We start from the raw sequence: 252,402 nt of genomic DNA, 5'->3' as shown, positions 1-252,402 counted from the left end.
TCAGGGAAATATCTGTACACTGACTGGTGTCTCTCAGTCCCTCTCTCAGGGAGATATCTGTACACTGACTGGGGTCTCTCAGTCCCCTCTCTCAGGGAAATATCTGTACACTGACTGGGGTCTCTCAGTCCCTCTCTCAGGGTGATATCTGCACACTGACTGGTGTCTCTCAGTCCCTCTCTCAGGGAGATGTCTGTACACTGACTGGGATCTCTCAGTCCCTCTCTCAGGGAGATATCTGTACACTGACTGGTGTCTCTCAGTCCCTCTCTCAGGGAGATATCTGTACACTGACTGGGGTCTCTCAGTTCCTCTCTCAGGGAGATATTTGTACACTGATTGGAGTCTCTCAGTCCCTCTCTCAGGGAAATATCTGTACACTGACTGGAGTCTCTCAGTCCCTCTCTCAGGGAGATATCTGTGCACTGACTGGAGTCTCTCAGTCCCTCTCTCAGGGAGATACCTCTACACTGACTGGGGTCTCTCAGTCCCTCTCTCAGGAGATATCTGTACACTGACTGGGGTCTCAGTCCCTCCTCAGGGAGATATCTGTACAACGACTGGGGCCTCTCAGTCCCTCTCTCACAGAATCACAGAATAACAGAATAATACAGTGCAGAAGAGGCCCTTCAGCCCATCGAGTCTGCACCGATGCATTAAAGACACCTTACCTGTCTACCTAATCCCATTTGCCAGCACCTGGCTCATAGCCTTGAATGTTATGACGTGCCAAGTGCTCATCCAGGTACTTTTTAAAGGATGTGAGGCAACCAACCTCTACCACCCTCCCAGGCAGGGCATTCCAGACCGTCACCACCCTCTGGGTAAAAAAGTTCTTCCTCAAATCCCCCTTAAACCTCCCGACCCTCACCTTAAACTTGTGACCCCTCGTAACTGACCCTTCAACTAAGGGGAACAGCTGCTCCCTATCCACCCTGTCCATGTCCCTCATAATCTTTTACACCTCGATCAGGTCACCCCTCAGTCTTCTCTGCTCCAGTGAACACAACCCAAACCTATCCAACCTCTCTTCATAGCTTAAATGTTCCATCCCAGGCAACATCCTGGTGAATCGTCTCTGCACCCTCTCCAATGCAATCACATCCTTCCTATAATGTGGCCACCAGAATTGCACACAGTACTCCAGCTGTGGCCTTACCAAAGTTCTGTACAACTCCAACATGACCTCCCTGCTTTTGTAATCTATGCCTCGATTGATAAAGGCAAGTGCCCCATATGCCTTTTTCCCCACCCTATTAACCTGCCCTTCTGCCATCAGAGATCTATGGACAAACACGCCAAGGTCCCTTTGTTCCTCGGAACTTCCCAGTGTCAGGCCATTCATTGAATACTTCCATCTCCCATTACTCCTTCCAAAGTATATCACCTCACACTTTTCAGCATTAAATTCCATCTGCCACTTTTCTGCCCATTTGACCATCCCGTCTATATCTTCCTGTAACCCAAGACACTCAACCTCACTGTTAACCACTCGGCCAATCTTTGTGTCATCCGCGAACTCACTGATCCTACCCCCAACATAGTCATCTATGTCGTTTATATAAATGACAAACAATAGGGGACCCAGCACAGATCCCTGTGGTACGCCACTGGACACTGGCTTCCAGTCACTAAAACAGTCTTCTGTCATCACTCTCTATCTCCTACAGCTAAGCCAATTTTGAATCCACCTTATCAAGTTACCCTGTATCCCATGTGCATTTGCTTTCTTGATAAGTCTCCCATGTGGGACCTTGTCAAAGGCTTTGCTGAAATTCATATAAACTACATCAACTGCACTACCCCTCATCTACACACCTGGTCACATGCTCAAAAAATTCAATCAAATTTGTTAGGCATGACCTCCCTCTGACAAAGCCATGCTGACTATTCCTAATCAAATTTTGCCTCTCCAAGTGGAGATAGATTCTCTCCTTCAGAATTTTCTCCAATAGTTTCCCTACCACTGACGTGAGACTCACTGGTCTGTAGTTGCCTGGCTTATCTCCACAACCTTTCTTAAATAGTGGCACCACATTAACTGTTCTCCAGTCCTTTGGCATCTCCCCCGTGGCCAGAGAGGATTTAAAAATTAGGGTCAGAGCCCCTGCAATCTCCACCGTCGCCTCCCACAGCTTCCTGGGACACAAATCGTCCGAACCTGGAGATTTGTCCACTTTTCAGCCTTCCAAAACCTCCAATACCGTGTCACTCACTATGACAATTTGCTCAAGAACCTCACAGTCTCTCTTTCTAAGTTCCATATCTACATCCTCATTCTCTTGGGAGAAGACAGATGTGAAGTATTCGTTCAACACTCTACCAATGTCCTCTGGTTCTCCCCACAATTTCCCACTTGGTCTCTAATGGGTCCTACTCTTTCCCTGGTTATCCTCTTCCCATTGATATACTTATGGAATATCTTGGGATTTTCCTTACTTTTACCAGCCAGAGCTTTCCCATATCCCCTCTTTGCTCTCCTAATTGCTTTCTTAAGCTCCATCCTACACTTTCTATACTCCACTAATGCTTCCATTGATTTGCTCTCCTTGTATTTGCTAAAAGCCTCTCTTTTCCTTCTCATCGTACCCTGAATGTTTCTCTCAAGAGATATCTGTACACTAACTGGGGTTCTCAGTCTCCTCTCTCAAGAAGCTATCTGTACGCTGACTGATGTCTCAGTCCCACTCTCAGGGAGATATCTGTACACTGACTGGGGTCTCTCAGTCCCTCTCTCAGGGAGATATCTGTACACTGACTGGTCTCTCAGTCCCTCTCTCAGGGTGATATCTGTACACTGACTGGCATCTCAATCCCTCTCTCAGGGCGATATCTGTACACTGACTGGTCTCTCAGTCCCTCTCTCAGGGTGTTATCTGTACACTGACTGGTCTCTCAGTCCCTCTGTCAGGGTGTTATCTGTGCACTGACTGGTCTCTCAGTCCCTCTCTCGGGGTGATATCTGTACACTGACTGGTCTCTCAGTCCCTCTCTCAGGGTGATATCTGTACACTGACTGGCATCTCAATCCCTCTCTCAGGGCGATATCTGTACACTGACTGGTCTCTCAGTCCCTCTCTCAGGGAGATATCTGTACACTGACTGGTCTCTCAGTCCCTCTCTCAGGGTGTTATCTGTCCACTGACTGGTGTCTCAGTCCCTCTCTCAGGGTGATATCTGTACACTGACTGGTGTCTCAGTCCCTCTCTCAGGGTGATATCTGTACACTGACTGGTGTATCAGTCCCTCTGTCAGGGTGTTATCTGTACACTGACTGGTCTCTCAGTCCCTCTGTCAGGGTGTTATCTGTACACTGACTGGTGTCTCAGTCCCTCTCTCAGGTTGATATCTGTACACTGACTGGTGTCTCAGTCCCTCTCTCAGTGTGAAATCTGTACACTGACTGGTGTCTCAGTCCCTCTCTCACGGTTATATCTGTACACTGACTGGTGTCTCAGTCCCTCTCTCAGGGTGATATCTGTACACTGACTGGTGTCTCAGTCCCTCTCTCAGGGTGATATCTGTACACTGACTGGGGTCTCTCAGTCCCTCTCTCAGGGTGATATCTGTACACTGACTGGGGTCTCTCAGTCCCTCTCTCAGGGTGTTATCTGTACACCGACTGGTCTCTCAGTCCCTCTCTCAGGGTGTTATCTGTACACTGACTGGTGTCTCAGTCCCTCTCTCAGGGTGATATCTGTACACTGACTGGTCTTTCAGTCCCCCTCTCAGGGTGTTATCTGTACACTAACTGGTCTCTCAGTCCCTCTCTCAGGGAGATATCTGTACACTAACTGGTGTCTCAGTCCCTCTCTCAGGGTGATATCTGTACACTGACTGGTGTCTCAGTCCCTCTCTCAGGGTGATATCTGTACACTGACTGGTCTCTCAGTCCCTCTCTCAGGGTGATATCTGTACACTGACTGGCATCTCAATCCCTCTCTCAGGGCGATATCTGTACACTGACTGGTCTCTCAGTCCCTCTCTCAGGGTGTTATCTGTACACTGACTGGTCTCTCAGTCCCTCTGTCAGGGTGTTATCTGTGCACTGACTGGTCTCTCAGTCCCTCTCTCGGGGTGATATCTGTACACTGACTGGTCTCTCAGTCCCTCTCTCAGGGTGATATCTGTACACTGACTGGCATCTCAATCCCTCTCTCAGGGCGATATCTGTACACTGACTGGTCTCTCAGTCCCTCTCTCAGGGAGATATCTGTACACTGACTGGTCTCTCAGTCCCTCTCTCAGGGTGTTATCTGTCCACTGACTGGTGTCTCAGTCCCTCTCTCAGGGTGATATCTGTACACTGACTGGTGTCTCAGTCCCTCTCTCAGGGTGATATCTGTACACTGACTGGTGTATCAGTCCCTCTGTCAGGGTGTTATCTGTACACTGACTGGTCTCTCAGTCCCTCTGTCAGGGTGTTATCTGTACACTGACTGGTGTCTCAGTCCCTCTCTCAGGTTGATATCTGTACACTGACTGGTGTCTCAGTCCCTCTCTCAGTGTGAAATCTGTACACTGACTGGTGTCTCAGTCCCTCTCTCACGGTTATATCTGTACACTGACTGGTGTCTCAGTCCCTCTCTCAGGGTGATATCTGTACACTGACTGGTGTCTCAGTCCCTCTCTCAGGGTGATATCTGTACACTGACTGGGGTCTCTCAGTCCCTCTCTCAGGGTGATATCTGTACACTGACTGGGGTCTCTCAGTCCCTCTCTCAGGGTGTTATCTGTACACCGACTGGTCTCTCAGTCCCTCTCTCAGGGTGTTATCTGTACACTGACTGGTGTCTCAGTCCCTCTCTCAGGGTGATATCTGTACACTGACTGGTCTTTCAGTCCCCCTCTCAGGGTGTTATCTGTACACTAACTGGTCTCTCAGTCCCTCTCTCAGGGAGATATCTGTACACTAACTGGTGTCTCAGTCCCTCTCTCAGGGTGATATCTGTACACTGACTGGTGTCTCAGTCCCTCTCTCAGGGTGATATCTGTACACTGACTGGTCTCTCAGTCCCTCTCTCGGGGTGATATCTGTACACTGATTGGTGTCTCAGTCCCTCTCTCAGGGTGATATCTGTGCACTGACTGGTGTCTCAGTCCCTCTCTCAGGGTGATATCTGTACACTGACTGGCATCTCAATCCCTCTCTCAGGGTGATATCTGTACACTGACTGGTCTCTCAGTCCCTCTCTCAGGGAGATATCTGTACACTGACTGGTCTCTCAGTCCCTCTCTCAGGGTGTTATCTGTCCACTGACTGGTGTCTCAGTCCCTCTCTCAGGGTGATATCTGTACACTGACTGGTGTCTCAGTCCCTCTCTCAGGGTGATATCTGTACACTGACTGGTGTATCAGTCCCTCTGTCAGGGTGTTATCTGTACACTGACTGGTCTCTCAGTCCCTCTGTCAGGGTGTTATCTGTACACTGACTTGTGTCTCAGTCCCTCTCTCAGGTTGATATCTGTACACTGACTGGTGTCTCAGTCCCTCTCTCAGTGTGAAATCTGTACACTGACTGGTGTCTCAGTCCCTCTCTCACGGTTATATCTGTACACTGACTGGTGTCTCAGTCCCTCTCTCAGGGTGATATCTGTACACTGACTGGTGTCTCAGTCCCTCTCTCAGGGTGATATCTGTACACTGACTGGGGTCTCTCAGTCCCTCTCTCAGGGTGATATCTGTACACTGACTGGGGTCTCTCAGTCCCTCTCTCAGGGTGTTATCTGTACACTGACTGGTCTCTCAGTCCCTCTCTCAGGGTGTTATCTGTACACTGACTGGTCTCTCAGTCCCTCTCTCAGGGTGTTATCTGTACACTGACTGGTGTCTCAGTCCCTCTCTCAGGGTGATATCTGTACACTGACTGGTCTTTCAGTCCCCCTCTCAGGGTGTTATCTGTACACTAACTGGTCTCTCAGTCCCTCTCTCAGGGAGATATCTGTACACTAACTGGTGTCTCAGTCCCTCTCTCAGGGAGATATCTGTACACTAACTGGTGTCTCAGTCCCTCTCTCAGGGTGATATCTGTACACTGACTGGTGTCTCAGTCCCTCTCTCAGGGTGATATCTGTACACAGACTGGTCTCTCAGTCCCTCTCTCGGGGTGATATCTGTACACTGACTGGTGTCTCAGTCCCTCTCTCGGGGTGATATCTGTACACTGACTGGTGTCTCAGTCCCTCTCTCAGGGTGATATCTGTACACAGACTGGTATCTCAGTCCCTCTCTCGGGGTGATATCTGTACACTGACTGGTGTCTCAGTCCCTCTCTCGGGGTGATATCTGTACACTGACTGGTGTCTCAGTCCCTCTCTCGGGGTGATATCTGTATTTATATACTTGACCCAGGAGGATGTTAAAGATTCCACACCACTCTTTGGGTTTTCCTGGTGCTCTGGCCAACTTTCCACTCTTGACTAACATCCCCAAATACTGTTTGACTGGCTGCACCCCTCCTTGTCATTTATGGGGTGTTGGTGCTGCAGAATAACCACCACACTTGCTGTCCTTTTGAAATAAATCAAGCTGCCAAATGCTTTAAGAAGTTTCAACAGGCATTGTCAGTCAACGTTTTTTTTTCTCTTGATATTTATTTACCGGCAGTTAAAGACATTCTTCACAACGTTACTAAAACAGCTTGGGAGAACACCATACTCAAAATATTTCTGAAGCTTTCCATGTAATGCCTAAAATCCAGCAAAGTAACCAGGCAGGTTTTATCATAGAGAAAAAAAAAAATCACGGTTAAAGAAGGAACCTGCGTTTATTTCACGGCATTATCTCCTCAGGACATCCCCAAGCATATTTTCAAATCATTCTTGGATGTGGGCATCGCTGGTCAGGCCAGCATTTATTGCCCATCCCCTTGTTGCCCTCGAGAAACTGGCGGAAGGCCTAATCTTCTTGAGCTATATCAGTTTTAATGCAACTACGTGGCTCGCTCAGTCAGGTCACAGGGCATTTCACAGAATCCTAGAAGGATCCAGCACAGATGGAGGCCATTCAGCCCATCGTGCCTGAGCCAGCTCTTTGATGGTCCTCTCACTTGTTGTTTCCCCATGGCCCAGTACGTTTTTCCTTTTCATACATTTGTCCAGTTCCTTTCTGAAAGCTATTAATCCGCCTCCACCACCCTTTCAGTCAGGGCATTCCAGACCATAACCCGGGGTGTAAAAAAATGTCACCTCTGGTTCTTTTGCCAGTCACCTGAAATCTTTGTCCTTTGGTTTCTTTCCCTCTACCACCGGAAACACTTTCTCCTTACTCACTCTTTCAAAAACCCTTCAAGGTAGTGAACACCTCCGTCAGATCTCCTCTCGACTTTCTCTGCCGTCAGGAGAACAGAGGCAGAAATGAGTTGGTGCGGGACAGGAGTTACATATGAGCCAGACCGGATAACGATGGCAGGATTCCTTCCCCGAGGAAATTAGTGAACCAGTTTGGAAAATCGGACCGCTCCCTTTTATCTTTTACTGATCTTGCAGCCAATGAGGTGCTTTCTGAAGAGCAGCTGGCACTGTTTTACAGGGAAAAACTTGGTCACATTTGCTGAGGGAGGAATGTTGACAAGGACGCCGGGAGATCTGCCCCTGCTCCACAAGCAGCTCCGTCCCATCTGTCCTCCTCGTTCTCCCTGCCTGCTTCGCTCTTGTGTGAACGTTAGAGGCTTGGAGGTTTGCTAAGTGTTATTCTTGGTGCTGTTGTCTCGCTGTTGGGCAAAATCCAAAATCAGTTCATATCAGCGACTTGGGATACATGAAAATTCAGGGGGGAGAGGGACTTCTCGCCGTGACTCAGTGAGTCGCACTCTCACCTCTGAGTCGGAGAAAACATGGGTTTGAGTCCCACTTCAGAGACTTAAACACAAAGTGCAGGCTGATGTTCTCAGAGAGTGAGGCACTGTCTTTCAGATGATACCGGAAATGGATGTATGGATGTCCTACCTGTCCTCTCAGGTGGATGTAAAAGATTACAGAGCACTATTTCGAAGAAGAGCAGGGGAGTTATCCTTCGTGTCCTGGCCAATATTTATCCCTCAACCAACAGATTATCTTACATTACAAACTACGCTTCATAAAAAGTACTTTATTGGCTATGAAGCAATTTGGGATGTTACGAAAGGTGTTATATGTAAATTCAAGTTTGTCTTTCTTCCTGTCTTGGATTTCCCAAACCTGGGAATGCTGGTCAGGAATTCACAGACCTCCAGCCTCTGATTTTAACGCATGGTGAATTGAGGGGAATCGACTTGTTATGCCTGTCTCAGGGGCTCCATGGTAAATACATAAGTGGCCCACAGAGATAAAAAGGCCTTTACAGTAGCAGATCAGAGGCTAGGAATCCTGCGGCGAGTAACTCACCTCCTGACTCCCCAAAGCCTGTCCACCATCTACAAGGCACAAGTCAGGAGTGTGATGGAATACTCTCCACTTGCCTGGATGGGTGCAGCTCCAACAACACTCAAGAAGCTCGACACCATCCAGGACAAAGCAGCCCGCTTGATTGGCACCCCATCTACAAACATTCACTCCCTCCACCACCGACACACAGTGTGTACCACCTACAAGATGCACTGCAGCAACGCACCAAGGCTCCTTCCAAACACCCGACCTCTACCAACTAGAAGGACAAGGGCAGCAAATGCACGGGAGCACCGTCACCTTCAAGTTCCCCTCCAAGTCACACACCATCCTGACTTGTACTAATTTCGGCCATTCCTTCATTGTCGCCGGGTCAAAATCCTTGAACTCCCTTCCTAACAGCACTGTGGCTGTACCTACACCATAAGGACCGCAGCGGTTCAAGAAGGCGGCTCACCACCACCTTCACAAGGGTAATTGGGGCTGGGCAATAAGTGCTGGCCGAGCCAGCGACGCCCACATCCCAAGAATCTGTAACAAATTAGAAGTAGGATACCTGACCCATGCTGAGATCTCAACTGGGCAGGAGTCAGAACACTTTATGCCAGCGACTTCCTTCTGAGGGGGTGAGAGGGAATTGACCAGGGTTCGCACTGCAGTTACCCACCATCCCACCCACACAGCTCTGCCCCCAGTCCCCACAACCGGGTGTTGTGTGACGGGCAGGACTGAGCTGAATCATGACGTAAGGCCCCAATGACACTTGACAACAACAACTTACATTTATATAGCGCCTTTAATGAAGTAAAACATCCCAAGGCGCTTCACAGGAGCGTTATCGGACAAAAAGAAATTGGCAATCGAGCCAAAGACGGAGGCCGTGGCACAGGTGCTCAAAAGCATGGTCAAAGAGGTCGGTTTACAGCAGCATCTTAAAGGAGGAAAGGGGTAGGGGCTGGAGTGCACCCAGTAACGACAGAATCACATCTTAGCAGAGGGGGCAAAGGAAGGAGGAGCGTCTGGGGTCAGGGGTCAACTCAGGTGGGGTGAGGTGAGGCAGGGTGGCCGGGCAGAGGACTCTGATGTTAATAGGTCTATGTTAATTTTATTTTTATTTTATTTAGAGATACAGCACTGAAACAAGCCCTTCAGCCCACCGAGTCTGTGCTGACCAACAACCACCCATTTGTACTAACCCTACATTAATCCCATTACCCTTTCACATCCCCACCTTCCCTCAATTCTCCTACCTATACTAGGGGCAATTTATAATGGCCAATTTACCTATCAACCTGCAAGTCTTTGGCATGTGGGAGGAAACCGGAGCACCCGGAGAAAACCCACGCAGACACAGGGAGAACTTGCAAACTCCACACAGGCAGTACCCAGAATTGAACCCGGGTCGCTGGAGCTGTGAGGCTGCGGTGCTAACCACTGCGCCACTGTGCCGCCCAATCAGGATAGCGGAGCCATTTCCCCGTGGTACGACTCCGAGCGGTCACTAGTTTAATGCCATCTAGATCCGGTTCAGGGGTTAGAGTTCATTGCTTTGGCTGTTCTCAGGTTTTTCAGCTTTTGTGCTGCAATATCTTTGACCATAACTCCGAGCTCAGTTTCTTACTTGCCAACCTCATCAGTCAGCTGTTTTATATTTAACTATATATTTGTGTCGACTGGTGTGTTTTCCTTCGTCCCGTGGTTTTTACATTTTTTTTTTCGTCCCGCTGCACCTCTAATTGGAGTTGGCCCGCCGTTGGGACATGCCCTTCAGCAGGGGCGAGAAGATGGACACTCGGCGCTCCTCCTGGACCCTCTCTGCTGCCTGATTCGGGGCCAGGCCCGGCGGCAGTGCCGCCCGCTGCTCGTCCATCCGCCGCTCTTGCATGCGCTGCAGCAGATCGAAGAAATCCTGGGAGCTGTAGGCCGGAGGGTGGCTGCGCTGGTCCTCAATCCGAGCACTGGCTGACTGGTGGAGGGAAAGAGGAGAGAGAGAGAGAGAGAGAGAGAGGGGGAACAACATGGGTTACTGAATTCCACCTGGTGTTCATTCCTAGACTAATTCCTTCCGCTACAGCCCAGTTCAACGCACTTGGCGACTTCTGGTATGAGCTGTGGCTCAGTAGGCCATGCTCACGCCTCTGAGTCAGAGCGACATGGGTTCAAATCCCATCCCTGAAGACCGTAGCCTTCTGGCTGAGGTCCGTTTCCAGGCCATTAGCTGCCCTTAACCCATTGATCGCTCTTCTCACGCAAACCTTGCTGGTGAGCTATTCAACCAAGTGCGGCATCACAGTCTAGCCCATTCCAGTTCTCACCCAACACCCAGGACTGTGCCACCCCACTGCACTGGCTATTGGATAGTGACCAGGAGCAAGCAAGCTCAGCTGATATTTCCCCTGTCTGATGCCGGAGGGGTGGGGGGGGGGGGGGGGGGTGGTGACGGGAATTTGGGGGAGACAGCACCAGATTCAAAAGGGAATTGGATATGAACTTGAAAAGGAAATAGTTGCAGGGCTGTGTGCTTAAACAGCAGGGGAGTGGGACCAATTGGATCGCTCTTTCAAAGAGCCGGCACGATGGGCCGAATGGCGTCCTCTTGTGCTATGTGATTTGATGAGGCGTTACGACACTCCTAGCCCTCCGACAGTGCTGCGAATAGCACCAGCGTTCACACCCGCTCCTGACCCCCACCAGGATTAGAGACTGGGTGTAGTCGTTCCCCATGGCAAAGCATTGCACGCTCCAACAGCAGTCTGTTTTAAAGAAACTCTTCCAAACCTCTGTCCTTATCGTGTTAGCAAGAAGTTTAAATTGATGACTGCTCGTTACTGACCGCCTGATCACAGTTTTTCCCTTCCGCTTTGCCAGACTGGCTAACAGATAATCTGGCCATTATCACATTGCTGTTTGTGGGATCTTGCTGTGTGAAAATCAGCTGCTACGTTTCCTACACTACCGCAGGTTTAAAAAAAAAAGTACTTTATGGCCCATAAAGTGTGTTGGAGCTATATAAATGCTAATTCTTTCTTTTACCAAAAATCTTCGTCATTTGAAAAACCTCCAGCAAATCTGTACGAAATTTCTCTCAGCACAGATTCGAACACACTTCTGATGGGCCGATGAACCCCTCTGTTAAATAGCAGGGTGAGGAATGTCACACTCACACATTGGCGATCCGACACTAATATTGGCGTTGGTGATTTCACACTTAGAGAATGTCCGGATACCATGGGAATTGCCCACTCACCCGCCATGCTTTTCCCCACAAATGCCTCAAACGCTTCAGTGGCATAAATTCCGCAGTTCGATTCAGCTCTGAGGTATGCCCCAGGTTCTGTCCATGAATTGGAATGGACGGGAAATTGAATGTGCTCCGCTAAAGGGGGCGATGGGCAACTCGCTTTCCTGCTTTTCCCTGCCCCATTGCAACCCAAAGCCTCAGAAACAGAGGAGAAAATCGGCCCTGTCAAACTCCAGGAGCCCCCTCCCTCTGCTGGGGATCTGTGTGAATTACATCGAGGCACATAGAAAAGATGCATTTAAAAGAAGTTACATAAGCACATGACGGAGAAAGGAATAGAAGGACACCCTGGGTCCACTCCTCCATCACCCCCCACACCTCGTCCTCTTCACACGGCACCTTCCCATGCAATCACAGGAGGTGTAATACCTGCCCTTTTACCTCCTCTGTCCTCATCATCCAAGGCCCCAAACACACCTTCCCAGGTGAAGCAGCAATTTACTTCTACTTTATTTATTTTATTTAGAGATGCAGCACTCAAACAGGCCCTTCGGCCCACCGAGTCTGTGCCGACCAACAACCACCCATTTATACTAATCCTACATTAATCCCATATTCCCTACCACATCCCCACCATTCTCCTACCACCTACCTACACTAGGGGCAATTTACAATGGCCAATTTATCTATCAACCTGCAAGTCTTTGGCTGTGGGAGGAAACCGGAGCACCCGGTGGAAACCCACGCGGTCACAGGGAGAACTTGAACTGCGCACAGGCAGGACCCAGAACTGAACCCGGGTCGGAGTTTGCAAGTTCTCCCTGTGACCGCGTGGGTTTCCGCCGGGTGCTCCGGTTTCCTTCTTTCAATGTAGTATACTGTATTCGCTGCTCACAATGTGGTCTCCTCTACACTGGGGAGACCAAACGCAGACTGGGTGAACGCTTTGCGTAACACCTCTGCTCAGTCTGCAAGAATGACCCCGAGCTTCTGGTTCTTGCCATTTCAATTCACCACCCTGCTCCCATGCCAACATCTCTGTCCTTGACCTGCTGCATTTTTCCAGTGAAGCTCAGCGAAAGCTCGAGGAACAGCACCTCATCTTACGATTAGGCACTCGACAGCCTTCTGGACTCAACATTGAGTTCAACAATTTCAGAGCGTGACTGCCTTTTTAAAAACTATTTTATTTCATTATTTTTAACCATGTGCCTGTCTTAAACTTGGTTTATCGTGTTTGTTCTTTTGGACAGAGCTGTTTGCTATTCTGCCTTTAACACTCTCTGGACTAACAGTTTTTCACCAGAACTATTAGCCCTCCCTTTGCCTTTGTTCTGTGACATCTTTGTCATTTAATTTCTCCTGCCCTCTGCCCTATCACAGACCTTCCCTTTTGTTCTTCCCCCCACCCCCCCCCCTCCCCCCTTTCACTTGCTCAAAGCCTAATACATTTCTAACCTTTGCCAGTTCTGATGAAAGGTCACTGACCTGAAACATTAACTCTGTTTCTCTCTCCATAGATGATGCCGGACCTGCCGAGAATTTCCAGGCACTTTCTATTTTATTTTTTAGGAATACACTGATTGGGGGAGATGGAAAAGGGTAGGAGGAGACTCGTGTGAAGTATAGACACTGGCATTGACTAGTTAGACATTCTGTGTCATTCTCTGTACGGGGCGGTTATCTATTATTTTTAATCATCCCTAATACTGAAGGTGTTTGAAGAAACTCTGACACAGTCATTGGTAATTGTGTGATCGGGGGCAGCTTTTAAGCCGCAGAGTGATTTTTTTTTTTTAATTAGTGTGCAAATTGAGCAAGACACATTCTGAGGTGATACCAAAAACCCTCTTTCACTTTGGCCCACCTTAAGTAATTTGATTCTGAAGTTTATCTATTGATACCAGTTTGCAACTAAAGCCTCTGCTACAATTCCCCACTCTTTCACTAAATACTTCCCGAATGTCCTTTAGGGAAGGAAATCTGCCGACTTTATCCGGTCTGGCTTATTGGTGACCCCAGGTTCACAGCAATGTGGTTGGCTGTTAACTGCCCTCTTAAACGGCCTAGCAAAGCCACTCCGTTGTACTCAAGAAGGTGGTTCACCCACCACCTTCTCAAGGGCAATAGGGATGGGAGTAAATGTTAGCCTTACCAGCGATGCCCACATCTATGAATGAATAAAATAAAAATGGACTCAGGCAGGCTCACATAAACCATCCAACACGTTTTATTGGCAAATGAAGTGAGGACCAACCCTTTAAGCACTGGGGTCTGCAGTACAGGCAAGAGGCTCTGCTGTTGACCATAGTGTCACCACTCGGAAACTATCACCTACAGGCAGCCAACCCACAGCCCCCACAGACAGACAATGTACAACTCTGCTGCCTAGAAGGACAAGGGCGGCAGACGCATGGGAACGCCAACAACTGCAGGTTGCCCTCCAAGCCGCACCACTACAATCGCTGTGCCTTCACTGTTACTGGGTTAAAATCCTGGAACTCCCTTCCTAACAGCACTGTGGGTGTACCTGCACCACATGGACTGCAGCGGTTCAGGAGAAAGGCCCACCACCACCTTTGCAAGGGCAGCGAGGAATGTGCAATAATGTTGGCTTTGCCAGCGATGCCCACACCCCGTGAATACATTTTAAAAAGACTTGTCATGTTGTGCTGACCAAGAGTGCGGATGAACAGTTGAGTCTCTGACATTGCTTCTTTCTCACTGGGCATTCACGTGTGGCAGAATGAGACTTGCCTGTAGCCTGCCCCGCTTTCTCATTCTGGTAGCACCGACCCCACCCTCACCCCCCCCACCCCCCCACCCCGCCACCCACCCCAACCCGACAACCCCCCAATGCCTTGCCAGGTTCTGGAAACACACGCAAGGCCTGCCAGGCACAGAACCAGGGGCTACCACTCTACAGCATGCATGGCCAGTGCCCCTTGAGTTTGTCCTTGCTGTGCTCTAGATTTATATTAATGTTATATTTACATTAATAGTGTTCAAAGTTAGGTCGTACTTGCAGCACAGAAACAGGCCATTTGGCCTAACACATCCGTGCCAGAGTTTATGCTCCACACGAGCCTCCATCTATTTCCATCAACCTATCCGTCTATTCCTTTCTTCCTTCTAACCTCTTATATGCGTCTGTATTATTTGCCCCAACCACTCCCTGTGGTATCGAGTTCCACATTGAAAACACACTCTAGGCAAAGATGTTTCTCCTGAATTCCCTATTGGATTTATGAGTGACTATCTTATATTTATGTCCCCTAGTTCTGGTCTCTCCTGCAAGGGGAAACATCTTCTCCACGTCTACCTTACACAACACTTCCATAATCTTGAAAACCTCTATTAGTTCACCCCTCAATCTTCTCTTTTCTAGAGAAAAGAGCCCCAGCCTGTTTAATCCAGGTATGAGTAACAGGGTATCTGCCCACTTAACCTACACCCACAAAACCACAGGGCCAAACCTGGTCCAATGGACCTGGACAATGGGAACACCCAGGCAATGTCCCTTTAATAGGCTGTCTATTCCCTCCCCCACTCCCTCCCACACTCCCCCCGCCCCGATAAAAAGTTTACCCTGTGGTTTCTCTGTACCTGATGTGTCAGTATGGTGTTGTACAGTTCATCATCTGGCTCCTTCTTCTCTGCTGGAACCTCATGTCTGTCTACTGGATTCTGCTCTTTCTCTGCTGGAATCTCCTCTCCCTCTCCTGGGTTCTGCTCTTTCTCTGCTGGAGCCTCCCCTTTCTCTGCTGGAATCTCCTCTCCTGGGTTCTGCTCTTTCTCTGCTGGAGCCTCCCCTTTCTCTGCTGGAATCTCCTCTCCTGGGTTCTGCTCTTTCTCTGCTGGAGCCTCCTCTTTCTCTGCTGGAATCTCCTCTCCCTCTGCTGGAACCTCTTCTTCCTCTGCAGGAGCCACATTTCTCTCTGTTGGGGATTGCCCTCTCTCTGTTGCAGGGCTTTCTGCACCTGCTGGAGCTCCCCCTCCCTGGGTTTGAGAAACCATTCTTCCCACTGGAGCCAGGTATTCGACAGTTTCCTCAGGGAAAGGTGATCTGAGTTCAACTGTGGGGGACTCTTCAAAGTCCGCTCGCTGGTCATTAAGGCGATGGCTCTGGGAATAGGCAATTAGGTCGAAGAATTCTTCTGTTTGCAGTGAAGACATGGAGGGGAAAAAAGCTGCGAATAAAATGAAAGATCAGCAGATATGGATGCAAATATTTCAATTTGACTTCATCTCTCCAGCCTTCATCACAGATACATCCAATTACACATCCATGCACACTCACATCTGTACATAAGCATATTTCATAGACAGATCCATGTACACATCCACATCCATATACACATGCACATCCGTATTCTTGTACACATCTATGCACATAAAGAGTCATAGGGTTATACAGCACAGAATCAGCCCCTTCGGCCCATCGTATCCGTGCCGGCCATCAAACATCTATCTATTCTGATCCCATTTTCCAGCACTTGGCCCGTAACCTTGTATGCTATGGCGTCTCACGTGCTCGTCTAAATACTTTTTAAATGTTGTGAGGGTTCCTGCTTCTACCACCACTTCAGGCAGTGCGTTCCAGATTCCAACCACCCTCTGGGTGAAAAAATATTTCCTCAAATCCCCTCTAAACCTCCTGCCCCTTACCTTAAATCTATGCCCCCTGGTTGTTGACACCTCCGCCAAGAGAAAAAGTTTCTTCCTATCTATCCTATCTATGCCCCTCATAATTTTGTATACCTCAATCAGGTCTCCCCCCTCACCCCCCCCCCCGCCCCCTTCAGCCTTCTCTGCTCTAAGGAAAACAGCCCTAGCCTATCCAGTCTCTCCTCTTAGCTGAAATGCTCCAGCCCAGGCAACATCCTGGCGAATCTCCTCTGCACCCTCTCCAGTGCAATCACATCCTTCCTATAGTCTGGCATTATATTATATTATATTACATGATATATTATAATATATTCCATTATATGCATTCATGTACACATATATGTCCATGCACACAACCACATGCAAATAAGATACCTATGTAATTTTCCATAGAAACCCTTATACACGTCAACAGACATCCATGTATATGGAAACAATTATATACACATCAATATATATATGTTCATGTTCAAACACTGATCAATTGAGTATTGAGTATGGCGGTCAAGTACAGCATGGGTTATAAGCAAATTAAAATGCCGATGACATTTTCCCATTGGGTAAATTATTATTCAACAGTGTAGATACAGGGTAAAGCTCCCTGCTGGGCAGGGTCCTGGGAGATGGTCTGCACTAAACTCAAGGGGATGGGGAAATTATGAAGGGAAAAAAAACCTTTGTGCATTCTGAGAGACCCATATAAGGCTGAAAACAATCATTTATGATTGATGTTTTGGCCCAGAATGACCAATAGAAATGTTGTTTAAATCCCTTACGTTTTTCTTTGTCCAGAGGTGATGAGGGCATTGATCTATACGCTCGACGATCCTTGATTTTCTTACGGAAAGAGCACCGTTGATCATTGAGACGTCTGCTCTGCATCTCCCACACTAGGTCAAAAAATACCTCATGGTCACTGAAGTCAGGGGTCAAGCTTTTCGTCTGGAGAGAGAGAGAGAATGACATTGAGTGACATCCCAGTCGACCTATCCCAGCCAAGCCCCTGATGGAAGGAGGCTCCAAAAACCTTCATCCAGCCAATCAATCAGCTTTTGCTGTACATTCTACTATGGTTCTTTGATCAGGAAGAAAGGAATAGAAGGATATGCTGATGAGGTGAGATGATGAAGGGGTGGGAGAAGGTGAGTGTGGATAATAAACACTGGCATGGACCTGCTGGGCCAAGTTGCCTATTTCTGTGCTGTAAATACTATTTAACTCTATGCATTGTCCTGGACATTAGAACAGCTCTCCAGCCACAATGAGCAAGCATGAGAAGTTTAGTTCCCCAATCTTGAGGTGCCCACTAAACAGGATTGTCAGTTGAGTGTCACTTTGATGTACTGGCAATTTTGTAGGGAGAACAGAACTAGGGGGCATAAGTATAAGATAGTCACCGATAAATGCAATTGGAAATTCAAGAGAAACCTCTTTATCCAGAAAGTGGTGATAATGTGGAACCCGCTAAATGCGTGGCTCAATGATTGGTATGGGAGAAATGGGTTTCAATTCATGGGGCACTGGCAGCAGTACTGGGGAAAGTAGGAGATGTACCGTTGGGGCAGTCTTCACCTGAACCATGCTGGGACTGGTGTTCCGGTGAGTCGTATAATTAGGGCAGTAGAGAGGGCTTTACAGTAAATAGTGGGAGGGAGGGATCAAGTGAGGGCTGATGTGGTAGATTAAAGAGAAAGGTCAAGGCAATAGAACAGGGTAGTGATATCGGTAATGATAACCAGAATGTGGCAGGGACAGAGCATACAAACTGCAGAGTGCACCAGCAAATAAGACCAGGCTTTGCAAAAATGGTAAAAAAACAGAACTAAAGGCTATGTATCTGAATGCGTGCAGCATTCGTAACAAAACAGATGAATTGATAGCACAAATAGAATTAAATATCTATGACCTGATACCTATTTCAGAGTTGTGGTTGCAAAGTGACCAAGGCTGGGAACAAAATATTGAAGTGTATTTGACATTTTGGAAGGGAAAGAAGCTTGGAAAAGGTGATGGGGTAGCTCTGTTAATTAAGGATAACATTAGTACAGTAGTGAGAGATGACCTTAGTTCAGAAGATCAAGATGTAGAAACAGTTTGGGTAGAGATAAGAAATAGCAAAGGTAAGAAGTCACTTGTGGGAGTAGTTTATAGGCCCCCTAATAGTAGCTACACCGTAGGAAAGAGTATACAGGAAGAAATAGTGAGGGCTTGTAAGAATGGTACTACAATAATCATGGGTGATTTGAATCTTCATATAGATTGGATGAAACAGATTGGCAAAGGTAGCCTGGAAGATGAGTTCATAGAGTATATTCAGGACAATTGCTTCGAACAGTACGTTCTAATACCAACCCGGGAGCAGGCTATTCTAGAGCTGGCAATGTTCAATGAGATAGGATTAATTAATGGCCTCATTAAAAAGGAGCCTCTAGGCAACAGTGATCATAATATAATGGAATTTCGCATTCAGTTTGAGGGTGAGAAATGTGGGTCTACGACTAATGTCTTAAACTTAAAGGCAATTATCAGGGTATAAGGACAGAGTTGGCTAAATAGGAAAATAGGGAAACTGGGAAAATAGATGAAAAGGTCGGACAGCAGAGAAGCAGTGGCAGACATGTAAGGAGATATTTCATAACTCTCCGCCAAGATAGTTTCCACTGAGAAAGAAAGACTCAATGAGAAGGATGTGCCATCTGTGGCTAACTAAGGAAGTTAAGGATAGTGTCAAATTGAAAGAAAAAGTGTACAATACTGTGAAGATTTGTGGTAGGTCGGAAGATTGGTCAGATTTTAGAAACCAGCAAAGAATGACTGAAAAAAAGGAGGGAGAAATAAAGCGTGAGAGAAAGCTAGCTAGAAATATAAAAACAGATAGTAAGAGTTTCTGCAAGTGTTTAAAAAGGAAAAAAGTAACTAAAGTGAGTGTTGGCCCCTTAGAGGGAGAGACTCGGGAATTAATAATGGGAATGAAGGAAATGGTGGAAGCGTTGAACAGGTATTTTGCATCTGTCTTCACGGTAGAAGACACAAAAAAAATCCCAGAATACTTGAAAATCAAGAGATAACAGGGAGAGAGGAACTTAAAACAATCACAATCATTGGGGAAAAGGTACTGGGAAAACTATTAGAACTAAAGGCTGACAAGTCCCCTGGACTTGATGGCTTGCATCTTAGGGTCTTAAAAGAAGTGGTTGCAGAGATAGTAGATGTAGTGTTGTAGTGTTTTGAAATTGCAGTTGCACTGTGCATTGTGTACGCTAGAGACTGCTGTAGAACACATTTGCTGGCAAAGTGAAACTAAAACAGACAAGAAAAGGAGAAAGAAGTCTTTGTGTTCAACTGCTGCAATCTGTATCTCTCTATCTTTGGCTCATATTTTCTATCAAACTTGGCGAGACCTCACTCAAGTCCCACGGACATCACAGTAGATGCATTGGTTGTGATCTGCCAAAATTCTCCAGATTCTGGAAAGGCTCCAGCGGATCGGAAAATCACAAATGCAACACCTCTATTCAGGAAAGGAGGGAGACAGAAAGCAGGAAACTATAGGCCAGTTAGCCTAACCTGTGTCATTGGGAAAATGCTAGAATCCATTATTAAGGAGGGAATGGCCAGACATTTAGAAAATCATAAGATAATCAGGCAGAGCCAACATGGTTTTGTGAAAGAGAAATCGTGTTTGACTAATTTATGAGAGTTTTTTGAGAAAGTAACAAGCAAGGTGGATAATTCTTGTAGATGTGGTGTACTATGGATTTCCAAAAGGCATTCGTTAAGGTGCCACATCAAAGATTACTACACAAGATACAAGCTCATGCTGTAGGGGGTAACATATTAGCATGGATAGAGGATTGGTTAGCGAACAGGAAGCAGAGAGTCGGATAAGTAGGTCGTTTTCAGGTTGGCAAGCTGTAACGAGTGGCGTGCCACAGGGATCAATGCTGGGGCTTCAACTGCTTAACATCAATGACATGGATGAAGGGGCCAAACGTCTGGTAGCTGAATTTGCTGGAGACATAAAGATAGATAGGAAAGTAAATTATCAAGAAGACATAAAGAGTCTACAAAGAGATTTAGATAGGTTAAGTGGGTGATAAAAATTTAGCATGTGGAGTATAATGTGGGGAAATGTGAACTTGTCCACTTTGGCAGGGAAAGCTGTATATTATTTAAATGGAGGGAGATTGCAGAACTCTGCGGTACAGAGGGATCTGGGTGTCCTGGTACATGAATCACAAAAGGTTAGTATACAGTGATTAGGAAGGCAAATGGAATGTTGGTGTTTATTGCAGCAAGGCAAACCAAGAATAAAAGTAGGAAAGTGTTGCTGCAGCTGTACAGGGCCTTAGTTATACCACATATGCAGTACTGTGGACAGTTTTGGTTTCCTCAGTTAAGAAAGGATATAATTGCATTAGAAGCAGTGAGAGAAAGTTCACTCAACTGATTTCTGAGATGAAAGGGTGATCTTATGAGGAAAGGTTGAGCAGGTTGGGCCTATATCTGTTAGAGTTTAGAAGAATGAAAGGTGATCTTATTGAAACGTATGCAACCCAGAAGGGACTTGACAGGGTGGATGCTGAGAGGATGTTTCCCCTTGTAAGGGAGTCTAGAACTAGGCAACACTGTTTAACAAGAAGAGGTCTCCCATTTAAGACTGAGATGAGGAGAATTATTTTTCTCTCAGAGGGTCATTAGCCTGTGGAATTCTCTTCCCCCGTGAGCAGTGGAGACTGGGTCATTGAATATATTCAAGGCTGAGTTAGACAGATTTTTGATCGACAAGGGAATAAAGGGTCATGCAGGGCCGCCAGGAAAGTGGAGCTGAGGGCACAATCAGATCAGCCACGGTCTTATTGGGAATAGTGCAGCAGGCTCGAGGGGCCGAATGGCCTACCCCTGCTCCTAATTCTTGTGTGGAGTAGTTGAGGTGAAATAGCATAGATTCATTGAAGGGAAAGCTAGATATGCACATGAGAGAGAAAGGAATAGAAGGATATGTTGATGGGGTGAGATAAAGTAGGGTGAGAGGAGGCTCATATGGAACATGAATACCGACATGCATCAGTTGGGCCGAATGGCCTGATTTTGTGCTGTAAACCTCTATGTGATTGATCCATCCATTTGGCATTGGGTTCAGAATACACCTGTTTCATCCAGAACCCTTTCAGGAAATAAAGGGAGTAGACAATCATTTAGCCAGTCAGGTCTGGATTGGAACTTTACCAGAGGTGACTGGTACACAAGATAACTTGCTGTACACTCTTGACCACCTTGAATGCACAGTTACAATGTAAATGCATGATTCCTGTTAATCGCAGGGGCAGCCTATATGAGCGAAGCAACAGGAAGGTCCCAGTCCAGTTTCAGAGGTCTTTGTGCTCACCGTATTGTTTACATCGCTGCCATTCACAACCAACAGGTCAAGGCAAAGCCGCCTGACAGCTTCAGTGTTGCAGTCATCCTGTGGCACGGTGACACCCTCCTCCGCACTCCTGTCTGTGGGACAACTGGGGTGACTGAGCTGGCCCACTGCAGAGTGAGCGTCGGAAGAAGCCGAGTGATCGGTCACCTCACCGTCCTCCAGGCCACGGTCATCTTCACTCTCTCCGGTCTGCGATAAGAAAGACTCGGCATTTAGATCACAATCCCACGGACATCCCAAAAACATTTCATGGCCAGCGAATCACCATCGGAGCTTTATTCATCGGCAACAATTAGCAAGTTAGGGGATGAACAGCCAACCTCTGTTAATTTTGATGCTCGCCCTCTCGCCTCTGGTCAGAAACTCATGGGTTCAAGCCCAACTCCAGGATTTGATACATGGTCAGTTTTGGTGACAGTTAAGGGATGGATATTCGGCAAGACGTCAGGTAAACTTCTTCAAATGACACCCTTGGATCAATTGCACGTGCCCAAGATTGGACCTCACTGAAGAGGATGGCAATTCAAGATCAAAGCTCTCACTCAGTACATCACTAGTTATGTGCTCGTCTCTGCACTGGGGTTTGAACCCATGACCTTTGGAATCAGGGTGATACCCACTAAGATAAGAGAGTCAGGATACCGGAAAGGGCCTAAAGGTCAGTCGGCTTCAATGGTCAGGGTGACACCCAATGATTGCCAGGCTCAGAAAGCTGTTTATTCCCTCCCCCCACCCCCCACGCCCGCCACCCCCCTACCCCGAAGGCACTCACTCTTGCTGAGGAAGATCCCACATCTGCTGGTACTTCATTCAGTGCTCAACCAAAGGCAGACTTTGTCCATAAGACCCAGTGTCTACACACAGACACTGCCCAGACCCAGTGTCGACACACGGACACTGTCCAGACCCAGTGTCCACACACAGACACTGCCCAGACCCAGTGTCTACACACAGACACTGCCCAGACCCAGTGTCTACACACAGACACTGCCCAGACCCAGTGTCCACAAACAGACACTGCCCAGACCCAGTGTCCACACACAGACTCTGCCCAGACCCAGTGTCTACACACAGACACTGCCCAGACCCAGTGTCTACACACAGACACTGCCCAGACCCAGTGTCCACACACAGACTCTGCCCAGACCCAGTGTCTACACACAGACTCTGCCCAGACCCAGTGTCTACACACAGACACTGCCCAGACCCAGTGTCCACACACAGACACTGCCCAGACCCAGTGTCTACACACAGACACTGCCCAGACCCAGTGTCTACACACAGACACTGCCCAGACCCAGTGTCCACACACAGACACTGCCCAGACCCAGTGTCTACACACAGACACTGCCCAGACCCAGTGTCTACACACAGACACTGCCCAGACCCAGTGTCTACACACAGACACTGCCCAGACCCAGTGTCCACACACAGACTCTGCCCAGACCCAGTGTCCACACACAGACACTGTCCAGTCCCAGTGTCTACACACAGACACTGCCCAGACCCAGTGTCCACACACACTCTGCCCAGACCCAGTGTCCACACACACACTCTGCCCAGACCCAGTGTCCACACACAGACACTGCCCAGACCCAGTGTTTACACACAGACACTGCCCAGACCCAGTGTCCACACACACACTCTGCCCAGACCCAGTGTCTACACACAGACACTGACCAGACCCAGTGTCTACACACAGACACTGCCCAGACCCAGTGTCGACACACAGACACTGCCCAGTCCCAGTATCTACACACAGACACTGCCCAGACCCAGTGTCTACACACAGACACTGCCCAGACCCAGTGTCTACACAGACACTGCCCAGACCCAGTGTCTACACACAGACTCTGCCCAGACCCAGTGTCTACACACAGTCACTGCCCAGACCCAGTGTCTACACAGACACTGCCCAAACCCAGTGTCTACACACAGACACTGCCCAGACCCAGTGTCTATACACAGACACTGCTCAGACCCAGTGTCTACACACAGACACTGCCCAGTCCCAGTGTCTACACACAGACACTGCCCAGACCCAGTGTCCACACAAAGACACTGCCCAGACCCAGTGTCTACACACAGACACTGCCCAGACCCAGTGTCTACACACAGACACTGCCCAGACCCAGTGTCTACACACAGACACTGCCCAGACCCAGTGTCCACACACAGACTCTGCCCAGACCCAGTGTCCACACACAGACACTGTCCAGTCCCAGTGTCTACACACAGACACTGCCCAGACCCAGTGTCCACACACACTCTGCCCAGACCCAGTGTCCACACACACACTCTGCCCAGACCCAGTGTCCACACACAGACACTGCCCAGACCCAGTATTTACACACAGACACTGCCCAGACCCAGTGTCCACACACACACTCTGCCCAGACCCAGTGTCTACACACAGACACTGACCAGACCCAGTGTCTACACACAGACACTGCCCAGACCCAGTGTCGACACACAGACACTGCCCAGTCCCAGTATCTACACACAGACACTGCCCAGACCCAGTGTCTACACACAGACACTGCCCAGACCCAGTGTCTACACAGACACTGCCCAGACCCAGTGTCTACACACAGACTCTGCCCAGACCCAGTGTCTACACACAGTCACTGCCCAGACCCAGTGTCTACACAGACACTGCCCAAACCCAGTGTCTACACACAGACACTGCCCAGACCCAGTGTCTATACACAGACACTGCTCAGACCCAGTGTCTACACACAGACACTGCCCAGTCCCAGTGTCTACACACAGACACTGCCCAGACCCAGTGTCCACACAAAGACACTGCCCAGACCCAGTGTCTACACACAGACACTGCCCAGACCCAGTGTCTACACACAGACACTGCCCAGACCCAGTGTCCACACACAGACACTGCCCAGACCCAGTGTCCACACACAGACACTGCCCAGAACCAGTGTCTACACACAGACACTGCCCAGACCCAGTGTCCACACACAGACACTGCCCAGACCCAGTGTCTACACACAGACACTGCCCAGACCCAGTGTCCACACACAGACACTGCCCAGACCCAGTGTCTACACACAGACACTGCCCAGACCCAGTGTCTACACACAGACACTGCCCAGACCCAGTGTCCACACACAGGCTCTGCCCAGACCCAGTGTCCACACACAGCGACTGCTCCGAGGATCTGCTAGACAGTTAGCAGAGGTAAGCAGCCTCGCTCATTTCTCCAATGTCCAAGGTTACTCAGGTGAACATGGTTCACTGTTTAAAATCTACCTCTTTGACCAAGGTTTTGCTCACCCATCCCAATATCTCCTCATATAGTTTGGTGTCATATTGAGCCTGATACTTGCTGAAATATATCAGAGTCCTGTATCTATATCATTTATTTTCTATATTGCTGTATACAGATATCTGTGTAGGGTTAGAACTTGGATTAGTCTATACCATTATGGATTTTGCTTTCTTTTTACTTATAAATGGCCTGAGGATTTGTACGGTAGCTGGAAATAATGACATGGTTGAAATGACTTCTTGCTGGGATGATTTTGGGTTTAACATGCCAGGGTACAATACGCTTTTTAGCTTCTGCTGAAAGTGCACGATGTGTGTTTCATGCCTGTTGAATTCTTTGTGTTGCCACATCGCGAAACGAGGGAGCCAAAGCAGTCTTGGGATTAGGAAACTCGGCAATGCAGCTGAGAGGATTAGTTACGTGCTGAAGGGGAAGCAGACTGACCATCTGGAGATTTTTCAGGAACTGCTTCATTTCTGGCACCTTGTTCACAATAACATTTTGTCAGGCCATAATGAATCAGCAAGGACAGTATGTGTGACTAGAGAGCTATAAATATCTTGAGCTTTCCTTCACAAACTTTAGAGAGAGTCAGAATCAAAAGGATCGATGAAGGTTACGTCTCTACCGAGGGCAACATGGGGTGATATTGCTTATTTCTCTGTATGGTACTGCTGAGAAATATCGCATGAATTAACGACTTGGTCACACACAATAAATGGACCATGTTGCAATCATATTTGGTGTCGGATTTGATTCTTATCGAACCTTGCAATGCTTTACAACAATAACTTGCATTTATATAGTGCCTTTAATATAATAAAACACCCCCAGACGTTTCACAGGAGCATTATCAAACAAAACTTGACACCAAGCCCACATAAGGAGATAATAGGGTGGATGATCAAAAGCTTTGCCAAAGAGGTAGCTTTGAAGGAGGGGCTTCAGGTAGGAGAGAGACAGAGAGACAGAGAGGTGGAGAGGCTTAGTGAGGGAATTCCAGAGCTTAGGCCCGAGACAGCTGAAGGCACAGCCACCAATGCTGGAGCAATAGGGGAGGCGCAGGAGGCCAGAATTGGAGAAGCACAGAGATCTCGGAGCTTGTGGGGCTGGAGAAGATTCCAGAGATAGGGAGGGGTGAGGCCGTGGAAGGATTTAGAGAAAGGATGAGAATTCGACAGCAAGGGACAGTGCAGGAAAACTCAAGAGTGAGCCAGCAGGTAAGTCTAGAGGTTGTGAACTGACAGGTGTTGTCGGACAGGGAGCCAATGTAGGTCAGCAAGCACAGGGCTGATAGGTAAACACGCCTTGGTGCGTGTTAGGACACGGGCAGAGAGATTTGGACGAGCTCAAGTTTCTGGAGGGCGGTGGATGGGAGAATGGCCAAGAGAGTGTCCAAATAGTTGAATCTGGAGATAACAAAGGCATGACTGAGGGTTCCAGCAGTAGATGAGTTGAGGCAGGGGCAAAGTTAGGTGATGTTACTTTATTATAGTCTCTTTGGCCTCCTTATCTCAAGAGACAATGGATAAGCGCCTGGAGGTGGTCAGTAGTATGTTATAGTAAAGGCACTATATAAAGGCATGTAGTTGTGGCCGTCAATCAACATCAACTAACTCAGTGTAAACTTTGGATTCAACTCCAGTCATCCATTGCTACGTACCACACTAGGCCTGTGAACCTGGATTTTCACCCTCAGCATCTAGCCATAGAGTGACTCCCACTGAGAGGGCCCACTGGAACTGCCTACCTCACATCATGGTGGCAGCACCTTCACCACACGGACTGCAGCAATTCAAGAAGAAGGCTCACCACCACCTTCTCAAGGGCGTAAAGAAATGGCCAATACATGCTAGCAACGCCCCCACATCCCGAGAACCAATTTAAGTAAAAACATCGCCCATCGTGGTTATCCAACCATTCATTTTAATGGATAGGAAAGCTAGACGGGAGGGGTGCACGCCCCAAATTCTGTTCATCGTTTGCATTTTAGTCAAATTCTCAGCTAAACAGCCTGCTCCCTCCCAACCTCACCCCGCACCGTTCCTCAGTGGCGATTGTGAACTCAGCCTCAGGGATTTGGGCCTGAAATCCTTTCACAAAATCAGCAATAAGGATCATGATAATCAGGGTGTGACAGGAAGGGATTGTGCATACAAACTCAAGAGTGAGCCAGCAGGTCAGTCCAGAGGTTGTGAACTGACAGAGTGCGGGGGGGAGGGTTCGGGAGAGGTGAGATTTAGAAATCCAATGAGAAAGGCCAAGGCATCGGAACAGTATAGCGTTGTGGGTAAAGACAAGCAGGATGGGACAGAGAGTTTAACAGATATTGTACATCAGCGAATAAGCTCATTGAAGGGAATAGAAGCAAGAAAAAATGAAATTAATATTCTATATCTGAATACACAAAGCATCTGCAATAAGATAGATGAACTAGTGGCACAAATAGAGGTAAATGATTTAGATATAATTGCCATCACAGAGACATGGCTACAAGGAGATCAAGGTTGGGAAATAAATATTCCAGGGTACACAATATTTCGGAAAGACAGACAGAATAACGAAGGAGGAGGAGTAGCACTGATGGTAAAGATGACATAAGGACATTAGTGAGAAAGGATGTGGCCTCAGAAGATCATGAAGTAGAATCAGTATGGGTGGAAATAAGGAATAGCAAGAATCAGAAAACACTGGTGGCAGTAGTTTATAGGCTCCCTAACAGTAGTTATACCATTGGACAGAGCATTAAACAAGAAATTATTGGAGCTTGTAACAAAGGCAATGTAATAATAGTGGGGGGACTCTAATCTTCATATAGACCGGGACAATGAAATTGGCAGGAGTGGTCTGGAAGATGAGTTTGTAGAATGTTTTTGAGACAGTTTCTTGGAGCAATAGATCTAGTATTGTGTAATGAAGCAAAGTTAATAAGCAATGTAATGGAAAAAGATCCACTGGGAAACAGTGATCATAATACCATTGAATTCCATGTTAAATTTGAAAGCGAACTGCTCCAATCACAAACAAGAATCTTAAACTTAAACAAAGCCAATTACATAGGCATGAGGGGAGAACTGACTAAGGTAAATTGGGTAAATAGACTAAAAGATATGGCAGTAAATGCTCAGTGGGAAACCTTTAAAGAAACAATTCAAAATTAAATGAAAAACAAAAACTCAGCCAGAAAGGCTCACTCAGGAAGTTAAGGATAGTATTAGATTAAAAGAAAAGGCCTACAATGTTGCAAAAAAAGAGTAGCAAGTCTGAGGATTGGGAGTGTTTTAGAAACCAGCAACAGGCCATCAAAAAGTTGATAAAAAAGGAAAACATAGAACATGAGAGTAAACTAGCCAGTAACACAAAAACAGATTGCAAGAGCTTTTATAGGCATATCAAAAGGAAGAGAGTAGCTAAAGTAAGTGTTGGGCCCTTGAAATCAGAGACAGGAGAAATTGTCATGGGGAATGAGGAAATGGCAGAGGCATTGAACAAATATTTTGTGTCTATCTTCACAGTAGAAGATACAAGTTCCATACCAGAAATAGGCAGTAACCTAGGGGCTAAACAGAGTGAGGAAATTAAAGAAATTCATATCAGCAGAGAAAAGGTATTGGAGAAACTTAAGGGACTACAATCTAACAAATCGGAGGGAACTGATGGCCTACATCCTAGGGTTCTAAAAGAGATAGCTGCAGAGATAGTGGATGTGCTAACTATGATTTTCCAAAATTCCTTAGATTCAGGAATTGTCCCATCAGATTGGAAGTTGGCAAATGTTACGTCGCTTTTCAAGAAAGGAGGGAGAGAGAAAACGGGGAACTAGAGGCCAGTTAGCCTAAGATCAGTCGTTGGGAAAATACTGAAATCTATTATTAAGGAAGTCTTAACAATCCACTTAGAAAAGCACAGTATGATTAGAACAAGTCAACATCGTTTTACTAAAGGGAAATCCTGTTTGACAAATTTATTAGAATTTTTTGAGGAGATAACTTGTAGGTTAGATAAAGGTGAACCAGTAGATGTAGTATACCTGGATTTCCAAAAGGCATTTGATAAGATGCCACACAAAAGGTTAATTGGCAAGATAAGGGCTCATGGAGTTGGTGGGTAATACATTAACGTGGATAGATGATTTTTTTAACAGACAGGAAGCAACGAGTGGGCATAAAAGGGGCATTTTCAAGTTGGCAGGCAGTAAATAGTGGAGTGCCGCAGCTATTTGCAATCTATATTAATGACTTAGATGAAGAGACAGAGAGAAATGTATCTAACTTTGCTGATGATACAGAGGTAAGTGGAAAGTTAAGAGAGGCTGCAAAGAGATATAGACAGGATAAGTTAGTGGGCAACAAAATGGCAGATGGAGTGTAATGTAGGGAAGTGTGAAGTTATTCACTTTGGTAGTAAGAATAGAAAAGCAGAATATTTTTTAAAAGGTGTGCAACGTGGAAGTGCCGATGTTCAAAGAGACTTGGGTGTGCTGGTACAGAGAACACAGAAAGTTAGCATGCAGATTCAGCAAGCAATCAGGAAGGCAAATGGCATGTTGGCCTTTATTGCAAGGGGATTGGAGTACAGGAATAAGGAAGTATTGCTACAGTTGTACAGGGCTTTGGTGAGATCACATCTGGAGTACAGTGTGCAGTTTTGGTCTTCACATTTAAGAAAGGATATACTTGCATTGGAGGCAGTGCAGCGAAGGTTCACTAGATTGGTCCCTGGGATGAGGGGGTTTGTCCTATGATGAGAGGCTGAGTAAATTGGGCCTGTGTTCTCTGGAGTTTAGAAGAATGAGAGGTGATCTCATTGAAACATGTAAGATTTTAAATGGGCTGGATAGGATAAACACTGAGAGATTATTTCTGCTGGTCAGGGAATCTAAAACATGGGGGCACCGTTTCAGGATAAGGGACTGATTTTTTAGGACTGAGATGAGGAGAAATGACTTCACTCAAAGATTTGTGAATCTTTGGAATTCTCTACCCCAGAGGGTTGTGGATGCTCCATCGTTTAATGAATTTAAGGCTGGGATAGACAGATTTTTGGTCTCTCGGGGAATCAAGGGGATAGGGCGAGCGGGCGGGAAAGTGGAGTTGAAGCCTAAGATCAGCCATGATCGTTTTGAATGGCGGAGCAGGCTCGATGGGCCACATGGTCTACTCCTGCTCCTATTTCTTGTGTTCTTGTGTACATCCACTGGGTGGACTGAGGCAGACTGAGGGGTGGTGGTGGTAGCGAGGTTCCACCTCCACCTCGCTAGGGTCGCAGACAGGTCCATGGGGCTGACGGACGTTCTGCCGAAGGTCTACCCCTTAAAAAAAACACATCCAGATGAATTCCTGCTTCAACATCCTGCCCACTATATCTACACCTCTAACTTCCCAACCAGTACTACAACTGTTGTAATCTCAGAGATGATTTTGGGTTCAACGAAACTAATGGTGCTTTGATGGTTCAATGGCTAAGTTCACCAGGTACCAGAGGGCAGTGGCCACAGGTGGACCGAAGAGTGGTTGGAGGGGCAATGTTGGTGAGGAGAGATGGGGTTAATGAAGTCAACTCACCAGGCCACTGTCTGGACTGGCATCATGTTCTGAGGATTTAGGCACGGGCGATGTGTCGCAGGGACTAACTTCATCTGTAAGCTCCTCGGCCCCCCACACTATTACCGAGATGTCCTCTGTGTGAATGGCTGGCTCAGTGAGGATCTCCATGTAGACTGAGGGGGAGGTCTGTCCTTCCTCTTCATGTCTATCATTGCCACTGGAGTCTGACTCGTGTGCTCCTGCAATCTGTTCTTCCTCAGGAGGGTCACCACCACCATCCAACGACGTTGCATCCCCATCACCCGTGTTGCTGTACTGAGCTGCGGCAGTTCCACTCCGAACCTCGGTGTCCGTCAACTCCCGTTCTTCCATTCCTCACTCAGCTCCCTCCTCCTCACACTGCAACACAATGACAGCTGTTTCAAAAAGGAAAGAACGTGCATTTATACAGCACCTTTCACCCTGGCCACAGGAGAGGTACCAGAGGATTGGAGGGCAGCGAAAGTGGTACCATTATTTAAGAAGGGTAGCAGGGATAAACCAGGTAATTACAGGCCGGTGAGTCTAACATCAGTGGCTGGGAAACTATTGGAAAAAATTCTGAGGGACAGGATTAATCTCCAGTTGGAGAGGCAGGGATTAATCAGGGATAGTCGGCATGACTTTGTCAGGGGGAGATCGTGTCGAACTAACTTGATTGAATTTTTCGAGACGGTGACGAGATGTGTAGATGAGGGTAAAGCAGTTGATGTTGTCTACATGGACATCAGTAAGGATTTTGATAAGGTCCCACATGGGAAATTGGTTAAGAAGGTATCCAGGGCAATTTGGATCCAAGATTGGCTTAGTGGCAGGAGGCAGAGGGTGATGGTCGAGGGTCATTTTTGCGAGTGGAAGCCTGTGACCAGTGGTGTACCACAGGGATCAGTGCTGGGACCCCTTGCTGTTTGTAGTATACATTAATGATTTAGACGTGAATATAGGAGGTATGATCAGTAAGATGACACGAAAATTGGTGGTGTTGTAAATAGTGAGGAGGAAAGCCTTAGATTGCAGGATGATATAGATGGGCTGGTAAGATGGGCGGAGCAGTGGCAAATGGAATTTAATCCTGAGAAGTGTGAGGTGATGCATTTTGGGAGGACTAACAAGGCAAGGGAATATACAATGGATGGTGGGACCCTAGGAAGTACAGAGGGTCAGAGGGACCTTGGTGTACTTGTCCATAGATCATTGAAGGCAGCAGCACAGATAGATAAGGTGGTTAGGAAGGCATATGGGATACTTGCCTTTATTAGCCGAGGCATAGAATATAAGAGCAGGGAAGTTATGATGGAGCTATATAAAACGTTAGTTAGGCCACAACTGGAGTACAGTGGTTCTCCAGTTCTGGAGTACTGGAGTTCTGGTTGCCACACTATAGGAAGGATGTGATTGCAATGGAGAGCGTGCAGAGGAGATTCACCAGGATGTTTTGTGGGCTGGAGTATTTCAGCTATGAAGAGAGACTGGATAGGCTAGGGTTGTTTTCCTTAGAGCAGAGAAGGCTGAGGGGAGATATGATTGAGGTATTCAAAATTATGAGGGGCGTTTTTCCCTTAGCGGAGGGGTCAAGAACCAGGAGGCATAGATTTAAGGTAAGGGGCAGGAGGTTTAGAGGGGATTTGAGGAAACATTTTTTTCACCCAGAGGGTGGCTGGAATCTGGAACACCCTGCCTGAAGGGATGGTAGAGGCAGGAACCCTCACAACATTTAAGAAGTATTTAGATGAGCACTTGAAACGACATAGCATACATGGCCACGGGCCAAGTGCTAGAAAATGGGATTAGAATAGTTAGAGTCTTGATGGCCGGCACAGACACCATGGGCTGAAGGGCCTGTTTCTGTGCTATGTAACTCTATGACTACCACAGCATGTCCCAAAGTCGTCGCTGTTGTAATGTAGGAAATGTAGCCGTCAATCTGCGCACAGCAAGCTCCCACAAAAAGCAATGTGATAATGACCAGTTAATCTGTTTTAGTGACATTGGTTGAGGAATAAATATTGGTCCAGGAACAACCAAGGAGGACTCCCCCGCTCTTCTTTGACATAGTGCTGTCGGATCTTTTATGTCCACCTGAGAGGGCAGACAGGACATTGGTTCAACACCTGATCTGCAAAATGTCACCTCTGACAGTGCGGCACTCCCTCAGTATTGTCCCTCTGACAGTGCAGCACTCCCTCAGATCTGTCCCTCTGACAGTGCAGCACTCCCTCAGATCTGTCCCGCTGACAGTCCAGCACTATCTCAGTACTGTCCCTCTGACAGTGCAGCACTCCCTCAGTACTGTCCCCCTGACAGTCCAGCACTCCCTCAGATCTGTCCCTCTGACAGTGCAGCACTCCCTCAGTACTGTCCCCCTGACAGTGCAGCACACTCTCAATACTGTCCCTCTGACAGTGCAGCACTCCCTCAGTATTGACCATCTGACAGTTCAGCACTCCCTCAATACAGCCCCTCTGACAGTGCAGCACTCCCTCAGTATTGACACTCTGACAGTGCAGCACTCCCTCAGTATTGACCCACTGACAGTGCTGCGCTCCCTCAGTACTGTACCTCTGACAGTGCAGCACTCCCTCAGTACTGTACCTCTGACGGTGCAGCACTCCCTCAGTCCTGCACTGGGAGTGTCAACCTGGATATAAAAATAGTAAGTACTGGAAATACTCAGCAGGTCTGTCAGCATCTGCGGAGAGAGAAGCAGATTTAACGTTTCAGGTCAGTGACCTTTCATTAGAACTGGGAAAAGTTAACATATTTTCATTTCAGATTTTCAGCATCCGCAGTATTTTGCTTTTGCGTCGGCCTCGATAATGTACTGAAGTCTCCGGAGTGCGACTTGAACCCACAGCTTTCTGACTCAATGACCCGAATGTTACCCATTGAGCCACGTCAGACACCTCAAACCACATCCCACCTTCGTCACACTTTGGCCCACCGAGGCTTTCAGACGTTGTTCACCAGGGGAAAAGCTTGGTAACTTTCTCTACCCAATGGGACAAGAGCACAAGACGGTGCAATTGGCAGGTCTTGCTCAAGTCCAGGGCATCATTGATGGTACGTGTGCAGTCATAGGAACAGGAGGAGGCCATTCAGCCCCTCGAGCCTGTTCTGCCATTCAGTGAGATCACGGCTGAACTGTTTCTGTCTTCCATCTGGAGCCTTGGCTCCAGATCCTTTTAAATACCCCTGGCTGGCAAAAAACTAATGATCACTGATTTCAAATTATTGGTTGAGTACTTTTTGTGGGAGACTGTTGTAAACTTCGACAAGAAGAAGCGTCTCCAAACTTCTCTCCCGAATGGCCTGGTGCTGGTTTTAACCTAGATTCCACCCCCCCGCCAGGGGTAATGGTTTCCCTCTGTCTATCTTATCAATTCCTTTCAACTTCTTAAAAAACAACCCCAAAGCCCAGAGGAACTGTAGAGGCTTTCATTACATGCACAGACTGGTGGTGTTATGCCACAAGGACAGAATAATGGGACGGTGTAACTGGCCGCTTTAACCACATTTGCAGCAGGTGACTTAAACCAGGGTCTGGGTGCTCAGGCCCGCGTGGGGCTGACCTGCTGGAATCCGCACTGCCTGCCAGGGGTAGGGCTGCCAAGGTTGGGGGAGGGGGTGGGGTAGTGGTAATGTCAGTGCACTAGTAATCCATTAGCCCAGGCTAATGCTCTGGGGGCATGGGCTTGAAACCCATCACAGCAGATGGTGAAATTTGAATTCTCTTTTTCTCCCCATCTCTAATATTTGCACAACTAAAAAACAGAAGTGTTCCAAGGTAATGAAAAAACGCAGTTTTTTTTTTGTTTGCACCCATATGGGTTTGCTTGTAGCAGTGTTGAGGAGGTTAACCTTTATTTCTATGAGGCTCCAGTCCGCTCCTGGTTGGGTGGCAACCCGACCACCTTGGGGTCATAACCGAAACGATAAGGCGTTGGCACTCCTATTTCCACAAGGTCACAGCTACTTATGAAGGCCCAGTCGCTGCTGGTGACACAGATCCTTATTATAAAGCAAAAACAGGAAGTGCTGGAAATACTCAGCAGGTCCTGGCAGCATCTGTGGAGAGAGAAGCAGAGTTAACGTTTCAGGTCAGTGACCCTTCATCAGAACTGGCAGATATTAGAAATGTAATAGGTTTTGAGTAAGTGAAAGGGGAGGGGAAGTGGGGGGAGGGGAAGTGGGGGGGGGGGCGGGGGAGAAGAAAAACAAAAGGGAAGGAGTGTGATAGGGTGGAGGGCAGGAGAGATTAAATAACAAAGGATTTCTTGCTGCAAAGCCAAAGGGATTGGTAATGGGTCAAGTAAAGAAACAAAACATGTCCGAATAGCAGCCATCCGAACACAAAGTATAGGGATTAAGAAAGAAAGGGATCAGTGGGGGAGGTGGGGGAGTGGGGGTGGTGGGATGGAGAAGATAAATGAACCAGCAATGACATCATCCATCGGGTGCATCATCACACAGACTGGTGCAGCTCAATTATGTGTGTACTAAAGAAGGATGGAGCAATCAGGGTATGTCTAGATCCGAGGCATCTAAACCTCTCCCTGAAGAGATGCCCCCCACAAGATTCTGACACTAGAGGAATTCAATCCCAAGTTCACAGGAGCCAAATTCTTCTCCAAGTTGTATGCTAAACATGGATATTGGTCGGTACACCTATCTAAGGAATCTCAGGAAGTCACCACCTTCAGGACACCATTTGGAAGATATTGCTTCCAGAGACTACCCTTCGTCTTATCTGTCAGTCAAGATCTGTTTCAGCACCATATGGACAGAATTATAGAAAACGTGCCTAGATGTATATGCATTGCTGAGGACACTGCAGTCCCGGGCAAAACTAAAGAAGAACATGTTTGAAATCTCCATTCACTGATGGCAGTAGCTCGTCGCGAAGGCCTTGTATTTAACAGCATGAAGCGCCAGGTGAATGTAGGTCACATCAATTTATTTTGGTTCATCTATTCAGGTTGCGGAATCCGTCCTGAACCAGGCAAAGTCAAAGATGTAAGGCATATGCCTGCCCCCCCAAGACAAGGAAGATCTAGAGAGACGTCTTGGATTTTTCAACTTCTTGTCACCAAACATTCCACATTTTTCTGGCAAAGCATCGTCGCTAAGAGACCTCTTAAAGAAAGACGTACCATTTGTATGGCAGGAGGACCATCAGCATATGTTTCAGTCTCTCAAACAATGTCAGCAGAAACCTGCACCCTGCAGAACAATGATCCAAGGAAGTTGACGCCTCACAGAAAGGGCTAGGATGGTGCACCCTGCAGGATGGCAAACCATTCGGGTCCAAATGTTTATCCTCAGCACAATCCAATTAATCAAACATAGAGCTTGAAACACTTGCTCTGGTGTTGGGGATCAGAAGGTTCCACACCTACCTGTTTGGTAAGAAGTTCACGGTGGAAACCGACCACAAATTACTGCAGATGATCTGGTGCAAACCATTGACAAGCGCACCACCTCCACTACAGTGGCTCTTAGTGAAAGTACAGGGGTCCGACTTCGAAGTCTGCTATAAACCTGGTACCAAAATGGTCACCTCGGATACGCTGAGCAGATTTCCAAATCCGAACAAGAATGAAGAAGTTCCACTGGATCTACAAATAGACAGCATGGACATCGAGGTGGAAGATGTGCTCAAAATCGATTTATTGCATTTTGGTCAGCACAAATGTGACCAACTGCAATCAGAAACTGCCAATGACCCACACGTGAAGGCACTGTAGAGAGTCATCATAGAAGGTTGCCTGACACAATGAAAGAGGTGCCAGAAACTCTCAGATGCTTTTGACCGTATAGAGATGAACTGGGTATCTCGAGAGGCGTCACCTTCAAGGGAAAACAAGTGATTATGCCCAAAGCTCTCCAACAGGACATCTTGCCACAACTTCACCAAGGCTATATGGGCATCGAGTGAATGAGACGACTGGCACGAGACACTGTTTATTGTCCAGGCATCAGTAATGACATCGAAAGGTTTGTGAAGATGTGTGAAACATGCCAGAGCCACCGGCCACAACAACACAAAGAAACCTCTACACCCGCATGAGATTCCGTCAGTCCCTTGGTCCAAAATCACCACTGATCTATTTTCCATTAATGGAGACGACTTTATCCTTGTCACTGATAATTTCTCCAAATTTCCAATTGTCAGACAGGTAAAAGACACTTAAGCGCGGTTGTCAAAGACACATTTAGTGCCATATTCAGTCTATTCGGTGTACCTGAAGAACTCGTTTCTGACAATGGGCCACAGTATACGGGGGCAAACCTTTCAGGGATATGTGCACCAAATGGGGAGTAAACCACGTGATGCCCTCACCACATTACCCGAGATCTCAGAATTACAGAATCACAGAATTGTTACAGTGCAGAAGGAGGCCATTTGGACCATTGTGTCTGCACCAGCTCTCCGAAAGTTTAATCCACTCAGTTCCATTCCCCCTCACCTTCTCCCCATAACCCTGCACATTTTTCCTTTTCATATAACTGTTCTGAATGCTTCAATTGAACCTGCCTCCACCACACTCTCAGGCAGTGCATTCCAGACCTGTGTGAAAAAGTTTTTCCAATAGTCTTGCTGAGCGAATGGTTCGCCCAGTCAAATCACTTATCCTGAAGAGTAGGACAACGAAACAAGATTTTCTTGTAAATGAAAGCAAAATACTCATGTTCAATAATTTCAGAGCATGACTGGCCCCTCTTTTTTATTTTTAGTTGTATTTTTTCTGTTTTCTTTTTTCTTTTCATTTTATTTTAGTTTGTTTCGTCATTCATTTTTTTACCATGTGCCTGCCCACTGTTTTTTTTTCATGTTTGTGCTTTTGGCCAAGACTGTTCATTATTCCATCATTTAACACCCTCTCTGCACTAACACTTTGTCTTTCAGCACACCATTAACATACTCTGTGCCTTTGCTCCATGACCTTCTTGTCAGTTATTCTCTCTGACCCTCTGTCCTATCAACAACTTCCCTTTGGTTATCTCTTGCCCCATCCCCGCTTTATTTGCTTAAAACCTATTACATTTCTAACCTTTGCCAGTTCTGATGAAAGGTCACTGACCTGAAACGTTAACTCTGCTTCTCTCTCCACAGATGCTGCCAGACCTGCTGAAGATTTTCATGCTGCCGTGCTCCACCTCAGAACTACACCTATGGACATGGGCTTACCGTCACCAGCAGAGATCATGTTTGGCAGATGAGCGTGGACGACTCTGCCAAGCCATCGTCTGTCCAAATTCTCCGAAATGCAGGAGACACTGCTTGAGAAACAAGAGAGAATGAAGATGGTGCATGACTGATATGCAGGGGGCGGAACTATCTCAGCTACACGTAGGACAAAAGGTCAGGGTCATACACCCCACAATGAGAATACCCGCAGAGGTATCCAAAGTATGCAGTGAGCCGAGGTCCTACGAGATTACAACACCTAGCAGAGCGGTGTTGAGAAAGAACTGAAGCCAACTAAGAGAAGTGTGCAATATCCCAATTGCACATGGCAGACTCGAAACAGCACACTCCGATGGCGAGGGTGTGATGGAACAACAGGACAACAACCAATACATTGGCAACATGCCTGCAAACCAAAAACAGCCAAGAGTGAAATCCACATCCCCAGAAGATTATACCATAACCAGATCTGGAAGAGTTGTCAAACCACCAAAATGATATATGGACTCTGAAACTTGTACATTTTATAAGCTATATCCCGTGTAACTAATTTTGATGTGATCTAATGTTATGTGTTTTCACATATAGCGTACAAGACTTATCTTTGGAAAGAAAGGGGATGTTGTATGATTGCCTTGAAGAGTGATGTCCCTTTAAGATCTCAGTATGCTAATAAGCTAAGTACCAGAAAGTAGTCATGTGACTACAAGCCAGGGTCACTCTGCAACTGTAACACCCAGGCGAAGGTTCTGTAAATAGTTTGCTCTGTCCTGTATACACCTCTCAGCTGTTAATAAACCTGTCTGAGATCTTCATAGTAACTGAACTCCAGGCATCTCATTTACGTTGCGTCAGACAACATAAATAACTCATTACACTTACAAGGGGGTGTGAGGAACTGTAGTCCAGGTAGCTGTGGCAGTCCATGGGCTCATAGTGAATATTGCTTTATTAGTTTTCATGGGATGTGGGCATCGCTGGTCAGCTAAGCATTTATTGCCCATCCTGAATTGCCCATGAGAAGGTGGTAGTGAGCTGCCTTCTTGAGCCTCTGCAGTCCATGTGGGGTAGGTACACCCACAGTGCTATTAGGAAGAGAGTTCCTGGATTTTGTCCCAGCGACAAAAGGGCGGCACAGTGGCGCAGTGGTTAGCACCGCAGCCTCACAGCTCCAGCGACCCGGGTTCAATTCCGGGTACTGTCTGTGTGGAGTTTGCAAGTTCTCCCTGTGTCTGCGTGGGTTTCCTCCGGGTGCTCCGGTTTCCGCCCACAAGCCAAAAGACTTGCAGGTTGGTAGGTAAATTGGCCGTTATAAATTGCCACTAGTATAGGTAGGTGGTAGGGAAATATAGGGATAGGTGGGGATGTGGTAGGAATGTGGGATTAGTGTAGGATTAGTATAAATGGGTGGTTGATGTTCGGCACAGACTCGGTGGGCCGAAGGGCCTGTTTCAGTGCTGTATCTCTAAACTAAAACTAAAAACTAAGCGACAGTGAAGGAACGATCATAGAGTTCCAAGTCAGAATAGTGTGTAGCTTGGAGGGGAACTTGCAGGTGGTGGTGTTCCCATGCATCTGCTGCCCTTGTCATTCTAGTTGGTAGAGGTCGCGGGTTTGAAAGGTTGACTGAGTACCCTTGGTACGTTGCTGCTGTGCATCGTGTAGATGGTACACACTGCTGCCACTGTGCGTCGGTGGTGGAGGGAGTGAATGTTTGTGGATGGGGTGCCAATCAAGCGGGCTGCTTTGTCCTGGATGGTGTCGAGCTTCTTGAGTGTTGTTGGAGCTGCACCCATCCAGGCAAGTGGAGAGTATTCCATCACACTCCTGACTTGTGCCTTGTAGATGGTGGACAGGCTTTGGGGAGTCAGGAGGTGAGTTACTCGCCTCAGGATTGCCAGCCTCTGATCTGTTCCTGTAGCCATGGTATTTATATGGCTACTCCAGTTCAGTTTCTGGTCAATGGTAACCCCAAAGATGTTGATAGTGGGGGAATTCTTGATGGTAATGCTGTTGAATGTCAAGGGGAGATGGTTATTGTCCAGGTCTTGCTGCATTTCTACACGGACTGCTTCAGTATCTGAGGACTCACGAATGGTGCTGATCATTGTGCAATCATCAGTGAACATCCCCACTTCTGACCTTATGATTGAAGGAAGGTCATTGATGAAGCAGCTGAAGATGGTTGGGCCAAGGACACACCCCTGAGGAACTCCTGCAGTGATGTCCTGGAGCTCAGATGATTGACCTCCAACAACCACAAACATCTTCCTTTGTGCGAGGTATGACTCCAGCCAGCGGAGGGTTTTCCCCTGATTCACATTGACTACTCTCAATCATCAGTAAAGTGATGGAAGGTGTCATTGACAGTGCCATCAAGCGGCACTTGCTCAGCAACAACCTGCTCAGTGACGCTCAGTTTGGGTTCCGCCAGGGCCACTCAGCTCCTGACCTCATTACAGCCTTGGTTCAAACATGGACAAAAGAGCTGAACTCAAGAGGTGAGGTGAGAGTGACTGCCCTTGACATCAAGGCAGCATTTGACTGAGTATGGAATCAAGGAGCCCTAGCAAAACTGAGGTCAATGGGAATCAGGGGGAAAACCCACCACTGGCTGGAGTCATACCTAGCGCAAAGGAAGATGGTTGTGGTTGTTGGAAGTCAATCATCTGAGCTCCAGGACATCACTGCAGGAGTTCCTCAGGGGTGTGTCCTTGGCCCAACCATCTTCAACTGCATCATCAATGACCTTCCTTTAATCATAAGATCAGAAGTGGGGATGTTCGCTGATGATTGCACAATGTTCAGCACCATTTGTGACTGCTCAGATACTGAAGCAGTCCGTGTAGAAATGCAGCAAGACCTGGACAATATCCAGGCTTGGGCTGACAAGAGGCAAGTAACATTTGCACCACACAAGTGCCAGGCAATGACCATCTCCAAAAAGAGAGAATCTCACCATCTCCCCTTGACATTCAACAGCATTACCATCGCTGAATACCCCATTATCAACATCCTAGGGACTACCATTGACCAGAAATTGAACTGGAGTAGCCATATCAATACCATGGTTACAAGAGCAGGTCAGAGGCGAGGAATCCTGAGGCGAGTAACTCACCTCCTGACTCCCCAAAGCCTGTCCACCATCTACAAGGCACAAGTCAGGAGTGTGATGGAATACTCTCCACTTGCCTCGATGAGTGCAGCTCCAACAACATTCAAGAAGCTCGACACCATCCAGGACAAAGCAGCCCGCTTGATTGGCACCCCATCCACAAACATTCACTCACTCCACCACCGATGCACAGTGGCAGCAGTGAGTACCATCTACACGATGCACTGCAGCAATGCACCAAGGCTCCTTAGACAGCACTTTCCAAACCCACGACCTCTACCAACTAGAAGGACAAGGGCAGCAAATGCATGGGAACACCTACAAGTTCCACTCCAAGTCACACACCAACCTGACTTGGAACTATAATGCTGTTCCTTCACTGTCGCTGGATCAAAATCCTGGAACTCAATTCCTAATAGCACTGTGGGTATACCTACCCCAAATGGACTACAGCGGTTCAAGAAGGCAGCTCACCACCACCTTCTCAAGGGCAACTGGGATGGGCAATAAATGCTGGCCTAGCCAGAGATGCCCACATCCCATGAATGAAATAAAAAAAAAACACATTCAGTACTCAGACGTCAGAGAGACAGGGTACAGAAACTCTCCTTCAGTACACAGAGATCACAGTAAAGGGGTACAGAAACAATCCTTTGGTATTCAGAGATCACAGTGCCTGGGAACAGAAACATTCCTAAAGAGCTCAGAGATCACAGTGACTGGGTACAGAAACATTCCTTCAGACCTCAGACATCACTGAATGGGAACAGAAACACTCCTTCAGTACTCACAGATTACAGTGACTGGGTACAGAAACACTCCTTCAGTACTCAGAGATTACAGTGACTGGGTACAGAAACACTCCTTCAGTACTCAGAGATCACAGTGACTGGGTACAGAAACACTCCTTCAGTACTCAGAGATTACAGAGACTGGGTACAGAAACAGTCCTTCAGTCCTCAGAGATTACAGTGACTGGGTACAGAAACACTCCTTCAGTACTCAGAGATTACAGTGACTGGGTACAGAAACACTCCTTCAGTACTCAGAGATCACAGTGACTGGGTACAGAAACACTCCTTCAGTACTCAGAGATTACAGAGACTGGGTACAGAAACAGTCCTTCAGTCCTCAGAGATCACAGTGACTGCGCACAGAAACATTCTTTAACTATGCAGAGGGCAAAGTGACTGGGTACAGAAACACTCCTTCAGTTTTCAGAGATCACAGTGACTGGGTACAGAAACTCGCCTTCAGTACCGAGAGATCACAGTGACTTGGTACAAAAACTCACCCTCAGTACTCAGAGGGCACAGTGACTGGGTACAGAAACATTACTTCAGTATTCAGAGGGCACAGTGACTGGGTACATAAACATTCCCTCAGTACTCAGACAGCACAGTGACTGGGTACAGAAATACTCCTTCAGTACTCAGAGGGCACAGTGACTGGGTACAGAAATACTCATTCAGAACTCAGAGGGCACAGTGAGTGGGTACAGAAACACTACTTCAGTACTCAGAGGGCACAGTGACTGGGTACAGAAACACTACTTCAATACTCAGAGATCACAGTGACTGGGTACAGAAATACTCCTTCAGTACTAAGAGGGCACAGTGACTGGGTACAGAAATACTCCTTCAGTACTCAGAGGCCACAGTGACTGGGTACAGAAATACTCCTTCAGTACTAAGAGGGCACAGTGACTGGGTACAGAAACACTCCTTCAGTACTCAGAGGGCACAGTGACTGGGTACAGAAACACTACTTCAGTATTCAGAGGGCACAGTGACTGGGTACATAAACATTCCCTCAGTACTCAGACAGCACAGTGACTGGGTACAGAAATACTCCTTCAGTACTCAGAGGGCACAGTGACTGGGTACAGAAATATTCATTCAGAACTCAGAGGGCACAGTGAGTGGGTACAGAAACACTACTTCAGTACTCAGAGGGCACAGTGACTGCGTACAGAAACACTGCTTCAATACTCAGAGATCACAGTGACTAGGTACAGAAATACTCCTTCAGTACTAAGAGGGCACAGTGACTGGGTACAGAAATACTCCTTCAGTACTCAGAGGTCACAGTGACTGGGTACAGAAATACTCCTTCAGTACTAAGAGGGCACAGTGACTGGGTACAGAAACACTCCTTCAGTACTCAGAGGGCACAGTGACTGGGTACAGAAATACTCCTTCAGTACTCAGCGGGCACAGTGACTGGGTACAGAAACACTACTTCAGCACTCAGAGATCACAGTGACTGGGTACAGAAATACTCCTTCAGTACTGAGAGATCACAGTGACTGGGTACAGAAATACTCCTTCAGTACTCAGAGGGCACAGTGACTGGGGACAGAAACACAACTTCAGTACTCAGAGATCACAGTGACTGGGTACAGAAATACTCCTTCAGTACTCAGAGATCACAGTGACTGGGTACAGAAATACTCCTTCAGTACTCAGCGGGCACAGTGACTGGGGACAGAAACACTACTTCAGAACTCAGAGATCACAGTGACTGGGTACAGAAATACTCCTTCAGTACTCAGAGGACACAGTAACTGGGTACAGAAACACTACTTCAGTACTCAGAGATCACAGTGACTGGGTACAGATATACTCCTTCAGTAATCAGAGAGCAAAGTGACTGGGTACAGAAACACGACTTCAGTACTCAGAGGGCACAGTGACTGGGTACAGAAACACTACTTCAGTATGGAGAGATCACAGTGACTGGGTACAGAAACACTCCTTCAGTACTAAGAGGGCACAGTGACTGGGTACAGAAACACTACTTCAGTATTCAGAGATCACAGTGACTGGGTATAGAAACACTACTTCAGTACTCAGAGATCACAGTGACTGGGATCAAAACAACGACTTCAGTACTCAGAGATCACTGTGACTTGGTACAGAAATACTCCTTCAGTATTCAGAGATCACAGTGACTGGGTAGAGAAACACTACTTCAGTACTCAGAGAGCACAGACACTGGGTTCAGAAACACTACTTCAGTACTCAGAGGGCACAGAGATTGGATACAGAACCAGTGCCTCAGTACTCAGAGGGCACGGTGACTGTGTGCAGAAACATTCCTTCAGCACACAGAGGGCACAGTGATGGGTACAGAAACACTATTTGGGTACATAGAGATCAAAGTGACTGGGTACAGAAACACTCCTTCAGTATTCAGAGATCACTGTGACTGGGCACAGAAACACTACTTGGGTACACAGAGATCAAACTGACTGGGTACATAAACACTCCTTCAATACTCAGAGATCACTGTGACTGGGTACAGATACTGTCCTTCAGTACAAGAGGGCACAGTGATTGGGTACAGAAACACTACTTGGGTACACAGAGATCAAACTGACTGGGTACAGAAATACTACTTCAGTATTCAGAGGGCACAGTGACTGGGTACAGAAACTTTCCCTCAGTATGGAGAGATCACAGTGACTGGGTACAGAAACACTCCCTCAGTACTCAGAGGGCACCGTGATTGTTTACAGAAACATTCCCTCAGTTCTCAGAGGGCACAGTGACTGGGGAGAGAAACGTTCCCTCAGTACTCAGAGATCACAGTGACTGGCGACAGAAACACTCCTTCAGTATTCAGAGATTTCAGTGTCGGGTGACAGAAAGACTCCTTCAGTACTCAGAGGGCACAGTGACTGGCTCGAGAAACACTCCTTCAGTACTCAGACGGCACAGTGACTGGGTACAGAAACACTCCTTCAGTTCTCAGAGATGACAGTGACTGGGTACAGAAACACTCCTTCAGTACTCAGACGGCACAGTGACTGGGTACAGAAACACTCTTTCAGTACTCAGAGATCACAGTGACTGGGTACAGAAACACTCCTTCAGTACTCAGACGGCACAGTGACTGGGTACAGAAACACTCTTTCAGTACTCAGAGATCACAGTGATTGGGTACAGAAACTCTCCCTCAGTACACAGAGATCACAGTGACTGAGTACTGAAACACTCCTTCAGCACTCAGAGGACACCGTGACTGGGTCCAGAAGCATTACTTCAGTATTCACAGATCACAGTGACTGGGTATAGAAACACTCCATCAGTACTCAGAGGGTACAGTGACTGGGTACAGAAACACTACTTCAGTATTCACAGATCACAGTGACTGGGTACAGAAACCCGCCTTCAGTACTCAGAGATCACAGTGAGTGGGTACAGAAACCCGCCTTCAGTACTCAGAGATCACAGTGAGTGGGTACAGAAACACTCCTTCAGTACTCAGAGATCACAGTGACTGGGTACAGAAACACTACTTCAGTACTCAGAGATCACAGTGAGTTGGTAAAGAAACACTCCTTCAGTATTCAGAGATCACAGTGACTGGGGACTGAAACACTCCTTCAGTACTCAGAGATCACATGACTGGGTACTGAAACATTCCTTCAGTACTCAGAGGGCACAGTGACTGGGTCCAGAAGCACTACTTCAGTATTCAGAGATCACAGTGACTGGGAACAGAAACAATCCTTCAGCATTCAGAGATCACAGTGACTGGGTAAAGAAACACGACTTCAACACTGAGAGATCACAGTGACTGGATACAGAAACAATCCTTCAGCATTCAGAGATCACAGTGACTGGATACAGAAACAATCCGTCAGTATTCAGAGATCACACTGACTGGATACAGAAACAATCCTTCAGTATTCAGAGATCACAGAGACTGGGTACAGAAACACTCCTTCAGTACCCAGAGATCACAGTGACTGGGAACAGACACACTCCTTCAGTATTCAGAGATCACAGGGACTGGGTACAGAAACCCGCCTTCAGTATTCAGAGATCACAGTGACTGGGTAAAGAAACACTACTTCAACACTGAGAGATCACAGTGACTGGGAACAGAAACAATCCTTCAGCATTCAGAGATCACAGTGACTGGATACAGAAACAATCCTTCAGTATTCAGAGATCACTCTGACTGGAAAGAAAAACAATCCTTCAGTACTCAGAGGGCACTGTGACACGGAACAGAAACATTACTTTAGTATTCAGAGGGCCCAGTGACTGGATACAGAAACACTCCTTCAGTACTCAGAGATCACAGTGAGTGGGTTCAGAAACTGTCCCTCAGTCTGGAGAGATCACAGTGACTGGGTGCAGAAACACTCCCTCAGTACTCAGAGGGCACAGTGACTGGGTACAGAAACACTCCTTCAGTACTCAGAGATCACAGTGAGTGGGTACAGAAACACTCCTTCAGTATTCAGAGAACACAGTGACTGGGTACAGAAACACTCCTTCAGTACTCAGAGATCACAGTGAGTGGGTACAGAAACACTCCTTCAGTACTCAGAGATGACAGTGTCTGGCGACAGAAAGACACCTTCAGTGCACAGAGGGCACAGTGACTGGCTAGAGAAACAATCCTTCAGTACTCAGAGGGCATAGTGACAGGGTACAGAATCACTGCCTCAGTACTTAGAGGGAACTGTGATTGGATACAAGAACACTCCTTCAGTTCTCAGAGATGACAGTGACTGCGTACAGAAACACTCCTTCAGTATTCAGAGATCACAGTGACTGGGTACAGAAACTCGCCTTCAGTACTCAGAGAGCACAGTGACTGGGTACAGAAATACTACTTCAGTACTCAGAGATCACAGTGAGTGGGTCCAGAAACACTCCTTCAGTACTCAGAGATCACAGTGAGTGGGTACAGAAACACTACTTCAGTACTCAGAGATGACAGTGACTGGGTACAGAAACACTCCTTCAGTACTCAGAGATCACAGTGACTGGGGACAGAAACTCGCCTTCAGTACTGAGAGATCACAGTGACTGCGCACAGAAACATTCATTCACTACGCAGAGGGCACAGTGACTGCGTACAGAAACACTCCTTCAGTATTCAGAGATCACAGTGACTGGGGACAGAAACTCGCCTTCAGTACTGAGAGATCACAGTGACTGCGCACAGAAACATTCATTCACTACGCAGAGGGCAAAGAGACTGGGTACAGAAACACTACTTCAGTATTCAGAGGGGACAGTGACTGGGTACAGTAACTCGCCTTCAGTACCGAGAGATCACAGTGACTTGGTACAAAAACTCACCCTCAGTACTCAGAGGGCACAGAGACTGGGTACAGAAAGACTCTTTCAGTACTCAGAGGGCACAGTGACTGGGTACAGAAACACTACTTCAGTATTCAGAGGGGACAGTGACTGGGTACAGAAACACTCCTTCAGTACCGAGAGACAACAGTGACTTGGTACAGAAACTCACCCTCAGTACTCGGAGGGCACAGTGAGTGGGTACAGAAACACTACTTCAGTACTCAGAGATCACAGTGAGTGGGTACAGAAACACTCCTTCAGTACTCAGAGATCACAGTGACTGGGTACAGAAACACTCCTTCAGTACTCAGAGAGCACATTGACTGGGTGCAGAAATACTACTTCAGTACTCGGAGGGCACAGTGAGTGGGTACAGAAACACTACTTCAGTACTCAGAGATCACAGTGAGTGGGTACAGAAATACTCCTTCAGTACTCAGAGATCACAGTGACTGGGTACAGAAACACTCCTTCAGTAATCAGAGATCACAGTGACTGGGTACAGAAACACTACTTCTGCATTCAGAGATCACAGAGACTGGGTACAGAAACACGCCTTCAGTACTCAGAGATCACAGTGACTGGGTACAGAAACACTCCTTCAGTACTCAGAGATCATAGTGACTGGGTACAGAAACACTCCTTCAGTACTCAGAGATCACAGTGACTGGGTACAGAAACACGCCTTCAGTACTCAGAGATCACAGTGACTGGGTACAGAAACACTACTTCTGCATTCAGAGATCACAGAGACTGGGTACAGAAACACTCCTGCAGTACTCAGAGATCATAGTGACTGGGTACAGAAACACTCCTTCAGTATTCAGAGATCACAGTGACTGGGTACAGAAACACTACTTCAGTACTCAGAGATCACAGTGAGTGGGTACAGAAACACTCCTTCAGTACTCAGAGATCACAGTGACTGGGTACAGAAACACTCCTTCAGTATTCAGAGATCACAGTGACTGGGTAAAGAAACACTACTTCAGTACTCAGAGATCCCAGTGACTGGGTACAGAAACACTCCTTCAGTATTCAGAGATCACAGTGACTGGGTACAGAAACACTCCTTCAGTACTCAGAGATTACAGAGACTGGGTACAGAAACAGTCCTTCAGTCCTCAGAGATCCCAGTGACTGGGTACAGAAACACTCCTTCAGTATTCAGAGATCACAGTGACTGGGTACAGAAACACTCCTTCAGTACTCAGAGATCACAGTGATTGGGTACAGAAACACTCCTTCAGTACTCAGAGATCACAGCGACTGGGTACAGAAACACTCCTTCAGTACTCAGAGATGACAGTGTCTGGCGACAGAAAAACTCCTTCAGTATTCAGAGATCACAGTGACTGGGTAAAGAAACACTCCTTCAGTACTCAGAGATCACAGTGAGTGGGTACAGAAACACTCCTTCAGTACTCAGAGATCACAGTGAGTGGGTACAGAAACACTCCTTCAGTACTCAGAGATCACAGTGACTGGGTAAAGAAACACTACTTCAGTACTCAGAGATCACAGTGAGTGGGTACAGAAACACTCCTTCAGTACTCAGAGATCACAGCGACTGGGTACAGAAACACTCCTTCAGTATTCAGAGTGACTGGGTACAGAAACACTCCTTCAGTACTCAGAGATGACAGTGTCTGGCGACAGAAAGACTCCTTCAGTGCACAGAGGGCACAGTGACTGGCGAGAGAAACAATCCTTCAGTACTCAGAGGGCATAGTGACAGGGTACAGAATCACTGCCTCAGTACTCAGAGGGCACTGTGATTGGATACAGAAAGACTCCCTCAGTACTGAGAGATCACAGTGACTGGGGACAGAAACACTCCTTCAGCATTCAGAGATCACAGTGACAGGGTACAGAAACTCTCCCTCAGTACTGAGAGATCACAGTGACTGGGGACAGAAACACTCCTTCAGCATTCAGAGATCACAGTGACTGGGTACACAAACACTCCTTCAGAATTCAGGGATCACAGTGACTGGGTACAGAAACACTCCTTCAGTACTGAGAGATCACAGTGACTGGGTACACAAACACGCCTTCAGAATTCAGAGATCACAGTGACTGGGTACAGAAACTCTCCTTCAGTACTCAGAGGGCACAGTGGCTGCGTACAGAAACACTGCGTCAAGATTCAGAGCACACAGTGACTCGGTACATAAACAATCCTTCACTATTCAGAGATCACAGTGACCCGGTGCAGTAATTCTCTTTCAACACTGAGAGAGCGCAGTGACAGGGTACAGAAAGCGACCTTCAGTACTCAGATGGCACTGTGACCGGTTGCAAAAACACTAATTCAGCACACAGAGGGCACAGACATTGGGGACAGAAACACTGCGACAGGACACAGAGGGCTTAGAGACTGGGTACAGAAAAACTGTATCAGGACTCAGAGGGCACAGAGACTGGGTACAAAAACACTCCTTCAGCATTCAGAGATCCCAGTGACTGGGTACAGAAACACTCCTTCATTATTCACAGATCACAGTGACTGGCTACAGAAACACTCCTTCAGTACTCAGAGAGCACAGTGACTGGGTACAGAAATACTCCTTCAGGATTCAGAGTGCACAGTGACTGGGTTCAGAAACACCCCTTCAGCACTCAGAGAGCACAGACACTGGGTACAGAAACACTACTTCAGTACTCAGAGGGCACAGTGAGTGGGTACAGAAACACTCCTTCAGTATTCAGAGATCACAGTGACTGGGTACAGAAACACTCCTTCAGTATTCAGAGATCACAGTGACTGGGTACAGAAACACTCCTTCAGTATTCAGAGATCACAGTGACTGGGTACAGAAACACTCCTTCAGTATTCAGAGATCACAGTGACTGGGTACAGAAACACTCCTTCAGTATTCAGAGATCACAGAGACTGGGTACAGAAACACTCCTTCAGTACTCAGAGATCACAGTGACTGGATACAGAAACACTCCTTCAGTATTCAGAGATCACAGTGACTGGGTAAAGAAACACTACTTCAGTACTCAGAGATCACAGTGAGTGGGTACAGAAACACTCCTTCAGTGCTCAGAGATCACAGTGACTGGGTACAGAAACACTCCTTCAGTACTCAGAGATCACAGTGACTGGGTACAGAAACATTACATCTGCATTCAGAGATCACAGAGACTGGGTAAAGAAACACTCATTCAGTATTCAGAGATCACAGTGACTGGGTAAAGAAACACTACTTCAGTACTCAGAGATCACAGTGAGTGGGTACAGAAACACTCCTTCAGTACTCAGAGATCACAGTGACTGGGTACAGAAACGCTCCTTCAGTACTCAGAGATCACAGTGACTGGGTACAGAAACACTCCTTCAGTATTCAGAGATCACAGTGACTGGGTACAGAAACGCTCCTTCAGTACTCAGAGATCACAGTGACTGGGTACAGAAACACTCCTTCAGTACTCAGAGATCACAGTGACTGGGTACAGAAACACTCCTTCAGTATTCAGAGATCACAGTGACTGGGTAAAGAAACACTCATTCAGTATTCAGAGATCACAGTGACTGGGTAAAGAAACACTACTTCAGTACTCAGAGATCACAGTGAGTGGGTACAGAAACACTCCTTCAGTACTCAGAGATCACAGTGACTGGGTACAGAAACGCTCCTTCAGTACTCAGAGATCACAGTGACTGGGTACAGAAACACTACTTCTGCATTCAGAGATCACAGAGACTGGGTACAGAAACACTCCTTCAGTACTCAGAGATCACAGTGACTGGGTACAGAAACACTACTTCAGTACTCAGAGATCACAGTGACTGGGTACAGAAACACTACTTCTGCATTCAGAGATCACAGAGACTGGGTACAGAAACACTCCTTCAGTACTCAGAGATCACAGTGACTGGGTACAGAAACACTACTTCAGTACTCAGAGATCACAGTGACTGGGTACAGAAACACTACTTCTGCATTCAGAGATCACAGAGACTGGGTACAGAAACACTCCTTCAGTACTCAGAGATCACAGTGACTGGGTAAAGAAACACTACTTCAGTACTCAGAGATCACAGTGAGTGGGTACAGAAACACTCCTTCAGTACTCAGAGATCACAGTGACTGGGTACAGAAACATTCCTTCAGTACTCAGAGATCACAGTGACTGGGTTCAGAAACACTCCTTCAGTACTCAGAGATCACAGTGACTGGGTACAGAAACACTACTTCTGCATTCAGAGATCACAGTGACTGGGTACAGAAACACTCCTTCAGTATTCAGAGATCACAGTGACTGGGTAAAGAAACACTACTTTAGTACTCAGAGATCACAGTGAGTGGGTACAGAAACACTACTTTAGTACTCAGAGATCACAGTGAGTGGGTACAGAAACACTCCTTCAGTACTCAGAGATCACAGTGACTGGGTACAGAAACACTCCTTCAGTACTCAGAGATCACAGTGAGTGGGTACAGAAACACTCCTTCAGTATTCAGAGATCACAGTGACTGGGTGCAGAAACACTCCTTTAGTACTCAGAGATCACAGTGAGTGGGTACAGAAACACTCCTTCAGTACTCAGAGATCACAGCGACTGGGTACAGAAACACTCCTTCAGTATTCAGAGAACACAGTGACTGGGTACAGAAACACTCCTTCAGTACTCAGAGATGACAGTGTCTGGCGACAGAAAGTCTCCTTCAGTGCACAGAGGGCACAGTGACTGGCAAGAGAAACAATCCTTCAGTACTCAGAGGGCAGAGTGACAGGGTATAGAATCACTGCCTCAGTACTCAGAGGGCACTGTGATTGGATACAGAAACACTCCTTCAGTACTCAGAGATCACAGTGACTGGGTACAGAAACACTCCTTCAGCATTCAGAGATCACAGTGACTGGGTACACAAACACTCCTTCAGAATTCAGGGATCACAGTGACTGGGTACAGAAACACTCCTTCAGAATTCAGAGATCACAGTGACAGGGTACAGAAACTCTCCCTCAGTACTGAGAGATCACAGTGACTGGGTACACAAACACTCCTTCAGCATTCAGAGATCACAGTGAGTGGGTACAGAAACACTCCTTCAGAATTCAGGGATCACAGTGACTGGGTACAGAAACACTCCTTCAGAATTCAGAGATCACAGTGACAGGGTACAGAAACTCTCCCTCAGTACTGAGAGATCACAGTGACTGGGTACAGAAACACTCCTTCAGAATTCAGGGATCACAGTGACTGGGTACAGAAACACCCCTTCAGCATTCAGAGATCACAGTGACTGGGTACACAAACACTCCTTCAGAATTCAGGGATCACAGTGACTGGGTACAGAAACACTACTTCAGTACTCAGAGATCACAGTGACTGGGTACAGAAACACTACTTCTGCATTCAGAGATCACAGAGACTGGGTACAGAAACACTCCTTCAGTACTCAGAGATCACAGTGACTGGGTACAGAAACACTACTTCAGTACTCAGAGATCACAGTGACTGGGTACAGAAACACTACTTCTGCAGTCAGAGATCACAGAGACTGGGTACAGAAACACTCCTTCAGTACTCAGAGATCACAGTGACTGGGTAAAGAAACACTACTTCAGTACTCAGAGATCACAGTGAGTGGGTACAGAAACACTCCTTCAGTACTCAGAGATCACAGTGACTGGGTACAGAAACATTCCTTCAGTACTCAGAGATCACAGTGACTGGGTTCAGAAACACTCCTTCAGTACTCAGAGATCACAGTGACTGGGTACAGAAACACTACTTCTGCATTCAGAGATCACAGTGACTGGGTACAGAAACACTCCTTCAGTATTCAGAGATCACAGTGACTGGGTAAAGAAACACTACTTTAGTACTCAGAGATCACAGTGAGTGGGTACAGAAACACTCCTTCAGTACTCAGAGATCACAGTGACTGGGTACAGAAACACTCCTTCAGTACTCAGAGATCACAGTGACTGGGTACAGAAACACTCCTTCAGTACTCAGAGATCACAGTGAGTGGGTACAGAAACACTCCTTCAGTATTCAGAGATCACAGTGACTGGGTGCAGAAACACTCCTTTAGTACTCAGAGATCACAGTGAGTGGGTACAGAAACACTCCTTCAGTACTCAGAGATCACAGCGACTGGGTACAGAAACACTCCTTCAGTATTCAGAGAACACAGTGACTGGGTACAGAAACACTCCTTCAGTACTCAGAGATGACAGTGTCTGGCGACAGAAAGTCTCCTTCAGTGCACAGAGGGCACAGTGACTGGCAAGAGAAACAATCCTTCAGTACTCAGAGGGCAGAGTGACAGGGTATAGAATCACTGCCTCAGTACTCAGAGGGCACTGTGATTGGATACAGAAACACTCCTTCAGTACTCAGAGATCACAGTGACTGGGTACAGAAACACTCCTTCAGCATTCAGAGATCACAGTGACTGGGTACACAAACACTCCTTCAGAATTCAGGGATCACAGTGACTGGGTACAGAAACACTCCTTCAGAATTCAGAGATCACAGTGACAGGGTACAGAAACTCTCCCTCAGTACTGAGAGATCACAGTGACTGGGTACACAAACACTCCTTCAGCATTCAGAGATCACAGTGAGTGGGTACAGAAACACTCCTTCAGAATTCAGGGATCACAGTGACTGGGTACAGAAACACTCCTTCAGAATTCAGAGATCACAGTGACAGGGTACAGAAACTCTCCCTCAGTACTGAGAGATCACAGTGACTGGGTACAGAAACACTCCTTCAGAATTCAGGGATCACAGTGACTGGGTACAGAAACACCCCTTCAGCATTCAGAGATCACAGTGACTGGGTACACAAACACTCCTTCAGAATTCAGGGATCACAGTGACTGGGTACAGAAACACTCCTTCAGTACTGAGAGATCACATTGAGTGGGTACACAAACACGCCTTCAGAATTCAGAGATCACAGTGACTGGGTACAGAAACTCTCCTTCAGTACTCAGAGGGCACAGTGGCTGCGTACAGAAACACTGCGTCAAGATTCAGAGCACACAGTGACTCGGTACATAAACAATCCTTCACTATTCAGAGATCACAGTGACCCGGTGCAGTAATTCTCTTTCAACACTGAGAGAGCGCAGTGACAGGGTACAGAAAGCGACCTTCAGTACTCAGATGGCACTGTGACCGGTTGCAAAAACACTAATTCAGCACACAGAGGGCACAGACATTGGGGACAGAAACACTGCGACAGGACACAGAGGGCTTAGAGACTGGGTACAGAAAAACTGTATCAGGACTCAGAGGGCACAGAGACTGGGTACAAAAACACTCCTTCAGCATTCAGAGATCCCAGTGACTGGGTACAGAAACACTCCTTCATTATTCACAGATCACAGTGACTGGCTGCAGAAATACTCCTTCAGTATTCAGAGGGCACAGTGACTGGGTACAGAAACAATCCTTCAGTATTCAGAGATCACAGTGACTGGCTACAGAAACACTCCTTCAGTACTCAGAGAGCACAGTGACTGGGGACAGAAATACTCCTTCAGGATTCAGAGTGCACAGTGACTGGGTTCAGAAACACCCCTTCAGCACTCAGAGAGCACAGACACTGGGTACAGAAACACTACTTCAGTACTCAGAGGGCACAGTGAGTGGGTACAGAAACACTCCTTCAGTATTCAGAGATCACAGTGACTGGGTACAGAAACACTCCTTCAGTATTCAGAGATCACAGTGACTGGGTACAGAAACACTACTTCAGTACTCAGAGATCACAGTGAGTGGGTACAGAAACAGTCCTTCAGTACTCAGAGATCACAGTGACTGGGTACAGAAACACTCCTTCAGTACTCAGAGATCACAGTGACTGGGTACAGAAACACTCCTTCAGTACTCAGAGATCACAGTGACTGGGTACAGAAACACTACTTCTGCATTCAGAGATCACAGAGACTGGGTACAGAAACACTCCTTCAGTACTCAGAGATCACAGTGACTGGATACAGAAACACTCCTTCAGTATTCAGAGATCACAGTGACTGGGTAAAGAAACACTCATTCAGTATTCAGAGATCACAGTGACTGGGTAAAGAAACACTACTTCAGTACTCAGAGATCACAGTGACTGGGTACAGAAACGCTCCTACAGTACTCAGAGATCACAGTGACTGGGTACAGAAACACTACTTCAGTACTCAGAGATCACAGTGACTGGGTACAGAAACACTACTTCTGCATTCAGAGATCACAGAGACTGGGTACAGAAACACTCCTTCAGTACTCAGAGATCACAGTGACTGGGTAAAGAAACACTACTTCAGTACTCAGAGATCACAGTGAATGGGTACAGAAACACTCCTTCAGTACTCAGAGATCACAGTGACTGGGTACAGAAACACTACTTCTGCATTCAGAGATCACAGAGACTGGGTACAGAAACACTCCTTCAGTACTCAGAGATCACAGTGACTGGGTAAAGAAACACTACTTCAGTACTCAGAGATCACAGTGAATGGGTACAGAAACACTCCTTCAGTACTCAGAGATCACAGAGACTGGGTACAGAAACACTCCTTCAGTATTCAGAGATCACAGTGACTGGGTAAAGAAACACTACTTCAGTACTCAGAGATCACAGTGAGTGGGTACAGAAACACTCCTACAGTACTCAGAGATCACAGTGACTGGGTACAGAAACACTCCTTCAGTATTCAGAGATCACAGTGACTGGGTAAAGAAACACTACTTCAGTACTCAGAGATCACAGTGAGTGGGTACAGAAACACTCCTTCAGTACTCAGAGATCACAGTGACTGGGTACAGAAACACTCCTTCTGCATTCAGAGATCACAGTGACTGGGTACAGAAACACTCCTTCAGTACTCAGAGATCACAGTGAGTGGGTACAGAAACACTCCTTCAGTATTCAGAGATGACAGTGTCTGGCGACAGAAAGAATCCTTCAGTGCACAGAGGGCACAGTGACTGGCGAGAGAAACAATCCTTCAGTACTCAGAGGGCACAGTGGCTGCGTACAGAAACACTGCGTCAAGATTCAGAGCACACAGTGACTCGGTACATAAACAATCCTTCACTATTCAGAGATCACAGTGACCGGGTGCAGTAATTCTCTTTCAACACTCAGAGAGCGCAGTGACAGGGTACAGAAAGCGACCTTCAGTACTCAGATGGCACTGTGACCGGTTGCAAAAACACTAATTCAGCACACAGAGGGCACAGACATTGGGGACAGAAAAACTGCGACAGGACACAGAGGGCTTAGAGACTGGGTACAGAAAAACTGTGTCAGGACTCAGAGGGCACAGAGACTGGGTACAAAAACACTCCTTCAGCATTCAGAGATCCCAGTGACTGGGTACAGAAACACTACTTCAGTACTCAGAGGGCACAGTGAGTGGGTACAGAAACACTCCTTCAGTACTCAGAGATCACAGTGACTGGGTACAGAAACACTACTTCTGCATTCAGAGATCACAGAGACTGGGTACAGAAACACTCCTTCAGTACTCAGAGATCACAGTGACTGGGTACAGAAACACTCCTTCAGTATTCAGAGATCACAGTGACTGGGTAAAGAAACACTACTTCAGTACTCAGAGATCACAGTGAGTGGGTACAGAAACACTCCTTCAGTACTCAGAGATCACAGTGACTGGGTACAGAAACATTCCTTCAGTACTCAGAGATCACAGTGACTGGGTTCAGAAACACTCCTTCAGTACTCAGAGATCACAGTGACTGGGTACAGAAACACAACTTCTGCATTCAGAGATCACAGAGACTGGGTACAGAAACACTCCTTCAGTACTCAGAGATCACAGTGACTGGGTACAGAAACACTCCTTCAGTATTCAGAGATCACAGTGACTGGGTAAAGAAACACTACTTCAGTACTCAGAGATCACAGTGAGTGGGTACAGAAACACTCCTTCAGTACTCAGAGATCACAGTGACTGGGTACAGAAACATTCCTTCAGTACTCAGAGATCACAGTGACTGGGTTCAGAAACACTCCTTCAGTACTCAGAGATCACAGTGACTGGGTACAGAAACACTACTTCTGCATTCAGAGATCACAGAGACTGGGTACAGAAACACTCCTTCAGTACTCAGAGATCACAGTGACTGGGTAAAGAAACACTCCTTCAGTATTCAGAGATCACAGTGACTGGGTAAAGAAACACTACTTTAGTACTCAGAGATCACAGTGAGTGGGTACAGAAACACTCCTTCAGTACTCAGAGATCACAGTGACTGGGTACAGAAACATTCCTTCAGTACTCAGAGATCACAGTGAGTGGGTACAGAAACACTCCTTCAGTATTCAGAGATCACAGTGACTGGGTGCAGAAACACTCCTTTAGTACTCAGAGATCACAGTGAGTGGGTACAGAAACACTCCTTCAGTACTCAGAGATCACAGCGACTGGGTACAGAAACACTCCTTCAGTATTCAGAGAACACAGTGACTGGGTACAGAAACACTCCTTCAGTACTCAGAGATGACAGTGTCTGGCGACAGAAAGTCTCCTTCAGTGCACAGAGGGCACAGTGACTGGCGAGAGAAACAATCCTTCAGTACTCAGAGGCCATAGTAACAGGGTATAGAATCACTGCCTCAGTACTCAGAGGGCACTGTGATTGGATACAGAAACACTCCTTCAGTACTCAGAGATCACAGTGACTGGGTACAGAAACACTCCTTCAGCATTCAGAGATCACAGTGACTGGGTACACAAACACTCCTTCAGAATTCAGGGATCACAGTGACTGGGTACAGAAACACTCCTTCAGAATTCAGGGATCACAGTGACTGGGTACAGAAACACTCCTTCAGAATTCAGAGATCACAGTGACAGGGTACAGAAACTCTCCCTCAGTACTGAGAGATCACAGTGACTGGGTACAGAAACACTCCTTCAGCATTCAGAGATCACAGTGACTGGGTACACAAACACTCCTTCAGAATTCAGGGATCACAGTGACTGGGTACAGAAACACTCCTTCAGTACTCAGAGATCACAGTGACTGGGTACAGAAACACTCCTTCAGTAATCAGAGATCACAGTGACTGGGTACAGAAACACTACTTCTGCATTCAGAGATCACAGAGACTGGGTACAGAAACACTCCTTCAGTACTCAGAGATCATAGTGACTGGGTACAGAAACACTCCTTCAGTACTCAGAGATCACAGTGACTGGGTACAGAAACACGCCTTCAGTACTCAGAGATCACAGTGACTGGGTACAGAAACACTACTTCTGCATTCAGAGATCACAGAGACTGGGTACAGAAACACTCCTGCAGTACTCAGAGATCATAGTGACTGGGTACAGAAACACTCCTTCAGTATTCAGAGATCACAGTGACTGGGTACAGAAACACTACTTCAGTACTCAGAGATCACAGTGAGTGGGTACAGAAACACTCCTTCAGTACTCAGAGATCACAGTGACTGGGTACAGAAACACTCCTTCAGTACTCAGAGATCACAGTGACTGGGTACAGAAACACTCCTTCAGTACTCAGAGATTACAGAGACTGGGTACAGAAACAGTCCTTCAGTCCTCAGAGATCACAGTGACTGGGTACAGAAACACTCCTTCAGTATTCAGAGATCACAGTGACTGGGTAAAGAAACACTACTTCAGTACTCAGAGATCCCAGTGACTGGGTACAGAAACACTCCTTCAGTATTCAGAGATCACAGTGACTGGGTACAGAAACACTCCTTCAGTACTCAGAGATTACAGAGACTGGGTACAGAAACAGTCCTTCAGTCCTCAGAGATCCCAGTGACTGGGTACAGAAACACTCCTTCAGTATTCAGAGATCACAGTGACTGGGTACAGAAACACTCCTTCAGTACTCAGAGATCACAGTGATTGGGTACAGAAACACTCCTTCAGTACTCAGAGATCACAGCGACTGGGTACAGAAACACTCCTTCAGTACTCAGAGATGACAGTGTCTGGCGACAGAAAAACTCCTTCAGTACTCAGAGATCACAGTGACTGGGTAAAGAAACACTACTTCAGTACTCAGAGATCACAGTGAGTGGGTACAGAAACACTCCTTCAGTACTCAGAGATCACAGTGAGTGGGTACAGAAACACTCCTTCAGTACTCAGAGATCACAGCGACTGGGTACAGAAACACTCCTTCAGTATTCAGAGTGACTGGGTACAGAAACACTCCTTCAGTACTCAGAGATGACAGTGTCTGGCGACAGAAAGACTCCTTCAGTGCTCAGAGGGCACAGTGACTGGCGAGAGAAACAATCCTTCAGTACTCAGAGGGCATAGTGACAGGGTACAGAATCACTGCCTCAGTACTCAGAGGGCACTGTGATTGGATACAGAAACACTCCCTCAGTACTGAGAGATCACAGTGACTGGGGACAGAAACACTCCTTCTGCATTCAGAGATCACAGTGACTGGGTACAGAAACACTCCTTCAGTACTCAGAGATCACAGTGAGTGGGTACAGAAACACTCCTTCAGTATTCAGAGATGACAGTGTCTGGCGACAGAAAGAATCCTTCAGTGCACAGAGGGCACAGTGACTGGCGAGAGAAACAATCCTTCAGTACTCAGAGGGCACAGTGGCTGCGTACAGAAACACTGCGTCAAGATTCAGAGCACACAGTGACTCGGTACATAAACAATCCTTCACTATTCAGAGATCACAGTGACCGGGTGCAGTAATTCTCTTTCAACACTCAGAGAGCGCAGTGACAGGGTACAGAAAGCGACCTTCAGTACTCAGATGGCACTGTGACCGGTTGCAAAAACACTAATTCAGCACACAGAGGGCACAGACATTGGGGACAGAAAAACTGCGACAGGACACAGAGGGCTTAGAGACTGGGTACAGAAAAACTGTGTCAGGACTCAGAGGGCACAGAGACTGGGTACAAAAACACTCCTTCAGCATTCAGAGATCCCAGTGACTGGGTACAGAAACACTACTTCAGTACTCAGAGGGCACAGTGAGTGGGTACAGAAACACTCCTTCAGTACTCAGAGATCACAGTGACTGGGTACAGAAACACTACTTCTGCATTCAGAGATCACAGAGACTGGGTACAGAAACACTCCTTCAGTACTCAGAGATCACAGTGACTGGGTACAGAAACACTCCTTCAGTATTCAGAGATCACAGTGACTGGGTAAAGAAACACTACTTCAGTACTCAGAGATCACAGTGAGTGGGTACAGAAACACTCCTTCAGTACTCAGAGATCACAGTGACTGGGTACAGAAACATTCCTTCAGTACTCAGAGATCACAGTGACTGGGTTCAGAAACACTCCTTCAGTACTCAGAGATCACAGTGACTGGGTACAGAAACACAACTTCTGCATTCAGAGATCACAGAGACTGGGTACAGAAACACTCCTTCAGTACTCAGAGATCACAGTGACTGGGTACAGAAACACTCCTTCAGTATTCAGAGATCACAGTGACTGGGTAAAGAAACACTACTTCAGTACTCAGAGATCACAGTGAGTGGGTACAGAAACACTCCTTCAGTACTCAGAGATCACAGTGACTGGGTACAGAAACATTCCTTCAGTACTCAGAGATCACAGTGACTGGGTTCAGAAACACTCCTTCAGTACTCAGAGATCACAGTGACTGGGTACAGAAACACTACTTCTGCATTCAGAGATCACAGAGACTGGGTACAGAAACACTCCTTCAGTACTCAGAGATCACAGTGACTGGGTACAGAAACACTCCTTCAGTATTCAGAGATCACAGTGACTGGGTAAAGAAACACTACTTTAGTACTCAGAGCTCACAGTGAGTGGGTACAGAAACACTCCTTCAGTACTCAGAGATCACAGTGACTGGGTACAGAAACACTCCTTCAGTACTCAGAGATCACAGTGAGTGGGTACAGAAACACTCCTTCAGTATTCAGAGATCACAGTGACTGGGTGCAGAAACACTCCTTTAGTACTCAGAGATCACAGTGAGTGGGTACAGAAACACTCCTTCAGTACTCAGAGATCACAGCGACTGGGTACAGAAACACTCCTTCAGTATTCAGAGAACACAGTGACTGGGTACAGAAACACTCCTTCAGGACTCAGAGATGACAGTGTCTGGCGACAGAAAGTCTCCTTCAGTGCACAGAGGGCACAGTGACTGGCGAGAGAAACAATCCTTCAGTACTCAGAGGGCATAGTGACAGGGTATAGAATCACTGCCTCAGTACTCAGAGGGCACTGTGATTGGATACAGAAACACTCCTTCAGTACTCAGAGATCACAGTGACTGGGTACAGAAACACTCCTTCAGCATTCAGAGATCACAGTGACTGGGTACACAAACACTCCTTCAGAATTCAGGGATCACAGTGACTGGGTACAGAAACACTCCTTCAGAATTCAGGGATCACAGTGACTGGGTACAGAAACACTCCTTCAGAATTCAGAGATCACAGTGACAGGGTACAGAAACTCTCCCTCAGTACTGAGAGATCACAGTGACTGGGTACAGAAACACTCCTTCAGCATTCAGAGATCACAGTGACTGGGTGCACAAACACTCCTTCAGAATTCAGGGATCACAGTGACTGGGTACAGAAACACTCCTTCAGTACTCAGAGATCACAGTGACTGGGTACAGAAACACTCCTTCAGTAATCAGAGATCACAGTGACTGGGTACAGAAACACTACTTCTGCATTCAGAGATCACAGAGACTGGGTACAGAAACACTCCTTCAGTACTCAGAGATCATAGTGACTGGGTACAGAAACACTCCTTCAGTACTCAGAGATCACAGTGACTGGGTACAGAAACACGCCTTCAGTACTCAGAGATCACAGTGACTGGGTACAGAAACACTACTTCTGCATTCAGAGATCACAGAGACTGGGTACAGAAACACTCCTGCAGTACTCAGAGATCATAGTGACTGGGTACAGAAACACTCCTTCAGTATTCAGAGATCACAGTGACTGGGTACAGAAACACTACTTCAGTACTCAGAGATCACAGTGAGTGGGTACAGAAACACTCCTTCAGTACTCAGAGATCACAGTGACTGGGTACAGAAACACTCCTTCAGTACTCAGAGATCACAGTGACTGGGTACAGAAACACTCCTTCAGTACTCAGAGATTACAGAGACTGGGTACAGAAACAGTCCTTCAGTCCTCAGAGATCACAGTGACTGGGTACAGAAACACTCCTTCAGTATTCAGAGATCATAGTGACTGGGTAAAGAAACACTACTTCAGTACTCAGAGATCCCAGTGACTGGGTACAGAAACACTCCTTCAGTATTCAGAGATCACAGTGACTGGGTACAGAAACACTCCTTCAGTACTCAGAGATTACAGAGACTGGGTACAGAAACAGTCCTTCAGTCCTCAGAGATCCCAGTGACTGGGTACAGAAACACTCCTTCAGTATTCAGAGATCACAGTGACTGGGTACAGAAACACTCCTTCAGTACTCAGAGATCACAGTGATTGGGTACAGAAACACTCCTTCAGTACTCAGAGATCACAGAGACTGGGTACAGAAACACTCCTTCAGTACTCAGAGATGACAGTGTCTGGCGACAGAAAAACTCCTTCAGTACTCAGAGATCACAGTGACTGGGTAAAGAAACACTACTTCAGTACTCAGAGATCACAGTGAGTGGGTACAGAAACACTCCTTCAGTACTCAGAGATCACAGTGAGTGGGTACAGAAACACTCCTTCAGTACTCAGAGATCACAGCGACTGGGTACAGAAACACTCCTTCAGTATTCAGAGTGACTGGGTACAGAAACACTCCTTCAGTACTCAGAGATGACAGTGTCTGGCGACAGAAAGACTCCTTCAGTGCACAGAGGGCACAGTGACCGGCGAGAGAAACAATCCTTCAGTACTCAGAGGGCATAGTGACAGGGTACAGAATCACTGCCTCAGTACTCAGAGGGCACTGTGATTGGATACAGAAACACTCCCTCAGTACTGAGAGATCACAGTGACTGGGGACAGAAACACTCCTTCAGCATTCAGAGATCACAGTGACAGGGTACAGAAACTCTCCCTCAGTACTGAGAGATCACAGTGACTGGGGACAGAAACACTCCTTCAGCATTCAGAGATCACAGTGACTGGGTACACAAACACTCCTTCAGAATTCAGGGATCACAGTGACTGGGTACAGAAACACTCCTTCAGTACTGAGAGATCACAGTGACTGGGTACACAAACACGCCTTCAGAATTCAGAGATCACAGTGACTGGGTACAGAAACTCTCCTTCAGTACTCAGAGGGCACAGTGGCTGCGTACAGAAACACTGCGTCAAGATTCAGAGCACACAGTGACTCGGTACATAAACAATCCTTCACTATTCAGAGATCACAGTGACCCGGTGCAGTAATTCTCTTTCAACACTGAGAGAGCGCAGTGACAGGGTACAGAAAGCGACCTTCAGTACTCAGATGGCACTGTGACCGGTTGCAAAAACACTAATTCAGCACACAGAGGGCACAGACATTGGGGACAGAAACACTGCGACAGGACACAGAGGGCTTAGAGACTGGGTACAGAAAAACTGTATCAGGACTCAGAGGGCACAGAGACTGGGTACAAAAACACTCCTTCAGCATTCAGAGATCCCAGTGACTGGGTACAGAAACACTCCTTCATTATTCACAGATCACAGTGACTGGCTGCAGAAATACTCCTTCAGTATTCAGAGGGCACAGTGACTGGGTACAGAAACAATCCTTCAGTATTCAGAGATCACAGTGACTGGCTACAGAAACACTCCTTCAGTACTCAGAGAGCACAGTGACTGGGTACAGAAATACTCCTTCAGGATTCAGAGTGCACAGTGACTGGGTTCAGAAACACCCCTTCAGCACTCAGAGAGCACAGACACTGGGTACAGAAACACTACTTCAGTACTCAGAGGGCACAGTGAGTGGGTACAGAAACACTCCTTCAGTACTCAGAGATCACAGTGACTGGGTACAGAAACACTCCTTCAGCATTCAGAGATCACAGTGACTGGGTACACAAACACTCCTTCAGAATTCAGGGATCACAGTGACTGGGTACAGAAACACTCCTTCAGAATTCAGGGATCACAGTGACTGGGTACAGAAACACTCCTTCAGAATTCAGAGATCACAGTGACAGGGTACAGAAACTCTCCCTCAGTACTGAGAGATCACAGTGACTGGGTACAGAAACACTCCTTCAGCATTCAGAGATCACAGTGACTGGGTACACAAACACTCCTTCAGAATTCAGGGATCACAGTGACTGGGTACAGAAACACTCCTTCAGTACTCAGAGATCACAGTGACTGGGTACAGAAACACTCCTTCAGTAATCAGAGATCACAGTGACTGGGTACAGAAACACTACTTCTGCAATCAGAGATCACAGAGACTGGGTACAGAAACACTCCTTCAGTACTCAGAGATCATAGTGACTGGGTACAGAAACACTCCTTCAGTACTCAGAGATCACAGTGACTGGGTACAGAAACACGCCTTCAGTACTCAGAGATCACAGTGACTGGGTACAGAAACACTACTTCTGCATTCAGAGATCACAGAGACTGGGTACAGAAACACTCCTGCAGTACTCAGAGATCATAGTGACTGGGTACAGAAACACTCCTTCAGTATTCAGAGATCACAGTGACTGGGTACAGAAACACTACTTCAGTACTCAGAGATCACAGTGAGTGGGTACAGAAACACTCCTTCAGTACTCAGAGATCACAGTGACTGGGTACAGAAACACTCCTTCAGTACTCAGAGATCACAGTGACTGGGTACAGAAACACTCCTTCAGTACTCAGAGATTACAGAGACTGGGTACAGAAACAGTCCTTCAGTCCTCAGAGATCACAGTGACTGGGTACAGAAACACTCCTTCAGTATTCAGAGATCACAGTGACTGGGTAAAGAAACACTACTTCAGTACTCAGAGATCCCAGTGACTGGGTACAGAAACACTCCTTCAGTATTCAGAGATCACAGTGACTGGGTACAGAAACACTCCTTCAGTACTCAGAGATTACAGAGACTGGGTACAGAAACAGTCCTTCAGTCCTCAGAGATCCCAGTGACTGGGTACAGAAACACTCCTTCAGTATTCAGAGATCACAGTGACTGGGTACAGAAACACTCCTTCAGTACTCAGAGATCACAGTGATTGGGTACAGAAACACTCCTTCAGTACTCAGAGATCACAGCGACTGGGTACAGAAACACTCCTTCAGTACTCAGAGATGACAGTGTCTGGCGACAGAAAAACTCCTTCAGTACTCAGAGATCACAGTGACTGGGTAAAGAAACACTACTTCAGTACTCAGAGATCACAGTGAGTGGGTACAGAAACACTCCTTCAGTACTCAGAGATCACAGTGAGTGGGTACAGAAACACTCCTTCAGTACTCAGAGATCACAGCGACTGGGTACAGAAACACTCCTTCAGTATTCAGAGTGACTGGGTACAGAAACACTCCTTCAGTACTCAGAGATGACAGTGTCTGGCGACAGAAAGACTCCTTCAGTGCACAGAGGGCACAGTGACTGGCGAGAGAAACAATCCTTCAGTACTCAGAGGGCATAGTGACAGGGTACAGAATCACTGCCTCAGTACTCAGAGGGCACTGTGATTGGATACAGAAACACTCCCTCAGTACTGAGAGATCACAGTGACTGGGGACAGAAACACTCCTTCTGCATTCAGAGATCACAGTGACTGGGTACAGAAACACTCCTTCAGTACTCAGAGATCACAGTGAGTGGGTACAGAAACACTCCTTCAGTATTCAGAGATGACAGTGTCTGGCGACAGAAAGAATCCTTCAGTGCACAGAGGGCACAGTGACTGGCGAGAGAAACAATCCTTCAGTACTCAGAGGGCACAGTGGCTGCGTACAGAAACACTGCGTCAAGATTCAGAGCACACAGTGACTCGGTACATAAACAATCCTTCACTATTCAGAGATCACAGTGACCGGGTGCAGTAATTCTCTTTCAATACTCAGAGAGCGCAGTGACAGGGTACAGAAAGCGACCTTCAGTACTCAGATGGCACTGTGACCGGTTGCAAAAACACTAATTCAGCACACAGAGGGCACAGACATTGGGGACAGAAAAACTGCGACAGGACACAGAGGGCTTAGAGACTGGGTACAGAAAAACTGTGTCAGGACTCAGAGGGCACAGAGACTGGGTACAAAAACACTCCTTCAGCATTCAGAGATCCCAGTGACTGGGTACAGAAACACTACTTCAGTACTCAGAGGGCACAGTGAGTGGGTACAGAAACACTCCTTCAGTACTCAGAGATCACAGTGACTGGGTACAGAAACACTACTTCTGCATTCAGAGATCACAGAGACTGGGTACAGAAACACTCCTTCAGTACTCAGAGATCACAGTGACTGGGTACAGAAACACTCCTTCAGTATTCAGAGATCACAGTGACTGGGTAAAGAAACACTACTTCAGTACTCAGAGATCACAGTGAGTGGGTACAGAAACACTCCTTCAGTACTCAGAGATCACAGTGACTGGGTACAGAAACATTCCTTCAGTACTCAGAGATCACAGTGACTGGGTTCAGAAACACTCCTTCAGTACTCAGAGATCACAGTGACTGGGTACAGAAACACAACTTCTGCATTCAGAGATCACAGAGACTGGGTACAGAAACACTCCTTCAGTACTCAGAGATCACAGTGACTGGGTACAGAAACACTCCTTCAGTATTCAGAGATCACAGTGACTGGGTAAAGAAACACTACTTCAGTACTCAGAGATCACAGTGAGTGGGTACAGAAACACTCCTTCAGTACTCAGAGATCACAGTGACTGGGTACAGAAACATTCCTTCAGTACTCAGAGATCACAGTGACTGGGTTCAGAAACACTCCTTCAGTACTCAGAGATCACAGTGACTGGGTACAGAAACACTACTTCTGCATTCAGAGATCACAGAGACTGGGTACAGAAACACTCCTTCAGTACTCAGAGATCACAGTGACTGGGTACAGAAACACTCCTTCAGTATTCAGAGATCACAGTGACTGGGTAAAGAAACACTACTTTAGTACTCAGAGATCACAGTGAGTGGGTACAGAAACACTCCTTCAGTACTCAGAGATCACAGTGACTGGGTACAGAAACACTCCTTCAGTACTCAGAGATCACAGTGAGTGGGTACAGAAACACTCCTTCAGTATTCAGAGATCACAGTGACTGGGTGCAGAAACACTCCTTTAGTACTCAGAGATCACAGTGAGTGGGTACAGAAACACTCCTTCAGTACTCAGAGATCACAGCGACTGGGTACAGAAACACTCCTTCAGTATTCAGAGAACACAGTGACTGGGTACAGAAACACTCCTTCAGTACTCAGAGATGACAGTGTCTGGCGACAGAAAGTCTCCTTCAGTGCACAGAGGGCACAGTGACTGGCGAGAGAAACAATCCTTCAGTACTCAGAGGGCATAGTGACAGGGTATAGAATCACTGCCTCAGTACTCAGAGGGCACTGTGATTGGATACAGAAACACTCCTTCAGTACTCAGAGATCACAGTGACTGGGTACAGAAACACTCCTTCAGCATTCAGAGATCACAGTGACTGGGTACACAAACACTCCTTCAGAATTCAGGGATCACAGTGACTGGGTACAGAAACACTCCTTCAGAATTCAGGGATCACAGTGACTGGGTACAGAAACACTCCTTCAGAATTCAGAGATCACAGTGACAGGGTACAGAAACTCTCCCTCAGTACTGAGAGATCACAGTGACTGGGTACAGAAACACTCCTTCAGCATTCAGAGATCACAGTGACTGGGTGCACAAACACTCCTTCAGAATTCAGGGATCACAGTGACTGGGTACAGAAACACTCCTTCAGTACTCAGAGATCACAGTGACTGGGTACAGAAACACTCCTTCAGTAATCAGAGATCACAGTGACTGGGTACAGAAACACTACTTCTGCATTCAGAGATCACAGAGACTGGGTACAGAAACACTCCTTCAGTACTCAGAGATCATAGTGACTGGGTACAGAAACACTCCTTCAGTACTCAGAGATCACAGTGACTGGGTACAGAAACACGCCTTCAGTACTCAGAGATCACAGTGACTGGGTACAGAAACACTACTTCTGCATTCAGAGATCACAGAGACTGGGTACAGAAACACTCCTGCAGTACTCAGAGATCATAGTGACTGGGTACAGAAACACTCCTTCAGTATTCAGAGATCACAGTGACTGGGTACAGAAACACTACTTCAGTACTCAGAGATCACAGTGAGTGGGTACAGAAACACTCCTTCAGTACTCAGAGATCACAGTGACTGGGTACAGAAACACTCCTTCAGTACTCAGAGATCACAGTGACTGGGTACAGAAACACTCCTTCAGTACTCAGAGATTACAGAGACTGGGTACAGAAACAGTCCTTCAGTCCTCAGAGATCACAGTGACTGGGTACAGAAACACTCCTTCAGTATTCAGAGATCACAGTGACTGGGTAAAGAAACACTACTTCAGTACTCAGAGATCCCAGTGACTGGGTACAGAAACACTCCTTCAGTATTCAGAGATCACAGTGACTGGGTACAGAAACACTCCTTCAGTACTCAGAGATTACAGAGACTGGGTACAGAAACAGTCCTTCAGTCCTCAGAGATCCCAGTGACTGGGTACAGAAACACTCCTTCAGTATTCAGAGATCACAGTGACTGGGTACAGAAACACTCCTTCAGTACTCAGAGATCACAGTGATTGGGTACAGAAACACTCCTTCAGTACTCAGAGATCACAGAGACTGGGTACAGAAACACTCCTTCAGTACTCAGAGATGACAGTGTCTGGCGACAGAAAAACTCCTTCAGTACTCAGAGATCACAGTGACTGGGTAAAGAAACACTACTTCAGTACTCAGAGATCACAGTGAGTGGGTACAGAAACACTCCTTCAGTACTCAGAGATCACAGTGAGTGGGTACAGAAACACTCCTTCAGTACTCAGAGATCACAGCGACTGGGTACAGAAACACTCCTTCAGTATTCAGAGTGACTGGGTACAGAAACACTCCTTCAGTACTCAGAGATGACAGTGTCTGGCGACAGAAAGACTCCTTCAGTGCACAGAGGGCACAGTGACTGGCGAGAGAAACAATCCTTCAGTACTCAGAGGGCATAGTGACAGGGTACAGAATCACTGCCTCAGTACTCAGAGGGCACTGTGATTGGATACAGAAACACTCCTTCAGCATTCAGAGATCACAGTGACAGGGTACAGAAACTCTCCCTCAGTACTGAGAGATCACAGTGACTGGGGACAGAAACACTCCTTCAGCATTCAGAGATCACAGTGACTGGGTACACAAACACTCCTTCAGAATTCAGGGATCACAGTGACTGGGTACAGAAACACTCCTTCAGTACTGAGAGATCACAGTGACTGGGTACACAAACACGCCTTCAGAATTCAGAGATCACAGTGACTGGGTACAGAAACTCTCCTTCAGTACTCAGAGGGCACAGTGGCTGCGTACAGAAACACTGCGTCAAGATTCAGAGCACACAGTGACTCGGTACATAAACAATCCTTCACTATTCAGAGATCACAGTGACCCGGTGCAGTAATTCTCTTTCAACACTGAGAGAGCGCAGTGACAGGGTACAGAAAGCGACCTTCAGTACTCAGATGGCACTGTGACCGGTTGCAAAAACACTAATTCAGCACACAGAGGGCACAGACATTGGGGACAGAAACACTGCGACAGGACACAGAGGGCTTAGAGACTGGGTACAGAAAAACTGTATCAGGACTCAGAGGGCACAGAGACTGGGTACAAAAACACTCCTTCAGCATTCAGAGATCCCAGTGACTGGGTACAGAAACACTCCTTCATTATTCACAGATCACAGTGACTGGCTGCAGAAATACTCCTTCAGTATTCAGAGGGCACAGTGACTGGGTACAGAAACAATCCTTCAGTATTCAGAGATCACAGTGACTGGCTACAGAAACACTCCTTCAGTACTCAGAGAGCACAGTGACTGGGTACAGAAATACTCCTTCAGGATTCAGAGTGCACAGTGACTGGGTTCAGAAACACCCCTTCAGCACTCAGAGAGCACAGACACTGGGTACAGAAACACTACTTCAGTACTCAGAGGGCACAGTGAGTGGGTACAGAAACACTCCTTCAGTATTCAGAGATCACAGTGACTGGGTACAGAAACACTCCTTCAGTATTCAGAGATCACAGTGACTGGGTACAGAAACACTCCTTCAGTATTCAGAGATCACAGTGACTGGGTACAGAAACACTCCTTCAGTATTCAGAGATCACAGTGACTGGGTACAGAAACACTCCTTCAGTATTCAGAGATCACAGAGACTGGGTACAGAAACACTCCTTCAGTACTCAGAGATCACAGTGACTGGATACAGAAACACTCCTTCAGTATTCAGAGATCACAGTGACTGGGTAAAGAAACACTACTTCAGTACTCAGAGATCACAGTGAGTGGGTACAGAAACACTCCTTCAGTGCTCAGAGATCACAGTGACTGGGTACAGAAACACTCCTTCAGTACTCAGAGATCACAGTGACTGGGTACAGAAACATTACATCTGCATTCAGAGATCACAGAGACTGGGTACAGAAACACTCCTTCAGTACTCAGAGATCACAGTGACTGGGTACAGAAACACTCCTTCAGTATTCAGAGATCACAGTGACTGGGTAAAGAAACACTCATTCAGTATTCAGAGATCACAGTGACTGGGTAAAGAAACACTACTTCAGTACTCAGAGATCACAGTGAGTGGGTACAGAAACACTCCTTCAGTACTCAGAGATCACAGTGACTGGGTACAGAAACGCTCCTTCAGTACTCAGAGATCACAGTGACTGGGTACAGAAACACTACTTCAGTACTGAGAGATCACAGTGACTGGGTACAGAAACTCTCCTTCAGTACTCAGAGGGCACAGTGGCTGCGTACAGAAACTCTCCTTCAGTACTCAGAGGGCACAGTGGCTGCGTTCAGAAACTCTCCTTCAGTACTCAGAGGGCACAGTGGCTGCGTACAGAAACACTGCGTCAAGATTCAGAGCACACAGTGACTCGGTACATAAACAATCCTTCACTATTCAGAGATCACAGTGACCCGGTGCAGTAATTCTCTTTCAACACTGAGAGAGCGCAGTGACAGGGTACAGAAAGCGACCTTCAGTACTCAGATGGCACTGTGACCGGTTGCAAAAACACTAATTCAGCACACAGAGGGCACAGACATTGGGGACAGAAACACTGCGACAGGACACAGAGGGCTTAGAGACTGGGTACAGAAAAACTGTATCAGGACTCAGAGGGCACAGAGACTGGGTACAAAAACACTCCTTCAGCATTCAGAGATCCCAGTGACTGGGTACAGAAACACTCCTTCATTATTCACAGATCACAGTGACTGGCTGCAGAAATACTCCTTCAGTATTCAGAGGGCACAGTGACTGGGTACAGAAACAATCCTTCAGTATTCAGAGATCACAGTGACTGGCTACAGAAACACTCCTTCAGTACTCAGAGAGCACAGTGACTGGGTACAGAAATACTCCTTCAGGATTCAGAGTGCACAGTGACTGGGTTCAGAAACACCCCTTCAGCACTCAGAGAGCACAGACACTGGGTACAGAAACACTACTTCAGTACTCAGAGGGCACAGTGAGTGGGTACAGAAACACTCCTTCAGTATTCAGAGATCACAGTGACTGGGTACAGAAACACTCCTTCAGTATTCAGAGATCACAGTGACTGGGTACAGAAACACTACTTCAGTACTCAGAGATCACAGTGAGTGGGTACAGAAACAGTCCTTCAGTACTCAGAGATCACAGTGACTGGGTACAGAAACACTCCTTCAGTACTCAGAGATCACAGTGACTGGGTACAGAAACACTCCTTCAGTACTCAGAGATCACAGTGACTGGGTACAGAAACACTACTTCTGCATTCAGAGATCACAGAGACTGGGTACAGAAACACTCCTTCAGTACTCAGAGATCACAGTGACTGGATACAGAAACACTCCTTCAGTATTCAGAGATCACAGTGACTGGGTAAAGAAACACTACTTCAGTACTCAGAGATCACAGTGAGTGGGTACAGAAACACTCCTTCAGTGCTCAGAGATCACAGTGACTGGGTACAGAAACACTCCTTCAGTACTCAGAGATCACAGTGACTGGGTACAGAAACATTACATCTGCATTCAGAGATCACAGAGACTGGGTACAGAAACACTCCTTCAGTACTCAGAGATCACAGTGACTGGGTACAGAAACACTCCTTCAGTACTCAGAGATCACAGTGAGTGGGTACAGAAACACTCCTTCAGTATTCAGAGATCACAGTGACTGGGTAAAGAAACACTCATTCAGTATTCAGAGATCACAGTGACTGGGTAAAGAAACACTACTTCAGTACTCAGAGATCACAGTGCGTGGGTACAGAAACACTCCTTCAGTACTCAGAGATCACAGTGACTGGGTACAGAAACACTACTTCAGTACTCAGAGATCACAGTGACTGGGTACAGAAACACTACTTCTGCTTTCAGAGATCACAGTGACTGGGTAAAGAAACACTACTTCAGTACTCAGAGATCACAGTGACTGGGTAAAGAAACACTCATTCAGTATTCAGAGATCACAGTGACTGGGTAAAGAAACACTACTTCAGTACTCAGAGATCACAGTGAGTGGGTACAGAAACGCTCCTTCAGTACTCAGAGATCACAGTGACTGGGTACAGAAACACTACTTCAGTACTCAGAGATCACAGTGACTGGGTACAGAAACACTACTTCTGCTTTCAGAGATCACAGAGACTGGTTACAGAAACACTCCTTCAGTACTCAGAGATCACAGTGACTGGGTAAAGAAACACTACTTCAGTACTCAGAGATCACAGTGAGTGGGTACAGAAACACTCCTTCAGTACTCAGAGATCACAGTGACTGGGTACAGAAACACTACTTCTGCATTCAGAGATCACAGAGACTGGGTACAGAAACACTCCTTCAGTATTCAGAGATCACAGTGACTGGGTAAAGAAACACTACTTCAGTACTCAGAGATCACAGTGAGTGGGTACAGAAACACTCCTACAGTACTCAGAGATCACAGTGACTGGGTACAGAAACACTCCTTCAGTACTCAGAGATCACAGTGACTGGGTACAGAAACACTCCTTCAGTATTCAGAGATCACAGTGACTGGGTAAAGAAACACTACTTCAGTACTCAGAGATCACAGTGAGTGGGTACAGAAACACTCCTTCAGTACTCAGAGATCACAGTGACTTGGTACAGAAACACTCCTTCTGCATTCAGAGATCACAGTGACTGGGTACAGAAACACTCCTTCAGTACTCAGAGATCACAGTGAGTGGGTACAGAAACACTCCTTCAGTATTCAGAGATGACAGTGTCTGGCGACAGAAAGAATCCTTCAGTGCACAGAGGGCACAGTGACTGGCGAGAGAAACAATCCTTCAGTACTCAGAGGGCACAGTGGCTGCGTACAGAAACACTGCGTCAAGATTCAGAGCACACAGTGACTCGGTACATAAACAATCCTTCACTATTCAGAGATCACAGTGACCGGGTGCAGTAATTCTCTTTCAACACTGAGAGAGCGCAGTGACAGGGTACAGAAAGCGACCTTCAGTACTCAGATGGCACTGTGACCGGTTGCAAAAACACTAATTCAGCACACAGAGGGCACAGACATTGGGGACAGAAAAACTGCGACAGGACACAGAGGGCTTAGAGACTGGGTACAGAAAAACTGTGTCAGGACTCAGAGGGCACAGAGACTGGGTACAAAAACACTCCTTCAGCATTCAGAGATCCCAGTGACTGGGTACAGAAACACTACTTCAGTACTCAGAGGGCACAGTGAGTGGGTACAGAAACACTCCTTCAGTACTCAGAGATCACAGTGACTGGGTACAGAAACACTACTTCTGCATTCAGAGATCACAGAGACTGGGTACAGAAACACTCCTTCAGTACTCAGAGATCACAGTGACTGGGTACAGAAACACTCCTTCAGTATTCAGAGATCACAGTGACTGGGTAAAGAAACACTACTTCAGTACTCAGAGATCACAGTGAGTGGGTACAGAAACACTCCTTCAGTACTCAGAGATCACAGTGACTGGGTACAGAAACACTCCTTCAGTACTCAGAGATCACAGTGACTGGGTACAGAAACACTCCTTCAGTACTCAGAGATCACAGTGAGTGGGTACAGAAACACTCCTTCAGTATTCAGAGATCACAGTGACTGGGTGCAGAAACACTCCTTTAGTACTCAGAGATCACAGTGAGTGGGTACAGAAACACTCCTTCAGTACTCAGAGATCACAGCGACTGGGTACAGAAACACTCCTTCAGTATTCAGAGAACACAGTGACTGGGTACAGAAACACTCCTTCAGTACTCAGAGATGACAGTGTCTGGCGACAGAAAGTCTCCTTCAGTGCACAGAGGGCACAGTGACTGGCGAGAGAAACAATCCTTCAGTACTCAGAGGGCATAGTGACAGGGTATAGAATCACTGCCTCAGTACTCAGAGGGCACTGTGATTGGATACAGAAACACTCCTTCAGTACTCAGAGATCACAGTGACTGGGTACAGAAACACTCCTTCAGCATTCAGAGATCACAGTGACTGGGTACACAAACACTCCTTCAGAATTCAGGGATCACAGTGACTGGGTACAGAAACACTCCTTCAGAATTCAGGGATCACAGTGACTGGGTACAGAAACACTCCTTCAGAATTCAGAGATCACAGTGACAGGGTACAGAAACTCTCCCTCAGTACTGAGAGATCATAGTGACTGGGTACAGAAACACTCCTTCAGCATTCAGAGATCACAGTGACTGGGTACACAAACACTCCTTCAGAATTCAGGGATCACAGTGACTGGGTACAGAAACACTCCTTCAGAATTCAGAGATCACAGTGACTGGGTACTGAAACTCTCCTTCAGTACTCAGAGGGCACAGTGGCTGCGTACAGAAACACTGCGTCAAGATTCAGAGCACACAGTTACTCGGTACATAAACAATCCTTCACTATTCAGAGATCACAGTGACCCGGTGCACTAATTCTCTTTCAACACTGAGAGATCACAGTGACAGGGTACAGAAAGCGACCTTCAGTACTCAGATGGCACTGTGACCGGTTGCAAAAACACTAATTCAGCACACAGAGGGCACAGACATTGGGGACAGAAACACTGCGACAGGACACAGAGGGCTTAGAGACTGGGTACAGAAAAACTGTGTCAGGATTCAGAGGGCACAGAGACTGGCTACAAAAACAATCCTTCAGCATTCAGAGATCCCAGTGACTGGGTACAGAAACACTCCTTCAGAATTCAGTGATCACAGTGACTGGGTACAGAAACACACCTTCAGAATTCAGAGATCACAGTGACAGGGTACAGAAACTCTCCCTCAGTACTGAGAGATCACAGTGACTGGGTACAGAAACACTCCTTCAGCATTCAGAGATCACAGTGACTGGGTACACAAACACTCCTTCAGAATTCAGGGATCACAGTGACTGGCTGCAGAAATACTCCTTCAGTATTCAGAGGGCACAGTGACTGGGTACAGAAACAATCCTTCAGTATTCAGAGATCACAGTGACTGGCTACAGAAACACTCCTTCAGTACTCAGAGAGCACAGTGACTGGGTACAGAAATACTCCTTCAGGATTCAGAGTGTACAGTGACTGGGTTCAGAAACACCCCTTCAGCATTCAGAGAGCACAGAGACTGGGTACAGAAACACTACTTCAGTACACAGAGGGCACAGTGAGTGGGTACAGAAACACTCCTTCAGTATTCAGAGATCACAGTGACTGGGTACAGAAACACTACTTCAGTACTCAGAGATCACAGTGAGTGGGTACAGAAACAGTCCTTCAGTACTCAGAGATCACAGTGACTGGGTACAGAAACACTCCTTCAGTACTCAGAGATCACAGTGACTGGGTACAGAAACACTACTTCTGCATTCAGAGATCACAGAGACTGGGTACAGAAACACTCCTTCAGTACTCAGAGATCACAGTGACTGGGTAAAGAAACACTCCTTCAGTATTCAGAGATCACAGTGACTGGGTAAAGAAACACTACTTCAGTACTCAGAGATCACAGTGAGTGGGTACTGAAACACTCCTTCAGTACTCAGAGATCACAGTGACTGGGTACAGAAACACTCCTTCAGTACTCAGAGATCACAGTGACTGGGTACGGTAACACTCCTTCAGTACTCAGAGATCACAGTGACTGGGTACAGAAACACTCCTTCAGTATTCAGAGATCACAGTGACTGGGTACAGAAACACTACTTCAGTACTCAGAGATCACAGTGAGTGGGTACAGAAACACTCCTTCAGTATTCAGAGATCACAGTGACTGGGTAAAGAAACACTACTTCAGTACTCAGAGATCACAGTGAGTGGGTACAGAAACACTTCTTCAGTACTCAGAGATCACAGTGACTGGGTACAGAAACACTACTTCTGCATTCAGAGATCACAGAGACTGGGTACAGAAACACTCCTTCAGTACTCAGAGATCACAGTGACTGGGTACAGAAACACTCCTTCAGTATTCAGAGATCACAGTGACTGGGTAAAGAAACACTACTTCAGTACTCAGAGATCACAGTGAGTGGGTACAGAAACACTCCTTCAGTACTCAGAGATCACAGTGACTGGGTACAGAAACACTCCTTCAGTATTCAGAGATCACAGTGACTGGGTAAAGAAACACTACTTCAGTATTCAGAGATCACAGTGAGTGGGTACAGAAAGACTCCTTCAGTACTCAGAGATCCCAGTGACTGGGTACAGAAACACTCCTTCAGTACTCAGAGATCACAGTGACTGGGTACAGAAACACTACTTCTGCATTCAGAGATCACTGTGACTGGGTACAGAAACACTCCCTCAGTACTCAGAGATCACAGTGAGTGGGTACATAAACACTCCTTCAGTACTCAGAGATGACAGTGACTGGGTACAGAAACAGTACTTCAGTACTCAGAGATCACAGTGACTGGGTACAGAAACACTACTTCTGCATGCAGAGATCACAGAGACTGGGTACAGAAACACTCCTTCAGTACTCAGAGATCACAGTGACTGGGTACAGAAACACTCCTTCAGTATTCAGAGATCACAGTGACTGGGTAAAGAAACACTACTTCAGTACTCAGAGATCACAGTGAGTGGGTACAGAAACACTCCTTCAGTACTCAGAGATCACAGTGACTGGGTACAGAAACACTCCTTCAGTACTCAGAGATCACAGTGACTGGGTACAGAAACACTACTTCTGCATTCAGAGATCACAGAGACTGGGTACAGAAACACTCCTTCAGGACTCAGAGATCACATTGACTGGGTACAGAAACACTCCTTCAGTATTCAGAGATCACAGTGACTGGGTAAAGAAACACTACTTCAGTACTCAGAGATCACAGTGAGTGGGTACAGAAACACTCCTTCAGTACTCAGAGATCACAGTGACTGAGAACAGAAACACTCCTTCAGTACTCAGAGATCACAGAGACTGGGTACAGAAACACTCCTTCAGTACTCAGAGATCACAGTGACTGGGTACAGAAACACTCCTTCAGTACTCAGAGATCACAGTGAGTGGGTACAGAAACACTCCTTCAGTACTCAGAGATCACAGTGAGTGGGTACAGAAACACTCCTTCAGTACTCAGAGATCACAGTGAGTGGGTACAGAAACACTCCTTCAGTACTCAGAGATCACAGTGACTGGGTACAGAAACACTCCTTCAGTACTCAGAGATCACAGTGACTGGGTAAAGAAACACTACTTCTGCATTCAGAGATCACAGAGACTGGGTACAGAAACACTCCTTCAGTTCTCAGAGATCACAGTGACTGGGTGCAGAAACACTCCTTCAGTACTCAGAGATCACAGTGACTGGGTACAGAAACACTACTTCTGCATTCAGAGATCACAGTGACTGGGTACAGAAACACTCCCTCAGTACTCAGAGGTCACAGTGAGTGGGTACATAAACACTCCTTCAGTACTCAGAGATGATAGTGACTGGGTACAGAAACAGTACTTCAGTACTCAGAGATCACAGTGACTGGGTACAGAAACACTACTTCTGCATTCAGAGATCACAGCGACTGGGTACAGAAACACTCCTTCAGTACTCAGAGATCACAGTGACTGGGTAAAGAAACACTACTTCAGTACTCAGAGATCACAGTGAGTGGGTACAGAAACACTCCTTCAGTACTCAGAGATCACAGTGACTGGGTACAGAAACACTCCTTCAGTACTCAGAGATCACAGTGACTGGGTAAAGAAACACTACTTCTGCATTCAGAGATCACAGTGACTGGGTACAGAAACACTCCTTCAGGACTCAGAGATCACATTGACTGGGTACAGAAACACTCCTTCAGTATTCAGAGATCACAGTGACTGGGTAAAGAAACACTACTTCAGTACTCAGAGATCACAGTGAGTGGGTACAGAAACGCTCCTTCAGTACTCAGAGATCACAGTGACTGGGAACAGAAACACTCCGTCAGTACTCAGAGATCACAGTGACTGGGTACAGAAACACTCCTTCAGTATTCAGAGATCACAGTGACTGGGTAAAGAAACACTACTTCAGTACTCAGAGATCACAGTGAGTGGGTACAGAAACACGCCTTCAGTACTCAGAGATCACAGTGACTGGGTACAGAAACACTCCATCAGTACTCAGAGATCACAGTGACTGGGAACAGAAACACTCCTTCAGTACTCAGAGATCACAGTGACTTGGTACAGAAACACTCCTTCAGTATTCAGAGATCACAGTGACTGGGTAAAGAAACACTACTTCAGTACTCAGAGATCACAGTGAGTGGGTACAGAAACACTCCGTCAGTACTCAGAGATCACAGTGACTGGGTACAGAAACACTCCTTCAGTACTCAGAGATCACAGTGACTGGGTACAGAAACACTGCTTCTGCATTCAGAGATCACAGTGACTGGGTACAGAAACACTCCTTCAGTGCTCAGAGATCACAGTGAGTGGGTACAGAAACACTCCTTCAGCACTCAGAGATTACAGTGACTGGGTATGGAAACAGTACTTCAGTACTCAGAGATCACAGTGACTGGGTACAGAAACCCGCCTTCAGTACTCCGAGATCACAGTGAGTGGGTAAAGAAACACTCCTTCAGTACTCAGAGATCACAGTGACTGGGTACAGAAACACTCCATCAGTACTCAGAGATCACAGTGACTGGGTACAGAAACCCGCCTTCAGTACTCAGAGATCACAGTGAGTTGGTAAAGAAACACTACTTCAGTATTCAGAGATCACAGTGACTGGGTACAGAATCTCTCCCTCAGTACGGAGAGATCACAGTGACTGGGTACAGAAACTCTCCCTCAGTACTCAAAGGGCACTGTGATTGGTTACAGAAACAGTCCTTCAGTATTCAGAGATCACAGGGACTGGGTACAGAAACTCTCCCTCAGTACTCAGAGATCACAGTGACTGGGTAAAGAAACACTACTTCTGCATTCAGAGATCACAGAGACTGGGTACAGAAACACTCCTTCAGTACTCAGAGATCACAGTGACTGGGTACAGAAACACTCCTTCAGTATTCAGAGATCACAGTGACTGGGTACAGAAACACTCCATCAGTACTCAGAGATCACAGTGACTGGGAACAGAAACACTCCTTCAGTACTCAGAGATCACAGTGACTTGGTACAGAAACACTCCTTCAGTATTCAGAGATCACAGTGACTGGGTAAAGAAACACTACTTCAGTACTCAGTGATCACAGTGAGTGGGTACAGAAACACTCCGTCAGTACTCAGAGATCACAGTGACTGGGTACAGAAACACTCCTTCAGTACTCAGAGATCACAGTGACTGGGTACAGAAACACTACTTCTGCATTCAGAGATCACCGTGACTGGGTACAGAAACACTCCATCAGTACTCAGAGATCACAGTGACTGGGAACAGAAACACTCCTTCAGTACTCAGAGATCACAGTGACTTGGTACAGAAACACTCCTTCAGTATTCAGAGATCACAGTGACTGGGTAAAGAAACACTACTTCAGTACTCAGTGATCACAGTGAGTGGGTACAGAAACACTCCGTCAGTACTCAGAGATCACAGTGACTGGGTACAGAAACACTCCTTCAGTACTCAGAGATCACAGTGACTGGGTACAGAAACACTACTTCTGCATTCAGAGATCACCGTGACTGGGTACAGAAACACTCCTTCAGTACTCAGAGATCACAGTGACTGGGTACAGAAACACTCCGACAGTACTCAGAGATCACAGTGACTGGGTACAGAAACACTCCTTCAGTATTCAGAGATCACAGTGACTGGGTAAAGAAACACTACTTCAGTGCTCAGAGATCACAGTGAGTGGGTACAGAAACGCTCCTTCAGTACTCAGAGATCACAGTGACTGGGAACAGAAACACTCCTTCAGTACTCAGAGATCACAGTGACTTGGTACAGAAACACTCCTTCAGTATTCAGAGATCACAGTGACTGGGTAAAGAAACACTACTTCAGTACTCACAGATCACAGTGAGTGGGTACAGAAACACTCCGTCAGTACTCAGAGATCACAGTGACTGGGTACAGAAACACTCCTTCAGTACTCAGAGATCACAGTGACTGGGTACAGAAACACTACTTCTGCATTCAGAGATTACAGTGACTGGGTACAGAAACGCTCCTTCAGTACTCAGAGATCACAGTGAGTGGGTACAGAAACACTCCTTCAGCACTCAGAGATCACAGTGAGTGGGTACAGAAACACTCCTTCAGCACTCAGAGATTACAGTGACTGGGTATAGAAACAGTACTTCAGTACTCAGAGATCACAGTGACTGGGTACAGAAACCCGCCTTCAGTACTCCGAGATCACAGTGACTTGGTACAGAAACACTCCTTCAGTATTCAGAGATCACAGTGACTGGGTAAAGAAACACTACTTCAGTACTCAGAGATCACAGTGACTGGGAACAGAAACACTCCTTCAGTACTCAGAGATCACAGTGACTTGGTACAGAAACACTCCTTCAGTATTCAGAGATCACAGTGACTGGGTAAAGAAACACTACTTCAGTACTCAGAGATCACAGTGAGTGGGTACAGAAACACTCCGTCAGTACTCAGAGATCACAGTGACTGGGTACAGAAACACTCCTTCAGTACTCAGAGATCACAGTGACTGGGTACAGAAACACTGCTTCTGCATTCAGAGATCACAGTGACTGGGTACAGAAACACTCCTTCAGTGCTCAGAGATCACAGTGAGTGGGTACAGAAACACTCCTTCAGCACTCAGAGATTACAGTGACTGGGTATGGAAACAGTACTTCAGTACTCAGAGATCACAGTGACTGGGTACAGAAACCCGCCTTCAGTACTCCGAGATCACAGTGAGTGGGTAAAGAAACACTCCTTCAGTACTCAGAGATCACAGTGACTGGGTACAGAAACACTCCATCAGTACTCAGAGATCACAGTGACTGGGTACAGAAACCCGCCTTCAGTACTCAGAGATCACAGTGAGTTGGTAAAGAAACACTACTTCAGTATTCAGAGATCACAGTGACTGGGTACAGAATCTCTCCCTCAGTACGGAGAGATCACAGTGACTGGGTACAGAAACTCTCCCTCAGTACTCAAAGGGCACTGTGATTGGTTACAGAAACAGTCCTTCAGTATTCAGAGATCACAGGGACTGGGTACAGAAACTCTCCCTCAGTACTCAGAGATCACAGTGACTGGGTAAAGAAACACTACTTCTGCATTCAGAGATCACAGAGACTGGGTACAGAAACACTCCTTCAGTACTCAGAGATCACAGTGACTGGGTACAGAAACACTCCTTCAGTATTCAGAGATCACAGTGACTGGGTACAGAAACACTCCATCAGTACTCAGAGATCACAGTGACTGGGAACAGAAACACTCCTTCAGTACTCAGAGATCACAGTGACTTGGTACAGAAACACTCCTTCAGTATTCAGAGATCACAGTGACTGGGTAAAGAAACACTACTTCAGTACTCAGTGATCACAGTGAGTGGGTACAGAAACACTCCGTCAGTACTCAGAGATCACAGTGACTGGGTACAGAAACACTCCTTCAGTACTCAGAGATCACAGTGACTGGGTACAGAAACACTACTTCTGCATTCAGAGATCACCGTGACTGGGTACAGAAACACTCCATCAGTACTCAGAGATCACAGTGACTGGGAACAGAAACACTCCTTCAGTACTCAGAGATCACAGTGACTTGGTACAGAAACACTCCTTCAGTATTCAGAGATCACAGTGACTGGGTAAAGAAACACTACTTCAGTACTCAGTGATCACAGTGAGTGGGTACAGAAACACTCCGTCAGTACTCAGAGATCACAGTGACTGGGTACAGAAACACTCCTTCAGTACTCAGAGATCACAGTGACTGGGTACAGAAACACTACTTCTGCATTCAGAGATCACCGTGACTGGGTACAGAAACACTCCTTCAGTACTCAGAGATCACAGTGACTGGGTACAGAAACACTCCGACAGTACTCAGAGATCACAGTGACTGGGTACAGAAACACTCCTTCAGTATTCAGAGATCACAGTGACTGGGTAAAGAAACACTACTTCAGTGCTCAGAGATCACAGTGAGTGGGTACAGAAACGCTCCTTCAGTACTCAGAGATCACAGTGACTGGGAACAGAAACACTCCTTCAGTACTCAGAGATCACAGTGACTTGGTACAGAAACACTCCTTCAGTATTCAGAGATCACAGTGACTGGGTAAAGAAACACTACTTCAGTACTCACAGATCACAGTGAGTGGGTACAGAAACACTCCGTCAGTACTCAGAGATCACAGTGACTGGGTACAGAAACACTCCTTCAGTACTCAGAGATCACAGTAACTGGGTACAGAAACACTACTTCTGCATTCAGAGATTACAGTGACTGGGTACAGAAACGCTCCTTCAGTACTCAGAGATCACAGTGAGTGGGTACAGAAACACTCCTTCAGCACTCAGAGATCACAGTGAGTGGGTACAGAAACACTCCTTCAGCACTCAGAGATTACAGTGACTGGGTATAGAAACAGTACTTCAGTACTCAGAGATCACAGTGACTGGGTACAGAAACCCGCCTTCAGTACTCCGAGATCACAGTGAGTGGGTAAAGAAACACTCCTTCAGTACTCAGAGATCACAGTGACTGGGTACAGAAACACTCCATCAGTACTCAGAGATCACAGGGACTGGGTACAGAAACTCTCCCTCAGTACTCAGAGATCACAGGGACTGGGTACAGAAACTCTCCCTCAGTACTCAGAGATCACAGTGACTGGGTACAGAAAGACTACTTCTGCATTCAGAGATCACAGAGACTGGGTACAGAAACACTCCTTCGGTACTCAGAGATCACAGTGACTGGGTACAGAAACACTCCTTCTGTATTCAGAGATCACAGTGACTGGGTAAAGAAACACTACTTCAGTACTCAGAGATCACAGTGACTGGGAACAGAAACACTCCTTCAGTACTCAGAGATCACAGTGACTTGGTACAGAAACACTCCTTCAGTATTCAGAGATCACAGTGACTGGGTAAAGAAACACTACTTCAGTAATCAGAGATCACAGTGAGTGGGTACAGAAACACTCCGTCAGTACTCAGAGATCACAGTGACTGGGTACAGAAACACTCCTTCAGTACTCAGAGATCACAGTGACTGGGTACAGAAACACTACTTCTGCATTCAGAGATCACCGTGACTGGGTACAGAAACACTCCTTCAGTACTCAGAGATCACAGTGACTGGGTACAGAAACACTCCGACAGTACTCAGAGATCACAGTGACTGGGTACAGAAACACTCCTTCAGTACTCAGAGATCACAGTGACTGGGTACAGAAACACTCCTTCTGCATTCAGAGATCACAGTGACTGGGTACAGAAACACTCCCTCAGTGCTCAGAGATCACAGTGAGTGGGTACATAAACACTCCTTCAGTACTCAGAGATGACAGTGACTGGGTACAGAAACAGTACTTCAGTACTCAGAGATGACAGTGACTGGGTACAGAAACACTCCTTCAGTACTCAGAGATCACCGTGACTGGGTACAGAAACACTCCTTCTGCATTCAGAGATCACAGAGACTGGGTACAGAAACACTCCTTCAGTACTCAGAGATCACCGTGACTGGGTACAGAAACACTCCTTCAGTATTCAGAGATCACAGTGACTGGGTAAAGAAACACTACTTCAGTACTCAGAGATCACAGTGAGTGGGTACAGAAACACTCCGTCAGTACTCAGAGATCACAGTGACTGGGTACAGAAACACTACTTCTGCATTCAGAGATCACAGTGACTGGGTACAGAAACACTCCATCAGTACTTAGAGATCACAGTGACTGGGTGCAGAAACACTCCTTCAGTATTCAGAGATCACAGTGACTGGGTAAAGAAACACTACTTCAGTACTCAGAGATCACAGTGAGTGGGTACAGAAACACTCCTACAGTACTCAGAGATCACAGTGACTGGGTACAGAAACACTCCTTCAGTACTCAGAGATCACAGAGACTGGGTAAAGAAACACTACTTCAGTATTCAGAGATCACAGTGACTGGGTAAAGAAACACTACTTCAGTACTCAGAGATCACAGTGAGTGGGTACAGAAACACTACTTCAGTACTCCGAGATCACAGTGACTGGGTACAGAAACACTCCTTCAGTACTAAGAGATCACAGTGACTGGGTACAGAAACACTCCTTCAGTACTCAGAGATCACAGTGAATGGGTACAGAAACTCTCCCTCAGTACTCAGAGATCACAGTGACTGGGTACAGAAACAGTACTTCAGTACTCAGAGATCACAGTGACTGGGTACAGAAACACTACTTCTGCATTCAGAGATCACAGAGACTGGGTACAGAAACACTCCTTCAGTACTCAGAGATCACAGTGACTGGGTACAGAAACACTCCTTCAGTACTCAGAGATCACAGTGAGTGGGTACAGAAACACTCCTTCAGTACTCAGAGATCACAGTGACTGGGTACAGAAACAGTACTTCAGTACTCAGAGATCACAGTGACTGGGTACAGAAACACTACTTCTGCATTCAGAGATCACAGAGACTGGGTACAGAAACACTCCTTCAGTACTCAGAGATCACAGTGACTGGGTACAGAAACACTCCTTCAGTACTCAGAGATCACAGAGACTGGGTACAGAAACACTCCTTCAGTACTCAGAGATCACAGTGACTGGGTACAGAAACACTCCTTCAGTACTCAGAGATCACAGTGAGTGGGTACAGAAACACTCCTTCAGTATTCAGAGATCACAGTGACTGGGAACAGAAACACTACTTCTGCATTCAGAGATCACAGAGACTGGGTACAGAAACACTCCTTCAGGACTCAGAGATCACAGTGACTGGGTACAGAAACACTACTTCTGCATTCAGAGATCAAAGTGACTGGGTACAGAAACACTCCTTCAGTATTCAGAGATCACAGTGACTGGGTAAAGAAACACTACTTCAGTACTCAGAGATCACAGTGAGTGGGTACAGAAACGCTCCTTCAGTACTCAGAGATCACAGTGACTGGGAACAGAAACACTCCTTCAGTACTCAGAGATCACAGTGACTTGGTACAGAAACATTCCTTCAGTATTCAGAGATAACAGTGACTGGGTAAAGAAACACTACTTCAGTCCTCAGAGATCACAGTGAGTGGGTACAGAAACACTCCGTCAGTACTCAGAGATCACAGTGACTGGGTACAGAAACACTCCTTCAGTACTCAGAGATCACAGTGACTGGGTACAGAAACACTACTTCTGCATTCAGAGATCACAGTGACTGGGTACAGAAACACTCCTTCAGTACTCAGAGATCACAGTGAGTGGGTACAGAAACACTCCTTCAGCACTCAGAGATTACAGTGACTGGGTATAGAAACAGTACCTCAGTACTCAGAGATCACAGTGACTGGGTACAGAAACCCGCCTTCAGTACTCCGAGATGACAGTGAGTGGGTAAAGAAACACTCCTTCAGTACTCAGAGATCACAGTGAGTGGGTACAGAAACCCGCCTTCAGTACTCCGAGATCACAGTGAGTGGGTAAAGAAACACTCCTTCAGTATTCAGAGATCACAGTGAGTGGGTACAGAAACACTCCTTCAGCACTCAGAGATCACAGTGACTGGGTACAGAAACACTCCATCAGTACTCAGAGATCACAGTGACTGGGTACAGAAACACTCCCTCAGTACTCAAAGGGCACTGTGATTGGTTACAGAAACACTCCTTCAGTACTCAGAGATCACAGTGAGTGGGTACAGAAATACTCCATCAGTACTCAGAGATCACAGTGACTGGGTACAGAAACCCGCCTTCAGTATTCAGAGATCACAGTGACTGGGTACAGAAACTCTCCCTCAGTACTCAAAGGGCACTGTGATTGGTTACAGAAACACTCCTTCAGTACTCAGAGATCACAGTGAGTGGGTACAGAAACTCTCCCTCAGTACTCAGAGATCACAGTGACTGGGTACAGAAACACTACTTCTGCATTCAGAGATCACAGAGACTGGGTACAGAAACACTCCTTCAGTACTCAGAGATCACAGTGACTGGGTACAGAAACACTCCTTCAGTATTCAGAGATCACAGTGACTGGGTAAAGAAACACTACTTCAGTACTCAGAGATCACAGTGACTGGGAACAGAAACACTCCTTCAGTACTCAGAGATCACAGTGACTTGGTACAGAAACACTCCTTCAGTATTCAGAGATCACAGTGACTGGGTAAAGAAACACTACTTCAGTACTCAGAGATCACAGTGAGTGGGTACAGAAACACTCCGTCAGTACTCAGAGATCACAGTGACTGGGTACAGAAACACTCCTTCAGTACTCAGAGATCACAGTGACTGGGTACAGAAACACTACTTCTGCATTCAGAGATCACCGTGACTGGGTACAGAAACACTCCTTCAGTACTCAGAGATCACAGTGACTGGGTACAGAAACACTCCGACAGTACTCAGAGATCACAGTGACTGGGTACAGTAACACTCCTTCAGTACTCAGAGATCACAGTGACTGGGTACAGAAACACTCCTTCAGTATTCAGAGATCACAGTGACTGGGTACAGAAACACTCCCTCAGTACTCAGAGATCACAGTGAGTGGGTACATAAACACTCCTTCAGTACTCAGAGATGACAGTGACTGGGTACAGAAACAGTACTTCAGTACTCAGAGATCACAGTGACTGGGTACAGAAACACTACTTCTGCATTCAGAGATCACAGAGACTGGGTACAGAAACACTCCTTCAGTACTCAGAGATCACAGTGACTGGGTACAGAAACACTCCTTCAGTATTCAGAGATAACAGTGACTGGGTAAAGAAACACTACTTCAGTACTCAGAGATCACAGTGAGTGGGTACAGAAACACGCCGTCAGTACTCAGAGATCACAGTGACTGGGTACAGAAACACTACTTCTGCATTCAGAGATCACAGTGACTGGGTACAGAAACACTCCATCAGTACTTAGAGATCACAGTGACTGGGTGCAGAAACACTCCTTCAGTACTCAGAGATCACAGTGACTGGGTCCAGAAACACTCCTACAGTACTCAGAGATCACAGTGACTGGGTACAGAAACACTCCTTCAGTACTCAGAGATCACAGTGACTGGGTACAGAAACACTCCTTCAGTATTCAGAGATCACAGTGACTGGGTAAAGAAACACTACTTCAGTCCTCAGAGATCACAGTGACTGGGTACAGAAACACTACTTCTGCATTCAGAGATCACAGTGACTGGGTACAGAAACACTCCATCAGTACTTAGAGATCACAGTGACTGGGTGCAGAAACACTCCTTCAGTATTCAGAGATCACAGTGACTGGGTAAAGAAACACTACTTCAGTACTCAGAGATCACAGTGAGTGGGTACAGAAACACTCCTACAGTACTCAGAGATCACAGTGACTGGGTACAGAAACACTCCTTCAGTACTCAGAGATCACAGAGACTGGGTAAAGAAACACTACTTCAGTATTCAGAGATCACAGTGACTGGGTAAAGAAACACTACTTCAGTACTCAGAGATCACAGTGAGTGGGTACAGAAACACTACTTCAGTACTCCGAGATCACAGTGACTGGGTACAGAAACACTCCTTCAGTACTAAGAGATCACAGTGACTGGGTACAGAAACACTCCTTCAGTACTCAGAGATCACAGTGAATGGGTACAGAAACTCTCCCTCAGTACTCAGAGATCACAGTGACTGGGTACAGAAACAGTACTTCAGTACTCAGAGATCACAGTGACTGGGTACAGAAACACTACTTCTGCATTCAGAGATCACAGAGACTGGGTACAGAAACACTCCTTCAGTACTCAGAGATCACAGTGACTGGGTACAGAAACACTCCTTCAGTACTCAGAGATCACAGTGAGTGGGTACAGAAACACTCCTTCAGTACTCAGAGATCACAGTGACTGGGTACAGAAACAGTACTTCAGTACTCAGAGATCACAGTGACTGGGTACAGAAACACTACTTCTGCATTCAGAGATCACAGAGACTGGGTACAGAAACACTCCTTCAGTACTCAGAGATCACAGTGACTGGGTACAGAAACACTCCTTCAGTACTCAGAGATCACAGAGACTGGGTACAGAAACACTCCTTCAGTACTCAGAGATCACAGTGACTGGGTACAGAAACACTCCTTCAGTACTCAGAGATCACAGTGAGTGGGTACAGAAACACTCCTTCAGTATTCAGAGATCACAGTGACTGGGAACAGAAACACTACTTCTGCATTCAGAGATCACAGAGACTGGGTACAGAAACACTCCTTCAGGACTCAGAGATCACAGTGACTGGGTACAGAAACACTACTTCTGCATTCAGAGATCAAAGTGACTGGGTACAGAAACACTCCTTCAGTATTCAGAGATCACAGTGACTGGGTAAAGAAACACTACTTCAGTACTCAGAGATCACAGTGAGTGGGTACAGAAACGCTCCTTCAGTACTCAGAGATCACAGTGACTGGGAACAGAAACACTCCTTCAGTACTCAGAGATCACAGTGACTTGGTACAGAAACATTCCTTCAGTATTCAGAGATAACAGTGACTGGGTAAAGAAACACTACTTCAGTCCTCAGAGATCACAGTGAGTGGGTACAGAAACACTCCGTCAGTACTCAGAGATCACAGTGACTGGGTACAGAAACACTCCTTCAGTACTCAGAGATCACAGTGACTGGGTACAGAAACACTACTTCTGCATTCAGAGATCACAGTGACTGGGTACAGAAACACTCCTTCAGTACTCAGAGATCACAGTGAGTGGGTACAGAAACACTCCTTCAGCACTCAGAGATTACAGTGACTGGGTATAGAAACAGTACCTCAGTACTCAGAGATCACAGTGACTGGGTACAGAAACCCGCCTTCAGTACTCCGAGATGACAGTGAGTGGGTAAAGAAACACTCCTTCAGTACTCAGAGATCACAGTGAGTGGGTACAGAAACCCGCCTTCAGTACTCCGAGATCACAGTGAGTGGGTAAAGAAACACTCCTTCAGTATTCAGAGATCACAGTGAGTGGGTACAGAAACACTCCTTCAGCACTCAGAGATCACAGTGACTGGGTACAGAAACACTCCATCAGTACTCAGAGATCACAGTGACTGGGTACAGAAACACTCCCTCAGTACTCAAAGGGCACTGTGATTGGTTACAGAAACACTCCTTCAGTACTCAGAGATCACAGTGAGTGGGTACAGAAATACTCCATCAGTACTCAGAGATCACAGTGACTGGGTACAGAAACCCGCCTTCAGTATTCAGAGATCACAGTGACTGGGTACAGAAACTCTCCCTCAGTACTCAAAGGGCACTGTGATTGGTTACAGAAACACTCCTTCAGTACTCAGAGATCACAGTGAGTGGGTACAGAAACTCTCCCTCAGTACTCAGAGATCACAGTGACTGGGTACAGAAACACTACTTCTGCATTCAGAGATCACAGAGACTGGGTACAGAAACACTCCTTCAGTACTCAGAGATCACAGTGACTGGGTACAGAAACACTCCTTCAGTATTCAGAGATCACAGTGACTGGGTAAAGAAACACTACTTCAGTACTCAGAGATCACAGTGACTGGGAACAGAAACACTCCTTCAGTACTCAGAGATCACAGTGACTTGGTACAGAAACACTCCTTCAGTATTCAGAGATCACAGTGACTGGGTAAAGAAACACTACTTCAGTACTCAGAGATCACAGTGAGTGGGTACAGAAACACTCCGTCAGTACTCAGAGATCACAGTGACTGGGTACAGAAACACTCCTTCAGTACTCAGAGATCACAGTGACTGGGTACAGAAACACTACTTCTGCATTCAGAGATCACCGTGACTGGGTACAGAAACACTCCTTCAGTACTCAGAGATCACAGTGACTGGGTACAGAAACACTCCGACAGTACTCAGAGATCACAGTGACTGGGTACAGTAACACTCCTTCAGTACTCAGAGATCACAGTGACTGGGTACAGAAACACTCCTTCAGTATTCAGAGATCACAGTGACTGGGTACAGAAACACTCCCTCAGTACTCAGAGATCACAGTGAGTGGGTACATAAACACTCCTTCAGTACTCAGAGATGACAGTGACTGGGTACAGAAACAGTACTTCAGTACTCAGAGATCACAGTGACTGGGTACAGAAACACTACTTCTGCATTCAGAGATCACAGAGACTGGGTACAGAAACACTCCTTCAGTACTCAGAGATCACAGTGACTGGGTACAGAAACACTCCTTCAGTATTCAGAGATAACAGTGACTGGGTAAAGAAACACTACTTCAGTACTCAGAGATCACAGTGAGTGGGTACAGAAACACGCCGTCAGTACTCAGAGATCACAGTGACTGGGTACAGAAACACTACTTCTGCATTCAGAGATCACAGTGACTGGGTACAGAAACACTCCATCAGTACTTAGAGATCACAGTGACTGGGTGCAGAAACACTCCTTCAGTACTCAGAGATCACAGTGACTGGGTCCAGAAACACTCCTACAGTACTCAGAGATCACAGTGACTGGGTACAGAAACACTCCTTCAGTACTCAGAGATCACAGTGACTGGGTACAGAAACACTCCTTCAGTATTCAGAGATCACAGTGACTGGGTAAAGAAACACTACTTCAGTCCTCAGAGATCACAGTGAGTGGGTACAGAAACACTCCTTCAGTACTCCGAGATCACAGTGACTGGGTACAGAAACACTCCTTCAGTACTAAGAGATCACAGTGAGTGGGTACAGAAACACTCCTTCAGTACTCAGAGATCACAGTGACTGGGTACAGAAACACTCCTTCAGTATTCAGAGATCACAGTGACTGGGTAAAGAAACACTCCTTCAGTACTCAGAGATCACAGTGAGTGGGTACAGAAACACTACTTCTGCATTCAGAGATCACAGAGACTGGGTACAGAAACACTCCTTCAGCACTCAGAGATCACAGTGACTGGGTATAGAAACAGTACTTCAGTACTCAGAGATCACAGTGACTGGGTACAGAAACCCGCCTTCAGTACTCAGAGATCACAGTGAGTGGATAAAGAAACACTCCATCAGTACTCAGAGATCACAGTGACTGGGTACAGAAACACTCCTTCAGTACTCAGACGGCACAGTGACTGGGTAAAGAAACACTACTTCAGTAGTCAGAGATCACAGTGAGTGGATACAGAAACACTCCTTCAGTACTCAGAGATCACAGTGACTGGGTACAGAAACACTCCTTCAGTACTCAGAGATCACAGTGAGTGGGTACAGAAACGCTACTTCTGCATTCAGAGATCACAGAGACTGGGTACAGAAACACTCCTTCAGTACTCAGAGATCACAGTGACTGGGTACAGAAACTTTTGGGCCTCCTTATCTCGAGAGACAATGGATACGCGCCTGGAGGTGGTCAGTGGTTTGTGAAGCAGCGCCTGGAGTGGCTATAAAGGCCAATTCTGGAGTGACAGGCTCTTCCACAGGTGCTGCAGAGAAATTTGTTTGTTGGGGCTGTTGCACAGTTGGCTCTCCCCTTGCGCCTCTGTCTTTTTTCCTGCCAACTACTAAGTCTCTTCGACTCGCCACAATTTAGCCCTGTCTTTATGGCTGCCCGCCAGCTCTGGCGAATGCTGGCAACTGACTCCCACGACTTGTGATCAATGTCACACGATTTCATGTCGCGTTTGCAGACGTCTTTATAACGGAGACATGGACGGCCGGTGGGTCTGATACCAGTGGCGAGCTCGCTGTACAATGTGTCTTTGGGGATCCTGCCATCTTCCATGCGGCTCACATGGCCAAGCCATCTCAAGCGCCGCTGACTCAGTAGTGTGTATAAGCTGGGGATGTTGGCCGCTTCAAGGACTTCTGTGTTGGAAATATAGTCCTGCCACCTGATGCCAAGTATTCTCCGAAGGCAGCGAAGATGGAATGAATTGAGACGTCGCTCTTGGCTGGCATACGTTGTCCAGGCCTCGCTGCCGTAGAGCAAGGTACTGAGGACACAGGCCTGATACACTCGGACTTTTGTGTTCCGTGTCAGTGCGCCATTTTCCCACACTCTCTTGGCCAGTCTGAACATAGCAGTGGAAGCCTTACCCATGCGCTTGTTGATTTCTGCATCTAGAGACAGGTTACTGGTGATAGTTGAGCCTAGGTAGGTGAACTCTTGAACCACTTCCAGAGCATGGTCGCCAATATTGATGGATGGAGCATTTCTGACATCCTGCCCCATGATGTTCGTTTTCTTGAGGCTGATGGTTAGGCCAAATTCATTGCAGGCAGACGCAAACCTGTCGATGAGACTCTGCAGGCATTCTTCAGTGTGAGATGTTAAAGCAGCATCGTCAGCAAAGAGGAGTTCTCTGATGAGGACTTTCCGTACTTTGGACTTCGCTCTTAGACGGGCAAGGTTGAACAACCTGCCCCCTGATCTTGTGTGGAGGAAAATTCCTTCTTCAGAGGATTTGAACGCATGTGAAAGCAGCAGTGAGAAGAAAATTCCAAAAAGTGTGGGTGCGAGAACACAGCCCTGTTTCACACCACTCAGGATAGGAAAGGGCTCTGATGAGGAGCCACCATGTTGAATTGTGCCTTTCATATTGTCATGGAATGAGGTGATGATACTTAGTAGCTTTGGTGGACATCCGATCTTTTCTAGTAGTCTGAAGAGACCACGTCTGCTGACGAGGTCAAAGGCTTTGGTGAGATCAATGAAAGCAATGTAGAGGGGCATCTGTTGTTCACGGCATTTCTCCTGTATCTGACGAAGGGAGAACAGCATGTCAATAGTCGATCTCTCTGCACGAAAGCCACACTGTGCCTCAGGGTAGACGCGCTCGGCCAGCTTCTGGAGCCTGTTCAGAGCGACTCGAGCAAAGACTTTCCCCACTATGCTGAGCAGGGAGATTCCACGGTAGTTGTTGCAGTCACCGCGGTCACCTTTGTTTTTATAGAGGGTGATGATGTTGGCATCGCGCATGTCCTGGGGTACTGCTCCCTCGTCCCAGCACAGGCATAGCAGTTCATGTAGTGCTGAGAGTATAGCAGGCTTGGCACTCTTGATTATTTCAGGGGTAATGCCGTCCTATTTTTCAAGATGGCTCCTGGGCTGGAAGCTCCCTAGGAAGCTCCCTTGCTGTTCAACTCTATCCATGGCCATCTGCTCCCATCCCTAACGTTTTCTCCCCCAATCTGCCCTCTTAAACTGTTTAAATTCCCCTGGCTCTTTAAATCAGTTCATTTTAGCCCTATCTAAAAGTTAACAGTTAGTTTAGTGTATGTTACCTGGGCCCACTGCCCTCCCCCAGCCACACCTGCTCTTTGTTTTCTCAATGAAATTGATCCGGATGAAACTGACGAGAACAGCTGCCGATACTTTAATCTCCGATCCTGCTGTCTTCACAGTCCAGAGTGTCTGCAGCCACGGCATGCGGTAAGTCCATTGAGGTGAAGAAGGAGCTGCGGGACCCGAGAGAAGTCCTGTGAAAAGGGTACAGAAACACTCCTTCAGTATTCAGAGATCACAGTGACTGGGTAAAGAAACACTCCTTCAGTACTCAGAGATCACAGTGACTGTGAACAGAAACACTCCTTCAGTACTCAGAGATCACAGTGACTGGGTACAGAAACACTCCTTCAGTATTCAGAGATAACAGTGACTGGGTAAAGAAACACTACTTCAGTACTCAGAGATCACAGTGAGTGGGTACAGAAACACGCCGTCAGTACTCAGAGATCACAGTGACTGGGTACAGAAACACTACTTCTGCATTCAGAGATCACAGTGACTGGGTACAGAAACACTCCATCAGTACTTAGAGATCACAGTGACTGGGTGCAGAAACACTCCTTCAGTACTCAGAGATCACAGTGACTGGGTCCAGAAACACTCCTACAGTACTCAGAGATCACAGTGACTGGGTACAGAAACACTCCTTCAGTACTCAGAGATCACAGTGACTGGGTACAGAAACACTCCTTCAGTATTCAGAGATCACAGTGACTGGGTAAAGAAACACTACTTCAGTCCTCAGAGATCACAGTGAGTGGGTACAGAAACACTCCTTCAGTACTCCGAGATCACAGTGACTGGGTACAGAAACATTCCTTCAGTACTAAGAGATCACAGTGAGTGGGTACAGAAACACTCCTTCAGTACTCAGAGATCACAGTGACTGGGTACAGAAATACTCCTTCAGTATTCAGAGATAACAGTGACTGGGTAAAGAAACACTACTTCAGTACTCAGAGATCACAGTGAGTGGGTACAGAAACACGCCGTCAGTACTCAGAGATCACAGTGACTGGGTACAGAAACACTACTTCTGCATTCAGAGATCACAGTGACTGGGTACAGAAACACTCCATCAGTACTTAGAGATCACAGTGACTGGGTGCAGAAACACTCCTTCAGTACTCAGAGATCACAGTGACTGGGTCCAGAAACACTCCTACAGTACTCAGAGATCACAGTGACTGGGTACAGAAACACTCCTTCAGTACTCAGAGATCACAGTGACTGGGTACAGAAACACTCCTTCAGTATTCAGAGATCACAGTGACTGGGTAAAGAAACACTACTTCAGTCCTCAGAGATCACAGTGAGTGGGTACAGAAACACTCCTTCAGTACTCCGAGATCACAGTGACTGGGTACAGAAACACTCCTTCAGTACTAAGAGATCACAGTGAGTGGGTACAGAAACACTCCTTCAGTACTCAGAGATCACAGTGACTGGGTACAGAAACACTCCTTCAGTATTCAGAGATCACAGTGACTGGGTAAAGAAACACTCCTTCAGTACTCAGAGATCACAGTGAGTGGGTACAGAAACACTACTTCTGCATTCAGAGATCACAGAGACTGGGTACAGAAACACTCCTTCAGCACTCAGAGATCACAGTGACTGGGTATAGAAACAGTACTTCAGTACTCAGAGATCACAGTGACTGGGTACAGAAACCCGCCTTCAGTACTCAGAGATCACAGTGAGTGGATAAAGAAACACTCCTTCAGTACTCAGAGATCACAGTGACTGGGTACAGAAACACTCCTTCAGTACTCAGACGGCACAGTGACTGGGTAAAGAAACACTACTTCAGTACTCAGAGATCACAGTGAGTGGATACAGAAACACTCCTTCAGTACTCAGAGATCACAGTGACTGGGTACAGAAACACTCCTTCAGTACTCAGAGATCACAGTGAGTGGGTACAGAAACGCTACTTCTGCATTCAGAGATCACAGAGACTGGGTACAGAAACACTCCTTCAGTACTCAGAGATCACAGTGACTGGGTACAGAAACACTCCTTCAGTATTCAGAGATCACAGTGACTGGGTAAAGAAACACTCCTTCAGTACTCAGAGATCACAGTGACTGTGAACAGAAACACTCCTTCAGTACTCAGAGATCACAGTGACTTGGTACAGAAACACTCCTTCAGTATTGAGAGATCACAGTGACTGGGTAAAGAAAAACTACTTCAGTACTCAGAGATCACACTGAGTGGGCACAGAAACACTCCGTCAGTACTCAGAGATCACAGTGACTGGGTACAGAAACACTCCTTCAGTACTCAGAGATCACAGTGACTGGGTACAGAAACACTACTTCTGCATTCAGAGATCAAAGTGACTGGGTACAGAAACACTCCTTCAGTACTCAGAGATCACAGTGAGTGGGTACAGAAACACTCCTTCAGCACTCAGAGATCACAGTGACTGGGTACAGAAACACTACTTCTGCATTCAGAGATCACAGAGACTGGGTACAGAAACACTCCTTCAGTACTCAGAGATCACAGTGACTGGGTACAGAAACACTCCTTCAGTATTCAGAGATAACAGTGACTGGGTAAAGAAACACTACTTCAGTACTCAGAGATCACAGTGAGTGGGTACAGAAACACGCCGTCAGTACTCAGAGATCACAGTGACTGGGTACAGAAACACTACTTCTGCATTCAGAGATCACAGTGACTGGGTACAGAAACACTCCATCAGTACTTAGAGATCACAGTGACTGGGTGCAGAAACACTCCTTCAGTACTCAGAGATCACAGTGACTGGGTCCAGAAACACTCCTACAGTACTCAGAGATCACAGTGACTGGGTACAGAAACACTCCTTCAGTACTCAGAGATCACAGTGACTGGGTACAGAAACACTCCTTCAGTATTCAGAGATCACAGTGACTGGGTAAAGAAACACTACTTCAGTCCTCAGAGATCACAGTGAGTGGGTACAGAAACACTCCTTCAGTACTCCGAGATCACAGTGACTGGGTACAGAAACACTCCTTCAGTACTAAGAGATCACAGTGAGTGGGTACAGAAACACTCCTTCAGTACTCAGAGATCACAGTGACTGGGTACAGAAACACTCCTTCAGTATTCAGAGATCACAGTGACTGGGTAAAGAAACACTCCTTCAGTACTCAGAGATCACAGTGAGTGGGTACAGAAACACTACTTCTGCATTCAGAGATCACAGAGACTGGGTACAGAAACACTCCTTCAGCACTCAGAGATCACAGTGACTGGGTATAGAAACAGTACTTCAGTACTCAGAGATCACAGTGACTGGGTACAGAAACCCGCCTTCAGTACTCAGAGATCACAGTGAGTGGATAAAGAAACACTCCTTCAGTACTCAGAGATCACAGTGACTGGGTACAGAAACACTCCTTCAGTACTCAGACGGCACAGTGACTGGGTAAAGAAACACTACTTCAGTACTCAGAGATCACAGTGAGTGGATACAGAAACACTCCTTAGGTACTCAGAGATCACAGTGACTGGGTACAGAAACACTCCTTCAGTACTCAGAGATCACAGTGAGTGGGTACAGAAACGCTACTTCTGCATTCAGAGATCACAGAGACTGGGTACAGAAACACTCCTTCAGTACTCAGAGATCACAGTGACTGGGTACAGAAACACTCCTTCAGTATTCAGAGATCACAGTGACTGGGTAAAGAAACACTACTTCAGTACTCAGAGATCACAGTGAGTGGGTACAGAAACACTCCATCAGTACTCAGAGATCACAGTGACTGGGAACAGAAACACTCCTTCAGTACTCAGAGATCACAGTGACTTGGTACAGAAACACTCCTTCAGTATTCAGAGATCACAGTGACTGGGTAAAGAAACACTACTTCAGTACTCAGAGATCACAGTGAGTGGGTACAGAAACATTCCGTCAGTACTCAGAGATCACAGTGACTGGGTACAGAAACACTCCTTCAGTACTCAGAGATCACAGTGACTGGGTACAGAAACACTACTTCTGCATTCAGAGATCACAGTGACTGGGTGCAGAAACACTCCTTCAGTACTCAGAGATCACAGTGACTGGGTACAGAAACACTCCGACAGTACTCAGAGATCACAGTGACTGGGTACAGAAACACTCCTTCAGTACTCAGAGATCACAGTGAGTGGGTACAGAAACACTCCGTCAGTACTCAGAGATCACAGTGACTGGGGACAGAAACACTACTTCTGCATTCAGAGATCACAGTGAGTGGGTACAGAAACACTCCTTCAGTACTCCGAGATCACAGTGACTGGGTACAGAAACACTCCTTCAGTACTAAGAGATCACAGTGACTGGGTACATAAACACTCCTTCAGTACTCAGAGATCACAGTGACTGGGTACAGAAACACTCCTTCAGTATTCAGAGATCACAGTGACTGGGTAAAGAAACACTCCTTCAGTACTCAGAGATCACAGTGAGTGGGTACAGAAACACTACTTCTGCATTCAGAGATCACAGAGACTGGGTACAGAAACACTCCTTCAGTACTCAGAGATCACAGTGACTGGGTACAGAAACACTCCTTCAGTACTCAGAGATCACAGTGAGTGTGTACAGAAACGCTACTTCTGCATTGAGAGATCACAGAGTCTGGGTACAGAAACACTCCTTCAGTACTCAGAGATCACAGTGACTGGGTACAGAAACACTCCTTCAGTATTCAGAGATCACAGTGACTGGGTAAAGAAACACTACTTCAGTACTCAGAGATCACAGTGAGTGGGTACAGAAACACTCCTTCAGTACTCAGAGATCACAGTGACTGTGAACAGAAACACTCCTTCAGTACTCAGAGATCACAGTGACTTGGTACAGAAACACTCCTTCAGTATTGAGAGATCACAGTGACTGGGTAAAGAAACACTACTTCAGTACTCAGAGATCACAGTGAGTGGGTACAGAAACACTACGTCAGTACTCAGAGATCACAGTGACTGGGTACAGAAATACTCCTTCAGTACTCAGAGATCACAGTGACTGGGTACAGAAACACTACTTCTGCATTCAGAGATCAAAGTGACTGGGTACAGAAACACTCCTTCAGTACTCAGAGATCACAGTGAGTGGGTACAGAAACACTCCTTCAGCACTCAGAGATCACAGTGACTGGGTATAGAAACAGTACTTCAGTACTCAGAGATCACAGTGAGTGGGTACAGAAACACTCCTTCAGTATTCAGAGATCACAGTGACTGGGTACAGAAACACTCCCTCAGTACTCAGAGATCACAGTGAGTGGGTACATAAACACTCCTTCAGTACTCAGAGATGACAGTGACTGGGTACAGAAACAGTACTTCAGTACTCAGAGATCACAGTGACTGGGTACAGAAACACTCCTTCAGTACTCAGAGATCACAGTGACTGGGTACAGAAACACTCCTTCAGTATTCAGAGATCACAGTGACTGGGTACAGAAACACTCCCTCAGTACTCAGAGATCACAGTGAGTGGGTACATAAACACTCCTTCAGTACTCAGAGATGACAGTGACTGGGTACAGAAACAGTACTTCAGTACTCAGAGATCACAGTGACTGGGTACAGAAACACTACTTCTGCATTCAGAGATCACAGAGACTGGGTACAGAAACACTCCTTCAGTACTCAGAGATCACAGTGACTGGGTACAGAAACACTCCTTCAGTATTCAGAGATAACAGTGACTGGGTAAAGAAACACTACTTCAGTACTCAGAGATCACAGTGAGTGGGTACAGAAACACGCCGTCAGTACTCAGAGATCACAGTGACTGGGTACAGAAACACTACTTCTGCATTCAGAGATCACAGTGACTGGGTACAGAAACACTCCATCAGTACTTAGAGATCACAGTGACTGGGTGCAGAAACACTCCTTCAGTACTCAGAGATCACAGTGACTGGGTCCAAAAACACTCCTACAGTACTCAGAGATCACAGTGACTGGGTACAGAAACACTCCTTCAGTACTCAGAGATCACAGTGACTGGGTACAGAAACACTCCTTCAGTATTCAGAGATCACAGTGACTGGGTAAAGAAACACTACTTCAGTCCTCAGAGATCACAGTGAGTGGGTACAGAAACACTCCTTCAGTACTCCGAGATCACAGTGACTGGGTACAGAAACACTCCTTCAGTACTAAGAGATCACAGTGAGTGGGTACAGAAACACTCCTTCAGTACTCAGAGATCACAGTGAGTGGGTACAGAAACACTACTTCTGCATTCAGAGATCACAGAGACTGGGTACAGAAACACTCCTTCAGCACTCAGAGATCACAGTGACTGGGTATAGAAACAGTACTTCAGTACTCAGAGATCACAGTGACTGGGTACAGAAACCCGCCTTCAGTACTCAGAGATCACAGTGAGTGGATAAAGAAACACTCCTTCAGTACTCAGAGATCACAGTGACTGGGTACAGAAACACTCCTTCAGTACTCAGACGGCACAGTGACTGGGTAAAGAAACACTACTTCAGTACTCAGAGATCACAGTGAGTGGATACAGAAACACTCCTTCAGTACTCAGAGATCACAGTGACTGGGTACAGAAACACTCCTTCAGTACTCAGAGATCACAGTGAGTGGGTACAGAAACGCTACTTCTGCATTCAGAGATCACAGAGACTGGGTACAGAAACACTCCTTCAGTACTCAGAGATCACAGTGACTGGGTACAGAAACACTCCTTCAGTATTCAGAGATCACAGTGACTGGGTAAAGAAACACTCCTTCAGTACTCAGAGATCACAGTGACTGTGAACAGAAACACTCCTTCAGTACTCAGAGATCACAGTGACTGGGTACAGAAACACTCCTTCAGTATTCAGAGATAACAGTGACTGGGTAAAGAAACACTACTTCAGTACTCAGAGATCACAGTGAGTGGGTACAGAAACACGCCGTCAGTACTCAGAGATCACAGTGACTGGGTACAGAAACACTACTTCTGCATTCAGAGATCACAGTGACTGGGTACAGAAACACTCCATCAGTACTTAGAGATCACAGTGACTGGGTGCAGAAACACTCCTTCAGTACTCAGAGATCACAGTGACTGGGTCCAGAAACACTCCTACAGTACTCAGAGATCACAGTGACTGGGTACAGAAACACTCCTTCAGTACTCAGAGATCACAGTGACTGGGTACAGAAACACTCCTTCAGTATTCAGAGATCACAGTGACTGGGGAAAGAAACACTACTTCAGTCCTCAGAGATCACAGTGAGTGGGTACAGAAACACTCCCTCAGTACTCAGAGATCACAGTGAGTGGGTACATAAACACTCCTTCAGTACTCAGAGATGACAGTGACTGGGTACAGAAACAGTACTTCAGTACTCAGAGATCACAGTGACTGGGTACAGAAACACTACTTCTGCATTCAGAGATCACAGAGACTGGGTACAGAAACACTCCTTCAGTACTCAGAGATCACAGTGACTGGGTACAGAAACACTCCTTCAGTATTCAGAGATAACAGTGACTGGGTAAAGAAACACTACTTCAGTACTCAGAGATCACAGTGAGTGGGTACAGAAACACGCCGTCAGTACTCAGAGATCACAGTGACTGGGTACAGAAACACTACTTCTGCATTCAGAGATCACAGTGACTGGGTACAGAAACACTCCATCAGTACTTAGAGATCACAGTGACTGGGTGCAGAAACACTCCTTCAGTACTCAGAGATCACAGTGACTGGGTCCAAAAACACTCCTACAGTACTCAGAGATCACAGTGACTGGGTACAGAAACACTCCTTCAGTACTCAGAGATCACAGTGACTGGGTACAGAAACACTCCTTCAGTATTCAGAGATCACAGTGACTGGGTAAAGAAACACTACTTCAGTCCTCAGAGATCACAGTGAGTGGGTACAGAAACACTCCTTCAGTACTCCGAGATCACAGTGACTGGGTACAGAAACACTCCTTCAGTACTAAGAGATCACAGTGAGTGGGTACAGAAACACTCCTTCAGTACTCAGAGATCACAGTGAGTGGGTACAGAAACACTACTTCTGCATTCAGAGATCACAGAGACTGGGTACAGAAACACTCCTTCAGCACTCAGAGATCACAGTGACTGGGTATAGAAACAGTACTTCAGTACTCAGAGATCACAGTGACTGGGTACAGAAACCCGCCTTCAGTACTCAGAGATCACAGTGAGTGGATAAAGAAACACTCCTTCAGTACTCAGAGATCACAGTGACTGGGTACAGAAACACTCCTTCAGTACTCAGACGGCACAGTGACTGGGTAAAGAAACACTACTTCAGTACTCAGAGATCACAGTGAGTGGATACAGAAACACTCCTTCAGTACTCAGAGATCACAGTGACTGGGTACAGAAACACTCCTTCAGTACTCAGAGATCACAGTGAGTGGGTACAGAAACGCTACTTCTGCATTCAGAGATCACAGAGACTGGGTACAGAAACACTCCTTCAGTACTCAGAGATCACAGTGACTGGGTACAGAAACACTCCTTCAGTATTCAGAGATCACAGTGACTGGGTAAAGAAACACTCCTTCAGTACTCAGAGATCACAGTGACTGTGAACAGAAACACTCCTTCAGTACTCAGAGATCACAGTGACTGGGTACAGAAACACTCCTTCAGTATTCAGAGATAACAGTGACTGGGTAAAGAAACACTACTTCAGTACTCAGAGATCACAGTGAGTGGGTACAGAAACACGCCGTCAGTACTCAGAGATCACAGTGACTGGGTACAGAAACACTACTTCTGCATTCAGAGATCACAGTGACTGGGTACAGAAACACTCCATCAGTACTTAGAGATCACAGTGACTGGGTGCAGAAACACTCCTTCAGTACTCAGAGATCACAGTGACTGGGTCCAGAAACACTCCTACAGTACTCAGAGATCACAGTGACTGGGTACAGAAACACTCCTTCAGTACTCAGAGATCACAGTGACTGGGTACAGAAACACTCCTTCAGTATTCAGAGATCACAGTGACTGGGGAAAGAAACACTACTTCAGTCCTCAGAGATCACAGTGAGTGGGTACAGAAACACTCCTTCAGTACTCCGAGATCACAGTGACTGGGTACAGAAACATTCCTTCAGTACTAAGAGATCACAGTGAGTGGGTACAGAAACACTCCTTCAGTACTCAGAGATCACAGTGACTGGGTACAGAAACACTCCTTCAGTATTCAGAGATAACAGTGACTGGGTAAAGAAACACTACTTCAGTACTCAGAGATCACAGTGAGTGGATACAGAAACACTCCTTCAGTACTCAGAGATCACAGTGACTGGGTACAGAAACACTCCTTCAGTACTCAGAGATCACAGTGAGTGGGTACAGAAACGCTACTTCTGCATTCAGAGATCACAGAGACTGGGTACAGAAACACTCCTTCAGTACTCAGAGATCACAGTGACTGGGTACAGAAACACTCCTTCAGTATTCAGAGATCACAGTGACTGGGTAAAGAAACACTCCTTCAGTACTCAGAGATCACAGTGACTGTGAACAGACACACTCCTTCAGTACTCAGAGATCACAGTGACTTGGTACAGAAACACTCCTTCAGTATTGAGAGATCACAGTGACTGGGTAAAGAAAAACTACTTCAGTACTCAGAGATCACACTGAGTGGGCACAGAAACACTCCGTCAGTACTCAGAGATCACAGTGACTGGGTACAGAAACACTCCTTCAGTACTCAGAGATCACAGTGACTGGGTACAGAAACACTACTTCTGCATTCAGAGATCAAAGTGACTGGGTACAGAAACACTCCTTCAGTACTCAGAGATCACAGTGAGTGGGTACAGAAACACTCCTTCAGCACTCAGAGATCACAGTGACTGGGTACAGAAACACTACTTCTGCATTCAGAGATCACAGAGACTGGGTACAGAAACACTCCTTCAGTACTCAGAGATCACAGTGACTGGGTACAGAAACACTCCTTCAGTATTCAGAGATAACAGTGACTGGGTAAAGAAACACTACTTCAGTACTCAGAGATCACAGTGAGTGGGTACAGAAACACGCCGTCAGTACTCAGAGATCACAGTGACTGGGTACAGAAACACTACTTCTGCATTCAGAGATCACAGTGACTGGGTACAGAAACACTCCATCAGTACTTAGAGATCACAGTGACTGGGTGCAGAAACACTCCTTCAGTACTCAGAGATCACAGTGACTGGGTCCAGAAACACTCCTACAGTACTCAGAGATCACAGTGACTGGGTACAGAAACACTCCTTCAGTACTCAGAGATCACAGTGACTGGGTACAGAAACACTCCTTCAGTATTCAGAGATCACAGTGACTGGGTAAAGAAACACTACTTCAGTCCTCAGAGATCACAGTGAGTGGGTACAGAAACACTCCTTCAGTACTCCGAGATCACAGTGACTGGGTACAGAAACACTCCTTCAGTACTAAGAGATCACAGTGAGTGGGTACAGAAACACTCCTTCAGTACTCAGAGATCACAGTGACTGGGTACAGAAACACTCCTTCAGTATTCAGAGATCACAGTGACTGGGTAAAGAAACACTCCTTCAGTACTCAGAGATCACAGTGAGTGGGTACAGAAACACTACTTCTGCATTCAGAGATCACAGAGACTGGGTACAGAAACACTCCTTCAGCACTCAGAGATCACAGTGACTGGGTATAGAAACAGTACTTCAGTACTCAGAGATCACAGTGACTGGGTACAGAAACCCGCCTTCAGTACTCAGAGATCACAGTGAGTGGATAAAGAAACACTCCTTCAGTACTCAGAGATCACAGTGACTGGGTACAGAAACACTCCTTCAGTACTCAGACGGCACAGTGACTGGGTAAAGAAACACTACTTCAGTACTCAGAGATCACAGTGAGTGGATACAGAAACACTCCTTCAGTACTCAGAGATCACAGTGACTGGGTACAGAAACACTCCTTCAGTACTCAGAGATCACAGTGAGTGGGTACAGAAACGCTACTTCTGCATTCAGAGATCACAGAGACTGGGTACAGAAACACTCCTTCAGTACTCAGAGATCACAGTGACTGGGTACAGAAACACTCCTTCAGTATTCAGAGATCACAGTGACTGGGTAAAGAAACACTACTTCAGTACTCAGAGATCACAGTGAGTGGGTACAGAAACACTCCATCAGTACTCAGAGATCACAGTGACTGGGAACAGAAACACTCCTTCAGTACTCAGAGATCACAGTGACTTGGTACAGAAACACTCCTTCAGTATTCAGAGATCACAGTGACTGGGTAAAGAAACACTACTTCAGTACTCAGAGATCACAGTGAGTGGGTACAGAAACATTCCGTCAGTACTCAGAGATCACAGTGACTGGGTACAGAAACACTCCTTCAGTACTCAGAGATCACAGTGACTGGGTACAGAAACACTACTTCTGCATTCAGAGATCACAGTGACTGGGTGCAGAAACACTCCTTCAGTACTCAGAGATCACAGTGACTGGGTACAGAAACACTCCGACAGTACTCAGAGATCACAGTGACTGGGTACAGAAACACTCCTTCAGTACTCAGAGATCACAGTGAGTGGGTACAGAAACACTCCGTCAGTACTCAGAGATCACAGTGACTGGGGACAGAAACACTACTTCTGCATTCAGAGATCACAGTGAGTGGGTACAGAAACACTCCTTCAGTACTCCGAGATCACAGTGACTGGGTACAGAAACACTCCTTCAGTACTAAGAGATCACAGTGACTGGGTACATAAACACTCCATCAGTACTCCGAGATCACAGTGACTGGGTACAGAAACACTCCTTCAGTATTCAGAGATCACAGTGACTGGGTAAAGAAACACTCCTTCAGTACTCAGAGATCACAGTGAGTGGGTACAGAAACACTACTTCTGCATTCAGAGATCACAGAGACTGGGTACAGAAACACTCCTTCAGTACTCAGAGATCACAGTGACTGGGTACAGAAACACTCCTTCGGTACTCAGAGATCACAGTGAGTGTGTACAGAAACGCTACTTCTGCATTGAGAGATCACAGAGTCTGGGTACAGAAACACTCCTTCAGTACTCAGAGATCACAGTGACTGGGTACAGAAACACTCCTTCAGTATTCAGAGATCACAGTGACTGGGTAAAGAAACACTACTTCAGTACTCAGAGATCACAGTGAGTGGGTACAGAAACACTCCTTCAGTACTCAGAGATCACAGTGACTGTGAACAGAAACACTCCTTCAGTACTCAGAGATCACAGTGACTTGGTACAGAAACACTCCTTCAGTATTGAGAGATCACAGTGACTGGGTAAAGAAACACTACTTCAGTACTCAGAGATCACAGTGAGTGGGTACAGAAACACTACGTCAGTACTCAGAGATCACAGTGACTGGGTACAGAAACACTCCTTCAGTACTCAGAGATCACAGTGACTGGGTACAGAAACACTACTTCTGCATTCAGAGATCAAAGTGACTGGGTACAGAAACACTCCTTCAGTACTCAGAGATCACAGTGAGTGGGTACAGAAACACTCCTTCAGCACTCAGAGATCACAGTGACTGGGTATAGAAACAGTACTTCAGTACTCAGAGATCACAGTGACTGGGTACAGAAACCCGCCTTCAGTACTCAGAGATCACAGTGAGTGGGTAAAGAAACACTCCTTCAGTACTCAGAGATCACAGTGACTGGGTACAGAAACACTCCTTCAGTACTCAGACGGCACAGTGACTGGGTACAGAAACACTCCTTCAGTACTCAGAGATCACAGTGAGTGGGTACAGAAACACTCCTTCAGTACTCAGAGCTCACAGTGACTGGGTACAGAAACTCTCCCTCAGTACGCAGAGATCACAGTGACTGGGTACAGAAACTCTCCCTCAGTACTCAGAGGGCACTGTGATTTGGTACAGAAACAGTCCTTCAGTACTGAGAGATCACAGTGACTGGGTACAGAAACTCTCCCTCAGTACGCAGAGATCACAGTGACTGGGTACAGAAACTCTCCCTCAGTATTCAGAGGGCACTGTGATTTGGTACAGAAACAGTCCTTCAGTACTGAGAGATCACAGTGACTGGGTACACAAACACGCCTTCAGTACTTAGAGATCACAGTGACGGGGTACAGAAACAGTACTTCAGTACTCAGAGATCACAGTGACTGGGTACAGAAACCCGCCTTCAGTACTCAGAGATCACAGTGAGTTGGTCAAGAAACACTACTTCAGTATGCAGAGATCACAGTGACTGGGGTCAGAAACCGCCTTCAGTACTCCGAGATCACAGTGAGTTGGTCAAGCAACACTACTTCAGTATTCAGAGATCACAGTGACTGGGTACAGAAACTCTCCCTCAGAACGCAGAGATCACCGTGACTGGGTACAGAAACTCTCCCTCAGTACTCTGAGGGCACAGTGACTGGGTACAGAAACACTCCTTCAGATTTCACTGATCACAGTGACTGGTTACTGAAACACTCCTTCAGTACTCAGAGATCACAGTGACCGGTTACAGAAACACTCCTTCAGTACTCAGAGATCACAGTGACTGGGTTCAGAAACAATCCTTCAGATTTCACAGATCACAGTGACTGGTTACAGAAACACTCATTCAGTACTCAGACGGCACAGTGACTGGGTACAGAAACACTCCATCAGTACTCAGAGATCACAGTGACTGGGAACAGAAACACTCCTTCAGTACTCAGAGATCACAGTGACTTGGTACAGAAACACTCCTTCAGTATTCAGAGATCACAGTGACTGGGTAAAGAAACACTACTTCAGTACTCAGAGATCACAGTGAGTGGGTACAGAAACACTCCTTCAGTACTCAGAGATCACAGTGACTTGGTACAGAAACACTCCTTCAGTATTCAGAGATCACAGTGACTGGGTAAAGAAACACTACTTCTGTACTCAGAGATCACAGTGAGTGGGTACAGAAACACTCCGTCAGTACTCAGAGATCACAGTGACTGGGTACAGAAACACTCCTTCAGTACTCAGAGATCACAGTGACTGGGTACAGAAACACTACTTCTGCATTCAGAGATCACCGTGACTGGGTACAGAAACACTCCTTCAGTACTCAGAGATCACAGTGACTGGGTACAGAAACACTCCGACAGTACTCAGAGATCACAGTGACTGGGTACAGAAACACTCCTTCAGTACTCAGAGATCACAGTGACTGGGTCCAGAAACACTCCTTCTGCATTCAGAGATCACAGTGACTGGGTACAGAAACACTCCCTCAGTACTCAGAGATCACAGTGATTGGGTACATAAACACTCCTTCAGTACTCAGAGATGACAGTGACTGGGTACAGAAACAGTTCTTCAGTACTCCGAGATCACAGTGAGTGGGTACAGAAACACTCCGTCAGTACTCAGAGATCACAGTGACTGGGGACAGAAACACTACTTCTGCATTCAGAGATCACAGTGACTGGGTACAGAAACACTCCATCAGTACTTAGAGATCACAGTGACTGGGTGCAGAAACACTCCTTCAGTACTCAGAGATCACAGTGACTGGGTCCAGAAACACTCCTACAGTACTCAGAGATCACAGTGACTGGGTACAGAAACACTCCTTCAGTATTCAGAGATCACAGTGACTGGGTAAAGAAACACTACTTCAGTACTCAGAGATCACAGTGAGTGGGTACAGAAACACTCCTTCAGTACTCCGAGATCACAGTGACTGGGTACAGAAACACTCCTTCAGTATTCAGAGATCACAGTGACTGGGTAAAGAAACACTACTTCAGTACTCAGAGATCACAGTGAGTGGGTACAGAAACACTCCTTCAGTACTCCGAGATCACAGTGACTGGGTACAGAAACACTCCTTCAGTACTAAGAGATCACAGTGACTGGGTACAGAAACACTCCTTCAGTACTCAGAGATCACAGTGACTGGGTACAGAAACACTCCTTCAGTATTCAGAGATCACAGTGACTGGGTAAAGAAACACTCCTTCAGTACTCAGAGATCACAGTGAGTGGGTACAGAAACACTACTTCAGTACTCAGAGATCACAGTGAGTGGGTACAGAAACACTCCTTCAGTACTCAGAGATCACAGTGACTGGGTACAGAAACACTCCTTCAGTTCTCAGAGATCACAGTGAGTGGGTACAGAAACACTCCTTCAGTACTCAGAGATCACAGTGAGTGGGTACAGAAACACTACTTCAGTACTCAGAGATCACAGTGAGTGGGTACAGAAACACTCCTTCAGTACTCAGAGATCACAGTGAGTGGGTACAGAAACACTCCTTCAGTACTCAGAGATCACAGTGAGTGGGTACAGAAACACTCCTTCAGTTCTCAGAGATCACAGTGACTGGGTAAAGAAACACTCCTTCAGTACTCAGAGATCACAGTGAGTGGGTACAGAAACACTACTTCAGTACTCAGAGATCACAGTGAGTGGGTACAGAAACACTCCTTCAGTACTCAGAGATCACAGTGAGTGGGTACAGAAACACTACTTCAGTACTCAGAGATCACAGTGACTGGGTACAGAAACACTACTTCAGTACTCAGAGATCACAGTGACTGGGTACAGAAACGCTACTTCTGCATTCAGAGATCACAGAGACTGGGTACAGAAACACTCCTTCAGTACTCAGAGATCACAGTGACTGGGTACAGAAACACTCCTTCAGTATTCAGAGATCACAGTGACTGGGTAAAGAAACACTACTTCAGTACTCACAGATCACAGTGACTGGTCACAGAAACAATCCTTCATTATTCAGAGATCACAGGGACAGGGCACAGAAACACTCCTTCAGTACTGAGAGATCACAGTGACCGGGTACAGAAACAATCCTTCAGTATTCAGAGATCACAGTGACTGGGTCCACAAACACTCCTTCAGAATTCAGTGATCACAGTGACTGGGTACAGAAACACTCCTTCAGATTTCACAGATCACAGTGACTGGTCACAGAAACAATCCTTCATTATTGAGAGATCACAGTGACTGGGTTCAGAAACACTCCTTCAGTATTCAGAGATCACATTGACTGGGTACAGAAACACTCCTTCAGTATTCAGAGATCACATTGACTGGGTACAGAAACACTCCTTCAGTACTCACAGATCACAGTGACTGGTCACAGAAACAATCCTTCATTATTCAGAGATCACAGTGACTGGGTACAGAAACACTCCTTCAGTATTCAGAGATCACAGTGACTGGGTACACAAACACGCCTTCAGTATTCAGAGATCACAGTGACTGGGTACAGAAACACTCCTTCAGTATTCAGAGATCACATTGACTGGGTACAGAAACACTCCTTCAGTACTCACAGATCACAGTGACTGGTCACAGAAACAATCCTTCATTATTCAGAGATCACAGTGACTGGGTACAGAAACACTCCTTCAGTATTCAGAGATCACAGTGACTGGGTACACAAACACGCCTTCAGTACTCAGAGATCACAGTGACTGGGTACAGAAACACTCCTTCAGTACTCACAGATCACAGTGACTGGTCACAGAAACAATCCTTCATTATTCAGAGATCACAGTGACTGGGTACAGAAACACTCCTTCAGTATTCAGAGATCACAGTGACTGGGTACACAAACACGCCTTCATTACTCAGAGATCACAGTGACTGGGTACAGAAACACTCCTTCAGTACTCACAGATCAAAGGTCTGGGGAGAGAAACACTCCTTCAGTACTCAGAGATCACAGGGACTGGGCACAGAAAAACTCCTTCAGTAATCAGAGGGTACAGTGACTGGGTATAGAAACACTCCTTCAGTACTGAGAGATCACAGTGACTGGGTACAGAAACAAGCCTTCAGTATTCAGAGATCACAGTGACTGGGTACACAAACACTCCTTCAGAATTCAGGGATCACAGTGACTGGGTACAGAAACACTCCTTCAGTACTGAGAGATCACAGTGACCTGTACACAAACACTCCCTCAGTACGCAGAGATCACTGTGACTGGGTACAGAAACCCTCCTTCAGTATTCAGAGAGCACAGTGACTGGGTACAGAAACACGCCTTCAGTACTCAGAGATCACAGTGACTGGGTACAGAAACACTCCTTCAGTACTCCGACGGCACAGTGACTGGGTACAGAAACCCTCCTTCAGTACTCAGAGATCACAGTGAGTGGGTACAGAAACAGTCCTTCAGTATTCAGAGATCACAGGGACTGGGTACAGAAACTCTCCCTCAGTACCCAGAGCGCACTGTGATTGGTTACAGAAACACTCCTTCAGTACTCAGAGATCACAGTGACTGGGTACAGAAACACTCCTTCAGTACTCAGAGATCACAATGACTGGGTACAGAAACACTCCTTCAGTACTCAGAGATCACAGTGACTGGGTACAGAAACTCTCCCTCAGTACGCAGAGATCACAGTGACTGGGTACAGAAACACTCCTTCAGTACTCAGAGATCACAGTGACTGGGTACAGAAACACTCCTTCAGTACTCAGGGATCACAGTGACTGGGGACAGAAACTCTCCCTCAGTACTCAGAGGGCACTGTGATTGGGTACAGTAACATTCCTTCAGTATTCAGAGATCACAGTGACTGGGTACAGAAACACTACTTCAGTACGCAGAGATCACAGTGACTGGGTACAGAAACTCTCCCTCAGTACTCAGAGGGCACTGTGATTTGGTACAGAAACAGTCCTTCAGTACTGAGAGATCACAGTGACTGGGTACACAAACACGCCTTCAGTACTCAGAGATCACAGTGACGGGGTACAGAAACAGTACTTCAGTACTCAGAGATCACAGTGACTGGGTACAGAAACCCGCCTTCAGTACTCAGAGATCACAGTGAGTTGGTCAAGAAACACTACTTCAGTATGCAGAGATCACAGTGACTGGGGTCAGAAACCGCCTTCAGTACTCCGAGATCACAGTGAGTGGGTCAAGAAACAGTCCATCAGTACTCAGAGATCACAGTGACTGGGGACAGAAACCGCCTTCAGTACTCAGAGATCACAGTGAGTTGGTCAAGCAACACTACTTCAGTATTCAGAGATCACAGTGACTGGGTACAGAAACTCTCCCTCAGAACGCAGAGATCACCGTGACTGGGTACAGAAACTCTCCCTCAGTACTCAGAGGGCACAGTGACTGGGTACAGAACCACTCCTTCAGATTTCACTGATCACAGTGACTGGTTACTGAAACACTCCTTCAGTACTCAGAGATCACAGTGACCGGTTACAGAAACACTCCTTCAGTACTCAGAGATCACAGTGACTGGGTTCAGAAACAATCCTTCAGATTTCACAGATCACAGTGACTGGTTACAGAAACACTCCTTCAGTACTCAGAGATCACAGTGACTGGGTACAGAAACACTCCTTCAGTACTCAGAGAGCACAGTGACTGGGAAAAGAAACACGCCTTCAGTACTCAGAGATCACTGTGACCGGGTACAGAAACACTCCTTCAGTACTCAGACGGCACAGTGACTGGGTACAGAAACACTCCTTCAGTACTCAGAGATCACAGTGACTGGGTACAGAAACACTCTTTCAGTACTCAGAGATCACAGTGACTGGTTACAGAAACACTCCTTCAGTACTCAGACGGCACAGTGACTGGGTACAGAAACACTCCTTCAGTACTCAGAGATCACAGTGACTGGGTACACAAACACTCCTTCATTATTCAGAGATCACAGTGACTGGGTACACAAACACTCCTTCAGAATTCAGAGATCACAGTGACTGGGTACAGAAACCCTCCTTCAGTACTCAGAGAGCACAGTGACTGGGAAAAGAAACACGCCTTCAGTACTCAGAGATCACTGTGACCGGGTACAGAAACACTCCTTCAGTACTCAGGCGGCACAGTGACTGGGTACAGAAACACTCCTTCAGTACTCAGAGATCACAGTGAGTGGGTACAGAAACACTCTTTCAGTACTCAGAGATCACAGTGACTGGGTACAGAAACACTCCTTCAGTACTCAGAGATCACAGTGACTGGGTACAGAAACACTCCTTCAGTACGCAGAGGGCACTGTGATTTGGTACAGAAACAGTCCTTCAGTACTGAGAGATCACAGTGACTGGGTACACAAACACGCCTTCAGTACGCAGAGGGCACTGTGATTTGGTACAGAAACACTCCTTCAGTACTCAGAGATCACAGTGACTGGGTACAGAAACACTCCTTCAGTACTCAGAGAGCACAGTGACTGGGAAAAGAAACACGCCTTCAGTACTCAGAGATCACTGTGACCGGGTACAGAAACACTCCTTCAGTACTCAGACGGCACAGTGACTGGGTACAGAAACACTCCTTCAGTACTCAGAGATCACAGTGACTGGGTACAGAAACACTCTTTCAGTACTCAGAGATCACAGTGACTGGTTACAGAAACACTCCTTCAGTACTCAGACGGCACAGTGACTGGGTACAGAAACACTCCTTCAGTACTCAGAGATCACAGTGACTGGGTACACAAACACTCCTTCATTATTCAGAGATCACAGTGACTGGGTACACAAACACTCCTTCAGAATTCAGAGATCACAGTGACTGGGTACAGAAACCCTCCTTCAGTACTCAGAGAGCACAGTGACTGGGAAAAGAAACACGCCTTCAGTACTCAGAGATCACTGTGACCGGGTACAGAAACACTCCTTCAGTACTCAGGCGGCACAGTGACTGGGTACAGAAACACTCCTTCAGTACTCAGAGATCACAGTGAGTGGGTACAGAAACACTCTTTCAGTACTCAGAGATCACAGTGACTGGGTACAGAAACACTCCTTCAGTACTCAGAGCTCACAGTGACTGGGTACAGAAACACTCCTTCAGTACGCAGAGGGCACTGTGATTTGGTACAGAAACAGTCCTTCAGTACTGAGAGATCACAGTGACTGGGTACACAAACACGCCTTCAGTACGCAGAGGGCACTGTGATTTGGTACAGAAACACTCCTTCAGTACTCAGAGATCACAGTGACTGGGTACAGAAACAGTCCTTCAGTACTGAGAGATCACAGTGACTGGGTACACAAACACGCCTTCAGTACTCAGAGATCACAGTGACTGGGTACAGAAACAGTCCTTCAGTACTGAGAGATCACAGTGACTGGGTACAGAAACAGTACTTCAGTACTCAGAGATCACAGTGACTGGGTACAGAAACCCGCCTTCAGTACTCCGAGATCACAGTGAGTGGGTCAAAAAACACTCCTTCAGTACTCAGAGATCACAGTGACTGGGTACAGAAACACTCCATCAGTACTCAGAGATCACAGTGACTGGAGACAGAAACCCCCCTTCAGTACTCAGAGATCACAGTGAGTTGGTAAAGAAACACTACGTCAGTATTCAGAGATCACAGTGACTGGGTACAGAAACTCTCCCTCAGAACGCAGAGATCACCGTGACTGGGTACAGAAACTCTCCCTCAGTACTCAGAGATCACAGTGACTGGGTACAGAAACTCTCCCTCAGTACGCAGAGATCACAGTGATTGGGTACAGAAACTCTTCCTCAGTACTCAGAGGGCACTGTGATTGGGTACAGAAACACTCCTTCAGTACTCAGAGATCACAGTGACTGGGTACAGAAACACTCCTTCAGTACTCAGAGATCACAGTGACTGGGTACAGAAACACTCCTTCAGTACTCAGAGATCACAGTGACTGGGTACAGAAACTCTCCCTCAGTACGCAGAGATCACAGTGACTGTGTACAGAAACACTACTTCAGTACTCAGAGATCACAGTGACTGGGTACAGAAACACTCCTTCAGTACTCAGAGATCACAGTGACTGGGTACAGAAACACTCCTTCAGTACTCAGAGATCACAGTGACTGGGTACAGAAACACTCCTTCAGTACTCAGAGATCACAGTGACTGGGTACAGAAACTCTCCCTCAGCACTCAGAGATCACAGTGACTGGGTACAGAAACATTCCTTCAGTACTCAGAGATCACAGTGACTGGGTGCAGAAACTCTCCCTCAGTACTCAGAGGGCACAGAGATTGGGTACAGAAACTCTCCTTCAGCACTTAGAGATCAAAGATCTGGGTACAGAAACACTCCTTCAGTACTCAGAGATCACAGTGACTGGGTACAGAAACAATCCTTCAGTATTCAGAGATCACAGTGACTGGGTCCACAAACACTCCTTCAGAATTCAGTGATCACAGTGACTGGGTACAGAAACACTCCTTCAGTATTCAGAGATCACAGTGACTGGGTACACAAACACGCCTTCATTACTCAGAGATCACAGTGACTGGGTACAGAAACACTCCTTCAGTACTCACAGATCAAAGGTCTGGGGAGAGAAACACTCCTTCAGTACTCAGAGATCACAGGGACTGGGCACAGAAAAACTCCTTCAGTAATCAGAGGGTACAGTGACTGGGTATAGAAACACTCCTTCAGTACTGAGAGATCACAGTGACTGGGTACAGAAACAAGCCTTCAGTATTCAGAGATCACAGTGACTGGGTACACAAACACTCCTTCAGAATTCAGGGATCACAGTGACTGGGTACAGAAACACTCCTTCAGTACTGAGAGATCACAGTGACCTGTACACAAACACTCCCTCAGTACGCAGAGATCACCGTGACTGGGTACAGAAACCCTCCTTCAGTATTCAGAGAGCACAGTGACTGGGTACAGAAACACGCCTTCAGTACTCAGAGATCACAGTGACTGGGTACAGAAACACTCCTTCAGTACTCAGACGGCACAGTGACTGGGTACAGAAACACTCCTTCAGTATTCAGAGAGCACTGTGACTGGGTACAGAAACACTCCTTCAGTACTCAGAGATCACAGTGAGTGGGTACAGAAACACTTCTTCAGTACTCAGAGATCACAGTGACTGGGTACAGAAACACTCCTTCAGTACTCAGAGATCACAGTGACTGCGTACAGAAACTCTCCCTCAGGACGCAGAGATCACAGTGACTGGGTACAGAAACTCTCCCTCAGTACTCAGAGGGCACTGTGATTGGGGACAGAAACAGTCCTTCAGTATTCAGAGATCACAGGGACTGGGTACAGAAACTCTCCCTCAGTACCCAGAGGGCACTGTGATTGGTTACAGAAACACTCCTTCAGTACTCAGAGATCACAGTGACTGGGTACAGAAACACTCCTTCAGTACTCAGAGATCACAGTGACTGGGTACAGAAACACTCCTTCAGTACTCAGAGGGCACTGTGATTGGGTACAGAAACATTCCTTCAGTACTCAGAGATCACAGTGACTGGGTACAGAAACACTCCTTCAGTACTCAGAGATCACAGTGACTGGGTACAGAAACACTCCTTCAGTACTCAGAGGGCACTGTGATTGGGTACAGAAACATTCCTTCAGTACTCAGAGATCACAGTGACTGGGTACAGAAACACTCCTTCAGTACTCAGAGATCACAGTGACTGGGTACAGAAACACTCCTTCAGTACTCAGAGGGCACTGTGATTGGGTACAGAAACATTCCTTCAGTAATCAGAGATCACAGTGACTGGGTACAGAAACACTACTTCAGTACTCAGAGATCACAGTGACTGGGTACAGAAACACTCCTTCAGTACTCAGAGATCACAGTGACTGGGTACAGAAACACTACTTCAGTACTCAGAGATCACAGTGAGTGGGTACAGAAACACTCCTTCAGTACTCAGAGATCACAGTGACTGGGTACAGAAACACTACTTCAGTACTCAGAGATCACAGGGACTGGGTACAGAAACTCTCCTTCAGCACTCAGAGATCAAAGATCTGGGTACAGAAACACTCCTTCAGTACTCAGAGATCACAGAGACTGGGCACAGAAACACTCCTTCAGTACTGAGAGATCACAGTGACTGGGTCCACAAACACTCCTTCAGAATTCTGTGATCACAGTGACTGGGTACAGAAACCCTCCTTCAGATTTCACAGATCACAGTGACTGGTCACAGAAACAGTCCTTCAGAATTCAGAGATCACAGTGAGTGGGTTCAGAAACAATCCTTCATTATTCAGAGATCACAGTGACTGGGTACAGAAACCCTCCTTCAGTATTCAGAGATCACAGTGACTGGGTACAGAAACCCTCCTTCAGTATTCAGAGATCACAGTGACTGGGTACAGAAACATTCCTTCAGTACTCAGAGATCACAGTGAGTGGGTACAGAAACACTCCTTCAGTACTCAGAGATCACAGTGACTGGGTACAGAAACTCTCCCTCAGGACGCAGAGATCACAGTGACTGGGTACAGAAACTCTCCCTCAGTACTCAGAGATCACAGTGACTGGGTACAGAAACACTCCTTCAGTACTCAGAGATCACAGTGACTGGGTACAGAAACACTCCTTCAGTACTCAGAGATCACAGTGACTGGGTACAGAAACACTCCTTCAGTACTCAGAGATCACAGTGACTGGGTACAGAAACACTCCTTCAGTACTCAGGGATCACAGTGACTGGGGACAGAAACTCTCCCTCAGTACTCAGAGGGCACTGTGATTGGGTACAGTAACATTCCTTCAGTATTCAGAGATCACATTGACTGGGTACAGAAACACTCCTTCAGTACTCAGAGATCACAGTGACTGGGTACAGAAACACTCCTTCAGTACTCAGAGATCACAGTGACTGGGTACAGAAACACTCCTTCAGTACTCAGGGATCACAGTGACTGGGGACAGAAACTCTCCCTCAGTACTCAGAGGGCACTGTGATTGGGTACAGTAACATTCCTTCAGTACTCAGAGATCACAGTGACTGGGTACAGAAACACTCCTTCAGTACTCAGAGATCACAGTGACTGGGTACAGAAACTCTCCCTCAGTACTGAGAGATCACAGTGACTGGGTACACAAACACGCCTTCAGTACTCAGAGATCACAGTGACTGGGTACAGAAACACTCCTTCAGTACTCAGAGATCACAGGGACTGGGCACAGAAACACTCTTTCAGTAATCAGAGGGTACAGTGACTGGGTATAGAAACACTCCTTCAGTACTGAGAGATCACAGTGACTGGGTACAGAAACAAGCCTTCAGTATTCAGAGATCACAGTGACTGGCTACACAAACACTCCTTCAGAGTTCAGGGATCACAGTGACTGGGTACAGACACACTCCTTCAGTACTGAGAGATCACAGTGACCTGTACACAAACACTCCCTCAGTACGCAGAGATCACCGTGACTGGGTACAGAAACCCTCCTTCAGTATTCAGAGAGCACAGTGACTGGGTACAGAAACACGCCTTCAGTATTCAGAGATCACAGTGACTGGGTACAGAAACACTCCTTCAGTACTCCGACGGCACAGTGACTGGGTACAGAAACCCTCCTTCAGTACTCAGAGATCACAGTGAGTGGGTACAGAAACACTCCTTCAGTACTCAGAGATCACAGTGACTGGGTACAGAAACACTCCTTCAGTACTCAGAGATCACAGTGACTGGGTACAGAAACCCTCCTTCAGTATTCAGAGAGCACAGTGACTGGGTACAGAAACACGCCTTCAGTATTCAGAGATCACAGTGACTGGGTACAGAAACACTCCTTCAGTACTCCGACGGCACAGTGACTAGGTACAGAAACCCTCCTTCAGTACTCAGAGATCACAGTGAGTGGGTACAGAAACACTCCTTCAGTACTCAGAGATCACAGTGACTGGGTACAGAAACACTCCTTCAGTACTCAGAGATCACAGTGACTGGGTACAGAAACACTCCTTCAGTACTCAGAGATCACAGTGACTGGGTACAGAAACTCTCCCTCAGGACGCAGAGATCACAGTGACTGGGTGCAGAAACTCTCCCTCAGTACTCATAGGGCACTGTGATTGGGGACAGAAACAGTCCTTCAGTACTCAGAGATCACAGTGACTGGGTACAGAAACACTCCTTCAGTACTCAGAGATCACAGTGACTGGGTACAGAAACACTCCTTCAGTACTCAGAGATCACAGTGACTGGGTACAGAAACTCTCCCTCAGTACGCAGAGATCACAGTGACTGGGTACTGAAACTGTCCCTCAGTACTCAGAGATCACAGTGACTGGGTGCAGAAAATCTCCCTCAGTACTCAGAGGGCACGGAGATTGGGTACAGAAACTCTCCTTCAGCACTCAGCGATCAAAGGTCTGGGTACAGAAACACTCCTTCAGTACTCAGAGATCACAGTGACTGGTCACAGAAACACTCCTTCAGAATTCAGAGATCACAGTGACTGGGTTCAGAAACAATCCTTCATTATTCAGAGATCACAGTAACTGGATACACAAACACTCCTTCAGAATTCAGAGATCACAGTGACTGGGTACAGAAACACGCCTTCAGTATTCAGAGATCACAGTGACTGGGTACAGAAACTCTCCCTCAGGACGCAGAGATCACAGTGACTGGGTGCAGAAACTCTCCCTCAGTACTCATAGGGCACTGTGATTGGGGACAGAAACAGTCCTTCAGTACTCAGAGATCACAGTGACTGGGTACAGAAACACTCCTTCAGTACTCAGAGATCACAGTGACTGGGTACAGAAACAGTCCTTCAGTACTCAGAGATCACAGTGACTGGGTACAGAAACTCTCCCTCAGTACGCAGAGATCACAGTGACTGGGTACTGAAACTGTCCCTCAGTACTCAGAGATCACAGTGACTGGGTGCAGAAAATCTCCCTCAGTACTCAGAGGGCACGGAGATTGGGTACAGAAACTCTCCTTCAGCACTCAGCGATCAAAGGTCTGGGTACAGAAACACTCCTTCAGTACTCAGAGATCACAGTGACTGGTCACAGAAACACTCCTTCAGAATTCAGAGATCACAGTGACTGGGTTCAGAAACAATCCTTCATTATTCAGAGATCACAGTAACTGGATACACAAACACTCCTTCAGAATTCAGAGATCACAGTGACTGGGTACAGAAACACGCCTTCAGTATTCAGAGATCACAGTGACTGGGTACAGAAACACTACTTCAGTACTCAGAGATCACAGTGACTGGGTACAGAAACACGCCTTCAGTACTCAGAGATCACAGTGACTGGGTACAGAAACTCTCCCTCAGGACGCAGAGATCACAGTGACTGGGTACAGAAACTCTCCCTCAGTACCCAGAGCGCACTGTGATTGGTTACAGAAACACTCCTTCAGTACTCAGAGATCACAGTGACTGGGTACAGAAACACTCCTTCAGTACTCAGAGATCACAGTGACTGGGTACAGAAACTCTCCCTCAGTACTCAGGGATCACAGTGACTGGGGACAGAAACTCTCCCTCAGTACTCAGAGGGCACTGTGATTGGGTACAGTAACATTCCTACAGTATTCAGAGATCACAGTGACTGGGTACAGAAACACTCCTTCAGTACTCAGAGATCACAGGGACTGGGCACAGAAACACTCCTTCAGTAATCAGAGGGTACAGTAACTGGGTATAGAAACACTCCTTCAGTACTGAGAGATCACAGTGACTGGGTACAGAAACAAGCCTTCAGAGTTCAGGGATCACAGTGACTGGGTACAGACACACTCCCTCAGTACGCAGAGATCACCGTGACTGGGTACAGAAACCCTCCTTCAGTATTCAGAGAGCACAGTGACTGGGTACAGAAACACGCCTTCAGTACTCAGAGATCACAGTGACTGGGTACAGAAACACTCCTTCAGTACTCAGACGGCACAGTGACTGGGTACAGAAACACTCCTTCAGTACTCAGAGATCACAGTGAGTGGGTACAGAAACACTCCTTCAGTACTCAGAGATCACAGTGACTGGGTACAGAAACAATCCTTCAGTACTCAGAGATCACAGTGACTGGGTACAGAAACACTCCTTCAGTACTCAGAGATCACAGTGACTGGGTACAGAAACTCTCCCTCAGGACGCAGAGATCACAGTGACTGGGTACAGAAACTCTCCCTCAGTACTCATAGGGCACTGTGATTGGGGACAGAAACAGTCCTTCAGTATTCAGAGATCACAGGGACTGGGTACAGAAACTCTCCCTCAGTATGGGCGGCACAGTGGCGCAGTGGTTAGCACCGCAGCCTCACAGCTCCAGGGACCCGGGTTCGATTCCGGGTACTGCCTGTGTGGAGTTTGCAAGTTCTCCCTGTGTCTGCGTGGGTTTTCTCCGGGTGCTCCGGTTTCCTCCCACAAGCCAAAAGACTTGCAGGTTGATAGGTAAATTGGCCATTATAAATTGTCACTAGAATAGGTAGGTGGTAGGGAAATATAGAGACAGGTGGGGATGTTTGGTAGGAATATGGGATTAGTGTAGGATTAGTATAAATGGGTGGTTGATGTTCGGCACAGACTCGGTGGGCCGAAGGGCCTGTTTCAGTGCTGTATCTCTAATCTAATCACAGTGACAGGGTGCAGAAAATCTCCCTCAGCACTCAGAGGGCACGGAGATTGGGTACAGAAACTCTCCTTCAGCACTCAGAGATCACAGTGACTGGGTACAGAAACACTCCTTCAGAATTCAGAGATCAAAGGTCTGGGTACAGAAACACTCCTTCAGTACTCAGAGATCACAGTGACTGGGTACAGAAACACTCCTTCAGAATTCAGAGATCACAGTGACTGGGTACAGAAACCCTCCTTCAGATTTCACAGATCACAGTGACTGGTCACAGAAACACTCCTTCAGAATTCAGAGATCACAGTGACTGGGTACAGAAACCCTCCTTCAGATTTCACAGATCACAGTGACTGGTCACAGAAACACTCCTTCAGATTTCACAGATCACAGTGACTGGTCACAGAAACACTCCTTCAGTACTCAGAGATCACAGTGACTGGGTACAGAAACTGTCCCTCAGTACTCAGAGATCACAGTGACTGGGTACAGAAACACTCCTTCAGTACTCAGGGATCACAGTGACTGGGGACAGAAACTCTCCCTCAGTACTCAGAGGGCACTGTGATTGGGTACAGTAACATTCCTTCAGTATTCAGAGATCACATTGACTGGGTACAGAAACACGCCTTCAGTACTCAGAGATCACAGTGACTGGGTACAGAAACAAGCCTTCAGTATTCAGAGATCACAGTGACTGGCTACACAAACACTCCTTCAGAATTCAGGGATCACAGTGACTGGGTACAGAAACACTCCTTCAGTACTGACAGATCACAGTGACGTGTACACAAACACTCCCTCAGTACGCAGAGATCACCGTGACGGGGTACAGAAACCCTCCTTCAGTATTCAGAGAGCACAGTGACTGGGTACAGAAACACGCCTTCAGTACTCAGAGATCACAGTGCCTGGGTACAGAAACACTCCTTCAGTACTCAGAGATCACAGTGACTGGGTACAGAAACTCTCCCTCAGTACTGAGAGATCACAGTGACTGGGTACACAAACACGCCTTCAGTACTCAGAGATCACAGTGACTGGGTACAGAAACAGTCCTTCAGTACCGACAGATCAATGGTCTGGGGAGAGAAACACTCCTTCAGTACTCAGAGATCACAGGGACTGGGCACAGAAACACTCCTTCAGTAATCAGAGGGTACAGTGACTGGGTATAGAAACACTCCTTCAGTACTGAGAGATCACAGTGACTGGGTACAGAAACAAGCCTTCAGTATTCAGAGATCACAGTGACTGGGTACACAAACACTCCTTCAGAGTTCAGGGATCACAGTGACTGGGTACAGACACACTCCTTCAGTACTGAGAGATCACAGTGACTGGGTACAGAAACAAGCCTTCAGTATTCAGAGATCACAGTGACTGGGTACACAAACACTCCCTCAGTACTCAGAGAGCACAGTGACTGGGTACATAAACACGCCTTCAGTACTCAGAGATCACAGTGACTGGGTACAGAAACACTCCTTCAGTACTCAGACGGCACAGTGACTGGGTACAGAAACACTCCTTCAGTACTCAGGGATCACAGTGAGTGGGTACAGAAACACTTCTTCAGTACTCAGAGATCACAGTGAGTGGGTACAGAAACACTCCTTCAGTACTCAGAGATCACAGTGAGTGGGTACAGAAACACTCCTTCAGTACTCAGAGATCACAGTGACTGGGTACAGAAACACTCCTTCAGTACTCAGAGATCACAGTGAGTGGGTACAGAAACACTCCTTCAGTACTCAGAGATCACAGTGACTGGGTACAGAAACACTCCTTCAGTACTCAGAGATCACAGTGACTGGGTACAGAAACACTCCTTCAGTACTCAGAGATCACAGTGACTGGGTACAGAAACACTCCTTCAGTACTCAGAGATCACAGTGACTGGGTACAGAAACACTCCTTCAGTACTCAGAGATCACAGTGACTGGGTACAGAAACACTCCTTCAGTACTCAGAGATCACAGTGACTGGGTACAGAAACTCTCCCTCAGGACGCAGAGATCACAGTGACTGGGTACAGAAACTCTCCCTCAGTACTCAGAGGGCACTGTGATTGGTTACAGAAACACTCCTTCAGTACTCAGAGATCACAGTGACTGGGGACAGAAACACTCCTTCAGTACTCAGGGATCACAGTGACTGGGTACAGAAACTCTCCCTCAGTACGCAGAGATCACAGTGACTGGGTACAGAAACACTCCTTCAGTAGTCAGGGATCACAGTGACTGGGGACAGAAACTCTCCCTCAGTACTCAGAGGGCACTGTGATTGGGTACAGTAACATTCCTTCAGTATTCAGAGATCACAGTGACTGGGTACAGAAACACTACTTCAGTACTCAGAGATCACAGTGACTGGGTACAGAAACTCTCCTTCAGCACTCAGAGATCAAAGGTCTGGGTACAGAAACACTCCTTCAGTACTCAGAGATCACAGTGACTGGGTACAGAAACACTCCTTCAGAATTCAGAGATCACAGTGACTGGGTACAGAAACCCTCCTTCAGATTTCACAGATCACTGTGACTGGTCACAGAAACACTCCTTCAGAATTCAGAGATCACAGTGACTGGGTTCAGAAACAATCCTTCATTATTCAGAGATCACAGTAACTGGGTACACAAACACTCCTTCAGAATTCAGAGATCACAGTGACTGGGTACAGAAACACGCCTTCAGTACTCAGAGATCACAGTGATTTGGTACAGAAACTCTCCCTCAGTACTCAGAGCGCACTGTGATTGGTTACAGAAACTCTCCCTCAGGACGCAGAGATCACAGTGACTGGGTACAGAAACTCTCCCTCAGTACTCAGAGCGCACTGTGATTGGTTACAGAAACACTCCTTCAGTACTCAGAGGTCACAGTGACTGGGTACAGAAACTCTCCCTCAGTACTCAGAGCGCACTGTGATTGGTTACAGAAACACTCCTTCAGTACTCAGAGATCACAGTGACTGGGGACAGAAACACTCCTTCAGTATTCAGAGATCACAGGGACTGGGTACAGAAACTCTCCCTCAGTACCCAGAGCGCACTGTGATTGGTTACAGAAACACTCCTTCAGTACTCAGAGATCACAGTGACTGGGTACAGAAACTCTCCCTCAGTACGCAGAGATCACAGTGACTGGGTACAGAAACACTCCTTCAGTACTCAGAGATCACAGTGACTGGGTACAGAAACACTCCTTCAGTACTCAGGGATCACAGTGACTGGGGACAGAAACTCTCCCTCAGTCCTCAGAGGGCACTGTGATTGGGTAGAGAAACACTCCTTCAGTACTCAGAGATCACAGTGATTTGGTACAGAAACTCTCCCTCAGTACTCAGAGCGCACTGTGATTGGTTACAGAAACTCTCCCTCAGTACGCAGAGATCACAGTGACTGGGTGCAGAAACTCTCCCTCAGTACTCAGAGGGCACAGAGATTGGGTACAGAAACATTCCTTCAGTATTCAGAGATCACAGTGACTGGGTACAGAAACACTCCTTCAGTACTCAGAGATCACAGTGACTGTGTACAGAAACTCTCCCTCAGTACTGAGAGATCACAGTGACTGGGTACACAAACACGCCTTCAGTACTCAGAAATCACAGTGACTGGGTACAGAAACACTCCTTCAGTACCTACAGATCAAAGGTCTGGGGAGAGAAACACTCCTTCAGTACTCAGAGATCACAGGGACTGGGCACAGAAACACTCCTTCAGTAATCAGAGGGTACAGTGACTGGGTATAGAAACACTCCTTCAGTACTGAGAGATCACAGTGACTGGGTACAGAAACAAGCCTTCAGTATTCAGAGATCACAGTGACTGGGTACACAAACACTCCTTCAGAGTTCAGGGATCACAGTGACTGGGTACAGACACTCTCCTTCAGTACTGAGAGATCACAGTGACCTGTACACAAACACTCCCTCAGTACGCAGAGATCACCGTGACTGGGTACAGAAACCCTCCTTCAGTATTCAGAGAGCACAGTGACTGGGTACATAAACACGCCTTCAGTGCTCAGAGATCACAGTGACTGGGTACAGAAACACTCCTTCAGTACTCAGACGGCACAGTGACTGGGTACAGAAACACTCCTTCAGTACTCAGAGATCACAGTGAGTGGGTACAGAAACACTCCTTCAGTACTCAGAGATCACAGTGACTGGGTACAGAAACTCTCCCTCAGGACGCAGAGATCACAGTGACTGGGTACAGAAACTCTCCCTCAGTACTCATAGGGCACTGTGATTGTGGACAGAAACAGTCCTTTAGTATTCAGAGATCACAGGGACTGGGTACAGAAACTCTCCCTCAGTACCCAGAGCGCACTGTGATTGGTTACAGAAACACTCCTTCAGTACTCAGAGATCACAGTGACTGGGTACAGAAACACTCCTTCAGTACTCAGAGATCACAGTGAGTGGGTACAGAAACACTCCTTCAGCACTCAGAGATCACAGTGACTGGGTATAGAAACACTCCTTCAGTACTCAGAGATCACAGTGAGTGGGTACAGAAACACTCCTTCAGTACTCAGAGATCACAGTGAGTGGGTACAGAAACACTCCTTCAGTACTCAGAGATCACAGTGAGTGGGTACAGAAACATTCCTTCAGTACTCAGAGATCACAGTGAGTGGGTACAGAAACACTCCTTCAGCACTCAGAGATCACAGTGACTGGGTATAGAAACACTCCTTCAGTACTCAGAGATCACAGTGAGTGGGTACAGAAACACTCCTTCAGTACTCAGAGATCACAGTGAGTGGGTACAGAAACACTCCTTCAGTACTCAGAGATCACAGTGACTGGGTACAGAAACTCTCCCTCAGTACTCAGAGATCACAGTGACTGGGTACAGAAACTCTCCCTCAGTACTCAGAGATCACAGTGACTGGGGACAGAAACACTCCTTCAGTACTCAGGGATCACAGTGACTGGGGACAGAAACTCTCCCTCAGTACTCAGAGGGCACTGTGATTGGGTACAGTAACATTCCTTCAGTATTCAGAGATCACAGAGACTGGGTACAGAAACACTACTTCAGTACTCAGAGATCACAGTGACTGGGTGCAGAAAATCTCCCTCAGTACTCAGAGGGCACGGAGATTGGGTACAGAAACTCTCCTTCAGCACTCAGCGATCAAAGGTCTGGGTACAGAAACACTCCTTCAGTACTCAGAGATCACAGTGACTGGGTACAGAAACACTCCTTCAGAATTCAGAGATCACAGTGACTGGTCACAGAAACACTCCTTCAGAATTCAGAGATCACAGTGACTGGGTACAGAAACACGCCTTCAGTACTCAGAGATCACAGTGACTGGGTACAGAAACACTCCTTCAGAATTCAGAGATCACAGTGACTGGTCACAGAAACACTCCTTCAGAATTCAGAGATCACAGTGACTGGGTACAGAAACACGCCTTCAGTACTCAGAGATCACAGAGACTGGGTACAGAAACTCTCCCTCAGTACTCAGAGATCACAGTGACTGGGTACAGAAACTGTCCCTCAGTACTCAGAGATCACAGTGACTGGGTACAGAAACACTCCTTCAGTACTCAGGGATCACAGTGACTGGGGACAGAAACTCTCCCTCAGTACTCAGAGGGCACTGTGATTGGGTACAGAAACACTCCTTCAGTACTCAGAGATCACAGTGAGTCGGTACAGAAACACTCCTTCAGTACTCAGAGATCACAGTGACTGGGTACAGAAACACTCCTTCAGTACTCAGAGATCACAGTGACTGGGTAAAGAAACACTCCTTCAGTACTCAGGGATCACAGTGACTGGGTACAGAAACACTCCTTCAGTACTCAGAGATCACAGTGAGTCGGTACAGAAACACTCCTTCAGTACTCAGAGATCACAGTGACTGGGTACAGAAACACTCCTTCAGTACTCAGAGATCACAGTGACTGGGTAAAGAAACACTCCTTCAGTACTCAGGGATCACAGTGACTGGGTACAGAAACTCTCCTTCAGCACTCAGAGATCAAAGGTCTGGGTACAGAAACACTCCTTCAGTACTCAGAGATCACAGTGACTGGGTACAGAAACACTCCTTCAGAATTCAGAGATCACAGTGACTGGTCACAGAAACACTCCTTCAGAATTCAGAGATCACAGTGACTGAGTACAGAAACACGCCTTCAGTACTCAGAGATCACAGTGACTGGGTACAGAAACTCTCCCTCAGTACTCAGAGATCACAGTGACTGGGTACAGAAACTGTCCCTCAGTACTCAGAGATCACAGTGACTGGGGACAGAAACTCTCCCTCAGTACTCAGAGGGCACTGTGATTGGGTACAGAAACAGTCCTTCAGTAATGAGAGATCACAGTGACTGGGTACGGAAACTCTCCCTCAGTCCTCAGAGGGCACTGTGATTGGGTACAGAAACACTCCTTCAGTACTCAGAGATCACAGTGAGTCGGTACAGAAACACTCCTTCAGTACTCAGAGATCACAGTGACTGGGTACAGAAACACTCCTTCAGTACTCAGAGATCACAGTGACTGGGTACAGAAACACTCCTTCAGTACTCAGAGATCACAGTGACTGGGTAAAGAAACACTCCTTCAGTACTCAGGGATCACAGTGACTGGGTACAGAAACACTCCATCAGTACTCAGAGATCACAGTGAGTCGGTACAGAAACACTCCTTCAGTACTCAGAGATCACAGTGACTGGGTACAGAAACACTCCTTCAGTACTCAGAGATCACAGTGACTGGGTAAAGAAACACTCCTTCAGTACTCAGGGATCACAGTGACTGGGTACAGAAACTCTCCCTCAGTACTCAGAGGGCACTGTGATTTGGTACAGAAACAGTCCTTCAGTACTGAGAGATCACAGTGACTGGGTACACAAACACGCCTTCAGTACTCAGAGATCACAGTGACTGGGTGCAGAAACTCTCCCTCAGTACTCAGAGGGCACAGAGATTGGGTACAGAAACTCTCCTTCAGCACTCAGAGATCAAAGGTCAGGGTACAGAAACACTCCTTCAGTACTCAGAGATCACAGGGACTGGGCACAGAAACACTCCTTCAGTACTGAGAGATCACAGTGACTGGGTACAGAAACAATCCTTCAGTATTCAGAGATCACAGTGACTGGGTCCAGAAACCCTCCTTCAGTATTCAGAGAGCACATTGACTGGGTACAGAATCACGCCTTCAGTACTCAGAGATCACAGTGACTGGGTACAGAAACTCTCCCTCAGTACTCAGAGGGCACTGTGATTTGGTACAGAAACAGTCCTTCAGTACTGAGAGATCACAGTGATGGGGTACACAAACACGCCTTCAGTACTCAGAGATCACAGTGACTGGGTACAGAAACACGCCTTCAGTACTCACAGATCAAAGGTCTGGGTACAGAAACACTCGTTCAGTACTCAGAGATCACAGGGACTGGGCACAGAAACACTCCTTCAGTAATCAGAGGGTACAGTGACTGGGTACAGAAACACTCCTTCAGTACTGAGAGATCACAGTGACTGGGTACAGAAACAAGCCTTCAGTATTCAGAGATCACAGTGACTGAGTACAGAAACACTCCTTCAGTACTCAGAGATCACAGTGAGTGGGTACAGAAACACGCCTTCAGTACTCAGAGATCACAGTGACAGGGTACAGAAACACTCCTTCAGTACTCAGAGATCACAGTGACTGGGTACAGAAACTCTCCCTCAGCACTCAGAGGGCACTGTGATTTGGTACAGAAACAGTCCTTCAGTACTGAGAGATCACAGTGAATGGGTACACAAACACGCCTTCAGTACTCAGAGATCACAGTGACTGGGTACAGAAACACTCCTACAGTACTCACAGATCAAAGGTCTGGGTACAGAAACACTCCTTCAGTACTCAGAGATCACAGTGACTGGGCACAGAAACACTCCTTCAGTAATCAGAGGGTACAGTGACTGGGTACAGAAACACTCCTTCAGTACTGAGAGATCACAGTGACTGGGTACAGAAACAAGCCTTCAGTATTCAGAGATCACAGTGACTGGCTACACAAACACTCCTTCAGAATTCAGGGATCACAGTGACTGGGTACAGAAACACTCCTTCAGTACTGACAGATCACAGTGACCTGTACACAAACACTCCCTCAGTACGCAGAGATCACCGTGACGGGGTACAGAAACCCTCCTTCAGTATTCAGAGAGCACAGTGACTGGGTACAGAAACACGCCTTCAGTACTCAGAGATCACAGTGCCTGGGTACAGAAACACTCCTTCAGTACTCAGAGGGCACAGTGACTGGGTACAGAAACACTCCTTCAGTATTCAGAGATCACAGGGACTGGGTACAGAAACTCTCCCTCAGTACTCAGAGGGCACTGTGATTGGGTACAGAAACACTCCTTCAGTACTCAGAGATCACAGTGCCTGGGTACAGAAACACTCCTTCAGTACTCAGAGGGCACAGTGACTGGGTACAGAAACACTCCTTCAGTATTCAGAGATCACAGGGACTGGGTACAGAAACACTCCCTCAGTACTCAGAGATCACAGTGACTGGGCACAGAAACACTCCTTCAGTACTCAGAGGGCACTGTGATTGGGTACAGAAACACTCCTTCAGTACTCAGAGGGCACTGTGATTGGGTACAGAAACACTCCTTCAGTACTCAGAGATCACAGTGACTGGGTACAGAAACACTCCTTCAGTACTCAGAGATCACAGTGACTGGGTACAGAAACTCTCCCTCAGTACTCAGAGGGCACTGTGATTGGGTACAGAAACAGTCCTTCAGTATTCAGAGATCACAGGGACTGGGTACAGAAACTCTCCCTCAGTACTCAGAGGGCACTGTGATTGGGTACAGAAACACTCCTTCAGTACTCAGAGATCACAGTGACTGGGTACAGAAACACTCCTTCAGTACTCAGAGATCACAGTGACTGGGTACAGAAACTCTCCCTCAGTACTCAGAGATCACAGTGACTGGGTACAGAAACATTCCTTCAGTATTCAGCGATCACAGTGACTGGTTACAGAAACACTACTTCAGTACTCAGAGATCACAGTGACTGGGTGCAGAAACTCTCCCTCAGTACTCAGAGGGCTCAGAGATTGGGTACAGAAACTCTCCTTCAGTACTCAGAGATCACAGGGACTGGGCACAGAAACACTCCTTCAGTACTGAGAGATCACAGTGACTGGGAACAGAAACAATCCTTCAGTATTCAGAGATCTCAGTGACTGGGTCCACAAACAATCCTTCAGAATTCAGAGATCACAGTGACTGGGTACAGAAACCCTCCTTCAGATTACACAGATCACAGTGACTGGTCACAGAAACACTCCTTCAGAATTCAGAGATCACAGTGACTGGGTTCAGGAACAATCCTTCATTATTCAGAGATCACAGTGACTGGGTACACAAACACTCCTTCAGAATTCAGAGATCACAGTGACTGGGTACAGAAACCCTCCTTCAGTATTCAGAGAGCACATTGACTGGGTACAGAAACACGCCTTCAGTACTCAGAGGTCACAGTGACTGGGTACAGAAACACTCCTTCAGTACTCAGAGATCACAGTGACTGGGTACAGAAACTCTCCCTCAGTACGCAGAGATCACAGTGACTGGGTACAGAAACACTCCTTCAGAATTCAGGGATCACAGTGACTGGGTACAGAAACACTCCTTCAGTACTGAGAGATGAAAGTGACCTGTACACAAACATTCCCTCAGTACGCAGAGATCACCGTGACTGGGTACAGAAACCCTCCTTCAGTATTCAGAGATCACAGTGACTGGGTACAGAAACACGCCTTCAGTACTCAGAGATCACAGTGACTGCGTACAGAAACACTCCTTCAGTACTCAGACGGCACAGTGACTGGGTACAGAAACACTCCTTCAGTACTCAGAGATCACAGTGAGTGGGTACAGAAACACTCCTTCAGTACTCAGAGATCACAGTGACTGGGTACAGAAACACTCCTTCAGTACTCAGAGATCACAGTGACTGGGTACAGAAACTCTCCCAAAGGACGCAGAGATCACAGTGACTGGGAACAGAAACTCTCCCTCAGTACTCAGAGGGCACTTTGATTTGGTACAGAAACAGTCCTTCAGTACTGAGAGATTACAGTGACTGGGTACACAAACACGCCTTCAGTACTCAGAGATCACAGTGACTGGGTGCAGAAACTCTCCCTCAGTACTCAGAGGGCACAGAGATTGGGTACAGAAACTCTCCTTCAGCACTCAGAGATCAAAGATCTGGGTACAGAAACACTCCTTCAGTACTCAGAGATCAAAGGTCTGGGTACAGAAACACTCCTTCAGTACTCAGAGATCACAGGGACTGGGCACAGAAACACTCCTTCAGTACTGAGAGATCACAGTGACTGGGTACAGAAACAATCCTTCAGTATTCAGAGATCACAGTGACTGGGTCCACAAACACTCCTTCAGAATTCAGAGATCACAGTGACTGGGTACAGAAACCCTCCTTCAGTATTCAGAGAGCACATTGACTGGGTACAGAAACACTCCTTCAGTACTCAGAGATCACAGTGACTGGGTACAGAAACACTCCTTCAGTACTCAGAGATCACAGTGACTGGGTACAGAAACACTCCTTCAGTATTCAGAGAGCACAGTGACTGGGTACAGAAACACGCCTTCAGTACTCAGAGATCACAGTGACTGGGTACAGAAACACTCCTTCAGTACTCAGAGATCACAGTGAGTGGGTACAGAAACACTCCTTCAGTACTCAGACGGCACAGTGACTGGGTACAGAAACACTCCTTCAGTACTCAGAGATCACAGTGAGTGGGTACAGAAACACTCCTTCAGTACTCAGACGGCACAGTGACTGGGTACAGAAACACTCCTTCAGTACTCAGAGATCACAGTGACTGGGTACAGAAACTCTCCCTCAGTACGCAGAGATCACAGTGACTGGGTACAGAAACACTCCTTCAGAATTCAGGGATCACAGTGACTGGGTACAGAAACACTCCTTCAGTACTGAGAGATGAAAGTGACCTGTACACAAACATTCCCTCAGTACGCAGAGATCACCGTGACTGGGTACAGAAACCCTCCTTCAGTATTCAGAGATCACAGTGACTGGGTACAGAAACACGCCTTCAGTACTCAGAGATCACAGTGACTGCGTACAGAAACACTCCTTCAGTACTCAGACGGCACAGTGACTGGGTACAGAAACACTCCTTCAGTACTCAGAGATCACAGTGAGTGGGTACAGAAACACTCCTTCAGTACTCAGAGATCACAGTGACTGGGTACAGAAACACTCCTTCAGTACTCAGAGATCACAGTGACTGGGTACAGAAACTCTCCCAAAGGACGCAGAGATCACAGTGACTGGGAACAGAAACTCTCCCTCAGTACTCAGAGGGCACTTTGATTTGGTACAGAAACAGTCCTTCAGTACTGAGAGATTACAGTGACTGGGTACACAAACACGCCTTCAGTACTCAGAGATCACAGTGACTGGGTGCAGAAACTCTCCCTCAGTACTCAGAGGGCACAGAGATTGGGTACAGAAACTCTCCTTCAGCACTCAGAGATCAAAGATCTGGGTACAGAAACACTCCTTCAGTACTCAGAGATCAAAGGTCTGGGTACAGAAACACTCCTTCAGTACTCAGAGATCACAGGGACTGGGCACAGAAACACTCCTTCAGTACTGAGAGATCACAGTGACTGGGTACAGAAACAATCCTTCAGTATTCAGAGATCACAGTGACTGGGTCCACAAACACTCCTTCAGAATTCAGAGATCACAGTGACTGGGTACAGAAACCCTCCTTCAGTATTCAGAGAGCACATTGACTGGGTACAGAAACACTCCTTCAGTACTCAGAGATCACAGTGACTGGGTACAGAAACACTCCTTCAGTACTCAGAGATCACAGTGACTGGGTACAGAAACACTCCTTCAGTATTCAGAGAGCACAGTGACTGGGTACAGAAACACGCCTTCAGTACTCAGAGATCACAGTGACTGGGTACAGAAACACTCCTTCAGTACTCAGAGATCACAGTGAGTGGGTACAGAAACACTCCTTCAGTACTCAGACGGCACAGTGACTGGGTACAGAAACACTCCTTCAGTACTCAGAGATCACAGTGACTGGGTACAGAAACACTCCTTCAGTACTCAGAGATCACAGTGACTGGGTACAGAAACTCTCCCAAAGGACGCAGAGATCACAGTGACTGGGAACAGAAACTCTCCCTCGGTACTCAGAGGGCACTTTGATTTGGTACAGAAACAGTCCTTCAGTACTGAGAGATCACAGTGACTGGGTACAGAAACACTCCTTCAGTACTCAGAGATCACAGTGACTGGGTACAGAAACACTCCTTCAGTACTCAGAGATCACAGTGACTGGGTACAGAAACTCTCCCTCAGTACTCAGAGGGCACTGTGATTTGGTACAGAAACAGTCCTTCAGTACTGAGAGATCACAGTGACTGGGTACACAAACACGCCTTCAGTACTCAGAGATCACAGTGACTGGGTACAGAAACACTCCTTCAGTACTCACAGATCAAAGGTCTATGTACAGAAACACTCCTTCAGTACTCAGAGATCACAGGGACTGGGCACAGAAACACTCCTTCAGTAATCAGAGGGTACAGTGACTGGGTACAGAAACACTCCTTCAGTACTGAGAGATCACAGTGACTGGGTCCAGAAACAAGCCTTCAGTATTCAGAGATCACAGTGACTGGGTACACAAACACTCCTTCAGAATTCAGGGATCACAGTGACTGGGTACAGAAACACTCCTTCAGTACTGAGAGATCACAGTGAGTGGGTACAGAAACACTCCTTCAGTACTCAGAGATCACAGTGACTGGGTACAGAAACACTCCTTCAGTACTCAGAGATCACAGTGACTGGGTACAGAAACTCTCCCTCAGTACGCAGAGATCACAGTGACTGGGTACAGAAACACTCCTTCAGTACTCAGAGATCACAGTGACTGGGTACAGAAACTCTCCCTCAGTACGCAGAGATCACAGTGACTGGGTACAGAAACACTACTTCAGTACTCAGAGATCACAGTGACTGGGTGCAGAAACTCTCCCTCAGTACTCAGAGGGCTCAGAGATTGGGTACAGAAACTCTCCTTCAGCACTCAGAGATCAAATGTCTGGGTACAGAAACACTCCTTCAGTACTCAGAGATCACAGGGACTGGGCACAGAAACACTCCTTCAGTACTGAGAGATCACAGTGACTGGGAACAGAAACAATCCTTCAGTATTCAGAGATCACAGTGACTGGGTCCACAAACAATCCTTCAGAATTCAGAGATCACAGTGACTGGGTACAGAAACCCTACTTCAGTATTCAGAGAGCACATTGACTGGGTACAGAAACACGCCTTCAGTACTCAGAGATCACAGTGACTGGGTACAGAAACACTCCTTCAGTACTCAGAGATCACAGAGACTGGGTACAGAAACTCTCCCTCAGTACTCAGAGATCACAGTGAGTGGGTACAGAAACACTCCTTCAGAATTCATGGATCACAGTGACTGGGTACAGAAACACTCCTTCAGTACTGAGAGATGAAAGTGACCTGTACACAAACATTCCCTCAGTACGCAGAGATCACCGTGACTGGGTACAGAAACCCTCCTTCAGTATTCAGAGAGCACAGTGACTGGGTACAGAAACACGCCTTCAGTACTCAGAGATCACAGTGACTGGGTACAGAAACACTCCTTCAGTACTCAGAGATCACAGTGAGTGGGTACAGAAACACTCCTTCAGTACTCAGAGATCACAGTGACTGGGTACAGAAACTCTCCCTCAGTACTCACAGATCAAAGGTCTATGTACAGAAACACTCCTTCAGTACTCAGAGATCACAGTGACTGGGTACAGAAACACTCCTTCAGTACTCACAGATCAAAGGTCTATGTACAGAAACACTCCTTCAGTTCTCAGAGATCACAGGGACTGGGCACAGAAACACTCCTTCAGTAATCAGAGGGTACAGTGACTGGGTACAGAAACACTCCTTCAGTACTGAGATATCACAGTGACTGGGTCCAGAAACAAGCCTTCAGTATTCAGAGATCACAGTGACTGGGTACACAAACACTCCTTCAGAATTCAGGGATCACAGTGACTGGGTACAGAAACACTCCTTCAGTACTGAGAGATCACAGTGACCTGTACACAAACTCTCCCTCAGTACGCAGAGATCACCGTGACGGGGTACAGAAACCCTCCTTCAGTATTCAGAGAGCACAGTGACTGGGTACAGAAACATGCCTTCAGTACTCAGAGATCACAGTGACTGGGTACAGAAACACTCCTTCAGTACTCAGAGATCACAGTGAGTGGGTACAGAAACACTCCTTCAGTACTCAGAGATCACAGTGACTGGGTACAGAAACACTCCTTCAGTACTCAGAGATCACAGTGACTGGGTACAGAAACTCTCCCTCAGTACGCAGAGATCACAGTGACTGGGTACAGAAACTCTCCCTCAGTACGCAGAGATCACAGTGACTGGGTACAGAAACTCTCCCTCAGTACTCAAGGGCACTGTGATTGGGTACAGAAACATTCCTTCAGTATTCAGCGATCACAGTGACTGGGTACAGAAACTCTCCCTCAGTACGCAGAGATCACAGTGACTGGGTACAGAAACGCTCCCTCAGTACTCAAGGGCACTGTGATTGGGTACAGAAACATTCCTTCAGTATTCAGCGATCACAGTGACTGGGTACAGAAACTCTCCCTCAGTACTCAGAGATCACAGTGACTGGGTACAGAAACTCTCCCTCAGTACTCAAGGGCACTGTGATTGGGTACAGAAACATTCCTTCAGTATTCAGCGATCACAGTGAGTGGGTACAGAAACACTACTTCAGTACTCAGAGATCACAGTGACTGGGTACAGAAACTCTCCTTCAGCACTCAGAGATCAAAGGTCTGGGTACAGAAACACTCCTTCAGTACTGAGAGATCACAGTGACTGGGAACAGAAACAATCCTTCAGTATTCAGAGATCACAGTGACTGGGTCCACAAACAATCCTTCAGAATTCAGAGATCACAGTGACTGGGTACAGAAACCCTCCTTCAGATTACACAGATCACAGTGACTGGTCACAGAAACACTCCTTCAGAATTCAGAGATCACAGTGACTGGGTTCAGGAGCAATCCTTCATTATTCAGAGATCACAGTGACTGGGTACACAAACACTCCTTCAGAATTCAGAGATCACAGTGACTGGGTACAGAAACCCTCCTTCAGTATTCAGAGAGCACATTGACTGGGTACAGAAACACGCCTTCAGTACTCAGAGATCACAGTGACTGGGTACAGAAACACTCCTTCAGTACTCAGAGATCACAGTGACTGGGTACAGAAACTCTCCCTCAGTACTCAGAGATCACAGCGAGTGGGTACAGAAACACTCCTTCAGAATTCAGGGATCACAGTGACTGGGTACAGAAACACTCCTTCAGTACTGAGAGATGAAAGTGACCTGTACACAAACATTCCCTCAGTACGCAGAGATCACCGTGACTGGGTACAGAAACCCTCCTTCAGTATTCAGAGATCACAGTGACTGGGTACAGAAACACGCCTTCAGTACTCAGAGATCACAGTGACTGGGTACAGAAACACTCCTTCAGTACTCAGACGGCACAGTGACTGGGTACAGAAACACTCCTTCAGTACTCAGAGATCACAGTGAGTGGGTACAGAAACACTCCTTCAGTACTCAGAGATCACAGTGACTGGGTACAGAAACTCTCCCAAAGGACGCAGAGATCACAGTGACTGGGTACAGAAACTCTCCCTCAGTACTCAGAGGGCACTTTGATTTGGTACAGAAACACTCCTTCAGTACTGAGAGATCACAGTGACTGGGTACACAAACACGCCTTCAGTACTCAGAGATCACAGTGACTGGGTGCAGAAACTCTCCTTCAGCACTCAGAGATCAAAGGTCTGGGTACAGAAACACTCCTTCAGTACTCAGAGATCACAGGGACTGGGCACAGAAACACTCCTTCAGTACTGAGAGATCACAGTGACTGGGTACAGAAACAATCCTTCAGTATTCAGAGATCACAGTGACTGGGTCCACAAACACTCCTTCAGAATTCAGAGATCACAGTGACTGGGTACAGACACCCTCCTTCAGTATTCAGAGAGCACATTGACTGGGTACAGAAACACGCCTTCAGTACTCAGAGATCACAGTGACTGGGTACAGAAACTCTCCCTCAGTACTCAGAGATCACAGTGACTGGGTACAGAAACCCTCCTTCAGTATTCAGAGAGCACATTGACTGGGTACAGAAACACGCCTTCAGTACTCAGAGATCACAGTGACTGGGTACAGAAACTCTCCCTCAGTACTCAGAGATCACAGGGACTGGGCACAGAAACACTCCTTCAGTATTCAGAGATCACAGTGACTGGGTACAGAAACAATCCTTCAGAATTCAGAGATCACAGTGACTGGGTACAGAAACCCTCCTTCAGTATTCAGAGAGCACATTGACTGGGTACAGAAACTCTCCCTCAGTACTCAGAGATCACAGTGAGTGGGTACAGAAACACTCCTTCAGTACTGAGAGATGAAAGTGACCTGTACACAAACATTCCCTCAGTACGCAGAGATCACCGTGACTGGGTACAGAAACCCTCCTTCAGTATTCAGAGAGCACAGTGACTGGGTACAGAAACCCTCCTTCAGTATTCAGAGAGCACAGTGACTGGGTACAGAAACACGCCTTCAGTACTCAGAGATCACAGTGACTGGGTACAGAAACACTCCTTCAGTACTCAGAGATCACAGTGACTGGGTACAGAAACACTCCTTCAGTACTCAGAGATCACAGTGACTGGGTACAGAAACTCTCCCTCAGTACTCAGAGGGCACTGTGATTTGGTACAGAAACAGTCCTTCAGTACTGAGAGATCACAGTGACTGGGTACACAAACACGCCTTCAGTACTCAGGGATCACAATGACTGGGTACAGAAACAGTCCTTCAGTATTCAGAGATCACAGGGACTGGGTACAGAAACACTCCTTCAGTACTCAGAGATCATAGTGACTGGGTACAGAAACACTCATTCAGTATTCAGAGATCACAGTGACTGGGTGCAGAAACACTACTTCAGTACTCAGAGATCACAGTGACTGGGTGCAGAAACTCTCCCTCAGTACTCAGAGGGCACAGAGATTGGGTACAGAAACTCTCCTTCAGCACTCAGAGATCAAAGGTCTGGGTACAGAAACACTCCTTCAGTACTGAGAGATCACAGTGACTGGGTACAGAAACAATCCTTCAGTATTCAGAGATCACAGTGACTGGGTCCACAAACACGCCTTCAGAATTCAGAGATCACAGTGACTGGGTACACAAACACTCCTTCAGAATTCTGAGATCACAGTGACTGGGTACAGAAACCCTCCTTCAGAATTCACAGATCACAGTGACTGGTCACAGAAACACTCCTTCAGAATTCAGAGATCACAGTGACTGGGTACAGAAACAATCCTTCAGGACTGAGAGATCACAGTGACTGGGTTCAGAAACAATCCTTCATTATTCAGAGATCACTTTGACTGGGTACACAAACACTCCTTGAGAATTCAGAGATCACAGTGACTGGGCACAGAAACCCTTCTTCAGTATTCAGAGAGCACAGTGACTGGGTACAGAAACACGCCTTCAGCACTCAGAGATCAAAGGTCTGGGTACAGAAACACTCCTTCAGTGCTCAGAGATCACAGGGACTGCGCACAGAAACACTCCTTCAGTACTGAGAGATCACAGTGACTGGGAACAGAAACAATCCTTCAGTATTCAGTGATCACAGTGACTGGGTCCACAAACACTCCTTCAGAATTCAGAGATCACAGTGACTGGGTTCAGAAACAATCCTTCATTATTCAGAGATCACATTGACTGGGTACACAAACACACCTTCAGTACTCAGAGATCACAGTGACGGGGTACAGAAACAGTACTTCAGTACTCAGAGATCACAGTGACTGGGTACAGAAACAATACTTCAGTACTGAGAGATCACATTGACTGGGTACACAAACACACCTTCAGTACTCAGAGATCACAGTGACGGGGTACAGAAACAGTACTTCAGTACTCAGAGATCACAGTGACTGGGTACAGAAACAATACTTCAGTACTGAGAGATCACAGTGACTGGGTTCAGAAACTATCCTTCATTATTCAGACATCACAGTGACTGGGTACACAAACACTCCTTCAGAATTCAGAGATCACAGTGACTGGGTACAGAAGCCCTCCTTCAGTATTCAGAGAGCACAGTGACTGGGTACAGAAACTCTCCCACAGTACGCAGAGATCACAGTGACTGGGTACAGAAACTCTCCCTCAGTACTCAGAGGGCACTGGGATTTGGTACAGAAACAGTCCTTCAGTACTGAGAGATCACAGGGACTGGGCACAGAAACACTCCTTCAGTAATCAGAGGGTACAGTGACTGGGTACACAAACACGCCTTCAGTACTCAGAGATCACAGTGACTGGGTACAGAAACACTCCTTCAGTACTCAGAGATCAAAGGTCTGGGTACAGAAACACTCCTTCAGTACTCAGAGATCACAGGGACTGGGCACAGAAACACTCCTTCAGTAATCAGAGGGTACAGTGGCTGGGTACAGAAACACTCCTTCAGTATTCAGAGATCACAGTGACTGGGTACACAAACACTCCTTCAGAATTCAGGGATAACAGTGACTGGGTACAAAAACACTCCTTCAGTACTGAGAGATCACAGTGACCTCGAGACAAACATTCCCTCAGTACGCAGAGATCACCGTGACTGGGTCCAGAAACCCTCCTTCAGTATTCAGAGAGCACAGTGACTGGGTACAGAAACACGCCTTCAGTACTCAGAGATCACAGTGACTGGGTACAGAAACACTCATTCAGTACTCAGACGGCACAGTGACTGGGTACAGAAACACTCCTTCAGTACTCAGAGATCACCGTGACTGGGTCCAGAAACCCTCCTTCAGTATTCAGAGAGCACAGTGACTGGGTACAGAAACACGCCTTCAGTACTCAGAGATCACAGTGACTGGGTACAGAAACACTCATTCAGTACTCAGAGATCACAGTGACTGGGTACAGAAACACTCATTCAGTACTCAGACGGCACAGTGACTGGGTACAGAAACACTCCTTCAGTACGCAGAGATCACAGTGACTGGGAACAGAAACTCTCCCTCAGTACTCAGAGGGCACAGTGACTGGGTACAGAAACAATCCTTCAGTACTGAGAGATCACAGTGAGTGGGTACAGAAACACTCCTTCAGTACTCAGAGATCACAGTGACTGGGTACAGAAACACTCCTTCAGAATTCAGAGATCACAGTGACTGGGTAAAGAAACCCTCCTTCAGTATTCAGAGATCACAGTGAATGGGTCCAGAAACATTCCTTCAGTACTCAGACGGCACAGTGACTGGGTACAGAAACACTCCTTCAGTATTCAGAGATCACAGTGACTGGGTACAGAGACACTACTTCAGTACTCAGAGATCACAGTGACTGGGTACAGAAACTCTCCTTCAGCACTCAGAGATCAAAGGTCTGGGTACAGAAACACTCCTTCAGTACTCAGAGATCACAGTGACTGGGTCCACAAACACGCTTTCAGAATTCAGAGATCACAGTGACAGGGTACACAAACACTCCTTCAGAATTCAGAGATCACAGTGACTGGGTACAGAAACAGTCCTTCAGTACTGAGAGATCACAGTGACTGGGTTCAGAAACAATCCTTCAGTATTCAGAGATCACAGTGACTGGGTCCACAAACACGCTTTCAGAATTCAGAGATCACAGTGACAGGGTACACAAACACTCCTTCAGAATTCAGAGATCACAGTGACTGGGTACAGAAACAGTCCTTCAGTACTGAGAGATCACAGTGACTGGGTTCAGAAACAATCCTTCATTATTCAGAGATCACAGTGACTGGGTACACAAACACTCTTTCAGAATTCAGAGATCACAGTGACTGGGTACAGAAACCCTCCTTCAGTATTCAGAGAGCACAGTGACTGGGTACAGAAACACGCCTTCAGTACTCAGAGATCACAGTGACTGGGTACAGAAACACTCCTTCAGGACGCAGAGATCACAGTGACTGGGTACAGAAACACTCCTTCAGGACGCAGAGATCACAGTGACTGGGTACAGAAACCCTCCTTCAGTATTCAGAGAGCACAGTGACTGGGTACAGAAACACGCCTTCAGTATTCAGAGATCACAGTGACTGGTGACAGAAACTCTCCCTCAGTACTCAGAGGGCACTGTGATTTGGTACAGATACAGTCCTTCAGTACTGAGAGATCACAGTGACTGGGTACACAAACACGCCTTCAGTACTCAGAGATCACAGTGACTGGGTACAGAAACACTCCTTCAGTACTCAGAGATCAAAGGTCTGGGTACAGAAACACTCCTTCAGTACTCAGAGATCACAGGGACTGGGGACAGAAACACCCCTTCATTAATCAGATGGTACAGTGACTGGGTACAGAAACACTCCTTCAGTATTCAGAGATTACAGTGACTGGGTACACAAACACTCCTTCAGAATTCAGGGATCGCAGTGACTGGGTACAGAAACACTCCTTCTGTACTGAGAGATCACAGTGACCTGTACACAAACACTCCCTCAGTACGCAGAGATCACTGTGACTGGGTACAGAAACCCTCCTTCAGTATTCAGAGATCACAGTGACTGGGTACAGAAACAATCCTTCATTATTCAGAGATCACAGTGACTGGGTACACAAACACTCCTTCAGAATTCAGGGATCACAGTGACTGGGTACAGAAACACTCCTTCAGTACTGAGAGATCACAGTGACTGGGTTCAGAAACAATCCTTCATTATTCAGAGATCACAGTGACTGGGTACACAAACACTCCTTCAGAATTCAGGGATCACAGTGACTGGGTACAGAAACACTCCTTCAGTACTGAGAGATCACAGTGACCTGTACACAAACACTCCCTCAGTACGCAGAGATCACTGTGACTGGGTACAGAAACCCGCCTTCAGTACTCCGAGATCACATTGAGTGGGTCAAGAAACACTCCTTCAGTACTCAGAGATCACAGTGACTGGGGACAGAAACCCGCCTTCAGTACTCAGAGATCACAGTGAGTTGGTAAAGAAACACTACTTCAGTATTCAGAGATCTCAGTGACTGGGTACAGAAACTCTCCCTCAGTACGCAGAGATCACTGTGACTGGGTACAGAAGCTCTCCCTCAGTACTCAGAGGGCACTGTGATTGGGTACAGAAACAGTCCTTCAGTATTCAGAGATCACAGGGACTGGGTACAGAAACACTCCTTCAGTACTCAGAGATCACAGTGACTGGGTACAGAAACACTACTTCAGTACTCAGAGATCACAGTGAGTGGGTACAGAAACACTCCTTCAGTACTCAGAGATCACAGTGACTGGGTACAGAAACACTCCTTCAGTACTCAGAGATCACAGTGACTGGGTACAGAAACTCTCCCTCAGTACGCAGAGATCACAGTGACTGGGTACAGAAACACTCCTTCAGTACTCATAGGGCACTGTGATTGGGTACAGAAACACTCCTTCAGTACTCAGAGATCACAGTGAGTGGGTACAGAAACACTCCTTCAGTACTCAGAGATCACAGTGACTGGGTACAGAAACACTCCTTCAGTACTCAGAGATCACAGTGACTGGGTACAGAAACTCTCCCTCAGTACGCAGAGATCACAGTGACTGGGTACAGAAACACTCCTTCAGTACTCATAGGGCACTGTGATTGGGTACAGAAACACTCCTTCAGTACTCAGAGATCACAGTGACTGGGTACAGAAACACTACTTCAGTACTCAGAGATCACAGTGACTGGGTACAGAAACACTCCCTCAGTACTCAGAGGGCACTGTGATTGGGTACAGAAACAGTCCTTCAGTATTCAGAGATCACAGTGATTGGGTACAGAAACACTCCTTCAGTACTCAGAGGGCACTGTGATTGGGTACAGAAACAGTCCTTCAGTATTCAGAGATCACAGTGATTGGGTACAGAAACACTCCTTCAGTACTCAGAGATCACAGTGACTGGGTACAGAAACACTACTTCAGTACTCAGAGATCACAGTGACTGGGTACAGAAACTCTCCCTCAGTACTCAGAGGGCACAGAGATTGGGTACAGAAACTCGCCTTCAGCACTCAGAGATCAAAGGTCTGGGTACAGAAACACTCCTTCAGTACTGAGAGATCACAGTGACTGGTTCCACAAACACTCCTTCAGAATTCAGAGATCACAGTGACTGGGTACAGAAACCCTCCTTCAGTACTGAGAGATCACAGTGACTGGGTACAGAAACACTCCTTCAGTACTGAGACGCCACATTGAGTGGGTACAGAAACACTCCTTCAGTACTCATATCACAGTGACTGGGTACAGAAACAATCCTTCAGTACTGAGAGATCACAGTGACTGGGTTCAGAAACAATCCTTCATTATTCAGAGATCACAGTGACTGGGTACAGAAACCCTCCTTCAGTATTCAGAGAGCACAGTGACTGGGTACAGACTGGGTTTTTGAATAACTTGAAGATAGACAAGTCTCCCGGGCCTGACGGGGTATATCCAAGGATGTTATGGGAAGCAAGGGATGAAATTGCAGAGCCGCTGGCAATGATCTTTTCATCTTCTCTGTTGACGGGGGTGGTACCAGGTGATTGGAGGGTGGCAAATGTTGTGCCCCTGTTCAAGAAAGGGAATAGGAACAACCCTGGGAATTACAGGCCAGTTAGTCTTACTTCGGTGGTAGGCAAGTTGATGGAAAAGGTGCTGAGGGATAGGATTTCTGAGCATCTGGAAAGACACTGCTTGATTCGGGACAGTCAGCACGGTTTTGTGAGCGGTAGGTCTTGCCTCACAAGCCTGATTGAATTCTTTGAGCAGGTGACCAAGCAAGTGGATGAGGGTAAACCAGTGGATGTGGTGTACATGGATTTTAGTAAGGCATTTGATAAGGTCCCCCATGGTAGACTTATGGAGAAAGTCAGGAGGCATGGGATAGTGGGGAATGTGGCCAGTTGGATTAAGAATTGGCTAACTGATAGAAGGCAGAGAGTGGTCTTAGATGGTAAATACTCAGCCTGGAGCCCAGTTACCAGTGGCGTGCCACAGGGATCAGTTCTGGGTCCTCTCCTGTTTGTGATTTTTATTAACGACTTGGATGAGGAAGTCGAAGGGTGGGTCAGTAAATTTGCAGATGATACAAAGGTTGGTGGAGTTGTGGATACCGAGGAGGGCTATTGTCGTCTGCAAAGGGACTTGGATAGGTTGCAGTGCTGGGCTGAAAAGTGGCAGATGGAGTTTAACCCTGAAAAGTGTGAGGTCGTCCATTTTGGAAGGACAAACACGAATGCAAAATACTGGGTTAACGGTAGGGTTCTTGGGCATGTGGAGGAGCAGAGAGACCTTGGGGTCTATGTGCATAGATCGTTGAAAGTTGCAACTCAAGTGGATAGGGCTGTGAAGAAGGCATATGGGGTGTTAGCGTTCATTAGCAGAGGGATTGAATTTAAGAGCCGTGAGGTGATGCTGCAGCTGTACAGGACCTTGGTAAGGCCTCATTTGGAGTACTGTGTGCAGTTCTGGTCGCCTCATTTTAGGAAGGATGTGGAAGCCTTGGAGAGGGTGCAGAGGAGATTTACCAGGATGTTGCCTGGAATGGAGAATAAGTCTTACGAGGAAAGGCTGAACATTCTAGGCCTCTTCTCATTAGAACGGAGAAGGATGAGGGGTGACATGATAGAGGTTTATAAGATGATCAGGGGAATAGATAGGGTAGACAGTCAGAAACTTTTTCCCCGGGTGGAGCAAAGCGTTACAAGGGGTCATAAATTTAAGGTGAAGGGTGGGAGATATAAGGGGGATGTCAGGGGAAGGTTCTTTACCCAGAGAGTGGTCGGGGCATGGAATGCCTTGCCTGGGGAAGTTGTTGAGTCAGAAACTTTAGGGACTTTCAAACGGCTTTTAGATAGGTATATGGATAAAGGAGAATGATGGGGTATAGATTAAATTGTCCTTGACAGAGGACAAAGGATCGGCACAACATCGTGGGCCGAAGGGCCTGTTCTGTGCTGTATTTTTCTATGTTCTATGTTCTATGTTCACAGTGACTGGGTACAGAAACTCTCCCTCATTACGCAGAGATCACCGTGATTGGGTACAGAAACTCTCCCTCAGTACTCAGAGGGCACTGTGATTGGGTACAGAAACACTCCTTCAGATTTCACAGATCACAGTGACTGGGCACAGAAACAATCCTTCAGTACTGAGAGATCACAGTGACTAGGTTCAGAAACAATCCTTCATTATTCAGAGATCACAGTGACTGGGTACACAAACACTCCTTCAGAATTCAGAGATCACAGTGACTGGGTACAGAAACACGCCTTCAGTACTCAGAGATCACAGTGACTGGGTACAGAAACACTCCTTCAGTACTCAGACGGCACAGTGACTGGGTACAGAAACACTCCTTCAGTACTCAGAGATCACAGTGAGTGTGTACAGAAACACTCCTTCAGTACTCAGAGATCACAGTGACTGGGTACAGAAACACTCCTTCAGTACTCAGAGATCACAGTGACTGGGTACAGAAACTTTCCTTCAGTATTCAGAGAGCACAGTGACTGGGTACAGAAACACGCCTTCAGTACTCAGAGATCACAGTGACTGGGTACAGAAACACTCCTTCAGTACTCAGACGGCACAGTGACTGGGTACAGAAACACTCCTTCAGTACTCAGAGATCACAGTGAGTGTGTACAGAAACACTCCTTCAGTACTCAGAGATCACAGTGACTGGGTACAGAAACACTCCTTCAGTACTCAGAGATCACAGTGACTGGGTACAGAAGCTCTCCCTCAGTACGCAGAGATCACAGTGACTGGGTACAGAAACTCTCCCTCAGTACTCAGAGGGCACTGTGATTTGGTACAGAAACAGTCCTTCAGTACTCAGAGGGCACAGTGACTGGGTACAGAAACAATACTTCAGTTCTCAGAGATCACAGTGACTGGGTACAGAAACACTCCATCAGTACTCAGAGATCACAGTGACTGGGGACAGAAACCCGCCTTCAGTACTCAGAGATCACAGTGAGTTGGTAAAGAAACACTACTTCAGTATTCAGAGATCACAGTGACTGGGTACAGAAACTCTCCCGCAGTACTCAGAGGGCACTGTGATTGGGTACAGAAACACTCTTTCAGTACTCAGAGATCACAGTGACTGGGTACAGAAACACTCCATCAGTACTCAGAGATCACAGTGACTGGGGACAGAAACCCGCCTTCAGTACTCAGAGATCACAGTGAGTTGGTAAAGAAACACTACTTCAGTATTCAGAGATCACAGTGACTGGGTACAGAAACTCTCCCGCAGTACTCAGAGGGCACTGTGATTGGGTACAGAAACACTCTTTCAGTACTCAGAGATCACAGTGACTGGGTACAGAAACACTCCTTCAGTACTCAGAGATCACAGTGACTGGGAACAGAAACACAACTTCAGTACTCAGAGATCACAGTGACTGGGTGCAGAAACTCTCCCTCAGTACTCAGAGGGCACAGAGATTGGGTACAGAAACTCGCCTTCAGCACTCAGAGATCAAAGGTCTGGGTACAGAAACACTCCTTCAGTACTGAGACGGCACAGTGAGTGGGTACAGAAACACTCCTTCAGTACTCAGAGATCACAGTGACTGGGGACAGAAACAATCCTTCAGTACTGAGAGATCACAGTGACTGGGTTCAGAAACAATCCTTCATTATTCAGAGATCACAGTGACTGGGTACACAAACACTCCTTCAGAATTCAGAGATCACAGTGACTGGGTACAGAAACCCTCCTTCAGTATTCAGAAATCACAGTGACTGGGTACAGAAACACTCCTTCAGTACTCATTGATCACAGTGACTGGGTACAGAAACACTCCTTCAGTACTCAGAGATCACAGTGACTGGGTACAGAAACACTCCTTCAGTACTCAGAGATCACAGTGACTGGGTACAGAAACACTCCTTCAGTACTCAGAGATCACAGTGACTGGGTACAGAAGCTCTCCCTCAGTACGCAGAGATCACAGTGACTGGGTACAGAAACTCTCCCTCAGCACTCAGAGGGCACTGTGATTTGGTACAGAAACAGTCCTTCAGTACTGAGAGCACACAGTGACTCGGTACATAAACAATCCTTCACTATTCAGAGATCACAGTGACCGGGTGCAGTAATTCTCTTTCAACACTCAGAGAGCGCAGTGACAGGGTACAGAAAGCGACCTTCAGTACTCAGATGGCACTGTGACCGGTTGCAAAAACACTAATTCAGCACACAGAGGGCACAGACATTGGGTACAGAAACACTGCGACAGGACACAGAGGGCTCAGAGACTGGGTACAGAAAAACTGTATCAGGACTCAGAGGGCACAGAGACTGGGTACAAAAACACTCCTTCAGAATTCAGAGATCACAGTGACTGGGTACAGAAACACTCCTTCAGTACTCAGAGATCACAGTGACTGGGTACAGAAACACTCCTTCAGTACTCAGAGATCACAGTGACTGGGTACAGAAGCTCTCCCTCAGTACGCAGAGATCACAGTGACTGGGTACAGAAACTCTCCCTCAGCACTCAGAGGGCACTGTGATTTGGTACAGAAACAGTCCTTCAGTACTGAGAGCACACAGTGACTCGGTACATAAACAATCCTTCACTATTCAGAGATCACAGTGACCGGGTGCAGTAATTCTCTTTCAACACTCAGAGAGCGCAGTGACAGGGTACAGAAAGCGACCTTCAGTACTCAGATGGCACTGTGACCGGTTGCAAAAACACTAATTCAGCACACAGAGGGCACAGACATTGGGTACAGAAACACTGCGACAGGACACAGAGGGCTCAGAGACTGGGTACAGAAAAACTGTATCAGGACTCAGAGGGCACAGAGACTGGGTACAAAAACACTCCTTCAGAATTCAGAGATCACAGTGACTGGGTACAGAAACTCTCCCTCAGTACTCAGAGATCACAGTGACTGCGTACAGAAACTCTCCCTCAGTACTCAGAGGGCACTGTGATTTGGTACAGAAACAGTCCTTCAGTACTGAGAGATCACAGTGACTGGATACAGAAACAATCCTTCAGAATTCAGAGATCACAGTGACTGGGTACACAAACACTCCTTCAGAATTCAGAGATCACAGTGACTGGGTACAGAAACTCTCCTTCAGTACTCAGAGGGCACAGTGGCTGCGTAGAGAAACACTGCGTCAAGATTCAGAGCACACAGTGACTCGGTACATAAACAATCCTTCACTATTCAGAGATCACAGTGACCGGGTGCAGTAATTCTCTAACACTCAGAGGGCGCATTGACAGGGTACAGAAAGCGACCTTCAGTACTCAGATGGCACTGTGACCGGTTGCAAAAACACTAATTCAGCACACAGAGGGCACAGACATTGGGTACAGAAACACTGCGACAGGACACAGAGGGCTCAGAGACTGGGTACAGAAAAACTGTGTCAGGACTCAGAGGGCACAGAGAATGGGTACAAAAACACTCCTTCAGCATTCAGAGATCCCAGTGACTGAGTACAGAAACACTCCTTCAGTATTCACAGATCACAGTGACTGGCTGCAGATATATTCCTTCAGTTCTCTGAGAGCACAGTGACAGGGTACAGAAACACTCCTTCAGTACTCAGAGATCACAGTGACTGGGTACAGAAACACTCCTTCAGTACTCAGAGATCACAGTGACTGGGTACAGAAACACTCCTTCAGTACTCAGAGATCACAGTGACTGGGTACAGAAACACTCCTTCAGTACTCAGAGATCACAGTGACTGGGTACAGAAACACTACTTCAGTACTCAGAGATCACAGTGACTGGGTACAGAAACACTCCTTCAGTACTCAGAGATCACAGTGACTGGGTACAGAAACACTCCTTCAGTACTCAGAGATCACAGTGACTGGGTACAGAAACACTCCTTCAGTACTCAGAGATCACAGTGACTGGGTACAGAAACACTCCTTCAGTTCTCAGAGATGACAGTGACTGGCTACTGAAACACTCCTTCAGTACTCAGAGATCACAGGGACTGGGTACAGAAACACTCCTTCAGTTCTCAGAGATGACAGTGACTGGGTACTGAAACACTCCTTCAGTACTCAGAGATCACAGTGACTGGGTACAGAAACACTCCTTCAGTACTCAGAGATCACAGTGACTGGCTGCAGACATACTCCTTCAGTATTCAGAGATCACAGTGACTGGGTACGGAAACACTCCTTCAGTACTCAGAGATCACAGTGACTGGGTACAGAAACACTCCTTCAGTACTCAGAGATCACAGTGACTGGCTGCAGACATACTCCTTCAGTACTCAGAGATCACAGTGACTGGGTACAGAAACACTCCTTCAGTTCTCAGAGATGACAGTGACTGGGTACTGAAACACTCCTTCAGTACTCAGAGATCACAGTGACTGGGTACAGAAACACTCCTTCAGTACTCAGAGATCACAGTGACTGGCTGCAGACATACTCCTTCAGTATTCAGAGATCACAGTGACTGGGTACGGAAACACTCCTTCAGTTCTCAGACAGCACAGTGACTGGGTACAGAAACACTCCTTCAGTACTCAGAGATCACAGTGACTGGGTACAGAAACACTCCTTCAGTTCTCAGAGAGCACAGTGACTGTGTACAGAAACACTCCTTCAGTACTCAGAGATCACAGTGACTGGGAACAGAAACACTCTTTCAGTACTCAGAGATCACAGTGACTGGGAACAGAAACACGCCATCAGTACTCAGAGAGCACAGTGACTGGGTACAGAAACACTCCTTCAGTACTCAGAGAGCACAGGGACTGGGTACAGAAGCACTCCTTCAGTACTCAGAGATCACAGTGACTGGCTGCAGAAATACTCCTTCAGTATTCAGAGGGCACAGTGACTGGGTACAGAAACAATCCTTCAGTATTCAGAGATCACAGTGACTGGCGACAGAAACACTCCTTCAGTACTCAGAGAGCACAGTGACTGGGGACAGAAATACTCCTTCAGTTCTCTGAGAGCAAAGTGACAGGGTACAGAAACACTCCTTCAGTTCTCAGAGATCACAGTGACTGGGTACAGAAACACTCCTTCAGTACTGAGAGATCACAGGGACTGGGTGCAGAAACACTACTTCAGTACTCAGAGATTACAGTGACTGGGTACAGAAACACTCCTTCAGTTTTCAGAGATCACAGTGACTGGGTACAGAAAGACTCCTTCAGTACTCAGAGATCACAGTGACTGGGTACAGAAACAGTACTTCAGTATTCAGAGATCACAGTGACTGGGTACAGAAACACTCCTTCAGTTTTCAGAGATCACAGTGACTGGGTACAGAAAGACTCCTTCAGCATTCATAGATCACAGGGACTGTGTACAGAAACACTCTTTCAGTACTCAGAGATCACAGTGACTGGGTACAGAAACACTCCTTCAGTACTGAGAGATCACAGGGACTGGGTGCAGAAACACTACTTCAGTACTCAGAGATTACAGTGACTGGGTACAGAAACACTCCTTCAGTTTTCAGAGATCACAGTGACTGGGTACAGAAAGACTCCTTCAGTACTCAGAGATCACAGTGACTGGGTACAGAAACAGTACTTCAGTATTCAGAGATCACAGTGACTGGGTACAGAAACACTCCTTCAGTTTTCAGAGATCACAGTGACTGGGTACAGAAAGACTCCTTCAGCATTCATAGATCACAGGGACTGTGTACAGAAACACTCCTTCAGTACTCAGATATCACACTGAGTGGGCACAGAAACACTACTTCAGTAATCAGAGGGTACAGTCACTGGGCACAGAAACACTCCTTCAGTACTGAGAGATCACAGTGACTGGGTACAAAAACAATCCTTCAGTATTCAGACATCACAGTTACTGGGTACACAAACACTCCTTCAGAATTCAAAGATCACAGTGACTGGGTACAGAAACTCTCCTTCAGTACTCAGATGGCACTGTGACTGGTTGCAAAAACACAAATTCAGCACACCGAGGGCACAGACATTGGGTACAGAAATACTGCTTCAGTACTCAGAGGGCACAGAGATGGCGACAGAAACACTGCGACAGGACTTAGAGGGCACAGTGACTGGTACAAAAACACAACTTCAGTACTCAGAGGGCACAGAGACTGGCGACAGAAACACTGTGTCAGGACTCAGAGAACACAGTGACTGGGTACAGAAACACTCCTTCAGTATTCATAGATCACAGTGACTGGGGACTGAAACATTCCTTCAGTACTCAGAGGGCACAGTGACTGGGGACAGGAACACACCTTCAGTACTCAGAGATCACAGTGACTGGGGACTGAAACATTCCTTCAGTACTCAGAGGGCACAGTGACTGGGTACAGAAACACTCATTCAGTACTCAGAGATCACAGTGACTGGGTACAGAAACACTCCTTCAGTACTCAGAGATCACAGTGACTGGGTACGGAAACACTCCTTCAGTTCTCAGACAGCACATTGACTGGGTACAGAAACACTCCTTCAGTACTCAGAGATCACAGTGACTGGGTACAGAAACACTCCTTCAGTACTCAGAGTTCACAGTGACTGGGTACGGAAACACTCCTTCAGTTCTCAGACAGCACATTGACTGGGTACAGAAACACTCCTTCAGTACTCAGAGATCACAGTGACTGGGTACAGAAGCCCTCCTTCAGTATTCAGAGATCACAGTGACGGGGTACAGAAACACTCCTTCAGTACTCAGAGAGCACAGTGACTGGGTACAGAAACTCTCCTTCAGTACTCAGAGGGCACAGTGGCTGCGTACAGAAACACTGCGTCAAGATTCAGAGCACACAGGTACTCGGTTCATAAACAATCCTTCACTATTCAGAGAGCACAGTGACTGGGTACAGAAACTCTCCTTCAGTATTCAGAGAGCACAGTGACTGGGTAAAGAAACACTCCTTCAGTACTCAGACGGCACAGTGACTGGGTGCAGAAACACTCCTTCAGTACTCAGAGATCACAGTGACTGGGTACAGAAGCCCTCCTTCAGTATTCAGAGAACACAGTGACTGGGTACAGAAACACGCCTTCAGTACTCAGAGATCACAGTGACTGGGTACGGAAACACTCCTTCAGTTCTCAGACAGCACATTGACTGGGTACAGAAACACTCCTTCAGTATTCAGAGAGCACTGTGACTGGGTAAAGAAACACTCCTTCAGTACTCAGACGGCACAGTGACTGGGTGCAGAAACACTCCTTCAGTACTCAGAGATCACAGTGACTGGGTACGGAAACACTCCTTCAGTTCTCAGACAGCACATTGACTGGGTACAGAAACACTCCTTCAGTACTCAGAGATCACAGTGACTGGGTACGGAAACACTCCTTCAGTTCTCAGACAGCACATTGACTGGGTACAGAAACACTCATTCAGTACTCAGAGATCACAGTGACTGGGTACAGAAACACTCCTTCAGTACTCAGAGATCACAGTGACTGGGTACGGAAACACTCCTTCAGTTCTCAGACGGCACAGTGACTGGGTGCAGAAACACTCCTTCAGTACTCAGAGATCACAGTGACTGGGTACAGAAGCCCTCCTTCAGTATTCAGAGAACACAGTGACTGGGTACAGAAACACGCCTTCAGTACTCAGAGATCACAGTGACGGGGTACAGAAACACTCCTTCAGTACTCAGAGAGCACAGTGACTGGGTACAGAAACTCTCCTTCAGTACTCAGAGGGCACAGTGGCTGCGTACAGAAACACTGCGTCAAGATTCAGAGCACACAGGTACTCGGTTCATAAACAATCCTTCACTATTCAGAGAGCACAGTGACTGGGTACAGAAACTCTCCTTCAGTATTCAGAGATCACAGTGACGGGGTACAGAAACACTCCTTCAGTACTCAGAGAGCACAGTGACTGGGTACAGAAACTCTCCTTCAGTACTCAGAGGGCACAGTGGCTGCGTACAGAAACACTGCGTCAAGATTCAGAGCACACAGGTACTCGGTTCATAAACAATCCTTCACTATTCAGAGAGCACAGTGACTGGGTACAGAAACTCTCCTTCAGTATTCAGAGATCACAGTGACGGGGTACAGAAACACTTCTTCAGTACTCAGAGATCACACCTACTGGGTACAGAAACTCTCCTTCAGTACTCAGAGATCACAGTGACTGGGTCCAGAAACACTCGTTCAGTACTCAGAGATCACAGTGACTGGGTAAAGAAACTGTCCCTCAGTACTCAGAGGGCACTGTGATTTGGAACAGAAACAGTCCTTCAGTATTCAGAGATCAAATGTCTGCGTACAGAAACACTCCTTCAGTAATCAGAGGGTACAGTGACTGGGTACAGAAACACTCCTTCAGTACTGAGAGATCACAGTGACTGGGTACAGAAACAAGCCTTCAGTATTCAGAGATCACAGTGACTGGGTACACAAACACTCCTTCAGTACTGAGAGATCACAGTGACTGGGTACACAAACCCTCCTTCAGAATTCAGAGATCACAGTGACTGGGTACAGAAACTCTCCTTCAGTACTCAGAGGGCACAGTGACTGGGTACAGAAACACTCCTTCAGTACTGAGAGATCACAGTGACTGGGTACACAAACCCTCCTTCAGAATTCAGAGATCACAGTGACTGGGTACAGAAACTCTCCTTCAGTACTCAGAGGGCACAGTGGCTGCGTACAGAAACACTGCGTCAAGATTCAGAGCACACAGGTACTCGGTACATAAACAAGCCTTCACTATTCAGACATCACAGTGACCGGGTGCAGTAATTCTCTTTCAACACTCAGAGGGCGCAGTGAAAGGGTACAGAAACCGACCTTCAGTACTCAGACGGCACTGTGACCGGTTGCAAAAACACTAATTCAGCACACAGAGGGCACAGACATTGGGTACAGAAACACTGCGACAGGACACAGAGGGCTCAGAGACTGGGTACAGAAAAACTGTGTCAGGACTCAGAGGGCACAGAGACTGGTTACAAAAACACTCCTTCAGCATTCAGAGATCCCAGTGACTGGGTACAGAAACACTCCTTCAGTATTCACAGATCACAGTGACTGGCTGCAGAAATAATCCTTCAGTATTCAGAGGGCACAGTGACTCGGTACAGAAACAATCCTTCAGTATTCAGAGATCACAGTGACTGGCTACAGAAACACTCCTTCAGTACTCAGAGAGCACAGTGACTGGGTACAGAAACACTCCTTCAGTACTCATAGAGCACAGTGACTGGGTACAGAAACACTCCTTGAGTTCTCAGAGAGCACAGTGACTGGGTACGGAAACACTCCTTCAGTACTCAGAGATCACAGGGACTGGGTGCAGAAACACGACTTCAGTTTTCAGAGATCACAGTGACTGGGTACAGAAACACTCCTTCAGTACTCGGAGATCACAGGGACTGGGTACAGAAACACTCCTTCAGTTTTCAGAGATCACAGTGACTGGGTACAGAAAGACTCCTTCAGTACTCAGAGATCACAGGGACTGTGTACAGAAACACTCCTTCAGTACTCAGATATCACAGTGACTGGGTACAGAAACACGCCTTCAGTACTCAGAGATCACAGTGACTGGGTACAGAAACAATCCTTCAGTATTCAGACATCACAGTTACTGGGTACACAAACACTCCTTCAGAATTCAAAGATCACAGTGACTGGGTACAGAAACTCTCCTTCAGTACTCAGATGGCACTGTGACTGGTTGCAAAAACACAAATTCAGCACACAGAGGGCACAGACATTGGGTCCAGAAACACTGCTTCAGTACTCAGAGGGCACAGAGACTGGCGACAGAAACACTGCGGCAGGACTTAGAGGGAACAGTGACTGGTACAAAAACACTACTTCAGGACACAGAGGCCCCAGAGACTGGGTAAAGAAACACTGTGTCAGGACTCAGAGGGCACAGTTTCTGGGTACAAAATCACTCCTTTAGTACTCAGAGATCACAGTGACTGGGTACAGAAACACTCCTTCAGTATTCACAGATCACAGTGACTGGGTACAGAAACTCTCCTTCAGTACTCAGAGGGCACAGTGACTGGGTACAGAAACACTCCTTCAGTACTCAGAGATCCCAGTGACTGGGTACAGAAACACGCCTTCAGTACTCAGAGATCACAGTGACTGGGTACAGAAACACTCCTTCAGTACTCAGACGAGACAGTGAGTGGGTACAGAAACACTCCTTCAGTACTCATTGATCACAGTGACTGGGTACAGAAACACTCCTTCAGTACTCAGAGATCCCAGTGACTGGGTACAGAAACACGCCTTCAGTACTCAGAGATCACAGTGACTGGGTACAGAAACACTCCTTCAGTACTCAGACGAGACAGTGAGTGGGTACAGAAACTCTCCCTCAGTACTCAGAGATCACAGTGACTGGGTACAGAAACTCTCCCTCAGTACTCAGAGGGCACTGTGATTTGGTACAGAAACAGTCCTTCAGTACTGAGAGCACACAATGACTCGGTACATAAACAATCCTTCACTATTCAGAGATCACAGTGACCGGGTGCAGTAATTCTCTTTCAACACTCAGAGAGCGCAGTGACAGGGTACAGAAAGCGACCTTCAGTACTCAGATGGCACTGTGACCGGTTGCAAAAACACTAATTCAGCACACAGAGGGCACAGACATTGGGTACAGAAACACTGCGACAGGACACAGAGGGCTCAGAGACTGGGTACAGAAAAACTGTGTCAGGACTCAGAGGGCACAGAGACTGGGTACAAAAACACTCCTTCAGAATTCAGAGATCACAGTGACTGGGTACAGAAACACTCCTTCAGTACTGAGCGATCACAGGGACTGGGCACAGAAACTCTCCCTCAGTACTCAGAGGGCACTGTGATTTGGTACAGAAACAGTCCTTCAGTAATCAGAGGGTACAGTGACTGGGTACAGAAACACTCCTTCAGTACTGAGAGATCACAGTGACTGGATACAGAAACAATCCTTCAGAATTCAGAGATCACAGTGACTGGGTACACAAACACTCCTTCAGAATTCAGAGATCACAGTGACTGGGTACAGAAACTCTCCTTCAGTACTCAGAGGGCACAGTGGCTGCGTAGAGAAACACTGCGTCAAGATTCAGAGCACACAGTGACTCGGTACATAAACAATCCTTCACTATTCAGAGATCACAGTGACCGGGTGCAGTAATTCTCTAACACTCAGAGGGCGCATTGACAGGGTACAGAAAGCGACCTTCAGTACTCAGATGGCACTGTGACCGGTTCCAAAAACACTAATTCAGCACACAGAGGGCACAGACATTGGGTACAGAAACACTGCGACAGGACACAGAGGGCTCAGAGACTGGGTACAGAAAAACTGTGTCAGGACTCAGAGGGCACAGAGAATGGGTACAAAAACACTCCTTCAGCATTCAGAGATCCCAGTGACTGAGTACAGAAACACTCCTTCAGTATTCACAGATCACAGTGACTGGCTGCAGATATATTCCTTCAGTTCTCTGAGAGCACAGTGACAGGGTACAGAAACACTCCTTCAGTACTCAGAGAGCACTGTGACTGGGTACAGAAACACTCCTTCAGTTCTCAGAGATCACAGTGACTGGGTACTGAAACACTCCTTCAGTACTCAGAGATCACAGTGACTGGGTACAGAAACACTCCTTCAGTACTCAGAGATCACAGTGACTGGCTGCAGACATACTCCTTCAGTATTCAGAGATCACAGTGACTGGGTACAGAAACACTCCTTCAGTACTCAGAGATCACAGTGACTGGGTACAGAAACACTCCTTCAGTTCTCAGAGAGCACAGTGACTGTGTACAGAAACACTCCTTCAGTACTCAGAGATCACAGTGACTGGGAACAGAAACACTCTTTCAGTACTCAGAGATCACAGTGACTGGGTACAGAAACACTCCTTCAGTACTCAGAGAGCACAGTGACTGGGTACAGAAGCACTCCTTCAGTACTCAGAGATCACAGTGACTGGGTACAGAAACACTCTTTCAGTACTCAGAGAGCACAGTGACTGGGTACAGAAGCACTCCTTCAGTACTCAGAGATCACAGTGACTGGGTACAGAAACACTCTTTCAGTACTCAGAGAGCACAGTGACTGGGTACAGAAGCACTCCTTCAGTACTCAGAGATCACAGTGACTGGGTACAGAAACAATCCTTCAGAATTCAGAGATCACAGTGACTGGGTACACAAACACTCCTTCAGAATTCAGAGATCACAGTGACTGGGTACGGAAACACTCCTTCAGTTCTCAGAGATCACAGTGACTGGGAACAGAAACACTCTTTCAGTACTCAGAGATCACAGTGACTGGGTACAGAAGCACTCCTTCAGTACTCAGAGATCACAGTGACTGGGTACAGAAACACTCTTTCAGTACTCAGAGAGCACAGTGACTGGGTACAGAAACACTCCTTCAGTACTCAGAGATCACAGTGACTGGGTACAGAAACACTCTTTCAGTACTCAGAGATCACAGTGACTGGGTACAGAAACACTCTTTCAGTACTCAGAGATCACAGTGACTGGGTACAGAAACACTTTTTCAGTACTCAGAGATCACAGTGACTGGGTACAGAAACACTCTTTCAGTACTCAGAGAGCACAGTGACTGGGTACAGAAGCACTCCTTCAGTACTCAGAGATCACAGTGACTGGCTGCAGAAATACTCCTTCAGTATTCAGAGGGCACAGTGACTGGGTACAGAAACAATCCTTCAGTATTCAGAGATCACAGTGACTGGCGACAGAAACACTCCTTCAGTACTCAGAGAGCACAGTGACTGGGGACAGAAATACTCCTTCAGTTCTCTGAGAGCAAAGTGACAGGGTACAGAAACACTCCTTCAGTTCTCAGAGATCACAGTGACTGGGTACAGAAACACTCCTTCAGTACTGAGAGATCACAGGGACTGGGTGCAGAAACACTACTTCAGTACTCAGAGATTACAGTGACTGGGTACAGAAACACTCCTTCAGTTTTCAGAGATCACAGTGACTGGGTACAGAAAGACTCCTTCAGTACTCAGAGATCACAGTGACTGGGTACAGAAACACTCCTTCAGTTTTCAGAGATCACAGTGACTGGGTACAGAAAGACTCCTTCAGCATTCATAGATCACAGGGACTGTGTACAGAAACACTCCTTCAGTACTCAGATATCACACTGAGTGGGCACAGAAACACTACTTCAGTAATCAGAGGGTACAGTGACTGGGCACAGAAACACTCCTTCAGTACTGAGAGATCACAGTGACTGGGTACAGAAACAATCCTTCAGTATTCAGACATCACAGTGACTGGGTACAGAAACTCTCCTTCAGTACTCAGATGGCACTGTGACTGGTTGCAAAAACAGAAATTCAGCACACCGAGGGCACAGACATTGGGTACAGAAATACTGCTTCAGTACTCAGAGGGCACAGAGATGGCGACAGAAACACTGCGACAGGACTTAGAGGGCACAGTGACCGGTACAAAAACACAACTTCAGTACTCAGAGGGCACAGAGACTGGCGACAGAAACACTGTGTCAGGACTCAGAGAACACAGTGACTGGGTACAGAAACACTCCTTCAGTATTCATAGATCACAGTGACTGGGGACTGAAACATTCCTTCAGTACTCAGAGGGCACAGTGACTGGGGACAGGAACACACCTTCAGTACTCAGAGATCACAGTGACTGGGTACGGAAACACTCCTTCAGTTCTCAGACAGCACATTGACTGGGTACAGAAACACTCCTTCAGTACACAGAGATCACAGTGACTGGGTACAGAAACACTCATTCAGTACTCAGAGATCACAGTGACTGGGTACAGAAACACTCCTTCAGTACTCAGAGATCACAGTGACTGGGTACAGAAGCCCTCCTTCAGTATTCAGAGAACACAGTGACTGGGTACAGAAACACGCCTTCAGTACTCAGAGATCACAGTGACGGGGTACAGAAACACTCCTTCAGTACTCAGAGAGCACAGTGACTGGGTACAGAAACACTCCTTCAGTTCTCAGACAGCACATTGACTGGGTACAGAAACACTCCTTCAGTACTCAGAGGTCACAGTGACTGGGTACAGAAGCCCTCCTTCAGTATTCAGAGAACACAGTGACTGGGTACAGAAGCCCTCCTTCAGTATTCAGAGAACACAGTGACTGGGTACAGAAACACGCCTTCAGTATTCAGAGATCACAGTGACGGGGTACAGAAACACTCCTTCAGTACTCAGAGAGCACAGTGACTAGGTACAGAAACTCTCCTTCAGTACTCAGAGGGCACAGTGGCTGCGTACAGAAACACTGCGTCAAGATTCAGAGCACACAGGTACTCGGTTCATAAACAATCCTTCACTATTCAGAGAGCACAGTGACTGGGTACAGAAACTCTCCTTCAGTATTCAGAGATCACAGTGACGGGGTACAGAAACACTTCTTCAGTACTCAGAGGGCACAGTGGCTGCGTACAGAAACACTGCGTCAAGATTCAGAGCACACAGGTACTCGGTTCATAAACAATCCTTCACTATTCAGAGAGCACAGTGACTGGGTACAGAAACTCTCCTTCAGTATTCAGAGATCACAGTGACTAGGTACAGAAACTCTCCTTCAGTACTCAGAGGGCACAGTGGCTGCGTACAGAAACACTGCGTCAAGATTCAGAGCACACAGGTACTCGGTTCATAAACAATCCTTCACTATTCAGAGAGCACAGTGACTGGGTACAGAAACACTCCTTCAGTACTCAGAGATCACAGTGACTGGGTAAAGAAACTGTCCCTCAGTACTCAGAGGGCACTGTGATTTGGAACAGAAACAGTCCTTCAGTATTCAGAGATCAAATGTCTGGGTACAGAAACACTCCTTCAGTACTGAGAGATCACAGTGACTGGGTACAGAAACAAGCCTTCAGTATTCAGAGATCACAGTGACTGGGTACACAAACACTCCTTCAGTACTGAGAGATCACAGTGACTGGGTACACAAACCCTCCTTCAGAATTCAGAGATCACAGTGACTGGGTACAGAAACTCTCCTTTAGTACTCAGAGGGCACAGTGACTGGGTACAGAAACACTCCTTCAGTACTGAGAGATCACAGTGACTGGGTACACAAACCCTCCTTCAGAATTCAGAGATCACAGTGACTGGGTACAGAAACACTCCTTCAGTACTCAGAGGGCACAGTGGCTGCGTACAGAAACACTGCGTCAAGATTCAGAGCACACAGGTACTCGGTACATAAACAAGCCTTCACTGTTCAGACATCACAGTGACCGGGTGCAGTAATTCTCTTTCAACACTCAGAGGGCGCAGTGAAAGGGTACAGAAACCAACCTTCAGTACTCAGACGGCACTGTGACCGGTTGCAAAAACACTAATTCAGCACACAGAGGGCACAGACATTGGGTACAGAAACACTGCGACAGGACACAGAGGGCTCAGAGACTGGGTACAGAAAAACTGTGTCAGGACTCAGAGGGCACAGAGACTGGTTACAAAAACACTCCTTCAGCATTCAGAGATCCCAGTGACTGGGTACAGAAACACTCCTTCAGTATTCACAGATCACAGTGACTGGCTGCAGAAATAATCCTTCAGTATTCAGAGGGCACAGTGACTGGGTACAGAAACAATCCTTCAGTATTCAGAGATCACAGTGACTGGCTACAGAAACACTCCTTCAGTACTCAGAGAGCACAGTGACTGGGTACAGAAACACTCCTTCAGTATTCACAGATCACAGTGACTGGCTGCAGAAATAATCCTTCAGTATTCAGAGGGCACAGTGACTGGGTACAGAAACAATCCTTCAGTATTCAGAGATCACAGTGACTGGCTACAGAAACACTCCTTCAGTACTCAGAGAGCACAGTGACTGGGTACAGAAACACTCCTTGAGTTCTCAGAGAGCACAGTGACTGGGTACGGAAACACTCCTTCAGTACTCAGAGATCACAGGGACTGGGTGCAGAAACATTACTTCAGTACTCAGAGATCACAGGGACTGGGTGCAGAAACACGACTTCAGTTTTCAGAGATCACAGTGACTGGGTACAGAAACACTCCTTCAGTACTCGGAGATCACAGTGACTGGGTACAGAAACACTCCTTCAGTTTTCAGAGATCACAGTGACTGGGTACAGAAAGACTCCTTCAGTACTCAGAGATCACAGGGACTGTGTACAGAAACACTCCATCAGTACTCAGATATCACACTGAGTGGGCACAGAAACACTACTTCAGTAATCAGAGGGTACAGTAACTGGGTACAGAAACACTCCTTCAGTACTGAGAGATCACAGTGACTGGGTACAGAAACAATCCTTCAGTATTCAGACATCACAGTTACTGGGTACACAAACACTCCTTCAGAATTCAAAGATCACAGTGACTGGGTACAGAAACTCTCCTTCAGTACTCAGATGGCACTGTGACTGGTTGCAAAAACACAAATTCAGCACACAGAGGGCACAGACATTGGGTCCAGAAACACTGCTTCAGTACTCAGAGGGCACAGAGACTGGCGACAGAAACACTGCGGCAGGACTTAGAGGGAACAGTGACTGGTACAAAAACACTACTTCAGGACACAGAGGCCCCAGAGACTGGGTAAAGAAACACTGTGTCAGGACTCAGAGGGCACAGTTTCTGGGTACAAAATCACTCCTTTAGTACTCAGAGATCACAGTGACTGGGTACAGAAACTCTCCTTCAGTATTCACAGATCACAGTGACTGGGTACAGAAACACGCCTTCAGTACTCAGAGGGCACAGTGACTGGGTACAGAAACACTCCTTCAGTACTCAGAGATCCCAGTGACTGGGTACGGAAACACTCCTTCAGTACTCAGAGGGCACAGTGACTGGGTACAGAAACACTCCTTCAGTACTCAGAGATCCCAGTGACTGGGTACGGAAACACTCCTTCAGTTCTCAGACAGCACATTGACTGGGTACAGAAACACGCCTTCAGTTCTCAGACAGCACAGTGACTGGGTACAGAAACACTCCTTCAGTTCTCAGACAGCACATTGACTGGGTACAGAAACACGCCTTCAGTACTCAGAGATCACAGTGACTGGGTACAGAAGCCCTCCTTCAGTATTCAGAGAGCACAGTGACTGGGTACAGAAACACGCCTTCAGTACTCAGAGATCACTGTGACTGGGTACAGAAACACTCCTTCAGTACTCAGAGATCACAGTGACTGGGTACAGAAACTCTCCTTCAGTATTCAGAGAGCACAGTGAGTGGGTACAGGAGCACTCCTTCAGTACTCAGACGGCACAGTGACTGGGTACAGAAACACTCCTTCAGTACTCAGAGATCACAGTGACTGGGTACAGAAACTCTCCCTCGGTACTCAGAGGGCACTGTGATTTGGTACAGAAACAGTCCTTCAGTATTCAGAGATCAAAGGTCTGGGTACAGAAACACTCCTTCAGTAATCAGATGGTACAGTGACTGGGTACAGAAACACTCCTTCAGTACTGAGAAATCACAGTGACTGGGTACAGAAACAATCCTTCAGAATTCAGGGATCACAGTGACTGGGTACACAAACAATCCTTCAGAATTCAGGGATCACAGTGACTGGGTACATAAACACTCCTTCAGTACTGAGAGATCACAGTGACTGGGTACATAAACACTCCTTCAGTACTGAGAGATCACAGTGACTGGGTACATAAACACTCCTTCAGTACTGAGAGATCACAGTGACTGGGTACACAAACAGTCCTTCAGTACTGAGAGATCACAGTGACTGGGTACACAAACAGTCCTTCAGAATTCAGAGATCACAGTGACTGGGTACAGAAACTCTCCTTCAGTACTGAGAGATCACAGTGACTGGGTACACAAACAGTCCTTCAGAATTCAGAGATCACAGTGACTGGGTACAGAAACTCTCCTTCAGTACTCAGAGGGCACAGTGGCTGCGTACAGAAACACTGCGTCAAGATTCAGAGCACACAGGTACTCGGTACATAAACAAGCCTTCACTATTCAGAGATCACAGTGACCGGGTGCAGTAATTCTCTTTCAACACTCAGAGGGCGCAGTGACAGGGTACAGAAAGCGACCTTCAGGACTCAGATGGCACTGTGACCGGTTGCAAAAACACTAATTCAGCACACAGAGGGCACAGACATTGGGTACAGAAACACTGCGACAGGACACAGAGGGCTCAGAGACTGGGTACAGAAAAACTGTGTCAGGACTCAGAGGGCACAGAGACTGAGTACAAAAACACTCCTTCAGCATTCAGAGATCCCAGTGACAGGGTACAGAAACACTCCTTCAGTATTCACAGATCACAGTGACTGGCTGCAGAAATACTCCTTCAGTACTCAGAGATCACAGTGACTGGCTGCAGAAATACTCCTTCAGTATTCAGAGGGCACAGTGACTGGGTACAGAAACAATCCTTCAGTATTCAGAGATCACAGTGACTGGCTACAGAAACACTCCTTCAGTACTCAGAGAGCACAGTGACTGGGTACAGAAATACTCCTTCAGTTCTCTGAGAGCACAGTGACAGGGTACAGAAACACTCCTTCAGTTCTCAGAGATCACAGTGACTGGGTACAGAAATACTCCTTCAGTTCTCTGAGAGCACAGTGACAGGGTACAGAAACACTCCTTCAGTTCTCAGAGATCACAGTGACTGGGTACAGAAACACTCCTTCAGTACTCAGAGATCACAGGGACTGGGTGCAGAAACACTACTTCAGTACTCAGAGATCACAGTGACTGGGTACAGAAACACTCCTTCAGTTTTCAGAGATCACAGTGACTGGGTACAGAAACACTCCTTCAGCATTCATAGATCACAGGGACTGTGTACAGAAACACTCCTTGAGTACTCAGATATCACTCTGAGTGGGCACAGAAACACTAGTTCGGTAATCAGAGGGTACAGTAACTGGGTACAGAAACACTCCTTCAGTACTGAGAGATCACAGTTACTGGGTACAGAAACAATCCTTCAGTATTCAGACATCACAGTTACTGGGTACACAAACACTCCTTCAGAATTCAAAGATCACAGTGACTGGGTACAGAAACTCTCCTTCAGTACTCAGATGGCACTGTGACTGGTTGCAAAAACACAAATTCAGCACACAGAGGGCACAGACATTGGGTACAGAAACACTGCTTCAGTACTCAGAGGGCACAGTGACTGGTACAAAAACACTCCTTCAGTTTTCAGAGATCACAGTGACTGGGTACAGAAAGACTCCTTCAGTACTCAGAGATCACAGAGACTGGGTACAGAAACACACCTTCAGTACTCAGAGGATACAGTGACTGGGAACAGAAACACTACTTCAGTACTCAGAGAGCACTTTGACTGGGAACAGAAACACTCCTTCAGTATTCAGAGGACACTTTGACTCTTGACAAAGCCACTCATTGAGTACTCAGAGGGCACAGATATTGGGTACAGAGACATTACTTCAGTACTCAGAGATCACAGTGAGTGGGTACAGAAACATCCCTTCAGCTTTCAGAGATCACACTGACTTGATACAGAAACACTCCTTCAGTACGCAGAGATCACAGTGACTGGGTACAGAAACACTCCTTCAGTACGCATAGATCACAGTGACTGCATACGGAAAGACTCCCTCAGTTCTCTGAATTATCTTGTTTGTGTTCAACAGGCACTCGTCTCCCAATTCAGTCATGTCACATCCAGCAGCCGGAAGTGGTGCGTTCAAGTAATGTATCACCTGTCCTCTGATGGTATGAGCTGTTTCACAATGTTTGCGAGGTATCTCCATCACTGCTGCTGCAATTTAATGGAAGGAAATGAGTCTTTCTTTTGTATGTGGAACGATCCCTGTTGCTGAAATTTTAGTTGTTAAAGTACATCAGTTCATTAAGATACTCTGCATGTTGTTTGTATATGGCTATGGTGCTTTGTCTTCTGTCGTGCGTCTTTCAATCGAGGATGTTTTGGATGTTTTTGCCATGCAACGAGACTTTTTATCGTGAGTGAATCCACTCAAAATCAATTACCGGTGAATCTGGACCAACATATAGATCTGTCCAGGCCCCGCCAAAGACACGAGATTCACACTGAAAGCAGCAAAATTCAAATTCCTCTGTCTCACCAAACACTCCCAGAGCTGGTACAGCACAGGTTAGATACAGAGTAAAACTCCCTTTATACTCTCCCCATCAAATACTCCCAGGACAGGTGCAGCACAGGGTTCGATTCTCCCTGTTTGAGTATTTGAAGGGGCTGCTCCTCAGGTTTTTGGTTACACTTCAGCCCCCCACTCCTGATCGTTGGTCACCCGGGGCGGACGGTGTAGGGCTGGGAACAGGATCTCCTTGTCGGTCTGCTCCTGGCCCTGGTCAAGGTGGCAATTCACAGGTCCAGGCTGTGTTCCGTCGGGGGGTCCGTCCTCTCTGCTTGCCTGCCCCTCTTCCGAGGTTACGTTCGCACTCGGGTGTCCCTGGTGAAGGAGCATACGGCGTCCACTGGCACGCTTGAGTGGACACCGCAGGGACTGGAGTGCATCATCGACGCCAAGAATGGCATTCTGATTTGAGTTTTTGTTTTATTTTTATTTTTTTTAATCATGTTATTTTAAAATGTCTATAAAGGGGGCCTGGAAAGTAAAGGCCGCCTCGACATAAAATACATAAAAGGGGCTGGGGTATAAAGGCTACCTTAAAAAAAAAAGAAACGGGGTTAGAGACACAGTAAAGCTCCTTCTACACTGTCCCATCAAACACTCCCAAGACAGATACAGCACGGGATTGGCTGGGCATAAAAACAGTTAGATACAGAGTAAAGCTCCCTCTACACTGTCTCCATCAAATACTCCCAGGGAGGGTATAGCACGGGGTTAGATATAGAGCAATGCTCCCTCCATGTAAGAAAAAGAAAAAAATAAACATAGTTAGATACAGAGTAAAGCTCCCTCTACAATTTCCCCGTCAAACACTCCTAGGGAGGGTTCAGGACATGATCGATACAGAGTAATGCTCCCTCTGCAAAAAAAAGAAAAAAACTTCCGGGGTTTGATGCAAAGTAAAGCTCCCTCTACACTGTCCCCATCAAACACTCCCAGGACAGGGACAGCACAGATTGGCTGGGCAATTTGGGAAGCACTTCCTGCCTGCAATCACCTGTGTTGCTGCAACTGCAACTGCAGTGGAGTAACTGGTGAGGAGACATGCATTTATTGTGGAACTTTTGCAAGACTAGGAAGACCTGCAAGTCATATTGGAGAGGTGGGTGTTGGAGCACCAGAGAACTGTTTATTGTTTGGACTGTTGGGGGAGGGAGGAGGCACCGGAAGATCCAGGGTTGGGGCTGCCAAATTCTATAGGGAGCCCTTGTATTTGCTCTTGTGTTTATCTGCCATCCTGCACAAAAGGGGCTCCCTCCCCACCCCCAACTGTGTGGCTCGGGACAGCTGGAGCTGCCCGGCTGAAGACCATCTTTATACGACAGCAGGAAAGGGAGAGAACCGGGTGAAGAACCCTCCCCTAACTGGAAGACTGGACTGTAGACTCTGCAGCAAGGTGCTCCAACCACCAACTGAACTGTAACATCCTTGCAGCTGTTCTTTCCCTTCCATCACTCGGCCACCTATCCTCTTCTCTCCTTGTCTTTTTCAGCCCTATCCTCCTCTACTCCCATCCTATTCCCCCCCACCCCACCCCCCATCATATTGCCTGAGTTAGAGAGGAAACTGTTGTGTGCTTTCTTTCTTGGGGGTGGGCGCAGCTCTGCAACCCCATGGCAAGCCCCTCTTCGCCGGTGGTGGGGCCTTCCCGTACATATGCTGCTGCGGCTGCTGCAGCTGCACCTGTTGCCCCATCACCGTTTGCATTAATAACATTGAAGCATGGGGTCAAGAGCTACGTCCACCCAAACATGACTATCGAGGCATGCGTGAAAGCAATGGCCGAGGTTGTCGGCCCTTCGGCCATTGTTGCTGCCTCAAAAATGTACGGGAAGGCGGTGTTTTTCCTGAAGACCGAGCGGGCGGTGTCCCTGGCTCTGAGCGAGGGGCTCACCATGGTCGGGACCTTTCTGCCAGTGGACTCCCTGGAGGCCACTGCGCAAAGGATCATTCTATCGAATGTCCCGCCCTTCATTCCTGGTGAGCTCTTCCTTCCCCACCTACACCATCTGGGGGAGGTAAAGACGGGGCTCACCCCAGTCCCGCTCGGTCTTTGGGAGAACAGCCTCCGGCATGTGTACTCCTTCCACTGCCAGCTATTCATGCAGCTGGTGTGGGAGGGGGTCACAGATGGCCATTTCAATGTAGAGTTCCAGGGGACGGACTACCGCATCTTCTAGACCTTGGACGGAGCACGGTGCAATGTCTGCAAGGGGGTAGGGGATGTTCGTAAGAACTGCCCCAACCTCCCGGCTGCCAACTCCACCTCAGCAGCCCAGGCTGGCGCTACTGCACCTCCTCCCACTCCCCCTACACCTCCACCAGACACCGTTCAGTCGGTTCCGGAGGCTGTGATTTTCACGGCCTCCGGCGGGGTGGGGTGTGCCTGTCCAGGTGGAAGGAAGGCGCGGAGGAAAATAAACATCACGAGACGCGTCCCCTGGACACATTGACACAACCCGAGCCTGAACTCAGCCCGAGGTCCGATCTTGGGGATCCCAATTGCCCCAGGGCTGGGCTCAGGCCCAGGGTGACTAAAAAAAAAGAGAGTGCGGAGGCGGAGACCTCTGATGGCATGGAGGTCTCTGAGCCTCCGTGCCCAACTGGGAAAAAGAGGAGAAGGCACCCCTCCACAGAAGTAACACAGGGCCATGAGGTGCAGGGCCCATCTGTTGGAGGGTAGCCGTCTCCTGGTTCCCCCTGCCACCACCATCATCAAGGCTGCAAAGTCTGGGCAGGAGCTCGCTGCCCATCAGGATGGAGGGGAGGGGAAGGCCCCTGTACATGAGGCCCCTCCTGAAGGAGTGAGTGGGGCCCTGCTTGTGGTGGGGGAGCCTGGGGACGCCGCCCATTCTGCCACTGCCACTGGGTCGGGTGCCCTGAGTGGAGGGGAGGGCGAGGCCCCAAAGGGTCGGCCCTCCCAGCCGGAGTCCACCACCAACCAGGAGACACCTGACCAGGTTATAACCGAAAATACTGCCCCATCTGCTGGGCCTGTGGGAGCTGGCGGAGCGGGAGATGGCCTCCTCTCTCCACCTCCGGTCTCGGCTCTGGCTGGATTTCCGGAGTTGGGAACTTCCGTCTCCCCTGGACCACTCATTGGCCTGGGGACGGAGGTGGAGGGGGGTCCTGAACCGCTGGCGCCCACAGGCTCTAGTTTCACAGTAGAACCCAGAGAGGACTCCTCCGCCATCGATCCTGGGGGTGGGATCGTGACGGAGGCAGGACCAGCTGGCGCGGCTGGGACGTCCGCCCAACAGTGTGTGGTGAGCGCGTCGGTCGCTGATGAGGACGACCCGGAGGAGGACGGGGACTCGGTGTGGGGCAAGGAGGACGACCTTGATTCCCTCGCCAGTGAGGTGGTGTAGTCCCTCGTGCCTCCCACCGAGTCTCCTCTCATCACCACGGCGGAACTCTGGGATTTCCTCGAGGCTTGCAGGGCTTGCCGCGATAAAGTTCAGCTGGCCCTCGGCCGTTTGACGAGTCTGGCGCTAATCATCCAGTCCGTCCGTGCTGCCCTCAAGAAAGCGGGCAAGCGCATGGGCGTGAAACTAGTTGAGAGGTGAGGTGTTGGTGATGGGTTTTAAGTACCTTTGACATGAAGATAACCATAGCCAGCCTCAACATCAACGGCAGCAGGGGGTCTCACCGCAGATTTCACAATCTCTCAGTCCTCAGGGAAGGGAGATACGCGGTGAGCTTTCTGCAGGAAACCCACACCGTTCCGGGAGACGAAGCCACCTGGCTCCTGGAGTGGCAGGGTGGGGACTACATGAGTCACCTCAACCCTATTTCTAGTGGGGTGGCTATCTTGTTGGCCCCGACTTTTCAGCCGGAGATCTTGGGGGACAAGGAGCTAGTGCCAGGCCGCTTGCTCCACCTCGCCGTTCGCCTGGATAGCGTGCCGCTCCACTTTGTGAACGTGTACGCGCCCAGGCCCGGCGTGTTGCAAGTGCGCTTCTTTGAAGAAGTGTCCGCTCTCTTGAGCTCCATCGATAGCGGCGAGTGCATCATCCTCGGGGGGGATTTTAACTGCACCCTCGAGGTGGGGGATCGCTCCGGTCCACAGCGCGGCCAAGCGTCGGTGGAGAAGTTGAGGGGACTGATCAGCTCCCTTAACTTGGTGGACATCTGGCGGAATCTCCATCCCGATTCCAGCGCCTTCACGTGGAGGTCTGGAGGAGGAGGGTCCCGAATCGACCGCCTGTACTTTTCGCAGGCGTACGTCTCCCGCATCTCGGCGGCCTCCATGCGGCTGGTGCCATGCTCGGACCACCGCCTGGTGTGGGCGGAGTTAACTCCACTCCGCACGCGGGCGGGGTCCGTGTACTGGCACTTTAACAACCGGCTGCTGGAGGACGAGCGATTTCGGGACTCGTTCTGTCGATTCTGGGCCGACTGGAGAAGGAAGCAGTGGGGCTTCCCCTCCTTGAGACTATGGTGGGATGTGGGCAAGACTCACATCCGCATCTTCTGTCAGGAGTACGCGAAGGGGTCGACCAAGAGGCAGGAAGCCGAGATCGGGCGCCTTGAGAGGGAGGTGCTCGACTTGGAGTCCCGCCTCGGTCATGCCGTCGTGGACCCGGCCCTGTGGCAGGCATACAAAGAGAAGGGCGCGTTGAGGGACCTGCAACTCATAGGGTCCTGTGGCACGTACGTGAGGTCGTGGATCCAGATCCTGGAAGAGTTGGACCGCGCATCACCCTTCTTCTACTCGCTGGAAAAATGGCGAGGGGTCCTTTCTCTCCCTCGATCAGGAGAAGGCGTTCGACAGGGTGGATCACGACTACCTTTTCGGGACTCTGCGCGCTTTCGGACTCGGGCCACATTTCGTGGCCCGGATCCGACTTTTATATGCCGCCGCAGAGTGTCTAGTCAAAGTTAACGGGTCCTTGACGGCGCCCCTTCGCTTTGGGAGAGGAGTGCGTCAGGGATGCCCCATGTCCGGCCAATTGTATACCATCTGCGTGGAGCCCTTCCTGTGCCTGCTTCGCAGGAGATGACGGGATTGACTCTGCGCGAGCCGGCCATGCGGGTCGTCCTCTCGGCTTACGCCGACGACGTGCTCCTCACGGTCACAGATCCCGTTGACTTGCGGAGGATGCGCGACTGCCAGCAGACCTTTTCTGCCGTGTCCTCCGCGAGGATCAATTGGGAGAAATGTTCCGGACTCCTGGTGGGTCAGTGGCGGGTGGACTCCCTGCCGGAGGAGATGACACCTTTTGCGTGGAGCACCACGCACCTCCTCTATCTGGGAGTCCACCTTAGCCCCGCTGAGGAAGCCTGGCCGACAAACTGGCAGGAGTTGGAGGTGAAAGTCACCGCTCGGCTGGGGCACTGGACAGGACTGCTCCGAGTGCTTTCCTACAGGGGCCGAGCGCTGGTCATAAACCAACTGGTGGCCTCCATGCTGTGGTACCGGTTGGTCACTTTGGCCCCGCCCCCTGTATTTGCCACCAAGATCCAGAAGAAACTCGTCGATTTCTTCTGGGGCAAGAGGAAACACTGGGTCTCTGCCGCGGTCCTGAGTCTCTCGATTGAGGAGGGCGGCCAGTCGCCGGTGGGCGGCCAGTCGCCAGTGTGCGTCCGCACCCAGGCTGCGACTCTCCGCCTTCGGACCCTGCAGAGATACCTGTACGTCGAGCGTCCTCCCAGATGGTGTGCGCTGACGACGTATTTTTTCCGCCAGTGTCACTGCCTTCAAGACGACACGCAGCTCCCGGTGGAGTCCGTTAGCCGCGCCTCTCTGAGGGAGTTGCCTGTCTTTTACCGGGATCTATTCCGAGTCTGGAACATGGTCGCCTCCAGTCAGGGCGCTCCCCCACCGGCAGAGGAGAGCGCCTCGGCTGTCCGGGCGGCCGACTCCAGGGACGGTCCAGCGGGCGGAGGAGTAGCTGATACCCCCGGGACTCCCCTCACTGCGGGTGGCGAGGGGGCTCGTGAGTGCGGAACTCCTCGGGAGCCGGTCCCGCACAACCCGAGCTGCCTCTCGGAAATGCCCTCCATGCCATTCCAATCGGCGCAGAGGGGTTTCCTGTACGGGCTGCACCTGCACACTCTCCACTTCCTCGTCCTCGTCAGCCGGCCGGACACGCCCTGGCGGTCCACGTTGCCATCTGGCGGCGAGGGGAAACCCCGATGGAGGTATCTCTACACAGGAGTCTTCCCCCTTTACATCGGGGACCTGGGGTGGAGGGTGCTGCACAGAGCAGTCCCGTGCAATCGGTTTTTAAGTCGGTTCACGGATTCCCAGGCCGCCTGTACTTTCTGCAGCCTGGACGTGTCCGTGTTCCACGTTTATACGGAGTGTGCGAGGTCGCAGCCCCTATTTGAGTGCCTGAAGGGGCTGCTCCTCAAATTCTGGCTGCACTTCAGTCCCACGCTCCTGATCTTTGGGCATCCGGAGCGGAGGGGCTTGGGCCGGGAGGAGGATCTCCTCGTCGGTCTGCTCCTGGGCCTGGCCAAGGTGGCAATTCACAGGTCCAGGTTGCGGGCCGTTGGGGGGGTCTGTCCTCCCCGATTGCCTGCCCCTCTTCCGCGGTTACGTTCGCGCCCGGGTGTCCCTGGAGAAGGAGCATGCGGTGTCCGCCGGTACGCTTGAGGCCTTCCGCGACAGGTGGGCACCGCAGGGACTGGAGTGCATCGTTGACGATGAGAATGGCATTTTAATTTGAGTTTTTTGTTTATTTATCTGGTTTTAATAAAGTTATTTTAAAACTGTAAATATGTGTCTAAAGGGGGCCTGAGGAATAAAGGCCCCCTCGACATGAAAAATATAAAAGGGGCCTGGGGTAGAAAGGCCACCTTAAAAAAAAAAGAAAAAAAAAACTGGGTTAGATACAGGGTAAAGCTCCCTCTCCACCAGGTTTGTGCATCCTTTCCATGTCGGGGGCCACATTACATTTTTTGTCTTGCATGGGGGGCTGATGAGGCAATTTAAGTAAAATAATGGCGTTAAACATTTGTCTTACTATTAATCCAAAAAATAACAAATGTGCATTTTTTTGAAGTAGCTTTAAATGAGAAGATTAACTTATTGACTTGCTTTCTCATCACTATGTTGGACACTGATTTCGTGAGATACTTGACATTTTTCTGCTGGTCCAAGTAGTCACTGCCCGCACACTTCTTGTGATGCGGAACATTCCAGATAGATATCCATCTGTCGGGAGTGATCTTGATCACTCTCTGTCTCTCTCTCTGTCTCTCTCTCCCTCTCTGGCTCTCTGACTCTCATTATCCCTGTGTTTCCCCTCTCTGTGTTGTCCCCCACCATCCCTGCGTTGTTCCCCCTGTGTTATTCAATCCTTTGTAATCCTCGTTCTCTGTGTCCCCCCTTTCCTCCCTGTTTACTCTTTCCCTCTCTCGGTTCCCCACTCTCTGTTTCCCCTCTCTCTCTGCCCCCTCTCTCTTTCTCTGTCCCCCTGTCACACCCACTCTGTCCCTCACTGTTTGTTCCCCTCTCTCTCTGTCCTCCCCTCTCTGTTCCTCCCTTCTCTCTCTCCACCCCACTCAGCACCCCGTCTCTCTCTCTCTCTCTCTCTGACAGATGCAGGGAGCGGGAGCACTCAGCACTGCAGCTCTGTGGTTGGTCAGTTTATGTAAATATTCGTATGAGGTTTCACAGCTGACACTGGGAACAGCAATTTCTGAAATGCGAACAGATTTGGGGCTTTCCGTTGGCCTTTTTTAAAAAGAAGTCGGAAAACCCCAAATCTGCCTGAAGTTGGGGAAACTCTCATGCAGCACCGGTCAGCTGTGAAACTGACACTTGCGATATTTTTTAAAAAGCCGGTCTGGAAGAAGAAGAAGTTGCTGGGAAATTTCTCATCTCCGAAATTCATCCGCGGACTGGATGTTGGACAACCCTGATCGACAGTGTCCTCTTCCCTCCCTGTGCTGATGTTTAACGCCTCATCCAAATGACGGCATCTTCAGCACTGCAGGGCTCCCTCAGTACTGCACTGGGAATGCCGGCCGAGATTATGCACCCCGTTCTCTGGAGCGAGACTTGAACCCACGAACATCTGACTCAGAGGGGTGCGAGGGCTGCGCACTGAGAAATTAAGCTGTACAGAAGCACATGGAGCTTTTATCCATCTGGACTGGAACAGCTTGGGGGCTTGTAACGTCGGCAGACCCGAATGGGCAGCAAATGTCAGCCTTGCCAGTGACATCCATTTCCCAAGAACAAATTTACAAAAAAGAAAATTTAGTTCGAGCAAACAGTGGCTCCACTTTACACAGAAATACATCGAGCCTACATCACAGATTCAGGCTATTCACCCCAGCTGGTCCATGCTGGTGTTTATGTTCCACGTTAGCTTCCTTCCATCCCTCTTCACCTAACCCTTTCACCATATCTGTCTATTCTTTGTTCCCTCATCTAATTATCTAGCTTCCCCTTCAATGCATCTATATTATTTACCTCAACCACTCCCTGTGGTTGTAAGTTCCGTGTTCTCACCACTCCCTGGGTGAAGTGTTTTTTTAATCAACTCCCAAATGGATTTATTTGTGACTATTTTATATTTATGGCCCCGAGTCCTGCTCCCTGAACACATGGAAACCTCTTCTTTACATTTGCCCTGTCAAACCCTTTCTTTGGTTTATTCTTTCCTGGGATGTGAGCATCGCTGGCCAGGCCAACAATTATTGCCCATCCCTAATTGCCCTTGAGAAGGTGGTGGTGAGCCGCCTTCTTGGACCACTTCAGATTTTTGTCCCAGCGACAGTGAAGGAACAGCGATATAGCTCCAAGTCAGGATGGTGTGTGATTTGGAGGGGAACTTGCAAAGAACTCTGTCAGGCCACCGGTCAGCCTATTCTTTCCCGGAGCAAGGAGCCCCAGCCTGATCAGCCTTCGCAGACATTTGAAATATTTTTATAAGACCAGCGCTGATACCTGGCGAGGTTGTGTGCTGTGACCCATCTGGAATGGTGACCAGTGTCCAGTGGTGGCTTTTTGGCGATGCCTGTGGGCTTCAGTTTGCCACAGGTGAAGCTGCAGTGAGCCTTGACACACAGGTAGCAAGGTTGCTCAAAGCTTGTTGCACTGCAGCCTGTGACACAATCTGACGTGCAGTACAGCCTGTCCTGTGACACAGTCTATCGTGCAGTACAGCCTGTCCTGTGACACAATCTATCGTGCAGTTGAGCCTGTCCTGTGGCAGTCTATCGTGCAGTACAGCCTGTCCTGTGACACAGTCTATTGTGCAGTACAGCCTGTCCTGTGACACAGTCTATTGTGCAGTACAGCCTGTCCTGTGACACAGTCTATCATGCAGTACAGCCTATCCTGTGACACAGTCTATTGTGCAGTACAGCCTTCCCTGTGACACAGTCTATCATGCAGTACAGCCTGTCCTGTGACACAGTCTATCATGCAGTACAGCCTGTCCTGTGACACAGTCTATCGTGCAGTACAGCCTGTCCTGTGACACAATCTATCATGTAGTACAGCCTGTCCTGTGACAGTCTATTGTGCAGTACAGCCTGTCCTGTGACAGTCTATCGTGCAGTACAGCCTGTTCTGTGACACAGTCTATCGTGCAGTACAGCCTGTCCTGTGACACAATCTATCGTGCAGTACAGCCTGTCCTGTGACACAGTCTATCGTGCAGTACAGCCTGTCCTGTGACACAGTCTATCGTGCAGTACAGCCTGTCCTGTGCCACAGTCTATCGTGCAGTACAGCCTGTCCTGTGACACAGTCTATCGTGCAGTACAGCCTGTTCTGTGACACAGTCTATCGTGCAGTACAGCCTGTCCTGTGACACAGTCTATCGTGCAGTACAGCCTGTCCTGTGCCACAGTCTATCGTGCAGTACAGCCTGTCCTGTGACACAGTCTATCGTGCAGTACAGCCTGTCCTGTGACACAGTCTATCGTGCAGTACAGCCTATCTTGTGACATAATCTATCGTGCAGAACAGCCTGTGCTGTGACACAGTCTATCGTGCAGTACAGCGTGTCCTGTGCCACAGTCTATCATGCAGTACAGCCTGTGCTGTGACACAGACTGTCGTGCAGTACAGCTTGTCTTGTGGCACAGTCTATCGTGCAGTACACCCTGTCCTGTGTCACAGTCTATCGTGCAGTACAGCCTGTGCTGAGACACAGTCTATCGTGCGGTACAGCCTGTTCTGTTACACAGTTTATCGTGCAGTACAGCGTGTCCTGTGACACAGTCTATCATGCAGTACAGCCAGTTCTGTGACACAGTCTATCGTGCAGTACACCCTGTCCTGTGACACAGTCTATCGTGCAGTACAGCCTGTCCTGTGACACAGTCTATAGTGCAGTACAGCCTGTCCTGTGACACAGTCTATCATGCAGTACAGCCAGTTCTGTGACACAGTCTATCGTGCAGTACACCCTGTCCTGTGACACAGTCTATCGTGCAGTACAGCCTGTCCTGTAACACAGTCTATCGTGCAGTACACGCTGTCCTGTGACACAGTCTATCGTGCAGTACAGCCTGTCCTGTGACACAGTCTATCGTGCAGTACAGCCTGTCCTGTGACACAGTCTATCGTGCAGTACACCCTGTCCTGTGACACAGTCTATCATGCAGTACAGCCTGTCCTGTGACACAGTCTATCGTGCAGTACAGCCTGTCCTGTGACACAGTCTATCATGCAGTACACCCTGTCCTGTGACACAGTCTATCGTGCAGTACAGCCTGTCCTGTGACACAGTCTATCGTGCAGTACAGCCTGTGCTGCGACACAGTCCGGTGGGCAGTGTAACACGGCTGGGCTTCAGGCCCAGCTGCAACTCATCATCCAAGGCGGCTTCCTGTGCCAACCCAGCGCATCAACAGGAAGTGAGCTCATCGCCCGCAGCCTGCATTGCGAGCTTTCACTTCCTGCCTACTGTCTTTCCCCCGTCTCTATTTTGATTCATGTCCATTTTCTCCCCTCCTTTTCCTGAAGCTGTTGCCATTGATATTCGAACACATAGGGCATCATTGTCAATCCCATACTCAGCTGATACTTGCTGCATTAGGTCATGGGGTATTGGTTGATAGTGAGAATGATCACTAGGGAGAAATGTGGCGGATTTTTTCCAGCTGTACCTGCATGCCTCAGCAGTAGCACTTTCAAGTCCCACTCCAGAGTCCTGAGTACATAATAGAGGTTGACACTCTGGTGCAGTACTGAGGGAGTAGCTCAAAATAGCTGGCTTAGTAACTAAGGTAAGAAAGGTCTACAGTTAATTTGCATATATCGTAAGTAGTGTTTTTTAGGGAGTTCAGTAGTAACGAGGACCAGGGAAGAAGGACCCTAGAGTAATTGATATTATTTGACATTAAGATCTTCCAAAAGGTTAATTTAAAGGGTTAAGTCATGGCTGGAGAGCTCAAAGCCATGGTGTGCTCCTCGTGCTCCATGTGGGAAGCCAGGAACATTTCCAGTGCCCGGGACCAGCATGTGTGAAGGAAGTGTGTGCAGCTGCAGCTCCTGGAAACCCAAGTTTTGGAGCTGGAGCAGCAGCTGGGGACACTGTGGAGCATCTGCGAGGCGGAGAGTATCGTGGATAGCACTTACAGAGAGGTGGTCACACCGCAGGCTCAGACCCCACAGGCAGGAGGGGAATGGGTGACCACCATGCAGAGCAAGAGGACTGGGCAGGCAGTGCAGGAATCTCCTGTGGCTATTCCCCTGCAAAACAGATATACTGCTTTGGATACTGTTGGGGGGAATGGCCTCTCAGGGGAAAGCAACAACAGCCCAATTCGTTGTACCACGGTTGGCTCTGCTGCACAGGGGAGGAGTAAAAAGTGTGGGAATGCAATAGTTATAGGGGATTCAATTTTAAGGGGAACAGATAGACGTTTCTGTAGCCGCAAAAGAGACTCTAGGATGGTATGTTGCCTCCCTGGTGCTAGGGTCAAAGATGTCTCAAAGTGGTTACAGGACATTCTGAAGGGGGAGGGTGAACAGCCAGTGGTCGTGGTACACATTGGTACAAACGACACAGGTAAAAAAAAAGATGAGGTCCTAAAAGCATAATAAAGGGAGCTAGGAAGTAAGTTGAAAAATAGGACCTCAAAGGTAGTGAACTCAGGATTACTACCAGTGCCACGTGCTAGTCAGAGTAGAAATAGCAGGATATATCGGATGAATACGTAGCTGAAGAGATGGTGTGAGGGGGAGGGTTTTAGATTCCTGGGACATTGGGACCAGTTCTGGGGGAGCTGGGACCAGGACAAACTGGACGGGTTACACCTGGGCAGGACCAGGACTGGTGTCCTAGGGGGAGTGTTTGCCAGAGTGGTTGGAGAGGGTTTAAACTAAAATGGCAGGGGGATGGGAACCTTTGCAAGGAGTCAGAAGAGGGGGGAATCAAAGACAAGAACAAAAGACAGTAAGGGGAATAAGAAAAGTGATAGGCAGAGAAATCAAGGGCCAGAATCAAACAGGGCCACTGTGAAAAATAGTGGGACGGGGACAAGTAATGTCAAAAAGACAAATCTTAAGGCTTTCTGCCTTAATGCACGGACCATTCGCAATAAAGTGGATGAATTAATCGCGCAAGGAGATGTAAATGGGTATGATATGGTCGGGATTATGGAGACATGGCTGCAAGGTGACCAGAGATGGGAAATGAACATCCTGGGGTATTCAGTATTTAGGAAGGACAGACAAAAAGCAAAAGGTGGTGGAGTTGCATTGCTGGTTAAAGAGGAAATTAACGCAATAGAAAGGAAAGATATTAGCTCTGGCGATGTGGAATCTGTATGGATAGAGCTGAGAAACACTAAAGGGCAAAAAACGTTAGTGGGGGTTGTATATAGACCCCCAAACTGTAGTGGTGATGTTGGGAATGGCATTAAACAGGAAATTAGAGCCGCATGCGATAAAGGAACATCTAATTATGGGTGAATTTAATATGCAAATAGATTGGGCAAATCAAATTAGTCACAATACCGTAGAGGAGGAATTCATGGAGTGTATACGGGATGGTTTTCTGGACCAATACGTTGAGGAACCAACTCGAGAACAGGCCATCCTAGACTGGGTATTGTGCAATGAGAGAGGAATAATTGACAATCTAGTTGTGCGAGACCCTTAGGGATGAGCGACAATAATATGATAGAATTCTTCATCAAGATGGAGAGTGATGTAGTTGATTCTAAGACTAGTGTCCTGAATCTTAGTAAAGGAAACTACGAAGGTATGAGGCGCGAGTTGGCTATGACGGATTGGGAAATGTTACTTAAAGGGATGACGGTGGATAGGCAATGGCAAACATTTAAAGGGCGCATGGATGAACTGCAACAATTGTTTATCCCTGTCTGGCGCAAAAGTAAAACGGGGAAGGTATCCAAACCATGGCTTCCAAGGGAAATTAGAGGATAGCATCAGATCCAAGGAAGAGGCATATAAATTTGCCAGAAATCACACCAGACCTGAGGATTGGGAGCAGTTTAGAATTCAGCAAAGGAGGACCAAGGGATTGATTAAGAAGGGGAAAATAGAGTACGAGAGCAAGCTTGCGGGGAACATAAAAACTGACTGTAAAAGTTTCTATAGTTATGTGAAGAGAAAAAGATTGGTGAAGATAAATGTAAGTCCCTTACAGTCAGAAACAGGGGAATTTATTATGGGGAATAAAGAAATGGCTGACCAACTAAATGCATACTATAATAAAAACAAGAAATGCTGGAACCACTCAGCAGGTCTGGCAGCATCTGTGGAAAGAGAAGCAGAGTTAATGTTTCGGGTCAGTGACCCTTCATCGGAACTGACAAATATTAGAAAAGTCACAGGTTATAAGCAAGTGAGGTGGGGGTGGGGCAAGAGATAACAAAGGAGGTCTAGATTGGACCAGGCCGCATAGCTGACCAAAAGGTCACGGAGCAAAGGCAAACAATATGTTAATGGTGTGTTGAAAGACAAAGCATTAGTACAGATTAGGTGTAAATACACTGAATATTGAACAGCAGCAAGTGCAAACCTGAAAAAAACAGTGGGTAAGCAAACTGAACAAACTAAGATGAAATGAAATAAATGCAAAAAAAAAATTGTAAAAAATGTAAAAAAGAATGTAAAAAGAAAGAAAGAAAAAAATCACTAAAAATGAAAGTAAAATGGGGGGCTGTCATGCTCTGAAATTATTGAACTCAATGTTCAGCCCGGCAGGCTGTAGTGTGCCTAATCGGTAGATGAGATGCTGTTCCTCGAGCTTGCGTTGATGTTCACTGGAACACTGCAGCAATCCCAGGACAGAGATGTGAGCATGAGAGCAGGGGGGAGTGTTGAAATGGCAAGCAACTGGAAGCTCAGGGTCCTGCTTGCAAACTGAGCGGAGATGTTCCGCAAAGCGGTCACCCAGTCTGCGCTTGGTCTCCCCAATGTAGAGGAGACCACACTGTGAGCAGCGAATACAGTATACTACATTGAAAGAAGTACAAGGAAATCGCTGCTTCACCTGAAAGGAGTGTTTGGGGCCTGGGATAGTGAGGAGAGAGGAGGTAAATGGGCAGGTATTACACCTCCTGCGATTGCAGGAGAAGGTGCCATGGGAAGGGGACGATGTGGTGGGGGTAATGGAGGAGTGGACCAGGGTGTCGCGGAGGGAATGATCCCTTCGGAATGCTGACAGGGGAAGGGAGGGGAAGATGCGACTGGTAGTGGCATCACACTGGAGGTGGCGGAAATGACGGAGGATGATCCTTTGGATATGGAGGCTGGTGGGGTGAAAAGTGAGGACAAGGGGAACCCTGTCACGGTTCTGGGAGGGAGGGGAAGGGGTGAGGGTAGAGGTGCGGGGAATGTGTCGGACACGGTTGAGGGCCCTGTCAACCACAGTGGGGGGAAATCCTCGGTTGAGGAAAAAGGAGGTCATATCAGAAGCACCGTCATGGAAGGTAGCATCATCAGAGCAGATGCGTCGGAGACGGAGAAACTGGGAGAATGGAATGGAGTCCTTACAGGAGGTAGGGTGTGAAGAAGTGTAGTCGAGGTAGCTGTGGGAGTCGGTGGGCTTATAATGGATATTAGTAGACAACCTATCCCCAGAGATGGAGACAGAGAAGTCGAGGAAGGGAAGGGAAGTGTCAGAGATGGACCATGTAAAGATGAGAGAAGGGTGGAAATTGGAAGCAAAGTTGATAAAGTTTTCCAGTTCGAGGCGGGAGCAGGAAACGGCACCGATACAGTCATCAATGTACCGGAAAAAGAGTTGGGAGAGGGGGCCTGAGTAGGACTGGAACAAAGAATGCTCGACATATCCCACAAAAGACAGGCATAACTAGGACCCATGCGGGTACCCATAGCAACACCTTTTATTTGAAGGAAGTGCGTGGAGTTGAAGGAGAAGTTGTTCAATGTGAGAACAAGTTCAGCCAGGCGGAGGAGGGTGGTGGTGGATGGGGACTGGTTGGGCCTCTGTTCCAGGAAGAAGCGGAGAGCCCTCAAACCATCCTGGTGGGGGATGGAGGTGTAGAGAGATTGGACATCCATAGTGAAGAGGAGGCAGTTGGGACCAGGAAACTGGAAATTGTCAAAATGACGTAGGGCGTCAGAAGAGTCACGGATGTAGGTGGGAAGAGACTGGACCAGCGGAGAAAAGATAGTCAAGATAGGAAGAAATAAGTTCAGTGGGGCAGGAGCAGGCTGACACAATGGGTCTACTATGGTTCTGTCTTCACAAAGGAAGACACAAATATCATACCAGAAATGTTGGGGAACACATGGCTTAGTGAGGGAGAGGAACTGAAAGAAATCAGTATTAGTAGAGAAATGGTGTTGGGGAAATTGATGGGATTGAAGGCTGATAAATCCCCAGTGCCTGATGGTCTGCATCCCAGAGTACTTAAGGAAGTGGCCCTAGAAATAGTGGATGCTTTGGTGGTCATCTTCCAAGATTCTATAGACTCTGGAGCAGTTCCTACAGATTGGAGGGCAGCTAATGTAACCCCACTATTTAAAAAGGGAGGTGGAGAGAAAGCAGGGAATTATAGACCAGTCGGCCTGACGTCGGTAATGCGGAAAATTCGAGAGTCCATTATCAAAGAGCAGAGCACTTAGAGAACAGTGGTAGAATCGGGCAGAGTCAGCATGGATTTACGAAAGGGAAATCATGCTTGACAAATCTACCAGAATTCTTCGAGGATGTAACTAGTAGAGTTGATGAGGGGGAGCCAATGGATGTGGTTTATTTGGACTTTCAGAAGGCTTTCGATAAAGTCCCACATAAGAGATTAGCGTGTAAAATTAAAGCGCATGGGATTGGGGGCAGTGTATTGCGATGGATAGAAAATTGGTTGGCAGACAGGAAACAAAGGGTCGTGATAAATGTGTCCTTTTCCGAATGGCAGGCAGTGACTAGTGGGGTACCGCAGGGATCGGTGCTAGGACCCCAGCTATTCACAATATATATTAATGATTTAGATGAGGGAATTAAATGTAATATCTCCAAATTTGCAGATGACACAAAACTGGGTGGGAGGGTGAGTTGTGAGGAGGATGCAGAGAGGCTTCAGGGTGATTTGGACAAGTTGAGTGAGTGGGCTAATGCATGGCAGATGCAGTATAATGTGGATAAATGTGAGGTTATCCATTTTGGTAGCAAAAACAGGAAGGCAGATTATTATCTGAATGGCTATAAACTGAGAGAGGTGAATATGCAGTGAGACCTGGGTGTTCTCGTACACCATTCACTGAAGGTAAGCATGCGGGTGCAACAGGCGGTAAAAAAGGCAAATGGTATGTTGGCCTTCATAGCAAGAGGATTCGAGTACAGGAGCAGGGATGTCTTGCTGCAATTATACAGGGCCTTGGTGAGGCCACACCTGGAATATTGTGTGCAGTTTTGGTCTCCTTATCTGAGGAAGGATGCTCTTGCTGTAGAGGGAGTGCAGCGAAGGTTTACCAGACTGATTCCTGGGATGGCGGGACGGACGTATGAGGAGAGATTGAGTCGGTTAGGATTATATTCGCTGGAGTTCAGAAGAGTGAGGGGTGATCTCATAGAAACATATAAAATTCTAACAGGCCTTGACAGGGTAGATGCAGGAAGGATGTTCCTGATGGTGGGGGTGTCCAGAACCAGGGGTCATAGTCTAAGGATACGGGGTAAACCTTTCAGGACTGAGTTGAGGAGAAATTACTTCACCCAGAGAGTGGTGAACCTGTGGAATTCGCTACCACAGAAAGCAGTTGAGGCCAAAATATTGTATGTTTTCAAGAAGGAGTTAGAATTAACCCTTGGGTCCAAAGGGATCAAAGGGTATGGGACAAAAGCGGGAACAGGTTACTGAGTTGGACGATCAGCCATGATCATAATGAATGGCGGAGTAGGCTCGAAGGGCCGAATGGCCTACTCCTGCTCCTATTTTCTATGTTTCTATGTTTCTAATGAGACGTTAAACTGAGGCCCCGCCTGCTCTCTCAGGTGGACATAAAGGATCCCATGGCGCTATTTTGAAGAAGAGCAGGGGAGTTATCCCCAGTGTTCTGGTCAATATTTGTCCCTCAACCCACACCTAAAACTGATCGTCTGGTGATAAATACAAAAGCAAAATACTGCGGCTGCTGAAAATCTGAAATAAAAACAAGAAATGCTGGAAATACTCTTGGCAGGTCTGGCAGCATCTGTGGAGAGAGAAACAGAGTTGACATTTCAGGTCAATGTTAGAAATGGAATAGGTTTAAAGCAAGTTAAAGGGAAGTGATCAAAAGGGAAGTTCTGTGAGAGGGTGGAGGGCAGGAGAGATTAAATGATAAGAGGTTTCATGACACAAAGCCAAGAAAAGAACCAAAAGGTGTTTCTGGATCAGGTATCGATGGCAGGTCAGCTGCTCATCACCTTGCGTCAGTGGTGAAGGCAGTGAGTATTGAACATGGTGGATGGGGTGCCGATCCAGTGGGCTGCTTTGTCCTGCTTTGTGTCGAGCTTCTTTTGTGTTGTTGGAGCTGCACCCATCCAGGCAAGTGGAGAGTATTCCATCACACTCCTGACTTGTGCCTTGTAGATGGTGGACAGGCTTTGGGGAGTCAGGAGGTGAGTTACTCACCACAGAATTCCCAGCCTCTGACCTGCTCCTGTAGCCACAGTATTCATATGTCTACTCCAGTTCAGTTTCTGGTCAATGGTTGCCCCAAGGATGTTGATAGTGGGGGATTCAGCGATGGTAATGCCATTGAATGTCAAGGAGAGATTGTTAGATTCTCTCTTGTTGGAGATGGTCATTGCCTGGCACTTGTGTGGCACGAATGTTACTTGCCACTTATCAGCCCAAGCCTGGATATTGTCCTCGTCTTGCTGCATTTCTACACAGACTGCTTCAGTATCTGACGAGTCGCGAAAGGTACTGAACATTGTGCAATCATCAGCGAACATCCCCACTTCTGACCTTATGATTGATGAAGCAGCTGAAGATGGTTGGACCTAGGACACTACCCTGAGGAACTCCTGCAGTGATGTCTGGAGCTGAGATCATTGACCTCCAACAACCACAACCATCTTCCTTGGCGCTAGGTACAATTCCAACCAATGGAGAGTTTTCCCCCGATTCCCATTGACCTCAGTTTTGCTAGGGTTCCTTGTTGCCATACTCGATCAAATGCTGCCTTGATGTCAAGGGCAGTCACTCTCACCGCACCTCTTGAGTTCAGCTCTTTTGTTAATGTTTGAACCGAGGCTGTAATGAGGTCAGGAGCTGAGTGGCCCTGGCGGAACCCAAACTGAGCGTCACTGAGCAGGTTATTGCTAAGCGAGTGCCACTTGATGGCACTGTTGATGACACCTTCCATCACTTTACTGATGATTGAGAGTATGCTAATGGGGCAGTAATTGGCTGGGTTTGGCTTGAGCTGCTTTTTGTGTACAGGACATACTGGGCAATTTTCCACATTTCTGGGTAGATGCCAGTGTTGAAGCTGTACCAGAACAACTTGCCTAGGGGCGCGGTAAGTTCTGGAGCACAGGTCTTCAATACTATTGCCGGAATGTTGTCAGGGCCTTTGCAGTATCCAGTGCCTTAAGTCGTTTCTTGATATCATGCAGAGTGAATCAAATTGGCTGAAGACTGGCATCTGTGATGCTGGGGACTTCAGGAGGAGACCAAGATAGATCACCCACTCGGCATTTCAGGCTAAAGATTGTTGCAAATGCTTCAGCCTTACGTGTTGCATTGATGTGCTGGGGTCCCCCATCATTGAGGATGGGGATATTTGTGAAGCCACCTCCTCCAGTTAGTTGTTTAATTGTCCACCACCATTCATGACTGGATGTGGCAGGATTGCAGAGCTTAGATCCGATCCGCAGGGTATGGGATCTCTTAGCTCTATCTATCGCATGCTGCTTATGCAGTTTGGCACGCTAGTAGTCCTGTGTTATAGCTTCACCAGGTTGACACCTCATTTTGAGGTATGCCTGGTGATGATCCTGGCATGCCCTCCTGCACTCTTCATTGAACCAGGGTCCTGTCTGTGTACTGTGTCACTGTCTGTGTCTGCGTCACTGTGTCACTGTCTGTGTCTGTGTCACTGTTTCTGTGTCACTGTCTGTCACTGAGTCACTGTGTCACTGTCTGTGTCTGTGTCACTGTGTCAATGTCTGTGTCTGTGTCATTGTCTGTGTCTGTGTCACTGTCTGTGTCTGTGTCACTGTTTCTGTGTCACTGTGTCACTGTCTGTCACTGAGTCACTGTGTCACTGTCTGTGTCTGTGTCACTGCCTGTGTCTTTGTTATTGTGTCACTGTGTCTGTATCACAGTCTGTGTCTCTGTGTCACTGTCCACATCTCACTCTGTGTCTGTTTTTGTGTCATTGTCAGGATCTGTGTCACTGTGTCATTTTCTGTTTCTGTGTCTGTGTCTGTGTCACTGTCAGTTTCTGTGTCTGCGTTACTGTGTCAGTCACTGGATGTTTCCATATCTGTATCACTGTGTCACTGTTTGTGACTGTGTTTTTGTGTCACTATCTGTGTCTGCAATAATGTGTCACTGTCTGAATCTGTCTCAATATGTCACTGTGTGTGCCTGTGTCACTGTATGTGTCTGTGTCGCTGTCTCACTGTCTGTGTCGTTTTGTGTGTCTGTATCACTGTCGCTGTCTGTATCTGTGTAACTGTGTCACTTTCTGTGTCTGTATCTGCATTATTGTGTCACTGTCTCTGTCTGTGTGACTGTATCTGTGTTATTGTGTCACAGACTGCTAACAGTGTCACTGTGTTACCATCTGTATTTACATTATTGTGTAACCTTCTATATCTGTGTTATTGTGTCACTGTCTGTATCTGCGTTATTGTGTCACTGTCTGTATCTGTGTTATTGTGTCACTCTCTTTATCTGCGTTATTCTGTCATTGTCTGTATTAGCATTATTGTGTCACCATCTTTATCTGTGTTATTGTGTCACCATCTGCATTTGCATTGTTGTGTCACTGCCTGTAAATGTGTTATTGTGTTACTCTCTGTATCTGCGTTATTGTGTCACTGTCTGTATCTGTGTTATTGTGTTACTGTCTGTATCTGCGTTCTTGTGTTATCATCAATACGTGTGTTATTGTGTCACTGTCTGTATTTGCATGATTGTGTCACTGTCTGTATCTGCGTTATTGTGTCACTGTCTGTCAATGTGTTATTGTGTCACTCTCTTTATCTGCATTATTCTGTCATTGTCTGTATTAGCATTATTGTGTCACCATCTATATCTGTGTTATTGTGTCACCATCTGCATTTGCATCATTGTGTCACTGCCTGTAAATGTGTTATTGTGTCACTGTCTGTATCTGTGTTATTGTGTCACTGTCTGTATCTGTGTTATTGTGTCACTGTCTGTATCTGCGTTCTTGTGTTATCATCAATATGTGTGTTATTGTGTCACTGTCTGTATCTGCATTATTGTGTCACAATCTGTATATGCGTTACTGCGTTACTTTCTGTATTTGCGTTATTGTGTCACTGTCTGTACTGGCGTAATTGTGTCACTGTCTGAATCTGCATTATGTGTCACTGTCTGAATTTATGATATTGTGTCAATGTGTGTACCTGTGTTATTGTGTCACTGTCTGTATCTGCGGTATTGTGTCACTCTCTGTATCTGCGTTATTCTGTCATTGTCTGTATTAGCATTATTGTGTCACCATCTATATCTGTGTTATTGTGTCACCATCTGCATTTGCATTGTTGTGTCACTGCCTGTAAATGTGTTATTGTGTCACTCTCTGTACCTGTGTTATTGTGTCACTGTCTGTATCTGCGTTATTGTGTCACCATCTATATCTGTGTTATTCTGTCACCATCTGCATTTGCATTGTTGTGTCACTGTCTGTAAATGTGTTATTGTGTCACTCTCTGTATCTGCGTTATTGTGTCACTGTCTGTATCTGTGTTATTGTGTCACTGTCTGTATCTGCATTATTGTATCACTCTCTGTATCTGCGTTATTGTGTCACTGTCTGTATCCGCATTATTGTGTCACTGTCTGTATTTGCATGATTGTGCCACTGTCTGTAAATGTGTTATTGTGTCACTCTCTGTATCTGCGTTATTCTGTCATTGTCTGTATTAGCATCATTGTGTCACCATCTATATCTGTGTTATTGTGTCACCATCTGCATTTGCATCATTGTGTCACTGCCTGTAAATGTGTTATTGTGTCACTCTCTGTATCTGTGTTATTGTGTCACTGTCTGTATCTGCGTTATTGTGTCACCATCTATATCTGTGTTATTCTGTCACCGTCTGCATTTGCATTGTTGTGTCACTGTCTGTAAATGTGTTATTGTGTCACTCTCTGTATCTGCGTTATTGTGTCACTGTCTGTATCTGCGTTATTCTGTCATTGTCTGTATTAGCATTATTGTGTCACCATCTATATCTGTGTTATTGTGTCACCATCTACATTTGCATCATTGTGTCACTGCCTGTAAATGTGTTATTGTGTCACTGTCTGTATCTGTGTTATTGTGTCACTGTCTGTATCCGCATTATTGTGTCACTGTCTGTATTTGCATGATTGTGCCACTGTCTGTAAATGTGTTATTGTGTCACTCTCTGTATCTGCGTTATTGTGTCACTGTCTGTATCTGTGTTATTGTGTCACTCTCTTTATCTGCGTTATTCTGTCATTGTCTGTATTAGCATTATTGTGTCACCATCTATATCTGTGTTATTGTGTCACCATCTGCATTTGCATTGTTGTGTCACTGCCTGTAAATGTGTTATTGTGTCATTCTCTGTATCTGCGTTATTGTGTCACTGTCTGTATCTGTGTTATTGTGTTACTGTCTGTTTCTGCGTTCTTGTGTTATCATCAATATGTGTGTTATTGTGTCACTGTCTGTATTTGCATGATTGTGTCACTGTCTGTATCTGCGTTATTGTGTCACTGTCTGTCAATGTGTTATTGTGTCACTCTCTTTATCTGCATTATTCTGTCATTGTCTGTATTAGCATTATTGTGTCACCATCTATATCTGTGTTATTGTGTCACCATCTGCATTTGCATCATTGTGTCACTGCCTGTAAATGTGTTATTGTGTCACTGTCTGTATCTGTGTTATTGTGTCACTGTCTGTATCTGTGTTATTGTGTCACTGACTGTATCTGCGTTCTTGTGTTATCATCAATATGTGTGTTATTGTGTCACTGTCTGTATCTGCATTATTGTGTCACAATCTGTATATGCGTTACTGCGTTACTTTCTGTATTTGCGTTATTGTGTCACTGTCTGTACTGGCGTAATTGTGTCACTGTCTGAATCTGCATTATGTGTCACTGTCTGAATTTATGATATTGTGTCAATGTGTGTACCTGTGTTATTGTGTCACTGTCTGTATCTGCGGTATTGGGTCACTGTCTGTATCTGTGTTATTGTGTCACTGTCTGTATCTGCGTTATTGTGTCACCATCTATATCTGTGTTATTCTGTCACCGTCTGCATTTGCATTGTTGTGTCACTGTCTGTAAATGTGTTATTGTGTCACTCTCTGTATCTGCGTTATTGTGTCACTGTCTGTATCTGTGTTATTGTGTCACTGTCAGTATCTGCATTATTGTGTCACTGTCTGTATCTGTATTATTGTATCACTGTCTGTATTTGCATGATTGTGCCACTGTCTGTAAATGTGTTATTGTGTCACTGTCTGTATCTGCGTTATTCTGTCATTGTCTGTATTAGCATTATTGTGTCACCATCTATATCTGTGTTATTGTGTCACCATCTGCATTTGCATGATTGTGTCACTGTCTGTAAATGTGTTATTGTGTCACTCTCTGTATCTGCGTTATTCTGTCATTGTCTGTATTAGCATTATTGTGTCACCATCTATATCTGTGTTATTGTGTCACCATCTGCAGTTGCATTGTTGTGTCACTGCCTGTAAATGTGTTATTGTGTCACTCTCTGTACCTGTGTTATTGTGTCACTGTCTGTATCTGTGTTATTGTGTCACTGTCTGTATCCGCATTATTGTGTCACTGTCTGTATCTGCGTTATTGTGTCACTGTCTGTCAATGTGTTATTGTGTCACTCTCTTTATCTGCATTATTCTGTCATTGTCTGTATTAGCATTATTGTGTCACCATCTATATCTGTGTTATTGTGTCACCATCTGCATTTGCATCATTGTGTCACTGCCTGTAAATGTGTTATTGTGTCACTCTCTGTACCTGTGTTATTGTGTCACTGTCTGTATCTGTGTTATTGTGTCACTGTCTGTATCTGCGTTCTTGTGTTATCATCAATATGTGTGTTATTGTGTCACTGTCTGTATTTGCATTGTTGTGTCACTGTCAGTAACTGTTTGATTGTGTCACTGTCTGTATCTGCATTATTGTGTCACAATCTGTATATGCGTTACTGCGTTACTTTCTGTATTTGCGTTGTTGTGTCACTGTCTGTATTGGCGTAATTGTGTCACTGTCTGTATCTGCATTATGTGTCACTGTCTGAATTTATGATATTGTGTCAATGTGTGTACCTGTGTTATTGTGTCATTGTCTGCATTGCATTATTGGGTCACTGGCTGTAGTGGTGTTATTATGTCACTGACTGTATTTGTGATATTGTATGTATCTGCGTTATTGTGTCACTGTCTTTATTTGCATTATTGTGTCACTGTCAGTATCTGCATTACTGTGTCACTGTCTGTATTTGCGTTATTGTGTCACTGTCAGTATCTGCATTACTGTGTCACTGTCTGTATTTGCATTATTGTGTCACTGTCAGTATCTGCATTACTGTGTCACTGTCTTTATTTGCATTATTGTGTCACTGTCAGTATCTGCATTACTGTGTCACTGTCTTTATTTGCATTATTGTGTCACTGTCAGTATCTGCATTACTGTGTCACTGTCTGTATTTGCGTTATTGTGTCACTGTCTGTACCTGTGTTATTGTGTCACTCTCTGTATCTGCGTTATTGTGTCACTGTCTGTATCTGTGTTATTGTGTCACTCTCTTTATCTGCGTTATTCTGTCATTGTCTGTATTAGCATTATTGTGTCACCATCTATATCTGTGTTATTGTGTCACCATCTGCATTTGCATTGTTGTGTCACTGCCTGTAAATGTGTTATTATGTCATTCTCTGTATCTGCGTTATTGTGTCACTGTCTGTATCTGTGTTATTGTGTTACTGTCTGTTTCTGCGTTCTTGTGTTATCATCAATATGTGTGTTATTGTGTCACTGTCTGTATTTGCATGATTGTGTCACTGTCTGTATCTGCGTTATTGTGTCATTGTCTGTCAATGTGTTATTGTGTCACTCTCTTTATCTGCATTATTCTGTCATTGTCTGTATTAGCATTATTGTGTCACCATCTATATCTGTGTTATTGTGTCACCATCTGCATTTGCATCATTGTGTCACTGCCTGTAAATGTGTTATTGTGTCACTGTCTGTATCTGTGTTATTGTGTCACTGTCTGTATCTGTGTTATTGTGTCAGTGACTGTATCTGCGTTCTTGTGTTATCATCAATATGTGTGTTATTGTGTCACTGTCTGTATCTGCATTATTGTGTCACAATCTGTATATGCGTTACTGCGTTACTTTCTGTATTTGCGTTATTGTGTCACTGTCTGTACTGGCGTAATTGTGTCACTGTCTGAATCTGCATTATGTGTCACTATCTGAATTTATGATATTGTGTCAATGTGTGTACCTGTGTTATTGTGTCACTGTCTGTATCTGCGGTATTGGGTCACTGTCTGTATCTGTGTTATTGTGTCACTGTCTGTATCTGCGTTATTGTGTCACCATCTATATCTGTGTTATTCTGTCACCGTCTGCATTTGCATTGTTGTGTCACTGTCTGTAAATGTGTTATTGTGTCACTCTCTGTATCTGCGTTATTGTGTCACTGTCTGTATCTGTGTTATTGTGTCACTGTCAGTATCTGCATTATTGTGTCACTGTCTGTATCTGTATTATTGTATCACTGTCTGTATTTGCATGATTGTGCCACTGTCTGTAAATGTGTTATTGTGTCACTGTCTGTATCTGCGTTATTCTGTCATTGTCTGTATTAGCATTATTGTGTCACCATCTATATCTGTGTTATTGTGTCACCATCTGCATTTGCATGATTGTGTCACTGTCTGTAAATGTGTTATTGTGTCACTCTCTGTATCTGCGTTATTCTGTCATTGTCTGTATTAGCATTATTGTGTCACCATCTGCATTTGCATGATTGTGCCACTGTCTGTAAATGTGTTATTGTGTCACTGTCTGTATCTGCGTTATTCTGTCATTGTCTGTATTAGCATTATTGTGTCACCATCTATATCTGTGTTATTGTGTCACCATCTGCAGTTGCATTGTTGTGTCACTGCCTGTAAATGTGTTATTGTGTCACTCTCTGTACCTGTGTTATTGTGTCACTGTCTGTATCTGTGTTATTGTGTCACTGTCTGTATCCGCATTATTGTGTCACTGTCTGTATCTGCGTTATTGTGTCACTGTCTGTCAATGTGTTATTGTGTCACTCTCTTTATCTGCATTATTCTGTCATTGTCTGTATTAGCATTATTGTGTCACCATCTATATCTGTGTTATTGTGTCACCATCTGCATTTGCATCATTGTGTCACTGCCTGTAAATGTGTTATTGTGTCACTCTCTGTACCTGTGTTATTGTGTCACTGTCTGTATCTGTGTTATTGTGTCACTGTCTGTATCTGCGTTCTTGTGTTATCATCAATATGTGTGTTATTGTGTCACTGTCTGTATTTGCATTGTTGTGTCACTGTCAGTAACTGTTTGATTGTGTCACTGTCTGTATCTGCATTATTGTGTCACAATCTGTATATGCGTTACTGCGTTACTTTCTGTATTTGCGTTGTTGTGTCACTGTCTGTATTGGCGTAATTGTGTCACTGTCTGTATCTGCGTTATGTGTCACTGTCTGAATTTATGATATTGTGTCAATGTGTGTACCTGTGTTATTGTGTCATTGTCTGCATTGCATTATTGGGTCACTATCTGTAGTGGTGTTATTATGTCACTGACTGTATTTGTGATATTGTATGTATCTGCATTATTGTGTCACTGTCTTTATTTGCATTATTGTGTCACTGTCAGTATCTGCATTACTGTGTCACTGTCTGTATTTGCGTTATTGTGTCACTGTCAGTATCTGCATTACTGTGTCACTGTCTGTATTTGCATTATTGTGTCACTGTCAGTATCTGCATTACTGTGTCACTGTCTTTATTTGCATTATTGTGTCACTGTCAGTATCTGCATTACTGTGTCACTGTCTTTATTTGCATTATTGTGTCACTGTCAGTATCTGCATTACTGTGTCACTGTCTGTATTTGCGTTATTGTGTCACTGTCTGTACCTGTGTTATTGTGTCACTGTCTGTATTTGCATTATTGTGTCACTGTCTGTATCTGTGTTATTGTGTCCCATGTCTGAATTTGCATTATTCTGTCACTGTCAGTATTTGCATTATTGTGTCACTGTCAGTATCTGCATTACTGTGTCACTGTCTTTATTTGCATTATTGTGTCACTGTCAGTATCTGCATTACTGTGTCACTGTCTGTATTTGCGTTATTGTGTCACTGTCTGTACCTGTGTTATTGTGTCCCATGTCTGAATTTGCATTATTCTGTCACTGTCTGTATTTTCATTATTGTGTCACTGTCTGTATCTGTGTTATTGTGTCCCATGTCTGAACTTGCATTATTCTGTCACTGTCTGTATTTTCATTATTGTGTCACTGTCTGTATCTGTGTTATTGTGTCCCATGTCTGAATTTGCATTATTCTGTCACTGTCTGTATTTGCATTATTGTGTCACTGTCAGTATCTGCATTACTGTGTCACTGTCTTTATTTGCATTATTGTGTCACTGTCAGTATCTGCATTATTGTGTCACTGTCTGTATTTGCGTTATTGTGTCACTGTCTGTACCTGTGTTATTGTGTCCCATGTCTGAATTTGCATTATTCTGTCACTGTCTGTATTTTCATTATTGTGTCACTGTCTGTATCTGTGTTATTGTGTCCCATGTCTGAATTTGCATTATTCTGTCACTGTCTGTATTTTCATTATTGTGTCTGTCTGTATCTGTGTTATTGTGTCAGTGTCTGTATATGTGTTATTGTGTCAGTGTCTGTATCTGTGTTATTGTGTCACTATCAGTATTGCATTGTTGTATCACTCTCTGTAAATGTGTTATTGTGTCGCTCTCTGTATCTGATTTTAGTTTAGTTTAGAGATACAGCATTGAAACAGGCCCTTCGGCCCACCGAGACGCTACTGATCAACAACCACCTATTTATAGTAATCCTACATTCATCCCATATTCCCGACCACATCCTCACCATTCTTCTACCACCTATATACACTAGGGACAATTTACAATGGCCAATTTACCTATCAACCTGCAAGTCTTTGGCTGTGGGAGGAAACCGGAGCACCTGTCGAAAACCCATGCAGACACAGGGAGAACTTGCAAACTCCGCACAGGCAGTAACCAGAACTGAACCCGGGTCACTGGAGCTGTGAGGCTGCGGTGCTAACCACTGAGCCACTGTGCCACTGTGTCATCGTGTCACTGTCTGTATCTGTGTTATCGTGCCACTGTCTGTATTTGCATTATTGTGTCACTATCTGTATCTGTATTATTGTGTCACTGTCTGTATTTGCATTATTGTGTCACTATCTGTATCTGTATTAGTGTGACACTGTCTGTATTTGCATTATTGTGTCACTATCTGTATTTGTGTTGTTGTGTCACTGGCTGTATTTGCACTATTGTGTCACTATCTGTATCTGTATTATTGTGTCACTGTCTGTATTTGCATTATTGTGTCACTATCTGTATCTGTATTAGTGTGACACTGTCTGTATTTGCATTATTGTGTCACTATCTGTATTTGTGTTGTTGTGTCACTGGCTGTATTTGCACTATTCTGTCACTGGCTGTATTTGCATTATTGTGTCACATCTATATCTGTGTTATTGTGTCACTGTCTGTATTTGCTTTGTTGTGTCACTGTCTGCATCTGCATTATTGTGTCACTCGCTGTATCTGTGTTATCGTGTCACTGTCTGTATCTGTGTTATCGTGTCACTGTCTGAATTTGCGTTATTTTGTCACTGTCTGTATTTTCATTATTGTGTCACTGTCTGTATATGTGTTATTGTGTCTGTCTGTATCTGTGTTATTGTGTCACTATCAGTATTGCATTGTTGTGGCACTGTCTGTATCTGCGTTATTGTGTCACTGTCTGTATCTGTGTTATTATGTCACTGTCTGTGTTTGCATTCTTGTGTCACTGTCTGTATCTGTGTTATTGGGTCACTGTCTGTATTGGGTTATTGTGTCATGGACTATTTCTGTGCTATTGTGTCACTATCGGTATTTGGATTGTTGTGTCACTGTCTGTATCTGTGTTATTGTGTCACTGTCTGTATTTGCATTACTGTGTCACTGTATCTGTGTTATTACATCACTGTCCTGGCATTGTTGTGTCACTGCCTGTATTTGTATTGTGGCATCACTTTCTGTGTCTGTGTTATTGTGTCACTGTTTGTATCTGCATTATTGTGTCACTTTCTGGATCTGTGTTATTATGTCACTGTCTGTAACTGTGTTATAGTGTCACTGTCTGTTTTTGTGTTATTGTGTCACTGTTTTTGTTTGTATTGTTGTGTCACTGTCTGTATCTGTGTTATTGTCTCACTGTATGTAAATGCATTGTTGTGTCACTGTGTTTATCTGTGTTATTGTGTCACTGTGTGTCTGTGTTTTTGTGAGACTGTCCGTATCTGTGCTTTATGTCACTGTCTGTATTTGAATTCTTGTGTCACTCTCTGTATCTGTGTTGTTGTGTTTCTGTCTGTAGTTGCATTATTGTTTCACTCTCTGTATCTGTGTTGTTGTGTTTCTGTCTGCAGTTGCATTATTGTTTCACTGTCTGTATCTGTGTTATTGTGTTTCTGTCTGTATTTGCATTATTGTGTCACTCTCTGTATCTGTGTTGTTGTGTTTCTGTCTGTATTTGCATTATCTTATCACTGCCTGTATCTGCATTATTCTGTCACTCTCTATATTTGCATTGTTGTGTTACTGTCTGTATTTGCATTATTGTGTCACTGTCTATATCTGTGTTATTGTATCACTGTCTGTATTTGCATTGTTGTGTCACTGTCTGTATTTGCGTTATTTTGTAACTGTCCCTGTATGTCTTATTATATCACTGTCCATATTTGCATCATTGTGTCACTGTCTGTATCTGCGTTATTATGTCACTGTCTGTATCTGTGCTCTTGTGTCAAAGACTGCTATCTGTGTCACTGTGTTACCATCTGTATTTGCATTATTGTTTCAATGTCTGTATTTGCGTTATTGTGTCACTGTCAGTAAATGTATTGTTGTGTTACTGTGTGTACCTGTGTTATTGTGCCGCTGTCTGTATTTGCATTGTTGTCTCACTGTCTGTATTTTCATTGTTGTCTCACTGTCTGTATTTGCATTATTGTGCCACTGTCTGTATCTGTGTTATTGTGTTTCTGTCTGTATTTGCATTATTGTGTCACTCTCTGTATCTGTGTTTGTTGTATTTCTGTCTGTAGTTGCATTATTGTGTCACTCTCTGTATCTGTGTTTGTTGTATTTCTGTCTGTAGTTGCATTATTGTTTCACTGTCTGCATCTGTGTTATTGTGTTTCTGTCTGTATTTGCATTATTTTATCACTGCCTGTATCTGCATTATTCTGTCACTGTCTGTATTTGCATTATTGTGTCACTGTCTGTATCTGTGTTATTGTATCACTGTATTTGCATTGTTGTGTCACTGTCTGTATTTGCATTATTGTGTCACTGTCTGTATCTGTCTTATTGTGTCACTGTCCGTATCTGCGGAATTGTGTCACTGTCTGTATCTGCGTTATTGTCACTGTCTGTATCAGCTTTATTGTGTCACCATCTATATCTGTGTTATTATGTCACTGACTATATCTGTGTTATTGTGTCACCATCTGTATTTGCGTTATTGTGTCACTGTCTCTATTTGTGTTATTGTGTCACTGTCTGTATCTGTGTTGTGTCACTGTCTGTATTTGCATTATTGTGTCACTGTCTGTATCTGTGTTGTGTCACTGTCTGTATTTGCATTATTGTGTCACTGTCTGTATCTGTGTTGTGTCACTGTCTGTATTTGCATTATTGTGTCACTGTCTGTATTTGTGTTATCGTGTCACTGTATCTGTCTTATTGTGTCACTGTCTGTATTTGTGTTATTGTGTCACTGTCTGTATCTGTCTTATTGTGTCACTGTTTGATTCTGTGTTATTGTGTCACTGTCTGTATTTGCATTATTTTGTAACTGTCCCAATATGTCTTATTGTCACTGCCTGTACCTGTGTTATTGTGTCACTGTCAAGAAGGCATACGGCACGCTTGCCTTCATCGGTCGGGGCGCAGAGTATAAAAATTGGCAAGTCATGCTGCAGCTGTACAGAACTTTAGTTAGGCCACACTTAGAATATTGCGTGCAATTCTGGTCGCCACACTACCAGAAGGAGGTGGAGGCTTTGGAGAGAGTACAGAAGAGGTTTACCAGGATTTTGCCTGGTCTGGAGGGCATTAGCTATGAGGAGAGGTTGGATAAACTCGGATTGTTTTCACTGGAACAACGGAGGTGGAGTGGTGACATGATAGAGGTTTACAAAGTTATGAGCGGCATGGACAGAGTGGATAGTCAGCAGCTTTTTCCCAGGGTGTAAGAGTCAGTTACTAGGGGACATAGGTTTAAGGTCCGAGGGCAAAGTTTAGAGGGCATGTGTGAGGCAAGTTCTTTACACAAAGGGTGGTGAGTGCCTGGAACCTGCTGCCGGCGGAGGTGGTGGAAGCAGGTATGATAGCAACGTTTAAGGCATCTTGACAAATACATGAATAGGATGGGAATAGAGGGATACGGTCCCCAGAAGTGCAGAAGGTTTTAGTTTAGGCAGGCATCAAGATCGACGCAGGCCTGGAGGGCCGAATGGCCTGTTCCTGTGCTGTACTGTTCTTTGTTCTTTACCTGTGTTATTGTGTCACCATCTCTATCTGTATTATTCTGTCACTGACTATATCTGTGTTATTGTGTCACCATCTGCATTTGCATTGTTGTCACTGTCTGTATCTGTGATATTATGCCACTGTCCGTATTTGCATTATTGTGTCAGTGTCTGTATCTGCATTATTGTGTCACTGTCTGTATCTGCGTTCTTGTGTTACCATCAATATCTGCCTTTATTTTCATTATTGTGTCACTATCTGTATCTGTGATATTGTGTCACAGTCTGTATCTGCGTTATTTTGTCACTGTTGATATCTGTGTTATTTTGTTTCTGCCTGTATTTGCATGGTGGTGTTATTTTCCGTATCTGTGTTATTGTGTCACTGTCTGTATTTGCATTGTTGTGTCACTGCCTGTATTTGCATTGTTGTGTCACTGTCTGTATCTGTGTTATTGTGTCACCGTCTGTATCTACGTTATTGTGTCACTGTCTTTATTTGTGTTATTGTGTCACTGTCCGTATTTGCATTGTTGCGTCACTGTCTGTATCTGTTATTCTGTCACTGTCTGTATCTGTGTTTAGAGTGATACAGCACTGAAACAGGCCCCCTGGCCCACTGAGTCTGTGCTGACCATCAACCACCCATTTATACTAATCCTAGACTAATTCCATATTCCTACCACATCCCCACCTGTCCCTATATTTCCCTACCACCTACCTATACTAGGGGCAATTTATAATGGCCAATTTACCTATCAACCTGCAAGTCTTTGGCATGTGGGAGGAAACAGGAGCACCCGGAGGAAACCCACGCAGACACAGGGAGAACTTGCAAACTCCACACAGGCAGTACCCAGAATTGAACCCGGGTCGCTGGAGCTGTGAGGCTGCGGTGCTAACCACTGCGCCACTGTGCCACCCACTGTCACTGTCTGTATTTGCCTTATTGTGTCACTGTCTGTATTTGCCTTATTGTGTCACTGTTGATATCTGTGTTATTTTGTTTCTGCCTGTATTCGCATTATAGTGTCACTGTCTGTATCTGTGTTATTGTGCCACTGTATTTATTTGAATTATTGTGTCACTGTCTGTATTTGCATTGTTGTGTCACTGTGTGTATTTGCCTAATTGTGTCACTGTCTGTATCTGCGTTATTATGCTTTTGTCCGTCTTTACATTATTGTGTCACTCTCTGTATCTGTGTTATTTGTCACTATCTGTATCTGCACTATTGTGTCACTGTCTGTATTTGCATTGTTGTGTCACTGTGTGTATTTGCCTAATTGTGTCACTGTCTGTATCTGCGTTATTATGCTTTTGTCCGTCTTTACATTATTGTGTCACTCTCTGTATCTGTGTTATTTGTCACTATCTGTATCTGCACTATTGTGTCACTGTCTGTATTTGCTTTTTTGGGTCACTATCTGTATTTGCATAATTATGTCACTGTCTGTATCGGCGTTCTTGTGTCACCGCCTGTATTTGCATTATTGTGTCACTGGCTGTATCTGTGTTATTGTGTCACTATCTGTATCTGCACTATTGTGTCACTATCTGTATCTGCATTATTGTGTTTCTGTCTGTATTAGTATTATTGTGCCACTGTCATTTTTTGCGTTACTGTGTCACAATGTATCGATGTTATTGTGTTACTGTCTGTATTTGCACTATTGTGGCACAGTCTGTATTTGTGTTATTGTGTCACTGTCTGTAACTGTGTCATTTGGGATTCTGTCTGTATTTGCATTATTGTATCACTGTCTATATTTCTGTTATTATGCCACTGTCTGTATCTGTGTTATTGTGTTTCTGTCTATATCTGCATTATTGTGTCACTGTCTGTATTTGCATTATTGTGCGACTGTCTGTATCTATGTTATTGCGTTTCTGTCTGTAGTTCCATTATTGTTTCACTGCCTGTATTTGCGTTATTGTGTCACTTCCTCTATCTGTGTTATTGTGTTTCTGTCTGTATTTGCTTTATTTTATCACTGCCTGCATCTGCATTATTCTGTCACTGTCTGTATTTGCATTATTGTTTCACTGCCTGTATCTGTCATATTGTATCACTGTCTGTATTTGCATTGTTGTGCCACTGTCTGTATTTGCATTGTTGTGTCATTGTCCGTATTTGCATTATTGTGTCACTGTCTGTATCTGTATTATTGTGGATTGTCTGTATCTGTCATATTGTATCACTGTCTGTATCTGTGTTATTGTGGACTGTCTGTATCTGCGTTATTGTGCCACTGTCTGTATTTGCATTATTCTGTCTCTGTCTGTATCTGCGTTATTGTATCACTGTATTTGTGTTATCGTCTCACTGTCTGTATCTGTGTTATCGTCTCACTGTCTGTATCTGTGATATTGTGCCACTGTTTGTATCTATGTCACTGCAAGTCACTGTGTTACTGTATCACCGTCTTTGTCTGTGCCTCTGTCTTTGTCTGTGTCACTGTCTGTGGCTGCATTGCTCCGTGTGGTTGAATCGTCATGTAGAAGCCCACATCCTCTGTGTAACAAGCATTTACCAACCTGCCAATATTCAGCCTCGGATGCTGCTTGCAGAAATTTAACCCGTGGGCGAATTAAGTCAAAGTCTGGAGGATGGGGGTGGGGCTGACAGGGAAATTCCTCCCATTTGCAGCTTGTTTTGACATCTTCCCTAAAATGATCGTTGGGCAGCGTTCAATTTCTGAGGTGCAGCTATTGGCTGATGAGGCTGACCCGAGGGCCACACCATTTCAGCCGATTGCTGAATCCAACACTGTTGATTCACTCACACAAAAGTAAAGTACTGCGGATGCTGTAAATCTGAAATAAAAATAGAAAGTCAACGGAAGAAAAATTGGGTGGTTTCTGCCTGCAGTCTGTGATCTTCCCCAGCCAGGTTTTCCTTGCTTCATTTTTCCCAGGTTGGTACAGAGCAAAGTCAAGCCCCCAAACTACCTAAAAAAATAGTCCTGAAGCAGCAGCTTCTCTGAGAGGAGGTTGGCAGAAGTTCGGGCAGTGTGAATTGACAGTAAAAATCGTAAGGGCTGGAAATACTCAGCAGGTCTGGCAGCATCAGTGGAGAGAGAAGTAGAGTTAATGATTCAGGTCTGTGACCCTTCATCACATGGAGGATCATTGACCTGAAACGTTAACTCTGTTTCCCTCTCTCCACCAATGCTGCCAGACCCGCTGAGTATATCCGGGTGTGCGGGGAGGGGGTGGGGCGGCTGCCATCCTCCAGCCAGTGTTTCCTTGTTACACTACATCCAGGGAATATTTTGCCCGTCAGGCTGGTAAAGACACAAATCCACCACGATGTCTGGAACCAGCAGCACTGTCCTCACCATACATTAGGATTGCCCTGGAGTCCCCAGGTACCACAGATCAATCTCCAGAACACTGCCAGGAGCAAAAGACCAGGGAGAAAACGCACAGAGGCATTAACAAACTCATTTCTTTCAACACTTTGTTCTTTTTTTTTTTTGGAGATGGTGGGATAAAGGGCTGTTTGACTGCCCGTTCAAAATCACCCAATTGGGCAACAAAGAGTATGTTTGCTTTCCAGTAGGTCATGGGAAGGCCAGTTGTGGTGATGACAGGAATGCCAGGCGACCAATGAGGGCAGTGTGTTGGGGGGGGAGGGGGGGTGCGGAGCAGTTGGTCAGAGGAGGTCACATGGTGAAATCTCCAGGATGGCCAGAGGTAGCAACCCGAACCAAACGGTGGGGCTCAAAGTGGGGGCATCATGGCAGTGCCCAACACTGGCACAGAGTAACATATTATCCTGTGAATAACCACCATTGATTGCCAACGGTTGGCATCAACCCCGACCTACATCTTCTGCCAGTTGGCCAGAAACCTTCACCCCCTACTTTTACTAAAAATCGACCAACCTTTGTTCGAAGGTCAAGGGTCACGGAGCAGGATGCTGAGCATTAAGAGAAGAGGCAAATCAGACAGTGGTGATTAGCCATTGAATTTTCATTAAGATCTTCCTCTGTTATTTCTCACTGCGTTCAAAAGCAGCATCTTTCCGCTCCTCCTCTTCCTTCCCTTGGGGAATGGGCCAATTATGTGTGGCAACATCGTATGTGTGTTCAAAGAAGAAATTGTCACAGAGATCAGCTGTCCAAGCCTCATTGCACCATCTCTTAGAATCATGGAAACATATCCCACAGAGGGAGGCCATTCAGTCTGTTGTGCCGATGCTAGCTCTTTAAAAGAGCTATCCAATTAATGCCAATCCCCTGTACATTTCCTCATAGCTCTGCTAATCATTCCTTTTCAAGTGTGAATCGAATTCCCTTTTGAAAGTTGTTACCATACATACGACCATACAAATTAGGAGCAGAAGTAGGCCATTCAGCTCCGCCATTCAATAAGATCATGGCTGATCTGTTTCTGTCTTGAATTCCACACTCCCATCTACCCGATAACCTTTGATTCTCTTAACAAGAATCTATCGACCCTGCCTCCACCACCTTCTGAGGCACAGAATTTCAAAGTTGCACAACCCCCTGACAGAAAACATTTCTCCTCATCTCTGTCCTAAAAGGGCAACCCCTAATTTTAAAACAGCGCCCCCTAGTTTTGGACTCACCCACAAGAGGAAACATCCTTTCCACATCCACCCTGTCAAGACTGTTCAGGATCTTATAAACTTCAATCACGTCTCCCCTCACTCTTCTAAACTCCAGTGAAAACAAGCCCAGTCTGTCCAACCTTTCCTCATAAGACAACCCACTCATTCCAGGTATCAATCTAGTAAACCTCCTCTGAACTGCCTCCAACGCATTTACATCCTTATTGAATCTGTTTCCACCAGTCTTTCAAGCAGATCATAACAACTTGATGCATTAAAAAAAATTCCTCACCTCCCCTCTGGTTCTTTTGCTAATTATCTTACCCCTGTGTCCTTTGGTTATTGACCCTCCTGCCAGGAGAAACAGTCTCGTACCTACTTTATCAAAACCCTTCTCTGCCACTCTTTCTGTCCCCTTCATTATCTCTTTCCCCAACAACCTATAAGTTTTCACAGTCCAAGCTTGACAACAGTTTCTCTCCTACTCTTTGTTTCTCAACTGAGGACAACTTACGTGAGATAACTCGCAAACTCTCCCATCTGGGACCAATGGCGTAAGGGAGCCAGATCAGATGGATCCATTAGCTCTGCCCACACGGGAACCTTAGCGCTGTTTGGGAGTTGCTTTCAGGAGCTCCAGTTTTTGTTAGAATGCCACAGTGGACTAGCACTGACCCAAACAACCCGGGGTCGACTGTCATTTTCAATGCTTACATGGTAATCCAGTGGAGTAGATCACTCAGAACAGGTTCAGTCTTCATTCCATTGAATTCAATGGGGAGAGGGGTATTCTGCATCACATTACTGTCCAGGCAATAAAGCTGAAAATCTCCCCCACCCCAACTACTGTGTTGATATCCCACATGGTGAAGATCTTGGCTCTGTAACTGGATGATCCCATATGTCCAATCTATCTGCTAATGGGTGGCTCCCCAGTGGTCCAGTGGATCCAGTAATGAAAGAGTCTAGCTGCCCACATGGATTCATTACTGCATGATCCCTGCCATCCCAATGGATCCATTACTGAATCACAGAATCACAGAATTGTTACAGTGCAGAAGGAGGCCATTCGGCCCATCGTGTCCGTACTGGCTCTCCGAAAGAGAAATTCCCTCAGCCCCATTCCCCTGCCTTCTCCCCATAACCCTGCACATTCTTCCTTTTTTAAAATTTTATTTAGAGATACAGCACTGAAACAGGCCCTTCGGCCCACCGAGTCTGTGCCGACCAACAACAAGGGGCAATTTACAACAGCCAATTTACCAATCACCTACAAGTCTTTGGATGTGGAAAGAAACCGGAGCACCCGGCAAAAACCCACACAGACACAGGGAGAACTTACAAACTCCACACAGGCAGTACCCAGAATTGAACCCGGGTCCCTGGAGCTGTGAGGTTGCGGTGCTAATCACTGCGCCACTGTGCCACATAACTGTCTAGCTCCCTTTTGAATGCTTCAGTTGAACCTGTCTCCACAACACTCTCAGGCAGCACATTCCAGATCCTAACCACTCGCTGCGTGAAAATGTTTTCCTCGTGTCACTTTTGCTTTTCTTCCCAAATACTTTAAATCTGTGCCCTCTCCTTCTCGATGCGTCCACGAGTGGGAACAGTTTCTCTCTACCTACTCTGTCCCGACCCCTCATGATTTTGAATACCTCTATCAAATCACCTCTCAGCCTTCTCTTCTCCAAGGAAAACAGTCCTAACTTCTCCAATCTATTATTCTAACCTCCTCAATGGATCCAATACTGGACGTTCCCTGTCTCCCCAGTGGACCCATTACTGGAAGGCATTGAATAGATCCATTACTGAATGATCCCAGTCTCTCCAATCAATCCATCACTGGAAGATCCCAGTGCCCCAACAGATACATTATTGGATGATCCCAATGAATCCATTACTGGGCGATGCCAATGGATGGACGAGCTCACCCACACTGAATGAATTCTGGTGTAGTGTGTAAATTTCTCGTTCAGAACTTTTTTGCACTTTTAACGACTAGCTAGCGACCACGTGTATCAAACAGCATACCAACACTGATTGAAAGGTGCTCAGTAAATGCCGAGTACAAAGCAGTTCCATAGGTTGGTGTGGAATAATATACAAAGGGCTATATGGCATCTAGAATCCCTGGTAAAGGAGGAAGCTGGCATTACAGCTCCTATTAGAGAAACTGGGCTCTAAAGATCCCTATTAAAAAGAGGATCTACCCACACAGATCCCTTTTGGAGATCTACAAAAGGAGAATCTGACTTTGGGGCCCTTATTAGAGCAGTAAAGCTGTCAGGACATCTATTGAAGGGCGTGTTTGTGCATAGGAAACCCTATTAAAATGGGAGGTCAGTCAACCGGACTAATTACCAAAAGAGGAAGTCAGGCTCTAAGGAGCTTTTTTACTAAAGGAGTTGTTCTGCTTGAGGTTACTGGAGATCTGGTGTTGGAGGATCACTGAGCCCAGCATTGCAAGGACACGGAACCAACAAACACCACAACTAACTGGCTCCTGGGGGGTACAACCGGGCTAGCGTCTGTGGTGGACAGACATCCTCAACGTTTCCGGACAAACAAGCTGAAGGAATCAAATCCAACAACAACTCCCCCACCCACCCACTAACCCACGTCCTCCAAGAAATAAACAATATAAGATGGAGGTTGAAAGCAGAATGAAATGCCAATCGCAATTTTTCGTAGCGGAGGAGGGGGATAGAATTTAAAGTTTTGTCCACAAGAGGCCACTCAGAGAATGATACAGCAGAGAAAGAGACCATTCGGCCCACCGTACCTGTGCCGGCTCTTTGGAAAGAGCTATCCAATTAATCCCACTCTCCCCCTCTTTCTCCATAGACCTGCAAACTTCTCCCCTTCGAGTGTTTATCCAATTCTCTTTTGAATTACTGTTAAATCTGTTCCCTCACCCTTTCGGCCAATGCATTCCAGATCACAAAAATTCACTGCAAAAGATTTCTCCTCATCTCCCCTTTGTTTCTTTTGACAGTTGCTTTAAGTCTGTATCCTTTGCTTATCGACACACCTGACAGTGAAAACATGTAGCGCATTCACTCTAACCAAATATTTCATGAGGAAAAGGAAATGGATCTCCATGTCTTGGGGTATATGCTTAACGTAAATCACATTGGGCCTCATAGACGACATATAAAAGGGCTCGGGACACACATGACACCAAAGTAACATTCTGGGAAATAAAACTCTCAGTACTCACGTCAATGAAGACACCTTTGGAGTGCACTGTCCCCTGCCTGTATTTGGCCCCTCATCTCCTTTTTTCCCTCCCTGTTCAGGCTCCTTCAGGCACAGTGCCGACCCACCATGTATTCATAATCAAGGACAGGAAGGGAACTGAATCTGTGATTCGTTTCGAGCCGGTGGTGGGCAGGATCTGAGCTCGATTCGAGTCGGCCTTTCTGTTTCTGCCTTGTTGTGTCTCTCTGCAGTTGACTGTGGTCGCATTGAGTTCCGGGAAACGTCTCAGCAACCACTTCCTCCTCCCAGCTCTCAGTATGTTGTTGGTCGGGTCACGCAACTTTGCTCTTACAACTTCAGGTAGAGAAACTGAAGCTTGGCTCTTGGGAAAGGCAGAACTGGAGTTGTTTGGCATAATTATTTTACTTAACTTGACCTTAGATGTCAAACCCCACCCACCTCCCCCACACCCCCCCATCCATCATACTACATCAATTCCTCCCACTCTGACTGGTAAATGCACTGGGATCGTTCCAATGGGGGATCCATTGTGTCACTGGGATCCATTGTGACACTGGGATCATTCCATTCAGGGATACAGTGCGACACTGGAATCATTTTATTTAGGGATCCAATAGGTCAATGGAATCATTCCACAGTAAATAGTATGAAGTTCTGCTTTGACTGAGTGTTGCATGACAGAATGCTTTACTCGGGAATTTGGGGCAGTGAGGGAGGTGGTTCTGTTCTGGCCTTTTACAGAGCAAGGAGTGATCCAAGACAGAGCGCTGGAAACAGTGAGAGCTGAGAGCAGAAGCCCAGAGACATTAATTAGGTGAATTGGTTTGTGTGTTTTAAGGTTCTTTTTCTTTCTAAACTTGGACAGAAGTTTAAACTGGTATGGGGAGATAGAAGCATTGTATTAAATTAATATCTTAAATAGTTAAACTACTTAATATAACCACAAATTATTGGTGATATTTCTAAACTTATAACCGAATTAGCTAAATAAGACACAATAGAGGTGGCAGGGCAGATGAAGTGTTGTAGCTTCAGTATTTGGGAGCTGGTGGACACCAGCATGATCCACAGCAACCACATCTGCAGGAAGTGTCTATAGCTCAAGGAGCTTCGGCTCAGAGTTGATGAGCTGGAGTCCGAGATTCGGGCACTGCGATGCATCAGGGAGGGAGAAAGTTACCTGGACACTTTGTTTCAGGAGGCAGGCACCACTTAGACTCAGTACTTCTGATTTGGTCCTTAGGTCAGGGACAGGAGGGTGTGACTACGAGTGAGGCAGGTCTGGGGATCCAGAAGGTATCAATGGAGGAACCTCAGCCCTTGCACTTGTCCAACAGGTCCGAGGTTCTTGCAGCTTATGTAGACGGGAGCAGAAACTGCAGAGATGAGCAAACTGATCCACAGCACCGTGGTGCAGGAAGCCATTCAATTGGGCGTGTAAAAAGGATTGGAGTAGTAGGAGACAGTATAGTTAGGGCAATAGATACTATTCTCTGCGGCCAAGAGCTGTGTTACCCGCCCGGTGCCAGGGTTAAGGACATATTCTCGGGGCTGGAGAGGAACATGGAGTGGGAGGGGAAGGACCCAGTTGTCATGGTCCCTGTGGTTACCAACGGCATAGGTAGGAATAAGAAACAATTTCTGCTGAGGGATATGAGCAGTTAGTACAAAGGTAATGATCTCTGGATTATTACATGAGCCATGAGCAAATTGACATAGGGTAAATAATATCAGAGAGTTGAATGCATGTCTCAAAGATTGGTGTGGGAGAAGTTGGTTTTGATTAATGAGGCACGGGCACCAGTACTGGGGAAAGAGGGAGCTGTACCATTGGGATGGCTTTCACCTGAACCATGCTGGGACCAGTATCCTGGTGAATCATATAGGCTGTAGAGAGGGCTTCAAACTAAATAGTTTGGGAGGTGGGGGTGAGGATTCAGGTGAGGGCTAATTTAGAAAGTTAATGAGAAAGGACAAAGCAATAGTGCAGGGTAGCAATAAGGTTAATGACAACCATAGTATGACAGGAAGGGACAGAGCATACAAACATAAAATTGCACTAGCAAATAAGGTCAGAGTAGGGAAAAATGGTAAAAAGGCAGCATGAAAGGCTCTTTATCTAAATACAAACAGCGTTCATAACAAGATGGATGAAACGATAGCACAAATAGAAATAAATGAGTATGATATGATAGCCATTACAGAGATGCGCTTGCAAGGTGACCAAGGCTGGGAATTAAATGTCCAAGGGTATTTGACATTTCAGAAGGATAGGAAGAAAGGAAAAGGAGGTGGAATAGCTCTGTGAATAAAGGATGAGATCGGTACAGTAGTGAGAAATGATCTTGGCTCGGGAGATCGAGATGTAGAATCAGTTTGGGTAGAAATAAGAAATAGCAAAGAAAAGAAATCTCTGGTGAGATTAGTTTATAGGCCCCCTAACAATATCTACACTATAGGACAGAATATAAATCAAGACATGATTGGGGCTTGTAGGAAAGGTACTGCAATAATTGTGGGTGATTTTAATCTATATATAGATTGGACTAATCAAATTGGCAAAGGTAGCCTGGAGGAAGAGTTCATAGAGTGTATCATGGACAGTTTCTTAGAACAATACATTCTGGAATAAACTCGGCAGCAGGCTATTTTAGACCTGGTAATGTGTAATGAGACAGGATTAATAAATGACCTTATAGTAAAGGATCATCTAGGAAAGAGTGATCATAACATGTTAGAATTTCACATTCAGTTTGAGGGTGAGAAATTTAGGTCTGAAACTAATGTATTCAAATCAAAGTTATGAAGATTAAGTTGGTTAAAGAGAACTGGGAAGTTAAAATGGAAGATAGTAGAGATGTAATGGCCGACTTGTAAGGAGATATTTCACAAATCTCAACAAAGATATATTTTATTGAGAAAGATTCAATGAGAAGGATGCACCATCCGTGGCTAACTAGGGAAGTTAAGGATGGTATCAAATTGAAAGAAAAGGTGTACAATGCTGCAAAGAAGATTGGGAATTTTAAAAAAACTAGCAGAGGATGATTAAAAATATAACAAAGAGGGAGAAATTAGAATATGAGAGTAAACTAGCAAGAAACATAAAAATAAACAGCAAAAGATTCTCCAAATATATAAAAAAGGAAGAGAGAAGCTAGAGTAAGTTTTGGTCCCTTAAGGGATGAGACTGAGGAATTAATAATGGGAAACAAGGAAATGGCAGAGACTTTGAACAAGTATTTTGTATTTGGCTTCACAGTAGGAGACACAAAAAGCATCCCAAGAATCGTAGACAATCAAGAGACAAAAGGGAGGGAGGAACTTCAAACAATCACTATCACTAGCGAAAAAGTACGAGAAAAATTCATGGGACTGAAGGCTGGCAAGTTTCCCAGGACCTGATGGCCTGTATTCAGGGGTCTTAAAAGAAGTGGCTGAAGAGATAGTGGATAATCTTCCAACATTCCCTAGATTCTGGAAAGGTCCTAGTGGATTGGAAAAGCACAAATGTAACACCTCTATTCAAGAAAGTGGGGGGGTGGGGTGGGGGACAGAAATCAGGAAACTAAAGGCCAGTTAGCCTAACATCTGCCATTGGGAAAATGCTAGAATCCACCATTAAGAAAGTAGTAGCAGGGCATTTAAAAAATCATAATGCAATCAGGCAGAGTCAACATGGTTTATGAAAGGGAAATCGTGTTTGACAAATTTATTAGAGTTCTTTGAGAATGCAACAAGCAGGGTGGATAAAGGGGAACCAGTAGATGTAGTGCATTTGGATTTCCAAAAGGTATTTGATATGGTGTCCACATAAAAAGTTACTACACAAGATAAGAGCTTATGGTGTTGGGGGTGCTATATTAACATGGATAGAGGATTGGCTAACAACAGGAAACAGAGAGTCGGGATAAATGGGTCATTTTCAGGTTGGCAAACTGTAACTAATGGAGTGCCACAGGGATCAGTGCTGGGGCCTCTACTATTTACTATCTATATTAATGACTTGGATGAAGGGGCCTAGTGTACTGTAGTCAAATTTGCCGATGAAACAAAGATGGATAGGAAAGTAAGTTGTGAGAAGGACACAAAGAGTCTGCAAAGGGATATAGATAGGTTAAGTGAGTGGGCAAAAATATGGCAGATGGCAGATAACGTGGGAAAATGTGAGGTTGTCCACTTTGGCAGAAAGAATAGAAAAGCAGAATATTATTTACATGGAGAGAGACTGCAGAATGCTGCAGTAGAGGGATCTGGGTGTCCTTGTACATGAATCACAAAAAGTTAGCATACAGGTACAGCGAGTAATTGGAAAGGCAAATGGAATGTTGGCCTTTATTGCAAGGGGGGATGGAGTACAAAAGTAGGGAAGTCTTCCTGCAACTGTACAGGGCATTGGTGAGACCACACCTAGAGTACTGTGCACGGTTTTGGTCTCCTTGCTTAAGGAGGGTTACATTTGCATTGGAAGCAGTTCAGAGAAGCTTCACTAGGTTGATTCCTGGGATGAAGGGGTTGTCTTATGAGGAAAACTTGAGCAGGTTGGAGCTATAATCACTGGAGTTTAGAATAATGAAAAATGATCTTATTGAAACATATTAAAGATTCTGAGGGGACCAGACAAGGTAGATGCTGAGAGGATGATCCCCCTCATAGGGGAACCTAGAACGAGATGGCACAGTTTCAAAGTTGTCCCTTTTAAGACCGAGATGAGGAGAATTATTTTTCTCTCAGAGGGTCATTAGTCTGTGGAATTCTCTTCCCCAGAGAGCAGTGGAGACCGGGTCATTGAATATATTCAAGGCTGAGTTAGACAGATTTTTGATTGACAAGTTGTTAAGGGTTACAGGGAGAAGGCAGGAAAGTTGAGTTAAGGACAGAATGAGATAAGCCATGGTCTTATTGAATGGTAGAGCAGGCTCAAGGGGCCAAATGACCTACTCCTGCTCCTATTTTACATATTCTTATCTTGTTATTGGTGGATCCATTGGGTTAATGGCATTAGTCCATTAGTGAATCCATTGAGTTAGAATAACAGTACCATAGAATGGTTACAGCACAGAAGGAGGCCATTCAGCCCATCAGGTCTATGCCAGTGCCCTGAGAGAATAAGTCAGCTAGTCCCACTCCCCCACCCTTTGCCTGAGCCCTGTAAATTATTTCCTTTCAGATAATTATCCATTATCGTGTCCCTCTCTCTTTCTCTTGCCTCCCGATATCTCACTCCCTCTCCTTCTCCCTCCCCTCCCCCTCTCTTTCCTCTCCTTTTCTCTCCCCCTCTCTCTCTTTCCCTTCTCACCCTCCCCTTCTCTCCCTCACGCCTTCCTCACCTCACCCTGACCTCTCTCTCACCCTCTCCTCTCACTCCTCCTCTCCACTCTCTCCCCATTCCCTCCTCTCCCCACCCTTCCTATCCTCTCTCTCTATCGCTCCCATGCCCACTCTCACCCTCACCCTCTTCCTCTCTTTCCCCTCCTGACCTCTCACACCACCCCACACCCCTTCCACCCGCTCTGCCCTCTCAATCCTTCTCGGAATTCCAATGACAGCTGACTCCAGGAGCCAGGGACAGGGAGCGTTGGTCAGCACCTTCCCCAGTGACAGGGAGCGTTGGTCAGCACCATCCCCAGTGACAGGGAGCATTGGTCAGCACCTTCCCCAGTGACAGGGAGCGTTCATCAGCACCTTCCCCAGTGACAGGGAGCGTTGGTCAACATCTTTCCCAGTGACAGGGAGCGTTGGTCAGCACCTTCCCCAGTGACAGGGAGCGTTGGTCAACATCTTTCCCAGTGACAGGGAGCGTTGGTCAGCACCTTTCCCGGTGACAGGGAGCGTTAGTCAGCACCTTTCCCAGTGACAGGGAGCGTTGGTCAGCACCTTTACCAGTGACAGGGAGCGTTGGTCAGCACCTTCCCCAGTGACAGGGAGCGTTCGTCAGCACCTTCCCCAGTGACAGGAAGCGTTAGACAGCACCTTTCCCGGTGACAGGGAGCGTTAGTCAGCACCTTCCCCAGTGACAGGGAGTGTTGGTCAGCACCTTCCCCAGTGACAGGGAGCGTTGGCCAGCACCTTCCCCAGTGACAGGGAGTGTTGGCCAGCACCTTCCCCAGTGACAGGAAGCGTTAGACAGCACCTTTCCCGGTGACAGGGAGCGTTAGTCAGCACCTTCCCCAGTGACAGCGAGCATTGGTCAGAACCTTCCCCAGTGACAGGAAGTGTTAGACAGCACCATTCCCAGTGACAGGGAGCGTTGGTCAGCACCTTTCCCAGTGAAAGGGAGCATTAGTCAGCACCTTTCCCAGTGACAGGGAGCGTTGGTCAGCTCCTTCCCCAGTGACATTGAGCAATGGTCAGCACCTTTCCCATGACAGGGAGCGTTGGTCATCACCATCCCCAGTCACAGGGAGCGTTGGTCAGCACCTTCCCCAGTGACAGTGAGCGTTAGTCAGCACCTTCCCCAGTGACAGGGAGTGTTAGTCAGCACATTCCCCAGTGATAGGGAGCGTTGGTCAACACCTTCCCCAGTGACAGGGAGCGTTGGTCAACACCTTCCCCAGTGACAGGGAGCGTTAGTCAGCACCTTCCCCAGTGACAGGGAGTGTTGGTCAACACCTTCCCCAGTGATAGGGAGCGTTAGTCAGCACCTTCCCCAGTGACAGAGAGCGTTGGTCAGCACCTTTCCCAGTGACAGGGAGCGTTGGTCAGCACCTTTCCCAATGACAGGGAGAGTTGGTCAGCACCTTTCCCAGTGACAGGGAGCATTGGTCAGCACCTTTCCCAGTGACAGGGAGTGTTGGTCAGCACCTTTCCCAGTGACAGGGAGTGTTGGGCAGCACCTTCCCCAGTGACAGGGAGCGTTGGTCAGCACCTTTCCCAGTGACAGGGAGCGTTGGTCAGCAACTTCCCCAGTGACAGGGAGCATTAGTCAGCACCTATCCCAGTGACAGGGAGCGTTGGTCAGCACCTTTCGCAGTGACAGGGAGCGTTGGTCAGCACCTTTCCCAGTGACAGGGAGCGTTGGTCAGCAACTTCCCCAGTGACAGGGAGCATTAGTCAGCACCTATCCCAGTGACAGGGAGCGTTGGTCAGCACCTTTCCCAGTGACAGGCGCATTAGTCAGCACCTTTCCCAGTGACAGGGAGCGTTGGTCAGCACCTTTCCCAGTGATGGGGAGCGTTGGTCAGCAACTTCCCCATTGAAAGGGAGCATTAGTCAGCACCTATCCCAGTGACAGGGAGCGTTGGTCAGCACCTTTCCCAGTGACAGGCGCATTAGTCAGCACCTTTCCCAGTGACAGAGAGCGTTGGTCAGCACCTTTCCCAGTGACGGGGAGCGTTGGTCAGCACCTTTCCCAGTGACAGGGAGTGTTGGTCAGCAACCTCCCCAGTGACAGGGAGCGTTAGTCAGCACCTTCCCGAGTGACAGGGAGCGTTGGTCAGCACCTTTCCCAGTTACAGGGAGTGTTGTTCAGCACCTTCCCGAGTGACAGGGAGCGTTGGTCAGCACCTTTCCCAGTTACAGGGAGTGTTGTTCAGCACCTTCCCCAGTGACAGGGAGTGTTGTTCAGCACCTTCCCGAGTGACAGGGAGCGTTGGTCAGCACCTTTCCCATGACAGGGAGCTTTGGACAGCACCTTCCCCAGTCAAAGGGAGCGTTGGTCAATACCTTCCCCAGTGACAGGGAGCGTTGGTCAATACCTTCCCCAGTGACAGGGAGCGTTAGTCAGCACCTTCCCCAGTGACAGGGAGCGTTAGTCAGCACCTTCCCCAGTGACAGGGAGTGTTGGTCAACACCTTCCCCAGTGACAGGGAGCGTTGGTCAGCACCTTTCCCAGTGACAGGGAGCGTTAGTCAGCACCTTTCCCAGTGACAGGGAGCGTTAGTCAGCACCTTCCCCAGTGACAGGGAGCGTTAGTCAGCACCTTTCCCAGTGACAGGGAGCGTTAGTCAGCAACTTCCCCAGTGACAGGGAGCGTTAGTCAGCACCTTTCCCAGTGACAGGGAGCGTTGGACAGCACCTTTCCCAGTGACAGGGAGCGTTGGTCAGCACCTTCCCCAGTGACAGGGAGCGTTGTTCTGCACCTTCCCCATGACAGGGAACGTTGGTCAGCAACTTTCCCAGTGACAGGGAGCATTGGTCAGCACCTTCCCCAGTGACAGGGAGCGTTGGTCAGCACCTTCCCCATTGACATGGAGCATTAGTCAGCAGCATTCCCAGTGACAGGGAGCGTTAGTCAGCACCTTTCCCAGTGAAAGGGAGCATTGGTCATCACCTTCCCCAGTCACAGGGAGTGTTGGTCAACACCTTCCCCAGTGACAGGGAGCGTTGGTCAATACCTTCCCCAGTGACAGGGAGCGTCAGTCAGCACCTTCCCCAGTGACAGGGAGCGTTAGTCAGCACCTTCCCCAGTGACAGGGAGTGTTGGTCAACACCTTCCCCAGTGACAGGGAGCGTTAGTCAGCACCTTCCCCAGTGACAGGGAGCGTTAGTCAGCACCTTCCCCAGTGACAGGGAGCGTTGGTCAACACCTTCACCAGTGACAGGGAGCGTTGGACAACACCTTCCATAGTGACAGGGAGTGTTAGTCAGCACCTTTCCCAGTGACAGGGAGCGTTGGTCAGCACCTTTCCCAGTGACAGGGAGCATTGGTCAGCACCTTCCCCAGTGACAGGGAGCTTTGGTCAGCACCTTTCCCAGTGACAGGGAGCATTGGTCAGCACCTTCCCCAGTGACAGGGAGCGTTGGTCGGCACCTTTCCCAGTGACAGGGTGCGTTTTTCTGCACCTTCCCCAGTGACAGGGAGCGTTGGTCAGCACCTTCCCCAGTGACAGGGAGCGTTTTTCAGCACCTTCCCCAGTGACAGGGAGCGTTGGTCAGCACCTTTCCCTGTAACAGGGATCGTTGGTCAGCACCTTCCCCAGTGACAGGGAGCGTTGGACAGCACCTTCCCCTGTGACAGGGAGCGTTGGTCAGCACCTTTCCCAGTGACAGGGAGCGTTGGACAGCACCTTTTCCAGTGACAGGGAGCGTTAGTCAGCACCTTCCCCAGTGACACGGAGCGTTGGTCAACACCTTCCCCAGTGAAAGGGAGCGTTGGTCAGCACCTTTCCCACTGACAGGGAGTGTTGGTCATCACCTTCCCCAGTGACAGGGAGCGTTGGTCAGCACCTTTCCCAGTGACAGGGAACGTTGGACAGCACCTTTCCCAGTGACAGGGAGCGTTGGACAGCACCTTTCCCAGTGACAGGGAGCGTTAGTCAGCACCTTTCCCAGTGACAGGGAGCGTTCGTCATCACCTTCCCCAGTGACAGGGAGCGTTGGTCAGCACCTTTCCCACTGACAGGGAGCGTTGGTCATCACCTTTCTCAGTGAAAGGGAGCGTTGGTCAGCACCTTCCCCATGACAGGGAACGTTGGTCAGCAACTTTCCCAGTGACAGGGAGCGTTGGTCAGCACCTTCCCCAGTGACAGGGAGCATTGGTCAGCACCTTTCCCAGTGACAGGGAGCGTTGGTCAGCACCTTCCCCAGTGACAGGGAGCAATGGTCAGCACCATTCCCAGGGACAGGGAGCGTTGGTCAGCACCTTTCCCAGTGACAGGGAGCGTTGGTCAGCACCTTCCCCAGTGACAGGGAGCAATAGTCAGCACCTTTCCCAGTCACAGGGAGCATTGGTCAGCACCTTCCACACTGACAGGGAGCGTTGGTCAGCACCTTTCCCAGTGACATGGAGCGTTCGTCAGCACCTTTCCCAGTCACAGGGAGCGTTGGTCAGCACCCTCCCCAGGGACAGTGAGTGTTGGTCAGCACCTTTCCCAGTGACAGGGAGCGTTGGTCAGCACCTTTCCCAGTGACATGGAGCGTTCGTCAGCACCTTTCCCAGTCACAGGGAGCGTTAGTCAGCACCTTTCCAAGTGAAAGGGAGCATTGGTCATCACCTTACCCAGTGACAGGGAGCGTTGGTCAGCACCTTCCCCATTGTCATGGAGCATTAGTCAGCAGCATTCCCAGTGACAGGGAGCGTTAGTCAGCACCTTTCCCAGTGAAAGGGAGCATTGGTCAAAACCTTCCCCAGTGACAGGGACGTTGGACAACACCTTCCATAGTGACAGGGAGTGTTAGTCAGCACCTATCCCAGTGACAGTGAGCTTTGGTCAGCACCTTTCCCAGTGACAGTTAGCATTGGTCAGCACCTTCCCCAGTGACAGGGAGCGTTGGTCAGCACCATTCCCAGTGACAGGGAGCATTAGTCAGCACCTTCCCCAGTGACAGGGAGCGTTGGTCAGCACCATTCCCATGACAGGGAGCGTTGGTCAGCACCTTCCCCAGTCACAGGGAGCGTTGGTCAACACCTTCCCCAGTGACAGGGAGCGTTGGTCAGCACCTTCCCCAGTGACGGGGAGCGTTGGCCGGCACCTTCCCCAGTGACAGGGAGCGTTAGTCAGCCCCTTCCCCAGTGTGAGGGAGTGTCAGTCAGCACATTCCCCAGTGACAGGGAGCGTTGGTCAACTCCTTCCCCAGTGACAGGGAGCGTTAGTCAGCATCTTCCCCAGTGACAGGGAGCGTTGGTCAACACATTCCCCAGTGACAGGGAGCGTTTGTCAGCACCTTCCCCAGTGACAGGGCGTGTTGGTCGGCACCTTCCCCAGTGACAGGGAGCGTTGGTCAGCACCTTCCCCAGTGACAGGGAGCGTCGGTCAGCACCTTTCCCAGTGACACGGAGCGTTGGTCAGCACCTTCCCCAGTGACAGGGAGCGTTGGTCAGCACCATTCCCAGTGACAGGGAGAGTTGGTCAGCACGTTTCTCATTGACAGGGAGCGTTGGTCAGCACCATTCGCAGTGACAGGGAGAGTTGGTCAGCACGTTTCGCAGTGACACGGAGCGTTGGTCAGCACCATTCCCAGTGACAGGGAGCGTTGGTCAGCACCTTTCCCAGTGACAGGGAGCGTTGGGCAGCACCTTTCTCAGTGACAGGGAGCGTTGGTCAGCACCTTCCCCAGTGACAGGGAGCGTTGGTCAGCACCTTTCCCAGTGACAGGGAGCGTTAGTCAGCACCTTCCCCAGTGACAAGGATCGTTGGTCAACACCTTCCCCAGTGACAGGGAGCGTTGGTCAACACCTGAAACAGTGACAGGGAGAGTTGGTCAGCACCTTTCCCATTGACAGGGAGCGTTGGTCAGCACCTTTCCCAGTGACAGGGAGCGTTGGTCAGCACCTTTCCCAGTGAGTGGGAGCGTTGGTCAGCACCTTTCCCAATTACAGGGAGCGTTGGTCAGCACCTGAAACAGTGACAGGGAGAGTTGGTCAGCACCTTTCCCATTGACAGGGAGCGTTGGTCAGCACCTTTCCCAGTGAGTGGGAGCGTTGGTCAGCACCTTTCCAATTGACAGGGAGCGTTGGTCAGCACCTTTCCCAGTGACAGGGAGCGTTGGTCAGCAACTTTCCCAGTGAGAGGGAGTTTTGGTCAGCACCTTTCTCAGAGAAAGGGAGCGTTGGTCAGCACCTTTCTCAGTGACAGGGAGCGTTGGTCAGCACCTTTCTCAGTGAAAGGGAGCGTTGGTCAGCACCTTTCTCAGTGACAGGGAGCGTTGGTCAGCACCTTTCTCAGTGACAGGGAGCTTTGGTCAGCACCTTCCCCAGTGACAGGGAGCGTTGGTCAGCACCCTTCCCAGTGACAGGGAGCGTTGGTCAGCACCTTTCTCAGTGAAAGGGAGCGTTGGTCAGCACCTTCCCCAGTGACAGGGAGCGTTGGTCAGCACCTTCCCCAGTGACAGGGAGCGTTGGTCAGCACCTTCCCCAGTGACAGGGAGCGTTGGTCAGCACCTTTCCCAGTGACAGGGAGTGTTGGTCAGCACCTTTCCCATTGTGAGGGAGCGTTGGTCAGCACCTTCCCCAGTGACAGGGAGCGTTGGTCAGCACCTTTCTCAGTGAAAGGGAGCGTTGGTCAGCACCTTCCCCAGTGACAGGGAGCTTTGGTCAGCAACTTTCCCAGTGACAGGGAGCGTTGGTCAGCACCTTCCCCAGTGACAGGGAGCGTTGGTCAGCACCTTCCCCAGTGACAGGGTGTGTTGGTCAGCACCTTCCCCAGTGACAGGGAGCGTTGGTCAGCACCTTCCCCAGTGACAGGGAGCGTTGGTCAGCAACTTTTGCAGTGACACGGAGCGTTGGTCAGCACCTTCCCCAGTGACAGGGAGCGTTGGTCAGCACCATTCCCAGTGACAGGGAGAGTTGGTCAGCACCTTTCCCAGTGACAGGGAGCGTTGGTCAGCACCTTTCCCAATGACACGGAGCGTTGGTCAGCACGATTCCCTGTGACAGGGAGAGTTGGTCAGCACGTTTCCCAGTGACAGGGAGCGTTGGTCAGCACCTTTCCCAGTGACAGGGAGCGTTTGTCAGCACCTTTCGCAGTGACAGGGAGTGTTGGGCAGAACCTTTCTCAGTGAAAGGGAGCGTTGGTCAGCACCTTTCCCAGTGACAGGGAGCGTTGGTCAGCACCTTTCCCAGTGACAGGGAGCGTTGGTCAGCACCTTCCCCAGTGACAGGGAGCGTTGGTCAGCACCTTTCCCAGTGACAGGGAGCGTTAGACAGCACCTTCCCCAGTGACAAGGAGCGTTGGTCAGCACCTTTCCCAACGACAGGCAGCGTTGGTCAGCTCATTCCCCAGTGACAGGGGGCGTTGGTCAGCACCTTCCGCAGTGACAGGGAGCGTTGGTCAGCACCTTTCCCAATGACAGGGAGAGTTGGTCAGCACCTTAAACAGTGACAGGGAGAGTTGGTCAGCACCTTTCCCAATGACAGGGAGCGTTGGTCAGCACCTTTCCCATTGACAGGGAGCGTTGGTCAGCACCTTTCCCATTGACAGGGAGCGTTGGTCAGCACCTTTCCCAGTGACAGGGCGCGTTGGTCAGTACCTTTCCCAGTGACAGGGAGAGTTGGTCAGCACCTTTTGCAGTGACAGGGAGCGTTAGTCAGCACCTTTCCCAGTGACAGGGAGAGTTGGTCAGCACCTTTCCCAATGACAGGGAGTGTTGTTCAGCACCTTCCCCAGTGACAGGGTGCATTGGTCAGCACCTTCCCCAGTGACAGGGAGCGTTGGTCAGCACCATTCCCAGTGACAGGGAGCGTTGGTCAGCACCTTTCCCAGTGACAGGGTGCATTGGTCAGCACCTTCCCCAGTGACAGGGAGCGTTGGTCAGCACCATTCCCAGTGACAGGGAGCGTTGGTCAGCACCTTTTGCAGTGACAGGGATTTTTGGTCAGCACCTTTTCCAGTGACAGGGAGCGTTGGTCAGCTCCTTCCCCAGTGACAGGGAGTGTTGGTCAGCACCTTTCCCAGTGATAGGGAGCGTTCGTCAGCACCTTCCCCAGTGACATGGAGCAATGGTCAGCACCATTCCCATGACAGGGAGCGTTGGTCAGCACCTTCCCCAGTCACAGGGAGCGTTGGTCAACAACTTCCCCATTGACAGGGAGCGTTGGTCAGCACCTTCCCCAGTGACGGGGAGCGTTGGCCGGCACCTTCCCCAGTGACAGGGAGCGTTAGTCAGCCCCTTCCCCAGTGTGAGGGAGTGTCAGTCAGCACCTTCCCCAGTGACAGGGCGTGTTGTTCAGCACCTTCCCCAGTGACAGGGAGCGTTGGTCAGCACCTTTTGCAGTGACACGGAGCGTTGGTCAGCACCTTCCCCAGTGACAGGGAGCGTTGGTCAGCACCTTTTGCAGTGACACGGAGCGTTGGTCAGCACCTTCCCCAGTGACAGGGAGCGTTGGTCAGCACCTTTCCCAATGACACGGAGCGTTGGTCAGCACCATTCCCAGTGACAGGGAGAGTTGGTCAGCACGTTTCGCAGTGACAGGGAGCGTTGGTCAGCACCATTCCCAGTGACAGGGAGCATTGGTCAGCAACTTTCCCAGTGACAGGGAGCGTTGGGCAGAACCTTTCTCAGTGACAGGGAGCGTTGGTCAGCACCTTCCCCAGTGACAGGGAGCGTTGGTCAGCAGCTTTCCCAGTGACAGGGAGCGTTAGTCAGCACCTTCCCCAGTGACAAGGATCGTTGGTCAGCACATTCCCCAGTGACAGGGAGCGTTGGTCAACACCTTCCGCAGTGACAGGGAGCTTTGCTCAGCACCTTTCCCAATTACAGGGAGCGTTGGTCAGCACCTGAAGCAGTAACAGGGAGAGTTGGTCATCACCTTTCCCATTGACAGGGAGCGTTGGTCAGCACCTTTCCTAGTGACAGGGAGCGTTGGTCAGCACCTTTCCCAGTGAGTGGGAGCGTTGGTCAGCACCTTTCCCATTGACAGGGAGCGTTGGTCAGCACCTTTCCCAGTGACAGGGAGCGTTGGTCAGCACCTTTCCCAGTGAGTCGGAGCGTTGGTCAGCACCTTTCCCATTGACAGGGAGCGTTGGTCAGCACCTTTCCCAGTGACAGGGAGCGTTGGTCAGCACCTTTCCCAGTGAGAGCAAGTGTTGGTCAGCACCTTTCTCAGTGAAAGGGAGCGTTGGTCACCACCTTTCTCAGAGAAAGGGAGCGTTGGTCAGCACATTTCCAAGTGACAGGGAGCATTGGTCAGCACCTTTCCCAGTGACAGGGAGCGTTGGTCAGCACCTTTCTCAGTGAAAGGGAGCGTTGGTCAGCACCTTCCCCAGTGACAGGGAGCGTTGGTCAGCACCTTTCCCAGTGACAGGGAGCGTTAGTCAGAACATTTCCCAATGACAGGGAGCGTTGGTCAGCACCATTCCCAGCGACAGGGAGCGTTGGTCAGCACCTTTTCCAGTGACAGGGAGCTTTGGTCAGCACCATTCCCAATGACAGGGAGCGTTGATCAGCACCTTCCCCAGTGACAGGGAGCATTAGTCAGCACATTTCCCAATGACAGGGAGCGTTGGTCAGCACCATTCCCAGCGACAAGGAGCGTTGGTCAGCACCTTTTCCAGTGACAGGGAGCTTTGGTCAGCACCATTCCCAATGACAGGGAGCGTTGGTCAGCACCGTTCCCACTGAGACGGAGCGTTGGTCAGCACCTTTCTCACTGAAAGGGAGCGTTGGTCAGCACCTTTCCCAGTGACAGGGAGCGTTGGTCAGCACCTTTCTCACCGAAAGGGAGCGTTGGTCAGCACCTTTCCCAGTGACAGGGAGCGTTGGTCAGCACCTTTCCCAGTGAAAGGGAGCATTCGTCAGCACCTTTCCCAGTGTCAGGGAGCGTTGGTCATCACCTTTCTCAGTGACAGGGAGCGTTGGTCAGCACCTTCCCCCGTGACAGGGAGCGTTGGTCAGCTCCTTCCCCAGTGACAGGGAGCGTTGGTCAGCACCTTCCCCTGTGACAGGGAGCGTTCGACAGCACCTTTCCCAGTGACAGGGAGCGTTGGTCAGCACCTTTCGCAGTGACAGGGAGCGTTGGTCAGCACCTTCCCCAGTGACAGGGAGTGTTAGTCAGCACCATTCCCAGTGACAGGGAGCGTTGGTCAGCACCTTTTGCAGTGACACCGAGCGTTGGTCAGCAACTTCCCCAGTGACAGGGAGCATTGGTCAGCACCTTTCCCAGTGACAGGGAGCGTTGGGCAGAACCTTTCTCAGTGATAGGGAGCGTTGGTCAGCACCTTCCACAGTGACAGGGAGCGTTGGTCAGCACCTTTCCCAGTGACAGGGAGCGTTGGTCAGCACCTTTCCCAATGACAGGGAGCGTTGGTCAGCACCTTCCCCAGTGACAGGGAGCGTTGGTCAGCACCTTTCGCAGTGACAGGGAGTGTTCGTCAGCACCTTTCCCAGTGACAGGGAGCGTTGGTCAGCACCTTCCCAAGTGACAGGGAGCATTGGTCTGCACCATTCCCAGTGACAGGGAGCGTTGGTCAGCACCTTCCCCCGTGACACGGGAGCGTTAGTCAGCACATTCCACAGTGACAGGGAGCGTTGGACAACACCTTCCCCAGTGACAGGGAGCGTTGGTCAACACCTTCCCCAGTGACAGGGAGCGTTGGTCAACACCTTCCCCAGTGACAGGGAGCATTAGTCTGCATCTTCCCCAGTGACAGGGAGCGTTGGTCAACAACTTCCCCAGTGACAGGGAGCGTTGGTCAGCACATTCCCCAGTGACAGGGAGCGTTGGTCAACACCTTCCCCAGTGACAGGGAGCGTTAGTCAGCATCTTCCCCAGTGACAGGGAGCGTTGGTCAGCACCTTTTGCAGTGACACCGAGCGTTGGTCAGCACCTTCCCCAGTGTCAGGGAGCGTTGGTCAGCACCTTTCCCAATGACAGGGAGCGTTGGTCAGCACCTTCCCCAGTGACAGGGAGCGTTGGTCAGCACCTTTTGCAGTGACACCGAGCGTTGGTCAGCACCTTCCCCAGTGACAGGGAGCGTTGGTCAGCACCTTTCCCAGTGACAGGGAGACTTGGTCAGCACGTTTACCAGTGACAGGGAGCGTTGGTCAGCACCTTTCCCAGTGACAGGGAGCGTTGGTCAGCACCTTTCCCAGTGACAGGGAGCGTTGGGCAGTACCTTTCTCAGTGAAAGGGAGTGTTGGACAGCACCTTTCCCAGTGACAGGGAGCGTTGGGCAGAACCTTTCTCAGTGAAAGGGAGCGTTGGTCAGCACCTTCCCCAGTGACAGGGAGCGTTGGTCAGCACCTTTCCCAATGACAGGGAGCGTTGGTCAGCACCTTCCCCAGTGACAGGGAGCGTTGGTCAGCACCTTTCCCAATGACAGGGAGCGTTGGTCAGCACCTTTTGCAGTGACACCGACCGTTGGTCAGCAACTTCCCCAGTGACAGGGAGCGTTGGTCAGCACCTTTCTCAGTGATAGGGAGCGTTGGTCAGCACCTTCCCCAGTGACAGGGAGCGTTGGTCAGCACCTTTCCCAGTGACAGGGAGCGTTGGTCAGCACCTTTCCCAATGACAGGGAGCGTTGGTCAGCACCTTCCCCAGTGACAGGGAGCGTTGGTCAGCACCTTTCGCAGTGACACGGAGCGTTGGTCAGCACCTTTCCCAATGACAGGGAGCGTTGGTCAGCACCTTCCCCAGTGACAGGGAACGTTGGTCAGCACCATTCCCAATGACAGGGAGCGTTGGTCAGCACCTTCCCCTGTGACAGGGAGCGTTGGTCAGCACCTTCCCCAGTGACAGGGAACGTTGGTCAGCACCTCCCCAGTGACAGGGAGCGTTGGTCAGCACCTTTCGCAGTGACACGGAGCGTTGGTCAGCACCTTCCACAGTGACATGGAGCGTTGGTCAGCACCTTTCGCAGTGACACGGAGCGTTGGTCAGCACCATCCCCAGTGACAGGGAGCGTTGGTCAGCACCTTTCCCATGACTGGGAGCGTTGGTCAGCACCTTCCCCAGTGAGAGGGAGCATTGGTCAGCACCTTTCTCAGTGACAGGGAGTGTTGGTCAGCACCTTTCTCAGTGAGAGGGAGCGTTGGTCAGCACCTTTCCCAGTGATAGGGAGCATTGGTCAGCACCTTTCTCAGTGAAAGGGAGCGTTGGTCAGCACCTTTGCCAGTGACAGGGAGCAGTGGTCAGCACCTTTCCCAGTGACATGGAGCATTCGTCAGCACCTTTCCCAGTGACAGGGAGCGTTGGTCAGCACCTTCCCCAGTGACGGGGAGCGTTGGCCGGCACCTTCCCCAGTGACAGGGAGCGTTAGTCAGCCCCTTCCCCAGTGTGAGGGAGTGTCAGTCAGCACATTCCCCAGTGACAGGGAGCGTTGGTCAACACCTTCCCCAGTGACAAGGAGCGTTTGTCAGCACCTTCCCCAGTGACAGGGCGTGTTGTTCAGCACCTTCCCCAGTGACTGGGAGCGTTGGTCAGCACCTTTTGCAGTGACACGGAGCGTTGGTCAGCACCTTCCCCAGTGACAGGGAGCGTTGGTCAGCACCTTTTGCAGTGACACGGAGCGTTGGTCAGCACCTTCCCCAGTGACAGGGAGCGTTGGTCAGCACCATTCCCAGTGACAGGGAGAGTTGGTCAGAACGTTTCCCAGTGACAGGGAGCGTTGGTCAGCACCTTTCCCAATGACACGGAGCGTTGGTCAGCACCATTCCCAGTGACAGGGAGAGTTGGTCAGCACGTTTCGCAGTGACAGGGAGCATTGGTCAGCACCATTCCCAGTGACAGGGAGCATTGGTCAGCACCTTTCCCAGTGACAGGGAGCGTTGTGCAGAACCTTTCTCAGTGACAGGGAGCGTTGGTCAGCACCTTCCCCAGTGACAGGGAGCGTTGGTCAGCAGCTTTCCCAGTGACAGGGAGCGTTAGTCAGCACCTTCCCCAGTGACAAGGATCGTTGGTCAGCACCTTCCCCAGTGACAGGGAGCGTTGGTCAACACCTTCCGCAGTGACAGGGAGCTTTGCTCAGCACCTTTCCCAATTACAGGGAGCGTTGGTCAGCACCTGAAGCAGTAACAGGGAGAGTTGGTCATCACCTTTCCCATTGACAGGGAGCGTTGGTCAGCACCTTTCCTAGTGACAGGGAGCGTTGGTCAGCACCTTTCCCAGTGAGTGGGAGCGTTGGTCAGCACCTTTCCCATTGACAGGGAGCGTTGGTCAGCACCTTTCCCAGTAACAGGGAGCGTTGGTCAGCACCTTTCCCAGTGAGTCGGAGCGTTGGTCAGCACCTTTCCCATTGACAGGGAGCGTTGGTCAGCACCTTTCCCAGTGACAGGGAGCGTTGGTCAGCACCTTTCCCAGTGAGAGCAAGTGTTGGTCAGCACCTTTCTCAGTGACAGGGAGCGTTGGTCACCACCTTTCTCAGAGAAAGGGAGCGTTGGTCAGCACATTTCCAAGTGACAGGGAGCATTGGTCAGCACCTTTCCCAGTGACAGGGAGCGTTGGTCAGCATCTTTCTCAGTGAAAGGGAGCGTTGGTCAGCACCTTCCCCAGTGACAGGGAGCGTTGGTCAGCACCTTTCCCAGTGACAGGGAGCGTTAGTCAGCACATTTCCCAATGACAGGGAGCGTTGGTCAGCACCATTCCCAGCGACAGGGAGCGTTGGTCAGCACCTTTTCCAGTGACAGGGAGCTTTGGTCAGCACCATTCCCAATGACAGGGAGCGTTGATCAGCACCTTCCCCAGTGACAGGGAGCATTAGTCAGCACATTTCCCAATGACAGGGAGCGTTGGTCAGCACCATTCCCAGCGACAGGGAGCGTTGGTCAGCACCTTTTCCAGTGACAGGGAGCTTTGGTCAGCACCATTCCCAATGACAGGGAGCGTTGGTCAGCACCGTTCCCAATGAGACGGAGCGTTGGTCAGCACCTTTCCCAGTGACAGGGAGCGTTGGTCAGCACCTTTCTCACCGAAAGGGAGCGTTGGTCAGCACCTTTCCCAGTGACAGGGATCGTTGGTCAGCACCTTTCCCAGTGACAGGGAGCAGTGGTCAGCACCTTTCCCAGTGACAGGGAGCATTCGTCAGCACCTTTCCCAGTGTCAGGGAGCGTTGGTCATCACCTTTCTCAGTGACAGGGAGCGTTGGTCAGCACCTTCCCCCGTGACAGGGAGCGTTGGTCAGCTCCTTCCCCAGTGACAGGGAACGTTGGTCAGCACCTTCCCCAGTGACAGGGAGCGTTCGACAGCACCTTTCCCAGTGACAGGGAGCGTTGGTCAGCACCTTTCGCAGTGACAGGGAGCGTTGGTCAGCACCTTCCCCAGTGACAGGGAGTGTTAGTCAGCACCATTCCCAGTGACAGGGAGCGATGGTCAGCACCTTTTGCAGTGACACCGAGCGTTGGTCAGCAACTTCCCCAGTGACAGGGAGCATTGGTCAGCACCTTTCCCAGTGACAGGGAGCGTTGGGCAGAACCTTTCTCAGTGATAGGGAGCGTTGGTCAGCACCTTCCCCAGTGACAGGGAGCGTTGGTCAGCACCTTTCCCAGTGACAGGGAGCGTTGGTCAGCACCTTTCCCAATGACAGGGAGCGTTGGTCAGCACCTTCCCCAGTGACAGGGAGCGTTGGTCAGCACCTTTCGCAGTGACAGGGAGTGTTCGTCAGCACCTTTCCCAGTGACAGGGAGCGTTGGTCAGCACCTTCCCAAGTGACAGGGAGCGTTGGTCTGCACCATTCCCAGTGACAGGGAGCGTTGGTCAGCACCTTCCCCCGTGACAGGGAGCGTTAGTCAGCACATTCCACAGTGACAGGGAGCGTTGGACAACACCTTCCCCAGTGACAGGGAGCGTTGGTCAACACCTTCCCCAGTGACAGGGAGCGTTGATCAACACCTTCCCCAGTGACAGGGAGCATTAGTCTGCATCTTCCCCAGTGACAGGGAGCGTTGGTCAACAACTTCCCCAGTGACAGGGAGCGTTGGTCAGCACATTCCCCAGTGACAGGGAGCGTTGGTCAACACCTTCCCCAGTGACAGGGAGCGTTAGTCAGCATCTTCCCCAGTGACAGGGAGCGTTGGTCAGCACCTTTTGCAGTGACACCGAGCGTTGGTCAGCACCTTCCCCAGTGTCAGGGAGCGTTGGTCAGCACCTTTCCCAATGACAGGGAGCGTTGGTCAGCACCTTCCCCAGTGACAGGGAGCGTTGGTCAGCACCTTTCCCAGTGACAGGGAGACTTGGTCAGCACGTTTACCAGTGACAGGGAGCGTTGGTCAGCACCTTTCCCAGTGACAGGGAGCGTTGGTCAGCACCTTTCCCAGTGACAGGGAGCGTTGGGCAGTACCTTTTTCAGTGAAAGGGAGCGTTGGACAGCACCTTTCCCAGTGACAGGGAGCGTTGGGCAGAACCTTTCTCAGTGAAAGGGAGCGTTGGCCAGCACCTTCCCCAGTGACAGGGAGCGTTGGTCAGCACCTTTCCCAATGACAGGGAGCGTTGGTCAGCACCTTCCCCAGTGACAGGGAGCGTTGGTCAGCACCTTTCCCAATGACAGGGAGCGTTGGTCAGCACCTTTTGCAGTGACACCGAGCGTTGGTCAGCAACTTCCCCAGTGACAGGGAGCGTTGGTCAGCACCTTTCCCAGTGACAGGGAGCGTTGGGCAGAACCCTTCTCAGTGAAAGGGAGCATTCGTCAGCAGCTTTCCCAGTGACAGGGAGCGTTGGGCAGAACCTTTCTCAGTGATAGGGAGCGTTGGTCAGCACCTTCCCCAGTGACAGGGAGCGTTGGTCAGCACCTTTCCCAGTGACAGGGAGCGTTGGTCAGCACCTTTCCCAATGACAGGGAGCGTTGGTCAGCACCTTCCCCAGTGACAGGGAGCGTTGGTCAGCACCTTTCGCAGTGACACGGAGCGTTGGTCAGCACCTTTCCCAATGACAGGGAGCGTTGGTCAGCACCTTCCCCAGTGACAGGGAACGTTGGTCAGCACCATTCCCAATGACAGGGAGCGTTGGTCAGCACCTTCCCCAGTGACAGGGAGCGTTGGTCAGCACCTTCCCCAGTGACAGGGAACGTTGGTCAGCACCTCCCCAGTGACAGGGAGCGTTGGTCAGCACCTTTCGCAGTGACACGGAGCGTTGGTCAGCACCTTCCACAGTGACATGGAGCGTTGGTCAGCACCTTTCGCAGTGACACGGAGCGTTGGTCAGCACCTTCCCCAGTGACAGGGAGCGTTGGTCAGCACCTTTCCCATGACTGGGAGCGTTGGTCAGCACCTTCCCCAGTGAGAGGGAGCATTGGTCAGCACCTTTCTCAGTGACAGGGAGCGTTGGTCAGCACCTTTCTCAGTGAGAGGGAGCGTTGGTCAGCACATTTCCCAGTGATAGGGAGCGTTGGTCAGCACCTTTGCCAGTGACAGGGAGCAGTGGTCAGCACCTTTCCCAGTGACAGGGAGCGTTGCTCAGCACCTTTGCCAGTGACAGGGAGCAGTGGTCAGCACCTTTCCCAGTGACAGGGAGCGTTGCTCAGCACCTTTCCCAGTGACATGGAGCATTCGTCAGCACCTTTCCCAGTGACAGGGAGCGTTGGTCAGCACCTTTCCCAGTGACAGGGAGCAGTGGTCAGCACTTTTCCCAGTGACATGGAGCATTCGTCTGCACCTTTCCCAGTGACAGGGAGCGTTGGTCAGCACCTTTCTCAGTGACAGGGAGCGTTGGTTAGCACCTTTCCCAGTGATTGGGAGCATTGGTCAGCACCTTTCTCAGTGAAAGGGAGCGTTGGTCAGCACCTTTCCCAGTGACAGGGAGCAGTGGTCAGCACCTTTCCCAGTGACATGGAGCATTCGTCAGCACCTTTCCCAGTGACAGGGAGCATTGGTCAGCACCTTTCCCAATGACAGGGAGCGTTGGTCAGCACCTTCCCCAGTGACAGGGAACGTTGGTCAGCACCTTTCCCAATGACAGGGAGCGTTGGTCAGCACCTTCCCCAGTGACAGGGAACGTTGGTCAGCACCTTTTGCTGTGACACCGAGCGTTGGTCAGCACCTTCCCCAGTGACAGGGAGCGTTGGTCAGCACCTTTCCCAGTGACAGGGAGACTTGGTCAGGACGTTTCCCAGTGACAGGGAGCGTTGGTCAGCACCTTTCCCAGTGACAGGGAGCGTTGGTCAGCACCTTTCCCAGTGACAGGGAGCGTTGGGCAGAACCTTTCTCAGTGAAAGGGAGCGTTGGTCAGCACCTTTCCCAATGACAGGGAGCGTTGGTTAGCACCTTCCCCAGTGACAGGGAGCGTTGGTCAGCACCTTCCCCAGTGATAGGGAGCGTTGGTCAGCACCTTTCACAGTGACATGGAGCATTCGTCAGCACCTTTCCCAGTGACAGGGAGCGTTGGTCAGCACCTTTCCCAGTGACAGGGAGCAGTGGTCAGCACCTTTCCAAGTGACATGGAGCATTCGTCAGCACCTTTCCCAGTGACAGGGAGCGTTGGTCAGCACCTTTCTCAGTGACAGGGAGCGTTGGTCAGCACCTTTCCCAGTGATAGGGAGCATTGGTCAGCACCTTTCTCAGTGAAAGGGAGCGTTGGTCAGCACCTTTCCCAGTGACAGGGAGCAGTGGTCAGCACCTTTCCCAGTGACATGGAGCATTCGTCAGCACCTTTCCCAGTGATAGGGAGCGTTGGTCAGCACCTTTCGCAGTGACATGGAGCGTTGGTCAGCACCTTCCCCAGTGACAGGGAACGTTAGTCAGCACCTTCCCCAGTGAGAGGGAGCATTGGTCAGCACCTTTCTCAGTGACAGGGAGCGTTGGTCAGCACCTTTCTCAGTGAGAGGGAGCGTTGGTCAGCACCTTTCCCAGTGATAGGGAGCGTTGGTCAGCACCTTTGCCAGTGACAGGGAGCAGTGGTCAGCACCTTTCCCAGTGACAGGGAGCGTTGCTCAGCACCTTTGCCAGTGACAGGGAGCAGTGGTCAGCACCTTTCCCAGTGACAGGGAGCGTTGCTCAGCACCTTTCCCAGTGACATGGAGCATTCGTCAGCACCTTTCCCAGTGACAGGGAGCGTTGGTCAGCACCTTTCCCAGTGACAGGGAGCAGTGGTCAGCACTTTTCCCAGTGACATGGAGCATTCGTCTGCACCTTTCCCAGTGACAGGGAGCGTTGGTCAGCACCTTTCTCAGTGACAGGGAGCGTTGGTTAGCACCTTTCCCAGTGATTGGGAGCATTGGTCAGCACCTTTCTCAGTGAAAGGGAGCGTTGGTCAGCACCTTTCCCAGTGACAGGGAGCAGTGGTCAGCACCTTTCCCAGTGACATGGAGCATTCGTCAGCACCTTTCCCAGTGACAGGGAGCATTGGTCAGCACCTTTCCCAATGACAGGGAGCGTTGGTCAGCACCTTCCCCAGTGACAGGGAACGTTGGTCAGCACCTTTCCCAATGACAGGGAGCGTTGGTCAGCACCTTCCCCAGTGACAGGGAACGTTGGTCAGCACCTTTTGCTGTGACACCGAGCGTTGGTCAGCACCTTCCCCAGTGACAGGGAGCGTTGGTCAGCACCTTTCCCAGTGACAGGGAGACTTGGTCAGGACGTTTCCCAGTGACAGGGAGCGTTGGTCAGCACCTTTCCCAGTGACAGGGAGCGTTGGTCAGCACCTTTCCCAGTGACAGGGAGCGTTGGGCAGAACCTTTCTCAGTGAAAGGGAGCGTTGGTCAGCACCTTTCCCAATGACAGGGAGCGTTGGTTAGCACCTTCCCCAGTGACAGGGAGCGTTGGTCAGCACCTTCCCCAGTGATAGGGAGCGTTGGTCAGCACCTTTCACAGTGACATGGAGCATTCGTCAGCACCTTTCCCAGTGACAGGGAGCGTTGGTCAGCACCTTTCCCAGTGACAGGGAGCAGTGGTCAGCACCTTTCCAAGTGACATGGAGCATTCGTCAGCACCTTTCCCAGTGACAGGGAGCGTTGGTCAGCACCTTTCTCAGTGACAGGGAGCGTTGGTCAGCACCTTTCCCAGTGATAGGGAGCATTGGTCAGCACCTTTCTCAGTGAAAGGGAGCGTTGGTCAGCACCTTTCCCAGTGACAGGGAGCAGTGGTCAGCACCTTTCCCAGTGACATGGAGCATTCGTCAGCACCTTTCCCAGTGATAGGGAGCGTTGGTCAGCACCTTTCGCAGTGACATGGAGCGTTGGTCAGCACCTTCCCCAGTGACAGGGAACGTTAGTCAGCACCTTCCCCAGTGACAGGGAGCGTTGGTCAGCCCCTTCCCCAGTGACAGGGAGTGTTAGTCAGCACCATTCCCAGTGACAGGGAGCGTTGGTCAGCACCTTTCCCAATGACAGGGAGCGTTGGTCAGCACCTTTTGCAGTGACACCGAGCGTTGGTCAGCAACTTCCCCATTGACAGGGAGCGTTGGTCAGCACCTTTCCCAGTGACAGGGAGCGTTGGGCAGAACCTTTCTCAGTGAAAGGGAGCGTTCGTCAGCAGCTTTCCCAGTGACAGGGAGCGTTGGGCAGAACCTTTCTCAGTGATAGGGAGCGTTGGTCAGCACCTTCCCCAGTGACAGGGAGCGTTGGTCAGCACCTTTCCCAGTGACAGGGAGCGTTGGTCAGCACCTTTCCCAATGACAGGGAGCGTTGGTCAGCACCTTCCCCAGTGACAGGGAGCGTTGGTCAGCACCTTTCGCAGTGACACGGAGCGTTGGTCAGCACCTTTCCCAATGACAGGGAGCGTTGGTCAGCACCTTCCCCAGTGACAGGGAACGTTGGTCAGCACCATTCCCAATGACAGGGAGCGTTGGTCAGCACCTTCCCCAGTGACAGGGAGCGTTGGTCAGCACCTTCCCCAGTGACAGGGAACGTTGGTCAGCACCTTCCCCAGTGACAGGGAGCGTTGGTCAGCACCTTCCCCAGTGACAGGGAGCAATGGTCAGCACCTTTCCCAGTGACAGGGAGCAATGGTCAGCACCTTTCCCAGTGACAGGGAGCGTTGGTCAGCACCTTTTTCAGTGACACGGAGCGTTGGTCAGCACCTTCCACAGTGACATGGAGCGTTGGTCAGCACCTTTCGCAGTGACTGGGAGCGTTGGTCAGCACCTTCCCCAGTGACAGGGAGCATTGGTCAGCACCTTTCTCAGTGACAGGGAGCGTTGGTCAGCACCTTTCTCAGTGAGAGGGAGCGTTGGTCAGCACCTTTCCCAGTGATAGGGAGCATTGGTCAGCACCTTTCTCAGTGAAAGGGAGCGTTGGTCAGCACCTTTCCCAGTGACAGGGAGCAGTGGTCAGCACCTTTCCCAGTGACATGGAGCATTCGTCAGCACCTTTCCCAGTGACAGGGAACGTTGGTCAGCACCTTTCCCAATGACAGGGAGCGTTGGTCAGCACCTTCCCCAGTGACAGGGAGCGTTGGTCAGCACCTTAAACAGTGACAGGGAGCGTTGGTCAGCACCTTCCCCAGTGACAGGGAGCGTTGGTCAGCACCTTTCACAGTGAAAGGGAGCGTTGGTCAGCACCTTCCCCAGTGACAGGGAGCATTCGTCAGCACGTCTCCCAGTGACAGGGAGCGTTGGTCAGCACCTTTCCCAGTGACAGGGAGCGTTGGTCAGCACCTTTCCCAGTGACAGGGAGCATTAGTCAGCACCTATCCCAGTCTGAGGGAGCGTTGGTCAGCACCTTCTCCAGTGACAGGGAGCGTTGGTCAGCACCTTTCCCAGTGACAGGGAGCGTTGGTCAGTACCTTCCCAAATGACAGGGAGCAATGGTCAGCACCTTTCCCATGACAGGGAGCGTTGGTCAGCACCTTCCCCAGTGACATGGAGCAATGGTCAGCATCTTTCCCATGACAGGGAGCGTTGGTCAGCACCTTCCCCAGTGACAGGGAGCGTTAGTCAGAACCTTCCCCAGTGACAGGGAGCATTGGTCAGCACCTTCCCCAGTGACAGGGAGTGTTGGTCAGCTCCTTCCCCAGTGACAGGGAGCGTTGGTCAGCACCTTTCCCAGTGACAGGGAGCGTTGGTCAGCACCTTCCCCAGTGACATGGAGCAATGGTCAGCATCTTTCCCATGACAGGGAGCGTTGGTCAGCACCTTCCCCAGTGACATGGAGCAATGGTCAGCATCTTTCCCATGACAGGGAGCGTTGGTCAGCACCTTCCCCAGTGACAGGGAGCGTTAGTCAGAACCTTCCCCAGTGACAGGGAGCAATGGTCAGCATCTTTCCCATGACAGGGAGCGTTGGTCAGCACCTTCCCCAGTGACATGGAGCAATGGTCAGCATCTTTCCCATGACAGGGAGCGTTGGTCAGCACCTTCCCCAGTGACAGGGAGTGTTGGTCAGCTCCTTCCCCAGTGACAGGGAGCGTTAGTCAGCACCTTTCCCAGTGACAGGGAGCGTTGGTCAGCACCTTTCCCAGTGACAGGGAGCGTTGGTCAGGACCTTTCCCAGTGACAGGGAGCGTTAGTCAGCACCTATCCCAGTCTCAGGGAGCGTTGGTCAGCACCTTTCACAGTGACAGGGAGCGTTAGTCAGCACCTATCCCAGTCTGAGGGAGCGTTGGTCAGCACCTTCTCCAGTGACAGGGAGTGTTGGTCAGCACCTTTCCCAATGACAGGGAGCGTTGGTCAGCACCTTTTGCAGTGACACCGAACGTTGGTCAGCAACTTCCCCAGTGACAGGGAGCGTTGGTCAGCACCTTTCCCAGTGACAGGGAGCGTTGGGCAGAACCTTTCTCAGTGAAAGGGAGCGTTCGTCAGCAGCTTTCCCATTGACAGGGAGCGTTGGGCAGAACCTTTCTCAGTGATAGGGAGCGTTGGTCAGCACCTTCCCCAGTGACAGGGAGCGTTGGTCAGCACCATTCCCAGTGACAGGGAGCGTTGGTCAGCACCTTTCCCAATGACAGGGAGCGTTGGTCAGCACCTTCCCCAGTGACAGGGAGCGTTGGACAGCACCTTTCGCAGTGACACGGAGCGTTGGTCAGCACCTTTCCCAATGACAGGGAGCGTTGGTCAGCACCTTCCCCAGTGACAGGGAACGTTGGTCAGCACCATTCCCAATGACAGGGAGCGTTGGTCAGCACCTTCCCCAGTGACAGGGAGCGTTGGTCAGCACCTTCCCCAGTGACAGGGAACGTTGGTCAGCACCTTCCCCAGTGACAGGGAGCGTTGGTCAGCACCTTCCCCAGTGACAGGGAGCAATGGTCAGCACCTTTCCCAGTGACAGGGAGCAATGGTCAGCACCTTTCCCAGTGACAGGGAGCGTTGGTCAGCACCTTTTTCAGTGACACGGAGCGTTGGTCAGCACCTTCCACAGTGACATGGAGCGTTGGTCAGCACCTTTCGCAGTGACACGGAGCGTTGGTCAGCACCTTCCCCAGTGACAGGGAGCGTTGGTCAGCACCTTTCCCATGACTGGGAGCGTTGGTCAGCACCTTCCCCAGTGAGAGGGAGCATTGGTCAGCACCTTTCTCAGTGACAGGGAGCGTTGGTCAGCACCTTTCTCAGTGAGAGGGAGCGTTGGTCAGCACCTTTCCCAGTGATAGGGAGCATTGGTCAGCACCTTTCTCAGTGAAAGGGAGCGTTGGTCAGCACCTTTCCCAGTGACAGGGAGCAGTGGTCAGCACCTTTCCCAGTGACATGGAGCATTCGTCAGCACCTTTCCCAGTGACAGGGAACGTTGGTCAGCACCTTTCCCAATGACAGGGAGCGTTGGTCAGCACCTTCCCCAGTGACAGGGAGCGTTGGTCAGCACCTTAAACAGTGACAGGGAGCGTTGGTCAGCACCTTCCCCAGTGACAGGGTGCGTTGGTCAGCACCTTTCACAGTGAAAGGGAGCGTTGGTCAGCACCTTCCCCAGTGACAGGGAGCATTCGTCAGCACGTCTCCCAGTGACAGGGAGCGTTGGTCAGCACCTTTCCCAGTGACAGGGAGCATGGTCAGCACCTTTCCCAGTGACAGGGAGCATTAGTCAGCACCTATCCCAGTCTGAGGGAGCGTTGGTCAGCACCTTCTCCAGTGACAGGGAGCGTTGGTCAGCACCTTTCCCAGTGACAGGGAGCGTTGGTCAGTACCTTCCCAAATGACAGGGAGCAATGGTCAGCACCTTTCCCATGACAGGGAGCGTTGGTCAGCACCTTCCCCAGTGACAGGGAGCGTTAGTCAGAACCTTCCCCAGTGACAGGGAGCGTTGGTCAGCACCTTCCCCAGTGACAGGGAGTGTTGGTCAGCTCCTTCCCCAGTGACAGGGAGCGTTAGTCAGCACCTTTCCCAGTGACAGGGAGCGTTGGTCAGCACCTTTCCCAGTGACAGGGAGCGTTGGTCAGGACCTTTCCCAGTGACAGGGAGCATTAGTCAGCACCTATCCCAATCTCAGGGAGCGTTGGTCAGCACCTTTCACAGTGACAGGGAGCGTTAGTCAGCACCTATCCCAGTCTGAGGGAGCGTTGGTCAGCACCTTCCCCAGTGATAGGGAGCGTTGGTCAGCACCATTTCCAGTGACATGGAGCAATGGTCAGCACCTTTCCCATGACAGGGAGCGTTGGTCAGCACCTTCCCCAGTGACAAGGAGCGTTGGTCAGCAACTTCCCCAGTGACAGGGAGCGTTGGTAAACACCTTCCCCAGTGACAGGGAGCGTTGGGCAGCACCTTCCCCAGTGAAAGGGAGCGTTGGTCAGCACCTTTCCCAATGACAGGGAGCGTTGGTCAGCACCTTCCCCAGTGACAGGGAGCGTTGGTCAGCACCTTCCCCAGTGATAGGGAGCGTTGGTCAGCACCTTTCGCAGTGACATGGAGCATTCGTCAGCACCTTTCCCAGTGACAGGGAGCGTTGGTCAGCACCTTTCCCAGTGACAGGGAGCAGTGGTCAGCACCTTTCCAAGTGACATGGAGCATTCGTCAGCACCTTTCCCAGTGACAGGGAGCGTTGGTCAGCACCTTTCTCAGTGACAGGGAGCGTTGGTCAGCACCTTTCCCAGTGATAGGGAGCATTGGTCAGCACCTTTCTCAGTGAAAGGGAGCGTTGGTCAGCACCTTTCCCAGTGACAGGGAGCAGTGGTCAGCACCTTTCCCAGTGACATGGAGCATTCGTCAGCACCTTTCCCAGTGATAGGGAGCGTTGGTCAGCACCTTTCGCAGTGACATGGAGCGTTGGTCAGCACCTTCCCCAGTGACAGGGAACGTTAGTCAGCACCTTCCCCAGTGACAGGGAGCGTTGGTCAGCACCTTCCCCAGTGACAGGGAGTGTTAGTCAGCACCATTCCCACTGACAGGGAGCGTTGGTCAGCACCTTTCCCAATGACAGGGAGCGTTGGTCAGCACCTTTTGCAGTGACACCGAGCGTTGGTCAGCAACTTCCCCATTGACAGGGAGCGTTGGTCAGCACCTTTCCCAGTGACAGGGAGCGTTGGGCAGAACCTTTCTCAGTGAAAGGGAGCGTTCGTCAGCAGCTTTCCCAGTGACAGGGAGCGTTGGGCAGAACCTTTCTCAGTGATAGGGAGCGTTGGTCAGCACCTTCCCCAGTGACAGGGAGCGTTGGTCAGCACCTTTCCCAGTGACAGGGAGCGTTGGTCAGCACCTTTCCCAATGACAGGGAGCGTTGGTCAGCACCTTCCCCAGTGACAGGGAGCGTTGGTCAGCACCTTTCGCAGTGACACGGAGCGTTGTTCAGCACCTTTCCCAATGACAGGGAGCGTTGGTCAGCACCTTCCCCAGTGACAGGGAGCGTTGGTCAGCACCATTCCCAATGACAGGGAGCGTTGGTCAGCACCTTCCCCAGTGACAGGGAGCGTTGGTCAGCACCTTCCCCAGTGACAGGGAACGTTGGTCAGCACCTTCCCCAGTGACAGGGAGCGTTGGTCAGCACCTTCCCCAGTGACAGGGAGCAATGGTCAGCACCTTTCCCAGTGACAGGGAGCAATGGTCAGCACCTTTCCCAGTGACAGGGAGCGTTGGTCAGCACCTTTTTCAGTGACACGGAGCGTTGGTCAGCACCTTCCACAGTGACATGGAGCGTTGGTCAGCACCTTTCGCAGTGACTGGGAGCGTTGGTCAGCACCTTCCCCAGTGACAGGGAGCATTGGTCAGCACCTTTCTCAGTGACAGGGAGCGTTGGTCAGCACCTTTCTCAGTGAGAGGGAGCGTTGGTCAGCACCTTTCCCAGTGATAGGGAGCATTGGTCAGCACCTTTCTCAGTGAAAGGGAGCGTTGGTCAGCACCTTTCCCAGTGACAGGGAGCAGTGGTCAGCACCTTTCCCAGTGACATGGAGCATTCGTCAGCACCTTTCCCAGTGACAGGGAACGTTGGTCAGCACCTTTCCCAATGACAGGGAGCGTTGGTCAGCACCTTCCCCAGTGACAGGGAGCGTTGGTCAGCACCTTAAACAGTGACAGGGAGCGTTGGTCAGCACCTTCCCCAGTGACAGGGAGCGTTGGTCAGCACCTTTCACAGTGAAAGGGAGCGTTGGTCAGCACCTTCCCCAGTGACAGGGAGCATTCGTCAGCACGTCTCCCAGTGACAGGGAGCGTTGGTCAGCACCTTTCCCAGTGACAGGGAGCGTTGGTCAGCACCTTTCCCAGTGACAGGGAGCATTAGTCAGCACCTATCCCAGTCTGAGGGAGCGTTGGTCAGCACCTTCTCCAGTGACAGGGAGCGTTGGTCAGCACCTTTCCCATGACAGGGAGCGTTGGTCAGCACCTTCCCCAGTGACATGGAGCAATGGTCAGCATCTTTCCCATGACAGGGAGCGTTGGCAGCACCTTCCCCAGTGACAGGGAGCGTTAGTCAGAACCTTCCCCAGTGACAGGGAGCATTGGTCAGCACCTTCCCCAGTGACAGGGAGTGTTGGTCAGCTCCTTCCCCAGTGACAGGGAGCGTTGGTCAGTACCTTCCCAAATGACAGGGAGCAATGGTCAGCACCTTTCCCATGACAGGGAGCGTTGGTCAGCACCTTCCCCAGTGACATGGAGCAATGGTCAGCATCTTTACCATGACAGGGAGCGTTGGTCAGCACCTTCCCCAGTGACAGGGAGTGTTGGTCAGCTCCTTCCCCAGTGACAGGGAGCAATGGTCAGCATCTTTCCCATGACAGGGAGCGTTGGTCAGCACCTTCCCCAGTGACATGGAGCAATGGTCAGCATCTTTCCCATGACAGGGAGCGTTGGTCAGCACCTTCCCCAGTGACAGGGAGTGTTGGTCAGCTCCTTCCCCAGTGACAGGGAGCGTTAGTCAGCACCTTTCCCAGTGACAGGGAGCGTTGGTCAGCACCTTTCCCAGTGACAGGGAGCGTTGGTCAGGACCTTTCCCAGTGACAGGGAGCGTTAGTCAGCACCTATCCCAGTCTCAGGGAGCGTTGGTCAGCACCTTTCACAGTGACAGGGAGCGTTAGTCAGCACCTATCCCAGTCTGAGGGAGCGTTGGTCAGCACCTTCCCCAGTGACAGGGAGTGTTGGTCAGCACCTTTCCCAATGACAGGGAGCGTTGGTCAGCACCTTTCGCAGTGACAGGGAGCGTTGGTCAGCACCTTTCTCAGTGAAAGGGAGCGTTCGTCAGCAGCTTTCCCATTGACAGGGAGCGTTGGGCAGAACCTTTCTCAGTGATAGGGAGCGTTGGTCAGCACCTTCCCCAGTGACAGGGAGCGTTGGTCAGCACCATTCCCAGTGACAGGGAGCGTTGGTCAGCACCTTTCCCAATGACAGGGAGCGTTGGTCAGCACCTTCCCCAGTGACAGGGAGCGTTGGTCAGCACCTTTCGCAGTGACACGGAGCGTTGTTCAGCACCTTTCCCAATGACAGGGAGCGTTGGTCAGCACCTTCCCCAGTGACAGGGAACGTTGGTCAGCACCATTCCCAATGACAGGGAGCGTTGGTCAGCACCTTCCCCAGTGACAGGGAGCGTTGGTCAGCACCTTCCCCAGTGACAGGGAACGTTGGTCAGCACCTTCCCCAGTGACAGGGAGCGTTGGTCAGCACCTTCCCCAGTGACAGGGAGCAATGGTCAGCACCTTTCCCAGTGACAGGGAGCAATGGTCAGCACCTTTCCCAGTGACAGGGAGCGTTGGTCAGCACCTTTTTCAGTGACACGGAGCGTTGGTCAGCACCTTCCACAGTGACATGGAGCGTTGGTCAGCACCTTTCGCAGTGACTGGGAGCGTTGGTCAGCACCTTTCCCATGACAGGGAGCGTTAGTCAGAACCTTCCCCAGTGACAGGGAGCGTTGGTCAGCACCTTCCCCAGTGACAGGGAGTGTTGGTCAGCTCCTTCCCCAGTGACAGGGAGCGTTAGTCAGCACCTTTCCCAGTGACAGGGAGCGTTGGTCAGGACCTTTCCCAGTGACAGGGAGCGTTGGTAAACACCTTCCCCAGTGACAGGGAGCGTTAGTCAGCACCTTTCCCAGTGACAGGGAACATTCGTCAGCACCTTTCCCAGTGATAGAGAGCGTTGGTCAGCACCTTTCCCAGTGACAGGGAGCGTTGGTAAACACCTTCCCCAGTGACAGGGAGCGTTGGGCAGCACCTTCCCCAGTGACAGGGAACATTCGTCAGCACCTTTCCCAGTGATAGAGAGCGTTGGTCAGCACCTTCCCCAGTGACATGGAGCAATGGTCAGCACCTTTCCCATGACAGGGAGCGTTGGTCAACACCTTCCCCAGTGACAGGGAGCGTTGGTAAACACCTTCCCCAGTGAGAGGGAGTGTTGGTCAGCACCTTCCACAGTGACAGGGAGCGTTGGTCAGCACCTTCCCCAGTGACAGGGAGCGTTGGTCAGCACCTTCCCCAGTGACAGGGAGCGTTGGTCAGCACCTTTTGCAGTGACACCGAGCGTTGGTCAGCACCTTCCCCAGTGACAGGGAGCGTTGGTCAGCACCTTTCCCAATGACACAGAGCGTTGGTCAGCACCTTCCCCAATGACAGGGAGCGTTGGTCAGCACCTTTCCCAGTGACAGGGATCGTTGGGCAGAACCTTTCTCAGTGAAAGGGAGCGTTGGTCATCACCTTCCCCAGTGACAGGGAGCGTTGGTCATCACCTTCCCCCGTGACACGGAGCGTTAGTCAGCACCTTCCCCAGTGACAGGGAGTGTTGTTCAGCACCTTCCCCAGTGACAGGGAGCGTTGGTCATCACCTTCCCCCGTGACACGGAGCGTTGTTCAGCACCTTCCCCAGTGACAGGGAGCGTTGGTCATCACCTTCCCCCGTGACACGGAGCGTTGGTCAGCACCTTCCCCAGTGAGAGGGAGCGTTGGTCAGCACCTTCCCCAGTGACAGGGAGTGTTAGTCAGCACCTTCCCCAGTGACAGGGAGTGTTGGTCAGCATCTTACCCAGTGACAGGGAGCGTTGGTCAGCACCTTTCCCAGTGACAGGGAGAGTTGGTCATCACCTTTCCCAGTGACAGGGAGCGTTGGTCAGTACCTTCCCAAATGACAGGGAGCAATGGTCAGCACCTTTCCCATGACAGGGAGCGTTGGTCAGCACCTTCCCCAGTGACATGGAGCAATGGTCAGCACCTTTCCCATGACAGGGAGCGTTGGTCAGCACCTTCCCCAGTCACAGGGAGCGTTGGTCAGCACCTTTCCCAATGACAGGAAGCGTTGGTCAGCACCTTCCCCAGTGACAGGGAGCGTTGGTCAGCACCTTTCCCATGACAGGGAGCGTTGGTCAGCACCTTCCCCAGTGACATGGAGCAATGGTCAGCACCTTTCCCATGACAGGGAGCGTTGGTCAGCACCTTCCCCAGTGACATGGAGCAATGGTCAGCACCTTTCCCATGACAGGGAGCGTTGGTCAGCACCTTCCCCAGTCACAGGGAGCGTTGGTCAGCACCTTTCCCAATGACAGGAAGCGTTGGTCAGCACCTTCCCCAGTGACAGGGAGCGTTGGTCAGCACCTTTCCCAATGACAGGAAGCGTTGGTCAGCACCTTCCCCAGTGACAGGGAGCGTTGGTCAACACCTTCCCCAGTGACAGGGAGCGTTGGTCAACACCTTCCCCAGTGACAGGGAGCGTTAGTCAGCACCTTTCCCAGTGACAGGGAGCGTTGGTCAGCACCTTTCCCAGTGACAGGGAACATTCGTCAGCACCTTTCCCAGTGATAGAGAGCGTTGGTCAGCACCTTTCCCAGTGACAGGGAGCGTTGGTCAGCACCTTTCCCAGTGACAGGGAACGTTGGTCAGCACCTTCCCCAGTCACAGGGAGCGTTGGTCAGCACCTTCCCCAGTGACAGGGAGCGTTGGTAAACACCTTCCCCAGTGACAGGGAGCGTTGGTCAGCACCTTCCCCAGTGACAGGGAGCGTTGGTCAGCAGCTTCCCCAGTGACAGGGAGCGTTGGTCAGCACCTTCCCCAGTGACAGGGAGCGTTGGTCAGCAGCTTGCCCAGTGACAGGGAGCGTTGGTCAGCACCTTTTGCAGTGACACCGAGCGTTGGTCAGCACCTTCCCCAGTGACAGGGAGCGTTGGTCAGCACCTTTCCCAATGACACAGAGCGTTGGTCAGCACCTTTCCCAGTGACAGGGATCGTTGGGCAGAACCTTTCTCAGTGAAAGGGAGCGTTGGTCATCACCTTCCCCAGTGACAGGGAGCGTTGGTCATCACCTTCCCCCGTGACACGGAGCGTTAGTCAGCACCTTCCCCAGTGACAGGGAGTGTTGTTCAGCACCTTCCCCAGTGACAGGGAGCGTTGGTCATCACCTTCCCCCGTGACACGGAGCGTTGTTCAGCACCTTCCCCAGTGACAGGGAGCGTTGGTCAGCACCTTCCCCAGTGACAGGGAGCGTTGGTCAGCACCTTCCCCAGTGACAGGGAGTGTTAGTCAGCACCTTCCCCAGTGACAGGGAGTGTTGGTCAGCATCTTACCCAGTGACAGGGAGCGTTGGTCAGCACCTTTCCCAGTGACAGGGAGCATTGGTCAGCACCTTCCCCAGTGACAGGGAGTGTTGGTCAGCATCTTACCCAGTGACAGGGAGCGTTAGTCAGCACCTTTCCCAGTGACAGGGAGCGTTGGTCAGCACCTTCTCCAGTGACAGGGAGCGTTGGTCATCACCTTTCCCAGTGACAGGGAGAGTATGTCAGCACCTTTCCCAGTGAAAGGGAGCGTTGGTCAGCACCTTCCCCAGTCACAGGGAGCGTTGGTCAACACCTTCCCCAGTGACAGGGAGCGTTAGTCAGCATCTTCCCCAGTGACAGGGAGCGTTGGTCAGCACCTTCCCCAGTGACAGGGAGCGTTGGTCCGCACCTTCCCCAGTGACAGGGAGCGTTGGTCAGCACCTTCCCCAGTGACAGGGAGCGTTGGTCAGCACCTTTTGCAGTGACACCGAGAGTTGGTCAGCACCTTCCCCAGTGACAGGGAGCGTTGGTCAGGACCTTTCCCAATGACACGGAGCGTTGGTCAGCACCTTTCCCAGTGACAGGGAGCGTTGGTCAGCACCTTTCCCAGTGACAGGGAGCATTGGGCAGAACCTTTCTCAGTGAAAGGGAGCGTTGGTCAGCACCTTTCCCAGTGACAGGGAGCGTTGGTCAACACCTGCCGCAGTGACAGGGAGCGTTGGTCAGCACCTTTCCCAGTGACAGGGAGCATTGGGCAGAACCTTTCTCAGTGAAAGGGAGCGTTGGTCAGCACCTTCCCCAGTGACAGGGAGCATTCGTCAGCACCTCTCCCAGAGACAGGGAGCGTTGGTCAGCACCTTTCCCAGTGACAGGGAGCGTTGGTCAGTACCTTCCCAAATGACAGGGAGCGTTGGTCAGTACCTTCCCAAATGACAGGGAGCAATGGTAAGCACCTTTCCCAGTGACAGGGAGCGTTGGTCAGTACCTTCCCAAATGACAGGGAGCAATGGTCAGCACCTTTCCCTTGACAGGGAGCGTTGGTCAGCACCTTTCTCAGTGAAAGGGAGCGTTGGTCAGCACCTTCCCCAGTGACAGGGAGCATTCGTCAGCACCTCTCCCAGAGACAGGGAGCGTTGGTCAGCACCTTTCCCAGTGACAGGGAGCGTTGGTCAGTACCTTCCCAAATGACAGGGAGCGTTGGTCAGTACCTTTCCAAATGACAGGGCGCAATGGTAAGCACCTTTCCCAGTGACAGGGAGCGTTGGTCAGTACCTTCCCAAATGACAGGGAGCAATGGTCAGCACCTTTCCCTTGACAGGGAGCGTTGGTCAGCACCTTTCTCAGTGAAAGGGAGCGTTGGTCAGCACCTTCCCCAGTGACAGGGAGCATTCGTCAGCACCTCTCCCAGAGACAGGGAGCGTTGGTCAGCACCTTTCCCAGTGACAGGGAGCGTTGGTCAGTACCTTCCCAAATGACAGGGAGCGTTGGTCAGTACCTTTCCAAATGACAGGGCGCAATGGTAAGCACCTTTCCCAGTGACAGGGAGCGTTGGTCAGTACCTTCCCAAATGACAGGGAGCAATGGTCAGCACCTTTCCCTTGACAGGGAGCGTTGGTCAGCACCTTCCCAAGTCACAGGGAGCGTTGGTCAACACCTTCCCCAGTGACAGGGAGCGTTTGTCAGAACCTTCCCCAGTGACAGGGAGCGTTTGTCAGAACCTTCCCCAGTGACAGGGAGCGTTTGTCAGCACCTTTCTCAGTGACAGGGAGCATTGGTCAGCACCTTCCCCAGTGACAGGGAACGTTTGTCAGCACCTTCCCCAGTGACTGGGATCGTTAGTCAGAACCTTCCCCAGTGACATGGAGCAATGGTCAGCACCTTTCCCATGACAGGGAGCGTTAGTCAGCACCTTCCCCAGTGACAGGGAGCAATGGTCAGCACCTTCCCCAGTGACAGGGAGCGTTGGTCAACACCTTCCCCAGTGACACGGAGCGTTAGTCAGCACCTTCCCCAGTGACAGGGAGTGTTGGTCAACACCTTCCCCAGTGACACGGAGCGTTAGTCAGCACCTTCCCCAGTGACAGGGAGTGTTGGTCAACACCTTCCCCAGTGACAGGGAGCGTTAGTCAGCACCTTCCCCAGTGACAGGGAGTGTTGTTCAGCACCTTCCCCAATGACAGGGAGCGTTGGTCAACACCTTTGCCAGTGATAGGGAGCATTGGTCAGCACCTTCCCCAGTCACAGGGAGCGTTGGTCAACACCTTCCCCAGTGACAGGGAGCGTTGGTCAACACCTTCCCCAGTGACACGGAGCGTTAGTCAGCACCTTCCCCAGTGACAGGGAGTGTTGTTCAGCACCTTCCCCAATGACAGGGAGCGTTGGTCAGCACCTTTCCCAGTGACATGGAGCGTTGGTCAGCACCTTCCCCAGTGACAGGGAGCGTTGGTCAGCACCTTTCCCAGTGACATGGAGCGTTGGTCAGCCCTTCCCCAGTGACAGGGAGCGTTGGTCAGTACCTTGCCCAGTGACAGGGAGCGTTAGTCAGCATCTTCCCCAGTGACAGGGAGCGTTGGTCAGCGCCTTCTCAAGTGACAGGGAGCATTAGTCAGCACAATTTCCAGTGACAGGGAGCGTTGGTCAGCACCTTCCCCTGTCACAGGGAGCGTTAGTCAGAACCTTCCCCAGTGACAGGGAGCGTTGGTCAACACCTTCCCCAGTGACAGGGAGCGTTGGTCAACACCTTCCCCTGTCACAGGGAGCGTTGGTAAACACCTTCCCCAGTGACAGGGAGCGTTGGGCAGCACCTTCCCCAGTGACAGGGAGCGTTGGTCAACACCTTCCCCAGTGACAGGGAGCGTTGGTCAACACCTTCCCCAGTGACAGGGAGCGTTGGTCAGCACCTTTTGCAGTGACACCGAGCGTTGGTCAGAACCTTCCCCAGTGACAGGGAGCGTTGGTCAACACCTTCCCCAGTGACAGGGAGCGTTGGTCAACACCTTCCCCAGTGACAGGGAGTGTTAGTCAGCACCTTCCCCAGTGACAGGGAGCGTTGGTCAGCACCTTTTCCAGTGACAGGGAGCGTTGGTCAGCACCTTCCCCAGTGACAGGGAGCGTTGGTCAACACCTTCCCCAGTGACAGGGAGCGTTAGTCAGCATCTTCCCGAGTGACAGGGAGCGTTGGTCAGCACCTTCCCCAGTGACAGGGAGCGTTAGTCAGCATCTTCCCGAGTGACAGGGAGCGTTGGTCAGCACCTTCCCCAGTGACAGGGAGCGTTAGTCAGCACCTTCCCCCGTGACAGGGAGCGTTCGTCAGCATCTTCCCGAGTGACAGGGAGCGTTGGTCAGCACCTTCCCCAGTGACAGGGAGCGTTAGTCAGCATCTTCCCGAGTGACAGGGAGCGTTGGTCAACAACTTCCCCAGTGACAGGGAGCGTTGGTCAGCACCTTTTGCAGTGACACCGAGCGTTGGTCAGCACCTTCCCCAGTGACAGGGAGCGTTGGTCAGCACATTCCCCAGTGACTGGGAGCGTTGGTCAACACCTTCCCCAGTGACAGGGAGCGTTGGTCAGCACCTTTTGCAGTGACACCGAGCGTTGGTCAGAACCTTCCCCAGTGACAGGGAGCGTTGGTCAGCACCTTTTGCAGTGACACCGAGCGTTGGTCAGCCCCTTCCCCAGTGACAGGGAGCGTTGGTCAGCACCTTCCCCAATGACAGGGAGCGTTGGTCAGCACCTTTCCCAGTGACAGGGAGCGTTGGGCAGAACCTTTCTCAGTGAAAGGGAGCGTTGGTCAGCACCTTCCCCAGTGACAGGGAGAGTTGGTCAGCATGTTTCACAGTGACAGGGAGCGTTAGTCAGCACTTTTCCCAGTGACAGGGAGCGTTGGGCAGAACCTTTCCCAGTGACAGGGAGTGTTGTTCAGCACCTTTCCCAGTGTGAGGGAGCGTTGGTCAGCACCTTTCCCAGTGTGAGGGAGCGTTGGTCAGCACCTTTCCCAGTGACAGGGAGAGTTGGTCAGCACCTTTCCCAGTGACAGGGAGAGTTGGTCAGCACCTTTCCCAGTGTGAGGGAGCGTTGGTCAGCACCTTTCCCAGTGTGAGGGAGCGTTGGTCAGCACCTTTCCCAGTGACAGGGAGAGTTGGTCAGCTCCTTTCCCAATGACAGGGAGCGTTGGTCAGCACCTTCCCCAGTGACAGGAAGCATTAGTCAGCACCATTTCCAGTGACAGGGAGCGTTAGTCAGCACCTTTCCCAGTGATAGGGAGCGTTGGTCAGCACCTTTCCCAGTGACAGGGAGAGTTGGTCAGCATGTTTCACAGTGAAAGGGAGCGTTGGTCAGCACCTTCCCCAGTGACATGGAGCAATGGTCAGCACCTTCCCCAGTGACAGGGAGCGTTGGGCAGAACCTTTCGCAGTGACACGCAGCGTTGGTCAGCACCTTCCCCAGTGACAGGGAGCGTTGGTCAGCACCTTAAACAGTGACAGGGAGCGTTGGGCAGATCCTTTCGCAGTGACACGGAGCGTTGGTCAGCACCTTTCCCAGTGACAGGGAGCGTTGGTCAGCACCTTCCCCAGTGACAGGGAGCATTGGTCAGCACCTTTCCCAGTGACAGGGAGCGTTGGTCAGCACCTTCCCCAGTGACAGGGAGCATTGGTCAGCACCTTTCCCAGTGACAGGGAGCGTTGGTCAGCACCTTCCCCAGTGACAGGGAGCATTGGTCAGCACCTTTCCCAGTGACAGGGAGCGTTGGTCAGCACCTTTCTCAGTGAGAGGGAGCGTTGGTCAGGACCTTTCCCAGTGACAGGGAGTGTTGGTCAGCACCTTTCCCAGTGACAGGGAGCGTTGGTCAGCACCTTCCCCAGTGACAGGAAGCATCAGTCAGCACCATTTCGAGTGATAGGGAGCGTTAGTCAGCACCTTCCCCAGTGACAGGGAGCATTGGTCAGCACCTTTCCCAGTGACAGGGAGCGTTGGTCAGCACCTTCCCCAGTGACAGAGAGTGTTGGTCAGCACCTTTCCCAGTGACAGGGAGCGTTGGTCAGCACCTTCCCCAGTGACAGGAAGCATCAGTCAGCACCATTTCGAGTGATAGGGAGCGTTGGTCAGCACCTTCCCCAGTGACAGAGAGTGTTGGTCAGCACCTTCCCCAGTGACATGGAGCAATGGTCAGCACCTTTCCCATGACAGGGAGCGTTGGTCAGCACCTTCCCCAGTGACAGGGAGAGTTGGTCAGCATGTTTCACAGTGACAGGGAGCGTTAGTCAGCACTTTTCCCAGTGACAGGGAGCGTTGGGCAGAACCTTTCCCAGTGACAGGGAGTGTTGTTCAGCACCTTTCCCAGTGTGAGGGAGCGTTGGTCAGCACCTTTCCCAGTGTGAGGGAGCGTTGGTCAGCACCTTTCCCAGTGACAGGGAGAGTTGGTCAGCACCTTTCCCAGTGACAGGGAGAGTTGGTCAGCACCTTTCCCAGTGTGAGGGAGCGTTGGTCAGCACCTTTCCCAGTGTGAGGGAGCGTTGGTCAGCACCTTTCCCAGTGACAGGGAGAGTTGGTCAGCTCCTTTCCCAATGACAGGGAGCGTTGGTCAGCACCTTCCCCAGTGACAGGAAGCATTAGTCAGCACCATTTCCAGTGACAGGGAGCGTTAGTCAGCACCTTTCCCAGTGATAGGGAGCGTTGGTCAGCACCTTTCCCAGTGACAGGGAGAGTTGGTCAGCATGTTTCACAGTGAAAGGGAGCGTTGGTCAGCACCTTCCCCAGTGACATGGAGCAATGGTCAGCACCTTCCCCAGTGACAGGGAGCGTTGGGCAGAACCTTTCGCAGTGACACGCAGCGTTGGTCAGCACCTTCCCCAGTGACAGGGAGCGTTGGTCAGCACCTTAAACAGTGACAGGGAGCGTTGGGCAGATCCTTTCGCAGTGACACGGAGCGTTGGTCAGCACCTTTCCCAGTGACAGGGAGCGTTGGTCAGCACCTTCCCCAGTGACAGGGAGCATTGGTCAGCACCTTTCCCAGTGACAGGGAGCGTTGGTCAGCACCTTCCCCAGTGACAGGGAGCATTGGTCAGCACCTTTCCCAGTGACAGGGAGCGTTGGTCAGCACCTTCCCCAGTGACAGGGAGCATTGGTCAGCACCTTCCCCAGTGACAGGGAGCGTTGGTCAGCACCTTTCCCAGTGACATGGAGCGTTGGTCAGCCCTTCCCCAGTGACAGGGAGCGTTGGTCAGTACCTTGCCCAGTGACAGGGAGCGTTAGTCAGCATCTTCCCCAGTGACAGGGAGCGTTGGTCAGCGCCTTCTCAAGTGACAGGGAGCATTAGTCAGCACAATTTCCAGTGACAGGGAGCGTTGGTCAGCACCTTCCCCTGTCACAGGGAGCGTTAGTCAGAACCTTCCCCAGTGACAGGGAGCGTTGGTCAACACCTTCCCCAGTGACAGGGAGCGTTGGTCAACACCTTCCCCTGTCACAGGGAGCGTTGGTAAACACCTTCCCCAGTGACAGGGAGCGTTGGGCAGCACCTTCCCCAGTGACAGGGAGCGTTGGTCAACACCTTCCCCAGTGACAGGGAGCGTTGGTCAACACCTTCCCCAGTGACAGGGAGCGTTGGTCAGCACCTTTTGCAGTGACACCGAGCGTTGGTCAGAACCTTCCCCAGTGACAGGGAGCGTTGGTCAACACCTTCCCCAGTGACAGGGAGCGTTGGTCAACACCTTCCCCAGTGACAGGGAGTGTTAGTCAGCACCTTCCCCAGTGACAGGGAGCGTTGGTCAGCACCTTTTCCAGTGACAGGGAGCGTTGGTCAGCACCTTCCCCAGTGACAGGGAGCGTTGGTCAACACCTTCCCCAGTGACAGGGAGCGTTAGTCAGCATCTTCCCGAGTGACAGGGAGCGTTGGTCAGCACCTTCCCCAGTGACAGGGAGCGTTAGTCAGCATCTTCCCGAGTGACAGGGAGCGTTGGTCAGCACCTTCCCCAGTGACAGGGAGCGTTAGTCAGCACCTTCCCCCGTGACAGGGAGCGTTCGTCAGCATCTTCCCGAGTGACAGGGAGCGTTGGTCAGCACCTTCCCCAGTGACAGGGAGCGTTAGTCAGCATCTTCCCGAGTGACAGGGAGCGTTGGTCAACAACTTCCCCAGTGACAGGGAGCGTTGGTCAGCACCTTTTGCAGTGACACCGAGCGTTGGTCAGCACCTTCCCCAGTGACAGGGAGCGTTGGTCAGCACATTCCCCAGTGACTGGGAGCGTTGGTCAACACCTTCCCCAGTGACAGGGAGCGTTGGTCAGCACCTTTTGCAGTGACACCGAGCGTTGGTCAGAACCTTCCCCAGTGACAGGGAGCGTTGGTCAGCACCTTTTGCAGTGACACCGAGCGTTGGTCAGCCCCTTCCCCAGTGACAGGGAGCGTTGGTCAGCACCTTCCCCAATGACAGGGAGCGTTGGTCAGCACCTTTCCCAGTGACAGGGAGCGTTGGGCAGAACCTTTCTCAGTGAAAGGGAGCGTTGGTCAGCACCTTCCCCAGTGACAGGGAGAGTTGGTCAGCATGTTTCACAGTGACAGGGAGCGTTAGTCAGCACTTTTCCCAGTGACAGGGAGCGTTGGGCAGAACCTTTCCCAGTGACAGGGAGTGTTGTTCAGCACCTTTCCCAGTGTGAGGGAGCGTTGGTCAGCACCTTTCCCAGTGTGAGGGAGCGTTGGTCAGCACCTTTCCCAGTGACAGGGAGAGTTGGTCAGCACCTTTCCCAGTGACAGGGAGAGTTGGTCAGCACCTTTCCCAGTGTGAGGGAGCGTTGGTCAGCACCTTTCCCAGTGTGAGGGAGCGTTGGTCAGCACCTTTCCCAGTGACAGGGAGAGTTGGTCAGCTCCTTTCCCAATGACAGGGAGCGTTGGTCAGCACCTTCCCCAGTGACAGGAAGCATTAGTCAGCACCATTTCCAGTGACAGGGAGCGTTAGTCAGCACCTTTCCCAGTGATAGGGAGCGTTGGTCAGCACCTTTCCCAGTGACAGGGAGAGTTGGTCAGCATGTTTCACAGTGAAAGGGAGCGTTGGTCAGCACCTTCCCCAGTGACATGGAGCAATGGTCAGCACCTTCCCCAGTGACAGGGAGCGTTGGGCAGAACCTTTCGCAGTGACACGCAGCGTTGGTCAGCACCTTCCCCAGTGACAGGGAGCGTTGGTCAGCACCTTAAACAGTGACAGGGAGCGTTGGGCAGATCCTTTCGCAGTGACACGGAGCGTTGGTCAGCACCTTTCCCAGTGACAGGGAGCGTTGGTCAGCACCTTCCCCAGTGACAGGGAGCATTGGTCAGCACCTTTCCCAGTGACAGGGAGCGTTGGTCAGCACCTTCCCCAGTGACAGGGAGCATTGGTCAGCACCTTTCCCAGTGACAGGGAGCGTTGGTCAGCACCTTCCCCAGTGACAGGGAGCATTGGTCAGCACCTTTCCCAGTGACAGGGAGCGTTGGTCAGCACCTTTCTCAGTGAGAGGGAGCGTTGGTCAGGACCTTTCCCAGTGACAGGGAGTGTTGGTCAGCACCTTTCCCAGTGACAGGGAGCGTTGGTCAGCACCTTCCCCAGTGACAGGAAGCATCAGTCAGCACCATTTCGAGTGATAGGGAGCGTTAGTCAGCACCTTCCCCAGTGACAGGGAGCATTGGTCAGCACCTTTCCCAGTGACAGGGAGCGTTGGTCAGCACCTTCCCCAGTGACAGAGAGTGTTGGTCAGCACCTTTCCCAGTGACAGGGAGCGTTGGTCAGCACCTTCCCCAGTGACAGGAAGCATCAGTCAGCACCATTTCGAGTGATAGGGAGCGTTGGTCAGCACCTTCCCCAGTGACAGAGAGTGTTGGTCAGCACCTTCCCCAGTGACATGGAGCAATGGTCAGCACCTTTCCCATGACAGGGAGCGTTGGTCAGCACCTTCCCCAGTGACAGGGAGAGTTGGTCAGCATGTTTCACAGTGACAGGGAGCGTTAGTCAGCACTTTTCCCAGTGACAGGGAGCGTTGGGCAGAACCTTTCCCAGTGACAGGGAGTGTTGTTCAGCACCTTTCCCAGTGTGAGGGAGCGTTGGTCAGCACCTTTCCCAGTGTGAGGGAGCGTTGGTCAGCACCTTTCCCAGTGACAGGGAGAGTTGGTCAGCACCTTTCCCAGTGACAGGGAGAGTTGGTCAGCACCTTTCCCAGTGTGAGGGAGCGTTGGTCAGCACCTTTCCCAGTGTGAGGGAGCGTTGGTCAGCACCTTTCCCAGTGACAGGGAGAGTTGGTCAGCTCCTTTCCCAATGACAGGGAGCGTTGGTCAGCACCTTCCCCAGTGACAGGAAGCATTAGTCAGCACCATTTCCAGTGACAGGGAGCGTTAGTCAGCACCTTTCCCAGTGATAGGGAGCGTTGGTCAGCACCTTTCCCAGTGACAGGGAGAGTTGGTCAGCATGTTTCACAGTGAAAGGGAGCGTTGGTCAGCACCTTCCCCAGTGACATGGAGCAATGGTCAGCACCTTCCCCAGTGACAGGGAGCGTTGGGCAGAACCTTTCGCAGTGACACGCAGCGTTGGTCAGCACCTTCCCCAGTGACAGGGAGCGTTGGTCAGCACCTTAAACAGTGACAGGGAGCGTTGGGCAGATCCTTTCGCAGTGACACGGAGCGTTGGTCAGCACCTTTCCCAGTGACAGGGAGCGTTGGTCAGCACCTTCCCCAGTGACAGGGAGCATTGGTCAGCACCTTTCCCAGTGACAGGGAGCGTTGGTCAGCACCTTCCCCAGTGACAGGGAGCATTGGTCAGCACCTTTCCCAGTGACAGGGAGCGTTGGTCAGCACCTTCCCCAGTGACAGGGAGCATTGGTCAGCACCTTTCCCAGTGACAGGGAGCGTTGGTCAGCACCTTTCTCAGTGAGAGGGAGCGTTGGTCAGGACCTTTCCCAGTGACAGGGAGTGTTGGTCAGCACCTTTCCCAGTGACAGGGAGCGTTGGTCAGCACCTTCCCCAGTGACAGGAAGCATCAGTCAGCACCATTTCGAGTGATAGGGAGCGTTAGTCAGCACCTTCCCCAGTGACAGGGAGCATTGGTCAGCACCTTTCCCAGTGACAGGGAGCGTTGGTCAGCACCTTCCCCAGTGACAGAGAGTGTTGGTCAGCACCTTTCCCAGTGACAGGGAGCGTTGGTCAGCACCTTCCCCAGTGACAGGAAGCATCAGTCAGCACCATTTCGAGTGATAGGGAGCGTTGGTCAGCACCTTCCCCAGTGACAGAGAGTGTTGGTCAGCACCTTCCCCAGTGACATGGAGCAATGGTCAGCACCTTTCCCATGACAGGGAGCGTTGGTCAGCACCTTCCCCAGTGACAGAGAGTGTTGGTCAGCACCTTTCCCAGTGACAGGGAGCGTTGTTCAGCACCTTCCCCAGTGACAGGGAGTGTTGGTCAACACCTTCCCCAGTGACAGGGAGCGTTGGTCAGCACCTTTCCCAGTGACAGGGAGCGTTGGTCAGCACCTTTCCCAGTGACAGGGAGCGTTGGTCAACACCTTCCCCAGTGACAGAGAGTGTTGGTCAACACCTTCCCCAGTGACAGGGAGCGTTGGTCAGCACCTTTCCCAGTGACAGGGAGCGTTGGTCAGCACCTTTCCCAGTGACAGGGAGCGTTGGTCAACACCTTCCCCAGTGACAGGGAGCGTTGGTCAGCACCTTTCCCAGTGACAGGGAGCGTTGTTCAGCACCTTCCCCAGTCACAGGGAGCGTTGGTCAACACCTTCCCCAGTGGCAGGGAGCGTTGGTCAACACCTTCCCCAGTGACAGGGAGGGTTGGTCAGCACCTTTCGCAGTGACAGGGAGCGTTGGTCAGCAACTTTCCCATGACAGGGAGCGTTAGTCATAACCTTCCCCACTGATAGGGAGTGTTAGTCAGCACATTCCCCAGTGACAGGGAGCGTTGGTCAACACCTTCCCCAGTGACAGGGAGCGTTGGTCAACACCTTCCCCAGTGACAGAGAGTGTTGGTCAGCACCTTTCCCAGTTGCAGGGAGCGTTGGTCAGCACCTTTTCCAGTGACAGGGAGCGTTGGTCAACACCTTCCCCAGTGACAGGGAGCGTTGGTCAGCACCTTCCCCAGTGACACGGAGAGTTAGTCAGCACCTTCCCCAGTGACAGGGAGTGTTAGTCAGCACATTCCCCAGTGACAGGGAGCGTTGGTCAACACCTTCCCCAGTGACAGGGAGCGTTGGTCAGCACCTTTCCCAATGACAGGGAGCGTTGGTCAGCACCTTCCGCAGTGACAGGGAGCGTTGGTCAACACCTTCCCCAGTGACAGGGAGCGTTGGTCAGCACCTTTCCCAATGACAGGGAGCGTTGGTCAGCACCTTCCCCAGTGACAGGGAGCGTTGGTCAACACCTTCCGCAGTGACAGGGAGCGTTGGTCAGCACCTTTCCCAATGACAGGGAGCGTTGGTCAGCACCTTCCCCAGTGACAGGGAGCGTTGGTCAACACCTTCCGCAGTGGACAGGGAGCGTTGGTCAGCGCCTTTCCCAATGACAGGGAGCGTTGGTCAGCACCTTCCCCAGTGACAGAGAGTGTTGGTCAGCACCTTTCCCATGACAGGGAGCGTTGGACAGAACCTTTCTCAGTGAAAGGGAGCGTTGGTCAGCACCTTCCCCAGTGACAGGGAGAGTTGGTCAGCATGTTTCACAGTGAAAGGGAGCGTTGGTCGGCACCTTCCCCAGTGACAGGGAGCGTTGGGCAGAACCTTAAACAATGACAGGGAGCGTTGGGCAGATCCTTTCGCAGTGACACGCAGCGTTGGTCAGCACCTTCCCCAGTGACAGGGAGCGTTGGTCAGCACCTTAAACAATGACAGGGAGCGTTGGGCAGATCCTTTCGCAGTGACACGGAGCGTTGGTCAGCACCTTTCCCAGTGACAGGGAGCGTTGGTCAGCACCTTCCCCAGTGACAGGGAGCATTGGTCAGCACCTTTCCCAGTGACAGGGAGCGTTGGTCAGCACCTTCCCCAGTGACAGGGAGCATTGGTCAGCACCTTTCCCAGTGACAGGGAGCGTTGGTCAGCACCTTTCTCAGTGAGAGGGAGCGTTGGTCAGGACCTTTCCCAGTGACAGGGAGTGTTGGTCA

General features: G+C 48.5%; 1 protein-coding gene across 4 annotated transcripts; it reads right to left on the bottom strand.

Moving 5' to 3' along the window:
• Window positions 1-9,140: 9,140 nt before the first annotated feature.
• Window positions 9,141-205,454, bottom strand: LOC137346177 (otolith matrix protein OMM-64-like). Of its 4 annotated transcripts, none has more exons than XM_068009559.1 (7): window positions 205,198-205,454; window positions 94,135-94,300; window positions 30,554-30,934; window positions 21,662-21,889; window positions 17,049-17,214; window positions 15,211-15,794; window positions 9,141-10,329 (listed from the first exon to the last, which is right to left on the bottom strand). In XM_068009559.1, the coding sequence occupies exons 3-7, from the start codon at window positions 30,905-30,907 to the stop codon at window positions 10,096-10,098; spliced, it is 1,566 nt and encodes a 521-aa protein (XP_067865660.1). In that variant the 5' UTR covers window positions 30,908-30,934; window positions 94,135-94,300; window positions 205,198-205,454; the 3' UTR covers window positions 9,141-10,095. The 4 variants fall into 4 exon arrangements, with proteins under 4 accessions (XP_067865660.1, XP_067865659.1, XP_067865658.1 ...); XM_068009558.1 differs by lacking the exon at window positions 94,135-94,300 and adding an exon at window positions 37,764-37,852; XM_068009557.1 differs by lacking the exon at window positions 94,135-94,300.
• Window positions 205,455-252,402: the final 46,948 nt, after the last annotated feature.

The sequence above is a fragment of the Heterodontus francisci genome, chromosome 29, assembly GCF_036365525.1.
Source record: "Heterodontus francisci isolate sHetFra1 chromosome 29, sHetFra1.hap1, whole genome shotgun sequence".
NCBI classification, from domain to species: Eukaryota; Metazoa; Chordata; class Chondrichthyes; order Heterodontiformes; family Heterodontidae; genus Heterodontus; species Heterodontus francisci.
This window is presented reverse-complemented; position numbering and strand designations above follow the sequence as displayed.

What these genes read in the sequence shown, in the direction of transcription:
- LOC137346177 (XM_068009559.1), bottom strand. Translation starts at nt 30,907, where the DNA reads ATGGAAGAACGGGAGTTGACGGACACCGAGGTTCGGAGTGGAACTGCC. An exon ending in CCAGTCCAGACAGTGGCCTG is followed by an intron (nt 21,890 to 30,553) that starts GTGAGTTGACTT and finishes TTCTTATCGCAG; the next exon opens with ACCGGAGAGAGTGAAGATGA. An exon ending in ACCTCTGGACAAAGAAAAAC is followed by an intron (nt 15,795 to 17,048) that starts GTAAGGGATTTA and finishes TTTTATTCGCAG; the next exon opens with CTTTTTTCCCCTCCATGTCT.